Raw genomic sequence first — 285904 nt, 5'->3', positions numbered from 1 at the left:
CCCTCAGGACTGGTCTGTGAACCACCCTTCAGGGACTAAGAAAAACACGTAGGCAAGTCCCCAGGAGCCTTAAACAGCCCTAAAATACAAGCTACACACTCTTCGCTAGACTCTCCCAGAATCTTCTGGAGTTTCTGGAGGCACTGGGATCCCTGATAGAGAAATCTTACCCTTGAAGATGCTTGGCACTGAGAAATGACTAGGCAGAAAAACGACCCAGCTGGCTTCCTCCTACTCCCCAGGACAGGCCAAAGGGAAGTAGATGTCTTCTTGGGTACCTGCTTAGTCCCTAAGTGTCTGTTTAACTCCAGTGTGGGCAGGGAAGGAGAAGGAAGCCCATGTTTGTTCTACGCATCCAGACCCTTCTCGTCCAGCTGACTGGCCAGGGATGGGCACCTGCCTCTGATGGAACCACTGCAGAGGCCAGCGTGGGCCAATCAGATTCCCAAATTTTAGAATGAGGACAAGGAGAGCCCAGACAGTCAGGTGCCGGTACAGGTCTGGTAAGGTAGTGTAGACTCACAGAGATCTGCTTAGAACACGCATCTGAGAGAAAAGAAGGAAACCAGTGTTCTGAGAGAAGCACAGGATCGGGGTGGATGGGTGGGGTGGGAAGCTGGGCACTCCCAGAGAGCCTTCCGTCCTGATGGCTTGCCTGTCCAGGAGTGAGGTCCTTGTGTGACCCGCCTGCCCTGGAGATCCTTGACATAGCCTTGACTCCTTGTATTGAATTACACTGTGTGCTTCGGCGAGCTGGAGGGCTTCTGTCTCATGTAACCAAATCAATCACGGATACAGTGAAGCCAGTCTTTCAGCCTCCCAAATTAGACTTGGCAAGCCAGGCACTAGCGATCATGATCGTAATGACCCCCGCCCTACCATGTGATTGGTGCATTGTAACTTTAAAAGTCCTTAACACGGGGTTCATCCCTTCCAGTCTGGGAGGACTGGCCCCAGACCACTCGTGCGCAAGACTTTTGTTCCAAGAGCACAGGGTTCAGAATAGCCCAGCTTTGGAGCCAGGCAGACCTAGGTCCCGGTCCTCACTTAATCTGTCCACTTACTACCTATATGAACTATTGAACCTCTCTGAGTCTCACTTCCTCATTTCTACAAAGTGGAAAGCGGAACAGTGTGGACCCTGGAGTCACCTCCTCCTGGTTCTGCTGTCTATTGGCTGATGACCTTGGGAAAGTGATGTCATTTCTTCTTTTTCCTTTTTTTAAGATTTTATTTATTTATTTGGGAGAGAGAGAGAAGACAGAGAGAAACAGAGAGTGGTGGGGAGGAGCAGAGGCAGAGGAATAAGCAGACTCCATGCTGAGTGCAGAGCCTAACGTGGGGCTCAACCTCAGGACCCTAGTATCATGAGCTGAAATCAAGAGTTGAACACTCAACTGACTGAGCCACCCAGGCGCTCCAGTGATGTCATTTCTAAAAGCCTCAGTGTCTTCAACAAAAAAGTGGAACTAATAAAGTGGTTGCTGTAAAGCTTGAATGAAATATGCAAATATTTAGCACATGAAGCCTGATCAAACTGTGCCTGAAGCCTTTCGATTGTTAGACCTTTGCGTTACATTAGCCAATAAACTCCCATAACATTAAAAACAAATGTTTGGCACAATATCTGGCTAAAAATGTTCAGTATGTGGTAGCCATAATAATAATTTATTATGTAAAATACCTAGCATGAGGCTTGACACATAATTATTAATCAAAAATCATGTATTATAAAGTGTACATTGCTGAGTACAGAGCGTTTGACTTGACCTAGCTTGGCAGGATCACTTTTAACAGAAAAAGAAGTCTTAAATAGCAAGCGCTAAGTGAATCAACAGTAATCTCACTACAAAGCTTAATGTGATCTTGAGTCCTCTTTTAAAAACTGTCTCTAGAAGATGCGAGATGTTAGTTCTATCTCCCTTGCCCTGATCAGACAGCACCTAGAGATGGGAAGGGGTTGGGGCCTGGGAAAGCATCATGTAAGGAAAATAAAAGTTCTCTCTTGGCAAGTGTTCCTATTTGAAAAAAATGAATTATACATACATATATATACACACATGCACACACACTTTTTCCCCTTTTCCCCCCTTTTCTCCTTCATGTGTTATATCTTTGTTTTGGAGTAGGCCACAGTAATCAAGATAGTGTGGTATTGGTATAAAGCCAGACACATACACTATTAGAGCAGAACTTAGAGTCCAAAAATACACATATAAATACAACTGATTTTTGAGAAAGGTACACAAGCATATCCATGAAGAAAAGACAGTCATTTCCACTAATGGTGTTAGAACAAGCGCTTGTCCATATGTTAAAACACACCCATCCACATGCACACACACACACACTCACACACACACACACATACACACACACACACACACCCTCCAACCTACTATTTGCATTCTATATTAAAAAGTAACTCAGAGTAGGGGGCGCCTGGGTGGCTCTGTGGGTTAAAGCCTCTGCCTTTGGCTCAGGTCATGATCCTAGACTCCTGGGAGTGAATTGGGCTCTCTGCTCAGCAGGGGGCCTGCTTCCTCCCTCCTCTCTCTCTGCCTGTCTCTCTGCCTACTTGTGATCTCCGTCTGTCAAATAAATAAATAAAACCTTTAAAAAAAAAAAAGTAACTCAGAGTAGATTCATACACCTAAATGTATATAAATGTATATGAGTATATAAATGTATAAATGTACATAAAATGTAGAGAAGAAACATAGGAGGAAATTTTTATGGTCCTGGCTTGGACAAAGATTTCATAGATACAACACCAAAAGCATAATTCATAAAAGAAAAAAATCAATAAATTGGACTTCATAAATAACAAAAGTATCTGTTCTTTGAAATACACTGTTAGGGGAATGAAAAAGACAGTCTACAGCCTGGAAAAAAATATTTGCAAATGATACAGTCAGTACGAAACTTGCATTCAAAATATATAAGGGATTCAAAACTTAATAACTAGAAAGCACAGAACTCTACTTAAAAATGGGCAATCTGGGGAAGCCTGAGTGGCTCAGTCGGTTAAGCGTCCGAATCCTGATCTCAGTCAGGTGTTGATCTTAGGGTCGTGAGTTCAAGCCATACATTGGGCTTCACACCGGGCATAGCACCTACTTTAAAAAGCGGGGGGGCAAATTATTTGAGCGGACACTTCACAAATTAGACATATGGATCACAAACAAGCACATAAAAGATACCCAACATTATTAGTCACGAGGGAAATGTAAATTAAAGCCATAATGAGATGCCAGGACACGTCAATCAGAGTAGGTAAAGCTAAAGAGACTGACCTATAGCCAGTGTTGGTAAGAATGAAGAGTGACTGGAACTTTCCTACGCCACTGGTGGGGCTATGAAATGGTATAACCATTTTGCAAAACAGTTCAGCAGTTTCTTAAAGATGTCAATATATCCCTACCTTATGACTTGGTCATTACAGTTCTAAGAGATGTCTATATACGAGACTGGTACATGAATGTTCACAAGCAGCCTTATATGCCATAGCCAAAAGCTGGAAACCCAGCTGTCCATCAACAGATGATTAGATAAACAAACTGTGGTATATCCATACAAAGGATACTATGCAGCCGTTAAAAAAAAAAATGAACTAGTGACAGGTGCAACAAGATGGAGAAATCTACACATAATTATGCTGAGGGAATAAAGCCAGACATAAAGACAGAGCACTTACTGCATGATCCCATGCTTCTGAAAGCTTCAGAGTTGGAAAACAGATTGGTGATTGCCTTGGGACAGGGGAAGAGGCTGGAGGGAGGGGTTACAGAAGGGCACGAGGCATCTTTGAGGGGAAATGAATTTGTTCTTTACCTTGATTATGGTGATGGTTTCACAGTATGTACATGGATCAAAACTTACATAATTCCACACATTAAATACACACACTTGAGTCAGTGTGGGTACAGTACCTCAGTAACGCTGTTCAAAACAACAACACAACAAACAAGGGCCTTCCCTGGGGTTCTTCCATCCAGGGCTTGTCACAGGTACACACAACATCCCAATACACCCTTCCTCATTGAGCACCATTGTTGTGCTCAGTCAGTTGGTCCATCTGCCTCAGCTGTCTACACCACAGCCTATACCACCTGGAAACTTCTCTTTCTCTGGGCTCCATTCCAAAGGGAAGCCTTGTGGCTAACTTGGCAAATGAGTAGGAATCTTTCACCCAAATATGGAACACCATGCCCCCACATTCTGTAGGCCCACCAAAGGCAACTTACCCTTCACTTTGGAGGAGCAAACATGTCATATACAGACCTCTAGACCTCCTGAGACATCACAAGGTACCAGTCCTTGAATGTTTGTGGTGTGGATCTCCTACCTAGGCAGGCAGGTATTTTGCCCAGGTTCTAGGGTGTCTGCTACTTCCTGCTCCCCAAGTCTCATCAACATGATGCCATCAAGGTAGTGGACCAGCATAGCGGTGGGGCGGTGAGGAGACCAGGCTCCCTCACATTGACTCGCGGGCCTTGGTGGCACTGTGTCTCCAGTGACAATATTATACTCAGGGTTCAGGGGCATCTGGGTGGCTCAGTCGTTAAATGCCTGCCCTCGGCTCAGGTCATGATCCCAGGGTCCTCGGATTGAGCCCCACATCAGAAGCAGGGAGGCTGCCTCTCCCTCTCTCATTCCCCTGCTTGTGTTCCTTCTCTCGCTATTTCTTTCTCTGTCAAATAAATAAATAATTTTTAAAAAATTTTTTAAATAATAAACTCAGGGTTCAGATATCCCAAAGATCTGGATTTCCTCCTCACCCCCAAGTACCCTGGTAAATTGTCACAGTTTCCTTGCAAGGAAAAGACACGTAGTAGGTTTTTGTGAAGTGCTTGCAGGGTCCAATCTCAGCCTCTGGCCTCCCCTGAATCCAGGGAATTCTCCATCTATGACGGATTTAATTCCCAAAATTGAATGAGGAGCTTTGATTCCTATTAAGCTGACTCAGAATTACATGTATATTAGTAAATAGAATATGGCAGAATCTGCTTCACAGCCGTCACGTACCAGGCACCTGCTGAGTTCTAAGCCCTTCATGTGCATTAGTGCATTTGGGCATCACATAACTCGATGTAGGAGCGCCTATATCCTGATATTTTCTTAGGGACGAGGAAATGGAATGGACTGACACAGAGAGGCATGGGCTGGACTGCAGCAGAAGCAATTTGTAGAGGAGAGTGGGCTGGCACCCTCTAGAAATAACTCTAGTCAATATGCTTCAAAGTCAGCCCAGGTACAGGCCTTGGCCGGGCCACTGTTAGGTGGCGTGAAGGTAACCTTGACCAGGAGTGGCATGGGCAGGGCGTGGGCATCAAGCCAGTGGCAGAGAAGCTCATCTCACTGCACCCAGCCCTGGGAACATTCAGTCCCAAAACCTCCTGTTGGCAGGGTGGGGCCCCTAGGAGGACAAAGGTATGCCCCAGAAGGCCACCAAACTAGAAAAGGTGAAAGGCAGAGAGAGAGAGATAGTAGAACGAGGGAAGGAGAGACAGAAGCTGAGGGCTGGGGAAAGGGGGCGGGGTGGGGGTGGGGAGGACAGATAACGGAGGAGGGGGAGAGAGGGAAGTCCAAGGGCCAATGTTTGAGCCTCCACCACATTGACTCTGATCAAGAAACTTCCGGGCTCCCTCCCTTCTGGCCCAGGGATCGGGGGCCACTGTCCTCAGCATTTCGTGGACGTTCTCATGTCTCACAGCTGCCTCTGAGGGGCAGGGATGGCTCTCCCATTTACCACTGAGGAATCTGAGGTTCGTGGAATAGGGAGTCCTGCCTGGGTCCAATGGCTGGGGAGAGTCGGACTTTCCTCTGTGACAGCTGCTCCCTGATTCCGCCCTCCCACCGCACCTCGTCCAGAATCCTGAACCAGGATCCTGGCTCCCGGTCCCCCGAGGGGAGCTGCTGTGGGAATCCCGAGGCTGGGTGCCACTGGAAATCCCCTACCAAAGAAGCTCCCCAACCATAAGGGGACTCCCCTACAGAATTCGCCCCTATATTAAGTTTGCCAAGCTACGGAGCTCTTTTTTTTTTTTTTTTAAAGATTTTATTTATTGATTTGACAGAGAGAGATCACAAGCAGGCAGAGAGGCAGGCAGAGAGAGAGAGGAGGAAGCAGACTCCCCGCTGAGCAGAGAGCCCGACGCGGGACTGGATCCCAGGACCCCGAGATCACGACCCGAGCTAAAGGCAGCGGCCCAACCCACTGAGCCACCCAGGCGACCCAAGCTACGGAGCTCTTGAAAAGCTTTGTAAATAAAAGCTGGTGACTTGAACTTGGGTGTCGCATCCAGAGGAGCCGGCATTCCAAGAGGGGAGGCAGAAGCCACAGGGCTTCTCCTGACCCCGTCCCTGAGGTCCTGCTGCTGGGAGCAGGGAATTAGGCTAAGGCACATTTCCTTCTTCTGAACTGAAATTTACTGAGCGTTCACTGAGCACCAGAGCTCCGTCTGGGGCTCGCCACGCCTCCTCTTGTTAACTCTTCCCAGTGGTCCTGTGAGACCCAGAAAGCAGGGAAATCCACTGGACCCTTTGGTAAAACTCAAAAGCCACTTCGTTGGAGTGAACACCTGTTTTCTTCTATCCCTAACCTGGGGCCCTTCGTTTCCTGGACCAAGGGACTGGGACCAGGAAAGGGAAATCTGAGAGTTCTGGGATGATAATGGACCACGGGATCACAGCGATGGGAAGGTTCATCACGAAGGAGATACGCCCCCTTCTTCCTCATGAGGCAGATGCTATAGACCCACAGCCCTGCAGCCCCAGGGGCTCCTTCTCTTCTGAACCACCTGTATCCCCCCTGCCCCAACGGCATCATATAATCGATATCAAAATTAGCAAACTATTTTCCATTTTCATATTAAATCTGAAATCTGGTATATAGCTTCTTAGTTGAGATTTTGCCCTGTTATATTAAACACTGGGTAAACACAGAAACATTTTCCGTAATACACAGGTAGTTTGTAAAGGTGAGGGAATGGAGGGAACTCCTACGCCCCTCCACCGGCCCAGCCACCTTTGTGCCACCCATGCGTCCTTCCTCCCCTGGGGCCCTCCCTCCTTCAGGACAGAGGAAACCATTCTTCTGAATTGTGTGCGACCCCCCTTATTCCAAAAATTATTTTCCCATATGTCTTTCTATCACTAATATATATATATATATATATATATATATATATATATATATATATTATCACTTGGTTTTGCATATTTGTGGACCGTGTGCAGGAATCACAGGGCACATATTCTGCTGTGACTGGCTTAGTGTGTTCAGCGTTCACTCTGCAGTTCCCAGACGTGAGGAGCTGCCAGGCATGCGCGTTCACGGCTGTGCACCATTCCACTGGAGAACAAACCACGCTCGCTTATACATTCTGTTCTCGGTGGATATTTGAGAATCTCCAGCTTTTTGCTAGGAGAACACGCCGCTATGAGCATTTCCGTGCATAGCTCCCACTACGAGGGTTTCTCCAAATATTGAAGAAGGGAACACCTGTCTCATAAGGCAGGTGGTCCTCAGTTCTACTTAGGATGCCAAACTGGTTTCCAAAGTGGGTACACTAACAGCTGGAATCAGACCCTGTCCCCCAGCAGCAGCCAGGCTGATAGGGAAGACTGAAGATCATCCGTTCTTCGAGATCCAGAATGTCATGCAACAGCCTTGCCTTGGGCGCAGGGCAAAGAGGAGGCAGACCTGATTCCCTTCCCCTTCCTGGCCAGAACTTGGAGTTAATGAGCAAATACATACATCATCGCAGGTGCCTTGCCTAGGCCACTTTCCTGTATGGGCAAACCCATACATCAGGTAGGTATCTTTAGTCTCATTTTATAGATAAGGAAAACTGAGGATCAGAGAGGTTAAGGAACCAGCCCAAGGTCACACATTTTGTTAAACTTCTGATTCTGGATCCCAAGACATTTCTGTCTGATTCCAGAGGTGACTGTGTTCTCCTGCCTCCCATTCTAAAGTCTTGTACGTTAGAATGATAGTTCTGAACCCTGATGAAGGGAGGAATTTTGTCATTTTTATTATTCTTCCTTCCCAAGTATTATTACTCTTTCAAACACCTTCTTTTGATTTGTCACCAGCTTCTACAAAGCCAGCTAAATAAGCAATTCATCCCATCTGTCCTTCCAGAATGCCTTCTCTGATCCCCCGCCCCCCATGCCCCCTGGGCGTACCCCACACAGCCCCAGCCCATGGTCTGCCCAAGCTATCCAATTCCTCCTTGTAGGGCAATATCTAGCCCAGAGCAACTAGGTGCCAGTAAGTGTTTGAGGAAGGAGGAAGAGAGAAGAAAAAATTGGAGGGAAATCGAACCCATAGTAAGTACTATTTACTGCATGTTTCCCTGGTGCCTGGCACTGGCTCTATAGTTCTAACCGCATGCACGATTTCTCTGAAACCTTTCAATCCCATGAAGGGGGGATAGTTTCCTCTTCAATCTGCATTTGGAGAGGGTCTCCTGCCCAGGGCTGCGTCACCAGTAAACGAGTCCACAGCCTGTGTTCTTAACCACCCCGTTGCCCCTGTGGGGTCACAGCCCCTGCTCTCATAGGAGCAGAAGGATTAATCAATTAGAATTTTGGCAAGAAATTCTAAGCTGTGCTATTCTGGGGTTCACTTGGGTTCTTTAGGGTAAAATGCTCCAACTTTTAGGATTTTTCACTCCCCTTTCTTCTTCCCTTGAGTAACATCAGAAAGGGGAGATGGAGAGGAGGACCCGGGTAACCTCAGGGTAGGGAAGGGCATCCGTGGTCCCAGTGTTGCCTCCAGGCTCTTCTCTTCCCTTGGGTGACCCTCCTCTACAGACAGCTAACCTGTCCTCTGGGGAGGTCCCCACCCACCCACTGCCCCCTAACTGCTCCTGGCCACAGCTCCTACACCCTCCCCTCTGACCCCAGCTCTCTCTGGCCCACAGTCCTCCTGAGCATTTCTACACCCCTATCCCCGGGGTCCGTGTGGTGACAAAGAGCAGTCCTGACATCAGGGCTATTCCCAGTGTGGTTGGGGAGCCTGGGTGGCTCAGTCGGTTAAGTGTCTACCTTCGGCTCGGGTCATGATCCCAGGGTTCTGGGTGGTTGGAGTCCCACACTGAGATCCCTGCTCAGCGGGGAGTCTGCTTCTCCCTCTTCCCCTGGCCTTCCCCCCTGCTTGTTCTCTTTCTCTCTCTCAAATAAATAAGTAAATAAAATCTTAATTAAAAATGTGGTCGAGGGACGCCTGGGTGGCTCAGTTGGTTGGACGACTGCCTTTGGCTCAGGTCATGATCCCGGAGTCCTGGGATCGAGTCCCGCATCGGGCTACCAGCTCCACGGGGAGTCTGCTTCTCTCTCTGACCTTCTCCTCGCTCATGTTCTCTCTCACTGTCTCTCTCTCAAATAAATAAATAAATAATCTTTAAAAAAAAAAGTGGTCGACATCACCTGGGGACCTGTTCAACATGCAGATTCTCAGGCCTGACCAATGTGAGAGTTACTGACTCAGAAACTCTGGGGTTGGGACCATCTGTCCATGTTGGACTAAGCCCACCAGGTGACTTTGATGAATTTGAGAATTCAAATTTGAGAATCACGGCCATACCTCATACCTTCCCTTCTTCCGGGGCTGGGAGTGAAAAGTCTGTGCTCCGTGTGGCCAGACTCCAGGTCTTAACATGTAAAAGGAAGTTGGGGGTGGGGCATTCAGAAAAATTCTTTATATCCCTCCCCAGGGTGTAGTAGGTCTTTAAATTCTGAAATTCTGGATCCCGAAGCTGTATGTCTATTCTGCTCTTTCAAAATATGCACTTAGAAAGTCAAGGGCGAGGATGAGGTTCTTGTCGGCTGCTGAATCTGCCTCCCCTAGAAGTAGTATTGCCTCAGTGTCAAGGGTGAAGAAGGGCAGGAAAATTGCCGGGAATTAAAAATTCATGGGATAGCTTTGCAAAAAAATCTTTTTTTGCTACATATACAATGTGTTTTCAGTTGCAGACTAACTTAACCTTCATGTCTACCCTGAGAGGTCCACAATATCAGGTTCCCTGCTGGTGCAGCAGGTCAGTTCACAGGCTCAGGACCCAGTCAGCTGAGCCCAGCTGGAGAGTCCCCATTGTCATCCACCCCTCCTGTCCCCTCTTGCTGCTGTCACTGCCCGGATTCTGGGCTCATCCTCCCAGCCCAACTACTTACTAGTGTGCGATCTCGGGCAGACTACCTAACCCCGTTGTGCCTCGGTTTCCTCATCTGTCAAGTGGAGATTCCAAATTTGATGCTCAAAACAATTTCTTTGGGCACCTATAGTATTCTAGGCACTGGGATATGGCAGTGAAGCAAATAAACACAATTCCCTGTCCTCAAGGAGCTTATATCCTAGTGTGGTGGGGAGCAGAGGGAGAGGAAGGCAATAAACAAAAAAATAAAATATAAAATGTTTCAGAGGGTGATATGTGCTAGGAACACATAGGGAAGGGGATAGAGAGCGCCTGGGGGTGAGGGGCAAGAGGGTTGTTACTTTAAAAATAGGGTGGCTAATCTCCCACTAACAGATCCCACTAAGAAGGTCACATTCGGGCAGAAATCTGAAGGAGCAAACTGCATGGATGATGGGGGAAATGGCATTCCATCTCAAGGGAACGGCAAAGTGTAAAATTTGGAGGCTAACAGGAACTTGGAGTGTTGGAGGACTGGCAAAGAAGTCAGTGGGGCTGGAATAGAGTGACAGGGGATCGAGTATGGAAAAAGTCTGATAAGCTAAGGAGAGAGGAACTAGATCATGGAGGTATCTACATGATAACATGTCATGACCTTGACTTGGACACTGCGGAGATGAGGGCAGATCTGAACGGAGCAGGAACCTGACTGGACTTTATATCTGAAGGTCACAGGAGCTGCCATGTGAAGAATCAATAGGAGGGGCCAGGGCAAGGGCTGAGGCAGGGAGACCAGTCAGAAATGGGGCCACTACAAGAATCCAGGCGAGAAACAGGGCTCAGCCCAGCTGGCCACAGCAGCGAAGGGGTCAGACTGAGGACATGGGGCTGAAGTCAGAATGGACAAGATCTGCAGATGGATTGGATATAAGGACTGAGGGAAAGGTGGGAAGAGGATAGACAAGGATGACTCCCAAGCTTTTAGCCTCAGCAACTTCAAGGACGAAATTGCCATTTACTGAGATGGGGAAGGCCATGCAGCAGCTTTGGGAAGACTGTTTTCAGACCTGGGAAGGTGAGGATTCCAGTTAGAGGTCCCGCAGAGAAACCTGTGAGCTGTTAGGCATGGAGGTCCAACAGTGGGGAGGTGTAGGGTGGAGATGGAAACATGGGAGACTTTTGTCTCCAGGTGGTATTTCCAGAAGATTCTGAGAGCACCTATTATGTATGGGTATTGAGGATCAAATAAGTTAAAACCGATGAGCATTTAGGAGTGCCTGGCATGTAGTAGGCACTCAGTACCTCCCTGCTTCCCACCATGGTCACCTCCACGCTGTCCTCCCTGTTGCTGGTCAAGGTGATCTTGCTAAAACCCAGATCTGACAATCCCTCCCTGCTCACATCTGCAATGGCTCCTTATTGCCTACAGGGTATAGTTCAACAGCCAAAGGCTCCTCAAGGCTTTTCCTGATCCAGACACCATCACCCTCACTAGCCCCAATTTCTGCCACCACCCCCCACCTCCCACTTTGTCCTCCAGCAATAATAGAGCAACCTTTGTTCCCAGCTTGGTGTCTTTGAACAAGCTGCTGCCTCTGCCAGGACTTGCCCAGCAAACTGATTCTCACATCCCCTGTGAAGCCTCCTTCCTATCACACCCCCTGGGAAGACACCCAGGGGGATGTCTCCCTTCCTTGCAGCCCTGCCTTCTACCCTAGCTGGTGTTCCTTGCCCTCAAAAGGACTGTGTTCTTGTAGCACCAAATACTGACCCTGCCACAGGCGAAAAGCTGGGGGGAGGGGAAGAGGTAGGGACAACTCTCTATGAAGGGTTTTATTATTGCTACTATATTTTAGATCAGCGAATGGAGACTCGGAGAGGTGAAGTCACTTGCCCGTCACTCAGCTAGTAAACACCATGGCCAGAAGTGGACTCCAGGCTTATCTGATTCAAAGTCCTGAGCTCAAGTGCATATGTATACATGTGCACACATACACAGAATTAACAATCTCACGGTACTTGGGGGATGAGAGGGACTCCCTTGGTCTTTCAGTCGTTCCCTACTCAGAAAGGGATCCAGGGCTAGGGAGAGAGTTAAGGATTTAGGCTCAGAATAGCTCTTCACTTGATTATTCAATAATTCATTCACTCATTCATTTACTTCATCATCTCATTCATTCACTTCCCCCATCACAATTGTTTTTACTCCCAGTTTTCACTTCCAGTAGATTTGAATGCTACCCTCTAAGAGTTCAGAGTCTCTGGAGAGCCTGGCCAGGGGACAAAGTGGCACAAGCGGGGAGTAAAACCCAAAGGGCTTACCATTGACTTTGGGAAAGGTGAGAGATGACCAACTGGCCCCAGGAAAAGGATGTCCCAGTGGGAGGCCACAGCATGTACAAAGGTCCAGAGGCTTTGAAACAAGCTTCAAGAGACCTCAGCAGACCTTCCAGAAGGAGGGTACCTGGAGGTGGGGAGGGGGCGATGGAAACTGTGGCAGGAGATCATGAGGAGAGAAGTTTGGTGACTTGGGCAGGGGGCCAAGGTCAAGATTAATTTGGGAGTTAGGTGTGGAGCTAAATTAAGGTTTGGGTTGGGTTTAGGATTAGAGATTAGAGCTCGAAATCCGATTATTTCTTTTTAACCTGACTTTCCCAGAAGGATTCTGTCTGTCAGTGGCAAGGATCTGTGGTTATGCCAAGAACCGAAGCATCAGGGATGGGCTGTATGGTTGGAGCAAGGTGCAGTAAAATAGAAATACTCGAGGAAGCAAAACCAGACCCTGCGGCGCACGGGATCTTCCTTTTCCTTCTCTCTGAAACATGGACGCACTGGCTGTGTCATCTTGGGCACAGTCGTCTCCGAATGCCCACCTGCTAAACTGCTGGGCAGACCATGGCAAGGTGCAGTGTGTTGGGCCCCTTGTCTGGGCCAGCACCAGAAGAACCCATGCGCTCGGTGCAGCAAGAACAGGGAAGCAGCTGGCACGCAGAAGCGCTCCATGGAGGCCAGCTGTCTCCCTGTCCCGCGTCTCCCCACCAAGCCCCCCGCCGGGGCCCCTTCTCCTCTGGGCGTGCCCCAGCGGCCCCGCCGAGGGTTAGGAGGGGTCCCGAGCTGCACGGCGGGGTCCCGGGCTGCCGCCCGCGGGGAGCCGCGCAATTACCCTAATTACAGCCCGGCCTCCGCGGCGGAGGCCCGCGCGGCCACGCCGGCCCGAGAACGCCCCCGGCCCAGGCAGAGCGTGGGAACGGCCGGGCCCTCCGCCCGGGGCGGGGGCGGCGGCGGCGGCGTCGGGAGCCGGCCCGCCCGGCAGGCCGGTGGCCGATAAGCCGGCCCCGCCGCTCTCGCCCGGCGGCTGATTTCTGGGCGGCGCTCGCGGCCCCTTTCATCTGCCACCTGCCGGCCCCCCGCGCCCCTCCGCCCCACACCCCGCGCGCGGGCGGGGAGAGTGCGGGGGGCGCATCCGCCTGGGCCGCAGGAAACCGGGGCGGGAGAGGCAAGCTCCCACGGCGGGACTCGTGCGCCCACCCTGGGTTGGGTCCTCCACGCACCCTCTCTCCGCAAGCATCTGTCCGTTCGTGCACGAAACCGACGTTTGCTAAGCACCTTCTACCACTGCCTCCTCCATGAAATGGCAGTAATGACACGTGGCAGTAATGCCCCACAGGGCCCTTCTCCGGGTTAAGGTGGTCGTGGGGGAGGAGAGGGATGGCGCCTCACCAAGTGCCGGACCTGTGCTAGCCCCACCCCAGATACTCACTAGCTCGCTAAAACCCCATTGTACAGACGCAGAGACTGGGGCACAGAGAAGCGAAGGGATTTGCAGAGGCCACACAGGAACTGGAGCCTCGGTCAGACTTGTCCTCCACAGCCGCAGTAGCCGCCCCACCTAGCAGGGACCAAGCGGTTGGTGCCTGTGACGTGGGATGAGAACAGTTCACAGCTGACGTGTCTGGAGCGCTTGCTCTCCATCAGGCACTGTGCGAGGTGCTTTCTTGCTTTCTTTATTATTATTATTATTATTATTATTATTGGTTCTTTGGGGGTTTTGTTTGTGTGTTTTTGTCAGAGAAGAGCGTGAGCACAAGCGGGGGAGCAGCAGGCAGAGGGAGAAGCAGGCTCCCCGCTGAACAAAGAGCCGGAGGTAGGACTAGATCCTAGGACTCTGGGATCCTGACCTGAGCCAAAGGCAGACACATAACCGCATAACCGACTGAGCACCCCCAGACCTCCTGCTTTCTCTGCCTTATCTCGTTTAATCCTTGCAAGAACCACCTCAGGAGCCAAGCTTCTGTGTTGCATTCCCACTTTGCAGATGAGGAAACTGAAGTCCAAGACCTTGGTGCTGAGGTGGCAGCAGTGAGGTTTGAAGCCACCAGGCCCGTCAGGGACACGTAGGCGCTGTCATGCTGGGTTCTTCTCCCTGGGTTCCCCTCCCTGGGTTTCCCTCCTTCAGCGTCCTTTCCAGCCTCAAGCTGAGGAGGGGCCAAATTCACTGAATGCCTTTTCTTTGCCCAGCTGCCTCCCACCCCTGTGACACTCTCAAAATACTCAGGGGACAGCTTAAGGGAAATTTGGTGCCAGTGAAAAGATATGAAAGATGAGCAAACCCAAAAGCTCAAACTCTCTGGGCCTCAGTTTCTCATCTATAAAATGAGGAAGGCAGTCACCATTCTGTCTCCAACCCACCAACCCCCCACCACCTTCCCAGCACTGTTGCTCAATGGCTCTTTACTTCATTGACTGTATTCACTCAGAACATTTTTTTTTTTAAGATTTTATTTATTAGACAGACAGAGATCACAAGTAGGCAGAGAGGCAGGCAGAGAGAGAGGAGGAAGCAGGCTCCCTGCTGAGCAGAGAGCCCGATGCGGGGCTCGATCCCAGGACCCTCGATCATGACCTGAACCAAAGGCAGAGGCTTTAACCCACTGAGCCACCCAGGCGCCCCTCACTCAGAACATTTTTGAGTGCTATGAACTTGAACTTGGTGTCAGGGCTAGGGTGACTGACTGTCCCCGTTTGCCCAGGACCAAGGGGTTCCCAGGATGCAGGATGTAGACTGCTAAGATGGAGACAGTCCTGGGCAAACGGAGCAGTTTTTTACCCTGCCTGTGCAGGTGCTGGGGATTTGAGCCACCTCGGAGCCTGGCTGGTCCCTCTGAGAACTGGAGAGTCCGCTGCCCAGGGGCAGGGATGCCCCACGTGAACTGTTGGCACTGGAACAGGGCGAGGCGTCGCTGTAATGCGCTGTGCTCAGCTCTTTCCCAGTCCCCTGGCTCCAGGCCCAGGCAGATACGCCAGAGCAATCCTACCCATTGCCTGAATGGGAAAACCAAGGCAGAAAGTCTCACAGTGGCTTTCCCACAGCAGCTGCCATGATTCAGTGCCCATGGGCAGGGATGGTCAATCCCACTTGTCCCACCCCCTCACTATATGACCTTGAGCAAGCCACCTTACCTTCCATCCTTACCTGGGGGTAGTGGAAGGGGGGGTAGTGGATGATCCCCAAACCCAGTGAAGGTAGTGACTGTTCCAGGAGGCCTTTCCAGGAACCCCCCATTTCACCAGGAATTTCCAGTGAAGCAGTTCTTTCCAAAGGTGGGGGTGCCTGCCAAGAACTTGGTCACTGCTGGATTCTTGGCAGTAGCCAGTTGAGGCCATGCCAGGAAGAACCTAGAAAGACTGGCCCTTGAAATCAAACAGAATAGGCCTTCACTCCTTATTGGGCCTCTCTGAGCCTCATTTTCCTCGCCTGTAGAATGGGGGCAATACCACCTCCAACTACTGGGGTTGTGAGTGAGCTTCTGAGATGAGGGGACAAGGTGTGTGTTTGGACACAACTTTCTGCCCCTCTACCGGTCCCCATGTCCCCCTGTCCAGCTGGCTTGACCTCACCCGAATGGCCTCTTCATCTGCTTCCTTCTTTCCCCTCCATTCACTGATTACCTATCATGTGCCAATCTCCTTGGGACCTCACGTGGGGCAGACATAGAAGAAAATGGAATCTTTCTTCTTTTATGAGAAGCCATGCAGGCTACTGAAACCTCAGGGTTGAGGAGAAGAAAGCCATCACCCATGGGAAAATAGGAGCCCTACTCCTTTACACCTCCCCTCTCTCTCTGTCCTTTTCTGCCTGGTGGTCCTCTGCCTTCATTCCCTACCCCCTACCATCCTCCACAACACCCAACACACACCCAGTTCCACTGCCCCCTCGCCCCCACCCAGTGCATACACACACATACCCCTCCCAGTTCCACTCCTTTCAGTCCGGCAGGGAAGCCAACCCTGGTTGCCCCAGGCAGAGTTAATTGCTTCTTCCCCCAGGAAGTCTGGCGGGTCTTTTATCTGCAACCAAGCACAGGGTCTGGCTCATCCTAAACAGCAATAAATACGGAAAGAAGAGAGGAGATCAGAAGGGAGGGGGTTGGGCCTGAGGTTTAAGGATTCATCAAAGGAATGCCTGCCCATTCTATGCCCAGACTGTGACGTTCCCTCCAGAAAGGGAGAAGGTGGCCGAGAAGAGTATGCCTACTGGGGGAGGGCACATCCTTTCTCCTTCCAGTGTCTCCATGCCTCACCCTCTGTCCTAGGTGACACCTGAATGGTGGCCATCAGCAACCCAGCTCCGCTGGCAGGGGCCTGCTGGGACAGAGTGGTTATCGGAGACTGGGACACAGACTCACCCGCAGCTTTGCTAAGCGTAGCCGGGCAGTGGGTCTCCTTGAGGAAAGTCTCTTCCTTCTGTGTGACAGACTGGACCGATGACCTTGAAGTCCTTCCAAAGGCAGTCTTAGAATGCAGAAATTCTGAGACTTTCTGATCTTCCTAGAATCCATGGTGTAAAGCTTCCAGAATCCGTGGTATAAAGCTGCTGTCCAATATGGTAGCTAGGGAGCATTTGATCTGTGGCTACTCCAAATTATGCTGTAAATATAAAATGCACATCAGTTTTCAGATTTAATATGAAAACGGGATATAGCTCATTAATTTTTTTATTGATTATATGATGCAATGATATAATTTCAGATCTATTGGGTTAAATAAAATTTGTTATTAAAATTAATTTCACTTGGGGCATCTGGGTGGCTCAGTCATTGGGCATCTGACTTCGGCTCTGGTCATGGTCCTGGAGTCCTGGGTTCGAGCCCCGCATTGGGCTCCCTGCTTGGTGGGAAGCCTGCTTCTCCCTCTCCCACTTCCCCTGCTTCTGTTCCCTCTCTCGCCGTGTCTCTCTCTGTCAAATAAATAAAATCTTTTTTTAAAAAATTAATTTCACTTGTTTCTTTTTACTGTTTTTTTTTAAGTGACTATGACATTTACAATCTCATGTGACTCACATTCTGTTTCTATTACACACCCCTGGCTGAAGAGCTGGTGGTCACCAGCTAAGCCCAGATTTCTCTCCCGGGTGCAAGTCAGCCCTGGGTGTGGTGAGGTCTCTTCCCAGGAGGGAAAAACCAGACCCTGAATGATAACCTTATGAGAAAGCATTGCTTCCTCCCCCAGCATGAAGGCACCCCATGCCAAGTCTCCTCTTTCCCCTTGAGCAGCTGGTTTCTGAGGAATTAGAGAGCAGAGCCCATCCCCCAATGCGGTGCTCCTCCGCAATAAAGACATGGCTGGGAAATTCCTTTCCAGGCTGCCTTCCAACCCAGCAGGAGCTAGGCCGGTCCACCCAGAGGAAACCCCTAGCTACTCCTTGACCCAACCCTGCCCGGAGTCCGAGTCAGGCTAGGGGCACCCCGCCTCCCATAGCCTCCAGCCAGAACAGCACCAGGCTTGGGCACAGAAGAAGCACAGGGCTGCCCCCACCCCCGCCCCGCCCCCCGGGGAATTTATGCACCAGAGTCCAGGAGACAGGTCACACCCACAGTAACTGGAGATGATTGCCCAGGAGTCCCCGTGGGCTAGGAAACAGCGGAGGTTAAGGGAGATTTGGGCAGACGTGGGCCTGGTTTCTCCACACCCCAACCCCAGCACTCTTCCTCGCCAGATTTTGAGAAGGAAATAAGACTAGGACGTTATGGACAGTAGTCGATAGTGAAACCATAGCACACCTTCAGACAGAAGTTTAAACCCCAGTTTGGCCGGCTGCATGCTGTGTGACCTCAAGCATTCACCTCCCTGCGTCCTCGGTGCCCACCTCTGCAGGAGGATGGCACTTGGCACTACCCTCATGCTGCTTTAAGTGTTGCCAAGGGGACTGAGGGTTATTATAAGAATTCAGTGAGGTGATGGAAGCACATTGCCTGACAGAGGGAGGGCTCACCAAAGGTCGCTGCTGTTACTATATTAATAACAACAGAATCCGTCTTCATTCGCATACTTTTTTTTTAAAGATTTTATTTATTTATTTGAGAGAGGGAGAAGGGAGTGGAGAGGGAGGGAGAGCACAAGCAGGGGGAGCGGCAGAGGGAGGGGGAGAAGCAGACTCCCTGCAGAGCAGGGAGCCCGATCTTGGGCTGGATCCCAGGACCCTGGGATCATGACCTGAGCCAAAGGCAGAGGCTTAACTGACTGAGCCACCCAGGCATCCCTACATACTTCTTTTTGTGACTAAAATCAGCCACGCCAAGGCCGTCACAGGGACTCTGAGGCTCTGGGACTCTGAGAACCAATCATCCGACTGTAATGGGACTGGAAAGGGGTTTTGCAGGATATCTGGTCTAGCTCTCCGTGACAGTCTGCGCTGGTCACCTCTGGTGGGGGTCGGCTGGTCAGGTCCTTGAAGAGCATGGAAGGGTGGAGAAGGGGACAGGTAGAGGCAGCATGGGGTGAGGAGGACCCTTCTTGTGCTCCCCTCCCACACACACCAGACAGCAGGTTCAGAAGGGCTGGTGTGAAGTTCGAGGAAAAGTGGCTGGAGAAACCAGAAGCTGTTTTTTTTTTTTTTTTCTCAATCCCCCACTGTTTGTCTGTAAAATAAAAGGACTGGAAGAGTATTGCTTCCATTTCCTTGAATATTCCTCCTGAGAACTGGATTTTTAACAATAAGTGGCATTTTTTTAAAGTACCAGAAATTCCCGATACTCCAATAGATAAACTTGTATCCAGAAAATGGTCATCATGTCAAAGTGTTGTGCCCTAATTTTTCTGTCTTCAAATTGGTTTTTAATATATCCTTTTCTTTGCCATGTTTACATACCTTTGTCAGCTGCTCTTCCTTAAGGGGAAACAATGGCGTATTCTAAGATAATTGTCATTTGGATATTTTGGTGTTGAAATGGCCTTCCTCTCATGCAGAATAAAACTGCTTTTGGTCTGTTTGGCTGGCTCATTAAGCTATCCTATATGTCCAAAGTTGGTGGGAAAAAAAACCCACAAAAAACAAAAAACCAAAACTGGTCACCTTATACCAATTCCTAAAATTCGGAAGAGGATGGTTTACTGATCCAAAGACCTGGGCTCCACGGATCCAGTCCAGCCGCCTATGCTCTGGGAATCTTCCACGCGTCCAGCCTGAGCCGTACCTTCAGTGATGGACTATACGGAGCCTCAAAACCATACCTTGGCAAGGAGGGCCCCCAAGTTCTGGCAACAAGGTTCTCATATTTCTAGGGGCTACATCCCCAGACACTATGACTCTGAAGAAACTCCTTCCCTTGAACTGAAACCTATTTGCTGGTAATGTCTACTCACTGGTCCTAGATTCATTCTCAGGGGTCCTCAGAACCTTCTACTCAGCCATTCAGTGATGTGAAGGTCATGTGATGTAAAGACACTAGCTGCTTCCTTTCTCTGAGCTAAGCACTCCAATTCCTTCTGTGGAGGGTCTTCACCCTGCTCACCCTTCTACACACAGGACCCCCGAGGAGCTCAATACAAGAGACAGAGCAGTGCGGCTGGCTACACTTCTTTCTGGCTGTGTGACCTTGGACAAGTTACTTTAGCTCTTTGTGCCTCAGTTGTCCAGTTTCCTTACTTCAGAGCAGAAATCATCACAGCTCCAGTGGGATTGTTGGGTGATGAGGATAAGGGCAATAAACATGGGTTAAGCCTCAGAACAGCGCATGGCACATCTTACACTCAGTATGGGTCAGCAACGGTGTGTTCTACGATCCTGCCCTCTCCCCAATGCCCCATCACCAGGTGACTGGTCCCAGGGGGTGCTTAACCCAAGCTGGTCCTATGAGTCTAAATTTCCCAAGAATTTTTAGACCTAAGATGCCCAGAAAGGAGTCGGTTTTTCTCTATTAGCTAAAAGGGCAAGGTATAAAACTCAGCTACGTTTTCTATACCATGAAGAAAATCAGTGTGCTGTGAAAGAGGAAAAAAGATAATGCTGGGGAAAAAAACAAAGACAAGAGACACAGTGAGGAGGTTCTGGTTCCAGTGGCTCTTAAAGATCTGTTCTGTCCCTACACTTCCTGGAACTTCACGTTTGTCTCAGTCAGCTCTTGCTGTGTAACAACCACCTCAAGACACAGGGCTTAAGGTGACAATCATTTATCAGCTCCTGGTTCCATTTCTACACTTTGGCTGAGCTCAGCCGATACCTGCTTCTGTGACTGGTAACTCTTGGGCCCGTTCATGCATTTGCCACACCTTGGCAGGATGGTCCCAGGATGGCCTGAAGGGGACCTCACCTGATGGAATGTCTGCCCTATCCCTGGCACTGTGGGAAATACCAGAGTGGAGAAAGTTAATGTTACTGAACTCCTACTTTGTGTCAAGCCACTGATGTAAACTTTAGGTATATTATCTCATTTAATCCTCTGGATTACATGGTCAGAGAGGCATTATCACTCTCATTTTACGGATGGGGAAACTGAGGCTCAGAGAGAAGGAATAACTTTGCATAGGATTTCAAGATCCAGAGAGGCAGAGCTGGAAGGAATTCAAGGCAGGGACTCCTGAACCTGAGTGTCTGCGGAGCCCACATTTTGTGCTGCCCTCTCTGGCTGGCCGGTCCCTCACCCAAGAATAAAACTTGGTACGACCCTCATGCTGCTTTAAGTGTTGCCAAGGGGACTGAGGGACACAACATCCCATAGTGTGAGATTCAACACCATTCATCCAGCAAGTGTGCCCCCATACCCATTTCGTGCTGGGCATCACGTGAGGTATGGGGATACGGAAATGACTCACCCACAGGATGCAGGAGCAGCAGCGTGGAGGAGGAAATGATTAATCATGCCTGGTTTGGCCTCAGCGTTGACTGGTTCATCAGCCTGACTTTTAAGGGATGGGTGATGCTGGCGAGAAAATGCAGTTCTGGCAAACCTCCCCCTCCCACAGATGTGCAGGGTCTTGGAGTCCCAGTTACACAACCATCAGATGTCATGGTCGTCCTCAAGAGGAAGCAGGAGGACATCCTCAAGAGGAAGCGGGAGGGTCAAGGTCTCTCAGGCCATCCTTTGCACCTGGCTCTAGAGCTAGGCACAGGCTTCTTGTTCACGGGAGACCTGTAACTGCCAAGTCAAAAGTAGCAACTTCCAAGGTGATATGACACCCTCATCACGTTGTCAGGCAGCTCAGGAATTCCTGAGCCCAAGAAAGCGATTTCTGCCAGTCCAGAGCTGGGCTCCTCAGAGATGCAGCATACACAGGCCCAGAGAGAGCCCTGACCCCAGCGGGCAGACATGAGCCACGGGGAGGCAGGGCGAGCAGGGGAATGAGCCTGACCTGGGACTGAGCCAGACCCTGCTGTGAATCTTAGCCCCGTCGGTGTCTGGCTCTGGTCCCATCAGCTGGTGATGCAACCTTCCTGACACTCTTCTCATCACCTGTAAAATGGGGATTAAATTCTGCACCTTTGCCAACGCTTCCTTGTCTTGCTAGCTAGCTGACGCAACATCAGGTCTGTGTCAGGAGGACACCAGGGCAGTCCTGGAACTCCAGGGCAGAGGGTCACAGGAGCCTGGCGCTATGCCCACAAAGCCATCTGGAATTCAGGCAGAACTCCCTCTCCATCTCCCCTCATGTCTTTTCTCCCTCCATGTTGGCTTTACCCTTCTCCTTCTGCAGATGGGCCCTCTCCACTGACCTGGTGCCTGTGACAAAAGCTTGCTGCTTGCAGAGCTCACACGCAGGTTCCTGCACAACAGTCCGAGCATCGCCCGGACGGGCTTCCATCTTTCGGTCCTAATTCCAAACTCCTGGGAGGAAGAATCCAGCCCAGCTTGGGCTAAGGTCTGCTGTGGTCTGTGACACAGGGAGCAACGTCCAGGAAACGTGCGTCATGGAGCATTAGTGGGGATTGCCACAGGTAAGTGAGGAGCGGGCATGTCTCAGAGAAGGAGTGTCACCGGGAGCTGGGCAGACCCCCCCCACCGAGTTATTATGAGGATTAAATAAGACAAAGAACGTCAGTCTTGGCAACTAATAGGCATGCACTTCAAGGGAGGGTCTTGGGTCAGGTTCCCTAGAAGCACAGGTCTGGGGAGAGAGAGGCAAGCAAGCAAGAGAAAGCGGGGAAAGGAGTCAGTCCCCGCCTAGCCCTCAGGGAGCTCTGGAGTGCCAGTCACCCCACAGAGTCAGTCTCAAATTGAGCAAGGGGGTGATTCTTTGGTGCCCCTCACCAGTCTGTCCCCAGGACTGGCAGGGGCTGGGATGGGCAAAGAGGAGGCTTCCATTTGGTTGAGGGCAATCTGCAAGAGAAGGAGGCAGCTGTGAATGGAAACAACATCTGGGCAGCTGGGAGGCGGGGCACCAGTTGGGAAAGGGGCTCCAGGCGGGGCCCCAACAGCATCCACTATGGGGAGCCTCTCCCAAACACACAGGCACTAGTTGACTCCTGCCTTTATCTCTCTTTTATGTGTTAAGAGTAATATGAAATAATATCCTTATTTTTGTGCTTTTTATGTAATATATGGTTTTTCCTATACTATATATTACTATATTTGATGCATACAAACAGATCTATTACTATATAGACTGAACATGCAAAAATGTAAGTGTAGTAAGTTCTATGGGGGATTTTTAAGGACCACGTGTGACTTTTGCCTTACATGCTGATTTTAAAACTTAATGCCGCGCCCTTATCTGACTCCACTAGAAGTGGTTGAGCACCTACTCTGTCGCTCCCTAGGCTCCCTCTCCCGTGGGATCCTGGCGTTCTGGTTCTAATGGGGGGTACCAACAGGAGCCCCCTGACTCCAGCAGCTTCCTACCCCACTTGAAACACATCCAACCCCTTGACTCAGCTCCACAGCACCTTCACGACCTCAGTCTTGCCTACCCATCTCATCATTGACCCTCAGTTCACCAACCTCCCGCTTGAGGGCTTTTGTTCAGTTCCTCAAACCCACCACCTTTTTTCTCCTTGAGCCTTTGCACGTGTTGCTTCTTTGCCCAGAATGTCTTCCCTCTGTTCTTTGCAGGGTTGACGCCTCTTCTGTATCAAGTTCAATTTAATGTCACCTGTCCAAGGCGCCAGCCCTGAGCCCTCTTTCTAAAGTAAGTTCAAATCACTCTGCCTGCTTCTTTCCTTCCTAGCCCTTGACAGTTTGTAATTGTTTGTTTTTTTCACTTGGTTCTTATCTCTCTGGTCACTAAATTCTAAGCTCCATGATGTCAGAAAGTCCTGGCACACAGTAGAGGTTCAGTAAGTATTTGTTGAATGAATGAATGCATGAATGAACGAACGAATGAGTCTGTTGCTAAGGCCACCCAGTTTGCCTCAGATTCATTCTGTCCTTCCCACTGGCAGGAGATAAAGTTCTAATAGGAGGATCAGCACCTTCTTGCTCAAAACCCTTCCATGGCCCCTCCCTACCCAAAGGGTTGCTGACCACCCCTTGCTTGAGTAAACAAGTGCAGTGTAAAAAAGACCCAGGTTCAGGTCCTGCCCTTGCCCTTGCTAGCTATCCAACATTACCCAAATTGAATCACCTCTCTCTTTCTCAATTACTTTCTGCAAAATGGGTGAAATATCTCCTGCCTTTTTTCCTTCTTGGGTTGCTGAGAGAAGATGTAGAACACTCTTCACGAATGATTTTCATTGTTAGGAACACTGGCTCTCAAGGACCTTCAGTGTCCAAGTCTGATTGCCCTCTCCAGACACAAATGACCATGATTCTGGCCCCACCCAGCTACCTGGTACTCCTGAACTTCATGCTGCACATGTATGCCTTCATGCTGCACATGTATGCCTTCATGCTTTCATTCCAAATCTGTGTTCTTTCTCCAGAAGGGTCTTTCTCTAGAAGCCTCATTTCCCTGCCATCTTCATCTATCCAGATCCTGCCCATCTGGGAAGGCTCACTCCTTCATGACGTCTCCACTACCCGCCCTCCACCCACACATCCCCAGGACACAGTGCAACTTTGACCTCTGCGTTTTGCTAGGAATGTCTCCCTCCCTGCAGTCCAAGCTCCTTCCCTGGATCCAGATGGCTAATCCCAACCTCACACCACATTCTGGTACAAACTAGGCCCCGTGCCAGGCAATAGGGCTTTGGAGAGGAAAGAGACCCCATCTCTACCCTAAACATGACCACCATCCAGTGGCATCTGAGGTACCAAAAAGTCCTTGATAACTGATTTGCAGACCAGGAGAGCACAACGTTGTTTAGTTGTTTTGTGCAGTCTTGCACTAAAGTCAGATACACCTGGCTTTGAACCTTAGGTTGCATGGGACAGAAACCTAACTACAATGGCTTAACTGATTTTTTTTTCCAAATAGTAAGAAGGCCAAAGTAGGTCTCCCAGAACTGGCTACAGAGGTTCCATGGTACCTGGAGATTCCTCTCTACCATCTTAAGCATGTGCCATCATTTTTCTTCTCTGTACCAGTTTTTTCACCCATAAAATGGGAATAGTATCTTCCTTATAGGGTTGTTGTAATTATTAAGTGAACTAATATATATAAAGACCAATATCTAGCACATATTAAGCACTCCATGTTAGCTATTAACTCATCCTCCTCCGCTCCCTCCCCCTCCTCCTCTGTCCTCATGCTGAAAAAAATGTCTACTGTCTCTCTAGGCATCACATCCTCATCCCTGGAAGGAAGGGAAGAAGGCAAAGAACATAAAGTGAGTGATGGCTGAATCTATTTTTCTTTAATTGAAGTGAAATTCATATAACATAAAATTAAACATTTTATTTATTTTTAATTTTTTTTTTTTAATTTGTGAGAAAGAGAGAGAGAGTGTGTGTGCAACAGGGAGAGGAGCAAAGGGAAAGGGACAAGCAGACTCTGCGCTGAACACAGAACCCAAGTCAGGCCTTGATCTTCTGTCCTGACTCTGAGATCATGACCCGAACCAAAAATCAAGAGTCTGACGCTCAACCTACTGAGCCACCCGGGTGGCGCAAAATAAACTATTTTATTTTTTATTATTTAAAAAAAATTTTTTAAAAGATTTTATTTATTTATTTTAGAGAGCGAGAGATGGGGGGAGGGGCAGAGGGAGGAACAAACTCCTCGCCTAGTAAGGAGCCCAACACAGAACTTGATCCTAGGACTCTGGGATCATGACCTGAGCCAAAAGCAGACACTTAACCGACGGAGCCACCCAGGCGTCCCTAAAATGAACTATTTTAATGTGAACAATTCAGTGGCATTTAGCGTAGTCACCATGTTGTGTAATCACTATCTAATTGTGAAACATTTTTATCACCCCAGAAGGAATCATTAAGCAGTTGCTCCTATTCTCCCTTCTTCCCAGGCCCTGGCAACCCCTAACCTTGGTCTTGTGTTTGTAGATTGACCTCTTCCGCGCAATTCCATCTGTTTGAAAGAGCTTTCCAGGAAGCCCCACCCAATCCCTTCCGCTCACATCTCATTGGCTAGGAATGCGTCTGTATTGGGGCGGGGCTTATTGCTGCCTTCACCAAAGCCAGTCTGCTGCCATTCTACTTACTGATACTTACTGAGCACCTGCCAACACATTTTCTTGATTCTCACACCCATGAATTCTTTTCCCATTTCAATTTTTTCCAAAATAAGAATTGTCTTATATTGATAATATCTCATTTTTAATAAGTTTTATTTATTTATTTATTTGACAGACAGAGATCACAAGGAGGCAGAGAGAGAGAGGAGGAAGCAGGCTCCCCGCCAAGTAGAGAGCCGGATGTGGGGCTTGATCCCAGGACCCTGGGATTATGACCTGAGCCTAAGGCAGAGGCTTTAACCCATTGAGCCACCCAGGTGCCCCGATAATATCTCATTTTTAGTGAAGTATAATATGTGTCAGGCACTGCTCTAGGTGGTAGGGATAAATCAGGCACTGCTCTAGGTGGTAGGGATAAATCAGGCACTGCTCTAGGTGGTAGGGATAAATCAATAAATAAAACAATGTTCCCTGCTGTGCAGCGCTGACACTCAAGTGGTAGGAAGACAAACAATTAAACATGATAAGTGAATGAATTATTGAATGTGTTAAAAGATGATGAATGCGGGACGCCTGGGTGTCTCAACAGGTTAGGCGTCTGCCTCCAGCTCAGGTCATGATCCCAGACTCTTGGGATCGAATCCCTCATGGGGCTCCTTGCTCAGTGGGAAGCCTACTTCTCCCTCTGCTGCCACTCTCTCCCTCTGATAAACAAATACATAAAATCTTAAAAAAAAAAAAAAGATGATGAATGCTTAGAAAAAATAAAAAGTAGAGCAAAGTAAGGCCCGTTTGGGGATGAACCAGGGACAGGTTGCTATATTCATGTATTATCTACTTCTGTGTAACAAAATTGTCCCCCAAACCGAGTAGCTTTAAACAACAAACATTTATCATCTCAGTTTCTCTGGTTCAGGAAGCCAGTAATGGCGTAGCTAGGTCCTTCTGGCTCCAGCTGTCTGGTGAGGTTGCAAACAAGATGTCCGCTGGGGCTGCCGACATCTAAAACCTTGGCTGCCACTGGAGGGTCGGCTTTGGAGGGAGATCGCACATACTGCTGTTGGCATAAGGTCTCAACTCCTCACAGGTTGCTGGCAAGAAGGCTCAGTTTTCAGCCATGTGGGTCTCTCCCTAGGGCTGCTTGACGTCCTGGGGGCATGTCAACTAACTTCCCCAGAGCAAGTGATTCAAGAGAGAGAGCAAGAAGAAACCTGCAGTATCTTTGGGGATCGAATCTTGGAAATGACACTGTCAACTCTGCTATATTCTCTTTGTCAGAAGTGAGTCACTGTGTCCAGCCCACATTCAAGGAGAGGGAAATTTAAGGAGGTGTATCAAAAAATTGGGGATGTTTGGGAAAGCCACGACAATGAACTAGCTTTCTTACATCCAACTCTGGCTCCATGACACACACCTTGTGAGCTCAGTCAACCTCCTGAGTTATTTCTGGGCCTCAGTTTCCTTCTTGGTCAAAAAGGGCAATAACTTCTACTCTGCCTAATTTATGCCCTTGACAACTGTTTCAGTCCTCTCTATGGGCCAAGCACCGTTCTGATGCCTCAGAAATACTGTGTAGACCAAGAGAATCAAGGGTTCTGGTCTCAGGGAGCCGACCTGCTAGTGCAGAGACCTTCTTTCCAAGGAAGCCAAGTCGTGGTAACCGCTAAGAAGCAAAGCAGAACTGAGGGGATAGAGAGGGACAGGGAGTGACAAGGGAAGGTGTCTGCGAGGGGCTAACTTTGAGATGGAGATCTGAACACAGGGAAGGACTGACTCAGGGAAAAGCATGCCAGGGAGAAGGAACAGCAAGAGCCCTGAGAAATGAATGTGCCAGAGCAGTGCAAGGTAGAGCAAGAAAGTAGTTCACGTACATACTGGGAGCAAACGAGGTCTGCCCAGAGCCGGGCTTCTGTGGCCCAAGTTGCATCAGGCGACTTATCTGCCAAAGTCCTTAGGAGGCCCAACAAGGCCCTTACTGGCCCCACGTGATCCTCCCCACCCCCACCCGCCTCCTCCCTCTCTGACCTCCTCCAGCCCAGAGCTCCCTCTGCTGCAGCCACATACCTTCCTAGCCCAAGGCTTTACCCTAACTTAGGGGCCCAGAACCACCTGCAGTTTCTGATTCAGAAACTGATTTCCAGGCTGGGGCAGGTCCTTAGTGGCAGTACCGCTCTGGTCCCTTGCGCCAGGATTTTAGAAACACACTCCATTTGTCTCCTCTGGTGGGATGGCTCTTGCCCCAGATCCCACATGGCTACAGCCCTCCCCTCCTTCAAGTCTTTGCCCAGATCTCAGTCTCAGTACAGCCAACCCCGGCCGTCCTGTGCAATCCTAGAAGCTGCTCCCCACCATACCCCCAATCTCTTCCCAACCCTATTTTTCTTTTTCCCCCCACTTTCTAACATGCAGATAATTATTTTACTTAGCTGATTCTTTACTATACGTCCTCAAGGAAGAACAGGGATTCTTAACCCAAACCCCATGAACCCCTGAGGATCCCAAGTGTCCCCCAGAGATTGGCTAGCCTGCTGCATTTATGTGCTATAATTTGTGACCATGATGCCTGTAGCTTTTGTTAGGTTCTTGAGGAATTGCTTGATCCCCAAAGCTTCAAAACCACGAGTAGATTAATGTCTGGCATGGAGTAGATGTCCAATAAATATTTGTTGACTAAAGGAAAGAACTTTCTAAACATTATTCTCATTCATACACTTTTTTCTTTCTTTTTAAGGAAAACTGTTTCATGGCACAATGGGTCCCAAAGGTTGGTGTCCTTAGACCAACCCTGTCAGAATGACAGGATCGTTTTTTAAAAACACAAATTCTCATGATTCAAAAATACCCTCACGGAGCCTGAGTCAGGAGATTTGCGTGGGGTCAGGGATTTAGTATTTTTCAAAGGCCCGCCCACCTTCCCCCCCTTGGACGCACACCTCTAGATGAGTCTCAGATGCAGCCAGGCTTAGGAATTTCCATGTGAAGCTTTAATCAGGGAGAGTTTCAGGAGAATCAATTCTACTGTGCAGCTTTTACACTTTGCATAAAATATGATCCCCTCCGTGGTCACTTGTGACCTTGCCACAAGCTCGCAGGGTGACCAGGCGGGGCTTACAATCTCCCTTTCACTGAGCAGGAAACTGAGGCCCTGGAGAATCAAGGGACAACACCCTCTCCCAACACCCAGGGGTCACAGTCCCTGCCAGTGGTGGAGACACGATTAGAACTCGGGCTTCTGAGGTTCTTTCCTCTGTACCAACTGGATAAACCCAAGTTCCAGGAAGTCCCAAGGACACTACCAGGGGAGAGAAGCCAGAGAAGGGAGGGGCAGTGGCAAACAAGTGGAGAGCAAGGTTCGGGTGGCTGTCTCCTAGCCACCTGGAGAGACTCCAGCCGCTTTAAGGACACACACATCCCCACTTTAGTTCTGATTGTGCAGGGCCCCCAGAAGGCCACTTTTCCTTTGTGTGCCTTGGTCTCCTTATCTGCAGAATGGGGCTGCTAATCCATGCCCCGCCCCCCTATGACGTTTGTGGAATGTGAGACACTCTAAACATCCAATTCAGTTTTACTGTTATCAAGGGAAGGTGCAACATCCCAACTCCGATCTTGAAGGACAAAAGTAAGTCCCCCTTTTCATTCATTTGAGGTATATTTTTGAGCACCTACTATGTGCCAGGCACCATGATTTGGTTCGCTGAATGTTGGTGTGTTGGTGAGGTTAGTGCGGCCTGGAGCTGATGGCTAAGAAAGAATTCTTGAGACATTTAGGGTGCAAAATGGTCATTTTATTAAAGCTTGGGGACATCACCTGTGGGCAGAAAGGGCTGCTGCCTCTTCTGCCTGCTGCTCTCCGCTGCTTCCAGATTGTGAGGGCCAGTGACTGTACACCTTGGGGCTGGGAGAACTAAAAATAAGGGAAGTTCCAAAGGGCTTTCCTATGCTAAAGAAGATGCACAGGATCCTGGAGGAATATTACAATCTACCTTATCTCAAGTGTTTGTCAATGGGCAGCAGGTTAGAAGGAGATTTCATTTTATCTACATTTCCTTCTGCCTTTGTTTCCCACATCAGCTGGACATGTCTTACTTCATTAAACCTTCACAAGAACCCAATAGGATCAGTGCGGCTTTTGCCCCCATTTTACAGATAAAGAAACTGAAGCTCGGGTGAGTTCCAGTTTGTTTGATCATTTTTTCATTCACCAAAACTTTACTAAAAGCCTATTCTGGGTCAGCCTCTGAGCCAAGTGCTGAGGACCTGAAGATGAACAAGTCCTTCAGGAGACATGCCCATAAATTACTATAATAACAACTCAGTACATGCTTCCACTGACAAGTGAGTGGAAGCCACTGGAGGAGCACCTGGCTCCCCTGGGATTGTGGGGACAAGCAGCTGGCTTTTCGTGGGACCTTGTGAGGTGGGTGCCTGCGCCTCTACACATGGGTGCCTGTGCCCTGTGTAGAGGTTACAGTCACAAAGCCTACGTTCCAGTCTCGCTTCTCTTAAAGCTTTGGTGTGTATTTCCAGGAAACCCCTTCCACCACCAAGCTTCGGGTTCCATCTGGAAAATTAAGAGGTTGACCTTGAGATCCTGCAGCTCTGGGGACCTAAACCTCGGGCCCCCCCTAAACCACCTTCCGGTCTGTTCGAGCTTGGTCCCAGCCAGTCCCAGGGCTGAGTCTGGGACAGTCAGCCCAAACCCCTTGAAAAGTGCCAAAAATACCCAAGCAGCTCTCTTAGCCCGCAGCACCGCCTGGGGTCCAAAGGGCGGAGCTCCGGGAGAGGCGGGGCCGAAACCCAGAGGAGCGGCATGGCCCGCCCAGGAGTGTCCCATCCAGCCAATGAGCGCCCGGGGGCGGGGAATTCCCGCCTCTGCCATAAGAAGGTGCTGTAGCCGGGGGCGCGGCGCGGAGGTCGGAGTACCGAGCGCTGGCGTGCGCTGTCCTAGCTGCCGGGAGCTGCAACCCCGAGGCGCGCGGGAGCTCTGAGTTCGGGGTGCCCTGGGTTGAGCAGTACCACGAGTAGGGCTCCGTTTTCCCTTTGCCTGACTGAGCTGTGGGGAGGGCACGGGACCCGGATCCCTCGCAGCGGGAAGGAGCTGGCCCGGACCCGGGGACGCCCGCGCTGACCATCCGGCCGCCGCCCCCGCAGGCATCCGGCCCGTCGTCATGGCCGACCACCTGATGCTCGCCGAGGGCTACCGCCTGGTGCAGAGGCCGCCGCCCGCCGCGCCCTCCCACGGCCCCCACGCGCTCCGGACGCTGCAGCCGTACGCGGGCCCGGGCCTGGACAGCGGCTTGCGGCCGCGAGGGACTCCGATGGGGCCGCCGCCGCCGCCCCCACCCGGAGCCCTGGCGTACGGGGCCTTCGGGCCGCCGCCCGCCTTCCAGCCCTTTCCGGCCGTGCCACCGCCGGCCGGCGGCGGCGCGCACTTGCAGCCGGTGGCGACGCTGTACCCGGGCCGCGCGGCCGCGCCCCCCGGCGTCCCGGGAGGGCCCCCGTGCCTGCAGCCGGCGCCCGGCGCCCCGGCCCCACCGCCGCCCGCTCACGCCCTGGGCTGCATGGACGCCGAACTCATCGACGAGGAGGCGCTGACGTCGCTGGAGCTCGAGCTCGGGCTGCACCGCGTGCGCGAGCTCCCCGAGCTCTTCCTGGGCCAGAGCGAGTTCGACTGCTTCTCGGACTTGGGGTCGGCGCCACCCGCCGGCTCGGTGAGCTGCTGAGTGCGGCCGGGCGCCTGCCTGGCGTACCCGAGAGGAGAAGGGGGTCTGACAGCCCGCCGGAGTCCGCCCCAAGCGCCCGGGCCCCGCGCGCACCCTCCGTGAGGGTGGAGGCAGCGGGTTGGCGCTCCGAGCCCGACGCCGGCTTGGGACGCCTGGCCTCAGTCCAGGCTCGGCCTCCTGCAGGATGACAGTTCAGCTCCACCTCTCTGACCCGGAGCCTCAGCGGTAAAGTGAAGGGTACTGGACCCCCTTTCCGACTCCCGGTTCTTGGACTCTCTGTCCTCTCGGATTCTCCCCTACCCTGCCCCCCAATCTGAGCCATTGCAGGCTGCTGCCTGATCCCCCTTCTCTCCTTGTGCAACCCGCTGCGGTCACTGGGCCCCTGGAACCGCCCATCCACGAGGCCTCCACCCCGCCGCCTGGGCCCCCAGGTCGCTGGGCCCCCGCCTTGGGGAGGGGAAACTTGTACAGCCCTAATCCCTGTACAGCGGAGCAAGGCCCCATCTGGCCTCCAAAAACCAAAATAAAACTGGGTCACTTTACAGTCTTGTGTTCTCATTTCTTTACCACTCCAACAACCCTGCTCTGTATTTGGCTTCTCGAATCCCCAGGCCATTGGGGGACCCTGGGTGGGATGGAAGCCACAGCCCCTGGCAGTGCCCAGGAGAGGAAACTGGCAGTTTCTTTCTAAAGATATCATGAGTTGTGCAACTGTTACATCATAATCTGGAAGGCATAGGCTGCCTGGCAGTGCAGTGAAGCCCAAAAGCACCTAGGTTGACTTCTCAGCTCCTGGGAGGGGTGGGAGAGCTTGTGGTGCTGCCCTCACCTGTTTGCTCCGGGCAGCCTGGAGGCCAGAGGGAAGCTGGGTGGTACCTGAGGATTCAGACACTTCTGGCTTCGAATCCTGGCTCTCCTCCCTGGCCAAGACACTGTCCATTCAGGCTTCTGAGGCTATTTCCTCAAGAGCTGTGGTCCCCATCTCAGGTGTTACAAGGACCAAATGCCATGTGAAGCTTTTAGCAATCTAGGGCCAGACACCTAAGTAGCCTCAGTGAATGGTAATGATGCTTAGCCACAGACTGGCGCTGGCTTTATTCTAGGCCTTGTGCCGACCTGGTCAGCGCCCTGCTGGAGTCACATTCCAGGTGGAAGGGGAGGACCTGGAAGTCAGCTCACCTTGGTACAAGAAAGAGTGCCAAGGACTAGAAAACTGGATGGCCAGGTACACAAACCGAAAGGAAGGAGTGGTTTCAACTGCTTGGAGGTGTGTCCATTCAGGCTTCCTGGAGGCAGCGACATTTGATGTGAACAGAGCCTTGAAGGATGAGTCCACGCTTAGGATTTGGAGAAGATGGCATATAAGTGAAGAACCCGTTCAAAGGCAGAAATCATATGACTACAGGGTGTGCATAAGGCCTCTCTAGAAAGGTCTAAGGGCTTTGCAGCAACTTTGTAAAGTAGGCACAGTCCCCGTTTGCAGAGGAGAGTACTGGCAGGATTTGTCCTCGCCCCGTTCATCAGTGTGAGCTCCCAGCCCACTCCACTGTTGACTCTCTGGAAAGATCCCTAGGTGTTTCAGGGATCGTTTCAGGGGGGGTGGGAGTCCAGGAGAGAAGTTCTGAAGGCAGAGAGGAGACCAGGTCAGAGATGCTGAGGACCAGCTGGGACAGGGCAGCGGCGTGGAGAGGAAAATGAATTCCAGACACTCTGGAGAGGAACACTGGCTGGGCTTCACTCTAATGCCAAGCTTGTTCGTTAACAGGACTCTTCTGTCCAGCCTGTGAGATCATTCAGGGTACACCGTCGGCGTTGGCTCTGGAGCTCCCAGGATAGGCATGGAGTGGATCACAGGAGGTGTTTGGCAAATGAATAAAGGTTTCCCTTAAGAAAATGAGGCTTTCTGGGACAGGATGGGGAGGAAGGACAGATAGGCTTCTGGAAAGGAACTGCCCTGAGCTGGGCTCAGAATGGCAAATGTTTGCCCCAGCTTTGCCCAAAACCCAGAGAAAAAAACCAGGGAACTAGATTGGGATAGGAGGGTCTGGCCCTTGTCTGGACACTGTCCTGATTCCCTTCTCTATGAGCTTCAGTTTTATCACTAGTAAAATGGGGTTAATATCTCTGCCCTGCTAAGGCAGTAAGCCTCACACAGTAAGTGAAAAGCAAATTCAGGGATGGGTTAACAAGCAGCTGGTTAACATGAAGTGCTCTCCATATGGAAGGGATTACAATGAAAACTCAACACCTGCTACTTTGTAGCATCAAGGCAGGGTGGAAGGGGGTGTATAGAAGGAATCCAGCTGCTGAGCTATTTCCAGCCCACAATCCTTCCCAGCCAGGCTCCTGACAAGTTGGACAGCAGACAGGCAGACCGAATAGAAGGTAAGGCTTGAGCAGTCCATCACCCGGATCCCCAAATCCCTGATACCCTATGGAGGATTCTTTGGAGGATGAAACGTCCTTCCTGGCAGCATAAAGAAATCTGTATTCTGACAGCCTCGGGATCCAGTTCCAGAAGCAGCTCTTACTAGCTGCCTGACCTCAACCAAGTCACCTTACCTTCTGAGACTTGGTTCTTGGGCGGGGGTCCCACCACCTTCCAGTGGATCTGTGTGTATCTTTCACCTCTTCCCCAGGGCTACTTCCTAAAGCCACCTTGGGCTTGTGGATTTCACTCCCATACCCAGCCTGGGTCTTTGGGGTTAAAAGTCAGGCTCCCTCAAGGTTAGGAACTGAGTTGTGGCACAGAGAAGATATTTTTCAACCGTTTTTTCCTTTCTTTTCAGATGAAAGTTTCCCCAGGCCGAAGTCCATCATTTTGAATGCTCTTTTCAAGGGTGACTGGATTTCATCACAAGGTAGTTTTTTTCCCCCCCAAGACTTCTCTTAAATCATGTACAAAACGGAAATGCTAATAGCACCTCCCCACAGAGCTGCTGTGGAGATGAAACAAGTCAACTCCTATGAGTGGTTTAGAACAGTGTAGTTTCTAGCTTTTCCTCCCTGCGCCTGGGCTTTTCAGGGATACCTTTATATTCAAGTCTTCAGAAAGACTAATTGTAACCAGCTAGCATGGGGTTACTCCAACAGGCACCCTGTTGCAGGTGCCCCCTGCCCCCAAGGAAGCAGAGTCTGTTGTTGTTCAGTGCGCAAGGAGTTTATCAGGGACGGCCCTAAGGCTCAGCCACTGTGGACGGGAAGGGCTGGAGCAGAACAGACAGAAGAGCCTTGGCCAGCCTCATGGGGTCTTCTGGGGGTGGCTGCCACCTCAGGGCACTGCCAGGGGACGGCTGTCCGCCGGCAGCACCCGCACCGGCTAGGACAAGTCACAGAAGGGGGTCTGGGCGGCACAGCGCCCATCACAGGCACAGGTGGGGACACGCGAGGCGAGCAGCATGAGTCCTAACAGTGAGAGCCTCCTTAAAGTTGTATTCCACATGTTGCTCCTTTGTCCCAGGCCTGATTAGTACCTTCCCTTATAGAGGGAGGGAAAAAAAAATCTTTGTAGGGAATATCTTACACACCACCTACAGGGGTTGGTATGATGAGACTCTGCATGAGTACCTGGTACCTGGTAGAAATAAATGAGAGTCGCTGTCACCATTGTCACCAGGCCAGCTCATCTAAGTGTTCAACCGTCATCTGTTGAATAAATTAAGTGAACTGTCTGATCCTAGTTTTTCCCAGGCAGCTTAGGCGTTCAGCTGATTACAAAATAATCCTCTTGAATTCCTTCATCCCTCCTTGCCCAGCTCTTTATGCCGACCTGCTGTTGGCCGTGCCGGGTCACTGAGTCCCAGTTTGTTGTGTGCCTACTGTGTGCAGGCGTGATGGGACCTAGCAGCACCCAGTAGGTGCTCTTTCTTTTCCAGTCTCTCCTTTAACCGCCACCCAACCCCATAAGTAGCACTCCCATGTACTTTCATCCCCATTTCAGAGGTCAGGGAATTGGGGTTCAGGCAGTGAATTGCTCCTCCGGGTCACACCGCAGGAAGTGCTGGGGTGCCTCAGTTTCTGCACTGAGGGGAGAGTAATCCCCTCAGAGTGCATGCAGGGATTCCAATGGGAGCGGGTATCTGCAAGCACATTGCAAAACAGGGCAGTGCTGCTTGCTTGGGGTGAGCTGGGGGTGTAGAGTCACACATTCCATCCCAGGCAGCTGCTCTGGAGAGAGACCCGCCAGCACACCCTGGGACTTGAGTTGTGGGACAGCCCGGAGGGCACAACGTATAGTCACGTGCCAGGGTTTCTAGGCTGGGGCCGCTAGGCAGCTCAAGGCCTGGGAAGTGCTGAGAGAGGGTGCTGATGGAAGGGTAGGGGTGGGTCCACCTGGGGCGGGGTGAGGGGGTGGGGCAGCATCCGGGTAAAAGCCAAGGCCCAGAGTGTGCTGGGGCAGATAGAGGAAATAAAGCCACTGGGAACTCAGTGTTCTCATCAGTCAAACGGAGACACCACAGGCTTCCTTCAAGGATGAATGAAGGTGACGTCCAGTCCTGACCCCTGGGAGCCGCTCTGATGTCAGGAAGCATGACGACAGGGACAAGGAGAGAGCCTTGACCCGGCCTGCTTCCAGGCACCTTTCCACCCTCCATTCCAGCCACCTATTGAGGCTCCTTAAGCCTCAATACTTCACCTGTGTGCTTTCCTTGACCTGAAAGTCTCCCTCTAGGGCCTTTTCCACCAGCAAAGGGCCTATTTCAGCATGTGTCAGGGTTAAGGAGGACTGTTTCTCCCAGACTGTGAGGTTCTGAAGTCAGAACCCGATTCATCGCTGGCCATCTCCGCCCCACGTGGGGCTCTGAGCAGGTATTAGGATGCCCTAGAGGGACTGCTTCCTGGCCCCCGGCTTGGGAAAGAGGGCCCAAGCCAGGGACAAGATGAAGTTGGGAGCACTAACGCCGGCTCAACCATGAACTTGTGACCTGAGTCACGTTATTTGAGTGCTCTAACTTCAGTAGGTGGAGGACCACATTCCCCACCCCTCCCACCTTGCCAACTTGGGGAGGCAGTGAGGCTGGACTGAGGGAGGAGGGCAGGAAGATGCAATGCTTCCCCGGCACATGGTAGACCAGCACAGTGCATGTCTTCCTCGGGCCTCACAGCAGCTCCGGAAGGCGGCTGCAGTCACTGGCCTCATTCTAGTCCATTGGCTTCCTTCTCCGCAGCTGAGGCAAGGGATCGAGCCATCTACTCACCAATACACAGGACTCTTGGGAATAGATTGTTCTCATTTGTAGGATGAGGGCTGTTGGACCTCAATAAGCATGAAGTCTAGTTATGCCCCACAGAGCTGGAGTGAGGCAGGGACAGGACCGGGAGTCCTACGCAGCTGGTGAGAGGGTGGTATCCAGACGGACTTGCTCCTCTGCCCCTTCCTAGTGAACAACCCCAGGTATGGGCCATGCTATCAGATTGGCACACCCAGGCATCAGAACCCCCTTGGCACCCAGCCTACCCTGGTTTGGCAGAGAATATAAGTCAAGTATTGCTTGTTTTTAAAACAAAAACTCTGTTTTCAATCAAAAGTAATATGCATGAGAGGCAAAAAATTTCAAACCATTTAGGAGGTATAAAGTGAAAATTCAAAGACCTTCCAGGTTCTTGCACACACGTACACACAATGTGTACATTTACGTATATTATACACATGTATATTCCTTTTTCACCTAGATAGGATCATACAATTTTATAGAATTGGATTTTTCCAATTAATGTATTTTAGAAATCTTCCCTTGTCAGTAAATGTGGCTCCTACCTTATTCTTTTTTTTTTTTTTTAAAGATTTTATTTATTTGACAGAGAGAGATCACAAGCAGGCTGAGAGGCAGGCAGAGAGAGAGGAGGAAGCAGGCTCCCTGCCGAGCAGAGAGCCCGATGCGGGCCTCGATCCCAGGACCCTGAGATCATGACCTGAGCCGAAGGCAGCGGCTTAACCCACTGAGCCACCCTTATTCTTTTTAATGACTGCCTTGTGCATAATCTACTTAAACAGGTCTCCTGTCCATGGAAATTGAGGTCCTTTGCTGAATTCCACTGTTATTAAATAATTCTATGGGGAGCATCCTTGTGTGTTTACCCTTGAACACTTGTGGGAGTATCTCTGTAGAATGGATTTCTAGAAGGGGTGTTACTGGATCAGAAGATACAAGCAAATAAAACTGTGAGAGCCCAAGAGTTCTCAAAGTGGCTGCTCCCACTCACCTTCCCACCAGCACTGTGACCTAGCTCAGCCCCTTGACCACACACTGGACATAAGCAATGTCTTTCATTGTTACCTCCCTGAATTAAAAGAAAAAAAAATGTTATTTCATTTGTATTTTTTTGATTATCAATAACAATATTGTCTATTTGTATTTCTTCTCCTAAAAATTGCTTGTTCATGCTCTCGCCCGTGTTTCTGTTGGGCTGTTTTTCTTTTTGTTACTGAGTTAGAAGAGTTCATGATATATCATGAAGAGCAAACCTTTGTCTTTTGTGAATGTTGCAGTCATTCTCTCCTGATCTGTTGCTGGCCATTTGACTTTGTTTAAGTTATCTTTTGCCTTTTGGGGTTGTTAATTTTTAGATCATTAAATCTCTCCATTTTTTTTTTTTTATCCCTCAAGAGCTTCTGGATTTTTTAAAAGATTTTTTTTATTTATTTGACAAGAGAGAGAGATATCAAGAGAGGGAACACAAGCAAGAAAAGTGGGAGAGGGAGGAGGAAGCTTCGAGGAGGAGGCTTCCCACCGAGCAGGGTGCCTGATGTGGAGTTCAATCCCAGGATCCTGGGATTATGACCTGACCCAAGGGCAGAAGCCTAACTACTGAGCCACCCAGGCATCCGAGTTTCTGGATTTAAATTAAGGGCAGGAGCGCTCTGGTCCTCCTCAGAGATAGTCGGAGAACACAGGCAGAGTTGTGGTTCTGCCGGGGCCCTGCAGGCAGAGAGCAAGGTCAACCATCTGGCCACAGCGGCTGAGGGATGAGCCCAGGTCCCAGGGTCATTCAGACCTGAATTAAAATTCTGGCTTCAGACTACATACATGACATCAGGCAAAGCCAAGCCACTTTACCACTGTGAGTTTCTGTGTTTGTTTTCCTCTCTAATCTAAAACACGTATAAACAGACACCCGACCGGTCAGAGTACATGAGCTAGATAGAGGCTGACCTCTGTGTGCTCAGCACAGTGCCTGGCCCAAGGCAAGTTCCCTGTATGTGATTGCTGGGGCCAGTGTGAGTACAATGGGTCTTGAGGAAACAAGAGCTGAAAACCGTGTCCAGAACAGAAGGGCGGTGTGGGGACAGTGACTTCAAATCATGTCCCATGTAAATGCTGGAAGGATGGGGCTCTTCCATGAGCAGAGGGAGACTCAGAGGCAGGAGTGAACATTTGCTGTTTATGCCTTCCAGAATCCTTAGTTTGGGTAAGTTTGCCTCTTTCTCTGTAGGTGATTTTACTGTAAAATGGTTGTAGAAATCTCAAAAAGTTCTTCAGTTTTCCTATTTCCAACTATTTTGAAATAGCTATGTTTTATCTCTTCCTTTTCTCCTCCTCCTCATCTTCACATCAAAGTCTTTCAGATTTTCAGCTAAACACATGCCCTAACCACATGAGCTGTCTGCTTGTGAGGTCACTGAGCATTGACTCCTAATGTGTCACCTAATTCTCCCAGTGATCTGACTTAGTACATTACTTACTATTCCAGGCTACACAGAGGCAGGGAAACTGAGGCTCATGGAGGTGAAGGGAATTGCCTACTGCCACGCAGCTAGTAATTTATTGAATTTAATGTACTTACGATAGCACATATAATAAGAGCTATGTAAGTGTTAAGCCAGCTGCTGTAGGTAGGGAATCAGAACCATTTTTAAGTGGCTTAAAGAGCAGAAAATATTTCTTTCTAGTTTTACTCATTCAGAGCCAGATTGCTTCCTTCTTGATGCTCTGCTGTTCATGACCCCAATCTCATGAGCCAGGATGACTGCTCAAAGTCCAGACTGGCTCTTTTGTTTCTTAGGGTTGGGTTTTGGGGGGTTGGGTAATTTTGTAGATTGATTGATTGATTGATTGATTGATTTTTGCAGCGGTGGAGGGTTGTCTTTGTGGCGTGGAACCTGAGTCACAGACGTCTCCATGCCCAGCTCTCAGGAAGACTATAGCAAGGAAATAAGTACAACCAATGTTGCCCAGATGCCCATGTTACTTCTACCCAGAATATCTTGACAGTTTATTCACAGGACCATGTCTAGCTGCAGGGAAGACTGAGGAATATGCTTTTTCTATTGGTATGGAAGACAGGAAGCATGGGTGTGGATGGACAACCAGCAGCAGGTGATAGGAATGAGTGGCCCAACTGAGATTAGAGCTCAGTTCCCATGCCCCAGGATGCTTGGTGGGGGCGGGAAAGACGTCAGAAGATGAGTATGAAGAGAACTGTTGGGACTGGGAAGAGTTAGTGTTAATCACCACTGTGAATGTGCAGGTAATTCACTTCCTTTCCTTGAGTCTCAGTTTCCTTATCTGTGAAATGGGGTTGATGACGGTACTTACCATGGGTTGCGGCTGTGAAGACACTTTCCGGAAGTTTATGACACATACTAGGTGCTCACATGGTGGAATGGATGGAGTAGAATTGGACATAAGCACATGAAAGAAGAAAATCCCAGAGGAGGTGACAGTGTGTCCAATGGCCAGGTGACGTGAACGAATAAGGCTTGATTAGGGAGGGCAGTACACTGGTGTGTTGGCATGTTGCTGGGTGGTCAGCCAAGCAAGTGACATACTTGAAGGAGGCAAGGCCCAAAGAGGGATGGCCCTGGAATGGCAGGCTGAGGAGCTTGAACTTGATCCTGTGGGTAATGGGGGAGGAGCGTGGAGTCTTTGTGCAGCAAGAAAAAGAGATAGGTTTGTATTTTGGAATGACCCCTCTGCTGTGAGTAGAACAAATTCAGGAGGGGCACCCTGGAGAAATGGAGGCCACTGAGAAAGATGTTACCACTATTCAAGGAGACAGGAGGGCCCCAGGACAAGCAGTGGCAAGGGTGGTGTACCTGGGAGAGATGGTGAAGACAGAAGGAATGAGCCTTAAGAGAGATTTGGTTTGAAAAAGCGTGGCACACAACCCTTAACATTGGCATAAATAGACACTCTTGCTGAATGAATTATAGATTTCGGATTATTTAGAATTAGGTGAGTGGCTTCAAGTGACAAAATAACAACGGCTTGCATAAAATAGCCCAGGTAGGTGGTCCAGGGCTGGTGTGACTACCACAGGGTCAACATCTAGGCTCCTCTACCTTATTGCTTCATCACTCGCGGCTTAGACTTCATGGTCCCAAAAGGCCGCTCCGGCCATTATATCAACATTCCAGCCAGAGAGAAGGAAAGAAGGAGGAAGGCACTTCCTGGATGTTCCCCATACCTAACCACAAAAGAGACTCAGAACTGTTGTCTTTATTGAGTGACCATGTGTCTAAATAGAATTTGGGGGTTCTACTACTACTACTACAGAGAAAGTGGGGATGGATATTAGGGGCCAAAGGCAGTCTCAAAAACGGGCTATGAAAGTGGAGGCTACAGAGGAGAGAGGAGCCAGAATGATTCCCAGGAGGGTGACTTCCGGGACAAGGTGACTTCTTCCCGAGATGGGAGCGGGAGGACAAGCAGGTTGGGAGACTAGGATGAGACCAGCATGGGTACATCGGGACATCCGGCGTTGATGGCCAGCTGGAGGCAGGCTGGACAAATGGGCCAAGTGCTCAGCAGTGAGGTCTGCACCAAGAATAATTGTGCTTTGGAGTTGTTAGCATATCAGCAATCACCATCAGAATGGCCATGCAGAGTAATAAAAGAAAGTGGCCAAAGACAGAAGCTTGGGAACGCGAGAGAAGGGAGGGACAGACTGAGAAGCCTCCGGGGAGGTAGGAGGAGAACTGGCAGAGAAGGTGTCATGAAAGCCATGGAAGGAGGTGTGGCCAATAGTGTCTGATGCTGTGGAAAAACCAGACAAAATGAGGGCTGAAAAGAGGCCACTGAGTTTGGCAACCAAGAAGAGAAAACTGACTTTACCAAAGCAGTTTCGGAGGAGTAGAGGGGCCTTAGCAGGTCGGCGGGAGGTGAGAAAAGAGGAAGGGCCAGCGACGACGGTAGGTGGCTTGGTTAGGTCATCTTTTGGACCTCAGTGTTTTCATGGGTCAAATGACCCCCACCTGGGGCTGCTAGGCTGGCTTATCCCCAGGTCTTGACCCAGATAGTGCCAACTGGACATGAGCTGCAATACCGCACTTTGCTCGGGAGGTGGCAGCACCACACTGAGTGACAGAGCCAGGACCCACACGGCCCAGAAATGTATTTTCAGGGAAATGAAGCTTAGCTCCTGAAACAGCAAAGTTTTGGGGGTTTTCGCCATCTTGGAGGAGGGCCTTGAGCAGACAAAACTGAATGGAACTTTGGGTTCCAATCCTGAATGTCACGTACTGGCTGTGTGACCTTGAGTAAATCCTGCTTCCTGGTTCACAAACTGGGGAGGATAACAAGTCACACCCGCATCACGGTCACTGGGCATCTCCAGGTGAGTGTGGTAGCATCTGGTGGCCTTGCAGACAGATTCGAGGCAGGGGTGGGTCGTGGGCACGCTCAGAAGCAGAGGGAGGGGACCCCGACCAGATGTGGCCAGGGGGACGCCTGTGGTCACACAAGGACTGGATGGAGCAGTGGTTTGGAAGTCGGGAAAGCTGGGCTCAGACTCTGTGGATGAGGGAACTGAGGCTCGCAGAGAGGAGAAATGACTTTTCCACGCTCATACCCCTCAAACGGGCAAAGGCATCAAAACCAACATTTGGGAAAAAAATTTTATTTTTAAAATATTTTCAAGGCATTGAAATTGTATCATGGGAAAACCATAACTCGGTGGGACTTCTTTGCTACTTGGGTTTGTGTTTTCTATACTTACAACTTCTGAAGGTGTCCGTCTCCTCTGGTCCCTGTTTAACCCGCACATTCTGGGAGAGGCCCTGCGTCTGATCTTTCCTCTCAGGGATGACACAGGGCACGTTCGGGACCTGAGAGGAGGAAGAGGACCCAAGGACAAACCAGGAGTCAAGAAACTTGGGCTCAGCCCTAGGCTCCACTCTATAGATTATCGGGTCTCAGTTTCCCCATCTGAAAAATACGACTGTTCGACCAGCCAGCCCTGGGATCCTCGGCAGCTCTGACTTTTTATGAAGGCTCTTGCTTCTCCTTGAGCTTCCCTGACCACTCCTCCTAAAATTGCCTCCCTTCAATGCTGCCACTTTCCTATTTCCGTTTTCTTGTCTTCAGAACACTTAGCACTCTCTGAAATTATCTTGTTTGGCTTTTGTTTAATTTCTTTTCTGTCTAGACAGTAATCTACTGTCTAGTCCATGTGAGGAGGGACTTGGTGAGTTTGGGAGAGCCACAGTGACCTTGGCATCTAAAAGAGTGCTTGGCCGTAGCTGAGATGAACAAACAATTGTGGAATAAATGAGTGAAGGGCAGAGAACACAGCCCCTTACTCTCTGAGGCGAGTCCTGGAGTCTCCATTTCACAAGCCCATGAACTGCTCAGCCCTGCCACACCTCTCTCTCTTCCGGGCATGCTGGTCCTAACAAATGGTCCTTCATGGTGGGGTGTCCTACCCCCAAAGTCCAGCCTCCTTCCTGACTCCAGGCTGGGGCTACAACACCAAGCCAAGGGCTTTACTGACGCCTTGTGGCCACGGAGACACAGAACAGGGCCTGAGAGGATTCCTGGCAGGGCGATGGTCAATCCAAGTGGCCCTGCTCCCTCCCTGCCTGCAAACCAGCACTGATCCATCACCTGTGCTCCTAGGCTGGGGGTGGCGGGGTGGAGGATGGTGATGACTGCAGACAAGAAGCAGATGTGCTTCTTGCCCGCCAGGAGCTGAAGGGACAGCTCGGGCAGGGGTGATAGGGAATGGGTCCTAAGGTCCAGGAGAGGAGCTAGGGGAGAGTCTAGAGGGAGGAAGGGCAAGAGGTAAGGGCACAACCCACCTGGGTTCTGAGCAAGCAGGGCAGCCTGGGCTTAGGCCTCAAGATCCTCCTCCCAGGGGGTCTGTTTTCCAGCAACCTTCCTCCTTTCTTCCAGGAAGTCCTCCATGTCTCTCACCCACTGTGTGGGCAAGAAGGAAGAGGAAGAGAAGGAGGGGGAGGAGGAGGAGAACTGAAAAGGACAGGGAAGGAGGAGAAGGAGAAGAAGGAGGAGGACAAGGAGAGGGAGGAGGGAGAAGAGGAGGAGGAGGAGGGGCTGGGGAAGAGGAAGAGGAGAAGGTGGTGAAGAGGAAGAGGAAAAGAAGGAAGAAGAGGGAGGAGAGGGAGGAAAAGGAGAAGAAGGAGGAGAGGAAGAAGAAGGAGGAGGGAGGGGGAGGAGGGAAGAGGAGAAAGACAGGAGGGAGGGGGAGGAGGAGAAGGAGGAGGGGAAGAGAGAAGGGAGATAAAAAGAAAAAGAGGAAGAGGAGGAGGAAGGCAAAGGGAAGGAGGGGGAGGAAGAGAAGGAGAGGAAGAGGAAGACGAAGAAGAGTCTTTCCACAGAAGCCACTGGGGCAAAAATAAAGGTATGTAAGGGGAGTTTAAAGAATGTTCTGCTTTGTGATACGCGTTGTAAACCTTGGGACTCACTGCTTCCTGTACAATCCACCTTACTAGCTGCTTTAGTCAGGTCTTGCTGTGATAATGCTATGAAACAAGCAAGTCCAAAATCTCAGTGACTTTGATTTTGATACAAAATCAAGTATCATCTCACACTCCTGAGTCTGGAGGTCAATGGCAGTTCAGCTGATATGGGCTGGGTCAAGCTCGACTCCTGACTTCGAGCCTGGTTCAGGGCTGCCCTGCCTGCCTATATTCTGGACTCCGGATGAAGGAACAATAGTTATCTGAGTCTTCTCGTGGCAGAGGGAGGAAGCACCAAGAAGAACTTGCCATGCCTCTTCGGGCCTTACCTTGGAACATGCACACTGTCCTTTTCCCCTGACATTCCACTGGCCAAAGTCAATCCCATGGCCAAGGGCAAAGTCACTGAGGTGGTACAGTGGATGCCGAGATGCTCAGATCCCTTCAGGACCCGTGTACCATTCTCCAGCTGCTGGAGAATGAGAATGGCCCTTGGCCATAGAGAACCACCTCACTCAAAGTCATGCCCTCCTGGGGCAGCTCATGGCCAGTGATCACCCGAAGCGTGGAAACGAAGGCACAATCCTGAAGGGCTACATGAGCTCCAGAGCTCCTGAAGGTCAGCAGATGCCTCCGCTGAAATTGCATCACAGATCAATTTCTCCCTCTGCCCTGTCGTGCCTTCCTGATGTTCCCACAGAGGCATCTCCCCAGAGCACTCCCCAGTGGGCTGCTGTGCACCGCTCCGTCTCAGCATCTGTTTGTAGGAAACCCACTATAAGGCAGGTAGGGAAGTATACTCCGCCCAAAGTAGCCATGGCAACGATGAAGGAAGAAGGACTTTCAGACAAATGATACAGTCTACTACAGTTGTTAAAGAATGCATCAGGGAGACAGATCTGACTTATTTTGTTTGCAGCCAAATGCTGGGCACATGCTCAGTGTGTATGCACTGATTTTTATCTCTCATGGTAAAGTTCCAAATAGGTTAAGTTGTAGCAAAGCTTCTGGGGCTTTAAAAAAAAAAAAAGTCACCCAGTCTGTAACATTGGTTACTGCAGCCCCAGAAATCTCATACACCAGGAGAACAGCTTCCGCAATCCTGTTGCACACACAACAGGTGGAAGGGGGTTAGTGGACCCCTCAACTTCTCAGAGGGAAAGCAAAGTTTCGGTGACTAGAACTGTTCAAAGGACATCAAATAAGCTATCCCAATTGGGAAAGCCTGGGGTCTTTTGATCTGCAAGAGTATAAAAATTGCAACAGGGACGCCTGGGTGGCTCAGTTGGTTAAGCAGCTGCCTTCGGCTCAGGTCATGATCCCAGCGTTCTGGGATCGAGTCCCACATCGGGCTCCTTGCTCGGCAGGGAGCCTGCTTCTCCCTCTGCCTCTGCCTGCCTCTCTGTCTGCCTGTGCTCCCTCTCTCTCTGACAAATAAATAAATAAAATCTTTAAAAAAATTGCAACAGATTCAGAGCAGCCCAGGTGAGCTGAGCAGTTCCAGGCTGCTAGGTACAGCTTCTGAACCAGAGCCTTTAAGAGGCCCTCTGCTTCTGTTTCTGCTTTCTTGTCCCGTGAAGAAGCCTAGTGGAATCTACTGGAGGCTGATAAGCCACATGGAGCGAACGGAATCCATCCTGTCCATGGACCAACCAGGGCGCTGACAGCCTGCGAGCGAGGTCACCTCAGACCATCCAGTCCCAGTCAGGTTGCGACCACGTTAGTGATCCCAGGTGAGACCAGCAGAACCGCTTGACTGAGTCCAGCTTAAATTGTGGACCCACCGAATCAAGAGCAAATAAAATGGTTTGTTGTTTGAAGCTATTAAGATGTAAGGGGAGTTGTTGCATAGCAGTAGATAAATGACACACCACGCTAAAATCGTATCTGCTCTCAAGGCCGTATTTGATGACTGTCTGGGGACTCCCAAGGCCACCTGCAAACCCTCCTTGCTGAACCAGGCAAACTAAGAAGATAAAGAGCGGCGTCTGCATTGGATAATAGCGCATCTGTTTCCCCCAGGGGCCCCATGACCTCGGGGCCAGAACAGGGCCTCCTGCGTCTGTTCGTCCCATGTATTGTGCTGAGCCAGGACCTGACATACAGCAGGTGCTCCAGGACATTTACTCAATTAGTGAAATGCTGTGGGACTTGTCTAGCTTAACAACATCTCCTGCTCGGATTACTGCAGCAGTCTCCAACGGGGAGCACCCAGGCAGGCATGCTCCCTCAAACCCCTCTTCTATCCGAGGAAGAAAACTTTCTAAAATGGAAATCTTTCCTGGTTTAACCCCGGCTCAACATCTTCCGTTGGCTCCCAAATGCCCTCACGGTTAAGTCCTATCTCTTTGGAATGATTTATGGAATCATAAATCTGTAGACCTTGACCTCTGTCTAATTCCAAAGCCCCGCCTTGCATCAGTTTCTCCTTTGCTCTCTGGAACCCCCACAGGGACTTCTGGGGACGGTACCAGCGGTACCTGGTGCCTGGGGACCCTTACCCATGCCATATTCTCTAGCTGGAACATTCACCACCACCCCGTTCCCAAGCCTGGCTTAATCCTACTCACCCTGCAGTACATTCGGTACGGGATCCACACTGCTCTCTTGGCGGTGGCTAATGGTTTGGCCGCATGGTCAGCGACTTAGCGCAGAATTGAAGGATTTAGGTGAACTTCCAGAAATGGCCACAGAGCGTAAAGGTATTTCTGCCCCACTGCAGGGAGGCTCTTGACAACCGGATGGCTAAGACAGCATAGCCCACGGACGCCAGCTGGCCTCCTTCTGCAACTCCTCCTGTGCTTGCCCAACCAGCGTCAGCACAGTGTGGTCATGGCGGCAAGCATGGGGAGCGCTTACAGGTTCAACAGTGTGGACTCGCCCCACCAAAGCTGACCTGGTTGATGCCACCAGCATATGTCCGATCTACCATCCCGGCAGGGACAAATACTGAATACCCAATATATGTTTCTTCTGTAGGGATTCTTCTGGCTGCCCGGTGCCAGATGGTTTCCCTGGGTCCTTCGCATCCTAGAGGGCACAGTGATTTAGCCTCATTAACACAGCCAAAATCTACAGTTCCAGCAATCAATAGCTTCTCTCACTACTACACCAAATAACCCACAGGATTCGTTTCTTGTATTTGCCATGACAAATTACTATAAACTGGGTGACTTAAAGCAACAGAATTTATTGTCTCCTAGTCCTGGAGGACAGATATTCATCATCAGCTTCACGGGGCCTAAATCAAGGCATCCGCAGGGCGGTGTTCCCTCCAGAATGCTAGCAGAGCAGAAAATCGTTCCTTGGCTTTTCCAGCATCCGGTGGCTGTGGGCCTCTGCTGGGGCCACCCTCCTCCAGTCTCTGTTTCTGTCTTCATAGGGCCTCCTCCTCGTCTCTGTGCTGGAGATTTGCCTCTGCCTCTCTCTCTCAAAAGGACATTGACAATTGGATTTAGGGGCCGCTGGATAATCCGGGATTATCTCCCTATGTCAAGATTATTAACTTAATCACATCTACAAAGATCCTTTTTCCTTATAAGGGAAGACTTAAAGGTTCCAGAGATTAGGCTCTGATATCCTTGGGTGGACATTTTTCAGCCTCCTGTGCCCACTCACAAACCTTTTGCTGCTGGGCTCCTCTAGCTTGGAGGTCTTTGTTTGCAAAAGAAGGGAAGAAACAGTTTTCATTGAGTTGGAAGTGGAAACTTCTAACTGGCCATTTTGGACATCTCACGCCACTAAACTAGTAGGCGTAGAAAGAGTTACTCTACCGGCTGTCTGACTGGTCCTCTCCATCAAAGGGGACTTGGGGTGCTGCGGCACAGTAAGGATGGGGAGGGCAATGTCTAGAACCCAGGGATCCTTCGGGTCCCCTCTTAGTACTTCCTAAACAGTAGTAGAAGTTAGCAAAAAGCTTTGGCACCCCAAAGGATCATGAAAGACTCAGACCCTCCAGGATAGATTATTTGGGTCACCTCACCATGTCAAGAACCCCAACTGGCTGATGTCCTGGCTAACGGCAGTTATAGATAAGAGAACTACGAACACACACACACACACACACACACACACACAATTTACCCAATTTACCCAATTAGCAAAATATTTATTTTTTGTATATATACACTTACTCGACTAACAAATACCTATCTATCAACGATGGCACTGGGACCAGTTACCAGAAGGAGGAGTCCTGTACTTACGCATATTTTCTTCCTTGCTTGGTGTGTGTGTGTGTTGTATATTAAGCAATTTGCTTCCTTCTCCCTCCTCCTCCCCTATTATTTTATATAAAGATTGTAAGTGATTGCAAACTTTACAGTTTACTGTTTAGTTGTCGGTGGGCTTGTGACTGAATGAAAGTAATTAACATCATCCACATATGGATTCAGTGGTGAACTTCTGGAGATGGATACATCTGTTAGACGGTGGGACTCTCTGTGCTTCTCCTGTTTGGGGGTTGAGGGTTCATGTCTTCATTTGTATGCAAGGTAGGTTCATCTGATTGGGTGGAAGCTACTCTTGTCATATGGAGGTTCAACTGTGTGTGGAATGATGTGTATGGATACTGAGGGCCCAGAGGGGAGGACTGCGCCAGTTACGAAGCTACTGTCTTAGCATTCCAAACACAGCCTCTATACTCTGCTCTGTGGTCCTGGGGCTGGGACTCTGCAAACCACATTACCTTGGTCAGCTGACCTTGACAATAAGGGGCACTAGGGAAAGGTTGGGAGGCAGGAGGAGTGGAGACTTCCTCCTTCCTTTGCTTGTAAGCTTATCAGTGCAGCATGATGCCAACGGTTGATGCCAGCCTCCAGCTGTTTTCCTGCACTCCCAAACAAGCTTCACTGTATCCCGTAAGAGGTAAGAGAACCAGCCAAACAGAATCCCTCTTCAGATTCTTGAGCCCCAGCACTACAGGACTCCTGTGGGTTCTGCTAACCGCAAGTTCTCCCCCTTTATTCCTGCAAGGATCTCCTCTCATTTATCCTAGTGTTCCTTTTGCCTTTTTTTTTTTAATTTATTTATTTGACAGAAAGGGAGCGATCACAAGCAGGCAGAGAATCAGGCAGAGAGAGAGGGGGCAGCAGCCTCCCTGCTGAGCAGAGAGCCAGATTCGGGGCTTGATCCCAGGACCCTGAGATCATAACCTAAGCCGAAGGCAGAGGCTTAACCTACTGAGCCAACCAGGCGCCCCCTTTTGCTCTTTGAGCACCCCCTTACAGCAGTGCAATCCAGCCTCTTTTGTAAATTCTCTTTGTTGAAAACCTTGCCTAGTTTCTGTTTTCCTAAGTGGACCCTGACTGACACTAACTATTAGCAAACCGGTACTCACTTTTCACTGGGGCCCTAAGCCAAGAGAAAGTAAATGTGTAAGCGCCAGGGGTCACCATGAGAGTTCAGCCTGCGTGAGAGGGAGGCTGAGACAGAAGGCAGATCCCTGACACGTTATGTACCGAGCTCTAGCTGTGCCGGAAACCATTCTACCCTCCTGACAGTTTAGTTATCCGGGCTAACAAGTTCCATTTTCTTTTCTTTTCTTTTTTCTTTTTTTTCTTCTCTTCTCTTCTCCTCCCCTCCCTTCTCTTTTCTCTTCTTCTCTCCTCTTCTCCTGTTTTTTTCTTTTCCTTCCTTCCTTCTTTTTCTTTCCTTAAACTATACTTGGTTAGGTTTTTGTTGTTCAGGACCAAAGAGTGCTGACTAATCCGAATTTCTTCATCCCCACCCCCAGACCACGTACCCCACCCCACCACCACTGAACAGCCAAAAGCAACCACCTCCTACTGAAAACTTTAATGAAACCAATAAGTTAATAAGTTAACAAAGTGAGGTACTTGCATATCCGAGAACTGGGTTGGTGGGGGGGACCTTGATTGTGGAAGGAGGGAGGGCTTCATCCCAAATCTCCTTTGGTCATAGGGTAATCCCATTCTTCTGACCCTCTCCACAGCTCTGTCTCTGAGGGGTTAGAGGGTGGCTCTCTGGGGACAGTGCAGTGCAGGTGAGGAGAGCCAGGACAGGCTCCATCCAGGGCATGATGGTCACATGCAGAGGAGACATTGGGGCAGAGGCTGGGCACCATGGGGCTGCACGAGATCCAGCCCCAGCCCTGGCGCTGGTGCATGCGGGTCCCCAGTCATGAGATGCAGGCTGCTGGGTCGGAGCCCCTCCTCGTTCCCTGGTGCCCCACGGAGGGTCACCATCAGTCTGCTACCCATCCCCCTCCTGCTCCCTGCATTGGCTTCGCAATAGAGGGATAGAGGGGTCGGGATACCAAAGAGGTGCTGGGGGCCTGGCATTGGGCGGGCTTGTGCCAGAATGGAGGGCTGCCAACTGAAATGAAGAGTGAGGTGTAGAAGGAGGGGACACAGTGCCTGTGGGTGCCAGGTGCACAGCTGGGGCCCAACAGATTGGAGCAGCTAGATACATTATTATTCTCTCCAGGAGTGAGAGTCCTAGGAAAGGGGTAGGTCTAGTGGAAGTAGGCCTGGTAACCATCCTGGGGAAGGGCCTGGGGTTTTTCCAGGGCTGTCCAAGCCCCAGGGGCTTAGGCCTGAGTTGTGCTGTAGGGATGCCAGGGAGGGTCCTTGTGGGGCAGCAGAAGCAGAAGTGTAGGCTCCTGGACCAGTGAGAAGTAGAGGTTCTTGAGAAAGGGGAGCAGGTGAAACTCGGAGGTAAGGCCTAGAGAGGCCAGGGGCCACTTCAGAGCTCTCTGTCCTACTCAGATTGAGTGGCAGGCTTCCTCTTAGTGGACGTCACCCTGCAGGGCCAGTCCATTAGCATCAGCTGCAGAACCCTAAGGAAGGCTGACCGGCTGTGTGCACACATCTCCAGGTGTGTGTGAGACTGTGTGTGTCTGTGCACGTGAGAGGCTTTCTGCATGTTGAGGGAAACTTTGTGTGACCATGGGAGCAATGTCCGTGGGAGATTTGGAGGCAAATACAGAAACTTGTGCTGTAAGGTGTCTGGAGGGCCAAGGAGGGGAGTGGACATCTAGCAGGAAGAAGGAGCCCCTGGGAGGGGATACCTGCCAATGGGTAGGGGAGGCAAGGGAGAAACAGGCCCCATGCTGGGTGAGGAGCAGGTGATAAGCCAAAGAACAGGGATGGGGAGCATGACCAAGCAGCCTGAGACCAGCTATTGCTGGGGGCCCATCTCCCAATGAGGGAGGGGCAGAAGGACCCCATAGGGGTCCCCCAAATTGCATATTTAACATAGTTTGCATATATGGTGTCCAGCTGCCTTGTGGCAGGGTCCTATGCTTGTGGGTACCTAGGGGCACCTTGGGCCCACCCCAGAGTGGGGCGGGGACTTGGCGGGAGGGTTTCCCTGCTCTGTCCAAAGGGCGGGCCAGAGACCTCACCTTGCATAGCTGGAAGCTGGGTCAGGGCCCAGGACCCCAGCGCCCCACTCCCACTCCCGGGTCAGTGCCCCTGCCAGGCAGGCCATGTCGAGGCTTGATGGAACGGGCAGGGCACTGGGGGGCCCAGAAGCCGCGGGGCAGCCGCTGCTGCTGCCCTCCGTGTGGCCTGGCATTTCACGCTCCTGAGATGGGGCGGGTCGCTGGCACCCCCATGGCGAATATCTCGCCCACCCAGGCAGCTCAATACTGCGTATGGCCTCTCTCCCCGCAAGGGAGCAAGTTCAAGTAAGAGAGGAGTCCCGAGGCCTCAGAGGGCGGGTCCGACCGCCAGGCCCAGGGGCTGGCCGTGTGCTGCCCCGCCCCTGAAAAGCCCCTCAGTCCATGTTGGTGCTGACCGAGCGGGAGATGCTGAGCGTCTGTGCGGAGACGGAGATGTCCTCGTGGTCCACAGGACTATGGTAGTCGGAGGTGATGTCGGGGTCGAAGAGCGGCACTTGCACGGTGCCCAGGCTGGCCGAGGTGCCCGAGCGCAGGCAGCGCGAGTAGAAGCCCAGCAGCAGGTCCAGCTTGTGTTCGATGGACTGCACCTGGGGACGGGGTGCGGCTGGGGGCGGGGCTTGGGGCTGGGGCGGAGCTTGGGGAGGGGTGCAGTCAGGAGGCGGGGCTTGGCCGGGGAGGGACGCTTCTGGGAGACGCGGCTCCTCCCATGGGAGGGGCGACAGAAAAGGCGGAGTTGGCCGGAGGGCGGGACGAAGGTGGGAAGCTGGGGGTTCATTCCCGGAGGGAAATCTAGTTGTGATTGATTGGAATAGTCCGAGAGCTACAGACAGACAACTGAGGCGGAGTTACATGGCAGTACAAGAAATTTAGACGGGCTTATCGGAGACCACAGCCACCTGGAAACGGGGCTTGGCAGGAGAGGGTGGGTTTATCGGGGTCGTCTGGCAGGAATGGGCGGGCTTCCTGGCAGGCGGGGCTATCTGTGGGGCGGGGACCCGTGGGGCCGGAGATGCGTGAACCCTGCTCAGGCCTCCCAGGCTGGTGGTCTGGGCTGCGGCTCCGAGAAGTGCACCCTCCCCTTGTGCTGGTCCCCGCGGCCTTCCGGGAGCTTCTTGGTCTACGACCAGCTCCACCATACAAGCGAAACTCCACCCCATACTCACCTGCTTCTCCACCTTGACCACGCGTCCCATCATACTGATCTCATCCACCGCCTCCGTGTCAGAGGGCCCCTTGTCTCCCTTCTCTCGGGCCTTCCGGTCCCCGGGCCCCCGCCCCACAATCTGGTCCACCCTGTGGAAGAAAATAACCGTGAAAGAGCTCAGACACACGCCAACTGTCCCTCCCTCAAGAACTCTAGGTTGCCTACTAAACGGGGAGATGCAGCCTGCAGGGGTAGGAGGACAGATGTGAAACGGTGGACTGGGAAAAAAGAGACCCAAACGGGAATGTAAGTTATAAGGTGGACAAGGCTGGAGCTGGTCCGACCTTATCTTTCTGCCCTCCTTTACAGCGTGAATCTTGAAAGCATTATCTCGGCCCGCTGTCCAATTTCTCTCCTCCCTTTCTCTCTTAAACCTACACCAGTCAGGCTCTCATTACCACCATCTCACCAGAACTACTGTTGTCAAGATCCCAAATGACCTCTGTATTGCTAAATTCCATGGTCAACTCTCAGGCCTCATTATACTTGACTTTTTAGCAGCACTCCAGCCCTCGGCACCAGGGTGACCATCTGGTCACCCTTCTTCCCGCATATCCTTCATGTGGGGTCGCAAACACCACCTTCTCCCAGTTCTCCTCCTACCTCACGGACCTCTCCTTCTCCCTTTACTTTGCTGGTTCTCCTTTACCTCCACGAAACACTGCAGGACCCAAGGCTCACTCCTAGGACCTCTTTTCTCTCTGCACTCTCACAAGGTGATGTCTTTAGTTCCAGATTTGCAATTCCTCGGTGCCCTGTTGACACAAATCTGTATTTCCAGCTGAAAGCTCTCCTCTGAAGTCCACACTGCACAGTCTAACTGCCTCAGCAACACTCCCGTGGATGTCCGATTGGCTTCATAACCCAACACCTCCCAGCTCACCTGAGCCAAACCTGCTGCCCTTGTTGGCTTCTCTGTGTCAACAAATGGCAACTTTTTCCTGTTGTTTCCTGTTGCTCGAGCCATAACCCTTGGCTTCAGCCTTAACTCTCTTTTCTTCTCTTATACCCCATCAGAAAACCCTACCAGCTCTACCTTTAAAATCTATCTAGAGTCTGCATACTTCTCCCACCCCCTCCACTGCTGCCCCCTTGGTCCAAGTCCCCATCATCTCTTGCCTGCACGTCTGACGCAGTTTTGTGTCTGGTCACCCTGCTTCTACCCTCGCTTCCGTATAGGTCATCCTCAGCACAACACCTTGGGTGCTCCTTTAAAAATACGCTCAGATCTTGTCCATCCTTTGCTCCAACTTCTCCAAGGCTTGCAGCTCCCCCTAGGTGAATGCCAGTGTGTGTCCTGTGGCCCACAGGGCCTTATACAGCCCAAGGGCCATTCATCTTCTGACCTTGCCTACTGCTCTTAGGCCACAACAGACACACTGGGCTCCTTGGTGCTCCTTAAACAACACCCTAGGACACCTGCCTAAGCCTTTGCTCTTGCTGTTGCCTCTGAAAACTCTTAAACAGTCACAGGGCTGTTGCCCCACCTTTCATTTTTTTTCCTCAAATGTCACCTTCTTACCTATTTAAAATCACAAACCCCAATACCTTAACCCTTATGTTTCTCCTTAGGCTTGATCACCATCTGACACGGTCGAGTTTCATTTATTTATCATCTGTTCTCTTCCACCAGAATAAAAGCGCCATGAGGGCCAGGACTCTTGCTTTCCACCAGAGCCCCACTGTCTGGCAAGTAACAAAAGCCCCATGACTAGTTCTTAAGAGAACAAGTGAATGAATGGCAGTGAGAATGCCGGCTACAGGAGAAGGGCAAGGTGTGGGTGATTTCGGTCTTGGTGCAAGAATTCTTTTTACATGCTGGGCTTGAGAGAAGAGGTGCGGGAGAGTTCCACAGGCAAGAGGGGGGCAACATTGAGGACAATTTGCCTATCCCCTTGGGAGATGGGAGATCACTAATTATTTTACTCCTCCTATTATTTCAAGACCAGGAAACAGCCATCTAAAGACATCCCCCCGAGGAGTGCAGGTTGGTAGGAATCGCACAGAGGACGTGAGGCTGGGTCCTTCTGGCTCAAGACAGGTGCAGGGTCAGTCCTCAGTGGCTTGCAGCAAGCCAGAAGCCTTGCCCAGGCCAGAAACTCCAGCTCCCGCTGAGGCCTCTAGGGGGCGCCCGCGGCTCTGCTCGGGCGCGGGCGGGAGTGGGGTGGGGGGCCCGCTCAGCTCGCAGTCCTTGCTGTGTGGCCGGCGCCACAGTCTCACTGCGAGCGCACCCACCGAGCCTGCAGGCTCTTGATCCGGCCCAGCATATCCAGGTGTCCCGCCGAGTACTGCTCAATGACGTCCTTCACGTCGTATGGTCGCAGCGTCTCCTTGAATTTCCTTTTGGCCACCAGGAATTTCAGGATCCTGTCGGGAGAGGGGGTCTCAGCGGGAAGGGTTTCTTTTCCAGCCCGCTTCCCATCCCTTTGCTAACCTTTTGCTCAGCATTAGGGCACCTTCTGCTTGGGTCACTGGAAACAGCCTCTGCTGGGTCTCCCAGCCTCCCACCATGTTCCCACCATGTTCCATTCCCAACCCCTTGATGTCTCTTTGTTTTTGTTTTGTTGTTGTTGTTGTTTTTAAAATGTGGTTTTATCTGCAGTAGCATTAGCCTGGGAGGCCTGGGGCTGGGCCTGGTTTCTCCCTGCTAGCTGGGACACAGGGCAGGCCTCTGTGAACCCTGGTGATCAAGACGGCTTGATCCTGTCTTTTTTTTTTTTTGCATTTTTGCATTCACTGCATAAATGCTTGTTAGCGCCACTGTGCTAGACCTGGGCACCCAAAGAGGCATGGAGACCCAATCCCTGATCTCAGGAGCCCTGTTCTGGAGTGGGAGACAGGACACACAATTATGGGGTGACGAGGGCCATGTCAAGGAATGGAGACAGTGGTCTGGGATGATGAGAAAGGGGCTCTCAGCTGGGGAGGTCAGAGGGCAAGTCTGGAGAGTGGTACATTCCAGTCCCAAAGGCAAGGGGGGGCGGGGATGAAAAGAGGCTTTCTGGACACAGACAGACATGGAGGCATGAGAGTGAGATTCCGTTCCAAGTTGCCAGGCCAGAATGTGCAGTCGAGGGATTGAGCCACCAGGGGAGGTGGGGAGGCATATAAGAAGAGAAAGAGATTGACCTTGGAAAGGCCACTGGTGGGCAGGCAGAGGAGGCACTCGGAAGAGCCCCGAATCTCTGACAGAGATTAGTTAGTGGGCGGCAGGGGTGGTGGGGAAGGGTTTCCTCTGCATTAGCATGATGACTCTGCCTGGGCAATGCTCGGAGGCCAGAGTCTTGGGCAGGAAAACCAGACCCAGGGGCGGGGCCTGATCTGGGAGTGGGCAGCTGGGAGCAATTCAGGACTAAAAGGGACTTCCAGGGTTCTGAGTCTGGGTCCAGAATAATTCCCATGGCTTAGGCAATGGGGTGGGTAGTGGTGCCACAGGCTGAAGTGGGAACAGGGGAGGAAGAGCAGGTCTGGGGCATGCTGGAGGTAAAGGGTCCATGGGGCGGCCAAGGAGACCTGACCTGGGCCATGTGGCGGCTCAGGCGATGTGTTCCAGAAGCTGGTCGCTTGGAGGAGAGAGACAACATGTGTAAAAAGGGGGTGGGGAGAGGCCTCAAACTCTCTGGGGAGCAGAGAGGGGCCCAGCTGACTCTGATCTTACAAGGAACACAAAACAAAGAGGCTTGTGGGTAGATGCATCAGACAGAGAGGAGAGGAGGCGAGCCTGGAAGGCCTGGGTTACCCCGAGGTTTCTGGAGCTAGAGCTGCAGGCCAGAGACAGAGTCTAGACCAAGAATCCACGCCAATAAGCTTGGGGGCCAGAGCCATGGCCAAAGGGCTCAGGAGACTCTGGCCCACTCTTGTTGAGGCAGGGAGACAGCCAGTAGAGCCAGCAGGATGGGACTTGCAAACTCATTTGACCAAGACCCACCATAAGAAATACATTTTACGGGGCACCTGGGTGGCTCAGTCCGTTAAGCACCCGACTCTTGATTTTGGCTCAGGTCATGATCTCAGGGTCATGGGATCCAGCCCCGCAGTCTTTGGACTCCACACACTGAGTGTCTGCTTGGGATTCTCTCTCTCCCTCTCCCTCAGCCCCTCCCCCTGCTTGCGCTCGCTCTCTTTCTTTCTCTCTCTCTCTCAAATAAACAAATCTTAAAAAAAAAATACATTTCACATCAGAGACCAGTACACACACACAAACACACACACACACAACTGAAACGTAGGTTTCATCAACATTATTTGCCCTTCCTATGAGGGAATGCGCTCTGCTATTTTCTTTTCTATTCCTTCTTCTTGTTGTTAAATGCTGACCATGGCCCACTACACTGATTTCACTAAATTGATTTCAAACTGTTGTGACCTGTGGTTTGAAAAGCACCGCTCTAGAGGAAATCCTGAGGGAGACAGACAAGCTGAGGTCAAGACACCCAAGGAGAGAGAGAAACTTGGAGACACAGAAGCAAAAGGAGGATGAAACCGAGACACAGAGTTGGAGGGAAGGAGCACACAGGACAGACGCAGGGAGAGGCAGGCGCCCGGCTAGGGGAGTTGGGGGGGAGAGATGCAGAGAGGACACTGCGGGTGGAGGAGAGGGACTGTGGTGGGCAGCCCTCCAGACGTGAAGAGGATGAGCAAACCCTGCTGGGAGCCATATGCCACCTCCCACCCCACCCACACTCCAGGGTCCCCGCCAGCCAGCTCAGCCAAGGGTGCCAGGCGGGCAGCAGCTGGCCTGCCTGGGAGCTAGGCCAGGCCTAGCCAGCAGGGCAGCCCCAGATGGGGAGCAGCAATGGGTGGCAGACGAACTGTTGGGGGGGCACCTCAGGCCTCAGACTCACCTGACGGAGCGGATGACTGTCTTCACAGCGGGCATGACGTCATCCACTGTGAGCTCACACTGGTAGCTTTTCTCTTCTGCCACTTCCTCCGAGGGGCCCTCTGGAAAGTCAGGGGGCCCAGGTAGTGGCAGCAGAACGAGCCATTCCCAACCCTCCCCCCCACACCTGCCGAACCACCCTTAGAGATACCGATCCAGAGACAGATGCTCAGAAAGGGTCCAGACCTTCCTGGGGGCACACAGTAGACCAGGCTCCTGCCTCCCTGGCTGCCTTACCCAGGGTGGAAAATCCTGGTTTCCTGCACACCCATCTGCCTTCTGGCCAGTCAGGCTAAGAATATGCCTGGTGGCCAGGAAAGTGGGAGTGCATCTTTGGGGCGCATCTGATTTGGCCTGCAGCAAATTACACAAAGTACACAGCCCTGGAGGAAGCCCCACAGGTCCCACCAGGACAGTGAGCCTCCAAGAAAAGGGACCTGAGGCCTCTGCACATAATCACACACACAGTCTTATCCTCCAGCCGAGAGGGAAAGAAGATCCAGGGGCTGGCTCCCATGCCCAACTCTGCTGCTGGGAAAGGCCCTGGGAGCACATCCTTCTGTCTCCGGGGGAGAGAAATGCTTCTCCCAGGCTGGCACACTGCATGGAGAGGGGATGCTGTCCTTGAGGAAAGAGAGGGTGGAAGACCAGGCAGCTTCTGGGGTAGGGAAGAGGAGGCCCTGGGCACCAGCCATGCCCAGACTCCCATAGGCCAACACCTCACAAAGACTTGTCTATGGGATTCTGTAACTTTCCAATAAATGGCAAAGCCAGGATTCAACCCCAGCAGCCTGGCTCCAAAGCCTGCACTCTTACCCGCCACCGAGTGCCACCCTCTGCATTCTCATTTGATTCTTGAACAGTCTGGAGCCCAGCAAAGCAGGTGTTGTGATGCCCAATTCACAGACCAGGAGATGAGTCCCCAAGGTGGTCCATCAGGTATAGAGCTGGGACTAGACCCATCTTTCTACCACTAGCCCAGACTCTGTCCCTGCCCTACACCCCCCACTTCACAACAGGTAGGTCCTGGGCCCCAGGCCCCCAGGGGCTCACCCTCAGCAGAGGTGCGGGGTTTGAGTCTCAGGGAGGCCCGGAAGCGGGTGCGATCATTGAAGCTCCAGCTCTTCTGTACCTTGGTGGGGCTGGAGGCCTCGCCCACCTGCTCGCTGCTTGGGGAGGTGGGCATCGGCGGAGGGGCCAGGTGCTGCTTGGAGGGGCCTGTCCGTCGCTGGGAGCTGCCCATGCGGATGCGGTCCTTGATGCCCATCCGGCTGCTGGCAGGGCACGTCGGGTGGGGGAGAGAGCCAAGTCAGCGGGAGCTGGGGACAGGTGTGCGTGGGGACATAGCTGGCTTAGGACTTGGGGTGGCTACTCGGTTTTGATTCTCCACCAAGTGGAGACTTCCTGGAATGGAACAAGGGTGCAGCGAGGGAGACCTTGACCCCTACGGGCAGCTGATGCCAGGTCAGTCTGAGCAGATTCCCTCCCTACCCCCATCTCCCACCCCTCATCGCACAGACAGATAAGGGGTGCACAAGAGACAGATGTCAGAGCGGAAGGAGCGAGAGAGACCCAAGAAGGGAGTCAGAGACAGACAGGAGGATGGGAGAGCTGGGCCTGGCTCAGGTGGGTGGGTGGAAGTGGCCACCCCTTTGGGCACATACAGGCTGCCGAGGGATGGAGAGGCTCGCCTGGCCACGCACACTGAGAACGGCCTCCAGGTGCTCGTTGTACACAGAGGCAGGCTGTGCAGAGTTGATGGTGTGTGTGTGTGCGCGTGTGTGTGTGTGTGCACGCCTGCACACATGTGACAGTGTAAGTACCCAGGTCCCAATGTGTCTATATGTTTCAGTGTCTATTTTCCTCCTTTCCTGCTGGATCTCTTTGATCCCACACTGGTCAGTCAGGCCCAGTCTTTAGGACGTGGTCCAGTTTTGCAGCATAAACAGGGCCGCCGGGGGTGCAACATGCTCACTGCAGAGGGCCTTGGCCTTGTGGGTCTACCTGCTGGGCCCACATATATGCCCCAGACATGTCTGGTGCCCGCCCTCCCAGTGAAGGTCTTAACCTGTTCTTCTGTGGTCTCCCCTGTCTGAGTTCGACCTACCTGGACAGATGCTGACCCTCCCAGCTCCTCAACCCCCACTGTCTAATGAACCCCCATTTCGGCATCACCTACACATGTCTGTGTGCTCAGAGACACACATATGTGTGTCTGTGGGTGTGCTCAGATTTCCTTTCCCACACCCCAACTCCCCACCATGTCTCCAAACCTTGGGGAGGCCCCACGTTCCCCAGGACAGGCCCTAATTAGCCAATACCTGGTAGAGTAACTCTGTGTCCAAGGGTTTCAAGGACCATCTTCTCACTGAGTAGGACCTATGCAAATGTCCCCCATCCCGTGCCCTGGGGTGTCACCACTGCCTCCCTGCTGTGGCTTACAGACAGGCTGGGACCATTCCACCACAAATGTCCAAGGGTCCTGGCTCAGGAGAGCACCAGCCAGTCTTAGAGGAGGCCTGAGATGAGGCACAGATTGGGGGAGGAGACTGTGTCACCTACTGTCAGGGACTTTCAGGTCAAGAGTTGACCAGAGGACAGATTCTGGTTTCAGGACTGGGTGGGAGCTAGGGCTCCCCATGCCCTGGGCATGGGGTACAGGGTACAGAGCCAAGGTGCTGAGGAAGATCTCGAAACCAGGGGCACCTTCAGGAAGGCAGCCAGGATGTAGGGCCATCCTTAGAAGTAGGGGCCTCTGCCCTTCTAGAAGGGAGAGGTTATAGGTCATGGATTGGGGCCCTGAGGCTATCAGAAGGGAAGGACTAGGCAGCCCCACAATCCAGCATGCTGTTTGCTGGCCCAGGATCCCCTCAACACATCCCAGAGATTCCAACCAAAGTTTGAGGTTGGCTCTCCCAAACTTTCCTCTGCAGAGCCATTCCTTTGGGCTCTCCTCATGCTGGCAAGCACCCCCCACCCGCCCAGCCCGTGCAACCCCTCTCTCTGTCCTCCATTCCTCCGAGGGGGAGAGCAAGAGGGGGGTGGAGAAGGCCCTGACACATAGACAAGGGCCTGGACCTCCGGATCTCTGCGCCCAGCACATCACTCCAAAGACATTCTGGGGCAAGGGGGTGACCTTCCTGTCATGAGAAGTGTATAAGCAAGACTAAGCTTGCTCTCAGCAGGACTTAGGGAAGAAGGGGTCTGGAGGCTTGCACTAGAGGCCTTGAAAGGTCCCTTTCCAGCTCTGATTCTGCAATGGTTGAAGGAGCTTCCAGCCTGGTTTGTGGGGTTCTGTAACTTCCCAGCCAGCCAGAGGCCCTGGGCTCCTCTTCAATATAAAAAGGCACTGTTTTCCCAGGAGTGACCCTGGATTCTAGCTCCTTGGGCAAGGCCCAGGAAATGGTTCAAGTCAGCCTCTCTGGAGCCTAAAAGCTCAAACAAAATGGAAAGGAACCGGGGACGCAGTGGGCGTCGGAAGAGCTCCCTCCCGTCCCGGGCTCCGCAGCACACGCACCGTCCTATCTGACCAGCCTTGGCCCTTGCAGCTCTCTCTTGGCCGCTTTGTGGGGTGGGCTCCACATTTACCATCCCTAGTTTGCAGCCTGGGAAGGAGGGAAAGTGACCTGCCCAAAGTCCCAGAGCCACTCTGGATCCAGCAAGGATCAGCACCCAGCTTTTTCTGACTTTAGACAGTTCTTTTTCCGGAACTAGCGATCAGCGTCTAAGGTAGTGGTTCTCCATGTGCAGCAATTTTGCTCATTAGGGAGCAAGGTCTGAAAACATTTTTGGTTGTCACATTGGAGGGTGGGCCAAGGCCAGGGAAGCTGCTAAACGATGCTAAATAATGCATGTGACAGCCCCCCCCCCCCCGCTATCCCAACCAATGAAGAGTTCTCCAAAACCGGACTTCCTTGGGGCTGAGATTGAGAAATGGGTCTAAGGGATTGTTCGTGCCTGGGACACAGATGAGCTAGGCTTAACTGAGGCTACTCTGTGACAGAGGGTAAGCTCTGGACACAAGCTGCCCTCTAACTGCCCTACTCGGTCAGTTATGCCCTGTGCTCACATCCACAAGAAATTACTTTAAGGATTCCATCTGCTACCAAAGGCCAAGTGCATGGGGAGACGAGGTAGCCTACCCCTTCCGATGCTGTGTACAGCCCCTCTCTTCAGGACTGTGGATGTAGTCTCATCACTGGCCCCTCTGCCCCTGCCTTGCCCTTCCTGCCCATCAAGCCCACACAGCTCAAATCATCTTGCAAAGGGGCAGGTCTGACCCAGAGACTCCTTGGCTTAACCCTTCAGGTGTGTCCCCATTTCCTTCAGCCCAGGTTTCCAAGCTATTTTTAAAAATAAGACCTTGACTGTTCAGCATACCGCACTGAACAAGGCCGACCATTTACACAGCACTCCCTATGAGCCAGGTACCTTTTGAGCTAAGCAGACGCCATTACCATCCATGTGTTACATCTGAGGAAACGGAGGACCCTGGCCCTTAGGGTGGCTAGCAAACAGTGGCCAGGTTTGGTTCCAGAACACTCGCTCCTAAGAAGCACTGCCTCTTGGATGAGCCTCCAAGAGCTCTGTCACCCATGTAGTTATGGGCCCCTCAACCCACAAGGCTCCAAAAGCATATTTGGGCAACCCAAGACTCAAGGAGCCCCGACTGCCAGGCAGGGCCTAGAGGATGGCACTCATATGAGGCTTTGGGGTTCTTCGGGACCCAGCTCTGCCCCCAACTTCACTCTTGACCCCGCACTCTCTGATCTGCCCATGCTGGGCTGCCTGCTCCTTTCCTGTGGCTGTACCCTCTCTTGCCTCCTCACCGTGATGCACCATGATGCATGCTGCTTCCTTGGCCTGGGATGCCCTCCCTCACGTCCACTCCTTTTCGGGCCTCTTCTAGGTGAAGGGCCTGACCCTGGCTCCGTAACCCCTCTGCCTCCTCCCTTCACTGCAGTCGTCACACTGAATAGCACTTGCTCTTGGCAAGTCTCCAGGCGCCATCTTTTTTATTCAACCCAGTGTCCCTAGCACTGGGCCCGGAACGTGGTGGCGATGCAGCTATCTGAGCTGGGCTCTACAGTTAGCGAAAGAGGGCCAATCCCAGCTCCTTCAGGCATCGGCTAGGTCCCTGGTTGGAGGAGGAGGGGGCAGTGGGAAGCCAGGAAGCTAAGCCCAAGGCTGGGCAAAAGTCAGAGTGGGAAGGACCCTCAGAGAGCCTCTAGTTCAATCTGTCCATTCCACAGATGGGAAAATGAGGTCCAGAGAAGGGAAGCATCATGACCCAGATCACACAGCAGGTCAGCGGCAGAGCCAGAACTCATCCCAAGTCTCCTACAGATGTCCCTCCTGGCAGAGCGGGCACCAGGCCCGTGCCTCCCGACCTGGCAGGGGCATCCCCAGGAAGGTATGAGGCTCGTCAGGGCCCCAAGGCAGACGGCAGGCGGCAGGCACATGCACCTTGTCCTTGGCCTATCCTGTCCCCCTCTCCAGCCCCCAAACTGGGTGGGGCAAGGAGGAGTGGGGACAGGAGGAGCAGGCGAGGGGGTACCTCGGTCTCCAGCTGGCGTGGATCCGAAAGAAACTCCGTTTATTACTAAACATCTGGCTGGAAGTTGAGAACAAGACACAAACAGAGGTTAGTGGGAAAGGGGCAGGCGGGCAGAGCGTGGGGAGCTGCCGGGATGGGGCTGGCTTCCTGCGGCTGCTGGGAGAGAAGAACCCCTACCCAAATCACCCTCCAGCCCACATCCCCAGAAGTCAGACCTTCTCAAGATTTGCATTAGGATCTTCAGGGCAGCACGTTAAAGATGCAGAGTTCTGTGCCTCTCCTCCCGAGAGTCTCATTCTGTGGGCTTGGGGAGAGGTCCAGGTATCTGCATTTTGGAACGAACACCCCGCAGATGCTGATGCACGAAGTCAGTGGACCAAGCCTTGAGAAACATCGTCTTAGCGCCTCATGGAATAACCCCAAAGAGGGGCAGTGCCGGCCTTGGCAGTGCCATCCCCCAGGAAGTCCTGCTGCTCGTAGTCCCGGGAGTGCGCTCAGCCTGGGTCCATCCCCGCGTACCACTAAGGGTGTGGCCAACCAGGGGCAGTGTGTATGTGTTCGTGGGTGTGGGTTTGCGGGGGGAGTCCTGTTCGGAGCCCCCACCCCATAGGACCCAGAGAGCCGAGAGTAAGGATATGGCCATTTGGCCTGAGCCTGGTAACTAGTGTCCTACAAGTCACAGCTCCAACTCCTGGGGTGCCTGGGAAGAAGGGACACTTCACCACCATCACCATGAGCCCCAGCCACACAGACACTGCAGGGCAGACGGACACAAGGGTGGGGGTTAGTGAATGCCAAGCCCTTGGCAGTCATCTGGTCCTAGGCTTTGGGGACCCACTGCCCTGGAGCAGTTATGGATAGGAAACGGGCTGGGCTCCAGGTTCATCTCGTTTTTCAGTACCTTCCTATCCAGGCCAGGTGAGACCAGAGCAGACCGGAATCTCCAGAGAGCATGAGCCCAGGCCCTGGGAAAGGTTGCTCAAATAAAAGCTGTGGCTGGGGGTGGGGGAGGATTTTTGGAGGGAGGGGGACGTAACACTGAAGGGCCTTCAGGCAGGGACAGAGAATCCAACCCCGGGGCCATACCATGGACTCTCTACCAGGAACTTCCCAGCCTGGCCGGGCCAATCATGCTTCCCCTCCTCCAGCCCCTCACCTGGAGGGACCACCCTGTCTCCCTGCTTCTGTTCAGCTCCTGGCTGGAGATGCCCTCACCAAGCACAAGGAAGAAATGCTGTTCCCAGCATCCTCTGCACCAGCCCCTCACCACCGCAACCCCCTCCACCCCATTCCCCAGGCCTTTGCAGCCTGGAGAACCCAGAGCCCCTGATCAGCCTAAATACTGCTGATATTCTGCCTAGGACCCAGAGGCCCAGAGGGACTCGGTAACTTTCTCAAGGACACACAGCCTCAGGTGTCAGAGGCCAGCTTTCACCACACTAGCTCCTTCCCACTGCAGCGTGGCTGGCCTCTTCTCCCCTCCCTTGTTCTGGGCCCAGGGCTTGGAATCGCACCTGAGGCTTAAGGCCCAGATGTCTACCTGGCTGCTCAGGAATGATGTGTGAAGATGAGACAAAACAAAGAGATGGAGAGGGGGCAAGGGAGGAATGAGGGGGAACTGAATCCTTGACCTCAAAGCTATACCTTTATAGAAAGAGCCCTCTTCCCATACTGTGAGTCAGTGAGCTTCCCTTCTCCAAAAATGCCTGAAATTCCACTACTTTGAACATTTATGTGGGGGTAAGCATTGTTCTTTCTTCTTCTTTCAAGATGCAAGAGCTCCAAGAGAGACAGGTCAAGGGGAAAAAGACTGTTAGGAGCAGCAAAATGTCCCTCAGTAAGGAAGAAAGGCATTGTGGGAGAATCCCAAGAGGACCCTCTGGGATTAGCCAAGCTGTGGACAAGGATTACACAAAACAAGAGCATTAGTCATTGGCTGAGTTTATGTAGGTCCTACAGCGGTTCTTAGTCACAGAGCTCTCTCTCCAGCTGGCGTCTCATTCCCAGGAGGCAAGTTCAGTGGCGAGCCCCTTCTAGAGGAACATGCTGGGGGAGGGGGTTCCCGGCCCTCACGCCCCAGATTGGTGCCCACGATTACCTGAGCCGTAAGCACCTGTGGCCAGCGGCCTCCTCCTCTCTCCAGCTGCCCGGGAGGGATGGGGGTGCAGGGTTGGAAGAGTGAGGGGATGTGGAAACAGAGAAAGAAAGAGGACAAATGGAATGAATGGAGGAGGTGCCAGGAAGGGACGGTGCGGATATCTCCCCCACTCAGACCCTTAGCGCCCCAGGTGGCAAGCAGGTGAGTCCAGCCTGGCCTCTCCAGGAAGGCTCTCAGTCTGTACCTCTCAGGCCATCCAACGACAACTGCCCAGGCCTCATGACAACGCCTGGGAGTCCACAGAACAGGCCCAGATACCCACATGGTGGCTGCACGCAGGTCTGAGAGAGGGTGAGACAAAGAATGGAAGAGGAGAAGGAGAAGCAAGAGGAGGTGGTGGCCCCAGGGGGCCCCTACCTTTCCCCAGGGCAGAAGGAGGCGCTGCCCGGCCGGTGGCAGGTGGCAACGGGCGGGTAACGGGAGGGCGCTCCATCAGGTACCGGCGCCCGCCGCACCTCCAGGGGCCGTAGGCCCCCGTTGCGGGCCCGTTGCACGTGCTCAAACAAGAGGGCCAGCTCTCTGCAGGAGAGGGCGCCATCAGCAGCAGGCAGGGCCCTGGCACCGCCTGCTCACCTGGTGGGCATGGAGCTCTGGTGCTCAGATCCTGCCAGGCTCTGCCTCTAGAGGTGCTCAGCAGACACCCGAGGTCAGAACCAGCAGGGTGGGTGGTGGGGGAGACTAACCTTCCTCCCTCTCTTTGGGCACTCAGTTCCTGGGAAATCCTCAGGACGGCCGAGTACAGTTGTGCAGGTTGGGCACAAGTTGAGGGCATCCTCAGAAGGCAGCAAGTGGGAGCTTGAATTTAACCTACTCTCTGCTCATTAAACGGAGTGCCTAGACATGGAGCTGTCCCTCCCTGGGGGCCAGCAGCCACCCTGAAATCCTCCCCCTCCAGACCTGACTGGATTTTAGGGGGGAAACCAAGGTGCAGGAGAAAGATTTGATAGGGTAGCTAGGCCAGCTTCCCACTCTTCTAGCACCCACTCCTGCCACTGGGTTCTTGGGAGACTAGACTTGGGGCTCAGCTTCTTACTCTCCAGGCCACTTCCTGTTTCCGTAACCGAAGGACTCTATCTCCCCTCTGCCTCCCACTATCTACACAAGGAAGCTGAGCTCCAAGGAGCTGAAGGCCCATGGACCTAGAATCTCTAAACCAAGCTCTGTCCCTCTTACCAGAGGATCCAATATGACCCCCAATCTTCCCTCCCCCTCACATGCACCAGCCCCTGCCCCGGTCCCCAACGACTGGCCTTGAGTCCTTAGAGCTACCCCCACCCCACCTGAAAGGGAGGCTCCTTCCAAACCAACCACCATGCCTATCTCTGAGGTGGGGGCTTTTGGGAGGGAGCCGGGAGGGGGAGCTAGGTGGAAGGGAGAGCGGGATCACAGAACCGCTCTTAGAGGGAAAAGGCCCCCACTGAAGCTCTGAGCACAGCAGCCGGGCCCAGCCCCGCCTCAGGCTTGGTTCCCTGCCTGCCCATGGTTCCGAGCCATGCTCTGTGGTCTTCATCCCTGCCCAAGGGCCTGGCCAGGCACCTGACCACACGGACCTTGGTGATGGTTATTAGTTAACTTCTGCAGGCAGCCACCCCCAGGAGTACCCTGACCCAGACCTGGGTGAAAAGGGATGAACCCGCTTCTGGGCCTTAGGGCCCAGAAAAGTAGGGGCCTATTCACACGCCAGGGTGCTGGGCTGGGCCCCTGCCCCCAACTCTGGCGTGCACATTCTTGCCCATACCGTGTGTTCTCTCCCGAGCCACGGTATGCCAGGCCGGCAGGGGCTAACGCGACCCTCAGCTCAGAAAGAGGGGAGACGAGCTGGCAGCCACCTACAGGGTGGCACCGCGGGCTAGCATGCAGACTGCCAGGGCTCCAGAGCCCGGGGTGTAGCTGGTGGGGGGGGGGCGGGCAGGGCTCCACCCCGCACCAGCATCCACGACCTTCCTGGGGCAGAGCGGACGGGGAAAAGACGCTCTGGGCTGTGCATTACATGGGATTTGCTGAGATGTCCCCCCTCTCCCACCCTCCAGGGCCAAGTCCCAGCCACTTGTCCTCCAGGGGACTGCCGCCCAACCCATGTCCCTCCGCAGCAGGGCCTACCTGAAGGATGGGAGGATACTGTCATAGTAGTACCAGGTGGCCGTCAGGTAGGCCCGGCTCGTGTCAGTGGAGTACAAACGCCACGCAGCCTGTCGCATGAGGGAAGGTGGGGACAAGGGATCAGCGAAGGCTCTCTGCCCTCAGAGGAACCAGTCCTTGGGTCAGCGGAAGGAGACCCGGAGCCAGAGGCCAGCTCCAGTTCCATCGCCCAGAAACAGAGGCCTCGAGAGAAAGGACTTCCTCAAGGTAGCAAGCGGGTCAGCGTCAGAGCCAAGGGTCTAAGGTAAGAGCCAGGCTCTCTCATCAGGCAGGCGTGGCTTCCGGTCCCAGCTTTGTCCTTTATTAGCGGGGGCACATGCAATAAAGCTGCAGAGCCCCTCTGGCCTCATCTGTGAACTGGGTACAGTGCTACTTACCTACAAGCCTGATGTGATGGTGCAAAGGGCAAATGTCTGTTAAGTGCCAAGCACGGTGCCTGGCCCACAGAAAGCGCCATATACTGGGCTCCCCTGTTCAACACTCCTGTCATCTGCAGTGCCACAGCTAGGAAGTAGCTACTCATCATGTGTTTGAGCAGTGTCCTTCTCTGCCCCTAGACTCTAAACTGTGTCTTGGTCACCACTGTGCCCTTTGGTGCGTGGTAGGAGCTCTGCAAAAGTATGGGGAATGAATACTTCACTGAGTGCATTCTTCCCACTATGAATAAACCCACCTCATCTTTCCCAGCTGCCTGTCACTGCCCATAGGGTTGAAGAGGGCAGGGAAGAGCATCAGCCGCCAACCCCTCAGCATCTGGGGAAATCCAGCATCTTGCAGGATTTCCTCTGCAGCAGGAGAGATGAGGGGTGGACCAGAGGAAGGACTGACTGTCCCTCTCCCTCCAGGTAAGAAGACGAACTATGGAGGGACTCTGAGTGCAGTGATTAGGGAGGGCAGGGAGGCACGGACAAAGCCTAACTGAGCCCTGGAGGCCCCCCTACTTCGGGTTTCTCTTGTCCTTAAGGATGACCCACTGCTGACCTCACTGGCCAAGCACCCTCCTAGGACAGGAATATTTTTACTTCCTGCTTGCCTAGTCCCCTGGCTTGAGCTGGGGAGCAGCTGCCAGAGCTGTCTCATTAATTATGGGCACCACAATACCAGCTGTCTCATGGCATGGACAGTGCCAGCCGCCTGGCCCTACAATGCCCCCTTGGAAGGCCAGCTCCCAGGGGACGACGGCCATTGTGCCTCAAGGGACGCTGAGAAGGAAAGGCTGGGCTAGTGGCTGGAGATAGCAGGGATGGGGGGCAGATTCCAGCCTGGGGAGGAGAGATAAGGGGAGGGGGGCTGAGTCAGACGTGGATCAGGGTGTGAGAGAGGGTGGCATGCTGGGAGCAGGCCAAGGTGGGATATGCCAGTGTTCCCTGAACTACTTCCCCTAGGGGCTGCTCTCACACACACTGTGACTAGAGAGAAGCCAGGGCTGAGTCACAGAGGCCCCCCAAATTGGAGCCCTTGCCTCCCTCCCACCCCATGCCCTATCAAAAGGTCTCAGAGCCGTGGGGGAAACTGAGACCACACATGCCTGGTTTTCTGGTTTTCTTCCCACCCTTCTATTCACTCCTCTGTCTCCTTGACTGGCTCAGCTCTGAGTGCCCAGTCACTGAATGCTGAGGTTCCTAAAAGCTCAGTCCTGGACCATCTTCCCTCCTCCGTCTTTGCTCTCCATACTGGGCGAGCTCACCCGTGCCCTGGGCTTCATGGCTGTCCAGGTGCAATGGCTCCCACACAGTCCCCTCCTCTTAGCTGCAGACCCGTATGTGCAGCTGCCTCCTCACCACTGCCGCTCAGAGGCTGAGGCCAAGCACGCTCTCTGTGCTCCCGCTGAACTCACATTCCTCATGCCCCAAATCTGGTCTCCCTCCAGTGGGGAGGGCCATCAATCATCCAGTTGGGCAAGCCAGAGACCTGGGAAGTCACCCGCCATGCACCTCCCTTACCCTCTCCCTCACTCCTGATGCCATGGATTTCACCTCCTAAAAATACAGAATCTGCCCACTTCTTCCCATCTCAACTGTTGCCAATGCCAGTCCAGCACCCCACCTTGCCCAGACGGTTTCCAGAGCCTCATAACATCTCCCACACACACTGGGAGCACTCTCCAATCCATTCAGCTCTTTTCAAAACACAAATCTGATCATGTCATCCATTCCACCTACTTCATACCTGTCAGTGGTTCCTCATTGCTCTGAGGAAAAGTGTTAAACTCCTCTGTGTGGCTCTCAGGTCTGGGCCTCACCCACTGACCCAACCCTTTCCACTATATACACTTTGAGCTTTCTGTTCCAGTCTCACTAGCTACCTTGCAGTTCACCAAACACACCAAGCTCCCTTCTACCACAGGGCCTTTGCACATACTATTCCCTTACTTTGAATGCTCCCCCACCCACCTTCACCTCTTGACCTAGTTGACTCCTACCAGTCTTCCAGCTCTCAACTGATGCATCAGTTTCTCAGGGTCATCATCCCAGAGTTCCCTCGCAAGGTCAGATCAGACCAGGACCCCATTAAATGCTCTTCAGAGAGCTATTCTTTCTTTCAAGGTGTTTGTCTCAGTTTATAGTTACCACCTTGATTTGTGTGAGTGTTTGGGGAATGCACTGGTGCTGGGAGCAGTGCAGGCTTACTGATGACTGCACAGCCTTTGGCTGGCAGGACAAGAGGTCCCAGGCCCCACTCCACTGCCGGCCACATTGAGCTGGGGCTGGAGCAGGACAGTGGGAGCAGTTCTGATGAGGCCTGAACTGGGCATGTGGCACAAGGGAAGCTTCTGACAATCCCACTTAGCATTTGTAGCCCTGACTTGGCATGTGACCCCAGAGAAGTCACATCTGCTCTCAGAGCTTCAAAGTGGAGTCACAATTGTGAAACTGGGACACCTGGGTCAGCAGAGAGGAGATGACACACCAGTTCATTCCAGGGGCTTCCCAGGCATCTCGTACCTGGATGAGGTTGGCTGCAGGCATCCTCCTCTTCTCAAAGTGCTTCTGACGGTGCTGCTCCTGCACCTTCAGGGCAAAGCCAGAGCCCAGGATGCCCTAGGGGAAGAGGCATGGTTGGGAGAAGGGAGCAGAGGGGGACAACCCAAGGAGAAGGTCTCCATCCCAGCCCTTCTGAGCTCTCCCCGCCCCATCCATGCAGCAGGCTCTGCCCCCAGATCCCTCTCCCCCAGGCTGGGAGATCCTAAGTGCAGGGGGACTCACAGCAGGCAAGGCAAAGAAGGAGATGCCTAGTAAGGCGAAGCCGGCAGCCAGGACCCTGCCCAGCCATGTGTGCGGTGTCTTGTCACCATAGCCAATGGTCGTCAGTGTGATCTGGGGACATGAAGAGTTTACAGACTCCTCAGGGCTGGTCTCGGGAGCCACCCACAAGAGCTTGTTGGGGCACGGGAAGGGGGAAGCCTGATCATGAGGAGGTGCCTTACGGTCATCCACAGGGGCTGGTTAGGGGCATAGATAAACTGTTCCCTTCTCTGCTTGTGGTCCATCTAGTTCCCTTCCCTGCCCTGTGCTGGTCAGGGTGAAGGTTGCAGGGGCTTGGTATAGGGAACTAGATGGACCACAAGCAGATCTCCTGGGGCAGGTTGGAGGCTAACACAGGGGCTGGTCACAGGGGGTCCCGGCCCTAGCTGAGAGGCTCGCTCAACCCTGAGTCAGAGTGACAGTGTTCACACAGGGGAGGGTCTCAGGAAGAAGGGCAGCCCTTGTACAGACCCACACGCACCGTCCCCCACCAGAGCGAGTCGGCATAGGAGGAGAAGTCGGAGTTGGCGTCCTTCTCGGCCAGATAGACCAGGAAGGAGGCGAAGATGAGCACCAGGAACCCGATGTACCAGGCGGTGATCAGCTCCTGCGAGGGCAGCAAGGGTGGCAACGTTAGGAGGGCTGAGGGGGAGGGGCCTGGGAAAGTGAGTCACGCTGTGGCCACCTGGCAGAGGTGGGCAGGTGGGAGGTTCCCACAATGACCTGAGAGGGGTGTTCTGGAATGGGGGACAAAGGTTCCCCACCGGAGTGTGGCTCTGCCCGCTTTCCTTTCCCAGCTCCTCCCTTCTAGGAGACCGTCCTCAGCCTTCCCGGCTTCCCGAAGGGGGCGAAGCCCTCCCCAAAACTCAGGGTACACCCCCTTGACCTTCCAGATTCCACATTCAGACCTCAGTCCCCAGACCCACCGCACCCCCAGCGCTCCAACCCCCCCCACACCCCGCCCTAGCTCCCCACTCTGTTGTGCGCCCTGACCCCCAAACCCAGAAGCCTTCAAGTGGGTCCCTCAAGCCCTGACCCCGGACCTAGCCCAGGAGTGGCCTCAGAGATGTGCCCTGTGACAGGGGGCCCCTACCAGGTCGCCAGCCTCCCCTGCCCTGCCCCTCCCCCACTGCACACCTTGCTGTGCGCGTAGACCACAGAGCCCAGCAGCTTCCAGGTGCCGCCTCGGCGGTCCATGCGGACCATGCGCAGGATCTGCAGGAAGCGCATGCTCCGCAGCGCGGATGTGGCGAAGATGTTGCCCTGCGTGCCCGCAGCGATGACAGCCACCGAGGCCACGAACACGATGAAGTCTGCAGGGGCAGGAGAGGGGGCGGTTACAGCCCTGCCAGGGAGCCAAGCCACCCCGGGGTCAGGCTCCCAAGTTGGGGTGGGGGACTCTGGGGCAGGGTGGGGGGTGTTGGCGATGATCGGGAGGGTCCGTGGAATCTGCCAGCAGTCAGGGTCTGGGTCAGGTTGTCAACCCTAGGGTTTGGGGTCAGAGGTCAAGCACGTGGGGGTGGGGGAGCAGGTCTTGTCACCGATGACACAGAAGGGTTTTCTGGCAAAGCGGAAGCGGCCCTGCCATCCTCGGTAGCGGCAGCAGCATCCCGCGGACCAGACGCGGATGATGTACTCCAGGCCAAACACCACGATCATCACGAATTCCTGTGGGACCAGGGACCTGAGTTTCGGTCCCCTCTCCCTAGGAGCAAGGGCCCAGGTCCCACAGTATTGGCCCAGCCCAGAGCCCTTGGGTGAGGGGGGCCAGGATATCCTCAGACTACCCCTCCTGGACGTTCCTACACCTGACTGGACCTGAGGAGAATTCCAGAAAGCACGTGGCCCCTTCCTCAGGCTTTCAGCCCAAGCCTGTCTTGCACTTCCTGTGCACCAGCTGTGTGGGGTTTTCTGCTCTTCGCCCCGCCCTCCCCCTCCCAGCTATCCCAGACTCTGTAACTCAGTAACCCTGACTGGGTGACCTAAGGGGTGACTCTATGTCAGCTGTCCACTTCCAAGGTGCTTCTGTTTAGGGTTGGGAGGGGGGGGGGGAAATCACACCAAGAGTTGAGTTAGCAGTTTGGGTCCTGAGAAGGAGTGGGACTTACTCACCTCTGCTCAGGGCCCAACAGCAGCCCTGGCCTAGTGGCAGTAGGTCCCCCAACATTGGCTGGAAAGCAGGACATGAAGTCCAGAAAGGGGCAGCCACCAGCTCAGGGAAGACAGCACAGCGCCACAGGCAAGCCACTCTCTGAGCCACAGTATGAGAAGCCTCTCTCTCCCCCCACCCTGAGCCCCAAGGGGCTGCCTTACACAGCCTCGCTCTAACCTGGCCTCTGGCACTCACCAAGATGAGGAGACATTCGTTGGCAAGTTCCTGGTGCTCCTGAATAGTGGACAGCACGGACAGTACCAGGCAGCTGAAGACCAGCAAAAATCTGCAACAGCAGCAGGGAGAGGGTTAGACTGCTGCATGGACAGGACAGTCAAGGGTGGGGGAAGGGGCTGTGGAGTCGCGGGAGGTGAAAAGTATGATTTGGGAAGAATTAGCTGGAAAGTAGAATCAGAGTCAGAGCTCCCTGGAGTTGTGGTTCTGTGCCAGATGCCAGCGGGAGAAGTTCCTAGGCTCTGGGCTACGGAGCTCACAGACACGGACAACCCTCTCAGTTGCCCTCGCTGCTGGTTGCCACTCAGAGAAGGGGCCGCTCAGCGGTGGGTGGCCAGTCTGTCTGGGCTGATGGTGGAAAGAGACCGGCTCAGGGTCCCATGGTCAGGAGGCGCCCGTGGGCTCAGCCACTCACAAGGGGTGGCCCCAGGCCCTGGCTCAGTTTGAAGACTGTCTGAAGAAAAGTAGCCCAGAGGTCAGCTGAGGGGCCAGGGAAGGTCAGCGGACGAGGGAGGGGTCCCTGCTTCCCATGAACGCCAAGGTGGGTGGAACATCGCTTCATTTGCAGAAAGGGGACAACTGTTTCTGCCTTCGTGGGCTCTTAAGGAATTAAAGAAGGAGACAACTCTGAAAGGAAAGGGGACTAGGGAGGACAGGGAAGAGGGGAAGGATGCAGAGGGGGATGGGGTATGGCGAGGGGAATCAGGCCTCATGGCCTGTGGCTCCCCTGAGGGCAGAGGGAAGTCCAGAAGGAGATATTTAGAAATGGGGAGAACTTCATAACCCAGCTCATCCAACACTTCCTTCAAGCCCAGCTGCACACATAAGGAAACTGAGGCCCAGACAGGGTAAGGGACTCACCCAAGGTCTCTCAGTATGTCCAGGACAGAGGTGAGGTTAGAGCATGGGTTCCCCACAGCCCGGGGGGCTGGGAAGTGGGGGAAAGGGCATGAGGAGAGAGGCTGGCAGCCTTGGACAGAGTATGAATGCGCAAGGCAGGCCAGGCTGAGGGGCACCGGCTGCAGATGCAGAGAAAGAAACCGAGTCGTACTTGCGGAAGCGCTCCTCTGTGAGAGACGGAAGTGCCCGACCGCACGTGCCCTTTGGAAGACACTCCGGAGGGAATGAGTTGCTCTGGAAACACATCCCTTGTGAGCTGACCCACAGCCTTCCCCAGATGTTCCCAGAGTCGCCCCACCTGGGACTGCTGACACGGCATTCTGCCCAAAACACCCGCTTCGGGGCCTGCGGAGACTGTGCTCACCCTCTGCCTGTGGGCAGCCCCCCCCCCGCACCCCTGTTCCCTCTGCAGAACGCCCCTTCCCAGGGCTTGCTTGCATGTATGTGGCCCAAGTCCCTGTCCACGTGGCTTTCTTGGTGCTCCCGTTTCACGGCGGCAGGGGCACAGGCTCAGGGTCAGAGAGGCTTGGGTTCCAATCCTGGCCCAGCCTGTACAGTCACCTACCTCCTCTGAGCCCGCCTGCACATCTGTCCAGTGGGAGCCGATGAGAGGACAGACATGGGAAGGACTTCCACCCCTCCTTGCACAGCGGCTCCCAGGCTGCTCAGAGGGCAGGCTTAGTCCTGCAAGCCAGGACATGCCCCTGGGAAGAGGAGGTAGGTAGCCGATGCTGATGCCGGTAAAGGGTTTTGAATGAATGAGCGAGGAGGAGGCCTCCTTGGCCAGTTCCAGGCAAGAGCTGAATCAGCAAAGACAGAAGGCACAGGGAGAGCAGGGGGAGAGCTCCAGCTCCTCACGTTGAATAATTAACCACAGAAAAATGCAGCAGCCACATCCGCCAGGGAGGGGGACTGCCCCTGACCCTGAGGCTCAGGAACTGAGGCCTCCCTGCTGAGGTCATCTTCATCCAGCCCCCTCCCCTGGGAAGGGCTGCCACTAAATGTTGATGGACCCTCACCCCAGCCCAGATGGAAGGAAATCCTTCCATCCCACTGCTCAGCTGACCTCACGTCCTCAGGTTAGTGGGCCACACTAAGGGCTTCCTGCTGGGGCTTCCAGAAATTTATTTTTCTCAACACTGTTCTTTCCATGTCAATAGTTAGTTACACATCTATAAAATGGACACATCACAATGGGTTAAATGAAAAAAGCAGATTTTCAAATCTGAAGGACAATGGGATCCTAATTTTTAAAATACAGATTTTTTTTTTTAGATCTTATTTATTTATTTGAGAGAGAGAGAGCGAGAGAGAGAGCACAGAGGCAGAGAGAGAAGCAGACTCAGACTCCCTGCTGAGCAGTGAGCCCAATGTGGGACTTGATCCCAGGACCCCGGGATCATGATTTCAACTAAAGGCAGACACTTAACTGAGCCACCCAGGCGCCCCTTAAATATAGACATTTTTTAATATTCATACCAAGGTCAGCAGGACTTGTCTCTGGTGGCAAAATTAAGAGTGATTTAGTTTTGGTTTGGGTTTTTTTGTTTTTTTTCCTTATCTGCACTTCCTCATATTTTTTTAAGGATAAACTGGGGTAGGGGCGCCTGAGTGGCTCAGTTGGTTAAGTTCTTAACTCTTGGTTCCGGCTCAGGTCATACCTTCAGGGTCCAGGGATGGAGCTGGGCGTGGAGTCCGCTTGAGATTCTCTCCCTTTCCCTCTGCCCCTCTCCTCTCCCACACACTCTTTTCTCAAATACAGAAATAAAATCTTTAAAAGTAAATAAATAGGGGTGATAACAAACTAACAGGAATTTTAGAATGCATTTCCTTAAACATACAGAGACAGAGCCACCTTTAATCCTGTCCCCGCCTCTTTACCACAATAGCCTTTGCCATTTCGCAGGTGTCCGAGTGTGGCAGCCTCTCCCCCGGGAGTCCAGCTCACACGTCCAACTGTCCACTCAGCGTCTCTTTCTCAGCTTTCTGGTGGCCTCTCAAACCGAACATGTTCAAAACCAAATTCGACCTGCCCTTGGATCTCGTTCTCCTCCCATCTCCCCATCTCCACGAATGACACCGCCTGCCAGCCAGGGGCTCAGGCTGAATATCCAGGAGTGCCTTGGATTCTTCCTTTTGCTCACTCACTGCTCTGGTCCTTTAGCAATTCCTGTTGGCTCTACCTTCGGGATAAATCCCTGGACAGACCACAGCTCACCACCCTGACTAAGCCACCACCATCTCGCCTCCGCCTGGCCTCCCACTTCTGCTGTGGCCCAACCGCGACCCACTCTCTTCATAGCAGCCGGGGTGATCTTCCTACAATGCAAAGCTGGAAGTCATCACTCTCCTCAAAACTCTCCCCTGACTTCCCATCCTATTTGGAGAGCAAAACTTACACTCCGCGTGTGCAAGAAGGCCCTGTAAGCTCTGGTCCCCACATCCCCTCGCAGGCCTGCGACCCTCCTCTCCATCACTGTGCTCCAACCATCCTGAGCTCCATGGCCTTCCTGGGACACCAAACTCATGTCCACCTCCAGGCTTTGCACTGGCTTTGCTGCTTCCTCTGCCTGTTTACTGCTCTCTTACTCAACTAGGTTTCTGTTCAAACATCACCTCCTTGGAGAGGCTTTCCCCAACCACCCCCTCTCCAAAACAGTGGCCCTATCCCCACTCTCTTTCCTTGCTCTGCTTTACTTTTTTTTTTAATAGATTATATAAACGAATAGCAGAAATTTCACATGAAACAAACATTAAAACACCATGTCAGCAAAGCCCCCAGTTTGTGTCCACTGAGAAGGCTCCCAAAGCTCTGAGCTCATCCCTTCCTGACCTGTTGGACCCCCCTGGCATCCCTCTGAGAAGGGAAGAAAAGGCAGGTCTCTGACCTTGACCAGCTCCATGCGATAGACACTGTTTCAAAATTCCCTGAGCTTCACGTCCCCTGCACTCCTATACAGGATGGGAGTTTCTCCACCCCAGAGGCTTACTCAATGCAGTGGAACAGATACAGTGAATGTGATAGAGAACATCTCGTGTCCCAGGCACCTGAATCATTATCCCCATCTTCCAGATGAAGAAAGGGGGTCCAGGGAGAGACAGACTTGCTCCAAATCACACAATGAATCTGTGTGATCTCTCTGTCAGAATCAGCATATGGTGTTATTCATGCAATAAACAAGGACGAAGGATTGTCTCCATCCTCCTCTGGGGACCCAATGTCTCTGTCTCTGCCAGTACAGATAGGACACAGTTGCTGGCTGGCCTGAGCTCTCTGTCATTGCCCCAACAGAGAGGTCAGACTGATGTGCACTTTCTGGAGCATCTCTGCCCATCACATCTGGCTGCAGTTCGGGGCCTGGGCTGTCCCTTGCCCGACTCAGGAGGCAGAGCTGGGATACACCGGTGCTGCCTGCCTGACTCTCTGTGGCTGGGCTTAGCTCAAGACTCCTTAAGACCCTTCTGCACCTCCACCCCCACGCCATGACCACCCCCAGGAAGGCCACAAGGGGATGAGGGACTGAACAGGTAGACAATTTGCTTAGATCCGTGGTTCTCAAACTACAGCTGGTGTGAGAATCCCCCAGAGCACTTATCAAGATACTGACTTCTGGGCCTCGTTTCTAGAATGTAAGTATGAGGAGGGACCTGAGAATCCGATGTCTACAGAGTTCCCTGGTGATACTGACACTGCTCCTCCGGGAACCACACTTTGAGAATCACTGGCTCAGCTGGCCGAGCTTGGGGCTGATTCAGGGATTAGCCAGCTCCTGGCTTTTTAAACAACTGCCATCATTGTCTTCCAGGCCTCACCCCACCCCCATACCTTCCTGAAATCACTCCAGGGACAGCCCCAGCACAGGGGGAGCAAGAATGGCGCTGCTGGGGACTGTGGGTCTCACGCCAACATCAGCTTCCCCCCCAATTTACCGTGTGACCCCCAAACTGCTCCTGCTGGCTGAGGGCTTCCTATTGGTCAGACACTGTGCCGAGCCCTCTCCATTCTTTTTTTTTTTTTTTAATTACTTCTCACAACCACCCTGTGAGAGCAGTACCATAATCGCCCAAGGGCTTATCACTGAGAAAACACAGGCTCCGAAAGTCAGGCTGTGATGACCGCACCACTCTGGGAATATACTAAAAAACACTGAGTGGTATGGGGGTACTTTATGCTATGTGGATTAGAGCTCAATAAAGCTGTTATTTAAAAGGAAAACAAAACAAAAACAAAAAAAGAAGAGTATACTAGATTGTCCAAAGTCATAAGACAGGGACCTAAACCCAAGTCCACCTGGACCCCAGAAGCCATACTACTTTCTGGGCCTCAGTTTGCAACAGGAGGTGGGGGACATTAGCACACAAGATGAGGGACCTCAGATTATGGCCACAGCAAAGGGGTGGAAGGGAGAGGGTCTGCCAGGAGCTCAGTTCCAGATTCTCTGGGGATGACCCCAGAGAGAGAGAGATGCTTGGAGGCTGAAGAGGTGAGGCTGTGAGTCGGAGGTCGCACAGCAGAAAAGGGTTTACCTCCCAACCTCTCTGCTACGTTCCCTTAAGAAACGCTATTTGCCATCTACACTCCGCCAAGGAGAGGAAAGACATGGTGTGATAAGTGTTTTAGAATTACCACTTGGGTAGTGTGGAGCAGGGATTGGAGGGGGTGAGACTGATCAAGGGGAAGCAGATAGAAAGTTCCACAGGAACTCAGAGGAGAGACGAGGGTGACAGCACCAAAGAGAAGTGGACGGATGGAGATTTCAGGAAGTAGGCTTTGGTAATGATCTGGAAATGGGGACAAGGAAGGAGAATGACCCTCCTAGTTCTGCTGTGGGCACCAGGCGGATGAAGGTGCGGTGCGTGAGCAGAGAGGAGACCCTGCTGGGGGTACAAGTGGGGCGAGGAGCTCCATTTGGGCCTCGGGCCTCAGCACACACACTCAAGGGCGAGAAGAGAGAGACCAGAGCCGGAAATGCGGACTCTGGGGCACATGAGTTGTAGAGACCTCAGTAGTGGCTGAGACGGTTCAGAGAGCATGAGGCCCATTTCAAGGAGGACCCAGTGGGACCCCAGAGGCGCAGAGGGAGGAAACATGCTCCACCTAGATGAGAAAGGAGCTGCCAGCAAGGCGGGAGGGAAACCAGGACAAAGAGGTGGCAGAGATGCCAAGCAAGAGGGTTTCAAGGAGGGAGAGAAGGACAGTGTCAAGTGCTGCCAAGAGGTCAAACAAGATAAGGCCTGAAAAATGTCCACTGGATTTGGTGACAAATTGGTCACTGGGCACCTTGGCAAGGGCAGCTGGCGGCAGGGGAGGAGGGGAGCAGGAGGAGTGCGACACAGGCCCGTGAGGGTTGGAGAGGAGGAGGGGCATGAGAAAGAGGGAACAGCGGGCATGCAAAGAGCTAAAGTCTGCGGGAGGAGAGGCAGACAGTGGCTGGAGAAGGATGCGGAGCACAGGGACTGGGCTTTGGTTTTTTTATTTTAAGAGGCGAGAACCAGAGTGGAAGAAGCCAGGAGAGAGGAAGCAGTGGAAGATGGGGGAGAGTGAGGGAGCGAGTGAGCAATGCAATGAAGTCCCTAGGGCAGCGGGGAGGCGGGGATCCAGAGCGGGGCGGGGCCAGTGCTGAGCAGAAAGGACCCTGCCAGCCTGGGGACAGGTGGCCAGGAGGAGGGGCCAGGTGGGGCAGGAGGTTGGGGGACCAGGAAGCCAGAGCACTTCCTAGGGGCTGCGACATCCTCTGAAGCTGAAGTCAGGCAGAAGAAGTCAGACCTCCTTCTCAGAGGAGGAGTCAGGGAGCAGAGGTAGGGGAGGTTTGAACGTGGAGGGAATAGACCAGGCCCTGGGGAGGGGTCCTTGGGGGAACAGAGGACCTTTATTCCCTACCGTAAGGATGGGAGGAAAGATCCAGAACCTCACAGGTGCTCTGCCCATGCATTTTGTTGTTGTTGTTGTTGTTGTTGTTTGTTTTTTGTTTTTTCATGCATTTTTGATTTGGTTTGGTTTGGGACATTTTTGGTTTTGTTTTTATTTTTTAATTTTTATTTTATTAAGATTATATTCATTTATTTGACAGAGAGAGAGAAGCAAGAGGGGGAACACAAGCAGGGGGAGTGGGAGAGGGAGAAGCAGGCTTCCTGCTGAGCAAGGGAGCCCCACGATGGCGGGCCTTGAGCCCAGGACGCTGGGACCATGACTGGAGCTGAAGGCAGACCCTTAAGTACTGAGACACCCAGGTGCCCCCAACTCCTTTTTTTTTTTTTTTTTTGGTTTTGTTTTTAAGGCTTGATGGTCCTGAGGGAGGAAAGCAGTCATGTAAGATGAGGGGATAATTCCACCCCCAACCAGGCCAAAGTAAATGCAGAACCAGGCCATGCCTCTGACTTGCTGGGGGGGAGGGGTCCTTCCTTCTCACCAGCGTCCCTCCTCCCAGACAGCCCTGTCAATGTCTGTCACCTGCTTGGTCACCAGCTGGCTCCCTCATTTCTACAACTGGCCCTGGGAGTAGGTGACCCTACCCAGACCAGGATCCCAAAGGCAAGTTTCTGTCTCACCCCCTGGGGACAGCAAGGGCCAGTCTGTCCCCTGTTCAGCCAAGGTTCCTGTAGGACAGAGCCCATAACCCCACCACCTTCCAGCAGAAAAGGCGTTTCTTAAGCCCCAAACCAGAACTGATACTGAAAAAGAGACCTAGCTAGACCTGAGGGGCTCCCCCAACTGGGGGCTGCCATGTGGCCTGGAGGGCCCCACGCTGCTCTGGGGAGAGAAGGCTCTTACTTTCTCTTGCAGGGGGATAGAGGAGAGGGGCAGTCGGCCAGGCCTCAGAGTGAGGCTCTTTCCAAGAATCCTCAGGGGCTGGGACAAGAAGTTTCCCCTGATCCAGCGATTCTAAATATGGCAAAGGGAGCAAAAGCACGTGACCCAGGGCCCCACACCAGGGCTGCTGCTGCGGCCGCTGCTCCTCTGGGCCAGAGGCCTGTGTTGGGGGCTCAGGGTGAGGGATGAGGTCTCAGTGGAGCCTCAGTTTCCCCGTCCACAACATGAAGGTGGGGCACACTCAGGGAAGGCTAAAGTCCCTCCAGTCTTACTGCTCCCCGGAGTAGGGTGGAGGGGAGAGGTCTGAGACCTCAGCTCAGTTCCAGATTCTTTGAGGATGTCCCTGGAGGGACAGCAGTGGCCAGCACACAGTAGAAAATATGAAAAAAATGCCCCCGCTTGGAGAACCAATTAGAAAAAGGCATTCCCTTTAGCCTGAAAAATTATAAGTTGACCCCTGTGGACAGACCCACCAGAAGCAGGCATCCCTTGTTCTGGACTGACTGAGCCCTAAGCACGGGCTGGATTTCAGTGCCACCGGTGTCTCCTTGTCCAGGCCTCTTGGCAGCACACAGGATGTGCAAGGGCGTGGGCAGCCCCGGGGACAGCTCTGACAGCCACCGCAGCCCGGAAGGGGCCAGCTCTGCATGGTACAGCGTGGCTCCGTGCCGCTCTCCTGGCCACCACTGACGCATCGGGAGCTGGACACTGACCCAAGAAAGGCTCCCCTCTAAGTCGGCCCAACCAGTCAGGTTGTCTTTCTCAAGCACGGAACAGAGGACCACAGAGGAAAGTTGGCAAGGGTGCAAAGAGAAATAGACATGAGGCCGCTGTCCCAGGATCTCATCTCCCCTCCTCTGTTCTGTGAAGCCCAGACGTGCCTCCCGCCGCGAGGCCATGAAACTCTTCTCTCTCCTGGCAGGAGGAGGTCCTATGCCTCCGCGGGCCCGTTGGTCTTGAGCTAGTGTGAATGATCTCGGTCTCGCTAAGACGGGGAAGGCAGTGTCTTCTGGACCAGGTGTTTCATGAGTCATAGGCTGGTCCTCTCCTACCTGGACCAGCTCCAGATCCTCCTACTCCTTCTCGACGCTTCCCCCTGCCACACCAGCCAGACTACCTGTGCACCAGGGAGGTGGGCTGAGCAACTTGTCAAGGGTGGGAACCAGGAGGGAGCAGGGGCCATCCGTCTGTGTGCGGCTGGCCAGGCAGCGCGGACTCCTCAAATAAACAGGGAGCGTGGGCTCCCTAAGCAGGAGGCCGGCGCAATGAAAGCGAAGTAAGGAGTGGAACACGGGCAGCCTGGATTCTGAACACTTAACCAAGAGAGCCAATGGGAACCTTCCCCCGGTTCCACCTGAGCCGCTCCATGTGGATTCGGGTGACTCAGTTCTACATTCTGGGCTTGGCATAAGATTCCATTTGAACGAAGAGCCTTGCTGCTTTTTTAAAAAGTGTGAAATCCACCGACTTGCAGGCTCAGGCCCAAGCTCCTAAGCGCGGTTGCAAGGAAGGCCCTTTCCGCACCAACACCTCACTCCCCACCGCGCAGAGCCCAACCCGGTGCTGGATACTCCGTTGTCACAGCTCTATTCCCCCACAAAGTCAGCCGCTTTTCCCCATCTTTGCCCATGTCGTGTCTGCCCCTCCTCCAGCCTGGCTGGGTCAGGGGGAGAGCCCACCCCTGGCTCCCTTCATTACCCATCCTCCTCTCCAGCCCCCCCTCCATCATCATGGCATTTCCTTCAACTGGGAAAAAGCTGCTGGAGGGAAGGTCTCCTCCCACAGACCAAGAGCGGGGTGAGGTCTTGTCCTTTTCACCTTGAATGCCCTGTGCCCAGCTGAGAATGGGTGCTGGGCTAAAGCTCCCTGAGAAGGACCATAGACTTCCCCGCCCCCACCCCAAACCTCCCTACCCCACCACCCCATCCCCACTGCAGCTGCCCACGGCTCTGGCTGGGCCTCTCCACCCACCCTGCAGCAGGTGGGGTGTGAGTGAATCAGGACAAGCCCCAGGCCAGTGCCACAACATTCACTCACCCACTAGCTGATTCGTGGGGTAGGCACCCTCGCGGGGGAGATGGGGAACATACAAGGAGAGGTTCAAAATGTGAATTTGTGCCCCACATTGGGCACAAAGTTTACTTGGGGCGTCTGGCTGGCTCAGTCGGTGGAGGGTATGACTCTTGACCTTGGGGTCGTGAGTCTGAGCCCCATGTTGGGTGTAGAGCTTACTTAAATTTAAAAAAAAAAAAGTGTGAGATGATGATGGAAAAAAAAATTAAGCGAGGGAAAGGAGAGAAAGAACACGGGTATGGGAGTTCAGGACTATTTTGTAGAGGGGGGCTGGGGAGAACAGCATTGAGAAGGTGACTTTTCCGCAGAGATCGCAAGGAAATGAGCAAGGGAGCCGTGTGGGTATCTGAGAAAATAGGGTTCTGAGCAGAGAGAAAAACAAGGGCAAAAACCTGAGCCAGAGGGTGCCTGGTACATTCCAGAGGATCACAAAAGGAGTGTCCCTAGCAAGGGGGAGAGTGGTGGGCGGCAAGGGCAGAGAGGTAGCTGAGGTGATCTCCTGGCTGCTGTGAGGATTTTGGCTTTTGCTCCAAGTGAGATGGGGAGTTCTGAGCAGGGAGTAATGCGATCTGACTTGCGTTTGCAACAGCAAGGACTGTTGAGTAGAGGACAGTCAGTGGTGCGGAGTGGGGATGGGGAGGGGGTCAATGGCGTTTGCCATCATACATGGCTGTATGATCCGAGAAAAAGATGCTGGTGACTTGTGCTAGGGGGACGGACGTGGCAGGTGAGCAAGTGAACTCTACTTTCACCTAGAAAGATCTCATAGAGTGAATCAGTCCTCTCATTTTTACAGGGGAAACTGAGTCCCAGAGCAGGGCATGAACCACCTGTGATCATACCCTAGGTCGGAGGCGGAGCTGGGTCTAGCACTGAGATTTCCTGATCCCTAAAGTAATATTCTCTTGATGTCTCCTCTTCCTATGGGAGGACTCAGGACACCTGCCCCTCACCCCCACCTCAGAAACTCCCTCCTCTACCTACTGGGCTGAGGCCTTGCCCCTGTCCATCCTGCTGTGTGTGACAGGGTGGCACTGGATTCAAGGATTTCCCAGGCCTCCAGCTACTTGAGCCTGGCAGGGGTCAGGGTCACCCCTAAGGAGCCTTCTGTCCTCTGAATCAGCAGAACTATCCCAAAGGGGGGAGGGGAGGGAGGGAGGGAAGAATCCAAACCAGGGGAAAGAGCTTAGTCCCCAAGACTTGCTTGGTTGTCAGCACTCTGGGAGCAGAGAGGGCATCAAGAGCTGACAAGGTGGAACAGGAGATTCAAGGAAGGCCGGGCCCCCTGGGGAGCACAGGCCCCAAGGTTGAGCCCCGCCTAGGAGGGCTGCAGACTCAGCTACTGAGAATCCCACCCAGTGGGAGCTTTAGGGGGCATAGTGGGGTGAGGTGTTTCAATGCCTTTGCTACCAGTAAGCAAAGCAGTATGCAAATTAATGGGCCACACCTGGGGCAGTTGGTCACAGCTGCTTGAAAGCCTTGCTCCCCATGGGAACCCCAAATCCAGGTCCAGCCAGACTGAATCCTGCAAGACTGACTCCAGTGGGCCCTGACAGTTGGAAAAGGTTTGCTGGGTGACCCTGGGCCAGGAGCACAACTTCTCTGAGCCTATTCCACAGCCTATGTGAGAGGGTGGTTAGGAGGGTCTTACTTAGGCTGGAAGCCAGTGATAGGATGCAGACATTTTTTTCTGTTCTGCCTGTAATGGGACAGGCTGCCCAGTCCCTAGTTCCGGCTGATTTAGAGTGCTCTAAGAGCCAGGAGCCTGCTTGGGGGCTCTCCGCCCTTTGTCAGGGTTGGAGGCTGCCAAAGGCGAGGCACAGGGGCCTGGGTAGAGCTAGGAACCGAGGTCAATGGGCTCTGCCACCTCTCAGCTGTGGAGATGGGAAGCTGTCGCTGAATCCCGCTTTACTCCTGAGGAAGGGAGTGAGGGAGAGTCTCTGAGTTCACTATTTTTCTCTCATCCATCTAGGACTGGTGATTCCACCTTCCCCAGGGGGAAGTGAGGTCCTAGTCGCTCCTGAAACTGTCAGTCCTGAGGACCTTCTGGAGTCTGAGGAGAGGCTCTTTTACATTTCATTTGCATGGTGCTCATTTGCATGGAAAGTCAATCTCCGAAACTCCACTATAATTGAATAATAATAGCAAGGAGGAATGGGGTAGACCAAAGCAAAACTTCCAATAGCTCATTAACCACAGAAAGGGCGCTGGAGGTGACGGAAGGGGACATATTGCACTCCTGACGCCCGCTCCTCGTGTAGCGGAGGAAGACGGAACCCTGCAAGTATCAGAGCCAAAGGAACAAGCCATGAATTCAGCTCTGACCCTGATCTCTGCCAGACTCAAGAATTCGGCCTTGTCTTGGGGGATTTTGAGCAAGTGAGCTGTCCCACTCCGGAACTCAGTTTCTTCGTCTGTCTAATGGGGCCAGGGATCCCTGCTGCAGCAATCTGGAGGCAGGGGTCTGGCCCAGATGAACCCCGCGCTGAGGGGTTGCAGAAAGCAATGGGTTCACTTAGGGACACAGAGGAGGTTGCCTCCAGGCGGGACTCCTCGGGAAAGGGAGGGGCTCCTGGGAGGAGGGCTCTTGGGAGGAGGGCTCCAGGGGGGGACTCCTCCCTCCGTACGGCCCTCTACCCGCTTCCCCTACAGGGGCCCCTTCCTCTGCTGCCGACGCACAGCCTTTCGGCGTTCCGGGGTCCGCGGGGGGGCCCCGCCCCCTGAGCGCGGGGTGGGGCTTACTGGAAGGGGTGGGGCAGGCTGGGGGCGGACCCCGAGGTGGTCGGATCTCTTGGTTGTCCCCGGGAGGGGCGGAGCTTCGCCGACACCCGGCACCCGGCGCAGGAGGGGCGGGGGCGGCGCCGCGGCTCGGGTTACCTCCCTGCGGCCTCCCCCGCCCCGCCGGCTTCTTTTTCCGTTTCCAAATTAACAATTGAAAACGCGGCGGCCTGAAAGGCGAGCAGCGGGCCAAGCGGAAAGTGTGAAGGTGCCGCCGCGTCCCCGAGGACGGGGGGCGGAGAGGGGGGCGAAACACCCCGACTGCCCGGGGCTCGCCCACCCACCGAAGCGGGGTGTGGGCATTGAGCGCCCCGGGACACAGAGGTGCCAAGGCCCCTAAGTCGGGTCTTGGCCCTATCCAGCCCCTCCTACTGTTCTGGTCCATGTCTCAGGACCCAGTGCCCAGGCTCCGGGTGGTGCTAGCCCCCGAGGGCGCTGGTGGAGCCGGGGGGGGGGGGGCACCAGGGCTGGGTTACTGCTCTTGAGGCTGAGTGCCCAGGAGGGCAGGTGCCAGGCAGCACAGCACCGTCCTTAAGGGCTCCCAGAGTCAGCTAGGTCTGACTTGGCCTCAAGTAAGTCATTTCACCTTACAGAGACTCAGTTTCCTCATCTAGAAAATGGGGAGGGACGATGCAGAGCTGAAATGAAATGAAATGAGAAGATGCCTGCGGTTGGCCCACAGCGAACACAGTAGATAATGATGATGATACTGAGTCCTTGGCATCCTATCACCTCCCTGTGCACCAGTGGGAAATACTGGAATTGACTCGTCTTTTCCTCCCCTCATCTCCTCAGGGCCTTCCCCAAAGCCCCCCTTAACAGATAAAGAAATTGAGGCCAGGAAGGTCCTCATAAGGGGCTTCAAGTCATTTGTGAGTGAAAAGAACCAGGACCTGAGCTCAAACCTGACCCTCAGGCCTGGATTGGTCTTACAGAGATGAAAGTTCCTTGGGTTCAGGGCCCTGGGCATTGGACACCCCCTCATCAGTGTCCAAAGACCCGGGTGCTGATCCTAAGGCAGCTGGAGTGGGTAATAGAGAAAATCCCCTCTCCCAGGCATGCAGGAGCACGGACCAGTGGGCCAGAGGGTGGATACCAGGGAAAACTACAGTTTCTGGTCCCCCCAGGCCCCGGGTAATGTCAGGGCCATGAATGCTGTGACTTTATCTATCCTGTTCAACACTATCTCTCCCACGCCTAGAACGGGGCTTGGTGCATTGTAGGTCATCAATAAATATTTGTTGAGTGAATAAGTGAATGAATGAAGGAGGAGGTCCCCTATTACACAGCTGTGGCCTCCCACTTGCCACCAGTGTGAGGTGGTCTTCCTTAGGGAGGTGGGTTTGGGGTGAGGTGCCCTTCTCCCCAATGTGGAGACACAGGGCTATAGCATGGGGGGAGGAGACAGAAAGCAGGAGGAGAAGATAGAATAAGAGTTTTCCAGAAAGCAGAGTGGAGATCAGCTGTGTCTTCCTGACCTCCCCCTTCCCACTCCTATCTGCCCAGGGACTAACCCCTTTCCCCCTCCCTCCAGCCACTTCTTCACTGACTGCCATGATTCAAGTTCCATCCCCACCCCAACCCTAGTCCACTTACCTCTGGCTGTCCGAGAGAGTTCCCTCCCCATTTACAATCCTACAATGGCTCCTTACTGTGTGCCATCTAAAATCCAAGCTCTTCATGAGGTCATAAACACACAAGCATCAGCCACTCTCTACCCCTCCATACCCTGTACATTTCTCTCTCCCCTCCTCAGGATGGACACCCTCCCTCCCCCAAAATCCCTGCTTTGCTTTGGAAAGCCATGATCCCCCAGCCCCTTGGGATTCCTGGACCTTCTGGGTACCCCTGGACTCTGTTGCGCTGAGACTCTTCCTACCTCTGTCCCTGACCGCCCCCCCACCTCATTTGGATCCATGTACCAAGGGCAAGGCCAGCTGTGACTCCCCCACATCCCCCAGGATGGCCAATTAAAGGCTCAGACAGTATCTGGGAGGGAGCAAGAAGACCCAGATCACTGGGGCCTTGAGCATCATGGAGTCAGGACTTTCCCACTGTCCTGTGAAGTCGAGGGCTCTGGGTAAGGTCATCTTGGGGTGGCTGCAGAGGTGGGTAGGTGCAGTAGGACCAATGCAAGCCAACCACAAACACTGGCAGGGATGGGGAAAGGGTCCAAAAGGGGACCCACAAACTGTTAGTATAAATATTGAAAAGCGTAACTCAAGCTAAAAATCTGTTGGATAAAATACGTTCCACCCTTCCTGACATATGCACCTTCATAACAATCTAGAAGGCCAGGTTTGGATTTAAGATCTTGGATTCTTTGGAGTTCCATGCAGGAATCTGGCAGGGAGGGGTTCAAGCCTCCGGTCCCCAGCGCACAGTGTGCCCTCTTCTCTTCCCGCACTGGGCTCATCCCGCACCAGGAGGGGTGTGGGGTACACGCCTGTGGCTGCCATCGCCTGCTCTTTCAGGCTCCATCTCCATTGGCTGCAAACAGCTGTCCTTGGCTCTAGAAGAGCTCATATACCTTGGCCCTTGGGGTGATGAGCCAGGAAAGAGGCCTATACACACCCTGGAGGCAGGCACAGGGGTCTGGGAGCCGGGAACTGTAGGATTACCCGGAATGTGTTCTAGAATGAGCAGGCTGTGTAAGGTTCTGAGCTGGTAGTATGCAGAGCCGTAGAGGCTGAGCGGGCAGAGTTCTGGCCCCTCCTCTTCCCTTGAATCTACCCAGAGCGACGTCACTTTGATATGTTTTCTAAATCGTGCTCCTGCGTCACATTTCATCTAAGGAACAAGACCTACTGTATCAAATAGTTTGCAAAACACTAATCCAGCCCCTTGCCTCCTACTGAACACAGAGGTAGCTAAGGCTATGGGGAGCCAGTGACCACAGTCATGTAGCAGGTTAGAGCAAACCCAAGGCTCCTGCCTCCTGCCCAGGCCTTGGCCTTCATGAGAGCTTTTCCGATCTGCCAGACCCAGTGCCTGCAAAGGACAGGCTGTTGCGAGGTGAAGAGTACCCAGTCCCCAGTGGGGCTGGAGTGCGCCAGCTGCTGAAGCCCTCTGCCGGGACCACAGTCTGGACCCTCTGCTCAGGCTGCACAGCTCAGACATGGACTGAGAGGCCGGACCAAGCCTGAGAAGGAGAGGGAGTCCTGGTATAAATAACTGTGGGGGGCCGGGATGTTTGGGCCCGTCTCCTGGGCTACGACTGTGTTTACTGCCCAGCAGGGGGGGGGGCAGAGCCCACACATTTGCCTCCCTGACTTATAGCCAAATTTCTCCAGGAAGGGGTGGCCCAGGATTAGCCCCAAACACTCCAGCTCTGCACCTCCTTGAGGTCCTCCCCCTAACTTGGCCAACTTGGGCCCTAACGCCCCCTGACATTGTCCCCACCCTTCAGCCCCAAATGCTACACAACACGGTGACTCCATCAGCCCCAAAGTTCCCAGCAATTGCCCCCATAAGTCTCAACTCTGCTCAGATCGTGGGAGGGTGAGGAGCTTGAGTATGGCAGAGGAAGGCCCCAAGCAGAAGAGCTGGGAATGTGCCAGGGATCTGAGCTACGGCTGCTGGGCAGGGGGGGTGCAGAGACAAACCTCTCCCACGGCCCTGGCCAAGACAGAGGGGGGGCTGCAGCCCCCGGATTAGGAGAGTGCAAATGCCTCTTCCCAGCCCAGAGCCCATCCCATGCCTGTCATGTGCAGGGTGTTAGATGGCCAGACCCCAGCGTGGGCGGGGTGGGCAGGTGCCCTGTTGGTCATGCCCCAGCCAGCTCCCTTCCCCAGGAAAAACCCTTCAGTGCAGGAGGGCAAGGGGGTCCCCTTCTCCGTGGGGGGCAGCAGTCGCAATCTGCTCAAATATGAGGGCAAAGGGGTTGATATGAGCTGAGTTCCCCCTGTAGGCCAGCCCAGCCTACCTCCCCCTGCCACACACACACACACACACACACACACACACGCGCACGCGCACACACACTTTCTGCCCAACTGACTCATGGGTCTTGCTTGAGACACTAAGCTGATGTTCACTGAGAGCAGAGGTTCCAAATCAGGGCTCTATCAAGCGGTCTTAGACAGGTACCTGGACACCTGAGCTCTAGGCCCATGTCAGCCACTTCCCAACTGAATGACCTTGGGCAAGTCACTTCTCCCTTCCGAGCCTCAGTGTAAAATAGCATAATGATATCTTCCTCCAGGGTTGTTGAGAACTCAGTGGGACACAGTGAGGAAACATTAATTAAGCCCCACAGTAGGCCGGCACGGCTCTAAGGGCTTTGTGGGACCACCCAGTGGGAGAGCCGGCATCCTCCCCAGGACAAGGTGGCATTTTGGATCCAGAGGCTCAGACTCAGGGATGTGATGGGACCTGCCCAAGACCACCCAGAGGGGATGTGAGCCCAGGTCAGCTCTGAGGAAAGGTTTTCAGTAATTTATTGGTCTTAGGGACAACTAAAACTCTTGAGCTGAGCTGGGCTCCAATCTGGGCTCTGCCACTGACCTAAGTTTAGTCCATGCCCTGTTCTGGGCCTCAGTTTCCCCATCAGTAGCATGAGGGGAGAGGGTGAGCCCAGTGATTTCCAGTCTATTGAGTTGAGGGAGCAGGCAAGGAGGTAGGGCAGGCCCAGCCCCACATGGGCACAGCCCCTTTCTCCAGGGCACTGTACCACGAGCTGGGCCAACTGCCAGTGCTCTCACGAGCCTATTCCAAGGCCACTGTTCTGGGGACCCCCACAGAGCCTAAGCCCACATCCCCAGACCTCCTTACCCACAGCCTCAGGGACTGCACCCATCCCCTCCGCTTCCAAGGGCCCCCTCAGCGCAGCCACACACACCTTCCTCCAGGCCAGGCTTTGCATAAGCAGCTCAACTTTCCCTACAGGCAAAGTCTTAGGGCTTCAGGCCAGGTCCAGCCAGGCCTGGGCAGGGTTAGTGGGCCGCTCCAAAGGAGCCGCTCTGGGGACTGCGCCACAAGGGGGACGGCAGGGGGGAAAGGAAGCCAAGCCAATGGCATTCTCGTGGCTCCCTGCCAGTTTCCCCCTTACCAACCTCCTTGTAAGATCCAGAAAGGTGTCTCTAAAATGCCAATCTGTCTAGGGCATTCCTGTCTTCAGTTCCTTCCTGGACTCAGTCTCCTCCAAGAAGTCACACTGTTCCTCAGCCTGGCATCCTTGGCTCACATCCCAGCCTCTTCTCTGCACACCTCCTGCCCCTTCCAGGCTCCCATGCTCCTGACTTCTTGGAGGCCTTTGCAACATGCTATGTTCAGCCTCACCTCTGGACTTTGCCCATGCTAGTCCCTCTGTCTTGCATGCTGTTCCTTGCTCCTTCCTGCCTGGTTGACTCCTCCTCCTACTCTTGTTGCAGGTCTCAAACCTCTTCCTCTGGGAAGACTTCCTCATGATGCCCAGTTTGGGGCTGGGTTTAGCCCCTCTGTGCTGGGCTCCTACAAGACTCTGCACCTGTCCAGACAGCAGCCAGCCCCTGGCCCATCTCCCTAGGGCCTGAGGGAAGGTCTGATTCACTGCTCTGTCCCCAACATCTGGGATAGTGGCTAGCCCCAAGGGACTGCCAGTGAGGGCTTCCCAAATGAGAGAGCACGTTCCCAGTGCTAAACTGGGGTGGAGGACAGAACCATGAATTTTAAGGCCCAACTGGTCTTCCTATCGGCCTGCGGCATAGGCATAATATGGTAGGCAAGGACATAGCCCCCAGAACTGGATATCAGGGCTTTGAGTCCTGACCCTTCTACCTACACCCAGGCAAGGTTCTCAACCTCTCTGTGCCTCAGCATCCTTAGCGGGGAAATGGGCATAACTGTAGTCCCCAGCTCAGGAAGGTGTTGAGAGGAAAAAGTGTAAGGAGCCATGGTGCTGGCCCCAGGTCTACGCTCATTAGACACTTGCCATTAGCATCCCTCCTACTATTGAGAGCTCCAGCAGGAGAGGGAGACTGCGGCACAGTGTGGGGTGAGGCAGGGACCGCTGGAGGCCATACAGCAGGAAGATGGCCTTCCTAACCCAACCCACATCCCCACATAAAAAGTGCCCCCACCCCAGCCCCCTACACAAGAATGTTCCCTTCCAGCAACCCCCCACACTGACTACAGCCCTGAAGACCTGCTCAAACCAGAGTCCTTACACACTCAGCCTTACACGCCGCCCTCCTGGGCACTCAGCACCTACTGGCTGTGCGACAAAGGCACATGCTTAACCTTCCCACGTCAGCGTCCTCTTCTGGGCAGCAGGGTAATAACAGTACTCCCTCCCAGGGCTCTCGGGAGGATTAAATGAAGTAATATATGGAAAACATCTGGCACAATCCCACACAGAGATCACGCTATGGATGTTACTAGTGTATGACAAACTTGGTTAGCACTCGGCCCCGGGCTCCTGGGGAACCACCCTCTGGTCCGTGTGCTCTGCCGCGACCTGGACACCAACCCCTTGCTCTGCAGGGTACCCCCTCAGGGTGCAAACCAGTACAGACGGGAGTGCACTGAGGGGCCCAGGACCCCAGAAGAGAGGGAAAGAAGACCCTGGAAAGCACAAAAAGCCCTCCGTTCCTCATGGTGATTGTGGTTTGTGAAGCCCTTGGGCAGGAAGTGTTGTTCTGTGGGGAAGGAAGCTGGTGCCTCAGAGACACTGAGCCCACTGGCTGGGGTCATCCAGCCTTTAGGAAGCAGAGGGGGGAGCTGAACCCCAGCAGCTGACTCCTGCTCCTGTGCTCCTTTAACTGATGTTTGAGCCCTGCTTCCGGCTGACCCCGTCACCACCGACCGCCGGGGGCCATTCTCGGCTAGAGCCCTGGGCTAGTCCTCAGCTGAGGGGAGGGTGTAGATAATGAGACTGAGCACTCCTCCATTCCGCCCCCCCCCCAATCCTTCCATCCCCACCCAGGCCCTTCTGGCCCTCCAGCTCAGGAGGGAGGAGGCAGGAAGGCGCCCAGACTCAGGGATTTCACACACCGGTAAAATTTCCAAAAAACACTCGGGGACTGGTTGGCAACTTTTTATTTTGCCAAGTAAGGACATTTGAAAAAAAAAATTCCCAGCCCCATCATTTCATAAAAGAAAGGACATAATCTCAGACTAAAAGTCCTTTAAATGGAATAAATTTAGCTTTATGAAAAAGTCACCACGTTGTCCTTATTTCCCTCGATTTTGCCTTAGGCCACTGAGAACCGCATGCGTCTGCTGACATATCTGAGAGCCACTTGGAACTTGGGCTTGGGAGTCACACAGACATGGGTTCGAATGCTGCCTCCACCATGGACAAGTGGTGTAATCAGGTGCACGTAATTGCCTCCCTGAGCCTCACTTTCCTATCTGCAAAATGGGAACATAATAGTGTTTGAAAAATGCTAGCTCCTGGGAAGAAATCAGACAAGCCATGGCTCCCAGCCAGGGGTGCCTCCCTCTCCCGTCACTGCCTATGGCTCCCCGTTGCCCTGAGGGAAAAGCCCACCTCCAGAGCTTGATGATCCAGAACAGGGGAGATAGAGGAAGAGAGTTCCACCTCAAGGCCTTTGCTCTTGCTCTTGCCTCCAAGTGGAGGACACTCAGGATAAAAATCACAAGCGCTCCCGGCTCAGCGCCTGCACAACCAAGAACCTGGGGTCCTTTCTCCAGCTTCCCTCTAGTTGGCAAAGCTGTGCTCTTCCTTAAAACTGGCCTCAATGCCACCTTCATTCCCTGGCTCAGAAAACATTTACAAGTTACCAGCCACATGCCAAGCACTGTGCTCAACCCCCACCTCCCAGACCTCACCACCCGGTGCAGAAGAACGCATAGGGCTGGGTGAGCTGGGCTCTGCCCCCACCCCCACTGCCCCCGTTCAGCCTGGGGTGGAGGTGGGTGGGGAGTGATTCCAAGAAGACGGGGTGCTCCAGCTGAGAAGTGAAAGATGGATAGGTGTTCACTAGCTGATGGATGGGCGGGGAAGGGAGTTTCGGGCCAAAGGAAAAGCACAGAGACTGTTAAACAGCACGCTTTAGGGACACTGTAAGTCCCTTCTTAGGTGAATAAAGAATGCTTGAAGGGTGCCTGGGTGGGCTCAGTCAGTTAAGCGTCTGCCTTTGGTTCAGGTCATGATCCCAGGGTCCTGGGATCGAGTCCAGCATGGGGGGGGGCTGCTCAGCAGGGGGCCTACTTCTCTCCTCCTCGCTTGTGCTTGCTACCTCTCTCTCTCCTCTCTCTCTCTAATAAATAAATAAAATCTTTAAAAAAAAAAAAAAGATGCCCGAGGGAGGGAGTTCCTGACTTGGGCAGTGAGTGGTAGGAGAGTCACTGTAGGGGGCACTGGGGAAGCAAGAGGCTGAGTTTGAGGTGCCCACGGGATAAGGGGGCAAGGTGTTCCCGGGAAGCTCAGGGATGAAACTGCAAGGGGCAGGCTGTCATCCCAGAGGGGACCCCCAGTGTCACAGGAGTGCCTGAGGCCACGCACACACACACTAGAACTCTGTATAATGAGGAGGACACACAACAGAGCCACAGGAACTCCAACATTCATTGGGCAGAAAGAGAGAGAAGAGCCAGACAGGCCAACTGAGGGGAGTCAAGTGAGGACCCAACGGGCTTAGATCTTCAGGGGCAGCATCCCGGGGACCCTGTCCCGGGTTTGAATCCCACCTCTACAGCTTGCTGATTATGCGGACTTGGGGCTTTCATTCCCCTCTGTAAAACAGGGCTGGCGTAATTTTCACAGCAAGGACAATAAAGGGCAGCAGGGAGAGGTCCAAGACCCTGGGGCGGCCTTCAGCGCACCCCCAGGCTGCATCTCCCTCCCCCTGCTGGGCCCTGGGTCATACTTTCCCCCTTTTCTGTCTCCCCCACCAGACTACCTGCGATCCCCAGAAGCTGGAAAATCAGACGAGTGAGTGAACCCAGGGATGCAATGCTGAGGGAAGCATTGCTCAGTCCTGGGCAACTTCAGCACAACCCCCATCTACTGAGGGGACCTGTGTGTACTGTGTCCTTGGGCCACCTGGTCCTTTCTCCTGGCCTCAGTTTCCCCATGTGTGCAAAGAAGTCACAACTCTGCTTGAGCTCTGAGGTCTTTCTGGCTCTGATGTTTGGCAGCAGGATGAAATGAGAAAGGGTGAGGGCAGAAAGGTCTATTTCTACCCCAGGAGAGGAAGTCCCACAGCGGTCTGGGTCCCCATTATGCCCAGGGACTGGTCCCTCCGGAAGAGGGTGGCAGCTGGGCCAAGGAGGGCAGGAGCAGAGACGCCCAGGATTGTGCTGATAAAGCTGTTCCTTCTCCCCTCCTTTGCTCCCTGCCCCCTCCCCTCTCAGGGGACAGCCAAGCCCAGCAAAAAATAAACCCAAAGACGGTGACCTGGGGAGGCCTGAGGCTCCCAGGGAGGAGTGGCAGGGAAAGAGCGGCATAGAGGCAGCCTGTGACCACCCCCCAAAGCCAAAGGGTACCTGACCCCTCTCCCTCCCTCCCCCACCCGCCAGAGCTCGGCTCCCAGGGAGCAGCTTCTGTCTCCTCACCCAGTGAGGAGGGGTGCCCCTTGCTTGGCAGGATAATGAGCTAATCTTGTCCTGCACAGCTAGACATGGGTCCGCAAGTTTTGGGAAGGGTACCACAGGGAATTTCACTCTACCTCCTGGTTAGTGGGCAGTCCTTCCTGCTGTCTGACCTCCATCCTCCATGCTTCAATGGGAATCATACTCCATTTATCTCCAGCAAGCTTTCCCCCTTTCCCACCAGTCTGGCCTACATGTCCGAGGAGTCTCAGGAGAAAGTGCCCCCCCTCAAGAGATTGAGGAGGGCCGCCAGGCCAGAGACCCCACTCCACTCACTGTTCCCCCATCTCCAAGAAGGAAGGAAGAGGGAGGGAATTGCTGAGCTCCCTGCTCTCTGCCTCCCTCCCTCAGGCGCTGCCCACGAATTCCCAGCCCAATTAGTCTGCTGCCTGGGGCTGCCCCTCCTATTCCTTCCTCACCTCCCCCCTCCCCAGGTGCCAAGCCCCCAGGGCACACAGATCCTGCCCTAGGGACAGAGTTGCCCAGAAAGCCTGGAGTCCTGGGGGCACACTATGGGGGGCCCCCCATGTCTGACTAGCACCCTCTCCCTAGCCCATCAGAGCCCCCTCTGGAGTCAGGCAGCCTCCCAAGTGCCCTTCTAAGTGCTCCCAGTCCTTGGAAGGGCCCAGGGAAAAGGTGCTAGAGACCCTTGAGGCCCCCCACTCCTGCAAAACTTAAGGTCTGTACAGCAGCTCCTCCTGGTCCCCCGAGTTGCTCTGTGGACAGCAGCTGTGAACGGTCCACGTTTCTGTTTAGCCCCCTCTTACGGCGGTGGGGGTGCGGGGAGTCAGGCTCGTGGACTGGGGTGGACGCAGGGTGCGTACTTTCCCAGCAAGTATTAAGATCCCTAATTCTCCTTTGGGATTCCCTGTCCCCATTCCCCAGGATGATATGTTCAGGAGAGAGGGGGGTATCACCCCCCTCTCCCAGGGGTCCCCTGCTGTCCCCCTGAGCACCATGGGGTCAGGCTGGCTGCAGGTGTGACTATGAGGCCTACACAGTGGAGCCCCAGGCAGGGCACAGGCCTGATCTGTCGCCCTGAGCCCCCTAGGCCTGGTACAGAGCCATCTAGGGACTCAGGTCAGATTCCTGGTGCCACCACTCACTAGCTGCGCAGCCTCGCACAAGTGGGTGGCGTCCCCTCTCCAGCCCCATCTCCATGTGAACCGAGGATCAGGATCACGAAGGGCCTGCCTTCCCTCATGCCTGTGGGGGTTAGAGGCGGGACTGCAAGGCCGGAGCCCACAGAGAGCACCCCCACCACCCAGCCCACAGAACAACTGGGTGTCCGGCCGGTGCCTGCCACCGCCTGCACCCGGCATGGCGCCCACACTTTAACCCACTCGGCCCCGACTCTCCTGGCTTTTAGATGACAAAATCGAAGCTCAGAGAGTTCAGGTAACTTGCCCAAGGACACATAACTGCTTTGGGTGGAACAAGAAGTGAACCCAAATCTGTCGGACTCACACTCTTGACCCACTCAAGGGGCAGCCTCTGGAGAGAGGACAGGGGCCCACTCTTTCCCCGCCCCAGCCCCACAACTCCCACACTTGGGGTGCTAGAGAGGGGCCCCCTGAATTCCCTGCTGGGGGTCAGCCTTGCGCAATAACCCCCATGGGTGCGGTGCTGGGGAGGAAGGGCGATGAGCTGCTCCGAGTCCGGGGAAGCTCCCTGCGTGGCCCCCTTGGGGGACGGGGGTGGCGGGGACAGGGCCTTGGCCGCTCTGCAGAGCTTTCCTTTCTCCTGCTCCCCGGGAGATTTCAGCTCCCTTGACTGGCTCAGAGAACCTTAAATTAATCACCCACTCAAAGTGCTGCCATCAGCCCAAGAATAATCACCTCTCGGAACACTCCTGGCTCCAACACTGGGAGAACAGAGGTTTCCGCAGCCGTAGGGACTAAAGTCAGACTTTCAGCAGGGCTTCCTCAATGGAAGGAATGAACATACTATGGAGTCGGGGTGGGGTAGCAATGAGAAGTCTAACTTGGGCAGGAGGGCATCAAGGGGCCTAAAGGGCAAGGAGAGGAACAGAAGAAGGGATAGGAAGCTGCCAGGAGGTTCTCTCCATTCGCCCCCTCCTCATAAGGACCAAACAAAAGAATGAGAACTGAAAAACAGCAGCACCAAAAATCTGGGTCACACTCCAAGACTTTCCCCAGCATAAGGCCAAGTTCTTGGGGGCGTTAGCCTTCACCATCAGCTGGGGTGAGGAACCGATCTAAAGTCCTGATCTGGGAGGCAGAGGCCTGGGTTCCTGGCACAGTTGTACTACGGATCTGCCGGATGTGACACTCCTTTCCGTGCCTCAGTGGACTCAGCAGCACACTGCGGGCCTGGGCATAACGGTTCCGGGGGTGGCCTTCAGGGAAAGTAAAGGCCAGCCGAATTCTAGGAGGCCAGCTAACCTGCTCCCACGTGGCCCTGGGGCTGCCCTCCCAGGTGGATGCACAGGTAAACCGAGGCCTGTAAGGGTAGTCCTGCTGGTGTGGACAGGTGGAGGCAAGAAACTCAGGGAGGGGGTCGGCTGTCTTCTGTGCTAGGGGTCTGGGCTGGGGCGGCAGGCCCGGGAGCATCTCTGTGAAGTCAGTGAAGAGGTAGGGACAGCTCTGTGTCCGATTTCCTTTCCTTGGCTGTGTGCTGCAGATGCGTTTGGGATGCCCATGGCCACACGTGTCAAAGCCATAGTGAGTGTGTGCATGAGACAGTCAAGTGTGCAGCGGGTGTGTGTGTGCGCGCGCAAAGCCAAGTATAGCACGAGTGTGATGCCTTGGCGCGAGGCTGGGCAGTTGCTGTCCAATCTCACAAACTTTTCTCCCTGCTCACCACCTGCTGCCTGAGTGCTGGGGCAGAGAAACAAATGGCACAGGAGCGGCCCTCTTGCGGGGCCTGGGGCTGGGGCCCTGACTGAAGCCAAGATGCGGGAGAAGGAGGTCTGAGTCAGCCCTCGCTCTCAGGAGGCTCCGCAGAGACCTCTCCTGAGCCTCGTCTCCCCACCTGTCAAATGCGGAGGATAGCAGCACCTGCCTGGTGGAGGTGGTTTATGGATGGCCCGGTGATCACTGCCGCTTAACGAGTGATAAGAAATTTCCGTTCCAACTGCTAGAGCCACCACCGCCCCCCCAAACCCCACCAGGCAACTGCAGGGAGCAGGGGAGCACGGCCTGGATAGGGAGTCAGGAGTCTTGGGGTCTGGTTCCGCATCTGCTTCTGATTCACTGTGTGACGTGGGTCCTCAGAGCCTTAATTTTCTGATAAGAAAAATGGGCTATCAAAATGTGGACCCACTCCTTGGGGATGCCCGAGGGCTCTGGGCCCCCTTTGTTGGGTTCATTACCAACCCAGGCAGTGATCGTTCTCAGATGGGCAGGATGAGAGCTTGGAAGACTCCGGGGTTAGGAGTCTGAGGGCCCCAGAAGCTGCCGCCACATCCTCCCCTCCCCATTCCCACAGCTTCTGACCCCAGGGACAAGGCTGAGGAGGATGTTTACAGAGTGTAAACCTTCACATAGAGAAAGCACTGGGCAGCTGGGGGCTGGGAGCCGCCAGAGTCTCACAGTGGCGTGGGGAAAGTGGGGGGTAATGACCTTGCCCTGTATCAGCCCCCTCCGACCCTCTAACTTCAAGAGTGAGGCTGGGGGGCAGGGCAGGGGTAGCTCTGAAAGGGTTCAGAGAGGAGGTGCCCCCCCCCCGCCAACCGCCCACAAAAGGCTCAAAAGGCAGGACGGGTAGTGATTGTGGTGTTTTGGTGTTTCTCCAAATCCAGAGAGCAGAGCCTGTGAAGGGTTGAGGCCTTAATCAAAGACTGGGACACTGAGGAGGCGCTGGGGTTTAGGGACAGGACCAGGGGCCTACAGAGAGGTGAGAGAGATGGGAGAGGGAGCCCGCCTGCAACCCCTCATCCTGGACCTCAATAAGGAGAAGACAGGAGTCCGCGGTTCCCACATCCCAGAGACAACAGCTGCACGGGCAGAAGGGCCGGAATCCGAGCTCGTCCTCTGGACAGTCTTCAGTGCCAAAAAATATGCGGGCTGCGTGGGGTCCTCACTGGCAGGTGTGAGGCTGGCGTCCCCCTGGGGTGAACGGACCCAGCTCACCCCAGCGCCCTCCTTCCTGAGCCCTTTTCCAGGCTTTTCTGCCAGGCCCCTCCTGCTAGGGCCTGAGTCTCCGGGAAGGGGGGGCTAGCTAACTGGGCACACTGAGACCCCTGCACTTGAGCCGCCTCTGGGCGCCCGTTGTGTAGGTGGGAAAGGATCTGGCCAAGAGTGCAGCGGGAGGGCTAGGAGTCCAACAGCAGGAAGCACTTCCTGGCAAGAACAGCCAAGACCCCAGAGTGAGTGACTGAGAAACCCCACATCTGGAGCACCTCAGGAGCAACAGAAGCCTCCGGTCTGGCCCCCTCCACCAGCCCCAGGAATAACCCCCATCTTTCACACTCAGGCTCTTGCCGCACACCAGGCTCTTTCCCACATATTACCTCATCTGAGAGCGAGGCCCACAAGGTTGGGGTTTCTACCCACTCTGACGGCCGAGACATCTAAAAGCTCAGAGAGGCCCAGTGATCCATCCAAGATCACACAGCCTCCAAGAGGTGGGGCTCCCAACCCCTTGCTCCATTTGATCTCTAAGACAGAAGACTAGTTCCCTGAGATTCCCTAGCCCTGTGGACCTTCTCACGCCGTGTTTCTTCCCCCAGAGCTCCTGAGATGCCTCGTCCCTGGGTTCCTGGGCACAAGTGGTCAGAACAAGCACGCCCCTGGCCAGGGCATTCCTGGCATCCGGAAAAGGCAGGATGTGGGGCAAAGGTGCCAGCAGATTTAGCTCCTGGAGAGGAAGGAGAGGCCCTTCCAGAAGAGGCGAAGACAGCGGCCTGCCGGAGGTCATGAGGCGGGTCCTTTACCTCTGGTGACCCCTGGGGGGCTGAGAGACCAGGCCTCAGGACGAAAGACCCCCGCCTCAGAGGCCTACTGGTTTCCCCGGGCCCAGCCTTGCCTTGGAAGGGTCATCTCCCAAAAGGAGCCCACGAAGGCACAGCCCCTCTCCATGGAGTGTCTCAGCCTCCTTGGGCGCCCCAGGCCGATGTGGGCAACTCGACCCCCTTTCCTTAGCAGTCCTCTGCTGCTCTCACCTGACTCTGTACAACTCCCTTGTACTGTCATCACTCCCACAATCTCTCTGCAGCGAAAGACATTCATCCCAGATGCTCCCAATGGGCACTGGGGGTTGGGCTACCCTTAACAGTTGACTCTGACCCTAAGTCTGACCTCGTGTCCTGACAAACCTCTGCCCCTGGCCTAGCCCAGCTGGAGTCTGCCTGAGTCAAGGCTGCCACCCCCAGGAGCACACTGGCTGAGAGAGTCCTCCTCTGCCCTCCCTACGGCCAGGGGGCTCCCCTTCACCTCTGAAATTCTGCACACTCAGTTAGGATGGGTCAGAGGCAAGCAGGAAGACAGACCAACAGAGAGGTAGAAGACCGAGACAGATGGACAGGCATACGGACAACTGGACAGACGGGCACACAGAGGGATGCCTGTCCCACAGAGGGATGGAAACAGACAGGCAGAAGGACCGCTGGACAGTGAGGTGGTGGGGGGGGTGATGAACAGACAGGCTAACTCCCACACAGGTGGAAATTCCAGCAGAAAGACAGCCAGACAAGGCAGAAAAACTGCCTGACAGTCAGGTGGACAGGCAAGGGGGCCACCGAGGAGACCCCATAGACTAAAGGGCCTGCTCTGAAGGCAGCAAGAAGGGATTAATATCGGTACATTTTCCAGGGACCGGAGGTCTTTCTCGGGCACCTCCAGGCGTCCCAGCGCCAGGCCCAGCCCTTCAACTGATATCTGCGGGGCCTCTCATGTTCCCGGCTGGGCCAGGCCGTCCCCCAAGACTGAGCTCTAGGCTGCCAAAATTCACTCTTTACATCCAAGAGGGGTCAGTGTTTTTGAAAGTTGTAGGAGCCTGGCAAGGGGGAGGAGGGGGCCCGCAGCGTCAGTGTTTCCAAACCGACTGCTCTCCTCTTTCTTTTTCCCCAGGGTGCCCAGAGCCAGGCCTGGTGCAGCAGCCAGTGAGTGGGGCGGGCTAGCTGGCCCAGGCACCGGGGTAGCCAGGGCAGCCCGGGTGCTGCTGCTGCTGCCACCGGCGGGTGCAAGGTGGAGGGGAGGCTGGGTGAAGACCGCACACAGCACACACGAGTGTCAGGGCTTAGGTGGCTCACAGGGACCCCCAAACCCCTATAGTGGGGGGCCAACCGGGACTGGGGTGGAGGCCATTCATCCCTGTCCAGGGCCATCTCCAAGGGGAGCCCAGGTGGGAGCCCACTGTGGCAACAAAGTTGGGGAGATAGTAACAGAAATTGTGTGGGGGCCACTGGGTCCCCTTTGTGTCTGGGCACAAGGAGGCAGAGGCAGGAAAGAGGAAAGAGGACCCCACCGTAGTGGCTCCGGAATGCACAGAGGATGGGGGACAAGACACTGGATGTGGGGAGAACCTGGGATTGGGACGGAGGAGCAGGGGTTGGAGATCAGAATGAAAATAGCTGAGGTAGGGAGGTCAGGAGCGAGGTCAAGCGGGGGTCAGGACCTGGGGATCAGGGTTAAGGTCAGGCTGGGGGAGGATCAGAAATCGGGCTCAGGCCTGGGGGTGAGCGAGAGGAGGGTCGGCCGTGGGAATGGGGGGCAGGGGGCGGAGCCAGGGCGGCTAGCGCCGGCCCAGGGGAACCCAGGATCCGGCAGGGGCTGGGCCAGGCGGGAGCGCGGGGTCGCGGCAAGGGGCGCGGGGTCGCAAACTCACATGAAGACGTGGTAGACGAAGGCCCAGCCTCGGGGTCGCTCCAGCACGTTGTAGACCCAGTTCTGCAGGCGGCGGTAGCGCTTGTGCGCGGCCGAGGAGCGCTGGCCGCAGGCGGAGCCCGAGCCCGAGCCCGGCCCAGGGAGGGGCGCGCCCGGCGGTAGGGGGCTGCCCAGGAGGCCGAGGCGGCGCGGGGAGCCGCCCCCGCCCGCCTCGCCCCGCTCGCTCTGCACCGCCGTGAGCGCCACCAGCTCGGCGCGGGGGGCGTCCCCGGGCGGGGGGGCCAGGCCGAGGCGGCGCGGGGGGGCCTCGGCCATGGGCGGCGCCGGGCGTGGGGTTGGGGGTGCGCCGGGGCCCGGCTGCGGTCCGGGGCGGGCGGGCGCGCGCGGGGTGCTCAGCGGCGCATGGCTCGGACCCGGGCCCGGCGGAGGCGGCCCGGGGCGGGCGCGGGCGGCGGGGGGCTAGGGGCCGAGCCGGGGCGGCGCGGGGGCCGGGGGCGGGCGCGCGGAGCCTGGGGGCCGCCGGAGCCCGCACTGACCGCCCGCTTCCCCGGCGACTGGGGCGGCTCTTTCCGACTCCAACTCTCTTATTACGCGCTCCATGCCGCTCGCCTTTCCACCTGCCTCAGGCGCGCCGCTCACATGTCATCCTCCCCCGCCCCGCCCCTCCCCCGCCGCCCCCGCCCGCCCCGCGGCCGCCTTCCCAAATCGGGAGGGAGCTAGCGGGCGGGCGCGGCTAGGCGGAGGGGGGCGCGCGGAGCAGCCGGCGGGGCTGGGCGCACCGGCCATGCGGGCCGACGAGTCGGTGCCGGGACGTGACCGCGTGGCGGCGGCCCCCGGGGGCTGGCCGCGTGCTAGTGGCGTGCACCGCTGCGAGGGGCTGCCGGGACCCCGAGGCCCGGCTGGGCTGGGACGCCTCGCCGGGGTGGGGGGTGCCCCGGAAAGTGGGGGCATGGGGTGGGCAGCTGTGGCCGCGACCGTGTATGGGACTCGGCGTCCCGTGGAGTTCAGGTGTGAGTGGCTCCAGAAGTGCGTGCTCCGTGTGTGCCGCGCGGGTGGCTGTGGGTGCGCGCGGTGACGGGATAGAGTCCATGCAGGTGCGTGGCGTGGGCATTGTGTGGATAGGTGTGAAGATGAGTGTACGCGGTGCGGGTCCCGCTAGGTGGTGGAGTGGAAGCGAGGAGGTGTGCCCCTCGCCATCGGGGCGGGCCCTTACTGCGCCGGTAGGCGTGTGTAAAGTGTGCCGGGGCCGCGTGTGGCTTGGTGAGCAGCGCCCACGGGAAAGGCCTGCTGTCCAGGCACTGCCGAGCTGGGTCACAGCGTGTTGCACAGCGGGCCCCGGGTGTGTCCGCTCTTCCTCCCACCCACCCCCACGTCTGAGCTTGCTTTCTTCGGGTTGGGGGACAAGCCCCCAGCCCCCGCCCCGCCCCAAAGAAGAGTCTCCTCCGAACGAGGGCCTGCGCCCCGCCAAGCCAGTCTGAACCGCTCCCTTGCCTCCAGGGTCAGGGTCAGGGCACGTGGGTGTTAGGAGGTGAGCTCCGAACCAGCGCCGCGGGCTGGACGACTTCGTCCCTAGAGGCCCGCAGAATCCCACCCCCAAACGGGAGACTCTTTCCCACGCACTGCCTCTCCAGCTGGAAAGTTCTTGGTGCCTGACCTCCTCTCTCTAGCGGTAGGGGGCAGCCCTTTCGTTCCCTTTAGCCCTCTCGGCCCTGCGAGGAGTGGTCATTTGGGTTTCCCGATCCTCCTTCCCTCTTCCCCTGACGGCTGCTTCGGCCACACCAGCTGCTCCCTCCGCAGGCCCTGCCCCAGGGTGAAGGCTTCCGCAGCAAACTCTTCTCCGTTCCTCCGGGAGTCTCTCGGGGGACAGAGCCGAGCCGGAGGGGCGGGGCAGGGGGCGGGAAGGCGAGCTCGATTCTCAGCTGTCAGCAAAGGCAGCATTGATCTGCTGAGCGCCTCTGGGGGAGGGAGGGAGGCAGATCTGCAGGCGTCCGGGAGGGTGTTGCAGGGACCTGGGGGGTCCCCAAGCTGAGCTTGACAGCCTGCACACACCCCGACCCGGACAGTGACCTTTTCCCCTCTGCATAACACAGGGCGCCTTCTGGGGTTTGACCTGAATCTCCAGGTGTGCCCAGGGCCAGAGCCTGGTGCCTCTGGGCAGGTTATGCCCCGACCTCGCTGGCAACTGGGGAAGGTTTCTGGACCCCAGGGCCCAGCCACAGATGCAATGCCTGCGCTGGGTTAACCCATCCTTTCCCTGTGGGCTAAAGCCAGCAGCCCCTAGACTTGGCACCCCCCTCCCAGACACTATGGGACTGTCTAGACTACATCAATCAGGGGTCCTGCAGGGTGGGACTAAGGTCTGGGAACCTGAATGGTAGGTGGAAAGAAAAGCGGTTGTAAGGGATTTGGAGGTCTTTCTTGGGGTCTAAATGCTCTTCTGTGGCAGAAACCCCACTTGAACACAGGTTGCCCTTACCAACACCCAGGATATCTGGAATTGGGTCTGTTCTTGGAAATCTGATCCTGACGCTTTAGCATCACCTCTGAACCCCACAGTTCTCTTCCCATTTGAGGGACTGAAGAAGTCCCTTCCTTTGTGAGGAGCTCTCACTGCCAGGAGAGGGCCCCACATCATCTTTCCCAACTCCAGCTCTAGATTATCCCCCCTCATAGGTAGCAGGAAAAGGAAGGACACCATGGAATAGAGGAATAGAGGAATGAAAGTTAGACCTCAGGAAGGACTTTCATAGGACACAGAGGACTGTTTCTCCTGCAGGTGTGTACAATGAGCAGAGGGACACACCCGCTCCTTTTTAAAGTAATAAGTCGGTGAACTCTTCTTAAGGGGTGAGGGGAATGGAGAAGATGGTCCTTGAAGGCCAGAAGCAACTTATTTGGGGGATGTGTGTGTTCATGTACCCACAGGGGGACTGGAGGAAGCCGAGAAGAAAGTCTGGTTCAGAGAGGACAAGTGGCCCCTCTGAGGGTCACCCGGTGGCCTTGCTGCCCCCCCAATCCGGATTCCCAGGACATGACTGGGGAGGATGGACTTTCCCCACCGCAGCCTTTAGTGACTAAGACACTTTTCTGAGCAAACAGCTGTCTCAGGCTCTCTCTGTCTGCCTCCCTGCTTCAGGAGTGTCGGGGGTGGTGGTGGTTTCCCACCCTCCTCTCTCACTCCCCCTCTCCCACCTGTTCCCTGCGCCCCACCCTCAGCAGCTTCGTTCTCACCCCCACCCCTCAGCCCTGGTGACACTGCCAGAATGGCCACCCTGCCCAGACTCTCTGTGTCCCTGGGCGGGTCCCTTCCCCACTCTGGGCTTCAGTTTCCCCAATCCGTGCAAGAAGAAAGAGGCGAGGCTCCAGGATCTCCTGTAATTCATCACTGTCACCATCATCCATCAATGGAGCAAGTATTGATTGAGACGAAGGGTGGGGATGGAGAGCTCCCATTTGCGGGGCACCAACTGGGTGCCAGATCCTGCCCCATCTGGGACAGAGAGCAACCATTTCCATGTGTGAAAGCTGAGGCTCAGAGAGGTACAAGGAATCTCTGAAGGATACACAGCCTGTGGGTAGCCCCAGAACCATCTGTGACCTGTCTTCCCAGTTGGCTGGCACCTACCTACTGTGCCCTGGGGTCCTGGGATCAGTGCCAGGGGCTGAGGGGAACTGGAGATGTTCTCTAGAACTGTTCTCTAGGACTCTCTCCTGCGAGCAGTGGAGACCCCCAGGTCTATAAGTGTTAGATCTAGAAGTGACTGGGACCTGGCTTAAGCCTGTCATTGACTATAATAGCCAGCAGTGTGATCTCAGGTCAACCAAAGTTGCAGTTTCCTTTCTTGAAGTGAGAAAGGGGTTTTAAGTCAGTGGTTTTCAGACTTTATTAGCAATGGAATCATGAAGTAGCATCCCAACATGTACCAAGCATTAAAACAGAGATGTTCTGCTTGAATTGGGGTTGATGAGTTGGGGGGGGTCAAGTTTCCACCCACCAGATCTCCTACTCTTCCCTCTCCACATCCCAGACACCCCCCACCACGGGTTTTCTTACAGCTCCCGGGGTGTGAGAGGTCAGATGAGGGAAAAGTCTCCACTGGCAACGTTCTAAGAAGGGTACAGGGGTGTGAAGGACTTGGGGAGGTGCAGAGAAGTGCAGTTAGTTATGCCTGCGGCACCCAGGCTGAAGTTGGAGCTAAATGCTAAGCCTTGGGCAGGCTTACCTTTACCTGCATTGTCTTATTTCAGCACCCCAACAACCCTGTGATGGACTGCTGCTTACACCCCCAATTTACAGATAAGAAGACTGAGGGTCAGTGAAGGGACTCGGCTGATCTAGCTCTCTACCCCTGTGCTGTAGTGTGTATGTCTGTGTGAGTATAGGTGGGATGTGGGGTTGGAGAGAAAGTTATAGAGCAAGGGAGAAGAAGGGTAAGCTTGGCAAGGGGGACAGCAGGGGCCATGAATGCTAAGCCAGAAGGTCCAGTTTGGCCTGATAGGAAACAGTCTGGCCAAGACTTGGCCAGCAGACTGGCCAACAGTCAGCCTGGGCATGCAGCAGAGGCTTGGGCTGTGTAGAAGAGGGCTCAGGAGGGGTGGAGTTGGAGGCTTCAGCACCCGGGGAGGCTAGCAGTGCCAGGGGCAGAAAGAGCACTGAACTACAAGTCATGGCTAGGCTTTCTGGCTCTTCCTCTGGACTAGCTGGTGACCTTGGGCAAGTCGTTCCACCCCTGCCCCACCTTCCTCAGGTCTTGGGAAGACCAAGTGCACGAAAAATTCTTGATCATGCTGGGAGGGGTACACACGTGAACCATTCATCTTACTGCTCTTCAGTTATGTGGGCGGGGCGGGTGGACAGAGGAGATGCCTGGGCAGTCCCTAGACCTAGCAGCTCTTTTCAGTCTGGAAAGGCTTCCTAGGAGGAGGGGTTTCCCCGGGGTGGTGGCATTACATGCGCTATTTGCCTCTAGAACTCCACTCCACTGTGAGTAGGAGCGGGAGGTATAAGAGAAGGATCATGCCTGCTTCCGTTCCCCAGTAAGGCCAGAGAGGACAAGGGACCTAGGCCAACCCGGCAGGTGGGAAGTCCTGGAGGGGCCAGAGGAGTTTCTCTCCCCCCAGATCTCCAGGTGCCACTGAGCTGTCCCCAGCCCAAACAACACAGGCCTTCTGGGCCAGTGAGCTCAAAGCCACAGGAGGTGGGGAGAGAGCAGTGTCGCTGAGCTCAGCGAAAGTGAACCCCCATTGATCCTCAGGGCTGGAGGGGGGCCCACAAAGAGGAGACACTGAGGGAGAAAGGGGTGTGGAATTGAAAGTCAAAACCATCCCTCTTCTTGCAGCTCCTCCTCTGAATCCTCGGGATTCTTCCTCCTTGACCCCCAACTCCTGGAAGAGCATGCAGAAGGCATCACTACTACTGTGGGTGTGCTGATAGGTTCTACGTTCTCAGTGAGGGCAGCTGGGACAGCTGAGTTGGTTGGAAAATGAGGAGGAAGGATATTCTTCCGAGCTGCTGAGAGTGCAGTGGAAGGAAGCCTCCCCAATCCGTGCTCTGTTGGTGGGGGAAGCTTGGACAAGGGCTCAGAGAAGGAGATGATGTTAGCGGGAGGGACTGTAGATAGAGGGGCAGAGAAGGGAGTTCAGAAAAGGGGTAAGCCTTGCTAAGGGAGACAGGGGTCCAGGGAGGAGAATGGGGGCTCACAAGGGAAACTAGGGGGTTCAGTGACTGGGATGGGAGGCCCAGAGAGTGGGACTTCCAGGTCGAACTCAAGTGAACATATATTAAAGTCCCCCTTCCCTGAACTATTAAATAACTTCGAATTAGATAACTTCCCTGAAATATTAGATGACTTCAAAAAATACATATCCAAACTCAAAAGTGAGAATGAGAAATCTGTAAGGGCCAGAAATGAGAGGGAATTCTCGTGGTGAGTAGGAGTGGAAGCTGTAACTCTGAGGAGGCATTTGCAGGATGGGAGGTATAGTTACAAACCCCACCAGTGGCAGGGGCTACAGCAGGCTCCCTGCCTAACACTGGGTCTGGGAAGGTGCTAAAGTATGTCTGCCTGCTAGCCTCATGGTCTTGGCTTTGGGTAGAAATATCCCAAGCCAAGATGCTAATATAAGAACTAGATTGCAGCTGGTGAACATCCACATGGCTTGAGCAGATTCAACTGAAAAATCATCCCTTAGGGTGACCTCTACACACAAGGTAGGAAAGTGTGCTCAAAATAACTATCTCAAGGATAAACTTCACAACATGTAAGAAAAAGTAAGTACAATATCTTGAGAGGCCCCTCTCTCATGGGAGAATTCATACCTAAAGATCTAGAGATAATAGAGCAATCTGAAAGGAAGTTTAATATGGTTAAAATCTTCAAAAAGATTAAGGAAGGAATGGCATCTATAAAACAAGAACAGATGTTTCAAACCAGGTAGCAGCTAGCTTTGAATAGAACTATCTAGAAATTCAAGAAATGAAAACTGAAGTCACTGACATTAAAAAAGAAATCAACAGGGGCACCTGGACAGCTCAGTCAGTTAAGTGTCTGCCTTTGGCTCAGGTCATGATCCCAAAGTCCTGGGATCAAGCCCCAATTCAGGCTCCTCTCCTTAGTGGAGAGTCTGTTTCTCCTTCTTCCTTTGCCATTCCCCTGGCTTGTGTTCTCTGGCTCTCTCTCTGTGTCAAATAAATAAATAAAATCTTATTAAAAAAAAAAAAAGAAATCAATAGATGGGTTAGTGGAGTAAATGCAGCTGAAGAGAGAATTAGTGAATTAGAAACTAGAACTAAGGAAATCCTCCAGAATAAAGCACAGAACAATACAGAGATTAAACATCTGAAAGAAAAGAGACATCGAAGATTGAATAGGAAACCCCAGCATATATTAGTTCCAGAAAAAGATACTGGAAAGAGTGACTAAGATCTTTCCAGAAATAGGATGTGAATTTCTAGATTGAAAAGGCCCAGACTGCCAAGTAAGATATCTTCAAAAACAAAACTACATCTAGACACCTTTTAGCCAAAGTGTAGAATATCAAGAATAAAAAGGAAATTCTAAAAGTCACCAGAGAGAAAAAGATAACTTATCTACATAGGTCCAATAATTGAATTGACAGTAAGCATCTCATCAGCAACAACAGATGCCAAAAGACAATGGAATAGAATCTTCCGAGTGCTGAGGGCAAATAATTCTGAACCTAGAATCCCATACATTGACAAACTGTCATTTAAAGGGCAAAATAAAGACATTTTGACATATACGAGATCTTAGAAAGCTTCTGTCTCAGAACTTCACTTGAAAGAGAGAGGCACAGGGGCTTGGGGGAGGTTTGGGGAGCTGGAGAGGTGATGGGGCTCCAGGCTGTAGAGAGGGACCAGGCTATTTGAGATGGCTCCTCAGCACAAGCCAGCCAGAGAAGCCCATCCCAATCTGGCCCAGCTGGGACCCAGCTTAGGCTCTCCCATTCTGAGCGCCAGCCTTGCTGTCCCCACATCCCCTCTTTCTGGGCCATGAGAGGGGCCCAGCACCCAGGCCAGGGAGTAACACTGCCAGCCCAGCTCAGGGGCCTTGGGGAGGCCACGCCCAAGTTGCTCGTGCCACCAAGCACTTGATCTCCACTCTAGGGTCTCCTCCTCTGGGAGGTCAGATGCCACCTTGCCGAGGCCTGTGTGGATGGTTGGAGCAGTGGGACAAAAGCTAGTCCCTACCTGGGGAGGGGCAGGTAGGGGCTCTCATTCTCTCTAGGAAAAGAATCATGAGCCCAGGGGAAGTGACCCGTGGGGCTAAGCTGGCTGGGGCAGGAAGCTCTTGCAGCTCCTGGCTCTACTCAACCAGGTGGTGGTGCCCTTGGGTAATTTCTTAACCTCTTTGAGCCTCAGTTTCTCACTTAGAAAATAAGAATACTTACCTTATGAGGATGTAAAGATGAAAAGAGATCATCTATCATGTATCAAGCTTAAACATACTTTCTTACACAAAAAATTTTTTTAAAGACTTACTTGAGAGAGAGAGAGAGAGACAGCATGAGTGGGAGGGGCAGAGGGAGAAAGAGAGACTCTCCAGCCGACTCCGTTGCTGAGCGTGGAGCCCAATGTGGGGCTCCATCTCACAACCCCTAGATCATGACCTGAGCCCAAACCAAGAGCCAGATGCTTAACCAACTGTGCCACCCAGGCCGCCCTGCTACACAGAAATTTCTTGAAAGGATAATCTCTGATAACCCTGCCCAGCATATTGTCAGTGCTCAATTTTTTAAAAATGTTACCAAGTAAAAAATAGCCAAGGCAAAGGAGTAGTGCTAGGAATGCGCACAGGTTTGGAGGCCCTGTCTTCAGGGAAGGGTACATGTTCATTCACTCTTCATCAGTCACTGCCATCCTCCTGGGACCTGGCCCTGTGCTGAGCTCTGGAGGAGCACAGAGGACTCTGGACTGGAGGAGGACCATCTGTGAGGAAGAAAACCAAACCCAGAAAATTCTAACAAAGTGATAGGGGATTTCTTCAGAGCCAAACTTGTCTTGTGTTTACTGTCTCTCTCTCTCCCCCATTCCCATGTACACTCCCCGCCCCCCCGCCAGCCCTCAACCCCATATAAGTTTCATGATAGTCCAAACCTCATCTGGGCTAATTTTCAGCCATCTTTACAACGTTTAAAAACAATTTCTGACACATAGGAAGTGCCAAGGAAATATTTGCTGAATGACTGTGGTTATAAGCATGAACAACAGAGGCTGTAGATATTGCCGTGGGAGCATGGAAGAGGTCTTTGCAGACTCTGCCCCAGCACTTAGAAGTTTCTCAGCAAGGGCCATTTAAATTGGGTCTTGATGGATGTATAGATCAGTAAGTGGAAAAGAAATAAAATGACATTCCAGGCAGTGGGGCCAGTACATTCTGAAAGGGGAGGTGCACCCAGGGACTAGTAACTGAATGTGCAAAGAGTGCAGGAGGAGAATGGAAAGACACAAAGCTGGGGAGATAAGAAGGGCCTTGAATGAATTTGGACCGCCAGAAAGCCCTTATCTGAGAACCTGAAAATCTGAGAACCTGGGTGCCTGCCTGCCTCAGTCGGTGGAGCTTGTGACTTTTGATCTCGGGGTCATGAGTTCGAGCCCCATGTTAGGTGTAAAGATCACTTAAAAAAAAAAAAAAATCAAACCTGAGAAACTACCCTGAGTAATACTTGGATAGTGCTTCCAGCCCTCAGTTGCCCCAGGAATGACCCTGCCTTCAAAAGTTAAGGGTTTGGGGGCACCTGGGTGGCTCAGTGGGTTAAAGCCTCTGCTTTTGGCTCAGGTCATGATCCCGGCATCCTGGGATTGAGCCCCGATTCAGGCTCTCTGCTCAGCAGGGAGCCTGCTTCCCCCCCAGCACCCAGCCTGCCTCTCTGCCTACTTGTGATATCTGTCAAACAAATAAAATTTTTTTTAAAGTTAAGGGTTTTATGGGTGAGGGGGTTCAGAGCCTAGGACCCATTGAGATACCCCATGTAGTTCCCGGAATTGTCTCAAGTTGGCATAAGGTTTGGACAGGGCACCTCCCTGAGATTTGGGGAAGGGCTGCGTGCCGCCCCCTTGTGGCCTCAGCAGACCTGAGTAGCAAGGAGGCTGCCCAGGTGGTCTGTTCCTAATCCCAGGGGCTTCCAGTCTCCGGCATCAGCCTCGAGAGTTGTCCCTGCCACCATCTGTCTACACACCAGATCTAACTGCTTTATTTATTCCACATATACTCAAGACTGGGCCAGTGGTTGGGGGGAGGTAGAGTAACAGGAGACAGTTCACAATTAGTAAAGCCTTATTCTTACAGCCACCACCTGGACCACCACTGGCCAGAAAAACACTGTATGCACAGGAGGTCGGGAGGCCAGTATTTTGGCTTCAGCTCCATCCCAATCCATGGAGTAACCTTGGGCAATTGCTGCACTATGCTGGGCCTTGCATGTCTCCCTCTGTAACGCAGGATCATGATCCCTCTTCCTGTCTCCCCTGCAGGGTCACCTGAAGATCATCAGGAGGACGGATGCTGCAAGTGCTAGGGAAAATGTTGAAAGCATGCTCCGGATGTAAGGGGATCGTGCTGGGGATTAGATAGGGGCTCTCTAGGGCTGCACTAAAGTGTTTGTTTACACCCAGTTGGGCCCTGCTGGCGGGGAAATTTAAAGGGAACGTGCTCAGTAAGATAGTCACTTTCCAATCACAACTGATCGAAACATCTCCAAAATAAGAATGGATATCTGTGGGAAACGGGGACCCAATGACTGGTGTGAAAACCCAACTACTTGGGCTTTTAGGAATGAATTGAAAAGTAGCGAGGTGGGGCAGTGCCGTGGCCTCAACATGGGGGCTCAGCCAGGAAGTCAGAGTGGAGTTGCTGCCTCTCCTGAGGCCAGGGTCCTCCCCAGCTTGCATCTCTCCCTAGGGGGCTGGGCTTTCGGGAGTATATGCATGTCTCACTGAGACTTGGTACAGGACAGTGGGAAAGGCCAGATGACCCCCTTCAGAGAAAAGCCCTGAGCGAGAAAGAAGAGAACTCAATACAGGGGGAGGTACAGGCACTAGGGATTCAGGAAGAACAGGCCTACTAACTTCCTGTGATCTAGTATCACCTGCTTCACCTCCCAAGCGGTCACCAGAGTGAAACCACGTATCCCAGATCTCCAAATCTTTGCTTTTGCAGGAGAATATTATTTTTCTTCCCTTTATAGTATGAACCTCTTACCTGGTGTCATCTCTCCCTTTGCTTTGGTGGTCAGGAAGCCCAAGGGTCAAATGTGAAACTGAATTCTAACAACTGTATAGGTCTTTATGGCCAGGGTATTTGTGTTCTTGCTTTTTATGATCCTAATTTCCTACTCAATTATATTTTTCTTAATTCTAATTTGTCCTATTTTATTGTTTCATTGTGTACATTTTCAATGCAAGCCATCTTAATTTTTCTTGTGGAATGAAATAAGGTGTGCTTAGGTAAAGGACTGAAAATGAATAGATGACAGACATCCAAGTACTTACCATGGCTGACAGCGGGGAGCCTTTAGTGGGAGGATTACCAGGGTAACAGGGTCAGACTTGTAGTCGCCTAGTATCAAAGACCCTTTAAGATAGCAAAGAGAAGGGAGCTGTCCAAGGTTTCGTGGCATATTAACCGTCAGAGAAGAAATTAATACCTTAATTTTTTTTTTAAGATTTTATTTATTTGAGAGAGAGAGAGATCACAAGTAGCAGAGAGTCAGGGGGAAGCAGGCTCCCTGCTGAGCAGAGAGCCCAATGCAGGCCTCAATCCCAGGACCCTGAGATCACAACCGAGGGCAGCAGTTTAATCCACTGAGCCACCCAGGCGCCGCTAATACCTTCTTTAAATGGCACTCAGTTTCCTGCTCTTCCCATGACAACAGGACTCATTCCAGTTTTAAGGATGGCATGGTGAAGGTTAGGAAGGTGGCTCACTGCTGGCTTCCATGGCCCATGAAAGCCATTGAAGCAGCAGAATGCTCCATTCTTCCTGCTTCAATGACTAGGAAGTAGGCCCTAGCTGTAGAAGCCTTCTGGCCTGCTGCGAGCTGACTAGGAACTTGGGCCACCCACCTTGGCCGAGACCATGCCCCTAGGAGTGGGCGTGGCCACAGCAGGCAGCTCAGGATGCCAGCCTGTGGCAGAAGTGGCAGGACTTGTTTGAAGGACAGAGGCAGTTTCTTCCATGAGAGATGCTCTCTTGACCCTCAAACCAGCAGGATGCAGCGGAATCCGGCCCACCTGTGGTAGTCTCAGTAAGGCAGGCAGGCACCTCTGAGCAGCAGGTTCCAATGTAGTTCATCTTCAAAGTCAGTTGAAGACCTCCATTTGAATCAGATATGTAGCACAAGTTCCCTTAGCTTTGAAAGTCCCCTCCTCACAAAGGTCCCCCTCTTTGTTACAGACACCCAACCTGAAGGCAAACAAACCTTTCCAATTTCCAAGCCGCCTCAAGCAAAGCAGCCCCGTGAGTGGCCCCAGACACAGATACCCACACTCTAAATTATCTAAAATGAGATTTATTGCATTTCATGCAGTTTGAAGTCCATGCAGCAAAGGAGACTAGCACAATTTTTAATGTATTTTAAAAATAAAAAATGGGGGTCGGGGAGGGGGTGGGCAAATGCACGAAGTTCTAGTCTCCTTCGGTCCCTGGGAGCGAAGCGTTCGGAAATGAAACCATCCACTCTCCATGGCGAATGAGTTCATCTCTTAAATGCAAGGAATGTTTCCATGGCCTCTGGGTGCAGACACACAGAGCTCTGGGACAAGCACAGGGTCAAGAGGACCACTAGTGAAGAGGAAGCTACGCAGGCACCTAACTCAGTCTGAGGGCAGAACGAGATGGCAAATCCTGGGGGCAGCAGCTATTCCAAGAGTCAGGAGATAATGTACCCCCTGAGGAGATTTGCTCCTCAAAAGAAGTAGCAGTAAGAATAACAAAAAAAAGAGAGAGAGAGAACAAAAGAAGTATTTCTTCAACCACACTCTTCAAGAAAATGCCATAAATATGTTATTTAATATTTTCATTTCATAGCATTGGACACACAGCTCAACATATTGAAATATTGATTCCTTGGAGAAAAAAAATGGAAAAAAAAGGAAATAAAAAATATTGCATCTTTCTGTTGAAGAATCTCGGCCCCCAGGCGTGGGGCGTAGTGCACCAGTGTCCTAGCCTGCAGGAGGCGCGGAGGTCGGCCGTGTCCTCTGGGGAGGGAGGCTGTGCCCATCGCCCGGGGCTGTATGGCAAAAAGTGTGTTGGGTGTCCTTGGCCTTGCCAGCTCAGGCCCTCAGTCGCCGGTCACCTGGGGAGCCTGCCCGTCGGAGGGCTGGTTGGCTGACTGGATGAACATGGGTTGGGCGAGGTCCTGGCCGGCAGGCATGGTGACTTGCTGGATCTGGTAGAGCTGCTGCGAGGGGTGGAGAGGAGAGAGTGAGGTCACCCCTGGGAGAGGGGCATGCAGCTCCCTATGGGCCTCAAGATGGTCGGGGGCCCCAGATACCTCAACCACCACCCACTGTAAGGCGTCAGAGGAAGGAGGGGATGTGGAGCTCTGCTGGGGCTGGGGCTGGGAGCAGCAGACACAGGAGGCTCCGGCCACGTGTGAGGGGGTGTGTGTGGTGGGCGGGGAAGAGGTGCAGGGAGTTGCATTTCCTGTGGCTTTCACTTCTCTGGGCTCTGCCTCTCCCGTTAGCTCAGAGCCTCGGGCTTGCTGCACGCTGTTCCTCTGTGACAAACACAAGCAATTTGAACCACTCTACCAGCTGCTTGGAAGTCCGCATTTCCCCAACTCTCAGTAATCCTCACTAGCACGGGTAGTAAGATTACCCCCCCCTCCTCCTTTCCTCAGAGTATCTGGCTCAGACTGAGGCTACACTGAACCTGCATTTCCTGCACGGGCCCTGCTGAGGAGGGGGTCTGGGTTTAAACACATACTAAGCCAAGACCCATGAGGCATTGAGAAGCAGCTCACACAGCCACTATGGAAGGGCAGAGCCAAATGGACACTTGACTTTCTCAGGTGTCCACCCCAAAAACCCACAGGCAAAGACCTCCCCCGTCCCCACCATCACAGGAGCCCTGGCATGTGAGCCTGGCACGTGGTGCGGGCAGAGGCCAGAGGTGGGTCCTGACGTCAGCTCCTCTCCCTTCTGGTCAGCAGAGAACATGGGCTTGGGTGTGTCATCCTTTCACGGACTCCGGGGTCTCAGGGACCATAAGTAGGAGGGAGAAGGCAGAGGGAAAGGGAAAGATTCCCTTCTCATAGGAGTTTAGAATGACTGAATTCCAGGAACCAAGAGAGCTCGAGAGGTCACATGCTCTCTGCATTTCAACTAATCCAGCTATTAAAAAGTAGCCTAGCCTGGAAAAAAACAAGTCCTCGAAAGGGAAACAGAAGACCTGCATTCCAGTCCTAGTTCCGCAATGAAGAGCTGAGTGAGCACAGACAAGACACTTCTCATCTCTAGGACTCAGTTTACTCATCCGTAAAATGGGGATTGGGCTATATAATGTCTAAAATAATTTTCAGCTCCCATAAGTCTACATCTAAAGGACTGGCACTCCGAATTAAAGACTGCCCATTCGTTAACAGAAAATGGGACACTGGCCCTAACCATCCAAACCCACAGATCTCACCTGCTACCCCTGACAACCCCTCACCCTCGGCCCCTGCCCAGATTGGGTGTCCTACCTGCCCATCCGTGAACTGGCTGAACTGCTGCTGTCCTTGCTGCACCTCTGTCTGCGTGATCTGCAGGAAATCAAGACGGCACAGCAGGCAGGTCAGCTACAGGGCCCGGTACAGCCCTCCGGCAGCCCACAGCCAGGAGAGGGTGGTGAGGAGCACACAAGACAATGCATGTAAAGTGCCCAAAATGAGGCCTGGCACAGAACAGGTGCTCAGAGAGTAACAGAAAAGCAAGGGTCCTGCCCCCATCCCCCGTCATGGATGGCTACTCAGCGCTGGCACCGCAGAGAAGACCACAGAGGACCCTGGAGCAGGAAATATATACAACCTCCACCACCACCTCCCTTGCCATCCACCTGCCCCCCACCTGCCCCCCACATGCCCCTTACTGCAAGCTCCTAGGAGCTAACATAGCAAGGCCTCCCATTTAGGGCTTAGGCAGAAAACTTGAGAGTCTTTTAGACAGTGAACGCAGACAGCAAAACGTGGGGCAGAGTGGTGAGTGGTCCCTTTCGTTCTTGGAAGGTGGGCTCCACACCAAACCCATATCACCTAGATTATCTGACTGGAATACGAAACACCCTGGCGAGGAGGTGGCCTTGGCCCTGGAAGTCCTTGCGGCACACCTATGAAGTACTTTTTCCGAGACAGGCCACGTGCAGCCCTTTGGGCCAAGCAGGGGGTGGGGGTGGAGGTGGGTGGGGCAGGGAAAACATGGACCACATGTACCTACAATCTCACATGGGGATTTTAAGGACATGTGAAAAGAACTGTGCGGCCACGTGGAATTGCACCACACTGTGCCTGCCAGCTGCTCGACACCGCCTGGCAGACCAGGAAGAAGACGGAAGCGTGCTCGTGTGCGTGTGTGTATCTACGGAACATCTGACTAGTAGTCCTGTGTGTGCCATCTCCTGGAACCATCACAGCCAACCCGCCACATAAGGACTGTCCTCTCAAGTGTCCTCACGACAGCCAAAAACAACCCATCAGGCTTACCCATGAGGCTGTCAGGAGTAAGGAGGGGACTGGTGTGAAAGGGCTTCGGAAGGGTTTCTTACTTTATACCCTGTTTGGGGTCCTTCCCCTCCCACCCGCCTGTAAGCGGCTGGAGGGCAGAAGCTCTAGGTTTTGTCTTTACAGCCCCCAGTGCAAAGTAAGTATTTAAAGAAATGTCTGCAGAATAAATGAATGACCCTGGGACAAATGGAAAATACTCTTCACAGATGAGAAGATCAGCTGTGCCCTGTGGCTGGCAGGACTGCCCTCCGCATGAGCTAAAAAGAAAGTTTCATTTACCTTTAAATTCCATATGCATATTATTCGTTCAACAAACACATACCAAATACCTACTATGTGCCAGGCTATCACAAGTTAAGATCTGTTGTAACGCAGACTCCCAACCGCTCTCAGTTGCCCCCTCCTGGCTTCTCCCCAACTACTGTCCGAAAACCTGACTCTTCCCACTTTCTGGCTTTAGTTTCTGGTCCCCAGACTGACCTCAGAGGAACCAAAAACTCTTCCTTTTCATTTTCCCCCCAAACCCATGCCATGAAAAAAGGTTTTGGATCCCAGGTTAGAATCTTAACAAGGTTTTGTTTTTCACTTTTGTTTTTTTTTAAAAAAAAGAAGGGTACTTGAGGGTAAGATCAGTCTGGAGATGTGACTCCATGCCAGTCAGCCCCAAGGCATTTAGGGAAAAGCCCAAGTCCTTATGTAAGCCAAGAAATGGGTCTGGAACGGGCCCTTTAATGATCCCAGAGACTGCATGGAACTCTGAAGCCTTGCTTTTGGCTCATTCCTATTTTCCCAAATGAGATCTTTGGAGAGCTGCTCTACAAACTCAGCTCCGTCACCACTGTCAATAGATACATCACCAGAAATGCAACTGGGCCGACGTGTCCAGCTCTTAAACGATCGCTGCTTTTTTTGGGTCTGAGGCAGAAGAATCCATTAACAACGCCTCCCCTTGACCAGCACTGCCCATCCCCTGCAAACGATGCCCACGACCCCAACCCCCAAGCCCAGGGGGGCTGCCCCCTCACCACCTGTGCCTCACAGTCTTCCATATTTTAGGGCATGAGAGGAGATGAAGGGGGCAGTCTCTGGCTAGGTGTGCACAAGGAAGTAAAAGCCACGCAAGCCTTCCAAAGGACACGGGAGTGCCAGGACACAACAGCTATCTGGTTTTAAAGATGGAAACTCAGTCTGGCGATGAGGCCCGCTGTCAGAGCACCTCCTCTAGTCAGACATGCACACACATATCAGGCTTTCTTCAAGTGTCCTTGAGATCTCCCCTCTTTCACATTCCTTTGTCCCACGAGAGTAAGACAGCAAGAGACACACTTTGAATCTAATCTTCCAATAAACCCCGTCTGTCCTTTGGGTGAAGAGATGAGCAGGGTGTGGGGGGGGGCTCTTGCCAAAGGGTGAGGTGGCGAGAGCTATTGCTGAGCCCTCCTTTGCAGCCAGAGGCCAGCTCCGGCCAGCTGCCTATCCAACCCAGGGCCTGCATGGCTGGGGCACGTACCTGTTGAGCGTTGGTGGCAAGTGTCTGGATCTGTCCCTGCACGACCTGGGTGCCTGATACAGGCTGGGCTAAGCGAATGTACTGCAGCTGGCCGGCATTCAGCTGCACCTAGAGCAGGGCAGACAAGCAGATACAGGAGACTGAGTGCGACCTCAACAGGCAAGCTTCCCATGACCAGAGGTGATGACTGTCCTCCCTACCCTTTTGACCCTTCCAAAGAAACCTACTTTGAAAACTGTAACATCCCCACCCGGCAAGTCACAAAACACAAAAGAGGGTACGTTCCCTAAATGGACTTTGGAGAAAATGCCCAGAGGACCTGGTCACATACGTGGGAAACAGCACGGCCACACCCTCAACATTCACTGGGCTCAGTTTACCTTAGGATTTTATCCCAAAGACTGTCAGACATGATCAGAATGCTTTGTACCTGAAGTCTGGGCTACTCTCCCCTCTGTCTCCAAACTCCACCACCCCACATCCTGGGATGGCGGATGCGGTATTGAGAAGAGATCCAGCATCTGCCAGGAGCCCAAAACAGATGGCCGTCACTCTGCACCCTAGCCCTAGTCCTGCCCAACCCCATGCTGCACACGTCTGAAGAAAAAACTGGCCTGCTTCACTATCTCAGTACCTAACAGCCAGGACCAATGGGGGTCTGTGGATCTTTTGGGATCCTTGGTGTTCAGCACTAGCTTCTGGCCAAACTCCTCCCAAGGGGAAGATGAATCAATAAACCTTTCACAGAAAACCCCATCATGGGAAACCAAAGCTACAAAAATGCCCTGAGAGTCCCTCAGCTTAAGATTAAGTCTCAGATAACACAGTAATACCACATGCTGCATTTAATTGTGCGCTAAAAGCCTTAACTCAGACTCCTAATGCTCCAGTGCAGCATGAAGTGTCTCAGTGCCTTGAGCAGAACATGGAGAAACCAAGGCGGCTGGTTGCTCAGCACAGGAGAGTCAGCAGAGCACTGCGGACATTCACACTCAGGATTTGGGGGATGAAAGAGGTGCCAGGTGGACAGACCGGTCTCTCTCTATCTGGGGGCCCAGACAACACCCTCCCCTGGCAGCCCAGCAGGCTGTTGTTGCCATGGTAAGCTTCCAGAAGCAAACAGGAAAGTTATGCGTCTTTGTCCTGGAGCAAGTTTTCCCCTCACCTCCATGAGCTTACAGGTTATTTTACTTGCAGGTTATTTTACTTCCATGAGGAAAATGCTGATAAATGGAGCTGCACTCCTGCATGCAGTGTTAAATCACAGCGCTTCTCTGCAACTTCAGCCTCAAAGAGGATCTGAGTCACCAAGAAAAGACCAACACTTGGTAGTTTGTGTGGTTCTTGGAAGTTCTTGGTAGACCAGATTCCAGAACTGTCCACTTATGGCAAAATGGAGGGACAAAAAATGTAAACCCGTTAAGAATCTGGTTCACAGGAGACGGACCAAGATGGGGTGATGGGTGGTCATTTCTTTCGGAGAATATGCCAACTTGTTGGGAAGTTGTGATGCAGGCCCAGACGGCCCTGCACTAAGTCCTACAGGGTGGCTTCCAGGCAACAGCACTAAGTAGCTTTTGGGGATGAAGGCAGCTGGGTGGAGGCCTGGGAAGCCTCATCTGCTGGGACTGATGGTAGCTGGTCCCAGGAGTCACCAGAGCTCCAGCCAAGGAACACAGGATGAAAGACTACAGCCTTGTCCCAAGAGCAGGGAAGGTGTCCTGACAGCCACAGGGATTTTACATGTCCCAGCTGGAGAGAGCTCTTTGCAGAAACTCAGATGGGACTGAAAAGTTGTGAGCCAGATAGTTCCAAGCAGTTCTTAGGAGCAAGCAGCTCCTCTTTTAGACTTCGGGTGAGACATCTGGTGATACTCTGCCCTCAGTCCTCCACCACCAAGACAGGTCCAGGGAGCCTGACAGCTTTTTGATGTTAACTCCAGGACAAAAATGCCTGCCCTCTGGGCTTTTAAAAGAGAAGCAAAGTTTCCTTCCTGAAGGTCCTCTCTATTGGGGTGAGCACTCCGAGGAATTCGGAAATGCAGACTCCTGCATTAGGAATCTAAGACTAGCGAATTCCGCAACAAATCTGGGCTAAAGCTCTGTGACTGGGAGTCAGAAAGACTTGAGTTAAAGCTACCGCAAGGGGGGGACCTCTTCTCTGGCATAAGTGAACTTGTTCTGGCATCTTCACATGTAAAATGGAGAACGAACCATTCAAGAGAGGTCTTGGGGTTAGTGCTGAGACAGTGAGGCAAGGCACCTGGAAATGATGGATCTGTGTGTGTGCATGTGTGGGGGTGGGGGGAGAGAGGGAGCAAGCTCTAGCAGAGGGAGAGTGCACCAAAAGCACAAGAAAGGGAGGAAAGGAGAGAGGGGCAACAGAAAGATACACAGAGGCACACACACTCCACTTTCCTTCAGTTTTCTCTTGGTCTATCACTCTGTTAATAAGAACAGTCCCCAAAATGGAGCTTTTTTCAAAGAGGAAGTGGTTAACCAAGTCCAAGGGAGTTTCTCTATCTGCCTACATGTCATTTGCAACAGTAAGGGCAAGGGGCAGGAAATGGAAGGACTGCTCCACGTCACTCTCTCTCTACATCTCTGGGTGGCAAAATGACCAATGTATAGATAGCAAGTGTTAAGATGGGACATTTTTTACAAAAGAGCAAGAACAAGTAAAAAGCCAACAAATCCAAGAAATGAAATCCCTCAAGGCGTACAGGAAGCAGCAGTCCACAGTAAAGGGATGGATAAGTTAAATGAAAGCCAAAAATATACTTTGCTGCAGGCTCCACTGGGAACTGACTCATGAATATGCAACAAGTGTATTTATGGCCTTCCCTGTACACCTCCCTCTTATTCTCTGCTAATCAAAAGACAGGACTGCCTCACGGGGCCTTTGGGTCTTGGCATGAAATAGTGGTTACGAGCACTCTCCGTGTAGGTGGAGCGCAGGGAAATGGAAAGGAGCTGCCCCACAGTGGTGAACCCGAGCTGGATTAAAGAAAAGCAGTGAGTGTACAGGGAAGCAAGTCGTGGTCTGGGTTAACAGGGATATCGTTTAGAGAACGTATGTACACATACACACACGGGTAGACACAATATCCTGCGTGCGCGTGTAAGCTCAGCGCCCTTGGGGGGGGCGGTGAGGCCGAGCGGGGCTTACCGGAATCTGCTGGATCTCTCCCGTGTTCGTGATGATCTGCTGCATCACCTGCATGGTCTGCCCGCTGCTACTCTGGGCCTGCTGGGCCTGACCCTGGGGCTGAGCCTGAACAATCTGTACCTGCTGGCCTTCTCCCACCTGCATGGTCACGGGTGTGGTCTGGAAAGAAGAGTGAGGAGAAAATGGCTTCAACCCCAGCTCAGAGCCCGTAGGGGCTAACAAGCAGTTAATTAGGAGCAAACCCCTTCCGTGGTTGCCTAATCTCATCTTAACATTAATTAAAAATACTCAGAGTCCTCTGGGCCTAGAGCACGGCTGAAGTTACTCTCCGAAATAGAAGACGGGAACATGCCACATAGATTTTTAGACTCACAGTACAGAATACCTGCCCAGGCCCCAAACACCTCTATGGTTCAAATGCTGCAGCTTCCCAAAGCCCCTTCGGTGACAGGAAGGCACATGTGGTACAAAAGAATCCAAAGCAATCATGACAGCTCACTGGAGGCATGGCCAAGTCAACTGTGGAGCAGGTGAATGTGGAGAGCCAACTAAATGGAGAGTGAGGTCAGAATGAACTTATGAAGCTCAGGACCTCAGACTCCCTTCTAGCATGCGACACTGGGAGGAGACGAAGCGCATGCCGGCCTCATGCGAGCCGAATGATCGCAGCCTACACTGGCCAGATCAAGCACGGCTCCACACGGGACCGGCAAACACCACAAAGACCTGGATGCTCACTGAGGCTATCCCTGAGCAACCGAATTTAATAAAGCAAGAGCTGAACTCTCTAGAAACAGGAACCTTAGTTTTAAGAAATTTCTGTCCAACATCCATGACTTGGCAGACTGTCTCTCATACACACTTCATGGACTGCAGTTCCAGGAAACTTACTCCTTTGAGAGACAACAGACCTGAACTGTCAAAAGGGTTGGGCAGTCACTTGCTCAAATTTCAAAACTTCAAAATTTCAAAAGGGTCCCAAATGGGAACCTTACAGACTACCCAGAGCAGGGAAGACCAGTACCTATTGTTCATCTGCTGGGGGAGGGGTTGGGGAGAGGTGGGCCATGGCGATGGTGGCGATGGTGGTGGGGCAGGGGAAGGGTGCGATCTTTTAAACACCACACCTACACCCCAATGCCCCGGTTCCGGGATGACAACTCCCCACTCTGAATTCCGAATCACTTCAGTAAGAAGATGCTGCGAGTCTCAGTGGCTCCTGGGCTTCTATCGATGCTGCTATTCTGAAGCTCTTACGTTTCTGACCGCACAGGTCTCCTGTGCATCTGAAGTTACAGGAGAAGGGGACGTGTTCTAGGAACTACAGTTGAGATTCACAGGATTACTAGGTAAGGAGAACTTACTATGACCTGGAGGTCGGGAGGAAAGAGGACAGAGGGATCTATGTAAAAACACATGTGGTGGGTGGGCTGGGACAACGGGAAACACCTCCCATTCTCACACCAGCATTCTCAACTCAGCCTATTCCCCCGACCTCCAGGAATAGAAGTTTCCAATTTTATGACAGAACACACAGGATTCACTTTACCAAAATATGCTTTCCTTCCCACTTAGTAAGTATTCTGTCCCGCAAAGGTTACCTGAACTCAACTTGAAATAGCCATTACTACAGGTCCAAGGAGGGGTGACACAGCACAAGGCCACCCTGAAGCAGCAGGACAGAGAACGGCTGGGAGACCCAGGCAGAGACCAACTTCACCATCTCCGTAGGCCTCATCAGCTCCAAGCTGAGCCAGTCTGAGGTGGCGAAGAGGAGAGATGAAATTCTTGCTGACTCAAAAATAATGCATACTGCCAACTCATCACTGTACTCTATCAACTCAATTTTCCCAAGAGGATTTCCAAGGTATTTCTAAATCACTTCAGGAAAATGAAGGCTTGTGTTAGCATGGCGTCTGTCAAATCACGTATGGAGTGCCCTGCTGTCAGAGCACAACGGCCACAAGCTTCTTAGGATGTTCAGCCAATCAGAGCCTGTGCCTGGTGGACTCCCTTGAAGTTTGCTCTGTAAAGGGATAAAGGCTTTGGCAGGGAAAGCTCTCACCATCGCAGAGGCACAGCATTAGCCAAAGAAGGTCTCTTAGGCATGGCATGGTGACCGCCTTGAAGCAAGGACTGGGCTGCAATCATCTTTGAACCTCCCCTGCCTAGCAGTGTCTGGCGAAGAGAAAGCACCCTAAAACTTCTGTTATATGGATTAAAAAGTGAGACAGGGAATAAATCCTAAAATCTTCATTAATATTTAAATCTACCTCTGCCCCAATTTGTTTCTTCTGGGCAAACCCAGCTCTTACCCACAGACACAAGGCTATCAGTGTCCTCTGCCTCTATTCTCAGACTTGCCTAATGTCCCCCATGCTGACTGTGTCTTCCCAACACTCCCTGTGCACTTTCCTGCCTTTGCCCGTGCTTTGCCCTCTTCTGGAAAGCCCTCCTTCCCCTCTTTATCTGATTCGTTACCACTGTTCCCGCTAAGACTTGTATTATTCCCTTCAGGGAACCTTCTCTGACATTTGCTTCTATCACTTCCCTCACGTTGTTTTATATATATAATTATATATATAATTTTTTATTATATATATAATTTTAAGATTTTATTTCATTTATTTATTTGTCAGAGAGAGAGAGAGAGTGAGCACCCAGGGGGAGTGGCAGGCAGAGGGAGAAGCAAGGAGCCCGATGTGGGACTGGATCCCAAGACTCCGCGATCACGACCTGCACTGACGGCAGACGTTTAACCGACTAAGCCACCCAGGCATCCCCTAGATATCCCTTTTGATGTGATCCCATAACACCCTTTACACACCCCTAAGAGTTTCTTACACTTCTCATGTGGTGGTATTTTAATCTTTAAGTATTTGTACCCTACTAGATTGTGAAAATCTTAAAAATAAGGACTGCTTTATCCCTAGCACATAGGATAGGACTCAATGTTTCGTGAATAAATTAATGCTTGACAGGGAATTTGGATTCAGAGCTCAGAGAACAGAGCTCTCTACAGCCTCTCATGACCCCCAACAAACGTGGATTCACAATGCTGCTAGGGAGAGAGAATATTCTGACTGCTACTGTAAAAAAGAGGTCACTTGACCCAACCGTGGTGCAACAGAGAAATGATGGGGAGAGAGGGAAGAGAGGGATGCAAGCTGGTAACAATGCCTAATCTAACAGCAGCCATGGGGTCCAATTACAATACCTTCTATGGCGATGTCACTACTCTTCATGGGGCACAATACAGACGTTTTCCCTTAGCTCATGGGGATCCTGAAGGGTGTCTCATTCACTGCACTCTCATTTGACCCTGAGGAAACTGGGACCCCGAGGTTAGGGTGACACATCACATGGGTGGCTCAATCTGGGAAGAAGCCCAAGTTTCCAGAACTTCAAGTCTAGTGCCCTGTAATGATTGGCCTGCCTCTCCGCCCAGGCCAGGCCTTCCCCATCCTGCACCTAAGCAGCACGGTCCTGCTGGCGGGGACCCCGTACAGCTCACGGACCTGGCCCTGCTGAGGCTGCGCGATGATGATCTGCCCAGGCTGGATGGTGGTTGTGGAGCTGCTGGTCTGTTGGCCCTGCTGCTGCCCCTGGACCTGGACGGCGGCGGGCTGCTGAGCCAGCGTGAAGTAGTACTGGACAGGCTCGGCAGGAGTCACGGACTGGCGCACCTCCTCCTGTGGGGTAGAAGGAGAGGCAGGTAAGAGGAAAAGAACTGACTCAGCAGCCGCCACAGTGAATTTCCATTCTTCCCCCAGACGGACTCTGTGCAGTTGCCTGCTGAATGCTGAGCTCTCCACATTTGAAGCCAAGGGAAAGTGGAATTCGAAGAGCCCAGTTGTGCTAAATCAAACTAAAAATAACAGATTCCATAGGCTTCACAAAACATACAGCCAATTTTCTGAAGTACAGAGTAATCACCCATTGCGTGATGAGTTGCAAATGGGCAAATAATTACCGTAACTAAAAACCACGCACCAGCAGTGCTTGTCAGTAAACGGTGTCAAGGCCTGTGATCTGCAGACGGTGCTAATTGCGAGCACTGGAAAGATGCTACCCAAACATCAAGCTCTCAGGCTGGCCCCCAATGTCCCAAATAGGCAGCACTCTCCTTATCTGGGGCCTGCCATATCTGGAGGGACAGAGCAGGAGAAAGCGAAACAGGGCTTTTCCTGGGCTGGAACTTAAGAACTGAATGTCAGGACTGAGAGCACCAGTAGGCAAGTGCCCGGCTTTTCACAGTACATCAAGAGCACTATGGTCACAGAGGGCCACGTCTATCCAACATCATGTCTGGTTCTGGTTGTACTTAGCCACAGAAGAGCAACCCAGGGGGGCCTGAGGGACAGTCTCCGCTGAGGGGGCAGCCTTAGCTGACTAGGGAGGTCGCATTCGGTCCAATCTGCTGGATGACGAGACCATTCCTTCTTCAGCTGACGTTTTCCATGGCAGAAGGAGTAAACAACCCTCTCCCAGCCACCTTGAGCTCACAGCTGAGAGTGTAGGATGTTTACACACACTACGGCATGGTTAGAGCCTGGGGTCCGGGGTTGGCGGGCCCCTGACCACTGACACAGAGGTCGGCGTCTGCTCCGGAGGGCCCTGTGACACACGGTGCCCCTGCCTGGGACAACAAAAACAACAGAAACAGACAACCACTCGGGCTGGCTGAGCAGAAAATTAGCTTAATTTACTCACTTCCTTGTTCTGGGGTAAGTTTGCCAGGTTCAAGAAAAGAGGAAAAGACACTTCTTCAAGGTATAGAGATGCTGTGGACTGCCTCAAAAGCTCCCCAAAGTGACACTGACACAGGTGGTACTGACTGTGTACCCTCACTAGGTTAGGTGTCCCAATCTACGTTGCACAGTCCCTTCCTCACCACACTTTGGTGTACCTGCTTATCAAATTCACTGCCTTCTCTGCTTGGGTGAGAACACTTTGAGGGCTCAACTCTCTCTTGCTCTCCAATGTCCCAGCCATTCATTTCCTTGTAAGGTATGCACTAAGAGGCTGCTGAATGACAGATTATTTATAGGAATCAGACAGAGAGCTGCAGGTAGGAAAGTAGTTTTGGTTTTGTTTTTTTTTTAAAGTAAGCTCTATTCCCAACATGGGGCTTGCACTCACAACCCCAAGATCAAGAGTTGCATGCTCTTCCAACTGAGTCATCCAGGTGCCCCAGAAAGTGCTTTTTATAAACTTGAGTTGGTAGTATGACACATTCTCTTGAACTCAACAGCTGTTACCAACAGAAGAAAGTACCTAAACTCTCTTTTGCTACCTCTGGGATTCTGTGGCCATGTTGTAGGGAGAAGTTTTTATGTCCCCTACAGAAGAGGGCATGACTGGGGGGCCCCAGATACTAGAATTAGGACTGGTGACATCTAGCCTTTCAGGAACTGGGGTCCTGGCATCACAAGATTCCCTAATGGCCACCCACCCAGCCTCAATAGATACTTTTAACCTTCTGGATTTCTGAGCTAGTTCTCAGACATAAATGAGTTTTCTAGGTTATTAATGTATTCTGTGCTTCAGACCCAAACAGTCTGAACCCTGAATGTAATCACACTGAGGCAGAAGAAAAAGGAGGTCCCCTTTTTTCTGATCTAGGTCTCAGTCCCCAGAACAATGTAACTGTGACAACAGCAGCTCTATTTCAACTCGACTTTTTACCATTATAAATATTATGTATATAGAGACATTTTCCCTTAGCTCTTGGGGATCCTGAAGGGTGTCTCATTCACCCTTCAACTAGCTCTTGGCTATAGAAGGGATAAATACTGATACCCTCCCTTAACCAAGAAACAGACGCCAACTGCCAACTGCCAACCTATTTAAAGGTCTTGAAATAGGTTCAATGCTTTTATTTTCCACTGAGAATGCCCTTCCCATCTTGTAAAAAACATCAATCACTATACTCTAGACCTAACTTACAAAAGCTCTCGGGTAAATGAGAGGGTGGAGAGGATTGAGACTTCCCCAGAACCAACCTGAAGCAAGTCAGGGAGGAGAGAGAAACTGGCATTTCCCAGCCCTGACCTGTGATTGCTTTGTCTCCAGTTCTCTCTCACTGCAACTAACCTGCAAGTGAATATAGTCTTTCTGCCAAACAAAAAGCAGTTCCTTGAAGCACCCCTTTCGGAAGCCAAAATACTCCCTGCCAAAAATGGTGACAGCACGTAAAGAGCTTCTCCTATCCTGCCTACCACACCTTCTTGTTCGGGAAACAGGCAGTGCCCAGGACACTCAGAAGGTACCAAGGAGAGGCGCTCAGAGCAGCATTTTGAGGATCAGGCGTGACTGCTCTCGAAACACTGGGATGGAAGGAGGCACATCTAAGGTTCTTCTGCATCATGAAGACTCATCCGGCCAATGGAGGGCAAGCTAGCAAAGGAATGATTATGCTTGGTTTAAAGAAATGGGTGAAGAGAAAATGACATTTCAATGGGCAGGAACTTTCAACTCATAGCTTTAGTGGGGTAGAAGTCAGCTTCAACTACCCTCTGCTTCTGAACAGTCTACTTGCTTCCCCGAAGAACAAGAGAAATGTCCAAGCATCTCTGAGAAGTCAAGGACCTTAGATCTACAACTCAATATTTCTGGCTAGTTTCTTTCCCTGGCAGTGGGGAATTACCCACTGTGCTAGAACAATCTCCAAATGACTGGATCAATTCAGGATAGGGCATCTGCCCAGCTTTCGCACTGGCTTCCCTGACCGGAGAGCACTTGCTCTCGGCATCTTTTCAGAAGCAGAGACTGACAGACGTCAGAGGATGAGCAGCACCCCATCCTCAGGCCATCACTATGGAGCTGTGCAGCCAGCCCCAGACTGAAAAAAGTACTTCCGCTTCAGTAGCCACAATGAACTGCTGCCTCCTTCAGAAAGGGTGAGTTTTGGAGAGTAGGCGCTTTTAAAGGACTTAAGGAGGTGCCAGCCAATTTGGAGCTGGGGAAAACTTCATGTCTACAGAGGATTAAAAGTGCTATCTTAGAATTTCAGGCCAGCTTTCAGCAATCTCAACCTTTCAAAGACCAGGCAGCAGCTGTCCCCAGTAGGACTCCAATCAATGGCTTGAACACCTACAAAGACCTGAATCCAGGCAGCAAGGAGCTGTTTCAGCTAGACACACTTTAAAAGGGGATGGATCACAGCACTACGGTCAGGCTAGGATGGAACTAGGAGCTATCTGACATTGCGAGAGCGTCAGGCACTGAGGACCTGAGGAAGGGACAGGACACGACCCTTCCCTCCAGCCGCTTGGTTCAGCAGATAGCCCAAAGAGAATGAGTAGGCGTTAGCACAAGGCCTGATTTTGTCTCAGTGCTCATCACCTTGTTTTTAAAGGGGGTTTCTGAAACAAATTCCAACAAGGAGAGCAGGGGCGTGGTAGCATTTGTTTTGGAGGAAGAGAAGTGGTCTGCGTTCTTGTGGCAGGGACTTCTCAGAGAGGAGGGAAACACCCCAAGACGAGGAACTGAGCCTGTGGGCACAAACCTGCAATGGTTTCAAAGGCGCTGCGCAGCTGGGGACGACCGTGGCAGCCTGCCGCTGTAAACATCCGACTGAAAGCTCCTCTGAACACCTTACAGCTTCCAGTCAAGGATGTTTACAGTAGCAAAGACTGCCCAGAAAGAACGGAGCCGCAGTGAAGCGCCCTGCTCTAACAAGGAGGGGACAGAGGGCCTGCTGATCCAAAGGCCCCCAGGCAGGGTCAGGATTATAGATGTCCTTTAAGATGCGCACTTCTACACTTCCGAGGAGAATGGTTGTCACTGAATGACTCTGTTCTAAGGATAATATATTATGAAACAATTCATTAAAAACACTCAAAATTTCATTAACAAGATAAAGCAAGTGGAACAAAAGCACAGCTCTGCTCCTGCCGGACACTGCCACTATTCCCCAAGCGTCTCTAACCACACCTACCAAGTCATGTAATCCGCATGCCTCAAACAATGAGCTATACAGAAAGGGGTCTATTAAGATTGCAGTGAAGAGCTTGATGCACCCACGGTGCTGAAAAAAAGTCAGTGTGACCTCTGGAGAGGGGCAGGCAAAAGAGAGGCGGAGACAGATAGTGACATTCTTTCCCGTGATTGCTTGGAAAATGGTTTAAGTGGTGGTTCTCAAATTTGGCTGCACATGAAAAACATCTGAAAAGTTTTAAAAAGTACTGCGACCTGGGCCTCCCCCACTCACAGATTCTGATTCAGCTGGTGTGGGGTGAAGACTGGACACCAGTATTTTTGAAACCCTCGCAGGTGATCTAATGTATAGCTCAAGCACTACACAGAGAACCGCAATCCAGAGTAAGAGAAAACCCAAGTCCATTCACTCCAAACACCACTGTGCACGCAGAGAAGCTGTTTCTTTAGATCTTGAGAATCTAAAATCTGTACCTTGCTACAAATGTTCTCCCATTCCGTGTTAAGAACTCCGAGAGACTCTCTACGGTACCTTGAAAAGAGCTTCACTTTACTGTCTGTAACTTCTCTTTAATTCTTACTTTGTCTACTGTCACTGAAATACCACCTCAGAGGCAGTGAGTTAAAAGTATCCATAAATGAGTAACAGAGGGAGATGTTAAGGATGGATCTGGTCTAGACAAAGAAAAGCAAAAGGAACAGCAAATGAGTTGAGCTGAGAGAGGAAAAGGAGCGTATCTGACACGAGTGTGCAAGGTGCTCTTCAGCCAGAAGCAGGAGCAAGGCCGTCCGAGCTTACCTGACGCTTTGGAGGTTTCAGTTCATCTCTTGGAACGATATCGATGAGAAAGTCAAACTGATCAAATTTTGTAATTGCCATGGCGATATCATTCCTCTGTAACAAAGAAAAGCAGGGTTAAAAATTAGCCTGGGGAGAAACTAGTTCACTTGGCTTTACACCCTCCACATCACAAGTAAGAGAAGATGATGACTTCTAAGCCAAACTCAACGACCACAGCCAAGGCTATAGCTGAAATAAGCACAGCCAAACTCATAAATCTCATGTCAGACTTGATGGGCAGACACTGACAAAGAAGATATGCACGTAGTTCATGCTCTACAAACTGGGTATTTGAGCCTCCAATTACAACAACCACCTCTGCCGGATCCTACCCCAAGTCCTCTCCACAGCTTCTAAACTGTCGTACTCCAGCTAAGTTCATACAAATCTAGCAATCTCAATCAATGGGCAGGTTTCTGTTTCTTGTGTGGTTAGCAAGGTTAGGCTATTATTCAGTCTTACAACCTTTTGGTATCTCTACGGAAATCCTAATTAAATAACTTCTTACAATATTTTCTACGCATCGATCTGTAGAATGTTAGTTCCCACAAGTCTATGATTTGTATTTTGGAATTTAAAGTCACAACTTAGGGGCGCCAGAGTGGCTCAGTCGTTAAACGTCTGCCTTCAGCTCAGGTCATGATCCTGAACTCCTGGGATCAAGTCCTGCATAAGGCTCCTCACTCGGCAGGAAGCCTGCTTCTCCCTCTTCCACTACCCCTGCTTGTGTTCTCTCTCTTGCTGTCCCTCTGTCAAATAAAAAAATAAAATCCTTTTAAATAAATAAATAGTAAAGTCACAATGTTAAATCCATGGTTTAAGTCTTGTTTAATGTGATATGAATACCAGAAGTCTGAAGTTACTAGAACTGACTAAAAGATTCTGAAACCAAGCCCTGGTTCCATTGGAATTCGAAAAGTAATACTCTCTTTCTTTAAATAATAAAACTAGTGTGTTTTTTTTTAATTAAAAACTAAAAAAAAAATTTTTTTTAAGCATACTATGTATCCTTAAGATAGGAGTACTTTTCACTGTATGATCATTTTAAAGCAAAACAAACAGGAAACAATAGTGAACTCTAGTGAATGATACCTGTGTTGAAGTCTTTAGAGAAAGTAAACTTTGAAATGCATTTATAAATAGATGGGGGTGTCTGGGTGACTCAGTCAGTTAAGCAACCTTGATCTCAGCTCAAGTCTGTATCCTGGGGTCATGAGTTTGGGCCCTGTGTTGGGGCTCAGCGTGGAGCCACTTAAAAAAAAAAAATGGGACTCGATGGATAGAGGGACAGATAGGATGAAGCGAGCAAACTGTTAACAGTAGGATCTAGGCGGTGAGTATACAGGTACTCACTATGTGCTTATGTCTGAACGTTTTCCATAATAAAATATTGGGAGAGAAAGTCAACATGATAGCAGAAATGCCTAGCAATCTCTATACATCACATCTTTAAAGAGGTGACTCACCAGACAAAAGAAAAGGGGATGGAAATTTTCTGTTTTTCCCTTCCCTTGTCTCTGTGATGGCCCCAAGCCACTGAAATGCAAAACTCCAATCCACCCTTCTTGCCAACCATCAGCTTGATAATAAACCCTCCAACCGAAGCAGGGAGCATCTTAAGGCTGCCAGGTCTCATTTAAGATCAGTACGATATAGTATCACATTCCTGATGATGTCACCTACTCAAAGCTATCTAAACAGCTCATCTATGGATGGAACTGGGGGAGCAGCAAGGGTGGGGAACAAAATAATGAGCACCTCCAAACATACACCGAAGTGTTCTACAGTATTTGGGAAACACAAATATATTTAAGTTGGTCTTTTTAACCTTTTGCTTCTCTTAATGCTAGTGATATTTTCCTGAATACTCATATTCCAGTAAAACACAGGAATCTTAAGGACACAGGTTTGATGAATTTTAATAAATACATATAGCCAGGTAGCTATCACCTAGATAAGATTATAAAGTGTCCTCTAACCCTTCCAACCAATGGCCTGCCCCCCGAATCTGAGGGAAGTGCTACTCTGATTTCTATCACCATAGATGGTGACAGTACATGGTATCATGTGCTATATGATTTTCTCCTCCGGTTTCTTTTGCTTAAGGTAATTTTTTCAGATTCACCCAGGCTGGATGGATCAACTGTTTTTGTTGCTGTTCAGCAGTAACCCATTATATGAACATATCCCTTTTGTTTATATATCCCTATCTTGATGGATACTTGAGTTGTTTCCAGTCTTTGGCTATTATAAACAAGGCTGTTATGAACATTCTTATACAACAAAGTCCACCCTTTGGGGTATATATCCAGGAGTGGGATGGCTGTATCATACAGCAGGGATATGTTTAAGCTTATTATAAAGTGCCAAAAAGTTTCCCAGAGTGATTATACACTTCACATTCAGCCCAGCAACAGGAGTTTCAGTCACTCCACCTCCTCACCAACACGTGGCACCGTCAGCCCCATTCCAGTGGGTGTAAACCAGTGTCTTGTCATTTTAATTTCTATTTCCCAAGGGACAATGATGTTGCACACCTATTCATATGCTTATTGGTCATTTGGATATCTTTTTTTTTTTAAGATTATGTATTTATTTGAGAGACAGAGAGAGAGCGCATGCGAGCAGGGCTGGGGAAAGGCAGAGGGAGACAGAATCTCAGGAAGACTCCCCACTGAGCAGGGAGCCCGAGGTGGAGCTTGAGCTCAAGGACCCTGAGATCATGACCCGAGCCGAAGTCAGATGTCTTAACTGAGGATCCCAGGATATCTTCTTTTTTGGAGGACCTGTCCAAGTGTTTTGCTTATTTTACTTTTTAGTCTGAACTGATCTTTATTTTATTTGTTTAGCAGAGAAAGCACAAGCAGGGGGAGTGGAAGGCAAAGGGAGAGGGAGAAGCAGGCTCCCCGCTGAGGAAGGAGTCCAATGTGGGGCTCGATCCCAGGACCCTGGGATTATGACCTGAGCCGAAGGTAGATGTTTAACCAACTGAGCCACCCAGGTGCCCCTAATCTGAACTGATCTTGAAGGTAACTTTAACTGGATCTCTCTAGAGCCACAGGCTTCCTTCAAAGCAGCACTGAGTAAGTTTGCCATGTTTAGCTGCACTAGAATATAGGTTTCCCAAGGGTGGGGGTTTGGGTCTGTTTTGTGTGTTAATCCCCAGATATCCCTAATTTCCAGAGCCCAGAACAGCTCTTGGCACATTGTGGGTGTTCAATAAATATTTGTAGAATAAATATGCGTGCATCTTCAATTTGGAAGTAATGGGAAACAAAGGAGAAAACAATTTACTTTCTTGGCTTTGTTATTGAAAGACTGCCAATATCTTCTATCACACCCTTCCTCTATGTCTGGGAAACCTTTCCTCCAAGAACTGGGGCCTGGCTGTTAAGAGAAAGGCCTCTAGAGCCAATGACCAAGGAAGGGTCTTCACACAATATGAATTTTTTTTTTTCTGTATTAAAATAAAAAGAAAATGAAAAAGAAGGAAAGGATTCCCAGGAAGGTAGACAAGAAACAAAAAGGGCAAATAAAGTCAGTGAGATGGATTCTTCCTGGGACTTTCTTTCCTGGAGTCTCTCAGGGCTTCCAACAGAAGCTGTCTACATCTGGAAATCGATTAGTATCCTGTTAACCTGTTTATAGGGAGACCTCACCAACTGAAGAGTTCAGCCACTGAGCTGTGAAAACCACAAGAACTGGCAATGAAGATCCTTGGTGGGGAAATACTATTATGGTACAGAGGAAGTCTGCCTCAAAACAGTGGAGGAAGATGCCAGTTTCACACATCAGTTTGCCAGAAATCTAAGGAAGAACAATCTCTGGCCCAAAACTACGCAAGAGAAGCAGGTTAAGGCAAAGACAGCTGCTTGCCCAGTTCCCCCATGGACGTCCACGTTACCTGTAGAGTCCGGCGCTTGTTATCCTCTGTGTGGATCCAGGCTCGAAGAGTCAACTCTGTGATAAAAATCTGGGCTGCCTTGGCAAAGAGCACAGGGGCTTCTGCACTGATCATCTGCAACAGACGTAGGCCCTCCCTGTCAATCACCAGCATGTCATTCAAACCAGTTTTGTCCCTTGCCTCATGTCCTGCCATGGACAATGAGGCAAGGTCTGGAAAATGAGAAGGTGACAGCCTCAAGAAATTCTAAGGTAAAATAAATCCAGAAGCGGGGACAAAGCAGATAGCTGGTAGAAGAAAGGAAGAGGGAAGAATACTTACTTTTCTAGGACCTACCATGCACTTTCTTATTTTCGTAAGAGACTTTCAAAGAAACTAGGGTTTAGGAGGAAGTGACTTGCCCATGGCCACAGAGCCAGTAAGTGGCAGGGTTTAGGTTCTAATCTAAGGAGAGACAATGTGGGGAAAGATAGTAAGTTTGAGAGCCAATGGATTCAGATAAAATTTCAGGCTTCCCATCCTTCTGGGCTTCATTTTTCACATAACGAAAAAGAAGACAACCTTCCCACAACCTTCCTGTGTTGCTGCAGGAATCACATGAGGTGATACATGTAAAAGCACCCAGCACAGGGCCTGGCATTTACTAAGTGCTCAAGTAATGTAAGCTGCCTTGTCATGTCTGACTTCGAAGTTCAAGCTCTTGGTCAAACAAGACTCCTTGTTTGAACCCTTGAACCCTTGGTGAGGTGGTCTCTGCAGGACAGAGCCATGGGAAGAGGTCTGGAGTTAAGGAAGCAGGAGATAAGAACTGGGATCTTGGTTCTTTTACTCTGGGTGAGTCACTTTTAACCCCTTTGTGTCTATTTCCATATCTTTATGATGGCACTATATAATTCTTATCCTAACAAATCTCACAGGGTTATCATGAGAAGGAATGAGAGCTAATAAAAGGGGAAATTACTGTGAACTGTTAGCTTAGCTTTCTATACAAACCCAGGGGACTATTAGTTTCGAGTGATAAGGAGAGAGCGTTACTTTCTCTCTGGGAGTTGAAATGGGAGGTGGGCTCTTAGGTATACAAAAATAGCCACTTGCAAGGAAACCTTTTCACAGGCGTTAAGTCACATAAAACAACTCACAGACAGAAAAGTTAGAACGGGAGCAGTATCATTCCTAAACATTTCTTAGAGCTCACACTGACAAGTAGAGACAGCAGTAAGATGCTAATTGAGAAGATGCACTGTCCTGCTGATTTGACGATTTGTGTTCACCCTGCACAGTGAAAAGATGGGTGACTCAAAAAGCAAACTCTCAGCATATTATCAACATCTGGAAAACAGGATATCCCTAATTTCCAGAGAAGCACTATATAATAATTAAAACTGTTCAAATTCGGCTCACTTAACAATTTTAGACAGGAACCAAATAAAACAAGCAAGAGACAATAACGATATTTTCGTTGTTTAATTAAACTTTGAGCACTACAAAAAGGAGCGACAATCTACCCACCATCATAGCTTCAATATGAGTAATAAAAACGAATATGAATTCACCTTCACATCTTCATCCAGTTTCATAATCTTCTTAATACGAGCCAGTGGGAGTTCCTGTACTCGGAAATCTTTCTGAAATGAGTAACAAAAGGCACATAAACGGTGGGGACAACCAGCAGGGCACGTCAGGCACCATGAAACACTGTGAATGGCCTAGTTCCTCCTTTTTGGAAAAACGGTAGGAGAGGAGGTACAGATTAAAAGAAGAGAATCCAATTCCCAGAGCAAAATTCTTCTTAGCCCATGTAGAGCTTCAAACAATTAAAGGGTTTCAGAATAAATTTATGATGCCATCTACCAGCACCCTCATGAAAAACAGACCCAAACAATATCAGATTCTTTGCTGGCACAATATAGAGATGCATTATGAGTGTTCCTTCTGTACCTTCCCCCCAAAGCTCACCAGGTCTGCCTTCTATTCTGGGACTACAAGGGCAAGGTGCAGCACCAGACCACAGTGACCCATAGCTGTCTTCAGCCGGCACTGGCTGGCACTGGCTACTTCTGACCTTTACACTAAGCTAACACCAGAAATCAGGGAGGAGGGCCTTTCCCACCCCAGCAGCAAAGGCCTTGCCTCCAAAGTTTGCTTGGGGGTGGGGGTAGGAGTGGAAGAGTATGGGGGATAAAAGGGTGAATTTATTAGCTGCCTTTTAGGAACAGCCCTAACACTTTTTCCTTTAACCAACAAGACTGGGCTGGGAGGAAACCATGTAACTTTAATGTGGATAGGATTTTAGAAAAGGGCTTTTTGACCAGCACTACTTCAATTATTTGTGATTTAAGCCCTTTTTAATTCTGATACTACTGGTACTCAAACACATGCCCAGTGATGGATGCAATTCTAGAAATAAAAATCAATTCTAGGTTTCAAAGCTGCAGTGAAGAAAAAGATGCAAAGGCAGAGATTGGCTAAAATCAGCAAAACCTCTATTGGGTCAGGTGTCAAGTGCCAGATTCTGTAAGTGGTCTGAAATGTGACTCACCAAGCCCAAGGTGCTCACCGGGGAATTTGCACCATCACTTTATGGAAGGAGCAGCTATTGGCTGAGATTTGGTATACTGAACATGCATAAGTGAACTTTCTTTTCTAAGACCAACAACAGAAACCCTCAACTATATGCCAAAGAAGGCAGTGGGGCCTTTTGGGAAAAGGTCACCAGCCTCCCCAGAATCCATTTTTATAACTACAGAAGGAAGAGCTTTATTATGATAGAATGTATACTGAAACACTGGATTTCTCCTCATAAACCCAACAAGCAGCTTGGGACCACTCACCTCTATAAACCTCCAACACCAATTTTTTTCTTTTCCCTTCCCACCTTAGGTAAAACATTTTCCATAAAGCCTCTACTAGAACTAACCCTGGACTGGAGGAGCTTTACAAGTCCAAATTATTAAAATCTCGCCCTAAAAAGACAGCAGGATATATTTACTGTTCTCATTTCTCATTCATGCAACTCAACTAAGAGTGAGTGTATGGGACCCACTACTGTGTAAAAGATGCAAATCTACTCTTACCTTTGAACAGATTATAGTTTAATTGTTAGAGACTGCCACAGAAAAATATTATAACCCTCTATGCTCTAGTAGGGTCGGGGTGTAAAATCCCACAGGGACAAGAAAGGAAATAACCCGCTGGGGGTGGAAGCAGGGGAGGGGCTGGAATGAACGAGAGGACTGGCAAATGCTCCGCAGAAGGGCTGACATCTGAACTGTCTAAGGGATGTTACAGAATTTGCTTGTTGGAAAAGTAGGAGAGTGTCATTCAGACAAAAGCAGAAGGACAGCAACACAAAAAACATGGCCATTTAAGTTTCAGATGTATGATCTTAGTACAGACAGAAGCAGCAGGAAAGAGAATGCTGGCTTGGGGCCAGACCCTAAAGGGATTTAAAAAAACATTTAACCACCGAAAACAATCACTGGTCTTCCTTCTTGTGTGGCAGATCACACAAAACGATGATGCTCAACAGAAATGCCAAGAGAATGCTGGGGATAATTCCTCTGGAAGACCTCCCAGGAGATACGCACAGCACAAGATTATGGCCACAAGGCCTAATAACTCGCTTGCAGGTGTAATGCTCACCCAGCTTGCTTATTTATGTATTTCCACACAACTGCTCTAAGATTTCTTCCTTTCTTTTTTTTAATAAGTCAGTCACAGAAAGACAAATACTATCACGATTTCATTCATACATAGAACTTTTTAAACAATATATTTTAAGACTTTGGGATTTTTTTTTTTTATTGATTTGAGGGAGAACACAAGAGGGGAGCAGGTCAGAAGAAGCAGCAGACTTCCCGATGAGCGGGGAGCCTAATCTGGGGCTCGATCCCGGAGTCTCTGGGATCATGACCTGAGCTAAATCACAGAGGTATAAAATGATACAGAAATTTACCAAAAACAAAAGACAAAAAAGAAACAAAACAAAACAACAACAAAAAACCTTGCTCTAAGTCTCCCCCTCAAAAACCTTTTCTTTCAGGAAACTTTCTCATGATCCCCAAACCCTGAGATCTCAAGGGGCAGCGTGAGAAAAGTGGATCTTCAGATATGTATGTGTGGTTCATTACTGCTGACAACAGCCCAGGCTTCCATAATCTCATCTGAGCTTTCCAGTCACGTGTAAGGGTTTACAGCAAGCTTACTGGAGAGGGCGGTGCTCTCACCAGCCATAGGTTGAGGTCCACTTAACTGCCTTTCAATTCAGTGACCCTTGTCATTGGCAACCATGCAAATGATGTGAATACCATTTAACTTCTGATGCTGATCCAAGTGGAAGAACAACTGAGACATACTTTTTTCCCCTGCCCTTGGGAGTGGTATCAGAAGGTGGAAGAACAGATTTTCTCTCAGAAAATTCTCATGCTCCTGACTGCAACCAAAGAACTACATTAAAAATGCGGCCATCTGAAACTGCCGAGTTTCAAGAAGTCTGAATTCACTCAATGAGAATCTGGAGCCAAGGAAAAGTCAATGGGTCTCAGGCTGCTCTAAAGAATATCCGGAGTTTCAAATAATGATGAGAAATCTTTTCCAGGCCTACCCAGTCAGGCACTCCAGCGAAGTCAAGATTCTGATCCTCTCCAAAGCAGTGATTCTCAACCTTGGCTGTCTGTTAGAAACACCTGGGGGATGCCTGGGTGGCTCAGTTGGTTAAGCAGCTGCCTTCGGCTCAGGTCATGATCCCAGCGTCCTGGGATCGAGTCCCACATCCGGCTCGTTGCTCAGCAGGGAGCCTGCTTCTCCCTCTGCCTCTGCCTGCCTCTCTGTCTGCCTGTGCTCGCTCTCTCCCCCTCTCTCTCTGACAAATAAATAAATAAAATCTTTAAAAAAAAAAAAAGAAAAGAAAAGAAACACCTGGGGAGCTTTTAAAAGGCAAGAGGACTGGGCTCTACCCCAGAGTAATTGAAACAGAAATTCTAGAAAGTGGAGTCTAGGCATCATGTGTTTTGAAAACTCTCCTGATGACTATGACCTACAGTGAGGATTGTTAAAGCCTTGCTACTCAAAGTGAGGTCCTTCCTTAGACCACCAATGCCATCACATGGAAACTGAAAAGAAATCCAGAATTTCAGGTTCCACTCCAAACGTACTAAATCAGAACCTGTACTCTAACAAGATTCCCATGTGACTGGCGCAGACAATAAACTTTAAGCAGCATGGCTCTACAGGAAGGGCTCAAACAGCAGAAGACCTCTTTTCTCAAAGTCCACCAACTTTCACCTCCAAGATTTTGTTTAAAGAGTTATCTGGCTTGACTGCAATGTTAGAAATGTCCTTGTCCAATCTGAAGGCACCAAAGAATGAAAAGATGTACCTGGCAATTAAAAGAAAGTGGCCTATGCATCAAATTACAGCTAAGCGAGGGCTGAAAGGGATGGAGGGAATATGGGGTGGATGAGATATTTTTCAAGACTCAGCACTGTCACCTCCCCACCTGCCCCCAAAAATACAAAGTTAGCTTTTTCTTCCCTGCTTTCATAGAGGTCTTCGGAGGAGTTAAACTCAATGCCAAGAAGTCTGTTAATTATTGTTCCCAGAGCTCTGCTGAGCAGGAACAGTATTTTGCACAATCATCCTAGTATACAATCATTTTGGTATGATTTTTAACCAACTTCGATCCCAGCTGAACGTGACCTGGATTTACGGATAATTACAATGCCTTTTAAGAGTGAGAAGAACGTAATGGCCAAGGGGAGATTAAAGATAAATTGCTTTTGCAAACCGACTGCAAAATGATTGAGGCCAGAGTTCCCAACACATCAAGAGATAGATCATCTAGCAAACTTCAGTTTGTTTCTTGGACAATCCTTGTCCCAGTCTTAGGGAGACCACAACACCTTATGGATATTCTCAGAAGTTTTATTTATGTTTGGACAGTCTAAACATATGAATTTTTTTAAAAATCTGTTAGACATTTTGAGATGTCAACCTAAGAGGCTCTGATATATCTGAGAAAGTCTGGTTTTAAGTGTTGCTGAGTTCTGGAAAGGGACAGGCTAAACGCGCAAATATCTGGCCACGTTACACAGGCCGAGGGGCAGTCAGAGAAACAGAGGCCTTTATAAGCCACAGGCAGAGGGAAAAACAAGAGTGTTACAAAGGGAAAGAGCACCCCAGCTTTCCTAGACAGCATTCTCACTCGAATTTGCTATTGATGTTGTTTCACACTAAAGCTGAGATGGAGGAGTCTGGTTCATTCAAATATTATCGTGCACCTATTACATGCCAACCTTTGTTCTCAGCATCTGACATAAGAGACCCCATGGTAGTGGTCTAGGAGTCTTCGTCAAAGGGAGAAAACCGTGGTCATCAACAGAAGAATCATTAAAGACAACTGTCCTCCCTGTGGGCCTTTCTCTTGATTCATAAAATGTGAACTAAAACTGAATCCCTCAAAACAACCCACTTGGAACGTCTGGCGGACTAGCTAGCTATCTAAATAATCAAAGTTGGTTAACGCCACAGTCCGTTTTTTTGGTAATCAAACCTGAACATTAAACCAAGTCGAATAAAAATCAGAGCCCAGAGTGTCAAAGAGATATCTGAATACCCACATGCATAACAGCATCATTCACTAAAGTCAAGAGGGGGAAGCAACCCAAATGCCCACTGACAGATGAATGGCTAAACCGAATGTGGTACATAAACACAGACAGGGCATACTAGCCAGCTTCAGAAGGGAGAGAAATCCTGCCACATGCCACAACATGGATGAACCCTGAAGACATGCTAAGTGAAACTAAGCCCGTCACAAAAGACAAATATTGTGTGATTCCACTCATGTGAGGTACTCAGAGTGGCCAAATTCAGAAACAGAAAGTAGTCACCAGGGGCTGGGGAGACGGAGAAAGGGTACTTGCTGTTTCAGAGGTATAGTGTTTCAGTTCTGCAAGATGAAAAAGTCCTAGGATTGGTTTCACAAGAATGTGAATATACCTGACACTACTGAACTGCACATTTTAATTAAAATTGTTAAGATGGTGCATTTGTTATATGTTTTTTACCTATCAAAACTTAAAATACAGAAAAGTTAAATGCTGAGCTGGAACCCCAAGACTTTATCTGGGCACTTGCCTGATCCTGGATTTTTGCTTCTACACTCAAGCTGGAGTGCAGACCTGTGGCACCAGCCTAACCCCACCACAGCCCAGGAGGGCGCTAGCTTTACGCCAGTCCAACTCCTACACTAAAACCTCAGCAGCCTAACTGTGAGATCATCCACTCAACATATGAACAAAATACCCTACTTTTTACTTAATGATTTCTTTTGCTCCTCTCTCTTACGTCTGAGGCAGTATAGAGAACCACCACCTTCACACTACAGAAACAATGACTTCTCAGTGGAAATTCATTGTGAACACAAGCCACTGTGAGAAACGCCAAGCCAAGTTCCGTTGCTGAAAATACCCCATATAAACAAACATGACCCACCAAGTACATCAAAATATGAATCTTTTTTTTTTTAATTCCCTACAGTCACTGGGGGCATTTACCATAATGAGAAGTTGTTTTATTTTATTTACTCATTACCTGTTTCTAGTTTATCTCCCCCACAGGAATGCATGTTCTTCGAGTGCAATGATCTTGTCCGTACAGCTTGCTACCGGATCCACAGTATCCAGCACAGCCACAGCAGGTGGATAGTAAGTATTTGTTGAGTAAACAAACTGACCTCCTATGGTTGAGGTTTAAAGGCCACTAGCTGGGGACGCCTGGGTGGCGCAGTTGGTTGGACGACTGCCTTCGGCTCAGGGCGTGATCCTGGAGGCCCCGGGATCGAGTCCCACATCAGGCTCCCAGCTCCATGGGGAGTCTGCTTCGCTCTCTGACCTTCTCCTCGCTCATGCTCTCTCTCACACTCTCTCTCTCTCAAATAAATAAAAATAAAATCTTTTATAAAAAAAATAAAAAATAAAAAAAAATAAAGGCCACTAGCTTTAAGAAAGTGCAACGTTAGTGCTACGTTAAGGAGTCCAGTGTCTGCTCTACCAGGATGCCTAATGCCTTCAGGGCAGGAATGACACATCTAAAACAGACAGATCCTTTGGTATTTGCTAAAATGGCAACAAATGAAACATTCTTCATTAAGGAAATAACATTACACTTTGAAAATATTCTAATTTTAACGCATCACGTCCTGCTACCACTGCCGTACCACTCTACTCCTACCCTCACTGTTCTACCCATATAGTAACCCCCAGCTACTCTGAACTTCCTGCTGGTCCTCAAAATGTAAGACCCTTCCCCCTGGGCCTCCAGGTCTTTAATGAATGTCATACTCTCTGCCTAAGATATACTTGCCTACCCTTCCAACTGGTGAATGCTTCTCTATTTCAATATCTAGAAAAATGTCCCTTCACTTAAAGCCTCCCTAACTCAACCAGGGAGAATTAAGTATTATGTCCTCTGTAATCCCAGAGCACTTTGACTTTTTACTGCTTCAGACTCATCACTGTGCCTGACTCAGTAAGTATTTAATAAATATTCACTGAATAAATGACTCTGATTGTAATTACTAGACTGCAAGCTCTGCAAGGGCCAGGGTAATATTTGATTCTTCTAAGTCAGTGGCTCTCAATGAGATGATTTTAGCCCTCAGGAGACATCTGCAATGTTCGGAGGTATTTTTGGTTGTCACAACTGGAGGAGGATTGCTACTAGCATCTAATGAGCCAGAGATGCTGCTAAACATCCTACAGTGCACAGGATAGACCCTCACAACAAAGAATTACCCAGCCTAAAATGCCAATAAAGCTGCTGTTGAGAAACCGTCATCTACGTGTATCCTTTAACACCCAGAAAGAGTGCCTGCTTCCAATAGATTTGTTGTTGAATAAACTGTTCAACAGTGTTTACCAGATTCTAGAAATTTGGCAGAGCCACTGAATTAGGACTGAAAAATGAGCTATAGCTGGTGAAGGAAGGTGAGAGCTCTGCTTTTCTGCATCTCTAAAAGATATGCCTCACATTAAGCTACTACCTCTGAGTCAAAGCATCCACTATCCACCCACATGCCTAAGGAAAGCCAGTAAGATATAAAAAAAATCCTTGTAGTCACCTCATCTAAGGTAAATTATATTTTCATGTTCCCACCCAGAGGTCAGGAATGAACTGTGCTTATGTGCTTGAGGTTAAAAATGTTTTACTCTAAGTACTGGGTTATGCATTTCACAGCTCTTTACACTCTGCAAGTTCCTCATTCTTTCTTACCACTGTTAAATTCCGGATTTCTTCCATGACACGAGGCCAGAAGGACTGTAGGCTTTGCTGGGCATCACTGCTGCTAGTACCACCAAATCCTCCTTCTGTGGACATTTTGACAACTGCAAACAAACACACACATGAGATAAATTAGAAGTAATACAGACTTTCTGTCCAGGTTATTTATATCCTTCCTTATGGCTGTTTTCACTAATTCATTTAATTTTTCAATCTGAGAAGGTATATAATCCTGCTGAAGAGGTTTTTTAACACAGACTTAATGTTAGCAAAAACATATGGAAAAAGTTTCCCCTTCTATCCAACTTATACTACCACAGAGACGATCAAGGAGCTCTAACTAGAAAACCTAAAATCACTAGAAATTTAAACTGAAATCTTTTTTTTTTTTTTAAGATTTTATTTATTTATTTGACAGGCAGAGATCACAAGTAGGCAGAGAGGCAGGCAGAGAGAGAGGAGGAAGCAGGCTCTCTGCTCAGCAGGGGCTGATGTGAGGCTTGATCCCAGGACCCTGGGTTCATGACCTGAGCCGAAGGCAGAGGCCTTAACCAACTGAGCCACCCAGGCGCCCCTAAACTAAAATCTTAATATGAATCAAGACCTTTTTAATGTCTTGTCTTAGGAGGAGACAAAAAGTGCACTTGGTTGGTGCTCTATCTGGTCCACAATTTTCAATGCCATTCCCTCCAATGTTTTTCTTCTAGTTCACCTTGGTTTCCTCCCACACTCCACGCCTTAACTTAAGGGTCCATTGCAATGACTAATACTGTAGAGAAATGTAAACCCAAGTCTTAAAGGAGCCCATTTTATTCTTTTGTTTAGATACTGTGGTCCCATTTCTTTGAGGCTACTGTGGATTATTATTTCTTCCACCTCAAGCTAATGTGCCTCAGAGGGCAAAGAAGCACTGAAGCTTTGGCCAATAATTGAGTGGGTAGCACCAAGTCTCTGAACTGAAACTACTTCCCAATTCTTTCCTTACCTGAACTTTTCTATCAGGAACAAAGCCAAAGCATACCATCAACAGAAAAGCTAAAGCATACCATCAACGGAAAAGCCAAAGCATACCATCAATGGAAAGCTTTAAAGGTGGTTGAAAAATACTGAGGAAGATGAATAAGGATCCCTGTACCAGTTTTAGCTGAAGATAATATTGCAGTTTTATAAGATTTACAGGGGGAAAGTAAAAACTCCAGGTGGCTGAAATGCTTATCCGACAAATACTTAAATGGAAGAAAACAGTTTAATTAAACACAAAGAATAAGAAACTTAGTGAGGTCTTAAGAATTTCTATTCTGGGAAATTATTTAAAAAGGTAACAGGGGCGCCTGGGTGGCTCAGTGGGTTAAAGCCTCTGCCTTCAGCTCAGGTCATGATCCCAGGGTCCTGGGATCGAGCCCCGCATCGCATCATCGCATCATCGGGCTCTCTGCTCAGCAGGGAGCCTGCTTCCCCCTCTCTGCTTGCCTCTCTGCCTACTTGTGATTTCTGTCAAATAAATACATAAAATCTTAAAAATAAATAAATAAACACATAAATAAGGTAAATAAATAAAGAAAGAAATGAAAATAAAAAGGTTTAACATGCCAGTGACAAGATGGTGGCAGAGAGCTATGTAAATCATTAAGAACCAATTCTGAAGGGCTGAGAGAAAAGCACCAAAGTCAGGCGTCACATGACTAAACCTGTTCCTTTCCAGACCCCATGCTGGGCAGATCGCTCTCCGTCAGCAGAGTGGAATGAAGACTGATAAATCTAGGTTTAGACTGAAATTGATGATTCCCTCTTAAATGTTTGCCTGGGACTGTCCAAGAATGCTCTATTTTTTTTTTCTTTTTTTTTCCTTCTAAAGGAAATGAGGAGAGGAAAGAGATGGAAGGGAAACAAGAGTACAAATCTTCAAAGCAGATTTCACCCTGGTGTAATGACATTAGTGGGTGATGATGTAATGGGAAAAGATTTGGAGCCAATTTCTGGTGCTGGAGGCCAACAAGCAGCTCTATACATCAACAGAAACTCTTAAGTACTAGGAAGCAATATGATCTTGGAGTTGGAGGGGTGAAGAATGTTGAAGCACAGTTGAAATGACTAGATAAAATCTTCAGTCCTCAATAACCAAGTATGGTCCTCTCAACTCAGCTCCCATGACATTTTCATTCATCACCGTATGCACAGGGCCTATACGCTATTCTCTTAGATACACTGAGAACAAAGTAATCTTTGAAATCTAAAATCAAAGTAATCTAAAGAAGTTTATTTTTAACAGATACTTACAAGGTACTGATGACAACAAAGAGAGGCTCTGACCTTTAATTTTTATTTTTTTTAACTATTTTATCTACTTATTTGAGAGAAAGAACATAAGCTGGGTGAGGGGCAGAGGGAAAAGTAGACTTTCCACTGAGCAGAGAGCCCATGCAGGGCTCGATCTTGGGACTCAGGGATCATACATGATGTAAGTTGAAGGCAGATGCTTAACCGACTGAGCCACCCGGGCTCCCCTAGACTCTAACCTTTTAAAATGGAGCAAACAAAACACTTTTTCTAGAAATAAAAATAAATACCAAAAACTTTAAAAAAGAATTTAACCTTTTATTGTATGGATCCATGGACGGGCCTAATCTTAGCAAAATTTGCCACACGAGCTGCTATAGTCAAGGGAGGAAGATGCACACCGCGCCATGGCCAGTGTGGGATCTTTGCACGCTTGCTAATGATGGACAGTTCAGTCTGAATGAGATTTAGAAAGCTGGTAGCAAGCTTTGGTTGTCTTCTAATCTGTTCCCACAAACATTACGAAGGCACACAATTCAAGAAGCTCCTTTAAATTTTATCCATGGACAGTCTGCTTTTAAAGTTTGAGCTATCCCAACTAAGGCTGTGCTGGTGTGATCAGTTCCCAAATGTCTGTGCAGTCATTAGATCATGAATCAGTCTGGCTGGTGCAGAGCTACACATTGTTGGGAATGAGGGTTAGGTACAAAAGAGAAGTTAGCAAGTCTTTCTTTCTGGAACTGAGAAATGTATTAAATTTTTAAAAATTTCTAACTTCAGAGGCCCATCTGCATTAGAAAATCACAAATGGATAATAGCAAAATATACAAGTCAATAATAATGTCCTTTGTATTTTATTACATCATTAACGTTTAGGACTTAAAAAAAGACATCAAGAGCCACGGAGGCTCACCCCTCTAAAAACATTCTCACAGCTCTATTCCAACCTCTGCCAACCCCCACAATCCCATCCCAAGTGGTCACTCAGCTTCAATATGAGCATCTCCCTCCCTGGTTCTGAGAAACTGGCTTACTGGTAAGGTGCTCTTTTCCATCTTTGGACAGCTCTGACTGTTCTTTATACTGTTATATTTGCTAAGTTCCATTTGAGCTCTGGATTTAGAGTTACAGTCCTTATGATTTTTCCATACAGAAACCTCTTTTTATAAATTCCTGACTTCAAAAATAAAGGTATCCTCATCAGAAACAGAGGATCTTCTCACAAGGAACATGATTTCTAGCATCTTTGCATAGAGATGTTTAGTAAGGTAATTCTTTCAATACCTCTTGAAAGAATGTAAATTGTTACTATAAATTCCTAGAAAAGGTTGACTACTTTTATTAGAAGGTTTTCCTTGGGGCACCTAGGTGGCTCATGTCATGATCTCATGGTTGTGGGATTGAGCCCCACTTTGAGCTCTGCACTTACTGGGGGGTCTGCTTGTGGATTCTCTCCTTCTCCCTCTGCCCCTCACCCAGCTCTCTCTCTCCAAAATAAATAAATCTTAAAAAAATTTTTTTTCCTCAAAGCGGATTCAGTCATTACATGGAGCTTTTAAAAATTAGACCAAATCTAGGGGCACCTGGGTGGCTCAGTGGGTTAAAGCCTCTGCCTTCAGCTCAGGTCGTGATCCCAGGGTCATGGGATCGAGCCCTGCATCAGGCTCTCTGCTCAGCGGGGAGCCTGCTTCCCTTCCTCTCTCTCTGCCTGCTTCTCTGCCTACTTGTGATCTCTATCAAATAAATAAATAAATAAATAAAATCTTTAAAAAAAATTAGACCAAATCTCAAACAAAAGATTTTATAAAAACCAATTGGTGTTCTCAGTATTTTCTGGGGCACAGGATTTAAATAATAAAACCTAATCAGCAAACAAATTTTGCTCACTAAACCACCCAACAAGCAAAAAAATATAAGCCAACCTTAGTTAATCTTATCACTTCTTACTTTAGTAATTAAATACATTAATTATAACTAAGTTGATTTTGCTACAGAAACAGCCTATTCATAACATCTACAGTCTATGGAAAACGTGCCAGATCCATTTTCTAGGGTAACGAGAAGGTACGTATTTAAAAGTAAGAAAGACTAATATTTCTGGATCCCTTTTTTTGGTGGGGGTGGGGGGAGAGTGCACGTTCACAAGCATGAGTGGGGGGGTGCTGAGGGAGAGGGAAAAGCAGACTCCAGGACAAGCCCAGGGCTCAACACTGGCACTCGATCCCAGGACCCTAAGATCATGACCTGAGCCAAAGTCAGATGCTCAACCAAATGAACCAGTCAGGCACCTCCAGGATCCTCTTCACTCCATGTTAAATCGCTATCTCTACCACAGGACAAAGCTATTTATATACAGTTGACAACAAAACTGCCTTAAGACCAAGCGCTTCGCTTTAGATCACTCAGGAAACATGCAGCAGAGGAGCACCTGGATGGTTTAGTCAGTTAAGCATCCTACTCTTGATCTCAGCTCAGGTCTTGATCTCAAGATTCTAAGTTCAAGCTCCGCACTGGGCAAGGAGCCTACTTTAAACAAACACAATGACGACGACAAAAACAGGTGACTTAGGGGGCACCTGAGTGGCACAGTTGGTTAACCATCTGACACCTGGTTTTGGCTCAGGCCATGATCTCAGGGTTGTGAGACAAAGCTCTGTGTCAGCCTCCGTGCTCAGCAGAGTTTGCTTGAGATCCTCCCTCCCTCTCCCTCCCCCCTCCGTCCCCACTCGTGCTCTCTCTCTAAATAAGCAAATCTTTGAAAAAAGAAAAAAAAAAACACGCAGCATAGGATTTCCCACATTTCATTATATTAGATTTATCATTCATGTTCATTAATTATTTCATAATACTTCAATAAGATGTCTGTTTAACTCTTTAATAAAGATGTGAGGATCAGATGAAGTATTGAATGATTATTGCCAGAAATAATCTCAACTCCCAATATTTATTAATCTATCTGCTTTTAAAAACAGTCTGCTTTCCAAAACCAGAAGGAAATAATCAAAGTCCCTCACAAAAAGGCTGTTTCTCCAACGCTCAACTCAACTGCCATCCATCTAAAAGTCTTCTCTAAACATCCCGATCCAAACATGATCGCTCCTTCCTATGAACTTCAGAGCCCTTGATCTGTTCTGCCCTCACCACATTATCTTGTTTGATCATTATTTATGTGCATGCCTTATCATATTTCTCCTTCTGGTTTATAAGCTCCTTGTGAACAGGACCTGAAAATGATTCATCTCTGGATTTCTCACAGCATCTAGCACACAGTCTGACTGATTACTCCTGAATGAATGGGCAAGAGAGTTGCTGGGTATGGCCCTTCTGAGAAAAAGAGGTCTCTTGGAAAGGCTGGCACAGACTTAATGGGATTGCCTGAACAACCAAAGGAAGTGGTTATACAAGCTATTCTGGGAAGCTCAGAATAAATGAGGTTCTCTCTGGGCCTTTAAAATAAGAAGGACAGGGGCACCTGGGGGGCTCAGTGGGTTAAGCCCTGCCCTCGGCTCAGGTCATGATCTCAGGGTCCTGGGATCAAACCCCGCATTGGGCTCCCTGCTCGGTGGAGAACCTGCTTCCCCCTCTTTCTCTGCCTGCCTTTCTGCCTACTTGTGATCTCTGTCTCAGATAAAATTTTTTTTAAAGATTTTATTTATTTTTTTTTTCAGAGAGAGAGAGAGAGAGAGCGAGCATAGGCAGAAAGAGGGGCAGGCAGAGTTAGAGGGAGAAGCAGGCTCCCCGCCGAGCAAGGAGCCCAATGTGTGACTCGATCCCGGGATGCTGGGATCATGACCTGAGCTGAAGGCAGCTGCTTAACCAACTGAGCCACCCAGGCGTCGCCTGTCAAATAAATTTTTTTTTTAAAAGATTTTATTTATTTATTTGACAGAGAGAGATCACAAGTAGGCAGAGAGGCAGGCAGAGAGAGAGAGAGAGGAGGAAGCAGGCTCCCCGCCGAGCAGAGAGCCTGATGCGGGACTCGATCCCAGGACCCTGAGATCATGACCTGAGCTGAAGGCAGCGGCTTAACCCACTGAGCTACCCAGGAGCCCCTGTCAAATAAATTTTTAAGAAATAAAATAAGAAGGACAACAACCAGAAATCCACCTGAAACTGACCTACTGAAGTGTATTTAAGATAAAAGGACAGGACAGGAAGGCCACAATGCCACTAACCCCCCAACTTACCCCAATACACACACACACACACACACACACACACACACACACACGGGCATGCGCGCATGCACATGCCCTCAAGTTGCAAGGCATACTGGAAGCCTGGAAACATGGGTGCATACCACTCCTGAGTATAAAACTTTTGAAAGATAGCATATTCTCAGAAAGGTGACCAGGACAGATTAGTAAAGTTTGAAAAATTAATAACTATAGGTAAGTAGAAGGAGGGCAAACACCTCTGTTTGACCATTCATTAGCAGGAAGATGAGGAGAAAATCATTGAGGAGATAAGATGATTCAATTCGATCATTCAAGAATGGAAAAATCTAGCTGTCCCTCTAATATCCAGCTACTCTTTATCACTGATGAAGAAAGAAAAAGACCTAAACAGTTTTCAAAACATCTCAGAAGCAGAGTACTCCTCTTTTTAAGATCTTGGAAATCTTCAAGCTCTTGCTCTTGACCAGGTACCATGGCTCACCAAACCCTCCTTCAGTGATACAATCAGAATGAAAGAGTATCTATCAAAGTGATCAACCTCCTAAAATACAAAAAAAAAATAAGGTTTTACTGCAATATTCCCTGGTTTCTAAAACTCTGTACCTTTAGGCTTTAGCTCTCTTTTCTTGGCATATACCTCATTCTCCTATGAAAGTCCTTTATAATATGCCTAAACCCAATATACAGTCTTTGAAATAACTAAAACCAAATACATGATTGTTGAGAGAGAATACCTGAAACCCTAACATAAGAACTGTTCAAGGAAAAAAGATCAAAGAAAGCTCCCCTGAAATGAAACCCAATCCTTGACCAACACTGCTTCCTATTAAGTACTAGAGATGACCCACTCCAGGCAGTCAGGTTTCACTTAAAAACAACACTCTCGTTGTCAAATGCAAGCAAATATATCCTAGCCCAGTTTCGACTGAAAAAGCTAAACACTGGTACCATGTTTCCCTTATAATGGCCACCCCCCGCAGAATCCAACTTGCAGCCTTTAGGCCACAGACAACCCCAATCATTCCTGTGAATCTCCCTATGCTCAAAGTACTGATCTTCTTCACTCCCTTTGTGACGTGCATTTTGATCATGTCCTCCTCTGTCATTAGATGACATGCTTTTTAGTTTTCCCAACTGGCAGCACTTTCACATCCATTTTATTATGTTCCAGTGCTGTTCAAGTATTTATTGAAGTTAGTTCCAGGTTTATTTGAATTAGCCCAAACTGTTGGGATGTTATATTTCAAATGGAAAGTAAGAGATACAGAGAAAGAATATTAACACAAGTAACTAGATGGATAAGAAGGGGATAGGATTTAAGTTTATTTGCACTTGCTATTTTAGATATTCTTCCACACTACAAAGAAAAGTGTAAATAAAATTTAAGAGCTAAGACTTCTGAAACAAAACAATTCTACCAACAGACAATTTACTTCTAATGTTTGTACAGATGGACCTAAGGACATACATCATTATCAATCATGCTAAAGAGCATTTCAAGCCTTAAGGAGGCCTACATACTCTACAATAAAACCAATCTCGAATCAGCAATTTCAGGAGAAAAATAGCACTACTCTGGACACTGAAAGACCTGTGTTTGTGAACTGGCCTGCTGCCTACTAACTGCCTACTAACTGGTAGCCTTGGGCCAGTCATTCCACTAAGCCACTCCAGGAGCAACGTATACTCAACATATATGCCAAAGAGGTGATCTGATATGGAAGACTTTCATCTGACCACTTGAGGATGCAATAAATGGGTGAATACAAAAGAAGGCAGGGTGATTAGGGAGAAAAGAGGGGTCAACAGTCTTTAAGCTCATCTAAGGTTTCTACTAAATCACGCAAGAAAGCAACAAGCTTAGTATCAGAAACCTTACTACTTAAGTTCTAAACCCTTATATAAGTGGATACCAGCTAGTCAAACTTACTAGCAGGTTATTACACAGTACCTACCACTATAAGAATGAATAATGTAGCCTAACTGGAGACCCCTTTCCCCAACCCTGATCACTGACAAATTCAATGTTTGAGCATGTCTGTTTCTAGCTCCAAGAAGCTAAGTATGAAGCTGTTTTTCATACTCGCTACTGGAAGAACCATGTTTCCCAAGACTAAAGGCTGGAACTAGCTGCACATTATTCTCCCTAAAGATCTGTTCACAAGGACACATTTTTAAATTGGCAGCAGAAACACTTTTCCTTCAAAAACAAAAACATGTTTCTGTTTGCTATCTACTACAACATAATCTTTTAAACAAGGGCCAGAGCACAGTACAGTTATAACTGGAAAAAACTGAAGGCACAGCAACTGGTATAAGCATAATGAAACTGATAGGAAGGTATGAACGTAACACTTTAAGTTCTGTTTCTGTGGAAAATGATATGTAAACATCTTACTTCACATAACTTTCTTCATAATTTGTTCATTAATGTTCAACTTAAACCATCCCTGCATATGAAAGCAAAAAAACAATATTTTGTGTGCGCCTGGGTGGCTCCGTGGGTTAAAGCTTCTGCCTTCGGCTCAGGTCATGATCCCAGGGTCCTGGGATCGAGCCCCACATCAGGCTCTCTGCTCAGCAGGGAGCCTGCTTCCTCCTCTCTCTCTGCCTGCCTCTCTGCCTACTTGTGCTGTCAAATAAATAAATAAAATCTTAAAAACAACAACAACAACACTATTTTGTATGACAGAGGAAAAAAATAAAATATTTCAGTGGAGGACTCTAAAGCAAGGGTCTGGGAAGGAGAGCCGATGGGCCAGAATTGGGCCTGCAGCCTGTTCTCCTAAATCAAGTTCTGTTGGAAGACTTCACCCTCGTTCACTGACACTGCTGAAAGCTACTCTCACGCTACACCAGTAGAGTTGAAGAGTTACAACATGAAATGTATGACTTGCAAGCTAAAAATATTACCTGGCCCTTTACAAAAAAAGGATCAGGTTCTAAACTGTTAAGTGTTTTCTTTCACTGAATCCTTCCATGACAGAAGTAGTGTTGTCCCTCACTGACTGACGGGGTAGCTCAGTGGTGGGGGCTGAGAAGCTTGCCCTACCGCACAGCTGTTACACAGCTCCCTCACCTGGTCAGCCTCCCCAAGGAGCACAGAGCTCCCTGGCCTGGTATCCACCAGGAGCAAGCTGGGCCGGCCCCCTCTGCCCCAAAGGAATATTTGTTAATCTCTCTGACTCTCCAACCTAATCAGAGTAAATAAATTCTTTCAGGAAGAATGGGGAGTTACTGGTTTTTCAGGCTCTGAGCCTGAAAGAGAATTCTGACAGGAGCTGGAGACAGAAATAGTGCCAGGAGCCTGAATTAAATTGTATCCTAAAACAAAGAGGCATTTTGCCTACCAGATCCCTTCTCAGATTTAGAAATCCTGAAAACCACCTCTTCCTGCTTCTGGCAGGATCCGGTATTTGTGTGTGCCCAGGAGAGGTGAGAAATGTGATTCTGAAGAATATTGCGATGCCAACTTAAGAGCTGCAGAGTTCACAAACTACTTGTCAGGTAAGCTACCCTCAACTGATCTTCACTCAGCCAAATGATAAAGGTAACAATAGTGTCCCAATTTTACAAATAAGAAAGCAAAGGATTAGTTATTTGCTTAAGGACACAGTACAGCAAATGGTAGAGTTGGAAACACAAAGCCTCTGTTCTCTGCGTTGTTATAGCTTGTTCCTCCTTCCTTTTTGCACTATTTTAAGGTTTGTGTGTATTCAAATTGTTCAGAGAGAAAAGCAGTCCTGCTGGGACCAATGACTCAAATCCATAACCCAAAAGATCAGTTTTATCCACTTGGTCCCATCATCTCTGAGCCAATAACAGAAAATGCTATTGGCATCCTATCTACTATCATATAAACATCCTTTTCTCATTTCTGTTGTCTCTTTCCAAATTCTGCCGCTTTTTTCTTTCCCATTTTATCCTTCGCCTTTGCATGTCTCCAGGTCAGTCAGTCAGTAGCACCTACGAATATTCAAATGTGAACAGTGGGGGGCAGTAAAGTACAGGGAAACATAAAGAAAATGAACTAGACCTGGAGGTTCTGGCTCTCTGGCTGCTAACTCGTTATGTTTATGATCCTGGGCAAGTCATTTAACTTCTTGGGGCCTCTGTTCATCTGTAGGAGTACCTCACAGGGCGGCTGCAGCACACAAATGGGAAGACACATGCTAGAAAGCCCCGAAAAATACCAAGCATCATACAGGTGCCAGCTGGTGTACCATCTTCACTGCTTAAGAGTAGGCTGACACCTACTCCTGATCTGAATGGTCTCAAGCAGAGCACCTAGCCCAAAGACCGATCTCCCTGAGGTAGTGTAGAAAGTAACCCAACTTATTTCTTCCTCTAATTTAGACTTACTTTGTTGTTAACACAATTTCCAGGATTCCAGCTTCAGATGCAAATACACAGAAACATATACAAATACAGAGAAACCTTTTCCCGTCTCTCTTATAAACATGATATAAACTGCAAAGCCCTTTACACTGCTAAATTTAGAATGAGTGTACTCTTCTAAATAAGCAAAGAATTAAAAAGGAAATGACTAGGAATGCTCCAAATTTTAATCCCCAGGAATGTCAACGACAATAACTATGCAGGTTTTCCAAACTAATCCAAAAACATTTAAATTCTTAAACTATGTCTCCTTGGTCATGTCACACTTCTGCAAGCTAGGAGTGTGTGTGGCTGCTTTGTCCTTCAAAAGAAAATCTTGTTTGTTACATTATGGGGTAGAAGAGACCTGGAGTCTAGGTAGCATCCACCCTACCTGGCCCCACTACCCAAGAAGATGATTCTGTTTTGAGCTCTGGCTCCATCCAAAATCCTGGAGCACAGCGAACATGTTCTGAAAGCAGGCACTGCTGAGACTACTTCATGGAACGAAACCAACCTTGTTAAGGTTTTTTGGGAATAGTTCTGTCAAGAAGCCTGCTTTTTACAGTACAACTACAACAAACTAAATATACACATTCACTAATTAGTGGCCACGAAATTTTTCTTCTCCCCAAAAAACCATTCTCAGCACCCAATAAAATCTATTCCTACAGTAAACATATTCACTTTCTTCGGACTTGCGTGACATACTATTATTTGGCACATTGTTTCTTAAGCCTAAAATTTTCCTGCTCCTATGTTCTACCCAGTTCTTATGTAATGGTCTTTGTTTCTGGAACATCCTCAAGGGAAACATTCCTTGCTCATAGTGGGAATTCAACACAAATCTACGGAACAAACACAAGCTCCTCAAGAACTATTTTAAGACCCCAAGTATCTATGGCCTCACTATGGGTTTTCTTTGAAATGGTCATACAGGGAAATCCCTTCTGCAGTCCCTGTACCCAGCTGTGCAATAACCTTTGTGCAGTAATCCAACAGAAGAGTCAAAGAAGAGTAGGGAAGCAGAGAAATCTTGTTCTTCAGAAAATGCACCACGAATGTGGATAATTATCCAAATCATAGACTCCACTGGAAAACAGGACATTGTACTGGTGAGTTAATCCATCTAAAAACTGTTGGGTGGGGGGCAAAGAATTCTCAATTAAAAACCTGCAGGTGTTGTAAGAATGTCAGTATGAGCTTGGTTGTATTGACTTTGCTGTATGGATTCTGCTGATTCACAGACACACTGAATTCTGCCCTCTGCGTAGTGTCTTTTATGGTTGCCTTAGATGTTGAAAGGAAGGAAGGAAATGAGAAGAAACAAATCCTCCAAGCTAAACGAGCACTGCACCTCCTACCTCCATGTCTACAGCTGTCAGGAGCTGAGAGTGTAAAGACTACTTCAAAGAGGGCAAAGCAACTGAGATGGTTATGCTAATCCTTTACACTTTGTACAAGAGCTCTCTTTCCACCATCTCTTTTGTTTTTCACTACACACACAGCACAGGTAATAATACTCCCATCTGTCAAAGAGACTTCATCCACACGGACTGAGGGACTTTGAGGTCATAGGACAAGCATGTGCGCGAGCTGGAATGAAACCCCACATGCCCTGATTCTCTGTTCTGCAGTTTTCCACTGCATGTAGAATTAGTAACTCAACAGAGGACCCAAAACTTGAGAACATATGGCTCTTCGAAGCCTGCAACATTAAGTCCATCAAGCCTTTTACCTTTCGTTTTCCTCATCATCCTCCTGGAAAAAGTACTCTCCAAAAGGCCAAGATGCCAGATTCTCATACATTTCAGAGTGGAAAGTTTAAGGTTTTCAAGCTTGTTAAAGCTATAGTTGACCAAAAGACTGGGAGTCAGAGTTATCTAGCCACCAACCAAGAGTGAGGATGACAAGGTTTGGTAGATCAAGTTCACTCTTTGGGGGCCTGGTGATGGGAAGTCACTCTTATCTTTTCCTTTTGGTTCAGAGGAATAGCCTTAGCCTAGCCCCCTTGTCAGAGATGTTTCCAAAGGTGCACACTCACAGGAGGAATCATCTGGCTCAATACTATGCAGTGTTTCAAAACTACTGCTATTGCCACACAGTGAACATGATGACAATGTTATTTTAATTATGCAATCATTGCTCCAAGATATCAGCATTCCATAGAACAATGGAATGAATAAAATAGAACAATGAATGAATAGAACAACCTACCTCACTAGAGGTAAAAAAGTATTATAAATCACAGCTAGGAAATATAAAGCAAATGATTATTTAAGAGCATCATGACTCATCTAAAAATACCAATCTCTACAGTTCCAGATAGGAACACAAAATCTAGGAGGTGCCCACCACAAACCATAATGTGTGCATTTGCACAACTAAGGAACACCACAGGACACCTAACACAACTCTAACTTCCTCTCTATGTGGGAAAAGTTCTTCACCTATTTACCTGACCTCAGTGAATTTAGGATTCAGGAAAAGATCACTTCCCACCACACTCACTGATGGTCCTCATTTAGTACCTAATTCCACTATGCTTTGTTCTGAAAAGAAAGATGGCTGTGTTTGACAAAAAACTTAAATATAATTCAGTCTGACTATATATTTGCTCCTTTTATGATCAACCTGTTTAGTCACTTTATTTAAGATTATGTGTGAACTCTAGGAGGAAAAAAATGTATGTCTTCCTTTTGGGGAAGAGCAGCGCACACAGGCAAAGGGGAGGCAGAAGGAAGAATTACTCCTATTAGACAGACACAGGTATAGCTTGCATTTCATAGGCAGTAGCAACAAGGCACAGTGCAAAGAACACGGGGCTTATGTCACTGGGCTCTGCCTCTGATTTCCTCACTCACAAAATGGGGATAATAATCTTCTGTCCTACCTTAGGTAAATACTAAGTGAGAGAATAAATATAAAATCATTCTGTTAACTGTAAAGTACCATTTTATATAAACATTACATACTATTACATTGCTTAACTACCTTCAAGGGTAGCTTCATAGGTATTTGGCCAGTTAATTAGCAGGAGAGAATAATCATGGAATTCAGGATATAAAATAAATAATCAGGCAGAGTGACTGGAAATTTACCACTCTTTCTCTAATGAAAAGTTTCTCATTACCTTTATTTTTTTTTAAAGATTTTATTTATTTATTTAACAGACAGAGATTACAAGCAGGCAGAGAGGCAGGCAAAGAGAGAGAGAGGAGGAAGCTGGCTCCTGGCTGAGCAGAGAGCCCGATCCCAGGACCCTGGGATAATGAGCTGAGCCAAAGGCAGAGGCTTTAACCCACTGAGCCACCCAGGTGCCCCATCATTACCTTTATTTTAGATTAAGGATAATTACAACATACCTAGTCTAGAAACTAAATAGACATACCTTATATTAAAAGTTCTGCTAAATCCTACAGACGAGGCTATTCTATTTCTGGTTATTTATATTATAAGCTGCTCATCCATGTTACCATGATCATGTGGCTATATATTACTTGCTAAGCAAATGCTGCCAAATTCCTACACATGTATTTATGGTTCATGCAGAGGCTGCCATTTGAGACTTTATAAAGCTAACACCAGTAAAGATTAAGCCCAAAGCAACTCAGAAAAAAACTCCTAGCTTTTGAACTGGATGGAGGTGTGTGTGTATATACTTAAAACTTAAATAAGAAAGCTTAAGACAATACACACACACATATACAAAAAGTATATATACAACTTGTCTCAAGGAACTACTAGGTAACATTTCAAGGAAATATTTGTACATTTTCAGAACAAATGAAGGCCACCAGATGTTAGGGCAGTATTTCTAATCTTCTACCTATCAAGGCACACATTGAAAATGTTAATATTAGTTTTCTGAATGCTTAACCTATGGGCTAATACCAACGCCCTCATTCCACTTAACTTGTCACAAGATCACGTATCACACATGGTGTTCTAAGTATTCTGAGAAAAATGTGGGCTAACAGTGATACACCTTACTTTGTTATGTAGGCCTGAATTAGGGAAGTTAAAGATACTCTGCAGTTTTAACTAAACTAACATTCAAAAAATGAGTAATTTTAGAGTAAAGAATACTCTAGGGATGCCTGGTGGCTCAGTTGGTTAAGCTGCTGCCTTCGGCTCAGGTCATGATCCCAGGGTCCTGGGATAGAGTCCCACATTGGGCTCCTTGCTCAGCAGGGAGTCTGCTTCTCTCTCTGCCTCTGCCTGCCACTCTATCTGCTTGTGCTTTTTCTCTCTGACAAATAAATAAATAAAATCTCTAAAAAAAAAAAAAAAAAAAAAGAATACTCTATACGGGAGCTGCACACTCAAATAGAGGTACACAATTCAAAAAGTTTACAGAACACTGACCTAGGGGCACCTGGGTGGCTCAGCAAGTTAAGTGTCTGCCTTCAGCTCAGGTCACGATCCCAGGGTCCTGGGATCAAGACCCACAGTGGGCTCCCCACTCAAAAAAAAAGCCTGCTTCTCCCTCTGCCTCTGCCTGCCATTGCCCCTGCTTGTGCTGTCAAATAAATAAAATCTCGGGGTGCCTGGGTGGCTCAGTGGGTTAAGCCGCTGCCTTCGGCTCAGGTCATGATCTCAGGGTCCTGGGATCGAGTCCCGCATCGGGCTCTCTGCTCGGCAGGGAGCCTGCTTCCTCCTCTCTCTCTCTGCCTGCCTCTCTGCCTACTTGTAATCTCTCTCTGTCAAATAAATAAATAAAATCTTTAAAATAAATAAATAAATAAAATCTCTAAAGAGAAAAAAAAAAAAAAAGAACACTGACCTAGAGGACTCTACCATGTTCATTTCTACATGTCTCAACCTGAGGGCCCAACCTTTTTTGTGTTTCCAACTTTGACACAAAATTTTACTCTTCTGGTCCTTCTGTCCATTCTCTCTCCCTTGATATGCCCTCCCATTTATTTCCCAAGTTCAGCTATAATCTCTGTAGCCTAAATTCTGAATATACATTACCAATTCTGCTACTTCTCCAGTCCTGCAAACTGGACATCTCCAACTGAAAAGCCACCCAGAACTCAAATAAGCTCCATGTGTCCAAAATCATCTTCTTTCCCTAAATCTTCTCCTTCTAACTTGTCATTTTCCATCCTCCAGTCACCTAAGCTTAAAACCTCGGGGTCGTCCTAGACTCTGTTCAATTCTAATCAACTTCCAGAATCTGCAGCAAGAGTGTCCAACAGTGTCCATCTCCTGATCTTTCTTCATACAGTCACTATCTCTGTTCAGGGCCTTATCATCTCCATATAATAACAAAACTGGTGCTGCTGCTGTTGACAGCTAATACGTGTTTAATGCTGGGTACCAGGTACAGTTCTAAGCTCTTGGCTCTTCCTTTTCACCCTCATTAACAATCCAGTAAGGGTTGTGAACCTAGTATGTGAACTCACTGCACTGTTCACTGCTTCTCGAATCTTCTCAAATTCTGCTTATCTCTACATAATGATGCTTACTAAGTCTTAAAATGCCACATCAACCTATTACCCAAAATCTTCACTAGCTCACCAATGTCAACAGAAGACAGTTCAAATTTCTTAACCTGGTGGTCACAGCTGACCCCAACTTATTTCTCCAAACTTTGTTATTCCACTCTCCTGTCCCTAACTCATCTCCTTATATGCTTGCTCTGAGCAGTCTGGGCCATTTACTTACCGCTCTCCTTCAGTACATGCTGTACGTTTTGAATCATGACCTTGCTCCTCCTTTTTCTGTGCCTAGCGTGCCCTTGTCCCTACCTTGCTGAGTCCAACGCCAGTTAAACTGCCTGTCTTCATTCCTAAGTCAGATGTAAAGGTCTCCCTTCCTTTTAATTCTGTGTCCTTTGGTTGTACTTCCCATATCAGTTTCACATACTTGCTATACATCCTGTCTCCCCTACCTGTTAGATCCTGGAGTAAAATTTTATTTGTACACATTTTTAAAGTCTCCATACATAAGACATGCATGTGTGGTGAATTAGATTAAGGAAACGTAAAACATCCACCTTCTGTATTTTCTCCTAGGTAAAAACTACACAGCTTAGGGAGATAAAGGAAAAATTCGTTTTATCTGGGTATTTCCAATCAAGCAGTCTTGCTCTAGTTTTCTATGTAAATGAAATGATGAAGACAGACCAAATGATAATACTTCCAAGAAAAAAAGGTAACCAAGTGAATCAGCACTGCTATTTGCTGTGGTTTGTCTCCTTTCCTCTTTTGAACTAAGGAACACAAGGTCATCAGCTTTGTTAAACATTTACTACATGGCTTTTTTTTTTTTTTTTTTTTTTTAGTTCTGCCTTTACACTGGAATTTACCTTCATTTCTTATCCTTCAACTGCCCTTTTTCACTATAGAGTGCAGCACTGTAAGTTTATTTATAGTAAATGCTCTAAACAGAGAAAAACTTTTGGTCATGTTTTTGAACAGTGGGGTGTGGCTCTGGGATGTGGAGGGGAGAGACAGCAAGACAAGGGTGACAATACAGACAGAATCTGACCAAGTTTTAAAGGTCCAGGCCCAATACTGAGGCAGCAGAGAGAAGAGGTTAAAAAGAAAACGAAGTTTCTGAGAGATGAGATGCAAGGAAGATACTATCCTGCTGTGTCTACTCTACTTTGCAGACACGGCATGCCTTAGCACCTACACATAAGATGTGTATTGTTCAAGCTCTCACTCTTTCAGTAAATTGTAACCTTATTTCAAACATATGGTGGCGAAAAGAAACCCAAGTACAAAAGAAAAAACTTTAAAAGGTTCAAGTAGATTATGGTCTCTCAGAGAATATGCAAACGAGAACAAGACCAAATCCACAAGTACCCAAATACACAGATGTTCACAATTCTACTTTGTTGGTGGTAAAGATTAAAGTCAACATAGTTAAAATATTATTTGGGGAGTATATAGACAATGATTTCTATTTCAGTCTTGTCAAATGCTTAAAATGATCCTGGGATCTTTGTTTATGAAATACCAGTTGGCTTTAGGACTCACTTGAAGAACCAGGCCCAAACTTGTTTGGGAGTTAGCTTGTTCCTGAGGTGTATTAACAACCACCACCACCACCACCACAAAACGAAACGAAACAAAACAAAACAAAAACGCAACTGGCATGCAGGTGTTGTGTCTGTATACCTTAGTTTACTTCTTTGTAATGTATAAAAGTAAACCAGCTCTCTGGGACACCTCAGCCAGGTGGGCACCATTAGCTTCCTAGCTGATTCTCTGCTTTCTGAATAAGCCAGTTGGCTGAGGCAAGAAATCTTGAGATCCCAAAAGGGACTGTAAGTCTGCTGCCACAGCAGACTTTCTAACCAACAGACTCCACACGGAGACTTTTAAACCACTTCCATGGCCCATTTTCTCTGCTCCTTCTGTGTTCAAATAGCAAACCTGTCTGGGTATACCAAAAGGAAGAGAAATATGAAAAATAAAAAGTAAAAACAACTTAGGGGGATAAAAGAAACCTGGAATGAACTAAGAAGGAGTTGAATTTCTGATTTGCAGAGGCCAGCCATTAAAAAGCTGAAAGACTGGGGCACCTAACCCCTCAACCTCCCCACTTTATAAGGGAAGTAGACTAGATCCCTAGATGATTTCCATCAGTCAAACTTAAGAGTATAAAAGCTCTGTATGCATATATTATTGGGGCCCGGAATAGGCAAAAATAGCTCCACTTGTGAAGAAGATCATGTATAAATGATTTGCTTTAAGAATATTTTGGGGGTTACTGAAGCCTCCATGAAAGTATATAGCTTCTCTAAAAGACCTTACCTTGTTTGAGGAACAAAAAGCCCACAGTGACCATGACTGCTGTTTTCAAACATACACATCTCAGGAAGTAGACTTTTATTTGGAAAGGCCAATTCCAAATTTGCCAAAACTTATTCTGTGTGAATGATTCTTTCAATGCATAGAAAGGAGGCAGACATCAATGCTGCCTGACCACGCCTGATAGGAAGTGACTTAATAGGACAGGAAATCAAATAGATCACAAAATAGCCATCCCCCAGCCCGAGGAAGAAAGAGTCCTAAAAATAGATGACATCAGGCATGTAAAATGGGTGAGAAAGAAATCCCTATGGGTTTCCACCATTTACCTTGGAAACGTATCTCACAATATGTATCAACTATGTGCAATTCATGCTAGTGTTTATATTTTGATGAGACACCAATTTTTTTTTCAAGTCTTTACATTTACTTGCTTGCTACTTACTCTGCAAGAAATAACTACCTCCCCGTTTGAAAACTGACCAAAAAAATATGACTACAAAGCAAACCAAAAAATGGCTCCAGTTTACTTATATTTGTTGCATAAACTAAAAATGTAACCTCTACCTAATAAGTATCTGCAACTATTAGAACTTACCTGCATTATAACACAGATCTCAGTATCCAATCAGAACAGGTTCCCAGTTTTTATTCTGAAAGGCTCCTAAATCTAGTAAGGGCTTTTTAAAAAATCAGCATTCCCATTTCATCTTATTTCAAGACACTCTTAATTTTTGACAAAGAGATTAAAATTCTTTCATAGGAATCCCAGTAAGGGAAGTTCAATGGTCTCAACAAATGAATTATACAGGGTCAATTACATAGGGTCAGCACAAATGGGAATATGCATGTGAAGGCATGTGGAACCATGTTTAAAAAGAGATGTGTCATGTTTAAGCAAACTCCCTGGTGATCTCTCTCTGTCTGTCAAATAAATAAATAAAATCCCTGGTAAACATATTAAAAACACTGGCATTTCTTTTCTTTGATGCCCCACCTATCTTCCGAAGTTTTTAACCCCCACCCCCCAACAGTCCAGATTAATAGCAGCTAATATTTATGTAGCAATTCACAACTTGTGAAGCACTCTGACATATACGATCTCATTTCAGACTCACCACTAAATAGGAAGGTGCTATTTTTAGGTTCCATTTTTACATGTGAGGAAGCCGACACTAAATGGCTGACTTGCCCAAGCTCACAAAGCTGGTGACAGCTGAATGGAACCTGAACACAGGTCTCCTGACGTTTAATGGCCTGCTTTTGCTACCGCACCATGCTGCCGCAAATACTGTAATCAGAGTACAAATAAATGCACAAATCTAAGACCCTAAGTTGCCCCCACCCACACACACCCACCTCTAGTCTAAGTTCTAGTTAGCTGTGGAAGGTCTATTCTCCTGATTTCCTCATTTTTCTGGAAAACATTTATCTGGCTAATGTGTTAAATAAGGAGATCATATAAACACTATTCTGCCTATATTAAAGGCACCTTAGTCACCAGGAGTTCTGCACAGGCACGCCTACAGATAGTGGGTCAGATTCTCCAGAGTCCATGACTCTGGAAAGGTTAAGAACCCAAGCTAGAGGGACGCCTGGGTGGCTCAGTTGGTTGGACGACTGCCTTCGGCTCAGGGCGTGATCCTGGAGTCCCAGGATCGAGTCCCACATCAGGCTCCCAGCTCCATGGGGAAGTCTGCTTCGCTCTCTGACCTTCTCCTCGCTCATGCTCTCTCTCACTGTCTCTCTCTCTCAAATAAATAAATAAAATCTTTAAAAAAAAAAAAAAGAACCCAAGCTAGAGGCAATGGCTAGATATCTTTCCAAGAAGCAAAATCCACAAAGTTTTCAAAATAAAGAGTTTTAATCAAGGCCTCATACTGTGCCCCACTTACCTTCTGCCTTCCCTGCTCCGGGCCTTCTCCCAGGCAAAGAGAGTTATTCTGTAATCTACATCTGTTTTTTAAAGCATACATAAAACCTGGAGCAACTGATAACATATAAATCAATGTCTTATAAAAAATAAATTTAAATTAATTATCTGTTAAAATGTAATCCTTAACACATACTCCTTTCTCTTATGATTTAACTTCCCAGAATGACAGTTTTCTTACCACAAGCATTCCAATTCCCTCAAAGAAGTTTTACAAACATAACTGCTTTGAACTCCTGAAATGCCATTCTTCACTAAGAACCCTCTAGATTACACAGGAGACAAGGTAGCGTGCAAGGAATTCTGAATCTGTTAGGCAGTTCACTCAACTATCATACCAAAAGGATTTAGAATTTTTTTGCTATGGGAAGGAACAGAGAAGAGTGGGAGACAGAATGAATGCAGCCCTATTTATTGTCTTACTGCTTGAAAACTCCTAATCTGAATCTATAACATATTCCTACTACCACTCGACTTGAACATCAGAAGTACAGTCTCTTTTCATCTTAAATACAGCTTTTCAGTCTGAACCTGTATAAACAAACTTTGTCCTTCAATCTTTCAACTCCTCGGCAGTTTTTCAAGGTCACTTTTGCAAGCAACGACAGAGGCCTGCATCGAGCAACTTTGACTGCTACACCACTCCAATTCCAAGAGCCCCAAATCTAAACCCCTATCGATCCTCTCAGATAAATCCTTTACAGGAGGGGAAGCGGGGGAAGGCAAATCAACACCCTCCAAACTTCTCCTCTACTAGGGCCTGCTCCTTTTCCCTACCCAGAGACGGAGTACTGCTGGCTCACTGCTCCACGCTGAGTCTGCTGCAGAAATGTTCCAATGACCTTCATTCCATATTTGCAAATAAGAAGAAAACAAAGAAAGGCTTTTTAAAATCAAGTGTATTATAGATGTTAGTACATGGGACAGAAGAGTTCACTATTCACAAAAACTGGCTAGTTACTGATTAGCAACCAGCATTAGCTTCGGATCCCTAAAAGAGGGGAAAAAATATCAAGGGCAAAAGATAGGGTGCCTGTACTCTTAACTTTCCTATTCACAATCTGCAGGTAAAATAGGATTCAAAATATTTCATACAGAAAATGAAAAGCACTTTGCTCATTTCATTTTTAAAGAACCAAACCAATGCCTGACAAAATGTGTGAAATTGGTAGAAAAAGACTTGCTCTTGTCACTGCCAATATAGTGGAAAAGTATGTTTCTTTCCAACATTCTACGCTAGAATGTGTATTTTAAAACAAAGATTGTTACTTAATTACTGGTCCGTATTAGAATAGAAGCAGGCAGGTAAATCAAGAAAGTTACGGGAGAATTTCACACTGGCATGTGGGCCTTCCTTCACCATTAGAACCTGCATCCATGCAAACCATATTTTCACACAAATTTAGAACAGCAATAGTGTTGCTTCCACCTCTGAAAACACAGATGTCAACAAAGTGCATGGAAACAGAGAAAGTCTTACAACAACTCAGCTTATTCTGTAGGAAAGCTTCAGTGCACTTGAACAAAGGAAAATTATTTGGAAAACAGTTAAGTTTACCCAATGCAAAGAGAAAGTGCTTTGCTTCTGTGTGCACCTGGAAAATGATTAGCCTTTCTTCATGTACCTGATCTTGTCAATACTCAACTAGGAAAAGAAATCCTAGGTGAAGGGCATGCAAAATCTAAACAGAGCCAAGGTATTCTAGGTGCACCAAAAGGTATGCATGGAATGTAAAGTGGCCATTTTCTGAAACAGTGCAACTTGTCTACACTCTCTGAAGCTAAACAGTTTCTACCATTTTAACACAAAACAAAGAATTAAACTTACCGAGAACTGCATTAATTTTACATGTAGTTATTTATATCTCCTCGGACAGGGAGAATTTAAGTCACTCCTAGCCCTCCCCCCCAAAAGGACGGAGGAAACAAAAGGCAGCAGGAGATGCAGAAACCTGAGTCTGGAATGTCCACTCCAGTGAAAACCCGAACAGCTGTCCCCCCACCCCCCAGCAAACTATTCGCCATTTTTCTTTGTCTTTCAGCTGACCCCTGCCTCAGTGAAAAACTCCGAGGCTCCAATGAAGCCCTGCAGCCTCCTTCCACTTTAACAGTCAAAGGCATTCAATCTAGCATGCTATTTGACACCAAACCTTGCCTCCAGAGTGGTCCCATTGGCTGAGCTGCTTTATCAGCTAAGAACACAAAGCCATGATTGGCTGTTCACGTCATCAGTTACCTCCTTTGTACACTTCCTGTTTTAAAGTTACCTTGAGAAGCAGAACAGGGGTCAGATTCAGACTTAAAACTACCGGGAACTTAAGGCTTGGAAATGCCTGGCAAATGCACACAGCAGATGCCCTAGGGCCTCTTGTGTTTCCAACAAGAAGAAAACGCAAATTTACAATGTTCTTAAAATCACACGAAAGGGCTGTTACAGTTCCCACCCAAAGGATTTCTTATTGGCTGTCAGAGTTCCATTTAAAAAATTTAAGGTAATTTAACTGCTTCTGATTGGCCATCAAAGATGTCTGTAAGATATTGCTACAGTATCCTATGGCAGTAAACCAGAGAAGCAATGTGCACAAGATCGGAAAGTTGTGACTTAACTATCTTCAGTTTTCTCTTGAGCATTAACAGAAGAAGAAGAAAAAAAAAAACGGGGTGGGCTCATCCAACAGCTCCAAAGAAAATGTGACCTCAGTAACAAAGAGTGGTATCAATGGCCATAGAACAGTTTGCAAGATTTCTAAAGAGGCATCTGTCATTATGTCCCTGGTAATTCTAAAAGCACATTATTAGTACTAGGTTAAATCACCTTATTTTGAAACACAAACTAATCTAAATAGGAAAATTCTGGAGTAATATAAGAAGGTAGTGGCAGAGACGGTGGCATTTCCAAAACGTCTACCAGGAACCAGAGAGAGAAATATAATGATAAAGGGGGATGGGAGGGAGGGGACTGGCAGAGAGAAAACACCAGTGCCTACTGTTTAAAGTTCACTACAGTTTGATGGATTAACTTATTCAGGATGGTCATTAAAAATGTTGATTAGCTTCGAATATTACAGTTTTGATATCACAGAGAGTAAACTCTTCTACCACATTTTCAAGAATAAGTAGCAGGGATATCTCAGGAGAGAGAGTGTAAGTATTGCAGTTACTGAAGACATTCTGGGATGCTGAAGTTTACCGCAGTGGTCAAGATTTGCTTAAGGATTTGGGCCCAACTGTTGAAAAGGAGCTTCCTAATATGGTGAAAATGAATTAACATGTCTTTTTTCTTTTCTTTTTTTATAAAATATTCAATAGAAACACTGCATTATTACCAAAGGTCTTTAACAATCTCCTTAGCTCTGCTTCCTCCCTGGAAGGCTAAGTATCCTAGGACTGAACAACACAACTGTTTTGCCAGGTAAAGGAGACCTTCTCTAGAAATACCTTGGCTGACCTTACATGCGAGGTCATCATGGGCATATGTAGAGATTTGGCAGCGCCCTGACTCAGAAGCAAGGTGGTCCTTCCAATCACTTTGCCATATTTTCTCTACAAACATTCCACTCATTTCTCACATTGGAATGAATTAATTTCTAAACACCACCAATTAGTGCCAGGTTTTATGTTAGGTACATTACAGACTTTTCCCCTCTAATCCTCACTATCCCCTTCAAATGTGAGAAAGAGCGAAAGAGAAGTTTGACAACTGGCCCCTAACCATACATTGAGGAGGCAAACTCAGGTCGCTCCTAGGGTGCTATTCTTTCTGTTGTACCACATGCTGACACCGAGACATGAGGCACCTCAGGGCACAGCCAAGGAAATTCTTAGGCGTCACATATATGTAGAGGTGGCATAAACTATTACATCCAACTTCATTAATTTAAAAATCAGAAATCTGACTGACGTTGAGCTTGATCTCTTGATTAGAGACCTAGCTAAGAATGTGATAAAACAGCACCCTCTCCTTAAGGCCCCAAAGCTACTAGAAGGGACTGTCTCTAGCATACCCTGCAACCCTGCAAAAAGCAACTCCTGAGCCATAAAGGGCAGTGTGGGAGGACTACCAGCTGCTACAAAAAATCTTCCCCATGCCTTTCACCACCAGTCTAGGCTAAAATTTGGTTCTTGTCCCAAATGCTCAGCCCTACTCTGTGTTTGATGTACCGAATTACACACCAAACATGTCTCTTAATACTCTGTGAAGGTCTCTGGCGTAGTTTTTATTAGTTCTTGGAAAGTTTGCAAGAAAAACACTTTAACCCCTACTTCTTTTTCTTTTTTAAAGATTTATTTATTTGAGAGAGAAAGAAAGCTTAGGGAAGGGTAAGAGGGAGAGAGAAACTTAAGCAGACTCTGCACTGAGTGCGAGCCCTACTTGGGACTTTATCTCACAACCCTGAGGTCACAACCTAAGCTGAAACTAAAAATCAGACACTTAACCAACTGTGCCACTCAGGCACCCCTCAACCCCTATTTCTCATCAACAGCCACCTTACTATAATTCAAGCTAGTGGGAAGAGAACTGAAATTATCCTAGAATTTCCATCTGGCAGCCTGACCCATTCAACTTACTACTGCTTTCTCCTCTCTAGCCTGTTGTTACTGTGGAATAAGAGCCTCATGGGATCTCTGGGATTCCAGCTCACATTCTTCCCTGGTCCTGGATCTCAGCAGCCCTCCAAACCAGACAACTGTATCGTCTTGCCCTAAAAATCACCCAGATCACTATGAGGCAAAACGAAGGCCTCTGATTAAGTGGTTCAAGCTTAAATGCGCTCAAAGTAGTTATGGTGGGACCTGATGCTTTTGGTCAGAAAATTCTATGACCCTGGCCAAGTTCCTTAACCATCTCTGAGCTCACTTCTTCATGTATAAAACAGAAAAAATAACACCAACCCATGGGAATGTTGAGGCTTAAATGACAGGGTAAAGTATTCAGCATTAATACCTAGCATGGGGTAGGTACTCAATTAATATCTAAATATATACTTGACTATGGCACTTAGCACTCATTATAATTACTTTCAACCATGTCTCTGTTACCAGAAGAGGGCTTCCTGAAGATGTCTGTGTTTTATTTATATCCACATATAGCACCATTGCTCAGTACAGAGGTATACATCAAACGTAACCTTAGCCATGATGTCAACAAAATAACAAGGAGTAGTGGGGACTGAGGGAAACTGGAGAGTGCATGTCCCACCTAAAGGGGCAGCCACTGTTCAGCTCCAATTGACAAAGGCCATGGAGGAAGATTAGCCCACTGCAGCAAGAGTTTCGGAATCAACAAAAGAAGCAAAAGCTAGATCCCGAACACAAAAAGTTGATGTCAAAACAGCTCTTGATCAGCATCCTGAGGAATGACTGAAGGACCAGAGTTATGGCAGAAGTTGGCTGTAACCACCATGACAATTCTTGCCAAGGACAGAGCCTTACTCAGTCCCCCAGATAACCTAATCTTGCAGGTTATACTGTATCACATCAGAAGCATAACTAGTAGCAAAGATACTGGACTCTTCAGTGCCCTGAACAAACACTTCACTGATGGTACCCCTAACTGATTCCTTTGGACTCAGAGAAGTAAGTGAACCTGGAAGTCCCAAGAAATATCAGAGAACCTCTAAAGAAAAATGAACTTTTCACCTGTTGTGATATGAACACAAAGCCATTTTCATTTGAATATTAAACACATTGTGTGACTTCTTATATACTAAGCTGATGAGAGATGTATATAGCAGTTTTGTACTGACGTGATAGGCTAAGGGAATGGGGTATTTCTTTTTTTTTTAGAATACCTTTAATGCAACTACTCAGAATCAAACACTGTATTTTGCTTATATAAATGAGAAACAAGGGTGTTAGTCTCCCAATATTAGATACTACTATACAAACTGTTTTGTAATCTTTTTCACTTAAAAAATATCAACCTTCCATATCAAATATATATCATTTATAGTTGGGTTATATTCCATTAAATGGATGTACCATAATTTTTCAATGAGTTTTATATTAATAACTTCAGTGTTTTCAATTTATTTTTTTTAATTTTTTTAATATAGCTGATACAATGTTATACCAGTTTCAGGTTTATAACACAGTGATTCACTTCTCTATGTTATGTTATGCTCACAAGTGTAGCTGCCATCTGTCACCATACAACACTATTACAGTGTCATTGACCATGCTCCCGATGCTGTGCCTTTCATTCCTGTGGTTTATTCATCCCATAACTGGAAGCCTGTATCTCCCCCTCCATTTCAGCCATTCCATGTCTTCCCTGGCAACCATCAGTATGTTCTCTGTATTTATAGGTCTGATTATGCTTTTCTGTTGTTCATTTGTTTTGTTTTTTAGAGTCCACACATGAGTAAAATCATATAGTATCTGTCTTTCTCAGTCTGACTTACTTCATTTAGCATAATATCCTCTAGGTCCTTCCATGTTGTCACAAATGGCATCATCTCATTCTTTCATATGACTATGTAAAAATCCACCGTGCGTGTGCGCGCACGCGTGTGTGTGTGTATACCACATCTTCCTAACCACTCGTCTATTGATGGACATTAGGTTGCTTTCACATCTTGGCTATTGTAAATAATGCCAAGGCTACAATGAACAGAGCAGTACACATATCTTTTTGAATTAGTGTTTTCATTTTCTTTGGGTAGATATCCAGTAATGAAATTACTGGATCGTATGATATTTCTATTTTTAATTTTTTGAGGACTCTCCATACTGTTTTCCACAGTGGCTGTACCAATTTACATTCCCACCAAGAGCAAAAAAGGTTCCTTTTTCTCCACATCCTTGGCAACACTTATTTTTTGACTTTTTAATTTTAGCCTTTCTGACAGGTGTAAGGTGATGTATCACTGTGGTTCCGATTTGCATTTTCCTGATGATTACTGATATTGAGCACCTTTTCATGTGTCTATTGGCCATCTGTATGTCTTCTTTGGAAAAATTTATTTTCAGGTCTTTTTGGGTCCTCTGCCTATTTTTTCACTGGACTTTTTGGTGGGGCTGCTGAAATGTATAAGGTCTTCATATATTTTAGATATTAATCCTTCAGTGTCTTCAATTTTAAAATACTGTAAATAGGGGCGCCTGGGTGGCTCAGTGGGTTAAAGCCTCTGTCTTCGGCTCAGTTCATGATCTCAGGATCCTGAGATCAAGCCCCACGCTGGGCTCTCTGCTCAGCGGGGAGCCTGCTCCCCCCCCCCCGTCTGCCTCTCTGCCTACTTGTGATCTCTGTCTGCCAAATAAATAAAATCTTTTAAATAAATAAATAAATAAATAAAATACTGTAAATAGTATCACAGAGACCATCCATTATGCCTATTCCTTGTACCCTCATTATCCTTTCCAGAACCACTGCAATGGCTTCATAAATATTATCATTTTTGTCTGGTTTTAAAAAAAACAACCAGGGTCAGTGGGGAGGGATAGGGTAGTTAGATTATGGATGGACACTGAGGAGGGTCGTACTACGGTAAGTGCTGTGATTTGTGTAAGACTGATGATTCACAGACCTGTACCCCTAAGCAAATAATAGATTATAGGTTAGTAAAAAAACAAAACAAAAAACAAGAACAACAAAACAAAACAAACCATGAAAGCCAGATTTTTCTAAAGTTAAATCTTTCCATTTTCAATTTTGGTTTGAAATTTTTTTTAATTATAAGCAGAAAATTAAGGACTGCCAGATTGTTGCTTCTGACCCATATCCTTCACCTCACTTGGTGGTGAACAACTATTAGTTATTTCCCAAACCAAATCCACCTTCAAAGTTTAAAACTTTGTGTCAACAGATTTTCAAAAGAATCTGACAGAAGTTCTAAAGATAATCTCCAAAGAAGTCCCAGAAACTTTCTGTTTGTTTTGTTTTGAGCAATGACAGTATCATAAGAAAAAGGAACACAGTGTTTGCTGGTACCCAGTAAATGGCTGCTCAATAAGTTAATGAAGTAAACCAATAAATGAGATGGTAAGTGGATCATAAATTCTGAATTATTTGTTTTTAAAAAATAAATTGTATTCTCCAAGGCATAAATTAAAACCAATGGATGGAAAGTTATTCCAGAAAACTATTCTCTTCTCTCAGAGCTGTCCAAAGATGGCACAAGCTGCCTCAGAAGCTATGGATTGGGTTGTTGGCACAGGCTGTTTGAACACTTGACAGCAATATGTAAAGACAAGATGAAAAAGAGCAGCCATGTGGAGAAGCAGAGGGAAAAAAGCCCAGTCTCTGCAGCTAGACAGATTTAGATTCTAATTCTAATCCCTCATCACCTCATTTTAGCTGAGTAACCTCAAACTAGTTACTTAACCCCACCGAGGCCAATCTCCTAAACTATAAACCATCTTGCAAGGCTGTAAGATCAGGGATATTTTCATTCACTCAGTAAATACTTACATATAAGTATTGTGCTAAGGGACGCCTGGGTGGCTCAGTTGGTTAAGCGGCTGCCTTCGGCTCAGGTCATGATCCCAGAATCCTGGGATCGAGTCCCGAGTCAGGCTCCTTGCTCGGCGGGGAGCCTGCTTCTGCCTCTGCCAGCCTCTCTGTCTGCCTGTGCTCACTCACTCTCTCTCCTCCTGTCTCTGACAAATAAATAAATAAAATCTTAAAAAAAAAAAAAAAAAGTATCGTGCTAAGATCTGGGGATCCTAAACAATACATAGGCCTGTCCTCAAGGATACTAAAGTCTATTATGACAGAGAAGAATATTAAAATAGGCGATCACAGTGCTGTGTGTTAACAGTTCCCACAGGCATAGTATAAGACCTAAGCAGAACCCCTAACCCAGGGCCTAACTAAATTTCAGGCTGGTCAGAGACGGCTTCTTGGGAGATTTAAAATTGTAAGAAGAATAGGAACCTACTGAGACAGACAAGCAAACTGCATGTGCAAAGTCCTGGAGCTGACAGAAAGCATTACATTCCTGGAATGGCTATAGTTTGATACGGCAGAGACAAGAGGCTAGAAGTGAACCTAGAAAAGTGAACAGGGCTGGACAAGACTAAGAAACTAGAACTTTATTCTGAGGACAACAGCGAGCCACTGAAGAGCTTTATGCACGGGACTGGCACAATCAGAATTACCCTTTTAAAAGATCATTTCAGGTTCAGTATGGAGAAACAGACAGGGTGAGAGCATGAGAACTCCACACAGACAGCAGGGGAAACAAAGACCCTGTGTCATCTAGTTACTGGAAAATGTGGTAGTGCAGATGTTGAGCAGATAAATGGGAAATATTAAGAAGATAAAAAATCATTAAGACCAGTGGTTCATAATCCCTGTAGAATAACAACACTGTGACTGATAAATGGCAAGTGCTCTAAGAAAATGGTAGCTGCTAGTATCATCATTGATATTGGCAACTGGGTTAGATGACCTTTGGAAATCACTTTGATCCCGAAGAGTCTATGCGACTTTGGAGACGTATGCTGTACGTTCCCAGACAAATCCTTTCCTACTATTGGCCAAGCTGTCTTATACAAAAAGATTCGTTTTTTACTCATAAACTCTCTACACCAGAACTGTTCAACTGGGCCCCACTACGTACTAGTCATAATATGAAATGCTTATTAGATGTTCTCACAAACAGGATTTCGTGGCCAAGTAAGTTCAAGAAACACCACATTATGCATCCTCTCTCTTGAAGGGTCATAAGGCACATCAACAAGCAGGCTCTGAATACTAATTCTGCAATAAAGAAATACATTTCACTTTACCGTCAAGGATCCTTTTTCCAACTCCAGAGAACATTTATTACATTGTATAAGACTCATGTTCAGGGGCGCCTGGGTGGCTCAGTGGGTTAAGCCTGAGCTTAACCCTGACCTGCCTTCGGCTCAGGTCATGATCTCAGGGTCCTGGGATCAAGCCCGCATCGGGCTCTCTGCTCAGCAGGGAGTCTGCTTCCCCCACCCCCCTTTGCCTGCTGCTCTGCCTACTTGTAATCTGTGTCAAAAAAATAAATAAAATTTAAAAAAAAATAAAAAAAACTCATGTTCAATGAAACAGCTTAGGAAATGCTGCTCTAAAGTGCCTTACAGATTTTAGTGGAATGAAAAGATTACAGGCCACCTTCCAAAATGGCTGGAGTTTTACACACATTATGGCATTTCCCTTTTAATTTAGTCTTACTGAAAATACATTAAATATCACCATAAATAGCAATCCTCTGGCTCCCAAGTTATTGCCAGCCAAGTGTGCTTTGCTTTTTTAAAAGGCCACAACTTTGTCTGATGATAACGAGCAAATTCTAAGCTACTTACCCTTTGGGGTACAGTAATAATTTTTAAGACAGTTAAGAATGACAGATGTTCAACTGCTCAGTTGCATGTAGTTCACTTTCCTCTTTTCTATGAACGATCACGCCACTAGTGAGGGGTATGTTTTCTTAACACTGGACAAAGAATCTTACTTCATATAGATCCCTAGACAATGTGCAGCTTCTGAGGGCAGGGGTAACAATAACAGAAATTGTGAAAACCTTCAGTAAGTATAGTAGTCTCCCCTTATCTAGAGGCGATGCAGTCCATGACCCCCCACCACCCAGTGGATGCCTGAAACTGCAGGTAGTACAGAACCCTATATTGTGTTTCTTCCTATACTACATATCCATGATGGAAGTTTAATTTATAAATTAGGCACAGTAAAGAGATCAATAACTAGTAATAAAATAGAAAAATTATAATAATATACTGTTATGTGAATGTGGTCTCTCTCAACATCTCTTACTGTTCTGCACTCACCCTTCTTGTGATGATGTGAGATGATAAAAGGCCGGTGTGATCAGATGAAGTGAGGGGAATGACCAGCATTGTGATGTGGCGTTAGGCTACTACCAATCTTCTGACAATAATCAGAAGGATCATCTGCTTCTGGACCACGGATGACCGCAGTAACTGAAACCACGGAAAGTGGAACTGCAGAAAATGGGTGGGACTGCTGTAACTCTAATAGATTTAAGCCAATGACATCACACAAACTATTCTATACTCCAATATCATTTCTTATGAGTCACTGAAGCATTTATTGAAAGACTGCTCAAGATCACTGTTAATAGCTCACTCCCATGAATGTATTTAAGATTCTTTTTTTTTCCCAAAGATTTTATTTATTTGACAGAGAGAGGCACAGAGAGGGAACACAAGCGGCGGGGGGGTGGGGGGGGTGGGGGGGGGTGGGTGAGAGAGGGAAAAGCAGGCTTTCCGCTGAGCAGGGAGCCGGATGAGGGGCTCCATCCCAGGACCCTGGGATCATGACCAGAGCCGAATGCAGACGCTTAATGACTGAGCCACTCAGGTGCCCCTAAGATTAATTCTTGAATCTGACCTAACAATATACTGTTGATTTTAAATGGAGAGTATTCATCTAAATAAGACACTTTATATATCTCGGACATGAAGATTTGAACCTTTGAGTTAAACCTATTCTAATGGAAACATTCAAATACAAAAGTTAGCCTCGTCCCTCTCTCTGAACTGCACCTGAAGTTTATCCATTAGAAAGGTCTCATTATATAAAAGTACACTGAATTTAGAAGTAATCTGTCTGCAGACAAGTAAGACTTTTTTTTTTTTTTTTAAGATTTTCTTTTAAAGCAATCTCCACACTCAATGTGGGGCTCAAACCCACAACCCTGAGATCAAGAGTCACACACTTCACCCACTAAGCCAGTTTGGCACCCCCAAACAAATAAGGACTTGAACCAAAATAGAAAATACAACTTCCATGCTGAAAATGAACACAGATGTTGCCTCACTGTTATCAGGTACATCACTGCTAAAACATGGAGAAGTGTGGGAAGGGTGCAGCAAATTTTGCAACCTGGCAAAAATTTCTGCAGGCAGAGAAATTTTTTTCCTGAACCATCCCACAATGTTGTCTTCTGCTTACTTCAAAGAAAATGTTACCCAGGTGACTAGAAACCAAACTGACAGTCTTACTTCAACTGACAATTTCTACAATTAGAAAAAATTTTTAATGACTATAACGCAAATCTCTTTCTGGACTGAAGGATAAAACTGATTGTTCTGATTTCAATAAATTATTGCTATTTGGCAAATTCAGAAAAGTTCTCATCTCATTGAAATCACTACCACTCAGCACCTGAGGATTAACAGAGCAATCAGGAAACAACCTAACCCTGAAATAAATGATCCTACTACTTCATACATTCATAAACATAGACTAGTTATAATCTAGATCCTCTGTAAATCAGCTCCTAAGCCACAACAACAGAACTAAATTAGGTTATTTCTTTCATGCCAATGGTTGCTCCCTCATGCAGAAATCTTATCATACATAAAAGAGTAGGTAATTACGAAAGGCTCCTCGTTAGGGAAGCTCTAAAAGGCTGAAAGGACAGATTTTATGCTATTTTAAAGAGAAGATGATGTGTCCTCTCACTTACTAAGGTCTGCTTGATGACAGGCACCTACCATATGCTACTGTATTCATTTTTCATAACTACTCTGTAAGATAGGTGTCACTACCACTACTTTACACAGGAAGAAACTAAGGCTTAGACCGGTTAAGAAACTGACCCCCAGCTCAAACAGAGGGTAACCGCATTGCAGAAGAATTCTTTCCCAGGTCTGACTCCAGTGTCAGCAACTACACTACCCCCTCCCATCAGCACTTTTTGGCCAAAGTATTTTAAATCCATTTCCTCCAACAATTAATCTACTTAAATTATGTTAGGTGCTTTCAGTCTCTGGGAAAATACTGAAATGACCTTCCTAACTAGTCACAGCACATGCATGAAAAACTGAATAAACAAAATGAAAAGAGAGCCTGGAATACATCAGATAACTCACAGTCTGCTTTGAGCACAAGAAACTGAATGGAAAAGAACAACTTGCTGGCTAAGGAATGTTCCTCCTAGGTTGTATGCCTGAGGCTGGAATGAACCTCAAGAAGGTCATCTGTGACCTTAATAATGTCCTCTGCCATTCTCCCTCCTATGAATGAGGCAAACTTGTCAAAACAAAGGTGCCTGAGAGTCATCACCATCATCAAGTCAATGTTTCCATAGAAGAGGCAATGCTGCCCAGTGGAATGAGCACAGGACTAGGAAACCAGTAATCTGGGTTAGACTTGACTCTCCCCTAGCATAGCCAAGTGACCTTGTCAAGGTCATCACACTCTTCAGGGCCTCTGCACAAAGCACTTGCCTGAGAGAAACCAAAAAAGCTACTTCCTGATCCAAGATGCAAGTATTTTTCTTTTCTTTTCTTTTTTTTTAAAAAAAAGAGAGAGAGAGGGAAAGGAACACAAGCAGAGGGTGTGGGAGAGAGAGAATAGGCTTCCCATGGCGCAGGGAGCCCTTCTCAGGGCTCAATCCCAGGACCCTGGGATCATGACCTGAGCCGAAGGCAGACGCTTAACTACTGAGCCACCCAGGGATCCCTCTCCTAATGTTTTATGGTGTCCAGAGAACACAGTGTTTGGGGCACCTGGGTGGCTCAGTCGGTTAAGTATCCAACTCTTGATTTAAGCTCAGGTCATGATCTCAGGGTGGTCAGATCGAGCCCCATACTGGGCTCCATGCTCAGCATGGGGCGCCTATCTAAGATTCATCTCTGAGTGTCTGACTCTAGATGGTGGCTCAGATTGTGGTCTCAGGGTGATGGCACTGAGCCTCATGTCAGCTCCACACTCAGGCCTGGAGTCCGCTTGAGAGTCTCACTCTCCTTTTCCCTCTGCCCCACCACCCCCGCTTTCATGCGCTCTCTAAATAAATAAAATCTTTTAAAAAAAAAATTCTCTCCCTCTCGCCTCCCTCTTCATGCATTTGTCCTCTCTTTCAAAAAAGAACAAACGAACGAAAGAACGAACAAACTCAGTATTTAAAATTAAGGATTCCACAAATTTTATAAGAATTCAGACTGTAATGGAGTTATAGACTGATGCTTAAGTCTGGGCTCTGTCACCTTATGTGACCTTGAGCAAATTACTTAACTTCTCAGTTTCTTCACACCTAAAAATGCAGGTGGTAATAGGATCTACCACATAGCATGCGTGAATAATACACATAATACATTTATACCCTAGCTGGTACAATGTAATCACTCAATAAAAAGTAGTAACTATAATATCATTCCTGAGTTTGATAAATTCATAGATTTTTAGTGTTTCATTACCTCTAAACTAAGAGATGTGAATTTCAAAACTGCCTCAAAAAGCAACTAGCACCAGCTCCTAAAGTCACTTTGCCTCCACTTCTCTGTAAGCAGGGATAAAAAACCCTGCATCTTTTCTAGTACAATGAATCAATTTTGACCAAATGGAAAAGATAGACATGTAAATGAGATAACAGAATTGTTATAAGGATTTAGATAACAAAACAGGGATACAGTCTGTTAAGTATTAAACATTAGTATGAGTCTACTTAGAAGGCAAAGTTGATGTTCTCAAGTTACGATGTTAAACATAAACTCAGACCTACTCAGACCTCCTAGGAGTTCGAGATTTCTAGGGTGGTTAATTCCTGGTGATAAAAAGCCCAGAACTGGGGGCACCTGGGTGGCTCAGTGGGTTAAGCCACTGCCTTCGGCTCAGGTCATGATCTCAGGGTCCTGGGATCGAGTCCCATATCGGGCTCTCTGCTCAGCAGGGAGCCTGCTTCCTCCTCTCTCTCTCTGCCTGCCTCTCTGCCTACTTGTGATCTCTCTCTGTCAAATAAATAAATAAAAATCTTTATTAAAAAAAAAAAAAGAAAAGCCCAGAACTGGCCATGATGTAAAGAGCTAATGGGAATGACGATGATCTTGGTGGTGTTGAAGAAGAGATAGTTAAGAAATGTTTGCTGAATAAAAAACAATTATGTGCATGCTTGTTTTTGCAAACTTGTCTAGATTTACTAAAAAAGAAACTAAGTTAGGCTGCCTGGGTGGCTCAGTGGGTTAAAGCCTCTGCCTTCTGCTCAGGTCATGATCCCAGAGTCCTGGGATCGAGCCCCACATCTCCGCTGAGCGGAGAGCCTGCTTCCCCTTCTCTCTCTCTGCCTGCCTCTCTGCCTACTTGTTATCTTTGTCAAATAAATAAATAAAATAAAAAAAAAAAAAGGGCGCCTGGGTGGCTCTGTGGGTTAAGCTACTGCCTTCGGCTCGGGTCATGATCTCAGGGTCCTGGGATCGAGTCCTGCATCGGGCTCTCTGCTCAGCAGGGAGCCTGCTTCCCTTCCTCTCTCTCTGCCTGTTTCTCTGCCTACTTGTGATCTCTCTCTGTCAAATAAATAAATAAAATCTTTAAAAAAAAAAAGAAACTAAGTTATGGATGTCATAATATTCTTCATATTTGACTAACTTAATGATTGAGTCAAACAAAGTTAGATGACCCGTGTACAAAATGCATGGCAAGCCCTATTTCCCCTTGTTCTTTTCACTCTTATCTTCCACACTACCATGTAATTGCAAATAAAAGGGAGAAGACCCTCACCTAATTGTATCAAATCACAAAGCAACTCAGACTTCCAGTTTGCTAGTCTCCTCTTGCAACCTAAATTATTTAAAGATTTCCATGCAAATACTAGAACTGCAAATAATTTTTTGCATCCAGTTTTAATTTTACATGTAATTTAGGATAAGGATCTACTAGATTAACTATCCCACGTTTTGAAGAAGGCACCAGGCTTCCAGACATGTCCCAGTGTTTGGAGACATCTTAAAGAAGTAGTGGTATCTGAAAAACCTCACTCAGTGGTGTTGAAGTTCTCACTCCTTGGCATTAACCATTTCCATATACAGAGAGACTCTGTCATCAATTTTCTTAAGTTTGATTTTAAAGAATGAGATTCTTAAACTTTCTGTACATATTTTTCCCTATTATCTACCTGGCTTCAGAAAAAAACCAACAGTTTACTTGGTAAATCTTTCTCTATACAACAGAAATCAACAGATATAATTTAAATACCTAGCTGAAGAAACTGTATTTTATACAGTTCCTATTCTGTGGTCTGAATCTTTAAAACAGTACAACAAATTCTTGTTAATTATATTTTCCCCACTCAATATACTCCTAACACCCAGCAACCAAAGAAAGATGACCCACTTTGAAATATTAACACTATCTGGAAGTTTGACTAGTCATGTTTATACCGATAGCATGACATGGCAGTTAAAACTACAGGTTTCGGTATCAAACAACTTTGATTTGAACCCCAGTTCAAGACTGGACAAGCTACATAAACTCTGTGATCCTCAATCTTCTCATTTCCAACATGGGAATGACAAAGTCTACCTAACAAGAATTGGGTGGTAAGTGTACCCCAAAATGTCAACTCCCTTCCTCTACTATTTTCCCTTTCTCTCTTGAAAATTCTGTTGCATTCACATAAAACGGACCAAATTTGAAAACCAGAGAAGTTTGTTTTGTTTTGTTTTAAGATTTTTATTTGTTTATTTGACAGGCAAAGATCAGAAGTAGGCAGAGAGGCAGGTGGAGAGAGAGGGGGAAGCAGGCTCCTGGCCAAGCAGAAAGCCCGTTGTGGGGCTCCATCCCAGGATCCTGGGATCATGACCTGAGCTGAAGGCAGAGGCTTTAACCCACTGAGCCACCCAGGCGCCCCCCAGAGAAGTTTCTTGAAATTGGTATGAATACAGATGTATAACACTATCTAAAGCTAGAAAGGACCACATAACATATACAAGGAAAAACAAATTAGGAAGCACAGAGGTTTAACACAAATATTTTTCCATGAACCCCAAACCTTGGGAAGAGCAAATGTAGAACAATTCATTACAATAAAATGTAAAGTGATAAAATACCCCCAAGCTGACTCTAACAACTCTTGACTAAAACAAGTTTTGAAATACAAACCAGAAAGTGCTGATAAGTTCTGTAACTCATGACAAGATGCAAGAAACTATGCACTAGTTTATTTTCCTTCCAAGCTGCTTATTTAAAAAAAAAATTTTTTTTTAAGTGCACATGAGGGTGGGTGTACTTTTTAGGCATATATAAAAGAAAACAAGTAAGCCAGGTCCAGGATCTCTGTTAAGCTCTGCCTTTGACTAAAGAGGAACCTACCAATATCTCGTCAACAAATAAATGCCAAGTATCTAATATCTGCTAGAAAATGTAGCCTTTAGAAACCTAGCCCTCACATGTATCCTTTCTAATGCAGAAAAACTTTATACAATGTCTCAAAACTAGCTGCATAGTCCTGCGACCCAATAATCTATAATTGCTCCCTTACTATAATTCCCAAGTCTGAAAGTGTTCCCCATTTCAGATGGGGAAATGTTTCACACTTCCTCATTCCTACAGATCTGTCACTACTTAATGCTGTGTCTTTTAAGCTTCGTACAGTTTTTAACACCCGGCACCAATAAGGGTCCCTCTCCCAGGCTGGTTCTGTTTTCTCCTCATATCACATATCAGACCTGGTAACTGAAACCTCGGTTTCAATGCTGGCATTCTCCAGCAAAATCCCGATCTGATCCTATAGCTTAGATAGGTTCCTAACGTCCTGACGCCCCTTCCTCCTATACCATGCCCTTCAGACCTGGCATCCGTGGACATCGCAGTCACTGACAAACTGTATTAAACTCCAGTCTACCTTAACTATAGAAAACAAACTGATGGTTATCAGGGAGGAGGCAGGTCAGGGGATGGCTGAAATACGTGATGGGGATTAAGGAAGTCACTACATTATATCTGCCACTAAAGTAACACCCTATTAACTATGCCGGATAAAAGGCAACAAAAGAAAACGGCCCTCCAAGTCTAGCTCTCTTGGCTCTCAAAGACCCTCTCAGCCTCTAACTCAGGTTTCAGGGTTTCCAAGCCTGGCAGCCTTGGAGCTTATATGCCTTTATACTAGGCCACGAGGGTACCTCTGGATTGGGAGTGCCACTCACTCCGAGCCGTGAGCAGACTATCCTCGAAGTACCTGCCAGACCATAGACCTGTCTTCCTCCTTAAGGTCTCTAAGCTCGCCCCCAGCCTCTACCCTACGCCTGCACGGAAGGGGGTCACCACCCTGCTGCCCAAGCCCAAGACGCGCGCATCCCAGCAGCCTCGGATTCCTTCATCACCCCCAAGGCCGGAGCCAGCGCGACCAATAAGGTGCCAGGTCCGCGGCCTCCCCGCCACCGACCAATCACGAGCGAGCCCCCCCGCAGTCGCCTTCCGCCAATGGGAGAAAGCCCGCGGGCCGGGCCGACGAGGCGCACGGACCCCAGGAGCGCGACGGCGGCGACAGCGGCGGGCCCGGCGAGAACACAACATGGCGGCGGGCAGGCCGGACCGAACTACAGCAGCGGCCGCGAGAGGGAAGTGAGGTCTCCGCCGACGGCGGGAAGCGCTGCCCCTCCCCCCGCCGCTGCCGCTCGCCTCTCATCCTCCCTCCCACAGACGCTCCCGCACACTCACACGCCTCTGTTCAGGAGTCCAGAGAAGAGCAGGAGCCGCCCCCACGCTCCTGCGGAGTCGGACAGTGCAGAGGCCTGGGCACGGCGGAGGGGAGGGGGAAGCGTGCGTCACGGAGAACGGAGCGCGCGCAAAGCGGGGGCACAAACAAGATGGCGGCCGCGCCGTTTGCACCGTCTCCCCCCCCTTCCCCTCCCCCTCCCTTGGCGCCTTGACTCTCTGTATTTGTAATGCGCAGAAGCTGAGTTGTTTGAAGTCTCGCGAGAATTAGGAAGGGCGACGACCTGGGGAGGTGGAATGAGATCAGAGAGCCTTCTGACCCCACCCCTTTCTAGGGGATCCGGAGGCGTTGCCTGGTGAACACCGGGCGTTCTACGCCTGTGGGCCTTTGATGTGGTGCGCACACTTGAATGTTAAATACGTCTTTTGGGTTTTGGCTTTTGGTTTTGTTTTGTTTTGTTTTAATTTGGGACGAAAGAGAGCAGTCGGACGAAGGACATGGGGATGCCAGATTATGGGCGCCGCTAAAGAAAATAGCTACTAACCATAAAAGGGGATTTAACACCAAAACTGTAAAATGATATACTCCAGGGTAAAGAACAGCACCTCCTATGAATTAATAGCGTGTAACCTTACGTCGACATAGACACTGCTTTTCGCCTTTGAATGCAGTTTAAAACTTCCATCAAGACAATTGAAAACCCCATGGGTATTACCTTATCTCTTTAATCTCTACAACCAGTAGTATTTCTGTTTTGCAGATAAAGCTGATGCTCAAAAGGATTAAATAACTTGGTCAAACTCTCCCATAAGTGTCAAAACTCAATATGAGTAGTTCCAAAACCTGTGGATGAATTATCTACTTTGAGCCAATAGGTTAGGTGTAAGCACTGAGAGAAATGAAACTGCTTTTGTTGATGGTTACCTTTAATTTTTTAAATGACCTTGGAGACTTTTTGAGAGTTGGGTTGCAGGAGTCTTCAACAATATAATAAACACTATTATTATTTCTTTCCTTTGAGTGTATGACTGCGATGATAAAGGTGTTAAGTATACTGGAATAGCCCTCGACATGAATTCAGGAAAACTGTTTCCAAATCCAACCTGAATAAATCTCACTTGAGGCACTCAATAAATATTTGATGAATGAATGAACAAAACCTGACTATAAGACACCTGACTTTGCTGAGTCTCGATTTCTTCATCTGTAAAATGATGTAAATCCTACCTCCTGGGAGTGTTGGGGAGATTGAATGAAATAGTGTAAAGGAGAGTGCTTTGGAAATTGCAGAAGTGTCAAGGAAGTTAGTGTTAATGATGACATTTTCATACATGAGAAATGCCATAAAAAAGTCAAAACAGACTCAAAATAAATAGTGTGTTAAGATAATAGAAAGATGGTCTAGCTAATGGGAAAAGCTAAGTGAGTCTATAAAATACTGAGTTAATTATTGCATATATTTTGTTACAAAAGATGTAAAAATGTGTAGGAATCAGCATGAATTAGTATTATTAGATTTTACTGTTATAATTGTCAACGGCACATAGGGGCTGCAGTCAGTTTCTCTCTAAGAGCCTGGAAATCAGGTTGCCCTCAAAATTAAACTAATAAGAATTTATGAAGATAAAATCAGCCAAAGGTAATCACAAGCATATTTAACAAGTAGTGGTCAAGCATTTATCTAGCACATTTGAAGTCCATAAAGTTGTGGGGATACCTTTCTGTGCTAGGTATTATCCCTTTAGTTCCTAATGTGTGAAGAGTAGGTCCCAAGGGCTCCTAGGGGAAGGGAGTTGTCAGGAGGCTTGGGATAGCAGGTGTTTATCAGCTAGTATGAAACTATTTTCAGTATTTTAATAGTATTATAATGTGCCAGCCATACTAGTATACACAGACTGGATATTCGTCCTTACAGACTATTATCAATATTCTCTGCCCCTGCCTTTCTAAAACCCTGCCTGTCTAGTCTGTCCCTAGGAGATTATAATTCTCACTCTAGTGTCATGAAGCTTGGCATTGTTTTGGCATGAGCCACTTCTGAGCAGAAATGTATGGGCTGTCCATATTTTTCATCTGCGTGTCCCAAATAGAAACGCTTCTCCAGTGTTGGTCCCAGAATGAAGATATGCAGAGCCACAGCTGATACACATAACATGTAATATAAGGCGAATCAGAAATAAACACTTTTTCTTGTAAGCCACTGAAATTGGTTGGTTGTTACTGCCCTATAACCTAGCTAGCCTAAGCTAATACAACCTTAAAATTAGCTCTCCATGGTGGTAAGCCTAGAGTTTATCTACAAACATGATCAAAAAACAAACCAAACTCTGATCCGGGCATACAAGAGAAATCTCAAGAAAGCAGAGTGATCGTATTTTAATAAATGGATGCCTGATCAGTCTTATCAACCAGTCATTCTGTGTCTTACTCGGAGAGAGACTGTGAACCAAAGAGTTTAATCAGCCATGACAGCCCAAACAGGGCAGTCACAGAGACAAGCATTAACATTGCCTTTCTAAGTCCTGCCCCAGTCAAACTGACCTGAGCATTTGTATTTCCTTGTCCATGTCATCCCTACAGTGGGTGAGAATATCTCAGGCTGCCTCAGCTAAGAAATGCTTCCTAAGGGATGCCTGGGTGGCTCAGTTGGTTAAGCAGCTGCCTTCGGCTCAGGTCATGATCCCAGCGTCCACATCGGGCTCCTTGCTCAGCAGGGAGCGTGCTTCTCCCTCTGCCTCTGCCTGCCATTCTGTCTGCCTGTGCTTGCTCTCTCCCCCTCTCTCTCTCTCTGATAAATAAATAAAATCTTTAAAAAAAAAAAAATGCTTCCTAAGAGCAACATGCTTACCTGGTGTGATTCTATACTCACCCAGCAAATGACTTACCTATTGGGACAGAATTTAGTGATCTGCCACCTAGAGATTCCCAGTTCTTTTGATAACTACATTTTTCATTGTAAATCAACCTATTGGATTCTGGCTTATATAACCATCAGTTTCTGTGAACTTAATGGATACAAGACTGCCCCCTGGGAGATGGTTCCACTCTGCTTACTATTACAATCAGGCTTCCGAACTTGCAAGGCTATAAAGACCAGTTCTGGGATGTTGGTAAAGTCCTTAATGTTTTAACACTCTAGTAGAGGGCCGACTAGACTACCCTCAGCCACACCTGAGGTCTATCTCATTTTGTACCTTCTCTATCTCATTTTGTACCTTCTTTGATCTAAAAGAAAAGCAGTAAGTGTTAAAGACAGACATAATTCACAAGCTGTGGGAGTTCAAAAAGGAGAGCAATTACTTCCACTTAGTATGGAATAGTGGGAGGAGAAAGATTGTTAAGGATGTGACCTTTGGGTCTTGAAAAAAATGAGTAGAACTAGGGAAGGAGCACACTTTGTGTAGGTAGCCAGTGGAGCAGATATAGGAAGCAGGAGATCAATTGAGGAAATACAGAGTAACAGGAAAAGGAAGAAGAATCATCTGGAAAGTTACATATGGTGAGATTAAGGCTCTTGGGTTTTATTTTCTGCTAAGGAGAGTCAGTATGGAAGTTTTTTGGGGCTTTGTTTGTTTTACCATTTTAGCCATTTTTTAAAAAATTTTATTTATTTATTTGACAGACAGAGATCACAAGTAGGCAGAGAGGAAGGGAAGCAGGCTCCCTGCTGAGCAGAGAGCCCAATGCAGGGCTCAATCCCAGGACCCTGGCATCATGACCTGAGCGGAAGGCAGAGGCTTTAACCCACTGAGCCACCTAGGCGCCCCCCATTTTAGCCATTTTTAAATATATGGTTTGTTAGCATTAAGTGCATTAATTACATTAGTGTACATTAAGTACATTGTTGTGTAAATATCAGCACCCTCCATCTCCAGAGTTGTTTCATCTGCCTCTGCTGAAACTCTCTACTCAATAAACAATAATTCTCTGCCCTCCCCTCCCCCAGCTCCTGGTAACAACTGTTCTGTTTTCTGTCTTTTTGAAATTTGACTATTCTAGGTATCTCATATAAGTGGAATCATTTAATATTTGTCCTTTTGTATCTGGCTCATTTCACTTAGCAAAATATAGTCAAGGTTCATCCACGTTCGTACCAAAATTTCATTTATGTTTATGGCTGAATATCAGTATTTCATTTTGTGTATATAACACCTTTTGTTTATCCATTTATCCATCAATGGACATTTGCGTTTTTTCCATCCTTTGAGTACTGTGAATAATGCTGGCTATGAATATTAGTGTACAAATATCTGAGTCCCTGCTTTCAGTCCTTTGGGGTATATACCCAGAAGTGAAATTGCTGGATCATATGGGAATTCTATGTTTAATTTGTTGAGGAATCGCCATATTGTTTCCCACCATGCCTACACCATTTTATATTCCCAGTGATAGAAGTTTTTACGAAGGGATTGACATGGTGAAAACTGTGGTTAAAGACAACATGACAGAGATGATAAGATGGAATGGGACTGCAGAAGGACCACTGGAGATTTCCACGGTAGTTCAGGCAAGGTACAATGAGCTCCTGAACACAACAGCAATGAGAGTGGAGGAAAGACGTACCAATGCAGAGGTGATATTGCCAAGGTAGGACTGGAAGGACTTGACTATTGGTTGGCTATTTCGAGGTCAGGGAGAGAAAGGATCAAGAGGTGTTTAACATGACTTTCAGTTTTCACAGTAGGTTGGATGGTAGTCTCCGGATGAAGACTTCAGAACTTTTCCAGAGCACGGAGAAGTCATGAGTTCAGGTTGGAACATGTAGAGTTTTAATTACAAATGAAAAATGAAAAATTGTAAGCTGTGAGGTGGACATTGTTGTCTCGCCTGCTCAACACCTTTGTCCCTTCAACTGGTAGTGGCACTCTACTTTTTTCTTCTTTTAGATTGTAGAACCATCCTTCTTCATCTGCATGTAGTGCTGGGCTGAGAAGGTATGTGGCCATGAGAATGCACTTTTCAGATCTCCAGAAGCGTAATTCATCAACAGCACAGGTGCTGAGCTCTGAGGTCCATCACCCCTTACCCAGGCCTCCCCTCTGGTCCTGGCCACTGGCAGCCCTGCAGGAGTTTTAGGACAGGCTTTTTGCCAGGATAAATGATACTCTTCTGATGGGCCACTTTGGCTCAAGGACCCTCAATGGCCTTGCTAAACTTTCCTTAGAACTATACTACAGTCTAAGACCCTTCCACCTAGAACTCCTTCCTTCTCTCTCCTTCCCTTAGGGTCTGCATCATTGTCTGATGGTCCTCAGTCTCTTAGCTCCTGGCCCATTTTCTCTCACAGGTATTTCTCATAAGTTCCTTGCATTTAATGCTGTCTTGGTATCTGATTTTCTGAGGATCTGAACTGGCATGAGGGGAAGGAGGATGGGATATTTCCATCCACAGCATACCTTCCATAGCCCATCAGCTGTAGCGGTAGGCATATGACCCAGTCTGACTGATCATAATGATCCCCACATCATGGCCCAATGCCTCATCACAGTCTCTCAGTGTCATTTCACTCTTAGACCATTAGTTATTTGGTCCACCTCACCCACAGTTATGGCTGGCCAACTCTGAGTGAGGCCTTACAGTTCTGCCTGAGGCCAACTAATTGCAAATGTGGATTCTAAGGCTTCTGCAACTTCCAGACACTGATGACACACATCACAGAACATGAGCTGTGGCTTCCTGAGCCGCTGCTGAAGGGGCCAATGAAGCAACCTAGAAGTACAGGAGATTTAACTACCCATAGGGCAAAGTAATCAATGGGAGACAGGAGACAGGAAGCAGCAGGATAGAACAATCCAGTCTCTTTTCCTTCCTCTGATGGACTGTTTTAAGATAAAATTTCTCTGTACAACATATCTAGATACATTCCACATGGCCAAGTGGGTGGACCTGGCAAGAGACTAGTGTGTCTCTTCACAGCTCATCGTGAAGAAGTAGCAAACATTTCCTTGCATGCATTGCTTTCCATCTTTTCCTGCTTCCCCTATCCCTTCATTCTCACTGCCCTAGAAATGTGCATCCCACAAAAACCTTTAGCACTTAATCCCTTCTTCAGACTTCGTTTTCTAGGAACCCTTGCTAAGACGGGTCACAGTTTCTGAACAGATGAGCACATGACCCAACCTCAGCTAAGCAAAGCCCTTGGGAAGATGTGAAATATAGATCCAGGAAAGACAGGACTTTTCTTCTGGAGGTCTTGAGCCATATGGATCTGGGGGTGGCCATCGTTTCTGCTTCATGAAGAGAGCCTGCCCGCGCATGAAGGCATCACAGAGGAAGACAGAGCTCAGAGAGAGAGAAGAACCCTAACATCCTTTGAGCTCCTAGATCCAACTCTCCCCAATATGTATAACTGTTTTGTCATTTCTTGATCTCTCTGAAGACCAGTTTTCCCAATCCAGATCAAAACATGGTCGCCAGTAGATCCCAAGTCACCTCCATTCAAGAGATCAGTCAGGCAACTAGACTTGTAGGTTCCACTTTGAATTTCTTGGAGAAGAACTACTGCTTGGGCTAGTTTTGGCCAGATGTCCACCCCTGAAGCAATAAACATTAGGGAGAGCGGTGCAGGGTCATATATAAACATGGTGTATTCATTGTGACCCTGTGGATAATGATGTGATTGCAAGGTGTAGGATAGAATAATAACTTCCCAGAAAAGTGGGAGGAGAGAGTTGGGCCAATGAAAGAAAGGCTGCCCACTCCCTGAGAATGAATAAATGAGACAGAGGGTAAAGAGAAGAAGTCAGAGGGCAGAATGCAATCCAACCCAATGCTATCCTACACTTTTTCTAAACACTATTCCACAGAACTTTCTGCAATGATGGAAATTTTTTTAAAGATTTATTTATTTTAGGGGTGCCTGGGTGGCTCAGTGGGTTAAAGCCTCTGCCTTCAGCTCAGGTCATGATCCCGGGGTCCTGGGATCGAGCCCCGCATCGGGCTGTCTGCTCCGTGGAGAGCCTGCTTCCTCCTCTCTCTCTCTCTCTGCCTGCCTCTCTGCCTACTTGTGATCTCTGTCTGTCAAATAAATAAACAAAATCTTTTAAAGAAAAAAGATTTATTTATTTTAGAGCACGTGTGAGTGGGGGGAGGGGCAGAGGGAGAGAGAGAATCTCAAGCAGACTGCTGAGTGCAGAGCCAAATATGGGGCTCAATCTCACAACCCCAAGATCATGACCTGAGGTGAAATCACGAGTTGGACACTTAACCGACTGAGCCACCCAGGCAACCTGGAAATGTTTTGTATTTATGCTGTTCAGTATAATAGGCACCGGTCACATGTAAGCTGTTCAACACTTGAAGATGGGTAGTGCAACTAAGAAACTGAATTTTTATTTCACTTTATTTTAATTTCAATTTAAGCAACTGTATACATTTAATGACTACATATTGAACACAGACTACTCGTCTGCTTGGGAAGGCAGTATGGAATGTTGGCTAAAGCATGTGCTTTGGAGTCAGCCTATTCCGGGTTCAGGTCCCAACTCTACTTTTTGGTGGTATAAACTGAATAGGTTACTGAGCTGTGGAGGAGAAAGATACAAAGAACAGTAAATGATATGTGTACCGGAAAAAGAGAAAGGGACAAAAGATCTGCAAAGGCACAAAGAGTCAGTTGAATTTGGCAATCAGGAGACAGAGTGGTTTTAGACAAAAAAGGGTTTAAAGTGTGAGGGGATGAAACCACACCAGCAATGTACCCGTCTTTTGCACATCTGTTATTTTTCTTTCCTCTGGAGGGAGATCCCAGGCAGGGAGAGATAAGGAACACAAACCTTTTCTCTTAATCCTGGTGGTTTATGGGGAGCTGAGAACTGAAAGGCATGTCCTGAAAGTAGGGATCCAAAGTCAAGCCAGAAAAACAGAATCAAACACCATCAGTCATTAGGTCTAGAGCCAAAGATGGGGTTGCCTACACCAAGGAAGCCACAGGGAATGAACATCTCATATACATACCCTCATTACATAACACTTACCGTGTGAGTAAATTGTGAGTCCTTCAAGGTTCAGGGCCTTGTTCATCTTGGTACCTCCAATACCTAGTAAGTTCCTGGCACCATAGCTAGCGTTTAACTAACATCTATCAAATGAATGAATGCAAGTAAGTCAGTTCACTCCCCTCCCTGATGCATAGTGGACACTCTATAAATATTAATTACATTATTAGAGAAAACTACACTAAGAAGGTGCCAGGGAATCCTTCTCGGCTTGGAAACTACTGGTAAGGTCCTTAGAATATTGCCTGGCACAGAGGAATTTCTCAGCAAGTGTCCCTGTGGTAATTATTATTAGTGGGTGGGGGAAGGTAAGGCTTTGTATAAGGATGGGAGAAGGCCTCAATAAGAGCTAAAATGTATTGATCTCATTTAATCCTTAAACCAGCTTGATAAGGTAGGTTTTATTAGACTAATTTTACAGATGAGAAACTTAGAGATGTAATTTATCCAAAATTAGCCAGCTCAGAAATGGCAGAGCTGGTATTGAACCTGAGCTTATGTGACTCCAGACTCCAGGCTCTACCACAAGGGAGGCAGGGAGTAGGAGTCTCAAAAAACGAGATTAAGGAAAGCAGTTCTTGGTCAAAATTCACTTCTGATTTCTATCTGTTCACATAAGTTACGATGCATTTTTCTCCCTTCCACATCCACTACTTGCCTTCTTGACAAGATCCTCATCCCTTCTACTGAGTTTATCTCTTAGCCACCCTTCTAATTCCTATCCCATTCAACCATATCTACTCTGGGTTGACTTAAAGTAGCGGCCGTTGAAATGAGGTCAAAGGGAGCTTTTTTTATTTATTGGTTTGGTTTAGATTTTAAGAAGAGAGACTCGAGGGCACCTGGGTGGCTCAGTCAGCTGGGCGTCTGCCTTGGGCTCAGGTCATGATCCCAGGGTCCTGGGATGGAGTCCCTCATCAGAATCCCTGCTATGCAGGGGAACCTGCCTTTGCCTCTGCCTCTCTCTGTCTCTCAGGAATAAATAAAAAATTTTTTTTTAAATCTTTTTAAAAAAGAAGAAAGACCCGAGCAATTTTATAAACTAAACTTTCCAGTAGACAGGCAAAAATCAGCAATGCAAAAGAGATTATCTACAGAGTTAAGTTCTTGGTATCCTTTAGTTGGGTTGGGGAGAGGCTGGCCTCTGAGACCTGGGGCACTGTGACTTTCCTTCATAGCAAAGGAAGGCATAGAATATGCATACAAAAGCAGGAAAGTTAGCAAAAGTTAGGGTTTGTTTTTTTTTTTTTAATCAAGAGTTAAGTTTTACAATAATTGATGATGACATAGTATAGGGAAATGTTTTTCAAATTCGAGGTCATAACCCATTATTAGGTCATGAAATCATTTAAAAGTTTATGACCAGCTTTATTTAAAAATAGAATAGAGGGCGTCTGGGTGGCTCAGTGGGTTAAGGCCTCTGCCTTCGGCTCGGGTCTTGATCTCTGGTTCCTGGGATCAAGAGCCACGTCGGACTCTCTGTTTGGCAGGGAGCCTGTTTCCCTCTCTCTCTCTGCCTGCCTCTCTGCCTGCTTGTGATCTCTCTGTCAAATAACTAAATAGAATCTTTTAAAAAAATAAAAATAAAAATAGAATAGAGGGGCACCTGGATGACTCAACTGGTCAAGCATCTGCCTTCGGCTCAGGTTATGATCTCAGGGTCTGTTTCTCCATCCCTCTGCCCCTCTACCTGCTTATGGCCTCTCTTCTGCTTCTCTCTCTCAAATAAGTAAATAAAATCGTTATTTTTTTTTGTTTTGTTTTTGAGTAAAGCAATAAGTGAAGGCGCAGAGAAAGCTCCCAAGAGAGAGAGGGGTCCCAACAGTGTTGCCCAATAAAATCTTTTAAAAAGTAGAATAGAATAGAATTGAACATTTGAATTAATTACACTTTTGCAGGGTAAATACTATGGAAACTGTTGTGAAACTTTATTTCAGTTATTTGTACTGCCACATGTGTACTAGTCACACTGTACAACTGATTTCTTATTGAGGGCACAATAAAAAATGTTTAAAAGCCACTGGTCCAAGATGTGACCATGGGAAAAGTGGCTGATTCCTAGAACATTCTTTCTCTTCCCGATTTTTCCATGATACTCATAAATTGGTCTTGCTTTGTGGCTGATGATAGGCACCATAAAGGGCGTGAGACAGATCAACTATGCCACAGCTTCCTAAGTAGTGAACACAGCATGTGGGTTACATATGTGCCCCCAAATTAATCTGCTAGTCATCAGGGATACTCTTTTAGCTGCTTTCATATTGCCCCAAGATGACTGCCAACATCTCCCAACGCCTGCCTGCTTCCTCATTCATGGTTAGCAAGGAAGAGATAGTCTGTGTGGCAGCCTTCTCAGCAAAAATCCTGAGATCCCTTGATATGAGAAACGTTGTGGGTTTGAGGGGTAGGAAAGGAATAAACAAAACAAGATGGGATCGGGAGGGAGACAAACCATAAGAGACTCTTAATCTCACAAAACAAACTGAGGATTGCCGGGGGAGGGTGTTATGGAGAGGGTGGTTGGGTTTTGGACATTGGGGAAGGTATGTGTTATGAAGCGTGTAAACCTGGCGATTCACAGACCTGTATCCCTGGGGCTAATAAGACATTGTAAGTCAATAAAAATACAAAAAATTTTTTAAAAATCCCAAGATTCCCTCTGATTGGACTAGCTAATTCATATGACCATCCTGAACCAATCATTCTCGTCATTGACTGGCTCAGCCCCGCTCTATTCCCATGGAGTCGACTTCCTAGAAACACATGGTTCCTGGAAAGTAATGAAGTAATCAACTAATGTCCAATACTATGGACCCTAATGTGCCAAAATAAGCTGTACATTTCAGTACCATTTATGCTGGTCATTTGCCTGTTGCTCTAGCCTTTCCAGGCTCTGTTTTGTACTGGAGAGTGCTGGGCCCTGAAAACTACATTTCCCAGACGCCCTCTGCCAGCTGGCTTCCTGTCAGATTTGGCGAATGGGAAGTACAGGTGTGAAATTGCAAGCTGAAGATGGCATAGTAACAGGACAGGCAAAATCATGGTCTCTCTGCATCCACTGGAGACTTTGACAGCAGCTGGTAGTGACGGGCCCAGAGATGCTCAGCATTTCCAGCAGTGATGGGTCACTGCCACAGGCTCCTGCAGGGGTTGGTGGTACTGAAGGGTCAGCAGTGGGTACCTGCAGGCTCCAGCGACCTCTGGCAGTTCTGTTAGCAGCATCATTTCAAAAACTAAACTCCTGGTGGGGGGTGGGGGGCTGGGTGGCTCAGTGGCTCAGTGAGTTAAGTGTCTGCCTCCGGCTCAGGTCATGATCTCAGGGTCCTGAGATCAAGCCCTGCGTCGGGTTCCCTGCTTAGTGGAGAGTCTGCTTCCTCTCCCTCTGCTTCTCCTCCTTGCTTGGTTCATTCTCTCTCTTCTCCCAAATAAATTAATAAATCTTTAAAGAAAAAACAAAAACAAACCTAAGCTCCCATACTGTCAGCAGCAAATACACACTTGTCCATTTGATCTTCCAAGCCTAAGAGTGGTAGAAGCTTCCTGCAGGTGTTAATCTCAAGTCTGCCTCACCTTACCCTTCTGTTCCTTCAAGCCAACAGGTTTCTAACCAGTTCTCTGGAACAAATCCCCTCTGTTTGAAATTCCAAGCACATTTTCTGTTTTCTTGTCTTCACTTCAGCTGACATATTATTGTTTAGGCCATTGGATAGGCCAACTTCCTTGGATAATTTCCCAGTTGGGCTGTTTGGAGTTGCTGGGCTGGGTGATTGCCACAAGAAAATCACATTATGCTCTCCAGGGGACACTGGAGATGGAGTAAGGGCAGATTCTTTAGAAAGCCCAGGTGAAGCTTTCTACTCCCATTTCTTCCTCACCTATCCCTAAATATTAGAACTCACTACTGTGTCCCAGGACAACTTGAGTCCATGTTGTGATTAGAAGGAATGGGCTCATCTTGATCAGGTAGGAGTACAGCAATGCATGCTTTGGCAAGTGGCCCAAAACAGGGGGCCCAAAACAGAATAAGGACAGGGTGTCCTTGCTGCAGAGTAGAGTTTGAGAAGGGGGGATGGGCCGGAATAATTATCTCTGCTTCCTCTTTCCCAGAGGTGCTGGCAGAAGGGTGGACCTACGGTTCTCAACCTTTCCTGTCTTACCCTCCACAAAGAGCTCTGTAATCAAACCAAGAAAACTGACTCTCACTAGCATTCACTTTTGCCAGTGCGTAAGATACTGCTACTCAATGCGTACATCTAACCTGTGGATTCCTGGTGCTGCCCAAGCCACTGTGTGGTAGCCAAGTCTCTGTAGAGGCTGGAGGAGTAAGATCTGTGAATGATTCCTGGAGGACTCAAAAGGGTAGCAGTGCCAAGACCACCACTTCTCTCAGGGGTCCCTTCTTATGGCCAGCAGGGTTTTGCAAGGCAGTGTTAGGTAGGCAAGTCCTGCTTAAGCATGATCTGTGATTGCGAACTTTCTAGATCTAACTCAGCCATCTACCTGCTCTGTGATCTTGGGCAAGTCAGTTAATCAATCATGGTCTCAATATTTTCATGTACTATAAGTTCTTTTAAAATAAATAGTTTTAAGGGGGTAGATGGGATGGGAGATAAATATTATCCTCTACACTCCCCTTCTTGCTCATCCTCCCTGGGTTTCTGTGAGTATCAGACAAGCATAAAAATGCTCTGAAAAATACAAAGCACCCTACAAAGGCAAGGAAGCATTATTATCAACATAGCTGTTAGCTTAAAAAGATGGGGGCAGGGCCAAGGCTGAGAGCCAAACAGCTGGAAGGCAGGAAATCTTAACACCAAAGAAGGAAACTTTCTTTGTTCAAAATCTTTCTGGAGTGGCACTTTCTTTGGAGCAGACCTGGCACTGGACTCCTTGGAAATGCTGAAGTGGGTCCAGGAAAGTGTTAAGGGGGTAGGTAGGGCATTTAGTGGCCAAAGACACTGGAGAAACACCAGCCCTCGTTTCTCAGTTTCTTTATGATCCAACAAAGGATGCGATGGACAGGTAGGAGAGCAGTGTGGAGGCAGACTGTATCAGCTGGACTCAGGTTCAAAGTCAGATGTGTGTTGGATCCTTCCATAGGCTTGTTAACCAGGTACCAAGCTATTTTGGGAGCCAGGATGTAATGGCATTCTGTAATACTGAACTCAGCTGCCAGCAACCTAAAACCCATTCTCTCTACATGGTGTTCAAAGCAAACATTGTTCTGGAGAAGATCATAGAGATGGTCTGGTCAAACTGAGGTGCAGAGAGGGGCAGAGACTGACCAAGACAACAAGTAGAATCAGGCTCATTGGGCTACGAGGTAGAGAAATCAACCCAAACTAGCTCAGATATAAAGGATTTTCTTGTAAGGACTGGAACTGAAATGCCAGCAGGAACAAGGCAGCTGCAGGACTCACTGTTCTATTCATTCTCTCACTCCTGACACCCTCCCCCAACTCTGCACAGGGCTGCTCCTTTTGCCTTTACCCACTAACTGGTTTCTGCTGCTTCTCGGTCTCTGCTCCCTCCTATGGTGGCTTGTACATACCTCTACTGGCCAAGGCTTGCTTGTCTCTGACCTCCCTACTCTAACTCCCTCTGCTGCCTGACTGTTTCTTGCTGTTCCTTGGTTCAAGAGAGCCTCTCTAATTGGCCTGTCTCCGACTGTTGTGGTAGGCCATTAGTTAAAGGTATATGAAACTGTAAACCTTGGCTCTGGTGCTGGCCCCATTTGTTCAAGTCTAGAAGCTGAAGGGGCCAAGTGTTCTAAAGTAGGAGCTCAAGGGGCGCCTGGGTGGCTCAGTGGGTTAAAGTAGGAGCTCAATAGGGTTTGTGGTCTGGGCAACTCTTCTTCCAAGTGAATATAAGTTGGGGAGGCACTGTGCCATCACTGGGACCATGTGACTAGAGCCCAAGGCTCCAGATTTCCTGCCCAGAACTTTTTCCATAAAACTTGTCATTTCTTTTCTTTATTTATGCAGCAGACATATCTTAGTGCCCATTCATAAAGCTCTCCCTCTTCCTCCTCCTCCTCCCTATTCGAAGAACTTACCTTGTATAGTGAAGATAAAGGTAGGAGAATAATTAGAATACATGAGTGCTTTAGAAGAAGTATAAACAAACTAATAATACCTACCCCTTACCGAATACTGGTATGATCGCTGCTGATCACTTTACATACGTTTTCTCATTTAAATTTTACACCTCCCCTGGGAAGTCAGCACCACATTTTACGCAAATGGAAACTGTCTCAGAGAGCAGTTCACAGATGATAAATAGCACAGCAGGGCTCTGATGCCGAAGTCTGGTCTGTGCTATGCAGCCTTTACCATGCTGTTAGAGTGCAGAGGACCACCCTGACCATGGGAGAAGGCAGGGATGGGTGGTGAGAGCAGTCGACTTCCAGGAGCCTTGGAGCAAGAGTGAGCTTTCATCAGGCCAATGTGGGTAAGGGAAGGTCTTTGTAAACAGAGCCACGTGTATAGACATCAAGATGTGAGCACCAGAAGGGCTGGAGGGGGGGGTGTGAGCAGGGAGCAGGGCTCAGGAGCATGTTTGCAGATCCCTGAGACTGAGTGCCTCCCTAAATATGTGCCCTGGGTCCGTCTCTTGCCTGCCATTCAATCTTTAAAAAATAACTACATAAACAATTTTCTCCAGGGGCGCCTGGATGGCTCAGTCAGTTGAGCGTCTGACTTGATTTTTGCTCAGGTCATGATCTCAGGGTTGTGAGATCAAGCCCTGCAGCAGGTTCTGCACTGGGCATGGAACCTCCTTAGGATTTTTCTCTCTCCCTCCCTCTATCCCTCTGCCACTCCCCCTCCATTGAAAACAAACAAACAAACAAAAAACCCTTAAAAACCCAATCTTCTCCAGCCCAGATTCCCCATACAGTTATCTTCTTCTGCCTGACTTTCAGGTCTTGACTTGGATGTCAGTTCCCTCAGAAGCATTCTTGGTCCTCCCCTAAGCTTGCTTTTAGGCTCTGAGGTTACTTTTTTGTAATTGCTTTTGCTTTGTGAGTCTCTGCCCCAGACTGAATCCCTGAGGGCAAGGCCTGGGTCTTATTCACCTTTCCATTTGTGGTAGAGCTTTTGGCTCTTAGTAGCTGCTCAGTAAAAGATAGACTAAAGAGTAACAGCCTCCAAGGAGCCTCTGCCAAATCTTTCAGGCCACATGGATGTTTTTTTCCCTGACTCGGCGGGCCTATCAACCTCAACAATCGGAATGTTACACCTGTAGGAGAAACCCTAAAAATCATCTAGCTATCTTCTTCCTCCTACCATTTTACAGATGAGGCCCAATTCTCAGGTATTTGCCAACAATCTCCATTTTATGTCTTCGGCCACAATTTTCTCCTGAACTCCAGACCCAAGCAGCTCTTCTGCATCCCCATATCCAGGACTCCGCGTGGTGCCTATGCCTGAACAGGTCCACAGCTGGCCTGAGCACAGCTGCCAGGCCCGGTCCTCCTCCAGGCTTCCCCAACCTGGTTTAGAACATCAATGCTGGAGCCAAGATGTTGGGAACTCCCCCCACCCCCGCCACCTCCCACAGCCTCCCACCGCCAAACACACACCAAGGCCAGTTGTCTCACCCACCAAAATCACAAAATGTCTCCAAATGCTCTCCTGCCTCCTTGGTTTAAATAACCCACAGTTCTCAATGAGCACCTGCAAAGGGGACCCATTAATTCATTAACTCATTAATTAATGAATTAAGTCATTAATTCCCTGGATCTGCTCTTTCCATGTTCCAAACCGTGCTCCTCACTGCAGCAAGAGTTATGTTTAAAAAATGTTGCTTTGGGGGCACCCGGGTGGCTCAGTGGGTTAAAGCCTCTGCCATCTGCTCGGTCATGATCCCAGGATCCTGGGATCGAGCCCCGCTTCGGGCTCTCTGCTCAGCGGGGAGTCTGCTTCCTCCTCTCTCTCTCTCTCTGCCTGCTTCTCTGCCTACTTGTGATCTCTATCTGTCAAATAAATAAATAAAATCTTTAAAAAAAAAAGTTTCTTTGTGGGGCACCTGGGTGGCTCAGACAGTTGAGCATCCAACTCTCGACCTCAGCTCAGGTCTTGATCTCAGGGTCTTAACCTCAGAGCTGTGAGTTCAGGCCCTGCCTTGGGCTCCACACGGGGTGTGGAGCTTACTGAAAAAAAAAAAAATAAATAAAATAAAAGCTTGTTTATGATTTAACAACTTTACAGAAACACCTTCAATGGCTCTCTACTTTATTTTTTTTTTAAGATTTTATTTATTTGACACAGAGAGAGAGATCACAAGTAGGCAGAGAGGCAGGCAGAGAGAGGGGGGAAGCAGGCTCCCCGCTGAGCAGAGAGCCCAATGTGGGGCTCCATCCCAGGACCCTGAGATCATGACCTGAGCCAAAGGCAAAGGCTTAACCCACTGAGCTACACAGGCGCCCCTGGCTCTCTACTTTAAAGAAAATTAAATAATAATTATTGTTATTAAAGCTAACACTAATGGAAAATTTATTATGCCCCAAGACCCATTCTAAGGACTTCATATACATTAATTCATTTAGTCCTCACAACTATAAATATCCCCATGATACAGATGAGAAAACTGAGACTCAGAAGCACCTTTGGGGCTTTTTTGCATAAGCTTTTACCCTATCCTTGCTCTGACCTGGTTGATGGCTATTCAAACTTCAGATGAGGTGACTTAAGGAACATTCTAGCAGGCCCTCCTATGGCACATTTTCCAGTTTATAATTATGTATTATTTTGGTGTGGTGGTCATTTGATTGATGTCTGCCATCCCAGTAGACTCTATTTATTTATTTACAGAGGGAGTTGGGGGAGGGGCAGAGGGAGAGAGAGAGAGAGAATCTTAAGCATGCTCCCACCCAGTGCTGAGCCCAACGTGGGGCTCAATCTCACAACCCTGATATGACCCGAGCTGAAAATCAAGGGTCAGATGCTGAACTGACTGAGCCACCCAGGCACCCCCCCCAATAGACTTTAAATTCTGTTTTGCTTATTGTTGTGTCCTCAATATTTTTACACATAACAAACACTTGTTCAATATTTGTTGAATGGATCAGTGAGAAGGGTTTTCAGTGGGAGAGCAGATGTAGGACGATTCATTTTAGAAGGATTTCTCTGGAGTGAAAGTTTGAAGATGTCCAGCCCTCTAAACCAAGTCACTGTTCCCAGCTGGACTCAGGAGTGAGAGGAAGGCAGTGTGGACGAGGGTGGTGGCCATGGGGATGTGATACCAGTAAATGAACCTGGGGAATATTTAAGAGGTAGATTGGGCAGGCCCTGATAATTAACTAGATGGAGGTGAGGACAAGGGAGGAGTCAAAGGTGATTCTGAGGTTTCTGGCTTCTGCAACTGATAGGTTGAACACAGGTGAGGACCAGCTGGGAGGAAAGAAGCAGGTGGGTTTGGCAGAGTAGGTGGCCGCTAGACCAAGTCAACTGAACCATGGAAAAGTTCTCAAAATCTTTGTGCCCAAACTCCTCCGTGTCCAAACTCTACCTTGACCCTAGGTTAGTTGTCCAACATCACCTCTAACAAACCCCAGACTCAGGACAGGCTGACCACTGCTCCTCCCCCACGCTCCGTTCTTCCTCACCTAGACTTGTAAGTGTTACCCCACTCCTTCACCTCTCCCTTAAACTCCACAAGACTCATTTCAAAGACTTCTCCTTCTGCACCCCTCCTCTCTCCCTACCCCCCTTCTTGTGGTTAACAGGTCCTTGGCTGTTTCCAGGATTCACTGTGTCAGAAATGTTTCTCTCCTGTCTGACCCAATGACTATTTTTCTCAATTCTGAATCCCCAGCATCTGGGACAAAGCCTGGATGAAAGTTAACTTCAAAAAACTTTGTTTTATTGAATTCTTCCTAGACCTTGGCTTTCTTATATCAAGAGTGAGGGGCCAGGAGTCAGACTTTGAATCCTGATCCTGCCCCTTAGAACTTGGCCAAGCTACTTCTCTCTAACCCTGTTTCCTCTAATGCCAAGTGGAGCTGATAATGAAGTAGACCTATCCAGAAGAGTAACCTTGAGCAGTAAATGAAACGTTGTATGTTTAAATGTTTAGACAATGCCTGGAACATTGTTAGCTCCTTCAAAAATTTAGCTGCTATTTATTTTAAGAAAAAATTCACATGAGGCGCCTGGCTGGCTCAGTCCGTGGGGCGGGCGACTCTTGATCTCGGGGTTGTAGTTCCAGCCCCACGCTGGGTGTAGAGATTACTTAAAAATAAAATCTTAAAAAAAAAAAAAAAAAAAAATCCCGTCTTAAGATCGGAGAGCTGCAGGACCGGGAACCGAGGATTACAGTTCCCGGGATGGCCGTACGAGGGAAGTGGTGAGCAGCCTCAGGGCGGACTCTGGCTCTGCTGTGCTGAGGCACCTGCTGGGGACCCAGATGGCTGGGCTGGGATTTCCAGGGCTTCCCGGCCCCTGAACAGGTGGGCGCTGGCCGGGGCGCTGTGGGAGGAGCCTCCACGGTATGCTCTGCCCTCTCACGGCCACGGCCAGTCCCTCCTGCTAGCCCCTTTCACCGCTTGAGGGGCCGGTGAGCTAGAAGCGGCAGGAGAAGAGGAGAGCTGGGATTCATCGTTTCCAGCTTGTGATATGTCTTTCAAACTTGAGTACAATCATTTCTTCTCTATATAAGCTTTTGCAGTCAAATTAATCGATGTTTTCCCTTTGGCTTCTAGGTTTCATCATGCCTAGGTAAGCCTTTTCATCTCCAGGACCATTAAAACATTCCCTCATGCTTTCTTCTGTACGTAAAGTATATAAATATGCTTGTCACCTGGAATTTATTTTGGGGTAAGGACACGGTTTTCTCTCATTTTCTCAAATGTCTTGCCAGTTATTTCACCCATTTACCTGAAGTGCCATCTTCATCATACGCCGAATTCCTTTGCGTGGTTGGATCCAGCTCTCTTTTCCAATTTGTTCCACTGATTCGTGTAGTTCTGCTTCAATACCATGCTGCTTTAAATACATTGGCTTTATGTTTTCATATCAGGTAAGGCAGAATCTCTTTCCATTCCTTTTTCTCTAGATTTTTTTTTCCTGCACGTTTATTCTTCTATATACACTTAAGAATCAACCATCCATCCAATCCTTTGTCCCTGAAGTCCCTGAAATTATATGCAAAGTGTACATTTGCACATTTTTCTGGAAGGAAGGCCCAAGTTTTCACCAAATCTGGAAAGGGACCATGATTCTAAAGGGAGGCCCTGGTGTCCATGTCTCTGTGATAGGGTGCATGGGAAGAGCACAAGGGAATTTTGATTCCTCCCTCCTCTCCTACATCACACATCCTCACAGGCTCTGCTCTCTCCAACCTTCACCTCCATCATTCCAGCGATTTCCCTGTCCCTATCTTGTCCTTCTAATTATATCCCCCTTGCAGCTCCAGAGCAATCATCCTATGACACAGGCCTAGTCCTATGCCTGATGTAGATTAGATGATAACAAACGTTTAATTAACAGTTGAATAAAATGGAGTCCTGGCTTCACCTTTGGCTAGCTGTGGGACCCAGCTTCAGGGTCTCCACATTCTAGGGTCTCATAAAGTCTTTTTCTTCAAAGTAGGAACTTGGGCAAGTGTTTTCTTCTCTCTCTCGGCATCAATTTTCCCACCTGTAAATTGAATTTGAGTTTGTGAGTCATTTCCCCTATCTCCCACCATTTGATTTTCTTGGATCTGGTCCAGGATGGAGTACCTGGTGCCAGTGATGTCCTGCGAGGTGCCCCTAAGAGGAGGAAGGATGAAAAAGTACAGATAAAAATGGTAGCGGTGGGGGAAGCAGCCATGAGGCAAGAGTGTCCTAGGGACGTGGAGAGGCTTGAGGCGTTCTCTAGACCCCAACCCTTCCATGCTTCCACGTTTCCAAGCCAGAAACATCAGGTAGGGTCTTGTTAGCCTGGGTCCCCCTACAACCAGGCAAACCCAGACTCCCCATTCTCCTAGGTCCGCCCACCACCAGAGGCCCTACCCCCAGTGGCCCCGCCCCTCCAGTGGCCCCACCCGCCTGGCCGAGGCCCCGCCCCCACAAGGCCCCGCCTCCCTCTTCGCCTCCCGCCGGCTGGGGCTTGGGCTTTGCACCCGGCGGCGGCTGAGAACCGTGGCGGCTGCGGAGCCGGCAGCGCAGCCGGGCGGAGCGGAGCTGCCCGGCCCGGTGGCGGGCGATGCCCCCGTGAGCCTCTTTCGCCGCCCCTCCCCGCCCCGCGCCCCTACCCCCTCGGAGTCCGCCGCCCGCCTGGGACCGGGCCGCGCCCACCGCCGGGTCCGCGGGGCGGGGTCCCGGGGCAGCACCTGCCCCGCCTTGTGGAGCCGCCTCGCCCAGCAGAGACCCCTCCCTGTCTGGACCCTGGCCCCACCTCCGGGTAAGTCAGTAGGCCGCGCTCGCCTGGGAGTGGACGTGGGGAGGGGGCTGCGGAGGTCTGGGGGACCACCGGGGGGAGGGGGTTCCGGCCGTGAGGCGCCACGTAGGGATGTGAGCGTGCAGGGTTGGGGGGGTGGGGGCTCAGAGGATTAGCAGAGTGTTATATGATGGCTCAGGGTTGGGGGCTAATGTATGAGAGGGGAACGTGGGGTCTTTGCGGAAGCCTGGAAAATGGGGTAGGGGACCCCAGAGTCTTGAGTTCTTTGCTGATTCTCAGAGCACCTGGGGCCCTGGTCTTCAACAGCATTGCCTCGCATGGCATTTTTGGAAAGTGCTTAAAATCTCTCCTGGAAAGGGAGCTGGAAGGCAGCCTGCTTTCTCCCTCCTGCCTGTGCCCTGGTTGAGAAGCAGGCACTCTTTCCTCCCAATGAAACACCATTGTGATGCCCAGAGGACATCCCCTTGCCAAGCCCATGAAATAAAAGGGGAGCCATGAAATAAAAGTACTCTAGTCCTAGGGTTGGCTGAGGGGGCTTTCAGGAAGCTGGGAAAGGTAACCCGTCAATCCACGGTGGGGAGTCCAGGGTTCATGGAGGCTTGGCAGGACTCTTACTGGGGAACCTGGACACCCTTTCATTCAGGGGGAGTGTAGCTTTACTGGCTGACCTCCATGCTGCCTGGGCCCATGCCCACATCATCTTCTCTGGACAACCAAGCCCAGTATCCTGGGCTTGTAAACCCAGGGAAAGCCCATAGCTTCTGTGATCTTGAATGGAGTAGGCAATGCCATATCCAAGGCCAGAGAACAAGGGGTGCTGGCTGGCACTGCCTCTTTGGGTCTGGGGAGCCTGGGTGAATGTCGGTGTCCACCCCTAGCCCCAAGGGTCTTGTCTAGGTGTGGAGAAGAAGACTGATGCCCCTTTGGTCCTGTCCTCTGCCTATGATGCCTTTTTAAGTCTAGGGTCCTTGGGTTTGGGGCCTGAAGTGGCAGGGAGAGGGCCCTTCTGGGCTAGGCCTGGTTATCAAGGGGTTAACTAGCCAGCCCCTGCCCCCCCCCAGTTGCTTCCAGCCACCAATTAGTCTATAATCAGGCAGCTGCCAACTGTCCCTGGGGGCATGCGGGCAGCCTAATGGGACATTCTCTGGTTGGGGGTGTGGGGGCTGGAATTGGGGAAGGGGACCATGAAATCTGTGCTTAAACCTAGCACTGTGCCCTTCTGAACCTGTTTAGGGCCCACAGAACCCCCTCCTGCCCTCAGCACTGGGGCTGCCAGGCTTAGGGACCCCAGCCCTGGGGTTCAACACCTACTCAACGCTCTGCAGGGAATGAAGCCCAGAGTCAGGCAAACTTGACTTCAAACCCAGGCTCTGCCACTTTCTGGGTGTGTTCTATTGAGGGAATCACTTCCCCTCTAGGAGCCTCCTTCAGTAAAATAGACCCACCTTCCAGTTCTGTGGGGAGGAGTGATTGAAATGGTGGATCTGAGCTGCTTTGCACAGCGCCTGGCACTGCTGAACTCACCAGCAGCCCCCCTGCCAAGGACTTGACGGGACAGGCAGGCAGAAGCCAGGTGCTGAGGACACAGCCAGGGACCAGGTTCCCTTCCCTGGGGGCATGTGGTTGTGGGCCAGGCACAGTCTCTGCCTTAACTCTCCAGTCTCCCTCCCTCCTTGCTCAGACATTTCTGGTCTCGGACATTAATTGGATTTTCCTCTGCAGAGCCTGGGGCCAAGCTGCTACTTTCTGGGCTCCCCCTATCCCTAACCAGGTGCTAAGCTCTGTGGGGTCTCTCAGGGGTCTGGGTGACATCCACAGCTGCCACAGCAGCTGGCCCTTTAAGGAGGGAAGAAAACAATTATCTGGCCTGGGCATTGCATCAGCTGGAGCCTGGAGGGTCCCTGGGGAAGGGGGGGCAGGCTGGTGGTTGATTTCATTAGTGCCATGTGAGAACTCTCACCCGAGTCTGCTGGCTCCCCAGCTGCAGCCTCCTCCCCCAGGCAGCGGCAGCCCTAGCCCCATTGATTCCCCCTACCGCACCCCAAGAGCTCTACCTTGGAGGACTCCGTGTACCCCAGCCCACATCTTGGGCCCTGGGCAGAGAGGGGTGGGGAAATGTCTCTTGCACTGGCTTTTTGCTGACTTGGGGTGCAGCACTTTGCTGACAATGGGGGTGTCTCCCCTTAGTGTTTGGCTGACCAGGGCTTGGGGGGGGGCGTGGTCTGTATTTCTCCTACGCTGGCATTTTGTTGACGCAAGGGAGGGATGCTTTCTACACGGGCCTCTCACTGACCACGGGGCTGCCTTCTGCATTAGGGTTTTGCTGACCTGACAGAGGAGCTGAGCTGCTCTGGGTGTGTGTGAACTGAAGGCACAGGTGAGAAACGATTGCTCCCTGGCCTGAAGTTCAGGGGCAGAGAGGACACCAGGTATGTGAGCATCAGACAGACCTGGGTTCAAATCCTGAATTCTCCACTTCCAGGCTCTGGTGCCACTTCAGGCAACTGGTCTCAGACTCCTCTGGAAAACAGGCATAATTTACACTCCTACTGCTCCACCCCCATCAAGAAGGTACTGGGGGATTAGATGCAGTGACTGGATGTACACTGCCCCTCTCCCCCATCTTTTCCCTTTGCAAGTCTGGGCTTCTCCCACCTTGGGCTCAAGGTACCTGAACAAGAAAAAGAGGATGAGGGGGGAATGGAGAGAAGGGGAGGGGGAGTGCAGGACCCTCCTACCTCTGTTACAAGGGAGATGCCTTCGGACACCCCGATGCACCAAGCTCTGTGAGCCACATGGCCCTGGCCCCATGGAGCCTGCATTCCAGCCCCATTCTAGCCTGGGATGGCCCAGCACTGCTAATGACACCAGTGTCACTTTGTTGAAAGGAAGGATTCAGGGAGCCTAGAGTTGAGGAGGCAAAGAAGCAGGGATTAGGAGAGGGGGCAGTGTGTGCTCAGGCCCGGGTGATGTTGGGAGGGGCGGGTGGGTGGGGGAGGGCAGCAGTGGAGGAGAGAGGGTGGAGAGTGTGCAGTGGCAGAGGCCAGACCTTCCTGGTCAGTAGGGTACTAAAGGCTTAGGAGTTCTCCTGAGGCCAAAGGCAGCCCCTAAAGAACTTTAAGCCGAGAAGGTAGTGTTTTCTTTCCAGAGAGCAGGGGCTCGGGTCTATGGCCCTGGCAGAGCCTTCTTGGGAGTGACCTTTTGCCCTTTCACGCCCCCTTCCCTGGGTAGCAGCCCTGGTGCCCAGGGAGCTGGTTGTTTATGTGGCTTGCCCCAGGAGGGCGGGGCCGGGTCCCTCCAGCTCCCTCTCTCTGGGCCTTGTTGACAAAGTTCACCCCTTGGGTCCAGATTCTCCCTACCTCCCCAGGGAGCCAGAGGGCAAAAGGCATCGGTTTGGCACCAGGCTGGCCTATGTTCACATCCCAGCTCTGTAGCTCTTGAGGCGGGTGACTTCTGGCAAGGCCCACCCCATCTCTAGACCTCAGTGTCGTCAACTGTAAAACGGAGTTGGTCTTATTTCTACGGAAAGGACAAAATGAAATTCCAGATGAAAATTACAAAACCCTATCTTGATGTCTGTTGGCATTTCTGCTCTGTCGCCTGGGGCTGACACCTCCTCCAGGCCAGGCCTATGGGGCTGGGTGGGGGCGGGGACAGGGCTGGTGTCCCCAGTCTAAGGCTGCAGGAGCCCTGTGTTAGCAGGACCTCAGGCTCCGTTTAGTGTTCTGCTGTCACCCTCTTGAAATTCCTCATTTTGAACAAGGGTCCCACATTTTCATTTAGCACTGGGCCCTGCATATTATGCAGCCCCACAAATTGGGTAGGGGCAGGAAGAGGCAGGGAGAGACACAGACCTGCAAATAGTTCCCAAGTGGAGGAGGTACAAGGTGGAGGGCATGACTAACTGTCCCAAGGTGGGCGGGATGTTAATAATAGTAACATTTATTTAGTGCTTACTGTGTGCTAGGTTCTCCGCGAAGTACTTTACATACTCACCGTCCAACAGATCCTAGGAGGTAGGTACTATTATTATTTCCATTATATAGATGACAGAAGTGAGGTTAAAGTTCTTGGCCCAAGTCACACAGCCCTCAAGTAGCAGAATTGGGATTCAGACCCAGGTTGTTGGACAGCAGAGTGCATGCTGGGACTTGGGGAAGTCTCCCCTAGGAGGAGGGGCTCCCTGAGCTGTATCTTCAGAGTAGGAAGAGGTGCTGGGGGAGAGGGAGGGAAAGTGTCTGTGCTGAGGCCGGAGGCTTGGCCGGGGAGGTAGAGCCAAAGCTGGAGGAGGCTGAGGGAATGAACCTTTAGATTCCATCGTTCTAATTGCTCAAGTTCAGAGCTTCTGGTCACTCTGCCTCCAGGCCCTGCGGCCGCCAGGATTCCCCCCTCCCAGTTGGTCCCCTCCCCCATCCTCTCTTTAAACTGCCCACTCTTCCTCCACTGCCGGTTAATCTCATTATTCTCTGGACCTGAGTAGTCTCTGTCTCTCCTGGGCTCAGGCCCTGCAGGTCTAACTGCTTCCTGGGCCACATTCAGATGTCTCACAATCTGGGGTCCGAACCCAGGTCCCCAGGTCCCCAGCTCCGCCTGCCGGCACCTGCTCTGCCTCCAGCATCTCCAGCTCGTCTCTGCTGCCACCATCCACCCACTTGCTCAAGCTGGAAAGCTGGAAGTTCTCCTGGACACCTCCCTCTCCCTCACCCCCACATCCCACAGCCGTCCTCAGCAAGTCGTGTTAGCTCTCTGTATCTCTTTCCCTGCCCTCCGCCCCTTTCCAGGCCACCGCCGGCTCCCAGCCTAGACAGCATGGACAGCCTCCTGGAGTCGGCTCCTCCTGTTTCTGTTCTTGCCCTGCATTATTTCATTTTTCACACCGCAGCCAGCGTGATCTTCGAAAGATAAACGTTTGATTGTATCATCTCCCTGTGTAAGACCCTTCCAAGTCTTCTTGGAACCAAAGCCAGACTCTGACGCAGTCTCCGAGGCCCTGTGTGATCTGGTCCTTGCCTACCTTTTTCTCTCATCTGGTACCATTCTCCCTCTCCCTGAGCAGCAGGACTTTCGCACATGTCCCTCCATCCCGGAATGCACTCCTCCTCCTGTGCCTTGTTAACTCCTACTTAGCTTTCAGAGAGATACCGGCTCCAGCATCATTTCCCCGGTGAAGCCTAAAAACCAGAAACTAAACACTGCGCGCCCCCCGCCCCCCGCCCCCAGCTCCATAGGACCTCGTTAGTCTTCATTACACTCATCGTACTTGAATTGCTTCTTCCTTGTTTCTCTTTCTTGCTGGCCTGTGAACCCCGTGGGGTCAGGAATGCTGTGTTGCCTAGCCCCAGCACACAGTAGGTACACAGCGAGCTGGTCAGTGGATGAAAGGAACAGATGACTCATTGCTGCAGCCTCTTAACCAGCCTCCCTGCCTTCAGGCCTGCCTTCTGCTGTCCTTTCTTCGTATGGCCCCAGAGCCATCTTTCTAAAGTACAGAACTGACCCTGTCACCCCCCACTACTTAAAATACTTCAATAGCTCCCTATTGCTGACAAGAAAGGCCTCAGCTTCTTAGCATGGAATTCAAAGCCTTTGTGATCTTCACCGGACAGATGCCTCTCTAGCTTCATCTTCCCTGCTCCCTCCCCCCCCATTTTGAACTTCTGGCAGTTCCTCTAACACATCAGGCTGTTTGGTGCCTCGGTGCCTCTGCACTTGCTGTTCCCGCTGCCTGTAAGGCCTCCCCCACCCCTGCTTCATCTCCCTGGAACATGTCCTTCACTTTTCCAAACTGTCTCAGCTATCACCTTTGCTGCGAGGCCTCTGAGGACCCTTCTGGCCCTTCCTGGACAGTGTTAATTTGCCCTTCTTTGGCCACATCTGTACAGAGGCTACATCACCACTTCCTTATCTTCTGTTCGCGGAGCTCATCCAGTGCAGACACACTGATTTTTTTTTTTCCTCCCAAGATTGTTCCTCTTTACGCCTCTAGTTCCCAGCTTCTCCCCTTTCTTTCTTTTTTTTTTTTTTTTTTTAAGATTTTATTTTATTTATTTGAGAGAGAGAGACAGTGAGAGAGAGCATGAGCGAGGAGAAGGTCAGAGGGAGAAGCAGACTCCCCATGGAGCTGGGAGCCCGATGTGGGACTCGATCCCGGGACTCCAGGATCACGCCCTGAGCCGGAGGCAGTCGTTTAACCAACTGCGCCACCCAGGCGTCCCGCTTCTCCCCTTTCTTAATTAGGTCTTTGCTTGTATATAGAAACCCACTTTTATTTTTTATTCTTCAGTAATAAAGAAGAGTTCAGGGGCGCCTGGGTGGCTCAGTGGGTTAGAGCCTCTGCCTTCAGCTCAGGTCATGATCCCAGGGTCCTGGGATCGAGTCCCACATCAGGCTCTCTGCTCAGCGGGGGGCCTGCTTCCTTCTCTCTCTTTCTCTGCCTGCCTCTCTGCCTACTTGTGATCTCTGTCTGTCAAATAAATAAATAAAATCTTAAAAAAAAAAAAAAAGAAGGTTTTATTACCAGGACACAAGAGATTCCTGAGAACGGAGGGGCAGAAAAATCGGTAGCTTCTGGGAGGCAGGACCTATAGGTCAGGAGAAATGGAAGTGGCCGTTCTCTGAACCTTGCTAGCTGCCTCTATCTTTCTTTCTCCACAGGCTGGGTTTTCTCTGCTTTACCAGACCCTGGGCACCCTACAGTTGCTGAAAGGTGTCCTTCCTTCTGGGCCATATTCAGAGAACCCGGGGTTTGGCCGATCCAAGTCCAAACTTGTATGAGAGGATCTGATTGGCTCAGGATCTGATTGGGTCAGGTGCCCACCCAGGTTCAATCAACTGCAGCCTGCTGGGAAGGCTCTCCAAGTCAGACAGCCAGACGTTGCTCTTGACCAGGTTGGAGAAAGTTGGTGGTGGGGAGCGTCTTTGTTGTCTGAGCAAGTACATTAGAAGACACCTGCTAGAATCCTTAGAGTGCTGGGGTGGACCTGCACCCCATCCTTCCATCTGGATAGACCTGGAGAAAACAGCAGGCATTGTGACTTAAAGGGGAGTCTTTTCCTGGGCCAGCAAGGCCTAGTGCAGACTCTGAAGAGCCTACCAGTTGTCACTCAAAGCCCAGAGCAGAAAGGTAGGAAGATGAGACCCTAAATTTTCTCACTTCTCTTTGGAGTGGGCAGAGAAGGAAGAGGAGGGCATGAGCAGACAGGATAGTTCTCCCTACGAAAATCATATTCGTTCTGTAAGACAGAACTCATTTCCTCTCTTCAGTGAAGAACACTGTCATGCCTGCCCACCCTCAGCAGCCTTTTTTTTTTTTAACCTGAATTAATTCTATTCGTTTTACTTCTCTAATAATAAACATTTTTCAGTCCTCACTTTGTGCCAGACTCTATGTGCAAGCATTATTTTTTTTTAAAGATTTTATTTATTTATTTGACAGAGAGAGATCACAAGTAGGCAGAGAGGCAGGCAGAGAGAGCGAGAGGAAGGGAAGCAGGCTTCCCGCCGAGCAGAGAGCCCGATGCAGGGCTCGATCCCAGGACCCTGAGATCATGACCCGAGCCGAAGGCAGCGGCTTAACCCACTGAGCCACCCAGGCACCCCTGTGCAAGCATTATTTCATTGAATCCTGACACCCAGTAAGATAGGTACTATTACTATCCCCATCTTACAGACAAGGAAACTGAGGTTCAGAGAGGTGCCATTATTCGGCTAGGGACCCACAGCAGTGTGACTCCTGAATAAAACTCTACTTACTCACTTGCCTGTTTGCCTTCAGGATTGTGAGGGCCTCATAGGCAGATGCAAGGTTACCATTCTCCCTCTACTCCCCTGTGCCCAGGAAGGGGTCAGCCTAGAATAAGGGCTCCCAATGATGGAGGACAGATGGAGGCAGAGAGAGTAGAAAAGGGGGGTGGGAGTTGAGGATCTACCTTGTGTGGCTATGTGACTCAGAACAAATCGCTTAATCTTTCAGAGCCTCTGCTTTCTCATTCAGAAATGGGGGTGATAATTCCTGCTGTGCAGCTCATACTAGACTGGCTGTAGGGTCAATTTGTAAGTAGGAGAGAATTGAGCAATTTCTAAGGATTGTTATTATCAGAATGGATTGTGATACCGAGGCTGTGGTACCAGGGCTCGAGGTAGCCACTGTGTCCAAGCTCCTACAGGATGCGGGCAAGCCTAGAGCTTCCCACAGTGAGAAGTAGCACTTTCAGCAGGAGCTGAGGTCACTTTCAGTGGGTCGTGGACCTGTCATTATATAGCACTGTCTCGCGTAGTGAGAAAGTCGGTTCCCTTTCAACTCCATCAAGTCCAAGGTTGTCCCAGGGAGAAAGTGCCAGTGTGTCTTTAACAACTTTCCAACACTGCTACCCTTTGCTTTTTAACAAAGAGGTCTTGACTGGCAACTCCGTGTAGCTAAAATTTAATAATACAGTTTGCTTTTACTCTATTTATTTTACCATCATTTTCTACTTACTGAAAGCAATAATAGCCTTTGCATTTATAGTAGTAACATAAACTTTCTATTTACAGTAAATGCATGTAAGTTAAAAGTGTCAATTTTAAGACCATAGTTAAGGAACTGTACAAGAGTATGGAGATTTGGCAGAAATTGTTGAGGGGGCACACAATGTCATGTGCATAATGCAAAATTGGGAAGTGCTATGGGGACGTCAGAGACATGGCCTATTGGCCTAAGTAATCTTGAAGTTCCCTTCCACCTGCCTGGAAAATCTGGGGTCTCTTCCCACTCTGCCAGCCTGCTTCCCTCTCCTCACCTCATGCCCTGTCTTGGGTTTCTTTCAGAAAATCCTGCCATAATTATTCTGCAGACAGGAGAATTTGTGCTATCTGCCCCTTCCCTACTGGAGAGGGAGGCTCTTGGAGCCGGAGTGTCTAGATAGGGATAGCATGTCCCTTCATCTCTGAGGCAGCAGCTGGGCACTCCTGGGGGAAGCAGGAGCTGCAGACTCCTCAGTTCTCTTGGTTCCCATGCACAACACAAACCTCAGGCCTCCCAGAGGGTGGGAGTCCCAGGGAGCACAGAGGCTGTGGGAGCTGCAGGTGAGGGCAAGGCCATCCCAGGGCCTGCAGGCCCCAGAGCTTGGGGCCTGGGGACAACAAAGCTGGGGAGGATTTGAGGTCTCAAAGGTCCCCCTTTCCCTGCTTCCCCCCTCTCACCTCTTTGAGCTGCTGTCTGTCTGCCCTGGGGTATTGGGCCGCAACCCCCACCTTGCCCCCAGAGGCCTCAGAGTACACACAGAATGTATCCCCGGGAATCAACACCAGGGCCAGGCAGGAGGGATGGAAGTCCTGCCTGTCTCTTCTTCAATCCCATGTCCACAGCAGGAGGGCAGGCCTGGGCTCCAGGAGGGTGCGGGTCCTGGGTAGTGTGAGGCATGTGCTTCTGTATCCCTAGTGAATGTCTGAGGGTCTCTGTGAAGGCATACTGTGTGTGTGTGTGTGTGTGTGTGAGAGAGAGAGAAAGTTTGTGTGTGTGTGTGTGTGTGTGTGTGGTGAAGTAGCTCTGGGGGATATGTCTGAAGGACTCTGTGAAGGCATGCTGCGTGTGTGCGCACACACAGCGTGTGGTATGTGTGTCTGAGATTCTCTGTGAGTAGCAGGTGAGTTTGTGTATGCGTGCCAGGATGTCTGTGTGACGTGCAAGGGGGTCTGCAGTGCGCTCCTCTCCACGCGGTGTGTGTCTGCGAGACATATTGTGTGTGTGCTGTGTGTCTAGGCAGCTTGCTGCTGGGTGTGGTGTGTGCCTGTTGTTTTGTGTAGTCGCCGTCTTTGTACAGCGCGCGTCTGGCTGCGTGGTGCGTCTGAGTGGCCGCGGGAAGCTGCGTGGCGTGTGCGCGGGTCTTTGTGCCCTGGGAACGGTCCGGGGGCGGAGCGGTGTGCCGGGAATGCGGAGTGCGCCTCAGGGCGGTGGGTGTGCTGGGTTCTTGGGGAGGGTTACCGTGATGGGGTGGGGGAGAAGGGGTGGGAGCGGGCGGCGCCTTCCAGCTAGGCGCGGGGCTGGTAACCCGAGCCCCTTCCCCTATGAAATATTGATCGAGCCTCACCGCTACTGAGGCAGGGGCCAGGGGATGCGGAGAGGGCTGGGTCGGTCGCTGTCCATGGTGCTGCTGAGAGGGGGGAGCCGATCTCCCTATCCACCAACATCCTGCGAGGGGGGGTTTTGGGGGGAAGGGTCGGGGACTGCCTCTGAGTATGAGGTTGCCTGTTCTACCGCCTGTGGCTCAATTCCGCCCCCCCCCCATCTAGAAAGGGGGAACGGGAGCAAATGGACATTTTGGAGGGGATCGGTATCCCCCAGGAGGAGGGTAACGACAGGGCTGGGTTTGCCTGGGACCGTTTTAATGCACACCTGTGGTGTGATTGTTGGTAGCATCTCTGCTCATTCTCAAGAGTCGTAGTTGGATGATAAATTATGTGCTTCCCAGTCATAAGGTGTTGCTCCAAAGACCTCTTCTCCCCGCTTCTCTGCTTTGCCCTGGGGGTTTGGTAAGTTCTGGGGTGCGCACCTGTCAGGTATGTGTGTTTGCAGGTTAGGCAATCGGCCTTCCTGTGCTAGGGCTGATCCGCAATAAGTGCCGGGGAACCAAGCTCGTTGGAATCCTGCTGAAGCCCAGACCTACTCCTGGGAATCCAGCCCTCTTTGCCACCAATTCAAATCCTGCTTTCCATGGGAACAGTGCTCTTTTTCAAGCCTGGGCTTCCCTTGCCATCCTACAGCCTTGTCTGGACAGGCCTTTCCTTGGTTTTGATGTCACAATACGGTAGGGCCTCCAGGTTGGCCGTCTGTACACTCAACGGTATCTTCTCTGACCTTCCTGCTGATTCTCTCTTCTTTAGTGGATTCTATTTTCCTCCTGCCCTTCGCTCTGGATATTACCTCTCACCCTTTGCTCTCTCTGTACTCCCCTCTGGGCATTCTCTTTCTTTTCTGCACCTCACTTTTCCCTTCGTGGTACACATCCAAATCCTGCCCACTCACATTGCTCTCCTGGGCTCCACTGAATCTGCTTACCTGCCCAGTGCCTCTATGTGGGAGTTGCAACATTATGTCAGACTCATCACAACTAAGATGGGACTCATCTTCCCCTTAAGCCAGTGTTTTCCTCTGGGACCTCAAGCTTTGCTGATGGTGCTTCTCAGTCTCCACCCTTCCTGTAAATCACTTTGGATTCTGGTTTTTTTTTTTCCTCTTCCCAACAGTGTCCCATCTAGGCAACCCCCAAGCCTTTGCATGACTCCTGGGCACCCCTTTCCTTTTCCCGTCTGCATTATCTGAAGCAGTGCAGCCTTCTTATCTGCCTTTTGACTCTTCTTCCTTCTGTCAGACCTTCTTCTGAGTCTGCACTCAGTGTCAGATTGATCTCTGTTAAAACAGACATCTAAGTCATGTCAGATTTCACTCCCTATGGGATTAAAGCCAAGCTTCTTAAGAAGCCCTGCATTCAGAGCCCTTCATTGGCTGTTCCCAGCCTACCTTTCTAGCCCTCCCTCCCACAATTGTATTTACATCCTGTTCCAGCTGCACTGCTCTCTATTCACCATCCTACAAACATAGCACTTTCTCTCTGGACCTTCCCAGGTAGTTCCCAACTCCTTCCTGCCAACTCTGTCTCTCCAAATCCCACCTGTCTTTTGAGATACTCTGCAGTGCACTTCCCAGTGTGCCATTTCTGGTCTCCCTATCCTGGAGCTTTCACTCTTGCAGAATAACCAGAATATTTAATCTTTAATTTTCAGTGCCTTGGGTGGCCCATAGACCAGCAACGTGGGTTATCACCTTAGATCTTGTTAGAAATGCAGATTTTCGGGGTGCCTGGGTGGCTCAGTGGTTTAAGCCTCTGCCTTCAGCTCAGGTCATGATTTCAGGGTCCTGGGATCAAGCCCCACATCAGGCTATCTGTTCAGCCGGGAGCCTGCTTCCCCCTCTCTCTCTGCCTGCCTCTCTGCCTACTTGTGATCTCTCTCTGTCTATCAAATAAATAAATAAACATCTTTAAAAAAATGCAGACTTTCAGGTTCCCCCTGGGGTGTATGGGATTGAGGTCTGCATTTCAACAAGATCCCCAAGTGATTTGTGTGAATATTCAAGTTTGAGGGTACATTCATGAAGGGTAGGATTTTGCTTCTGTTTGGGAATGGCCTTCAGTCAGGGCTGGTGGTGTTCACAAGTGCCAAGTCTGGCAGCCCCCACCAGGTGACAGGTACCACATCTGGCTGGATCTCTTGAGCTGTGAGAAGGGGTGGAGGGTTGAGAAGCATGCGTACTTTGCCTGGACCCCTCCCACCGGGAATCTATTCCTCCCAAGACCCCCAGAGTTCAAGCTCTGGGGATCTGACTCCAGAAAACGCTCTAGCAAGACAAGGAGGAATCACTTAGTCAATGAAAAAGTAGTTATCAAGCAGATAGCAGAACTTCTTCCTCTTCATAAAACACATATTGGTGGAAATGACTGTTGGTTTAACGTGTTTTGAAAAGAAAAACAAGTATTTTAGTTTTTCTTTATGATAACATCAATATAGTCTCTCAAGTGGGAACTTAGAAAAACACAGTATGTCATATGAAGAAAATAAAATGACTCACAATTCTACTATCCAACTGCAAATACTGTTAATTTAATATTTGTTTGAGATCATGATTCATTCATTCAGCACATTTTTACAAAGCCCTACTGTGGGCCAGACCTATGCCAGGCCCTAGAGTTTCCTGGTGAAGAAGACATGGTGTCTATTTTTAGGTGGCTCACACCAGGGGCTGGGGTGTGGGAAGACAGGCACTGAACAAATTAGGAATAGCAACATATGAGTTTCCTAAGGCAGCTATAACAAAGTACCACAAACTGGCTTGCCTAAAACAACAGAAACTTAATTCTCTCATAGTTCTGGAGACTAAAGATCCAAGGTCAAGGTGTTGGCAGGATCGGTTCCTTCTGAGGGAGATGCTCTTCCATGGCTCTCACCTCACTTCTGGTGACAGCTGCTAATCCCCGGCATTCTTTAATCTGTTGCTCCTCACTCCAGACTCTGCCTCCGTCGTCCCATGGCATTCTCCCTGTGTGTCTCTGTCTTCACATAGCTGTATTCTTTTAAAGACACCAGTCATCTTGGATTAGGGCCCAACCTACACCAATATGACTTCAACTTCACTGATCACATCTGCAATGACCTTCTTCCAGTCAAGGTCATATTCTACAGTACTGGGGTTTCTACCTCAACGTATCTTTTTTTGGAGGCGGGGGGTGGGGTGGACACAGTTCACATAATAGGCAGGGCCAGTGCAGAGTCTGGGAGAGCATGACAGGGGGACTCACTTTGGCTGGGCAGATTCCTGGAAAAATGACATTGCATCTGGGACTGAGCAAAGAGTAGGGATCAGCCAGGCAAAGGGGGTACGCAGACAAATGCAGGGTAGGAAGGCTAGAGAAGAGCATTCCAGGCAGATGAGAGACACAGAGCACTTTTGAAGAACAGGAACGAGGCAAGTGCTGCTGAAACACAGATGAGGGGCAAGAGCAGGGGATGAGCTGAGCCACTGGGCTTACGGTCCTCGGCATGAGGGGGTTTTACTTTATCCTGAAGGAAATGGGGAGCTACGGGAAGCTGTCGTGCAGGAGTGATTCATTCTGCTTTGTGACTGATCTCACAAAACTGAGCTGTCCGAAGGCTGTGTGGTTCCTCTCTATCTCCAGTTCTGAGGGAAAGACACATGGCCATGTCCTCAGGAGCACCGTGGCTGAGAGAAGACCCATGGCAGCCCAGGCTGAGGAATGAAGGCATGGCCCTGCCTCCAGCAGCCCCTAGTCCAAGCAGGGAGGACAAGCCCTGCCCTCCGCAACCTTGGTCTGAGCAGGACACAGGGTTCAACCAGCTGTGGGTCTCTCTTGCCCTTCAGTGTTTTGAGTCCTTGGAGTTGGGAACACAGATTTGGGTCTGCCCACCCCACCTCTGCCCTGCCATGAGGCCTGTGTCTGAGAATGTGTCCAGGGCAAGCACATGGCCTGTGGAGGGTCCCCGAGACCAGAGGTGCAGATGCCAAGGGAGGCCACGTGCTAGGTTTAGTGGGGGTCATCTTCTGAGTACCTTGCTCCCCTCAAAGAATGTCTGGCTATCGCCTTTCTATGCAGGAACTAGTCTGGTGCTCACCCCATCCCTTACCACACCCTCAGAGGGCCACCTCTTTACCGTGTGTGATGGGGAGGACTTCCCTGTCCAAAGCTGCTTGTCCTCCCTTGCCTGGGCTGGGTGGGCCAGGCTGGGTGGAGGAGAAGTGGGTCAGCCCCGTAGCCATGGTGACAGCAGCTGCTCCCTGCCAGCCTTCTCATCTCCTCACCACAAACCTCACCGAGGAGCTCTTTTGTCCGACCTGCAGGGATGGGGGCCAGGAGAGTGGTACTGGGGGCTGGAGCGGGGATGAGTGTGTGTGTATTCAAGCTCACACAAGTGCCTGCCCAGAGCCGGTGTGCGTGCCTCAGCCACAGGAACCCAAGACCCAGGTAAGACACTTCCCACTTCCCTGCCCACTGAAGGTTGGGCTCTTCCCACCTCTCTGGGCTGGGCAGGGGCCAAGGAGGGCTGTGTGTGTGAGTGTGCATGGGTGTCTACACATATGTGAGTCCGCAAAAGCCTGTGGCGTCAGTGTGGCGGCTTCTGTGTGCCTTTGTCTCGGGGGTGCGTGTGCTTCTCTGTGGACACATGTGATTATGTCTTTAAGTGTATATCATCTGTCTGGGTCTGTAGGGTGTATGATTACACATTTGAAATCGAGTGCCTTCTGTCTCTCCCTGTGTGTGTGTATAGCGTTGTGTGTGGGAGTCCGGCTGGGGGGAGACAAAGGTCACAGAATCAGGAGGGGAGCTGGTATGGTGCTCCCTGTGCAAGCTGGGTGTGCTCCCTCAGCCCAATCTACCTCTCCCATCATGTGCCTGTCCTGTCACCTGCCCATCTTTTCCTGAGCGAGGGGAAGGAGAGTCTAGGAAAAAAGAGAACCCCTCCACCCTTCTGTGGAGGCAGACACTGGCCTCTGACATGGGCATAGATTGGGATGGAAAATATGGTGGGCAGCCCTGGTGCTGGGTCCAAGTTGAGTCAGGGGTCTCCAATGCCAGACCCAGCATCCAGTGGGGGCCCGGGAGCTGAGATGCTGGCAGAGAACAGCACAGCATCATATGCCAGCTCCCACCTCAGCTAAGAGGCACAGGGACCCTGAACCCATGCTGTCCTGGGATCTGGGTAGAAGCAGCCTGGGCCTGGAGGGGTGATCCTGTTGGTCTCTGAGCCTTCATGAAGTGGTTGCATTTGGTGTGCTATCCAGACCAATAAGCGTTGACACCTGTATACCTTCCCCGTTTACAAAGGCACCATTAGGAGTAGTAACAGTATAGTTGCCCAGCTGAGCATTTAGCTCTGTTACCAGTCCTTATTTTGCAACATTTCATCTAATAATCCTAAAGCAAGCATTCTCATCTCACGGCCAAGAGATGAGGAGCAGTAGGCTGGGGTTGGGGGGCTTGTTAAGGAATTGCCCTGCATCCTACAGCTTGTAAGTGACAGATTTAGGTTTTGAACCAAGTCTGTCTCCAAAGCCTGTGTGTGTATGTGTGTGTGTGTGTGTGTGTGTTTAAAGATTTTATTGATTTACTTGAACCAGAGTGAGAGCCAGAGCAAGAGAGAGGGAGAAGCAGACCCCCTGCTGAGCAGAGAGTCCAACACAGGGCTCAATCTTAGGACCCTGAGATCATGACCTGAGCCACCCAGGCACCCCTACAGCCTGTGTATTTAATCAGTGTTTTCTTGCTCCTCATTATACCCATCTGACACCCAGTCCAGCCTGGAGAGTGGGGCTGGGTCCAGGTGGCAACTAGACTCATCACATAGAAGAGGAGATGGGGGACGCCTGGGTAGGAAGTCGGTTAAGCTTTTGTCTGCCTTCAGCTCAGGTCATGATCCCAGGATCCTGGGATCGAGTTCCACATCCCTGCTCTGCGTGGAGCCTGCTTCCCCCTCTGCCTCTCTCCCTGCTCGTGCTCCCTTGCATGCGCATTCTCTCTCTCCCTCTCCCTCTCTATCTTTAAAAAAAGAAGAAGAAAAAAAAATTTTAAAAAAGAAGAAGAAGAAAAAGAAGAGATGGAAGTTCAGAGAAGCAGAATGACTTGCTCAGGGTGACATGGCTGGGGGTGGAGCCAGGAGCCCCCCCCCCCCCCCCCCCCGACCCCCTGCCGCCCAACCCCACTGCGCATGTCAGAGTCTGGGGAAAGACGCAAACCCTATCAGTCAGGGGGAGGACTGAGGAATGAGGAGTAGGATGTTGAGCTCCTCAGCATTTGGACCTCCAAGTGTCTCGCATCTGTTAAGTTTTAAAGTTGTGGGTGGGGCTTCAGCAATAGTAGTCTGACATGAAAGTACCGAAAGGCAGGTTAGGGGACCCAGGAGTTGGGATGGTTTTACAGAGTAGGAAACAGAATCAAAGAGTTTAAATGATTAGCTCAGCATCACAGAGCTATCTCCAAAGTCTGTCTTTTTATGCCACCAACTACTGGAAGCTCTTACGGATAGCTGTTTTTGCTAGCCCTTCCTCTAAACTTCCCTCTTTCCTTCCAGACTCTTACCACATCACCTCCTCGTGGGAGCTACTGTGACTGCCTTCACCACCTTCCTGAAAACTGGTGTCTGGGCAGAAGTTAACTGCAGCCTCGTGTAAATGCCCTAGGGCTGTGCTACTGGACGGGGCACAGTCCCCTGTGATGTGGAGCCCTGCGCTCAGACTCATCAGTTCAGTGAGTTTGGCTTTTCTTCCAAGTGGAGAGGAAGCACCTCCCTGGTGACATGGGACCTAGGAGTTAGGAGACTCGAGTTGGAGGTCCAGCATTCTGTGTGACCCTGGGTGTGTCTCTTTCCCATCCTGGGCCTTGAGGTCCTACTCCACAAGATGAAAGACTCAAGCTGGAATAGGGATGGCGATTCTATTTCAAATCATGAGCCAGTTCTCACCAGTTGGTTGAGAGAGATCCTGAGGTTAAATCTGGCCTGGATGGGAAAGATCTGGATGGGATTAGTGGTTGTTGTGGGTGGACCTACCCATCTGTCCCCTTGTGACAGATTCCTTGCTCCCTCCTGTTGAAAGGGTGGGTAGCTGGGTTTGTCTTGAGCTTTTGGATGGCCTCACTGACTCTTGGGAAAGGCTTATGAGCTGGTTAGACACATGGTCAAAGGGACCAAGGGGCCCAGGTAGCCTGGCAGAGCCATGAGACCCCTATTGTCAGGATTTAAGAGATGGTTTGGAGCGCCCTTGGGGTACTGAGACTCCAGGGTGAAGGCCACATACCCACAGCTGGAAAGAAAACACTAGATGCCTTCCTTGAGGATCTTGGAAGGTCTCAGCTGGCATGGAGCTCCCTCAGGAGTGGGAACAGTAGTCCTTATCCCTGGATGGGAAATCCGAGCCACAGTAGTAGATGCTGCTGTGACAGTAGGTGGGAGGCAGCAGAGAGAGCTGGAGTGAGCTGGTGAGGGAGGACTCCCTTCATTGGGGAGCCATGAACTTGGCTGGGAAAGGGACAGTCATGCTCAGAGGCAGGGATTGTTGAAGACTTGTTGAAGATTGTTGAAGGATGGAGTTCATTTAGCAATCTGTCAGAACTACCAGGATATGGGGCGCCTGGGTGGCTCAGTGGGTTAAAGCCTCTGCCTTTGGCTCAGGTCATGATCTCAGGGTCCTGGGATCGAGCCCCGCATCGATCCTGCCCCGCAGGGAGCCTGCTTCCTCCTCTCTCTCTCTGCCTGCCTCTCTGCCTACTTGTGATCTCTGTCTGCCAAATAAATAAATAACATCTTAAAAAAAAAAAAAAAAAAAGAACTACCAGGATGCCCTGTAGTGTCCCTGGGAGGAGGCCCCCCTCCTCCTCATAGGGACTGGGTGGCCGGCTCTGTCACTTTGTCTCACTTCTCTTGAGCTAGACCAGCTGTCAGAGAAGCACCTGGAGCCCCAGTTCTGAGCCTGCCAATGCAGTGTGTGTGTCCACAGGCTCTGCTCTCTAGTTAAAAGGGCTTCTAGAGATCACCTAAGGCAATCGCTTCATTTTACACACAGATGAGGACACCAACGCCCAGAAAAAGTGACAGGAGTCTGTATACATTCTAATCCCACTTCCTCATTCTTATTTTTCCCAGGCCGTCCAACCCAGGGGTCAGGTCCCAAGACCTTGGGTCCTGTGCTTTGGGTTTGGCTCCTCCTGTCCCTTGGAGGGTGGCCCGTGTGGCGGGGCTCTGAAGCATTCATGAGCCCTCCAGGCCCCCTGGGTGATCCCTGGGTGGTTAAAGATGAGAAGACTCCGGATGGGGCTGAGTCCTGGATGTCAAACCATCTGCTTGTCAATGTCATTCATTATTCATGAGGCAACTTGAGCCCCTGGGTTGGCGGGGTCAGGAATTTTGTCCCATACCTTCCTCCCTTCTCAGCCCCTGGGAGTGGTACATGAGCTTCCTGTAGGCTGTGCCTGGGGAGCTCTTGCTCTGTGCTGTTGATGCTCTTATAGCTGTGCTCTGGGTGGGGTTTCTCCTGGCCCTCACATTACTGCTCAAGCCGGCTGTGAAAACCTGGGCCACAGAGGTTTTTCCTCATCAGAGACTTTTTTTTTTTTTTTCCCAGTGTTTTCAAAGAGTCAGAGATCCAGGTCAAAGGCTGAAAGGGAGGGATGGGCCCACATCTTTGGGTGAGCTCTGGCTGGGAGGAGCAGGAGCTGCTGAGCGTGCCTGCATCTTTTACTTTTTTTTTTGAAGATTTTATTTATTTATTTTGAGAGAGAGCACGAGTGGGGAGAGGGGCAGAAGCAGAGAGAGACTCCCTGCTGTGGAGCCCGAGGACAGGGGGCTCTATCCCACCACCCTGAGATCATGACCTGAGGCAAGACCCAGAGTAGGATGCTTAACCAACTGAGCCACCCAGGCGCCCCTGTGTCTGCACATTTGTGGGAAAGGGAGACCCGGGTTCGAGTCCAGGTGTTGCCATTTCTTAGCTGAGTAGGATGGGCAAGGCCTTGACTTCTCAGACTCTAGAGTCTCACCTGTGACATGGAGACTACCACACACCTAACAGAAATTCTTTAAAGAGTAAATTAGGCTTCTCCTACTATCCACCAAGAGACCATGCAGATACCCAAAGAAACACACAAACTGGCACTAGAATTGGAAACTAAAGAGAAGAGATCATCATAGGCCCAAGTCCAGGGGGACTTTCCATTAGCTGCAAGGTTAATGGGGGATGGCTGGAGAAATATAATCCGGGACTCTGCCCGTATCACAGGGTGAGCAAAAACGGCCCAGACAACCACAAAGGAGGGAGAACACAGCTTTGACTCATCCCCACTGTCAGCCCCAATTTGCCTGGTTGGCAGGAGCCGCGCTGACCAGGAGGCAAGCGGCCGCCATTCGCAGCTCTCTGAGGACAGAATCCTCTAGGGTGGCCCCTTCCCTTCTCCCTCATTCTCACACACCCCCTTCAGCTCTGTCCTTTTGAAAAGTCAGATTCCCTCAGGGTGACAGGCCTGAGGGCAGAGGGTCAAGCAGAAAGACCTTCAGCCTGGGGTGGGGAACTGCCCTGGGAAGAGCACTGTAGCCCGGGACAGAGCTGGGAGGAGCTGGAGGCAGAGCCTGCCGGAGCAGCCTCTTCGGGTGCTCTGAGCGGAGCACGCTCCCTGCTGCATTGGACTTTTGGCCAAGCTGTAGAGGCCAGACAGCTGGAGATCCCATCTCTGTACAAAACCGAGCCATAGACGCCTGCTGCCCCACTCCCTCGCTCCCCCAGAGTGGCTCCCAGTGCCCTCTGTCTTCCCTCAGATTTAATATTTAATTACCTAATCAGTGACTTACTGTCTGTCTCTTCTCCTGGACTGGTGGCTCTGGGAGGGCAGGACCATGTCAGCCCGGCTCACTGTCCTATCCTTGGCACTCGGCCTAGACCTTGGAGTTTTAGGGGCTTAAATATTTGTTGAAAGCAGCTTTGGAAAGGAATTTGGCAATATTTTCTAAGAATCAAAGAAATGTTTATATCCTCGGTGTCAGGTGGGGGATGCTTTTGGGTGGACAGAGAACACTGATTCAAACTGGCGTAAGCATAGTATCTCCCATAACTGGCTAGACCAGAGAAAGGCTGGCTCCAGGGTGGCCCAAGGTCCTTTCCTTTGCTCTGGGTCCTCAGCGACACTGGCTTCCTCTTGGGACTGGGCCCTCTCTAGGGTGAAGGGTCTTGAGGGAAGAAGCGGGGAGGGAGACCCCACCTTTCCCATAAGCATGGAATCCAAATCTTCCCCTTAAGTCAGATGAGTCACAGGCCTGCCCTCAGGACCAGTACTAGTTACCCAGGACCAGTACTAGTTACCCAGGTGAGCGCCATTCACTGAGTGACTTGAACTAGTCAGGATCTGCCTCCAAAATGGGATGGGCGGTACCTGACAAAAGCAAGTCTGCCAGGAAGCAGGAAGGGAGAGTGGGCACGGGGGAGGCTCCCAGCAGTCTCTACACCCAGCCCAGTCACTTTGTTTCTGGGAATCAATCCTCAGGAAAGAAGCAGATCAAAGCAGTGTAGACAGAGATTTGTTGCGGTGTTGTTTAAAAGGCAGGGGAGAAGGGAAGAAGTCAGGCCTGACCTAAGAGGTCACTGTAATGAAATAGTTAAGTCAATGATGCTACCACCACACAATGGACTATTCTGGTGGGATTAAAACACGTGTGCTGTATATTACAACATGCTAATGACATCGGGAGATGCTCATGATCCGAGGTTAAATGAAAAATACCAGGATGTAAAATTGTATGTGCGGTACGAGTTCAGTTTATTTTTAAAATGCATAAGAAAGACCCTGGGATTCGGGTTAAAACACCTCCAGTGGCTGCCGCTCTGCAGTGTGCTTGAGGATGACTCGTGCCTGCTCCTTTATACTTCTCTGTGCTGTTCCCTTTAGCAGGAGGTCCCCTTCCATTGTCTCCCCAGCCTGGGGCCACTGTTGCTCTCCCTGTTCTTATTATTGGCTGTGAAAGTAATCACACCTCCTAAATATTTACTCCACGCCTGACTCTGTTCTAGGCGCCTTCACACGCTCTAATTTAATCCTTACAACAACCCTGTGAGGTAAGTGCTTGTATTTCCTGTTTTGCTGAGGTGTTCACTGAAACCCCAAGGTGCTTGGTCACAAGATCACACAGCCAGTGTGTAGAGGCCTTAGGAATTCAAGAGTGGGCCGAATGACTCCGCAGCCTCTGCCTTTACTGCCAAAGCAGGTCACTTGCCAGGACCGCCATGTGCTCCTGAGAATGGTACCATTTAATGAGCTGGACCCTGGGTATACTCCGCCTTTATTTAGTCATTTAATCCTCATGAGCTCAGAGAGGCCAAGTGACTGACCCCAAGTCACACAGCTAGGAAGCAGTGGGCTCCAGCAGAGTGACTTGGGGGCCTGATGTGGGACCCCTTTTTCTCCTGCCCTCCCTCACAGGGTTGCCTGAGGCCTCGCCACCCCTTGGACCATGTTTAACGGGGAGCCAGGTCCGGCCTCGGCCGCGGCCTCCAGGAACGTGGTTCGGAGCTCCAGCATCAGTGGTGAGATCTGCGGCTCCCAGCAGGCTGGGGGTGGGGCTGGGACCACCACAGCCAAGAAGCGGCGCAGCAGCCTCGGGGCCAAGATGGTGGCCATCGTGGGCCTGACCCAGTGGAGCAAGAGCACGCTGCAGCTGCCCCAGTCTGGTGAGCGGGTGCAGGACACAGGGGGCTGGGTTGGGGGTGCCTTGCAATGACGGGGCACCCAGGGAGGGTCTCACACCCACAAGTACTTCTATAGCACGTACCATATACAACGTGCTGTTCCGGGTCCGGTCCCTGTACTACCTCGCGGAATCCCTGCCCACTCCACGAAGCACAGAGAAGGGACAGGAAGATGCCCCAAACTACATAGCTAGTGAATTCAGAGCCCAGCAGCTGGGGTTCTGGGTTTGTGCTCCTAAACTCTACACCCGCCGCCCCCCATGCCCAGACTGACATACTCCTCATCCATTCTTGATGAACTGGCCCTTGTATTCCTGGCCCTGTGCCAAGGGACGCACCTTCACAGACGCACGTCTGCAGGGTTCGGTCTCCCCTGTGTTCTCAGAGTCTCCCAAGTGCCAACAGGCACGTGAATGTAGTTAGTTATGCCTCTGCATTCCAAGTCCCCGGAGAGACACGCATGCTGTGCGTGGTCACATGGGGTGAGCCACCCCTGCTGCCGGGAGAGCGTATCACAGCCATTCATACTGTTTGTGGTCACAATAAAGCCAGTCGTGAGAATCCCACAGGCAGAGCCCTCCAAGTACTAATGCAGAGACCCGGATGCCAGAAGCATAGTGACACATGCACGCACACACAATGGCCCGTGGCCACAGAAGCACGTTGCCCTCCTACACGCACATATCTCGTGAGTCCAGAGTCACACACCCCTTACCAGCTGTATCTGGGAAAATGTATTTTCTTAAACACTTAGTTTTGGAATGCCAGTTTTGCTCAGACCGGTGGGCGACCCACTTTGTCACACACACAGTCATGCCGAACCCCACGTCACAGAGGAGCCAGCCCCCCCACCCCAAGACCTCCTCACTTTGAAGCATCAGCCCAGACACCAGCTGGTTTTGTTTTAAAATCTCTTCCTGCTTGTTTTGTTCAGAGTAACAACTTCCCCAGGAAACCTTCAAATAGGGCAGCTGGATGGGGGCGGTGAGGGGGCGGGGGCCCCGGAGGATCCAGAGAGAATGCTCGTCAAGACTTCGGTTGGGGCTGAGGGTGGGAGACTTTTCCAGGCCTTAAAATAGATTTTTACAAAGCCCTTCGCAGGAGCACGTGAGATAGTCTTTTCCAGCAATCGAGCTGCGATGCGGTTTCTGGCACAGGGAAATGCTGGATGGGGAGGGGGCTGGAGGTTATCAGGACCCCAGGATGGTCATAGCCTCTGTAAGTATGCAATTTAGGCCCGGCACCAGGGAGTCAAGGAGATAGAGATTCAGGAGTCGGGTTGGTAACAGACCAAGGAGTGGGATTAAGTTTAAGGGATTAAGATTAATTTGAGGAGGTATTGGGCCCCAGGAATGCGGCTTCCAGAGACCTAGCCCTACTGATCTCCAGCTGAATCCACTTGATTCAGCTTCAGAACCAAAGGCTTCTTTATGCCCAAGTGATCTGGACAGACAGTCTTCCAAAGCCAGGGTTGGGGCCTGAGTAACTGGGAGATATTCCAGTGGTCGGCCTGGGGCTGTCCACCTACCCTGAGTCCACAGTCAGCAGGCAGGGATTGGAGTAGACACCAAGAAGACCTCAAGTCTCAAAGGGAGATGAATGATGACAGGGCTTCAGGATCACTTGTGTCCGTAGTATGCAAGGGTATAGCTGAAGGCCTGGTGCTAGAGCCAGATGAATGGCCCAGATGCACTTTTAACTGAGTCTCTTTGGATCACCCAATCTCCGGTTGTGAGAGTAGGAAGGGCCCCTCGGGATCATCTAGTCCAACATGCTCATTTTATCGATGAAGCATGTGAGCCTGGAGAGGAGAGGCACTTTCCTAGAGAACAACTTCAAGTTAGCTTTTTGAGCCACACCCTGTCATTTGCTAGCTGGGTGACTCAGGCGTGTTATTTCACTTCTCTGAGTCTGCTTCCTTGACTGTGGAATAAGGACAATGACACTTGCCTTGCAGAGTTGTCCAGGAAATTGGATGAGATAGGATAAGCAAAGGTACTCAGCCTCATGCCTGGCACATAGTAGATACTTGGTAAATTGTCAGTGTTATTATTGGCCATGATCACACAGTAGGACCAAGTAAAAAGTGACTTCTCTAGCTTCCCTTGCCTGTAGCATGCTCCTCTCCCCAGCCTTGAGGTTTCCAGTGTCTCAGCTTGGAGCCCCATCCTGAGTAGGAGAGTCTGGCCCCATGGGTATGTATGGGCTGACTCACCATGGGCACTGGGCTGGGAAATTCTGTTCTGGAAAAAGATCCTAGCGGGGTGTTGCTGCTATCCCCAGATGGGATGGCTCAGTTCCTTGCTAGGATCCCTGCAGGGCCGGGCTGTGTGAAGTCCGGACACAATCTTCTGAGCTCTGGGTCTGCCCCTCTAGGGGCTTCCCTCCTCCAGGTCTGTCTATATTGTCTGGGCTATGGCCCCACCCATCTCCTCCTCTTTGTTTCAAAGCCTCAGTCCTAGCTCAGGCCCTGCGATACTTAGCCTGGACTATTACCTCAGCTAGTTCCCCTGCCTCACGCCTGCCCCTTCCAGTTTATTCCTCACATTTAACTCAGAAAATCACCCTGAAACTTTAGAGTTTAGTCCTGGCTCTATAAGTACCCTTAGGACCTTGGGAAACTCACATTCCCACTGGGTCTCAATTTCCTCTTCTGTTAAAATGGAACCATAAAGACCATCTCCCAGTTTCTTTCTAGATCTAACATTCTCTGAGTTGTGGGAGCAATGATGAGAGGAGGGTCAGAGCTTTGGTGTCCCAGAACATCAGTGGGTTCTAGCCGGGCCTTAGGTTGGACCATTCTAGCCTTTGGTCAAAAGGAGCTCTTCTTTTCAGTACCAGGGACAGCAGCCCTTCCCACCTGGGCTTTGGGCTCTGTTGGGGAGAGGGCTCAGGACTGGTCCAGAGATGCCATGGAGAGAGCTGCTGAAGACTCTGCCTCTCCCTTATATGTGGTGGGACAGATGGGATGGTTCCTGGAGTCTTTCAGTCTCCAGGCACCACAGAGTTATTGTAAGCAACTTGGCCCAGTTTTCTAGAGAGAGAGAGAGAGAGCCCACATGAAGTTACTCCCAGATCGACAGAGTTCAGACCAGACAAGCATGACACCAGTAGATGCATTTTCTCTGAGGCTGCAAGAACTTTCTCCCCACCCAGGAGATGTGGAACTTAACCTCTGCTGAATCACATCTCAAACCTATATGGACTTGATGGAGAGTTGTGAAAAGGAGGCTGTCAGTAAACCAGGGGAGTGTGGGCCTGGGGTCTGGCCCCAGCCCTGTGAGCATGTGGCCCCCAGGCTCCCCATCTGTGAAATGGCAGTCGGGGGCTAGCAAGGTGTCTCTAATACTTCAGGATTCTGTGACACCCCTACCCAGGGGCTCGCAGTGGGTGAGGTAAATTTTCTCCCAAGTGGGTCTAGAAGAGGAGGGTTGGGGCCATGGGGTGGAGGGGCTCTGCCTTCAGCTCAGGGTGTGTGTTTTGGGGGGATATGGAGGAGGGTAAAGTGCAGCTCCCACAGACCCATCTGTCTCCTAATTGGTTAGAGGGGATATGGCAGTTAGGAGCCATGGACAGAGCGACCCCTTTACACCCACCAGCATTGCCCAGTCCTCTGTGTGTTGGGTTTCACATCATTTGTATCTCTGTGTGTGACCGACTGGAGGGGTTCAATCAGGTGTTATGGTGTGAGGGTCACGTGTGTGTGGCAGAGTATGACTAAGACCTTGTAGGACTGTTAGTGATTGTGTGCCCATCATATGAATGTATGTGACCTGGTGTGGGAGGTCACTGTACTCATACATGTGATTGTTAGCACTCATGGGTATCTGCTTATGCCTGTGTGAAAGAAATACATGTGGGCTCAAGTGACTGTGTGTGTGTGTGTGTGAGAGAGAGAGAGAGAGAAAGAGAGAGAGAGAGAGACAAGGAGAAAGACAGACTGACGGACACAGCAGTGGTCTCATTGACTTGTGGACAGTAGCTATTCCAATATCGCAGCAGCTGGGCTGGTTTCCAAGAAAACCAGTGTCCCAGCCTCACTCCCAGTCCCCCCATCCCATCCACGGGGGATCCTGACCCTCTTAGCCTCCCCCCACCCTGCAGTGGGACTTCCTGAAATATAAGTAGGATGAAGGAGGAAAACTAAAGTCCTCCTTTCCTCGGGCTGGCATTTTGAACACCCCCTCCCAGCCCACCATTGGTTGTGGCCCGGAGAGGGGCTGGCCAGCATAATCAGCTCCCCACTCCTCACAGCTTTTGGGGGCTGTGTTGCCGGGTCCCACTCCCAGCCTCCCCAGCCCTGTTGGCAATTCCACTCTTAATTTGCCCAGGTGTTTAACCAGTGGCTCCTTCAACCCAATCCTTATGTGATGCCACTTTCCTCCCTATCAAGCTCTTCAGGCAGTAAAGCTTCAGCAGGGGCAGGCCCTACAAACCTTCAATTCAACCGGTCTAATGCTCTCCCACCCACCCCAGGAGAAGAGGATGTCTAGGGGGACCTTGCTGCAATGCTGAGGAGGTTGCCATGGAAACCCAGGCAGGATGGTGTGCTGCTGGGAGAGGCAAAGTGCCCCATGTTCCCTGCAAGGCTCAAGGTGGGGGCTGGGGTGAGGGTAGAGGCCCTCCAGACAAGAGGTACAGAGACATGGAGTGAGCTCTCACCACATGGTTTCTAGGGTTCTTCTGCAGACCTCTTTTTCAAAGCCAAGGTCAGTTCAGGTCAACCTAGTGGTTCCTCTCAGTCTCGTTTCCCTAATGGCCTCTGCACCTCTCCACACACATACCCCTCCACATTCAGACCCACCTTGAGAATGAGGGTTGGTTTGAGTGTGGCCAGGCTTCCCGTGGGGTTTTGTTTGTTTGTTTGTTTAAATTGGGTCTATGAAGGTATCACAGCTTCATGAACCTATCACGGGTGTGATAGGGTTCGTGAGGGTACCCGGAAGAGGGAAAGCAAATCTGGGAATGTCAGAGAAAGCAACCTTTCCAGAAAAGAAAGGAACACTTAACCATGTGGGGCAAGGGATGAAATTGAGTTGGGAAGGTGGCCTTCAGGGAGCCTAGCAGGGATGAGGGTGAGTGCTGCAGGGCCGGGCTCCCCCTGGCGACTCCCTGCCCCACAGCCCCATCATCCTGACTGCCTCCAGTCACCATTCTGGTCTTTGTGCCTGTCACTGTGCAGACTAGCTCAGCAGGGCCCCTGCCTCCAGCCAGAGCCCAAGAAGTGACCTTGGAAGCATTCCCACAGAACCTTCACCCATGATCTGACTTTGTTCCCTTTCTGTGTTTTTGGGGGTCCCAGAAGGGGCTACCAAGAAGCTGCGCAGCACCATCCGACGGAGCACGGAGACGGGCATTGCTGTGGAGATGCGGAGTCGGGTCACACGCCAGGGCAGCCGGGAGTCCACGGATGGGAGCACCAACAGCAACAGCTCCGAGGGCACGTGCGTGCAGCCCATGCACTGTGGCCCCTCCCTGCATGGTCCTCTAGTCTCAGAACCGGAGGCAGGGTCGGGTGGGGAAATCTTCTGGCTGGTTTTTGGGTCCAGATGTGTGGGTTCCTCTGCATCCCCGCCTTCCCTGGACATCCGCTGCCTGCGCCCCGGTCTTCCTCTTGCTCCGGGCTGCGTTTCCCCATCCAAATACCCCAGTGCCCCTGGGGCGGTTCATCCCGTCTGTGTGTTTCATGCTGCCCACCCCCCAGCACCTACACTGCCCTGCTCCAGAGGAAAGTATGAACCCCAAATCCTTTTTGATCTGAAGCCACTGTTACAGCTCAGGTATGAATGGAGTTCTCATGAGTGGTCTTGAATGGAGCTTAGAGAAGGAGGTTGGAGTGGATCAGTGTTTTTCAGACCGTGGTTGGTGACTCAGGCGGAAGTGAAATCAGTTTAGTGGGTCAAAACTGGCATTAGGGAAAGGAATAGAAATCTCAAACATATCCTGTGGTGTGAGGATGAATTACCTTGCGAACTTTTGTTTTGGTTTTTTAATATAGGGATGCACAGAGGCTTATGATGTTAGATGGATTTTTTCCATTGCATGGGGGTTGGAGTCAAAAATTCAGAAGTCACTGGGTTAGCTATTCCCTCAGTCCCTCCCAAATCTGTGAAGAAGCTGGTTATACGAATAAGATTTTCTGGTTTGGCCTCATCAAGGCCCATGGATTGTAGGGCCCTGAGGCTCTATTATTTAGGATCCTGTGATCTCGTGTCTCATGATTGTGCCCACTCCCATGAATGCAAGTGGCATTTAATGCGCCCCACCGTATGCACGGTGTCACTGGACACTTCAGATGGCTGCTTCTTACTCTGGGATCTACTGGCCACCATCAGACAAAAACCGGTATCTCATTTATCAATGAGATACTGATCTCCATGTTCCATGTGGAGAGACTCCTCCTCCGCATGGGAGGAGGGTGAGGTATCCTACCCAAGGTCACAGCTGTTCAGTGGTGGCAGAGTCAGGATTTGAATTAAGGCCACTTGACTCTTCAACCTTTGTTCACAACATTTACGTGACCTTGAGAGTCCATGACCTTATTTAACCTCCTCAGATCCTGTTTTCCTCAGAGTGCGGTCTGAGGCCATTGCTGATGGCCAGTAACAGTGGGTGGGCCTCAGAGCCCCTTCCCGCGGAGTGGAGGCTGGCCTAGCTGGAGAAGCTCAGGCCCTCTTCGACAAGCGTATGCAACCTTTCTCCCTGTCTGTTGCTGGCCAAGGGGACTCAAGACCAAACTTTCCCATTGGGGAGTCATTCTGGGACAGTCTGATCTCTCAGACCAGACACCCCAGCCATCCCAGGAGGTCTCAGAATTTTGATCCATTGTAGCCGCTGAGCACACCTGGGCCTGTCCTTCCCCATCAGTCCGTTCTCTACTGGCCACCCCCAGAACACGTAGGCTTGAGTGCATGAGGAGGGGCCCCTTCCCTCAATGTTCCCAGCAACAACATCATAACGGCCATTTTACTGTTTCCTGCTTGTCTGGAACCTTTCCCGCACCAGCTGCCCCAGTCCCCGCTGTAGCTCTGCGAGGTGGGCTTCATCTCTGTTTTGTAGTCAAATCAAGTCTCCTACTTCTCAGAGCCTCTGTGTTCTCATCTGTCAAACAGGCATAGCTCCCGCCGCACAGAATGGCGGGAACGAACATGACCCATGCCGAGCGTTTAGTGGGCCCTGGGCGCCCGGCCAGCTTTGAATCACCGTCAGTGTTGCTCGCTACTATTTCCAGGCCCCCACAACCAGGGACCACCCACCACCGCTTGCCTTTTCTCTCAACCCTATAATTGTGTTATTTTGGTCTCGGTTGCTGTTTTGGGCACCACCTCACGTTATTGATTTGGATTTCAAACATATGGTCAACTAAACCTCAGTTCTTGGAACTTGCCCCAGGCGTTGAAATTTCTGGCCAGTGTTTCCGGTTCTTGGCATTTATATCCCCTGGGGAGGACAGAGGCGTCCAGCAAGCCCTACCTTCTAAGGGTCACCTTAGAAAACCCTGGTGCTTGAGGATTAGATAACATTATTATGTTATGTTTATTATTTCACAAGGGACATCAGAGCATTTTTCTTTAATGGGCAGAGATGAAGAGTTCTGTTTGTCCCTAGCTAAAGCAGGGAACTCGTGCTATGGAGAGGGGAAACTGAGGCACAGAGGGGCGTGGCCACTGCATCTCACCATCCAGACCACCTCATGTACCTCTCTGCATCTTCCTCCAGGTTCATTTTCCCTACTACCCGGCTTGGGGCTGAAAGCCAGTTCAGTGATTTCCTGGATGGGCTGGGACCAGCCCAGATTGTGGGGCGACAGACGTTGGCGACGCCACCAATGGGTGAGTCCTCCTGAGGGCCAAGTGAGTGGGGTGATGGCGGCCATGGCACGGAAGGGGTGGTCTCCGTGGGGGCCCCCGTGTGACATAGTGCCAGCTGCGGAAAGGAGCCCTCACTCTGGATTTTGCACCAGTGAAAAGGAGTCGGCCAGGCCCTCCACGGTCCCTCCTTCTACCGAGAAGACAGGGGTTCCAGCTCAGCTCTGCTGGCTGCCCTGCAGTGGTTTATAGCACGTTCCTGCCCTTGCTACGTGTGCACGCATGCGTGTGCGCGCACACACACAGAGTCTCCCGTGGCCAGCCCCACGGCCCGCCTGCTTGATGTAAGGTGGTGAACTAGAGGTATCACAGCATTGATGTTCCCCGAGTCTGCTACCCCTGACGCTCCATGTGACCTTGGGCAAGTCACTCCCCTTCTTTGAGCCTCTGCTTTCTATCTGTAAAATGGGACTAAGAATCCCTGCCCTAGTTCCGTAACCTAACAACAAATCATCGAGTTCCTATTCGATGCTTTGAATGAAGTGTTTCATTTACTCCTGAGAACTGTGGTTTTTTGGACTTGTTGCTTCTAACTGCCTGGCACCTAAAAGCCCTTTAAATAATTTTCTCAGCCCCCTCCCCTGCCACTGGGACCTGTTTCCTAGAGTCTCTACTTGGTCCTCTTAGCTGCACTTCTGGCCCCCTCCCTCCTCCCTCCCTCTCTCCTTCTTGCCTCCCTCTCCCCCTCTGTCTTAGATACTGGCCCTTTTGGCTTTAGGGGGCTCCTCCCGGGAACTCGTTTCCCCAGAGATGCCCCCTTGCCTCTCCCCATTCCCCATCAGTCCGACCTGAGCAGTCTGCCTAAGCGTCTGGATTCAGTCTCACCTCATTGGAACAGTGTTTGACCTTTGACCTCACAGCACCCTAGGAAGCCGGGCTCCGGCAGTGGCTTGCTGTGAGCCATGCAGTGGAGCTGGGTTTCTGTCCCAGGCCAGTTCTCATCCCACTGCACTGCTCCCTTGTCCTCAGATGTGCTTTCACAGGAGCCTTTGTCCACAGGGACCCTCAGAGAGGGTGAGCACTAGCTCTCCTCTGGCTCTAGGGTAGGATTTGGTTAATTCCCAGCCCTTGCTCACAGGCTCCTAAGGGCCTGGGGCATCTACTTTTCCCAGCCCTAGGCCCAGCCAGGGTCTGGGAGGCAGTGAGAGGAAGTCACCCACCTTCACGAGGCTTTTGTGCCTTCCCAGCCTGGAACACTTGCGTGTGATGCCTCCTGGTGTCTAGAAGTGGGAAGGACAGGCTTGCCTTTGCTTGTCTCCTCTGTTAGGAATGTTATAGTGAGACCTCCCCCTTTCCTCAGGCACGGGGAGGTCGGAAATAGCTAGAAGGGAGGGTGATGACATCCAGGATGTTTCCTGAAAGTAATAAATCCCCATCCTCCCAAGTATGCAAATATAAACAATTGCATGATAGCTCAGAGTATCTAAAATGGGTGGCTGAACCCAAAGTCTGGCCAATTCTAATTTCTCTGCATCAGACTTATGATTCTGCATTCCTTTGAAGGATGCTCCAAGTGACTAATGCATAATTTCAAATTCCGCTAACCGATGCTGAACAAAGCTGAGAGTTCTAGAAATAACTTGACATGACTTCATACAGAACTTGCCTCAGCGAGGTAATCGTTGGTGGGAGCACAGTGAGGACTTCCCAGGTCTCTGTTCCCAGGAAATCTGGGCTTCCCTGCATCCTTTGGCCAGGGTGTGAACAGGCCCTGGTTCCCAGGCAGTGCCTCCTGTCCCAGCCTGTGCACAGGCTCCTATCTCAGCATCTCTTCGAACTGATAGTCTGTAAATATTTGGGGAGTGGCCGAGGGCCACTATTCTGCTAAGTAAGAGAGGAGCCCCCCAGTTAACCAGACTTAAACCTGGGAGTTTGGCAGCTATCCGCTGCTATCCAAGCATGCCCTCTGAGGGTCATGCCCCCCCGCCCTTGCCCCAGGGTACCTATCAAAGGATTTCTCAGCTGCTTTCAAGTGGCCTCTGGAGAGCAATTCTGGCGCAAGCAATGTGCTCATGTTGTGCCCTTTCCAGCAGCATAGCGCCCTCTGCAGACTGCTCTCGGCACAGCAGCTGGCCGGCCCACCCCGGGCCCTGCCTCTGCCTGGACTGTCCCTCTTCTCCCTTGCAGGGGACGTGCACATTGCCATTGTGGACCGGAGTGGCCAGTTGGAGGTGGAAGTGATTGAGGCTCGGGGCCTGACCCCCAAACCAGGCTCCAAATCCCTCCCAGGTGAGGCTGAGCAGCAGGGAGAGGGCTTTCGGATATGGGGGTCCTGCTAGGCAGGGGTATACAACTGAGCTCTGGGTCTAGCACGTCCTCGGCTGCCCTTGGCCTAGATCAGTATTCTTGACCCTGGAGTCATGGCTTACCTGGAAGGCCAGCAGACAGAGTTGCGGGGGTGGGAGGCAGGCAGCGGGGAGGTTGGATGAGTCAGTGTTTTGAGTTCGTCTTTTCTACTGCTGTCCACTCAGTTCATCCCACACAGCTCGCTCACCTCCAGGAGCAGCTGGATGTTAGGGGATGGAGCAGACCTTAGCAGTCTCTCCTGGACCCCTCCCCAGCGTGCTTTCTCCCATCCCTCAGCCACCTATATCAAGGTTTACCTGCTTGAAAACGGGGCCTGCTTGGCCAAAAAGAAGACAAAGGTGGCCAAGAAGACCTGTGATCCCCTGTACCAGCAGGCTCTGCTCTTCGATGAGGGGCCCCAGGGCAAGGTGCTGCAGGTGAGTTCTACGGGGGCCCCTGGGACAGGGCAACTCCCCAGGACTGCAAGTTATAATTTTTTTTAAAGGTATTATTTGTTTATTTGACAGACAGAGATCACAAGCAGGCAGAGAGGCAGGCAGAGAGAGAGAGAGGAGGAAGCAAGCTCCCCCCTGAGCAGAGAGCCCGATGTGGGGCTCGATCCCAGAACCCTGAGATCATGACCCGAGCCGAAGGCAGAGGATTAATCCACTGAGCCACCCAGGTGCCCCTGCAAGTTATAATTTAATATCTCTTTTGTGTAGGATGTGTCCTGGGTCAGGCATGGTACCAGATGCATCAATGCGCATGACCTATTTGTTTTCACAGCCCAGTCAGGGGTCTTTGCCCCTGGTTGATTCGCAGGGAAACCAGAGTTCAGGGGTTCAGTGTTCAGTTCAAGTCCGCTGCTCCCCCGCCCCACCCCCAGGGTACACAGTGGGTAGGTAGAAGCAGCATTTGACCACTGCCTTCTCTTTCTGCCTGATGCTTATTGCGTATCAGCTCCGTGCCAGGCTCTGGGCAAAGGGCTTTTTAATCCTGACCTCCTTGCATCCTCTACATGATGCTGCGATGTAGGTATGATTCTCCCCATCTTGCCGTCTCAGGGGAAGTGACTCGCTTGAGGTTTCACCAAGCGATGTGCAAAGCCAAGAAGACCCTGGCCAAGGTGATGCCACCCCAACTCTGAGAGAGGGCGGTGGCCTTCGTGATTGTCCGGGGAGGGAGGGATCATCACGCCCATTCACAGATGAAGCAGCTGAGGGGCTTAGCCAGAGGCTAAGTGGGGGCTGGTGTCTGGGTTCAGTCCCGGGTTCAAGGTTTGGCTCCGTTGCGGTCTGTGGACGGTATACTATGAAGTGTAAATGAGAGACGCACGTGGAGGGCCTCACCGAGTGCCTGGCCCGAAGACAGTGGCTCTCTGGGTTTTAGTCGGTGGTAGTGGCTGGTGGCCTCACCTGAGGACACATGGGGGACAGAGGAGAGGCCTGAGCCGGGGCTGTCTGGGCTGTGTGACTACTCATCCAGGGCTGTTCCTCTGGGCTGGGGTCCTTGTGTGGCAAGGGCCCTTGGGGTCCTAAATGGCCAGGACTGCAGAACTCTAGGGTTCTGTGGGGGCAGGGAGGATCCTGGGTGTCTGTTTTCCTATATATGTATATTCTGATTCCATTTCGAGAAAAGGATCCACTGACAAAAATACAAGTTTGAAAATCACCGAGCTAATCTCTTCCCCTCTTCCATTTTCTGGATGGGAACGCTGAGGTTCAGTGAGGGCTAGGGGTCTCCCCAAGCTCCACTGTGAGCCAGCAGCAGACTAGGAGCTTTGACTCAGGTCCCGGACTCTCAGTCTGTTCCTAAATGGGGAAGGCTGTCATCTGAGATGCTGGGAGGCTCTGGAAGTCAGACCCACGTTCCATTCCCAGCTCTGCCACCAATTACTGTGTATCTTTGGGTTAGTTAATTAACCTCTTTGAGTGGTCATTTCCTCTTTGTTAAAATGATGATACACAGCACCTTTACCTAGATGGCTGTAACAGTTGAGATAATGGAGAGAAGTCCGTATGTTGGAGCCTGGCACGCCTTAAGTGCTCGGTAAGCTGTTGACCCCAAATCAGTCTTAGTTCCGGCTCTCTCTGCCTCATCTGTGCTCTGGTGAGACTTGTAGGTTCCTGGGCCCACTACTGAGCCCCAGAGTCAGGGAGTTGGCTCAGCAACCCCGTCTCCTGCCCCTCCCTCCCCGGCAGGTGATCGTCTGGGGAGACTACGGCCGCATGGACCACAAATGCTTCATGGGCATGGCCCAGATCATGCTGGACGAGCTGGACCTGACCGCCACGGTCACCGGCTGGTACAAACTCTTCCCCACATCCTCAGTGGCAGACTCTACACTTGGATCCCTCACCAGGCGCCTGTCCCAGTCCTCCCTGGAGAGTGCCACCAGCCCCTCGTGCTCCTAAGGACCTCCGAAGAGGCCGGGGATATAGTGTGGGAAGGGGTGCCTCACGGCACTCCCCTCCCCTGTACATAGTCTTTGTGTCTTTCTGGACCCTTGCCCTGCTGCATGCCTTTTGGCTACTGGGCCCGTCCCAGCTGGCAGTGGAGATCGTAGTATGTGTGTGTGTGCGTGTGTTTGTGTGTGTGTGTGTGTGTGTGTGTGTCTGTGTGTCTGTGTCTGTGTGCGACCATGTTTTATCCGTTCACCTGTCTGGGTACGGTCAGTCCTGGTGACTACATGAGCTAAAATCCACATCTCTCTGTGTCTCGTTGAAAAGAAACCCAAAGGAGTGTTGTGTGGATGTGGATCCCTGAGTCCAGGGGCAGAAGCGGGGGATGTGGCCGCCGATCCCCCCTGCCTGGTCCTGTGCCCAGGGCAGAGTCCACGTGTCCCTGTCGGGGCTGCCTCTTGGCGGTCCCTACTTTGTTTTCTGCCTTGTCCTGTGTCCCACCTGTGCTTCTCTCAGCACCGCGGCTCTTTTTTGAGGAATGTAGTACCCACTGCAGCTGGCCACACTGAGGCCCCTCGGGAACCCTCCTCCCTGCCCAGCGCTCTGGCAGCTCTTCCCACCGAATGCACCTGCAGCCTGGAGCATGCTTACCTAGGGCCTTGGCTGGGGGCCCGGCAAGCAGACCGTGCCTGGGAAGCTGCGGGCTTGGAGATCGCCTCCTCGCTTCGGCAGCACACCGCTAGGAAGACTTAGTTCCCAGGGCGGCTGGCCAGGCCCCTTAGAGGGAAGTGCAGGCACCTCCCTTTAGCATCGTTCTCCACCTCCTGCCTTCCTCTGAGCCTCCTTGCTTCCAACATGCCGAAGGAGCTCTCCCAGTGGATCCCAGGAGGTGTGGACTTGGAGGGTCTTGACGCCCTGGAGGCTGGCCTCAGGGGGAAGGTACTCTGCCAAAGCAGATGGTTCCTGGAGGTTCCTGTGTATTCTCCAGGCCCTGGGGGTGGCCTTGTCCTCCTCCGGGTGCATCCTGGTGGGGCCTGGCTTGTGGAGGAAGCGCTGGGGGTGGGGCTGTTTCTGGAATGAGGAGGGCTGGGGCTCCCCTTGTCTGTGCCAGTGTTGAGACTCCTGTCTGACCTTTGGGGATTAGCTGCATGAGGCTGACCATTTGGGTCTCTCTTTGTTTGCTCATTTCCAGACCAGGGTCCCTGTCTGGGAGCTCAGACTCACCTGGGCTCCAGCTTTGCAGCCTCACGGACAGCCTGGCTCTGGACTCAGCTAGCCTGCCACAGTCACCAGCTCTGTACAAGCAATACTTTCCCCTCTCGGCCTCCTAGCCTCCTTGCGCCCCGCAGCTGCCCTCTGGAGAGTGGCCCGGCCTGCTCTCTGCACCTCACCCGCCTCTGCTTTCTTTCTGCCCTTGTCTGGTTGGAGCCTCCCAAAGTCCCTCAAACCCTGACTTCATAGGACAGCTGGGCCCCGTGTGGGCGAGGCTACCAGGGCCTGGACCCATGAGATGTCTGCTGGGAATGCCCAGATCTGTCCTCTCCCTCCTCAGGTCTGGGGCAAAAGGTGAGAGGTTGCCCAGGGGGTACACACGGCCGCCCTTTGGTCTGTGTCTGGTGGGGAGGAAAGAGGTGGCAGGAGGGCATCAGGGTATGGAGAAGACCGCCCCTCCGCCTCTTCCCCAGACGGCAGCCCCAAGTGCTGCGTGACTCTGACCCACATGCCCAAGGTGTGGGGGAGCTACCCAGTTGAGCAGTGGGGCGGTCTCGGGACCTGAGTGCTTGGACTCCATTCATAACCAAAGCCGGACAGATGGGCCTAGAGGCGGATTCTGAGCGGAGAGGGAGGAGGTTCTCCAGAGATAAAGGCATCTCCACCCAAAGGGCCTCCTTTCCTGGTAGGGACCCACATCAGGTCGAAGCCAGAGCCTGGTAACCTCCCTCCCAGGAAAACCCCATTGGTCCTGCCCACAGATGGAAAGTGGGTAAGGGCAGTAAGAAATGAACCAAATGGGCTCCTGGCTTCTGCTAGAGCCTCCATTCTTGTCTTATCACAGATGAAGACTGTTGTGGGCGTAGGGAGAGGGAGGAGGCAGCTGGGTCGGCTTTTCTCTTCAGGCAGAAATTCTCTCCGGTTGTCGGGATTGGGTAATGCGCGCCTAGCTCTTGTTTCTAAAAATAAGGCAAAGGGCTCTGTACTCTTTGACCCTAGGGTGGGGAGAGGGAGGAAACGCGCTCACAAAAGGGTATTTTATGTCCTGTCTGTGAGGTGTTCACCTCTCCCGAACAGTCACCCTCAGGATGGCGTGAACATCATCTGCACTTCTGGAATGGTGGGATTAGTAAAGAGTCCTAGGATCGCGTAGACACCTGCTGATGCAGCCCCAAGTGGCGCTACCAAGACTGTGCAGCCACCCCCCCACTCCCAGCAGGGAATGGGGGCTATCAGGGAGGGAGATCACCCTCCTTCCTTGAGGGGTCCAGGAAGACAGAGAAGGTGGATGGCTTCCAGCAAAGAGCCGCCTCTGGGTGGCTGTAGGCCACGGTCCCCTCACCTTGGGGGCCAGGTTAGCACGCAGAAGGTCCAGCCGGAGCTGAGGCCTGACCTGTTGGCAACTTGTGCTGACCTGGCTGCAGTCCCTAGCCGCCAGACCTGCCCAGGAGCTGGGCCGCTCCTACCCCACCTCTCCTATGGGAAGTAATTCCCCCCAGGTTGACCTTAGGGAATTATCCTCTTTCACCCTCTGCACCAATCAGTTACGAATCCCCACCTGGATTCTGCGCCCCCCCCCATGATGGTGAGGTCACGCGAGGCTGACGTGTGCATGTGACTGTGAATGGCTGGGTTTCGGTGTCTGTTCCTCATCCTCCTTGATACAGGGGCTTGTCCGAGAAGCCGTTTGGGAGCTAGCCTGTCCCGGGAGAGGCGGGGGCACAGTGTGCCGCCTGGCCTTCCCTGGGGCGGGGAGCACCTTTGAAGAGGGGAGGGTGGGGGAAGGAGGGAACACGGTACCCCCCACCCACCCCCGAGAGTGCTCCCTCACCTGGGAACCCTGCTTGGCCAGGTACAGAGCCCGCTTCCCCCAGGTGAGACCCAGAGCAGAGGACAGGACGGGGCCCTTTGCCATGCCCTGTCCTCTGCCAGGGCAGGTTCGTGGAGGATGCGGTGGAGATGGGGGCGGCCCTGCAGCAGCGTCGGGCTTGTGGGCAGGAACCGTGAGGGATGATTCAGAGCATCTGTCTTCACGTTTCTGCTGCTCAGCGCGTCCCACTTCCCTCACAGACTCCTTCCCTACGGGGATATCTGAGGGCCTTTGCTATGAATCAGCCTCCGGTAAATGGGGCCAAGTCTAGTTGGACAAGAGGGATTTGATCCTTCAGGGAAAAACCAGCTCCGAAACTCCTCCCTAATCCCATCTCTTCCACCTCCCAGCTCTCCCCTCAAAAGGAGCCGAGCCTCCCTGGGAGGCTCTCCCCCGCATGCCAGCATTCCAGGGGGACGAGGTGAGGCAGAGCCCAGGGGCTCCAGAAAGAGGGGCACCCAGGGGAGCTCTTCGCTTGTGAGATCACTGGTTCTCCCAGGGGCATGACCCCCACCAGGGCAAGCATGCCCGAGCTCTTTACTGCCAGCCTGGAGGAGAGCGGCCCCCTCCCCCCTTAGAGACAAGAGAGACTCCCAAGGGTACGTCTCTGGAAACGAAATGTAGCACAATCTTCGACTGTGGGACCAGGAACCCTGACATACCACCAGGGTTCTCGAGCCACATCCTGCTGCCCCGGAGGCTCCCCGATGCCTCCGATTCCCTTTCCTCCTTGGCCCAGAAAGCAGCAGAGCTTCACGAAGGCCGCTCTTCTGTTTCTCTGATTGCTTCCTGCACTGTGCAAACTCTGTGCAAGAAACGGCTGCCTTTGCTTGATGAAGTCGACGAGGCTCCCCTGCCTGGCCGGAGGGAGGGGGCGCCCCGTCCAGGCCCGGGTGGGCCCGCGCCGCATTTCTGCGGGGCCGGCGGGCGTCGGCGAGGAGATGGAAAAGAAGAGGCCTGCCTCCCTCGCCGGCTCCTCCCTTCGTGCCCCTCTCCTCCCGGGCAGTTTTCTTCTCCCCGATCCTGACACGGAAAGAGGCTCTCGAACACGCTGCTTCCTGTCCTGGATTCTCTTTCATCGCACGAAGAGGGAGGAGACGGGCGTGTCTCCCCTGCCTCCTTCCTCCAGTCTGCTTTTCACTCAGGTCAGAAGAGGATGGGGCAAAACCGAACACTCCTGACGGAAGGCAGGGGAGCCCTGCCCAGTCAGGGGAGGCCTGGTGGCGCCTGGCGGAGGGGCGGCGGGCTGGTCTGGCTGGGAACGGCTGATTTTGAGAGTGCCTGAGCATCTCAGAGCAATGTCGGTGATGCCAAAGAGAGCAACTTGGTCTCCCCAGGCGCCAGCCCTGCTGGTGAGGTCGCACAGATGCGGCCTCGGTGTTGGCATGCCTGATGGCGGGACCTTGTTCTCTGACAAAGGGCTTAATCTTTCCATGTAGCAAAGCAACTCCTTCTCCCCCCTCCCCAACCCCGAGCTCGGGCTTTTGTGGGCCCAGCCTGGCTGTGCCTGTGAGGAAAACCACACCAGTAAGAGAAACTGAAATCTGTCAGGGGCCTAGACTAGCTTGGGGTGAGGGCTTGTTGAGAAAAGTGCGTTACTGCTCTGGAGGAACCTTCCAGGGCTCTAGTTGGAAACTTAGCCAGTAAGGCCCAGGGGCCAGAGTTCACACCGATGTCAGGAAGGGTCTCTGGGACTGGGTTCCAGAGAGTTTGGCTAAAGAAATGGGCCCTGGGAATCCAGGGGCCACAGAGCATCTGTCCCCCGCCCCACCCCACCCCCTGGATCGATGGCCTGGACAGCTGGTTACAGGGCATCAAACAAAGGTTGTTCTATATAGTTTTGTCCCAAATCATGACCTTGTACAAGACTCCTCACTTGTCTGGGCCTCAGCTTCTTCATCTGCAAAGTCAGCATTTGCTAGTGGTTCCCTGGTTCCCTCCAGGCCTTAAAGTCTGATCTGGAGCCGAGGAGGGTTTCCAGCCTGGTACGCCTGGGTCCAAGGGCTGGTTTCGTCCGGCCCCTGGTACCCCGACCGGATGTAGGTCCTCATCCGTCCCTGCCCAGATGCTGCCTCTGACAGGAACTCGGAATCCTAACAGACTCTGCTTCCACCTCCTCGTGGTTTGCTCTCCCTCCTTTCTTCTTGTGTAACGACTGGAAACACTTAAGGGTTGTCTACAATGGACACTTTTCAAGAGGCTGGTGTGATGTGACCACCTCAGCCGCGGCCTGCGTAGGTCAGTACCCCCACCGGCAGATGAGACTGGGTCCATCCTCCTCTCTGCTTCTAGAATGACATCCGTGGGCGAGTGGAACACCTGAGGATGTTGAAGGCAATGCTCTCTGATGGGAGGAGCGAGGGCACTCCTTCCCCATCAAAGTATTTTGCTTCTCGAAACCACTCCTCTCTCCAGAATCTCTCAGCAGACCTCACCTCAGGCAGAGTGGCTGCCTCCTTAGGAAAAGTTGGCCTGATTATTCTATCCACTCCTTTAGGATGTAAACTCACAGGAGGCAGGAACCCCTTTTTTAGAATTTCCAAATGCATCCTGCAAAGAGAGAGATAGCTGATAGGGACTGACAAGCACACTGTTTAGATAAGAAGCAATTAGCCTTTTATATCTGCGCTCTCTACATTTTCTATGTGCAGCATCTTTCCAAACTTGCTGTGGCTCCTAGGTGGCAGGTGGACGGCTGGGGAGGACTGCCGGCTGTTTCCGACAACATTCTTGCCAATTCCCTCGAGGAGAAAATTCTTCACATGGCTTCTGCATGTACAATATTTGGGCAGCAAAAAAAAAAAAAAAAAAAAAAAATTAAAGTCAGTTTGAAAATGGTTTCTTGTGTTGCTTTCTGAAGATGGTTCTTAATTCTGAGGAGAGAGAAAACAGGGTTCCGGGTGACTAAAACCAGGAGGAGGAGGAGGACACCAAGGCACAAAGGCAGGAAAGGGCAGGACATCTCAGGAAAAGGCCTCAGGAAGGTCTGACCAGGGCCTCCAGGTCCTACGCGGGGACTCTGTTGCCACACTGATGTGCATGGGCTGTGGAATCTGATGGGGCCAGGTGGCTTCCCAGCTGTCCCACAGTTCCTGCTTCCAGGCCTTCGAAGCCTTCTATTTCCACAGACTTCACAAGGAATGCCCAGGGTCAAACAGAAGGGAAGGTAAGATGGAGCTAAGGCCACCGCTTTTGACCCCTCGTGCGTTTCTTCCGGAGAGCTCAGGTCCAGGAGCTCTTGGGCAGTCTTGTTTACATCAGCCACATCTGACACAAGCAGTAAACATGCAGTTGACCTCCGGCGCTGTGAACTCCAGCAGTCCTAGACCCCTGGGGCACCCCTTCCTCTCCCTGTCTCGGGGACAGACAGGTGTGTTAACATTTAATCACTTCTGGGCAGTGCCCTTGTCCTAGGTCTGGGTCTGCAGGGACAGAAGATAGATAAAGGAAGTGTCCCAATGTCACATGCTTGCCAGGGGAAAGCTGGCATCCTCTTCCCCAAGGGTCCCCCAAGTGCTTGGGCTCTAGCTCTTGGCCTTTCAGTGTCAGGGGCACCCTCTCTTGAGAGAGGCTTATGAAACCAGACTCGCTCTGTGAGCTCTAATGTTTCCCAGGCTTCTGTCTTTTACTTTTCTTTTTTTTTTTTTAAGATTTTTTTTTTTTAAAGATTTTATTTATTTATTTGAGAGAGAGAGACAGTGAGAGAGAGCATGAGCGAGGAGAAGGTCAGAGAGTGAAGCAGACTCCCCATGGAGCTGGGAGCCTGATGTGGGACTCGATCCCGGGACTCCAGGATCACGCCCTGAGCCGAAGGCAGTCGTCCAACCAACTGAGCCACCCAGGCGTCCCTGTCTTTTACTTTTCCACTCTGCTCTCTGGGTTATCTTGGGTGGGGCCAGTCAAATCACTTGGGTCTTTAAAAGTGGAAAAGTTTTCTTGGCTCTTGTCAAAGCGAGATATGATGGAGAAGAATGGCCAGACAGATGCAGAGTGAGAGAAGTTATAGACTAAATATATGGAGGGTAAATCATACCATGTTCATGCATTGAAAGACCCAATATTGTGAAGATGTCAATTCTCCCCACATTTACTGCTAGACTCATTGCACATTCGGTAAAAATCCCAACAGGCTTTCTGGAGAAATTGACATGCTGAGGCTAAAATTTATTGGAAATGCAAAAGAACTTGCATAGCTAAAGCAATTCTAAAAAATAAGAGCCAAGTTGGAAGAGTTATGTTACCTGATAGTAAGACTTACTATGAAGTAACAACAGTATTGGCAGAAGGACGGACCCATAGACCAGTGGAACAGAACAGTGTACAAAAACAGACTTACTCATCGCCAACTGACTTTTGACAAAGGTGCCTGAGTGATTAAAAAATCTTTTCGGGGCACCTGGGTAGCTCAGTGGGTTAAAGCCTCTGCCTTCGGCTCAGGTCATGACCTCAGGGTCCCGGGATTGAGCCCCACGTCGGGCTCTCTGCTCGGCGGGGAGCCTGCTTCCTCCTCTCTCTCTGCCTACTTGTGATCTCTGTCTGTCAAATAAATAAATAAAATCTTAAAAAAATATATTTTCAACAAATGGTGCTTCAACAACTGGATATTTGAATGGAAAAATACAAACCTTGACCCTTACTTCTCATTATACACAAAACTAACTCAAAGTGGGTCATAGACCTAAATATAAAAGTTAAAATTATAAAACTCCTAGAAGAAAATGTAGAGAAAAATGTCTTTACAACTTTATGGTAAGCAGTAGTTTCTTAGAACATAAAAAACAGTAACCTTGAAATAAAAAGATAAATTGGACCTCATCCAAACTGAAACCTCTTGGAAAGATACCATTAAGGGGCCAGTGGGTGGCTTAGTGGGTTGGGCCTCTGCCTTTGGCTCAGGTCATGATCTCAGGGTCCTGGGATGGAGCCTGCTTCCCTCCCACCTCCCATCTGCCTCTCTGCCTACTAGTGATCTCTCTCTGTCAAATAAATAAATAAAATCTTAAAAAAAAAAAAAAAAGAAAAAGATACCATTAAGACTCCTAATAAGATGACAACTTGGTAAGAGAACCAGAGGAAAAATGAGCAAAAGATTGGAACAGATGCATCACAAAAGAAGATACACAGATTGCCAACTGGCATATGAAAAGACATTCACTCGTCAACGTAATTCATCAGGGAGCTGAACACCCAGTAGAACAGCTCAGATTAAAGACTGACAGTGTCAAGTGCTGGGAGGGTTGGGAGCAGCATCTTGGCTGGAAATGCAAAATGGTACAACCAGTCTGGAAAATGGTTTGGCAATTTCTTCTAAATTTCTTATATGCTCACCATGTGACCCAGCAATTCCACTTCTAGGTGTTTATCAGGAAAAATGACAACATATGGCCATCGAAAGACAAAAATGTTCATGGCAGCTTTATTCATAATACCCAAAACTTTGAAACAATACAAATGTCTCACATATCTCTCAGGGGCCCATCCAAATATGGAAACCATACGGTCAAGTGAACAAGGAAAATTAAATTTAAAAAATTATCTCAGCAGTTGGAGTAACCCTAGAGAGCTCTACAGAGTATATTCTAAGGCAGAAGAGTATCCAAGGAGGAAACAAATTGGAAGGGGCCCTCTCCCAAGCTGGTAGTCAAACCTTGAAAAATGTGTCACGCGTGGCCCTTGGTCTCTTTGGTCTCTGTTTGCTACAGATCAGTAGCAAACATCCCTCTGGGGCACTGGCGGCAGAGACTAGTAGCGACTGTGCCCTGGGGGAGTCGAGTTGGGAACCTACTGGCAGACAGAGTGGTGAAGGCCTGGGATGCATGGACCCGTGTCTGGAGGGCCACCAGCAATACAGGGGACTCAGTGTCCTGCTCACCAGCAGGGCATGTGATGCTGGAGGTTTGTTATTATGTACAATAATAAGCTCCCCTCCACGATGGGAGGGTGTAGCAAGGTGAGCACTGGGCTAGACTGGAGGCTGTGGGCTTACAGGCATTGTGTGCTCTGGATGCCGAGCTGGGGCAATGCAGTGGTCAGGATGTCCCCATGCATTCCTCTCTGCAGCAGTCTCAGAGATGAGGCGAACAGAAGCGACGGGAGCCAGGGAAGGCGGCTTCCTCCTGCAGTGTCCCTCCAGCGCCATCTACTGACACAGTTCGGTATCGCTCTCGCTGCCACGGAGAATTGCTTCAAGGGGCTAGCCCGCTCTCCCAGAGCAGGTAATGAGGGGCTGGTTTGGAGTTGTGAGGCAGTAGACTGAAAACGGTCATACCTAGCAAAGAAGGCAATGGAAAAACAATTTGGTATATAAATATAATGGGATCCCACTCAGCACTAAATAGGACGCTCTACTGATACAAAACAACATGGACGGGTGGCGGAAACAAATCCTGAAAGGAAGAAACCAGACATGGAAGGGTAAATGCTGTTATATGAAATTCTAGCCCACACGAGAATAGCCGATAAGGACAAAAAGGGCACTCCGTGTTTCCTGAGGATTTGGGGTGGGTGGTATTGAGTGCCAAAGATCACAGAGACCACATCTGGATGTGGTCGTGGCTACATGGGCATATATATATAGCAATGCTACTTTGCAAATTCCAGGGTAAGAGCCATCTGAGAAGACCACAGCTTCCCTCAGAGGTGCATTCTCAGGGTGGGAAGGCCTTTGTGGTCAGAGAGGATTATTCTGGGTGTTCCTGGGATACAGATGAGAAGGTGCACCTGGAAGGAAGTTACCCAGGAAACTCCAGCCATGGTCTCTCTGAGGGTAGGCGCCCCTTATTCTTCTCCAGCTCGGCCATCACCAATCCTGCATCTTCACGGTTTGGCCATAGACTCAGGTAACATAAGAGGATAATTACAAAGCGGGGGGGTGCCCTTCAAGACTGGCCAACAATGAGACAGGGATAAGGGACACAGGAAAAGCAACCTGCCCCAAGGAAAAAGGAACTTACTAAAGATCCCGGTAGCTGCTGAAAGTGTGAGGCTTTATGGTCTAGAACAGTAACTACTGAAATTGGTAATACTAATAATTAGAAGAACAGATTGTAAAGAGGTTGCAGAAGATGTCCAACGTGCAGGCCCTTTATAAATAAAGCCTGACAGGAGATGCTGACCCCTTCGCTAGTGTTGGCTGGTGCTGGTGGTCAAGAAGAGAGTCTACAGCCTTGGGTAATAGGTGTGTGTACTCGCCTCAAAACTCCAGAAACTGATAAAGAACCACCACTGAGATCCAGGAAAATTTGTAAAATATAGGCTGGTTATAAAAGGCCAAAATTATCTTGTAGGTTTTTTAAAAAATTCATTTGCAAGAGAGAGAGAAAGAGAGAGGCAGAGAGAGCACAAGCAGGAGGAGAGGGAGAGGCAGACTCCCGGCTGAGCAGGGATACTGATGCAGAGCTCCATCCCAGTACCTGGAGATCATGACCTGAGCCAAAAGCAGGTGCTTAACCATCTGAGCCACTCAGGCATCCCTATCTTGCAGGTTTGATAAAACTATTTTACTTCCTAGGTCTTGGGCATAGAATGGCCCAGAGGGAGCTGCTGAACTCACCTTAAGGACATATTTAATGAACAATTTCTCTTCCCAACAATAACACTTGCATGTGAATGAAGGAAGATTAGACACTTTAACTCAGTGCCTCCAGTGCTGGGCACCTGTCCCCAAGAACTCTCCCATAGTGTCACATGTGGGCAGGGAGTCAGATGTTTGGTTTGGAAGTGTCCCTTGTGGTGGAGAGTCAGAGCTCCTAGGTGTGCAGCTGTCCCTGGGGAAATGGAAAAAACGCTCGGAAGGACACCGTGTGGCAGTTAGAGGTGACACACACATGGAGGCACATCTTGAAAAGAGAGAGCTGGGTGAAAGTCCACAGAATGGAGTCTAGCTCATAAACATGTAGGAAAATTAAAAATACGGCTCACAAAATAACACCACAGATTTTGTGAGAATGCATACACATACATGTCAAAATATTTTGAGTAGTGTTTTCCTCAGGAGAGAAGAAGTGAAAAATGGAAGTGGATAAATAGAACAAAAGAGAGGCCTCACTCAGACCAGGGATAAAAGCATGATTAACTCAGTCCTCTGATCCTGATGCTAAAAAAAAAAAAAAAAAAAAAAAGGCTCCTCATTCCAGGGGAGATGTGTTCTATGACCCCGTAGACCTCAGCTGATCAACGTGATACAGAAATGAACTGAGCGGTCAGGACCAAGTTTTTCAGAAGGTTTTATAAGAGCTGGAAAGCAGAACATCTCAGAACGTTCCATTGATACTAGATCAGGTCAAAGCCACCTCGTACTCCCTCCTGATCTCTGCGCAGGGTTGTGGTGACCTGGGCCTACCGGTGCACACAGCGTGTGTCCGTGTGTGTGAGTCAGTGTCCCTGACTTACATGTTGAGATGGACAAGGATCATCAGGATTCAGGAATCTGCCCCAAGCTTTACTCCCTGTGGAGTGTTATTATGTACAATAGTAAGATCCCCATTCGTCTGTGATGTAGGGAGCGGAAATGGAGGCACGTGCTAGTCTCAGCAGCAATAACCAGGACACGGGGGTAGCTGAGCTCCCCCATCTTGGGAAAGAGACCCTTCCCCGAGGGAGGTGGCCGTCCTGGTTGTAGGCTTGCTGGTCACCACCCAGAGTCCCCCATGTCTACTGGGTCACCAGGACGCTGGGTACCGCTTTCCCAGGAGTTCTAGGCTGGGCCAGGGGCCCCACTGGGAGGGACACGAGGCCTCCACAATGGCGTGTGGAATCTTCAGGCCGGGTGAGGGCTGGTTGGGGTAGATGTCCTAGCAGGAGCGGTGGGGGGGGGGCTATCTGGCCCCAAGGCCGGTGCAGGTGGAAGCAGCAGCAGGATGAGGAGGAGGGGCTGGGGTAGTGAAGGGGGAGGTGTGGGAGAAGAGCACGGCAAGTCGGAAGGGGTGGCGGATGCGAGGGAGAGGGAGAGGAGGAAGGCAGGGGGTGGGAGAAGCGGGTGGCGGGCAGGGGTGCAGGGGTGGAGGGGCCCCAGGCAGGGAGGTGGGAAGAGTTGATACCGGTAAGAGCAGGCAGGCGGTCTGGGCATGAGGTGGGAAGAACACCAGGTAGGTTTGAGGAACTGGTAACCGAGGCAGGCCCAGGGCCGAGAGATGGGGAAGTCATGAGGACAAGAGGCAGGACAAGAGGGAGGCAGGGAGGGGGCCAAAAGCCCGGCTGGGGCTGGAGAAATGTGGTGAAGAGGACGCTGAGCGGGAGCGAGGCCAGGCAGCCGCTTCTGCACGGCTCTCAGTTGAGAAATGAGGGTCTGTGTGATGGGTTCCCTGTTCTGCATTCTCTCTGTGCTTGATTCCATTAAAAGAGAGTCCAAGGTGGGGCGCCTGGGTGGCTCAGTGGGTTGGGCCGCTGCCTTCGGCTCGGGTCATGATCTCAGGGTCCTGGGATCGAGTCCCGCATCGGGCTCTCTGCTCGACAGGGAGCCTGCTTCCTCCTCTCTCTCTCTGCCTGCCTCTCTGCCTACTTGTGATCTCTCTCTGTCAAATAAATAAATAAATAAAATCTTAAAAAAAAAAAAAAAAAGAGAGTCCAAGGTTCTACAACATTTTGACTCGGAGGATACTTCTGAGAGCCTCGAGTACAGCTTTCTCCATCTTATAAATGAAGAAACAAAGGCCCGGAGGGTTGTTCAAAACCACCCAACAGTCCGTCAGGGACACGGTTTGGACAGAAACCAATCCAGAGCTCTTAAAAACAATCCCAGGGTCGCCCAGGTGGCGCAGTTGGTGAGTCCTCCGGCTTTTGGTTTTGACTCACTGGGCAACACCTGAGCTCACCCCCAGGCCTGGGTATGGGGGTGGAGGAGGCCGGGGGAGGAAGGCCCTGGAGCAGCAGTCGAGGAGAGTTTAGAACTTCCCTCTGGTGGTTGCTTTATGTGTTCCCACACCTGTCTCACTCTGTCCCATTAGAAATTCACAGGCCATTTTTAGCTCCATTTTAAGGAAGAAGAAACTATAGGTCCAGATAAGGGTAGACAATTGCCCAGGGCCATACAGCGTTGGAACAATCTAGACCCAGAAACCGGGCACCTGGTGCTCTTTTCATTAAATGACTACATTGGGAAAGGGGACGGGCGTGTAAGGGGACAGGGGTGTAATGACAGCAGCCACAAACATCCCTTCTGTCTTTGAATTCTAAAATCTTTCATGATTTTAGAATTCTGAATTCCTCCAATGTTGGGAATTCTTGCATACTCACCGGTCACTGCTATGTCCCTGTGAGCTGATCTACTTCTGGCTTTCAGGGATTCCTAATCATTTCTGGTCCAGGAAGAAAATCCTTTCCTGGTTCCCAGTATTAAAATGGATTTATTAAAATATACACATATTTTCATTTCTCTGATTCAGCACAGAAGCAGGTTCTTATAGGGTTACTAAGCCTCCCACCTTGGATGGGAACCTCTGCTTTATCAGCGAATCCTGTCCTATTGATGAGGGAGTAGGAGGCTGGCTGAGAATGGAGCAGGGGCTGGCGCCTTGCACCCCCTCTCCACCCACTCCCCTTGGTAATATGTGTGACATTTCACAGGCACCCCTGACTGCCCTAAGGAAGAGCAAATGGTTATCTTGCAGAGATCACAGTCCTGCAAGGCAGGAGTCTCTCTTGGTTTACAAATGTCCTTGAGATTTACAACAAAGAAGTTACCTTATCAATAGCCCAATTTCCAAAGACACATAACTCAGTTCCTCAAGCCCTAACGTCACCCTCCCCTCCATAGAAAACCGAAGGAGACGGAGGTAGAAGGAAAGGTAAATAAAGTTAAATTTCTTTCAAAACCTAAATCTCACTAACAAGGACGTTTGATAGCAGGAATGTCACATTCCACCAGGAGACTCCCAATTGTCTTTATGTTAATGCCTCATTAGAGGGAAAGTGGCCTTGGCTTGATAGTAACCAGGCCTTCAATATCCTGACAGTCTTCTTTGCCCCAATAGCCTTTCTGAACACCCCTTTGTCCTCACCTACCCAACTCCTGTGTATATAACCAGACACTCCTCACAGGCCCAGGGCAGCCGCATCTCTGCCTGCCCACGGGTCCTGTCCCCGTGCTCTAATAAACCACCTTTTTGCACCAGAGACGTCTTAAGAATTCTTTCTTTAGCCGTCGGCTCCGAACCTCACCCCACTGAACCTCACCTAGGTTCGAGAACTTCATCACTATTACCGTATATTTGCATGTGTCCCTTCTATGAACTCTTTTTTTTTTTTTAAAGACTTATTTATTTTTAGAAAGAGAGCCCGCGAGAGCATGGGGGCTGGAGGGGCAAAGGGCGAGAATCTTCAAGCAGACTCCTGGCTGAGTGAGGAGCCCACCTTGGAGCTCATCCCGCTACCCATGAGAGCATAACCTGAGCTGAAACCAAGGGTCAGACACTTGACCCCCAGAGCCACCAAAGCACCGCCTTCCCTGAACTCTTCAAACACTGTATTAGTCGTGGTTCTCCAGAGAAACAGAACCAATAGGACAACAGTCCTCTGTTGTCACAAAACAGTTGCCATCAGAGGCCGTGTGACAAGTGCTGCTGGGGGAGACCCAGGGTGTGGTGGAAGCTCACCGGAGAGTGCTGAGAAAGGCTGGGTGGCTCAGGAGAGACAGAGGCGGCTCCGCGGATACCTGGAAGGAGCGTGGGAGCTCCGGGACGCATGGCTGGGGCGCAACTCGCCGAGCAGCCAGAGCCCAGCTGGAGGCCGCACCCAGGTCCCAAAAGTAAGAGGGTGCTCAGTCGGGGAGAGAATTAGCAGAGCTAAAGGGGTGGGGTTGTGATAGCAGCAGCGTCCAGGGAAAAGAAAGAACAGCGCAGAAGAGCCGGCGTCGCGAGAGCGCACGGAAGTCTCACCGCGATGCGGAGCTCATTGCGCGTGGAGTTTCGGGGCGTTTCTGCAAGAGCGATGCCTAAGAGCTGAGCTGGAAGGGCTTTGTAAGCTACCTTCAAGAGGTAGGTTCCATGAAAGGTAGGGGGCTCTGAAAGCTTTTGAGAAGGAGAAGGACACGGTTGCAATCACGTTTTTTTTTTTAATTTTTATTTTATTTTTATTTTTTTTAAGATTTTATTTATTTATTTGACAGAGAGAAATCACAAGTAGACTGAGAGGCAGGCAGAGAGAGAGAGGGAAGCAGGCTCCCTGCTGAGCAGAGAGCCCGATGCGGGACTCCATCCCAGGACCCTGAGATCATGACCTGAGCCGAAGGCAGCGGCTTAACCCACTGAGCCACCCAGGCGCCCCTGGAATCACGTTTTAGAACTACTCCTCGGATCCCGCGCGTGGGCTCTACAGAAGGAGGCAGCGAGGAGTGCAGTTAGGGACCTAGTGTACTGAATCTGGAGACGGAAGGTGGGGAGGGGCCTCCACAGGGCTAGGGCGCGCAGACGGAGGGGGCCATCTGAGATAGATTAAGGAGGCGGAATGGGCAGACTTCCTGACTTCGATGGGAGTGAGATACCAGAAGTCAGCTTAGCACTCAGGGTTCTGATTTAGGAAACAGGGTGCATGCGGGAATATTAGAAGAGTGGGTTTGTCTGATGGGAGAAAGCGTGGGAAGGTGATGTGTCCTGGTTTTGACCTATTGAGAATCAATATTGAGAATTGAGGACCTCAGCCGGCCTTTGCGTTGTCTGCCCGCAGCTCCCGAGAGAGATCCGAGCGAGGATCCATTTTAGGGGCCGCTGCGGAAACACGCCCTTCCAGTGCTGTAGAGAGAAGCGATAGCACCCAGGACCAAGGAACAGCACTTAGGGCCCCAGACAGTCGGAGGAACCTACAAACTGGACTGGAAAAGAGCAGCCCCCCCGGGGGGGTGAGCAGGAGGAGACCTGGGAGTGAGGGGTGTCATGGAACCCCAGGCAAGAGAGTGTTAAGAAGAGAATAATCTGAGAGGTAAAATAAGGACTTTTGGCATTGACACGGAGGACAGCGAGCAGCCTCAGCGTGTGGTATAAGCGGCTGGTCAGGGGCCAGGAGTGACATGCCTAATAGGCCGCAGAGGACTCGCATCTCCTGGACTTACTAAGGGCTTTCGGCTTGAACCCTCCCTGCACTGGACACTTCAAGAAAATTAGCTCAGTGGATCAAAGAGCACAAGGAGCTGCCACCCTCACAGGGATTCTATAGGGTCCTTCATAATTGAATCAAGGTGATCGAATTACCAGACAAGCGGGAACCCATCCCCACCAATGAACTCGCTCAAGGTGGCGAGAAGTACAGCTGTATCCAACAGTGCCCATTCTGACTTTAAGGGAGGAGGTCTGGGGAGGGGTAGTTCCTGCTCAGCTGAGATCACCCTGCCTGCGAGCTCCAGAGCTTTCCAAATGTGGTCTGCCCTGGCTGGTGAGTGTTGGCCTGAAGAAAGGGCCTTCCCTTCCCTGCTTCCTTTTGTAGAATTAAGCTCAGTCTGCAGGCATTGCTCTTTGCCTTGGGCATGAGAGGGCACCCAGAGAGCTTATCTTAAGAGAATTTCTCAGCTCCTTCTGGTTTGAATGGATTTGGATGTGAATTGAATTGAATTGGAAGGTTTCTCCACTTAAGCCTGAAAAAAAATGTCATTGCAGGTGTTGGAGCTGGTGGGGGTGGGGTTGTTCCTCCAACGGCTTTAGGAGCCTCGAAGCAGGATTGCTCTGCACCCCAAAATATAGGCCTGGAACCCGCTCACCTTGGGATCCTCGGCACCTCTGCCAACGGCTGGGGTTGAGGGCAAAGCACCCCAGGTCCCAGAGACTCTCTCCCCAAGCTTGGGGCCAGGATGGCAGGGAGGGCACCCTCAACCCAGAAGGAAGACTTGTCCCCAAGCCAAGGCCCACTGCACCTCCTACTTTGCGCCGAAGTGTTTTTTCCCTGTCAGGGCAGAGAGAGTGTCAGACACATTCGTGGGGGAAAAAAGTACTAAGACGAAGAGCGTGAGTTAATTAAAACTTGGCAGTTGGCAGGCAGAAGACCGTAGTGACTGATTGATCAAGTGGGAATAGGCTATAACATAGGGAAATATTGAAGTGAGTTACATGAATTGTATCTCAAGTTTGGATCCCAAAACGTTTAATTGTTGCCTAAAATGTCTTTCGAAGAGCTTCTACTCTGGCAGCAAGCCCTGAAATGAAAATTGTTGCCACATCGATAGCAACAAGAATACTAGCAGCTAACATTTCTGCCGGTGCTGTCCTCCGTGTGCAGCGCTTGGCATGGTTTATGAGCTCATTCTCTCGGGGTCCCTGCAAAGGAGGTGGTGGGGGGTCTCTCTTCTGCTTCCCTGCCCCCATTCTGCTGAGGCTGAAGGGGAGTCAGGGTCGGGGAAGGGTTTGGTTTTTTTGTGTGTTTGTTTGCTCTTTTTCTTTAAGTTCTCCGCATGCTATCAGCGGGGGAAGTCAGTGACACTGGAACGGGGTGGGGGGGGAGTCCATTCCCTGGACGGAGATGGGGTGGGGTCTTGAGCACCGGTGGGGGGGCGGGGTTTTGGCAAGGCTATGTTGAACAGGCAGGGGACAGAAAGAGCATCCATCTGCACAGATGCAGGCATGCTGGTAGATTTGGGGGTAAGAGGAGGAAGGCTTCCTTTTCTGGTTGCTTTATTCTTTCAGTAAAATGAAGGAAGCCACCCCGAGACGGTGCAGGAGAGAGTCGTAACAGTGAATGCGTACTTAGGGCTTCCCAGACTTCAGGTGCTCGTCTCAGCCCTGGGCCGGCATCGGCTCATTCAGCCCTCGTTACCTCCCCGAGAAGTATGATCATTGTGAACCCATTCTGCAGAGGAGAAAAGACGCACAGAAGTTAAACAGCTTGCCTAAGGTTACCCAGCTACTCAGTGGGCAGAGAGAGCCCCGAACCTTCAGACACCACTGCCCTGACTTAGAGTTGTCTCGGAAAGCCCGAAGCACGCTCCTCAGTGAGCTGCAGAATCCCCGGGCTGGTACGGAGTTCTCTTCAAAGTGAACCAAGTTGTTGGAATTGGCCACAAGATCCAGTCGATGTGAAATGAGCTGCAAAGGTGTGAGATCCCAGAGGGAGGGCCCACATCACCCGATGGTGACCTGCAAGGAAAATGTCCTAAGGATCTCTCCCAGGACTCCGCAAACCTTCTGCCGGAGGAAGGAGGCCGGGAGGAGAGGAGGGAAGGGCCTTCCCCGGGGTAGCGTTGGGGCCACCGGGCTGAGGGTCCTCCCTCCAGTTTGGCACTAGGGCGGGAGGATGCTACTCTGGTACCCCAGCCTCGTGCAGGGGGCTTCCGGGGGCCCAGCAGGACAGCTGAGAATTGCGTTCCTGAGCCGGGAGCAAAGAGGCTGAGGATGATGCTTGGGAGCGCAGCGGCGGCTGTGGACATTTGGAGGCCTGGAGGTAGTCTGTCGGATGGCACTGGTCAGGGCATCCAGCCACATTGGTCAGATCTCATACTTGAACATGCCCTGGTGAGGGGATGCAAATGTTTCCTATGTGCCAGAAGCTGGAGAGGAGCTGGCAGCATTGTCTTGGTTCCCACCGGGGCTGTCTGGAGGGTTCAGGAGACCTTGGCCAACAGAGGCTGACAAGTGGTGCTTGGTGCCAGGGCTAAGGAAGGAATTCTCAGCAGCCTCCTTGAACAGAGGGGCAGTCTTCTGAGTCCAGCTCGCCCAAGGAGAGAGGTGTCTGGGGCTTCAAAACCTCAGAATAACTATCAAAGCACCATGGGAGCGTTGGCGTTCTTCATCTACCAGACCCAGCCAGAGAGCAGGCTTGCACCCACGGCCTTGAGAGCAGATTTCAAGAGCTCCAGTTCACATACCATTATTCCTCCTCCTCCTCTGTCCTTATACCCTGGCGGGTCCCCAACGGTGGTTAATGAGTAGGGGCAGGGGTGAGCGGGAAGCGAGGAGGGAGTGTAGTAGTGACCAAGCCCCTTTCCCACTGCGAGCTTCCTACCAAATGCTCCAGGTGGGAAGCCCCAATGTTAAGTCTCATCCAGACGTTCTGGTCACTGCCTCTAGAATGGGTTTGGGACCAAAAGTGAGTGTAGGACTGTTTGCTAAGAGAAGAAAAGTTACAGATCTGCTGGACTGTCTTCCAGGGAAGGAGATGACCCTCCACTAAATAAGTATTAAAGGGATGGCAAGAGACCGGTCTGTCTGATTATGTCAGGAGCTGTCCTTCCTCACCATATCTGTTGGTAGCCGGGGTGGGGGAGGGTACGCTGAAGGCATCAGGGTTGTGTGGTCTTTCTCCTCAGCTGCCTGAGTACGAGCCCAGAAGTCAGAGTTGGGATTACTGAGGGTTGGGAGTTTCCTAGATTAGTAGAGGGGCGAGAGGGCTGAACTTGTTTTAAAAGATGCAAAATGATGGGCCATGGAATCTATGCCAGGAAAGGGGGAAAGCGGAGACAGGAGGGGAAGGGTAATTAGTGGAAAGTCGTGGGCATCCAGTCCTGGAGGTCCCAGTGAAGCTGAAGAATTATGAAAGTGTGAAAACCAGAGAACCTGAACTGGAAAGACAGGGCGTGGTGGTGGTGGTCAGTGATGTTTAATAACTTCTGTGAAGTCCTAGAGCCACCAAGAGAGGGAGTCGGTAGCCTGATAGCAGAGAGGGGGTTCCAAACTCCAGGTCACTGTCTCTGTTCTATTTAGAACCCTTGGAATAAATCTGACCTTTCCATCTTTATAGCATTGTCTCCTAGAAGCCAGTGTCAGCCCTAATAAATACTATATTTTCTACCACAAATATTCTCCTTGTCTTCTACAGTTTTTTTTAAGGGAAATACTGTCCTTTTCTGTTGTATACTGCACAGGTGGGTTTCCACCACTCCATGACTGAAATACGAAATTTATCATGAGCATTTACTGCTGTCACACTTCTTTTTTTATTTAAATTTTGTTAGTTAACCTATAATGCAATATTGGTTTCTGGAGTAAAGTTTGGTGATTCATCAATTACTCCACCCAGGGCTCATCATAAATGCCCTCTTTCATACCCATCCCCCATCTGGCCCATCCCCTACTCATCTCCCTCCATCAACCCTCAGTTTGTTCTCTTATCATTAAGAAATGTCTTTTAGGGTTTGTTTCCCTCTTTCCTTTCTTTTCCCCCTCCCCGTGTGTTCATCTGTTTTCTTTCTCAAATTCCACATACGAGTAAGATCCTGTGGTAACTGTCTTTCTCTGACTGACTTATTGCACTTAGCAAAATAAACTCTAACTCCATCAACAATAGCCAAACGATGGAGAGAGCCCAAGAGTCCATCAACTGAAGAATGGAAAAAGAAGGTGTGGTGTGTGTACACAATGTGTGTGTATACAATGGGATGTTATTTAGCCATAAAAAAGGATGACCTCTTGCCGTTTGCAACAACATGGCTGGAACCAGAGTGTCACATACTTTCTAAGTAATCGCAATGTCTCTGCCCAATTTCCTACCTGAGACATCCAATTGTTTTCATTCCGCACCTGGTGTAAGAACCTTAAGTGATTCCTTATTCACTGCTTTAAGTCATAGACCTCAACCTAATTTTCTAGGCCATCCATACTTTTTCCTGCTATCCCAAGAGGCTTCCATGAAATCTGGGCTGCAGTCAGTCACAAAAGATGAATAAAGGGAATCCTGCTTTAAGTGATCTCATTGATACCTGAAAAAATGACAATTCTTATTGAAATTCCAGAATGTTCCAAGTGACCTACATTGTACTGCCCAACCTTTGCTAACTCACGGAGAGGACTGGCATTTCCAGAACACACAGAAGGGCTCACGGAGGAGGGATGAGTAGGCTGGTCTTTACACATCAGATTGCCTGCTGTAGGACGGGCACTCAGTGAATGCCTCTTAAATGAGTGAATGGCTTTCAATGCAGGAACATTTACTAAATATATCCATCCAATTGGACTGTCAAGGACAATTCATGGTTGAATTTAAGTCAATTTGAATGGGTAACTGAAGCTCTGGAAATTTTAAGAACAAGTGAGTAAAGTAGCTCCAAGGACTTTCTGGCTGGAAGGTTAACAATATTTGGAATTAAATGAATATCAGGATTATACAAATTCATTTTGAAGGTTATAATTCATTTAGCTAGAGTAATCTGACTAAATTAAGCAAAGCTTGGCTCAGTATCCCAATTGTAGAGATGTGATAAAATTGTTTTCTGAACTGGTGGAGAGGGAGATAGAGAGGCTGGGAGAGAAGGCCAGCTTCCTGATGCTACCAAAGCTGACTTCTTTTTTTTTTTTTAATTTTATTATTTGACAGAGAGAGATCACAAGCAGGCAGAGAGGCAGGCAGAGAGAGAGGAGGAAGCAGGCTCCCTGCTGAGCAGAGAGCCCAATGCGGGGCTTGATCCCAGGACCCTGAGATCATGACCTGAGCCGAAGGCAGCGGCTTAACCCACTGAGCCACCCAGGCACCCCACCGAAGCTGACTTCTGTGTACCATTTCCCTCCACTGATAACATTTTAAAAATGAGCTTTTTCAATGCTCATTATTATTCCACTGAGAGTGTCTGAAATAAGCCATGGTTGTCCTTGAGATCCAAGTGAAAGAGCTTGCAATCAGAATTCTGGATGGTGAAGGGACCAGAAGCTCACCAAGGATTGCCAGGAGCTACACACTTAGAAACTATTGAGGAACAGGATACCCCTGGCCTGAGATAGGTTATTCATTCCCAATTCTGAAGATCCACGTACGGGCAAAGAGTGGGTGAGAAAGAGATCAAAAGTAAAGATAACAGTCATAGTCACCGGAGGGTAATGTTTCCAAGATTTAGGAAGTAGGGACAGAGGAGACAAGTCACTCTCTGATGCCTGAGAGTCACTCCTGGGTTTAGGCACTTATTTGATGTGGTTTCATACAAACGAAGATTTAAAAAATAACAAAAATAATTCTTTCCCTTAAGGAGGAAATTTTAAGTTGGGAGAACATCTTGATAAAGTTGCCTCAGCTGCTTATGGGCGAGTTTGCCAAGTAGGCTTTGGTTCTCCGGATGGCCCAGGTTAACAGGAGGAATCAGAAAAGGGTTTGTCTGTCCTTCCTGGTCCTAAGGAACAGTCATCCTTATCCTCCATAACTTGATCAATTTAGTTGCTGCATAGTAGACTTTTTTTTAATTTTAAAGATTTTATTTATTTATCTGACAGATAGAGCGAGCACAGGCAGATAGAGTGGCAGGCAGAGGCAGAGGGAGAAGCAGGCTTCCTGCTGAGCAAGGAGCCTGATGTGGGACTCGATCCCAGGAGGCTGGGATCATGACCTGAGCCGAAGGCAGCTGCTTAACCAACTGAGCCACCCAGGCATCCCTATAGTACACTTTTATTTTTATTTTTATTTTTTAAAAGATTTTTTAAAATTCATTTGACAGACAGAGATCACAGGTAGGCAGAGGCGGGCAGAGAGAGATGGGGAAGCAGGCTCCCTGCTGAGCAGAGAGCCCGATGCGGGGCTCGATCCCAGGACCCTGGGATCATGACCTGAGCCGAAGGCAGCGGCTTAACCCACTGAGCCACCCAGGCACACCCCCCATAGTACACTTTTAAAATAAAGGCTTATTTTTAGGGATCTGTGGACTTTCCAAAATGGTGATGCCTTTAACCTCACCCCCAAATTTCCCATCCTTAGTCTCAGACAAGTGTGCTGGTAAAGCCCTTGCTGAGAGGCCTCTCCTGACTCTGGCTTGTCTCCTGAAGGGACATCACCCCTCCCTCTTTGCTGGTTTTAGAGAAGCCAAGTTGTGAACTGTCTTCAAGTGCCATCAAGGCAGGATGGACACCACAGTTGCCCTGCCCTTGATGACGGCTTAATCACTGTGATCTCTCTGCCTCTCTGCAGCCTGTTCTCCAGAAGCAGACACCTGCTTCTTCTCAAGCTCTATTGAGTGTCTTTGAAAAAGTATCAGAGCTCCATCTTAAGGCTTCCATAGCGGGGCTGCAGTAGTGCTTGGAGTCCATTGGTTCACTCATCCTCTGGCACCATGTCAAAAAACAGGCCTTATGCATCCCAGGACTGACACTTCTTACTTGGAGAGCAAAATGTTCCAGGACCAGAAATCCTTTTCAGGGAGGAATTGCTGAGAAGTGCACAATTATTTTTATATTCTTTAAACAGTGCTTGAGGAACACATTTGTGGGCCCTGAGGTGGGGTGACAGGAGATTGCACTAACAACTCAGCTTGGGGCTGCCTGCCTTGTTCACAGGTGGAAGACTTCTTCTCTTCTAGTGCTTTACTTCCCTTAATTACCACCCCAGTCAACTCTGCAAGCATCAATACCTTAACACGATGTGCTGGGCCCCATCTTAGTTGCCAGGACCAAGATTCTGAATGACCAAGCTCTAGGAAGCCCCAATTCCATTAGAAAAGGAGTATAAAGCAGGGGCTGCCCAACCTGGAACTGAGATGTCCTTCTCATAGAAGAGCTATATCCTGGCCTCCTGGGGTGGGACCCAAGATAAACTACATATATATATACACACACACACACACATACACACACACACACATATTTGATTTTTTGGGATAAACTATATTTTTTCTTTTAAGATTTTATTTATTATTTATTTGACAGAGAGATCACAAGCAGGCAGAGAGGCAGGCAGAGGCGGGGGGAGCAGGCTCCCCGCTGAGCAGAGAGCCTGATGGGGAACTCGATCCCAGGACCCTGGGATCATGACCTGAGCCGAAGGCAGCAGCTTAACCCACTGAGCCACCCAGGCACCCTAAACTATATTTTTTTCAAAGATTAATTTATTTGACAGAGATCACAAGTAGGTAGAGAGGCAGGCAGAGAGAGAGAGAGGAGGAAGCAGGCTCCCTGCTGAGCAGAGAGCCTGATGCAGGGCTCCATTCTAGGACCCTGGGATCATGACCTGAGCAGAAGGCAGAGGCTTTAACCCACTAAGCCACCCAGGCACCCCAGGATAAACTAGATTGTTAACAAGCTATAAAGTTGATTCCAATGCCCAGTCACACCTGGGAGCCTCAGATACAGATTCAGTTAAGGGTACAAATTACATATTGATGCCATTCCATAGGACTATTTGCAGTCACTGGGCTGATGCCAGAGACGACAGATTATTTCAGTTACAGATTGGATTTATGCTGAGGTTTCTAATTTAATCATTGCTGCACTAAGGATGATTTCACCATTATCCCACTCTACTACAGAAATTTCTCCATCTGGCTTTTATTTCTCACATATAAGAGACTCCTACCAGATCCCCCTTATCAAGCTGTACATTCCCACACCCAAGTATGTTTAACATTGTTTGAGGCTTTAGAAATAACATCTGCTTGTGCTCCTGTGCTCTTTCTCTAAGGAAGGAAGGAAGAAGGAAGGAAGGAAGGACTTCATTTAAAAGATGATTTGTGACATATTGTCCCCATTAACTTTCATTTGTGGGGATGTCATCTTTCCTTGGGCTAGTTGGTGTGCATTTTCCAGTCTCCTGAATTTTACTTCCCGATTTCAGTAAATCCACTGGTAAAAATTTCGGTATCTAGTAGATTCAGCACCAAACTGCTGCCTAAGATTTTGTTTCTTAACCTTATCCAAACGTTTCAAAGCACAGCGATTCTCCAACTTTGGTGGGCATGATAACCAAATTTGAGGGCAAGGGGAGATTTTAATATGCAAATCCTTGGTCACCACACCTACGGACTGGTTAAGTGGGTATGAGGTAAGGCCCAGGAATCTGAATTTTTACAAGACTCCTAAATAATTACATATACTGATGTTTTGTGCACTGAATACTAAAGTATTATTTACACTCTGGGGCTCTCCTTGAGTAGTTCTGATATAGGTGATCTCCAAACTACATTTTGAGAAACAAGAATACTCATGTAAGAGATGTTAAAGTGGAAAATTTCACACATCTCAAGACAAGATTTTATGTAATGGATAGGACATCATTACCTGAGAGAAGTAGCATTGTGGATCTACCTTCATGATCTCATACCTTCTTGGTGGAATCTCATATGACAGGATGGGTCATGGCCTGAACCCAACTCTTCATGAAGTGGGTATCCCATAGTGATTGGTTTTTTTTTTTTTTTAAGTTTCATTGGCATACAAAGTCATATTAATTTCAGGTGTTCAACACAGTGATTCAAGTCCTCTCTACTTTACTCAGTGCTCACCACGACATTTGTAGTCACCATATAATGTTATTATAATATTATTGACCATATTCCCTATGCTATAGCTTATTTATTGTATAACTGGCAGTTTGAATCTTTTAATTCCTTTCACCAATTTACCCATCTTCCTGCCCACCTCTCCTCTGGCAACTCCCAGTTTGTTCTCTGTATTTTAGGAGTCTTTGGGGTTTTTTGTTGTTGTTGTTTGCTTTATTCTTCAGATTCCACATATAAGTGAAATCATATGGTCTTTGTCTTTCTCTTATTTCATTTCACGTAATACCATCTAAGTCCATTCATGTTGCTGATGGCAAGATTTTATTCTATTTTATGGCTGAATAATATTCCATTGTATGTGTGTGTGTGTGTGTGTGTGTGATATATATATATATATATATATATATATATATATATATATATCTCACATCTTTATCTGCTCACCTAACCATGGACACTTGGGTTGCTTTCATGTCTTGACTTATCATAAATAATGCCACAATAAACATGGGGATGCATATATCTTTTTGAATCAAAGAAATTTGGGTAAGTACACAGTAGTGCAATTGCTGGATCATATGGTATTTCTATTTCTAATTTTTTTGAGGACCTGCCATGCTGTTTTCCATAGTGGTTGCACCAAAACACATCCTCACAAATAACATACGAAGATTCTCTTTTCTCCACATCCTTGACAACACTTGTTATTTCTTGTCTGTTTGATGCTAGCCATTCTGACTGATGTGAGGTCACCTTGGTTTTGATTTGCTTTTCCTTGATGCTGAGTGATGTTGAGCATCTTTTCATGTGTCTGTTGGCCATTTGATGTCTTCTTTGGAAAAATATCTATCTATTCAGGTCCTCTGTCCATTTTAAACTGGAGTATTTGTCTTATTGGTGTTGAGTGGCATAAGTTTTATATATGTTTTCCTAAGCAAAAGATTTCATTTTGGCATCATCCCAATAGTTCCTTTTTTCTTTAGTTTCTCTTGTCCACAGAAACATATTCATAAGTATGCTGCTAAGGCTGATGTCTAAGAGAGTTTCCACATATTTTTTAAAATTTTTCTCTTTGAAAAAAATTTTTTTTCTTTGATTTCTTTATTGACCTATTGATTGTTTAGTGACATGTTATCTAGCCTCCACATGTTTGTGTTTTTCCAGTTCTTTTCTTGTAATTATTTTTTAGTTTCATATCCTTATCAGAAGAGATGCTTCATATGGTTTCAAGCTTCTTTAAATTTATTGAGACTTATTTTGTGGCCTAACATGTGATCTATCCTGGAGAATGTTCCATGTGTGCTTGAAAAGAATATGCTGCTGTTTTAGATGGAAATGTTCTGTATATATCTGTTAGATCCTATTTGGTCTAATGTGTCTTCCAAAGCCACTCTTTCCTTAGTGATTTTCTATCTGAATGATATACCAGTTGATGTAAGTGGGTGTTAAAGTCCCCTGCTATTACTGTATTACTGTCCACTTCTCCCTTTATGTCTGTTAATATTCACTTTATGTATTTAGGTATTCTTGTATTGGGATATTTTCAATTGTATAGTCTTGTTCAATTGTTCCCTTTATTAAGTAATGCCCTTATTTGTCTCTTGCTACATTCTTTAAAATCTATTTTGTCTGGGATGCCCGAGTGGCTCAGTCGTTAAGCATCTACCTTTGGCTCAGATTATGATCTCAGGGTCCTGGGATCGAGTCCTGCTCAGTATGGAAGCTGCTTCTCTCTCTCTCTGTTCCCCTGCTTCTGTTCCCTCTCTGTCAAATAAATAAATAAAATCTTAAATAAATAAAATAAAATCTATTTTGTCTGATGAGAGTATTGCTACCCTGGCTTCCCATCCCTGCCATTTTGTATGGGATATCTTTTACCCTCCTTTCATTTTCAGTCTGTATGTGTTTTTAGGTCTGGAGTGAGTCTCTTGTAGGCAGCATATATAGGGGTCTTGTGCTTATATTCTTTCAGTTACCCCGTGTCTTTTCACTGGAACATTTGGTCCATTTAAATTTTTAAAAATGTTCTTAATGTGATTTAAAAAATGTGTGTGTATAGTCCATTTGCATTTAAAGTAGTTATTGATAAGTATGTACTTATTGCAACTTTGTTAATTTTTTTTCTTGTTGTTTTTGTAGTTCTTCTCTGTTCCTTTCTTCTTCTTTTGCTCTCTTCCCTTGTGATTTGATAGCTTTCTTTAGTATTACACTTGGATTCCTTTCTCTTTATTTTTTGTGTATATATTTTAGGTTTTTGATGGGTGGTTACCATTGGGTTCATATATAACATCCCGTGTATGTAGCAGTCTATATTAAATTGTTGGTCACTTAAGTTTGCACAATATCCTAAAAGCACAAATTTTTACTCACCCATCCATATTTTATGTATATCATATTTTATATCTTTTTATTTTGTGTATCTTCCTTGACTAATTTTTATAAATGTAATTGATTTAGTACTTTGGTGTTTTTAACCTTCATACTGGTTTTTAAGTGATGACTCTACTACCTTTAAAATATGTTTGCTTTTACTCATGAAATTTTTTCCTTTCATAATTTTTCTAGTTATGACTTTTTCTTTCCACTTAAGTCATGCCTTCAAAATTTCTTGTAAGGCTAGTTTGGCAATGATTAACTCCTTTAACTTTTGTGTGGGGGAAACTCTTTATCTGTCTTTCTATTCTGAATGATAACCTTGTTGGGTAAAGTATTCTTGGTTGCAGATTTTTTTCCTTTCAAGAACTTTAGAGCCCAGAAGGGGTTGGTATGATATATTCAAAGTTTCTGGTGGAAAGTCAGCTGACAGCCTTATAGGGTTTCACTTATATGTAACCGTTTTTTTTTTTTTTTTCTTGCTGCTTTTAAGAATCTCTCTTCAGGGGCCCCTGGGTGGCTCAGTCGTTAAGGGTCTGTCTTCAGGTCATGACCCCAAGGTTCTGGGATCAAGCCCAACGTTGGGCTCCCTGCTCAGTGGAAAGCCCGCTTCTGCCTCTCCATCTGATGCTTCGCCTGCTTGTGCTCTCTCTCTCTTGCTGTCTCTGTCAAATAAATACATAAATAGGAACGGATGTTGGATTTTGTCAAATGCTTTTTCTGCATCAATTGAGAGGACCATGTGGTTCTTCTCTCTTCTCATATTAATTTGTTGTATCACATTGATTGATTTGCGAATGTTGAACCATCCTTGTAGCCCAGGGATGATTAAAACGCTTCAAAGTATAGGGATAGAGGGAACATTCCTGAACCTCATCAAATCTATCTATGAAAGACCCACAGCAAATATTATCCTCAATGGGAAAAAGCTTGCAGCCTTCCCATTGAGATCAGGAACAAGACAAGGATGCCCACTTTCACCACTCTTGTTCAACATAGTATTAGAAGTCCTAACAACAGCAATCAGACAACAGAGAGAAATAAAAGGTATCCAAATTGGTAATGAAGAAGTCAAACTCTCTCTCTTCGCGGATGACATGATTCTTTATATGGAAAACCCAAAAGACTCCACCCCCAAACTACTAGAACTCATACAGCAATTCAGCAACGTGGCAGGATACAAAGTCAATGTGCAGAAATCAGTGGCTTTCTTATACACTAACAATGAAAATACAGAAAGGGAAATTAGAGAATCGATTCCATTTACTATAGCACCAAGAACCATAAGATACCTTGGAATAAACCTAACTAAAGAGGTAAAGGATCTGTACTTGAGGAACTATAGAACACTCATGAAAGAAATTGAAGACGACACAAAAAGATGGAAGACCATTCCATGCTCTTGGATCGGAAGAATAAACATTGTTAAAATGTCTATACTGCCTAGAGCAATCTATACTTTTAAAGCCATTCCGATCAAAATTCCACCGGCATTCTTCAAAGAGCTGGAGCAAATAATCCTAAAATTTGTATGGAATCAGAAGAGACCCCGAATCGCTAAGGAAATGTTGAAAAACAAAAATAAAGCTGGCGGCATCACCTTACCTGATTTCAAGCTTTATTACAAAGCTGTGATCACCAAGACAGCATGGTACTGGCATAAAAACAGACACATAGACCAGTGGAACAGAGTAGAGAGCCCTGATATGGACCCTCAACTCTATGGTCAATTAATCTTTGACAAAACAGGAAAAAATATACAGTGGAAAAAAGACAGTCTCTTCAATAAATGGTGCTGGGAAAACTGGACAGCTATATGTAGAAGAATGAAACTCGACCATTCTCTTACACCATACACAAAGATAAACTCAAAATGGGTAAAAGACCTCAACGTGAGACAGGAATCCATCAGAATCCTAGAGGAGAACATAGGCAGTAATCTCTTTGATATCAGCCACAGCAACTTCTTTCAAGATACGTCTCCAAAGGCAAAGGAAACAAAAGCGAAAATAAACTTCTGGGACTTCATCAAAATCAAAAGCTTCTGCACAGCAAAGGAAACAGTCAACAAAACAAAGAGGCAACCCATGGAATGGGAGAAGATATTTGCAAATGACAGTACAGACAAAAGGTTGATATCCAGGATCTATAATGAACTCCTCAAACTCAACCCACACGAAACAGACAAACACATCAAAAAATGGGCAGAAGATATGAACAGACACTTCTCCAATCAAGACATACAAATGGCTATCAGACACATGAAAAAATGCTCATCATCATTAGCCCTCAGGGAGATTCAAATTAAAACCACATTGAGATATCACCTTACACCAGTTAGAATGGCCAAAATTAACAAAACAGGAAACAACATGTGTTGGAGAGGATGTGGAGAAAGGGGAACCCTCTTACACTGTTGGTGGGAATGCAAGTTGGTGCAGCCTCTTTGGAGAACAGTGTGGAGATTCCTCAAGAAATTAAAAATAGAGCTTCCCTACGACCCTGCAATTGCACTCCTGGGTATTTACCCCAAAGATACAGATGTCGTGAAAAGAAGGGCCATCTGTACCCCAATGTTTATAGCAGCAATGGCCACAGTCGCCAAACTATGGAAAGAACCAAGATGCCCTTCAACGGATGAATGGATAAGGAAGATGTGGTCCATATACACTATGGAGTATTATGCCTCCATCAGAAAGGATGAATACCCAACTTTTGTAGCAACATGGACAGGACTGGAAGAGATTATGCTGAGTGAAATAAGTCAAGCAGAGAGAGTCAATTATCATATGGTTTCACTTATTTGTGGAGCATAACCAATAGAATGGAGGACAAGGGGTGTTAGAGAGGAGTAGGGAATTTGGGTAAATTGGAAGGGGAGGTGAACCATGAGAGACTATGGACTCTGAAAAACAGTCTGAGGGGTTTGAAGTGGCGGGGGGGTGGGAGGTTGGGGTACCAGGTGGTGGGTATTATAGAGGGCACGGCTTGCATGGAGCACTGGGTGTGGTGAAAAAATAATGAATACTGTTTTTTCTGAAAATAAATAAATTGGAAAAAAAATAAATACATAAATAAAATCTTTAAGAAAAAAAAAAAGAATCTCTCTTCATCACTACTTTTTTTGCCGTTTTAATCATTATGTGTCTTGCTTTGGACTTCCTAGGCTTTTTTATTAGGGTCTCTGTGTATTTCCTGGCCCTGGATGTCTATTCCCTTCTCCATACAAGTGAAGTTTTCAGCTATTATTTCTTCAAATCTGCACCATTGTCTCTTCTCCTCCTGGGGTCTTTATACTGTGAATTTTATTATGCTTGATGATGTCAGAGATCTCTTCACCTATTCTCATTTTTAATTTTTTATTCTTGCTGTTTGGCTTTGTTGCTTTCCATTACCCTGTCTTCCAGATCATTGATCCATTGTGCATCCTTTAATCTGCTGTTGATTACCTCTCATGTTATTTTTTTTTTAAGATTTTATTTATTTATTTGACAGAGAGAGATCACAAGTAGGCAGAGAGGCAGGCAGAGAGAGAGAGAGAGAGAGAGAGAGAGGAGGAAGCAGGCTCCCTGCTGAGCAGAGAGCTCAATGCGGGACTCGATCCCAGGACCCTGAGATCATGACCTGACCTCTCATGTTATTTTTCATTTCAGTTATTGTAATCTTCAGTTCCTTCTGGTTCTTTTTATATTTTCTGTCTACTCTTCTCAACTCCAGTGAGTACCTTTGTGACCATTATTTTGAACTCTTTATCAGAGATATTGTTGGTCTATTTTATTTAGCACTCTTTCTATGATTTTAGTCATGTTATTTCATTTGGAACCTATTCCTCTGTCTCCTCATTTTTTCTCACACTCTGTGTTTCTACATATCGGGTAGGTCAGCTATATCTCTTTGTTTCAAGAGTAATGCCTTTGTATAGAAGAGTTCCTGTGGTGCCTTGTAACATAAGCTCCTAATCACCAGAACCAGGAACTCTAGGGGTGTGTCTTCTGCAAGCTGCATGCACCTTCCTATTGTGGCTGAGCCATGATTATCTTCAGCCTACCTGGTTACAATGACCAACTTTGTCTGTTTTGAGTGTACTGAGCAGTACTCACCTTGCTGTTGAAAGGCCCAGCTACTGCTACCATGGGCTCCTTGGTGGGTGGGGTCAGCACTCACCTAGCTGTCTGCAGTTAGCCTCTCTGCTACAGCTGAAGGTGTACAGAAAGGCAGGAACTACAGACACACTGTGTAAGGGCTTGTCTCCCTCCTTCCCCAGAGCAGTGGTGCTGGCCCTGGCTAGGTATGCCTGCTAGATGTACAAGAATGCTTGCTGCATTGGGCAGGTTGGGTCAGGAGGGTATGCAGGGGAATGCTAGGGCAGGGCAATCATTGCTAACAAGGTAGCAGTGAATGGAGAGTGTTAGACCTGATTTATGTAAGCATCCATCTATCTAGGCTGGAGGAGAGCAGAAAAAACTGTAACTGTCAGCACTTTTGTTCCTGGAGAAATTTTCAGATCCTGACTCTCTGGCACATATTCTAAGATGAGGCAAACGGCTCATGAGTCAAGCACTTCTCAAACCGCTGTATCTGTTCTCTCTCTCAGGCTGAGTTGTATATCTTGATGGGTCTTTAAAGGTGGGATGTTTTTTCCTGTTACCCTTCTGCTCTTCCAGAGTTAAGCCCCACTGATATCTAAAGCTCCTGGAGTTAAGTTCTGCTAATTTCCAAAGCCAGATGTTATGGGGATTCATCTCCATGTGGGTCCCCATGGATAGGGCTTTCCAGTGTACAGTCTGATCCCCTTGTTCCTGTGTTTGTGATGTCATTCCCATTTACAGCTAGTTGTGCTGGGGGCTAGGTTCCCTACCTCATCTCTGCTTCTTCTGCCTTTTTTCACATGGCCCTCCCTCTGCAACTAGGTATGAAAAATCTGTTTGTCAGTCTTCAGGTCATTTACAGAGTTAGTTGCATAGCTGTAGATGTTGCCTCTGTGTGTCTTCAGTACAGGAGCTCAGGATCCTCCTATTCTGCCATTTTCCCTAGGGATCCAATGGTCACCTTCATGATTGCAAATTATTTTGATGCTTCTGACACCCACAATCCACTCATCACATTTGTAAGCCTCTTCTACTTTGTGAACTCTGCTGGAGTATTTAACACGTTCTTTGTAAATATATAGTATCTCCCGTCTGGATTGTCTGATAGAGTCAAAGATCCATATTCCAACTGAAGTCCTTACCACGCTCAAACATTTTCAGTGTTTTTCTCATGTCTGGAGTGTCTGAATTTGAAGATCTGTACTAAGGGACTCAGCTACATCCAAGCCATTCATTCATATATTTATAATTCATATAACTACATACAATTCATGTATATATAATTTTTCTGAATAATTTTAGATCCTTCTAAGTTTGAGGTATTATAAAGGATTTTCCTGTGGCTATTACAAATTTACTCTTCTGAGTGAGTTCTTTGGCAACTATTTATGACAAATTGTGATTTCAGTTATAAATGTTTTATACCTTTATACATAGAGCTGATTGAGGTTATGTAGACATTGGGCAATGTTGAGTCTTGTTCTATACATTCAGGTAACAGTTAACCTTGGAGCTTCCCTGAGCAATGTTCTATGGGAGATGGTTCTTTACCCCCATTTTACTTCTTCAACACTTTTTCTGGGTCCCAAAGTAATCTTTGCTGCTTGGAGAATAAATCTGTCTTCACTCACATAGGATTTTACACAAGACTGTGAGTGGGCTGATTTCTATTTTTCAAGGTAGATATTCTTGGTTTTCTAGGTTCTTAGAATCAGCCTCTTGAAGACTAACTTCATGTTCTTAGCATCCACAAGTTCTCCTTAACATCTATTATAGGGGCAAGATTTTGTTTTATGTTACTAAAATCGTCCCCCTTGAGGAGTCATAATGTAGTTGTGACTCTCAGTTTTTTGATGATCACTTTTCCCTAGATTTGCACAAGAGATCTCTATCTGTAAAATCTCCTAAACTTACTTTACTTGAAGATATCCTAGACAGTGTTAATTCCAGTCTTATGTGAGACTCTATGAGGGCATGTAAGGTCTCGTCCTTACTCTCTTATCCCTTCATTCCCCAGAGTTTAGTATTTCAAAATAGAAAGATGGGACTCTTTAGATAGGCCTGGGTTCAAATTCTGAAACCATCACTTTTTATAGTATAACATGGAACATGGTATGAAATCTCTGTACCTTGGTTTTCTTTTTCATTAAAACAGGAATAGTAACCCAATTCCTTGACTAGGGCTATAATGAGGATGATACATGGTTTTCATTATAAAACATATTGCACAATGGCTGGTATATAAGAAATAACAACAGTACCAATTTTTCTTTCACGTTCTTATACTGCAAAGGAAGTATAGAAAAAGAATTAAGAACATGGTTCTGGAACCCAGTTTTCCTGATCTCAAATCCTTATTAGCTGTGTTACTTTGTATAACTTCTCTGTGCTTCAATTTCCTCATTCATAAAGTGGGGATAATAATGGTATCTGATTTTTGGGATTGTTGGGAGGATTAAATTAGTTTAATATAAAAAAGTACTTCAAATTGTATCTAATATGTAGTTAGCATGCAATAAATGCAACTATTATTCTCAACTTTAGACTATTGCTGTATCTACCTTTTTCCTTTCTATGTCTATTACCAAAAAACCCCCATGTATTCACTTCTCAAATGTCTAGAAGATACAAATATTCTCCCAGTACAAAATCTCTATGTACTTTAAGGAGGGCTTCTTATGTCATAAAGTTTGTGTCTCACTGGACCTAGCAAATGTGTTCTGCTTCAGTCAAGTAGAATTGTCTATCTAGGATGTACAACTGTCTGGGCAAATACTGTTTGTAGAGCCCTCATCTGTATAAGCAATTGATTTTAAAATACATTAAGAATTTCATGGGTTCATGTAAGGCATAGTGATCTATTGATGAAGATTTAGATCAGGTAGGGAAGAGGTATTTATTTGTCTAGTCAATGCACACAAAAGTCTTTATAGTGTCCAGGTACCACTTCCCATTTCAGGTTCAGAAACCATTTCTATGCTTTTTATTGTTAAATATGTTATTCCTGGCTAATTTGCATTCAGACTGCTTCCCCCAGCCCTTAACCCTGGCAACCACTAATTTGTTCTCCATTTTTGCCTTTTTCAGAATGTCCTATAAATGAAATTATATAGTATGTGACCTTTGGAGACTGAGTTCTTTCACTTAGCACAATTCATTTTCAATTCATCCATGTTGTTGCATGCATCAGTAATTCATTCTCTTTTATTGATGGATAGTATCTATTTTGTGGATACCACAATTTGTTTATCCATTTGCTCATTGAGGGACATTTGGATTGGTTCCAACTTTGGGCAATTATAAATGCTGCTCTATACACTTGTGTACTTTTTGTGTGTGTGAATGAATGTAAGCTTTCATTTTTCTAGGAGAAATATCAGGAAGTGGAATTGCTGGGTCCCATTGTGTATGTTCAACATTTTAAGAAACTGCCAGTTTTCCAGAAAGTCTGTTATTACTTTATATTCCCACCACAATCTATGAAAGCACTGTGCTTTGCACCCTTGTGAGTACTTATAATTGTCAGTATTTTAAAATTTAAGCTCATCTACAAAGGGTGTGTGGAAGGCAGCTTCTGACATGGCTCCCATGGTGTTCATTGCTCCAGGTAATCACATTCTTGGATAATCCCTACCTCTTGAGTTTGGGTTGGACCTAATACCTTGCTTCTAACAGAATAAGAAATAGTAACAGTATTAATTTCCCTTTCATTTTCTTAAACTGAAAGGATTATGGCAACAGTAATGGGGTGTTACTTCTGTGATTAGACTATAAGACTGATTTTTTTTGTCTTTTTATTTATTTTTATTTCTTTCCATTTTTTTCAATGTTCCAAGACTCATTGTTTATGCATCACACCCAGTGCTCCATGCAATATGTGCCCTCCTTAATACCCACCACCAGGCTCACCCATCCCCCCACCCCCTTCCCCTCTAAAACCCTCAGTTTCTCAGAGTCCACAGTCTCTCATGGGTTGTCTCCCCCTCCCATTTCCCCCAACTTACTTCTCTCCAACTCCCAATGTCCTCCGTGTTATTCCTTATGCTCCACAAGTAAGTGAAACCATATGATAATTGACTCTCTGTGCTTGACTTATTTCACTCAGCATAATTTCTTCCAGTCCCATCCATGTTGATACAAAAGTTTGGTATTCATCCTTTCTAATGGAGGCATAATATTCCATTGTATAATTGGGCCATATCTTCTTTATCCATTCATCTGTTGAAGATCATCTTGGCTCTATCCACAGTTTGGCGACTGTGGCCATTGTTGCTATGAACATTGGGGTACAGATGGCCCTTCTTTTCACTACATCTGTATCCTTAGGGTAAATACCCAGTAGTGCAATTGCAGGGTCATAGGGAAGCTCTATTTTTAATTTCTTAAGGACTCTCCACACTGTTTTCCAAAGTGGCTGCACTAAATTGCATTCCCAGCAACAGAGTAAAGAGGGTTCCCCTTTCTCCACATCCTCTCCAACACTTACTGTTTACTGAAGAGACTGACTTCTATCTTATTGGCTTTCTCTTCTGCCTTTTCTTGTGAGCTCACCTTGATGGAGAGAACCACTTGGCAAAGGATGAAGGCAGTCTACAGCTAACATCCAGCAAGGACCTAAGGCCCAAAGTCCAACAGCCCTCAAGTAACTGAATCCTGCTAATAACCATGCTTAGCATCAGGTCCTATCCCAGTGGAGCTTCCATTTGGGGTTACCCTGCCCCTCATCACCCAACACCTTGACTGAAACCTTATGAGAGACTTATGAGAGGCACACCATTGATGGTGTGCCTAAATCCATGACCCACAGAAACTGAGGTAATAAATGTACTTTGTTTTAAGATGCTAGATTTGGTGATAATTTGTTCGAGCAATAGATTACTAATATAGTATATAATAATACCTCATTGTGGTTTTAGTTGGCATTTCCCTAAGGACTAATGATGTTGAGCATCTTTTTGGTTCTTATTTACCATTCTTATATTCTCTGGTGAACTGTCCATTTGTATTATTTCTTTTTTTAAATTGAGTTTTTTGGTTGAGTTTTAGGAGGTTTTTAAAAGATATCTTCTGGATATATATATATTCCTTGGTTATGTGTCACACAAATGTTTTTGCCCAGCTTGTGTTTTGTCTTTTTATTCTCTTAACAGTGCCCTTCACAGTGCAAAAGTTTTAAATTTTGATGAAATTGAGTTTTTAAAAGCATAGATTGTGCATTTGATATCTTATCTAAGAACACTCTTAAACTAAAGGTCATGAAATTTTTCTCCTATGTCTATTTCTAAGGGTTTTACCATCTTATGCTTTACAGTTAGGTCTATGATCCATTTCTTAAAAGATTTTATTTATTTGAGAATGCACAAGCATTTGTGTGCAGAGAGAGGAGATGGGTAGAGGGTAAGGGAGAGAATCTCAAGTAGACTCTGTAGTGAGCATGGAGACCAATGTGGGGCTCAGTTCCACAACCGTGAGATCACAGCCTGAGCCAAGACCAAGAGTCAGACACCTAACCAACTGAGCCACTAAGGCACCCCAGGTCTCTAATCCATTTTTATTTTTATTTTTTAAAAAAGATTTTATTCATTTATTTGACAGAGAGAGATTACAAGTAGGCAGAGAGGCAGGCAGAGAGAGAGAGAGGAGGAAGCAGGCTCCCTGCTGAGCAGAGAGCCCGATGCGGGACTCGATCCCAGGACCCTGAGATCATGACCTGAGCTGAAGGCAGTGGCTTAACCCACTGAGCCACCCAGGCGCCCTCTAATCCATTTTTAAAAATAGCTTTATTAAGGTATAACTTACTAACTTACATACCATACAACTCACCCATTTAACATGTAAATGCAGTGTTTTTTATTTTAATTTTATTTGGGCATATTCAAAGTTGTGTAATCATCACCATAATCTACTTTTGGAACATCTGCATCCCTACCTCAAGGAAACTCCATGCCCATTAGCAATCAGTCCCCTTCTCCACTTCCATCTTTAGCCCTAGCAACCACTAATCTACTTTCTGTCTCTATATATTTGCTTGTTTTAAGAATTTCATACAATTGGAATCATACAATATGTGACCTTTTGTGACTGACTTAACATATTTTAAAGGTCCATCCATGTTGCAAGATGTATCAGTACTTCATTTCTTTTTATGGCTGAATAATATTCCATTGTATAAATACTCTGTATTTATTTTGCTTGTTTCAACAATTTAGCTATAATGCTGCTGCTATAAACATGTCCACACAAAAACTTGTACACAAATATTTTCATTTCTCTTGGACAGACCTAGGAGTGGAATTGCTGGGTCTTTTAGTAACTCCATTTAACTTTTCGAAGAACTGCTCAACTCTTATGTGAAGTGGTTGCACCATTTGTCCTTTCACCACTAATTTATGAGAGTTTCAACCACCAACACTTGTTGGTCTTTTTATTGCCCGGGCTAGTGGATGTAACGTGGCATCTCACTGTGGTTCTGCTGTGATCTATTTTAATTTTTTATATATTGTGTAAAGTGTAGATCAAGGTTTATATTTTTGTACACAGATGTCCAGTTCTAGCACCATGTCCTTTCTCTACTGAATTACTATTCTACCTTTGTCAAAAATCATTTAATCAGATTTGTATGTCTATTTCTGGACTTTCTATTCTGTTGCATTATTCCACATTATCCTTTTGCCCATATTACATTGTCTCATATACTACAGATTTATAATATGTTTTTAAAATCATGTACAAGTCCTTCAACTTTGTTCTTTTTCAAAAATCATCTTGGCTAATCTAGTCCCCTTCACCTTTGTATATAGGTTTTTGTTTGGGATTGTATTAAATCTATAGACTAGTTTGGGAAGAATTGCCATCTTAACTATATCAAGTCTTCCCATCTGTGAACATGATAGGTCTCTTCATTTTTTTCCCCACCTCTTTCATTAGCACTCTATTTTTTTTTTAGCGTGTAGAGCCTATACATGTATTTGTTAAAATAACATATAATGTATTATTTGTTTCAGGGGTACATATCTGTGAATCATTGATCTTACACAATTCACATTACTCATCATAGCACATACCCTCCCCAATGTCCATGACCCAGCCACCCCATTCAGCCCTCTGCCCCACGCAGCAACCCTCAGTTTGTTTCTGGAGATTAAGGGTCTCTTATGGTTTGTCTCCCTCCCAGGTCCCACCTTGTTTCATCTTTTCCTCCCTTCCCCCACAAACTCCCCTCTGCCTCTCAAATTCCTCGGATCAGAGAGATCATATGATAATTGTCTTTCTCTGATTGACTTATTTCACTCGGCATAATACCCTCTAGTTCCATCCATGTTGTTGCAAATGGTAACACATATTTTGTCACATAAGTATTTCTCTTTCTCTTTTGGAGCTTTTACAAATGGTAGTTTAAAGATTTTCAGTTTCTACCTGCTCATTAGTAATGTATAGAAATACAATGGATTTTGTATATTGATCTTGTATCCTGCAACCTTGTTAAACTGATGAGTTCCAGGAGCTTTACAGGTTCCTTGGGATTTTCTACAGAGACCATCATATCAACTGTGAATAGTTTTACCTCTTTATTTTCATTCAGAATGGCTTTTTTTTTTTAAATTGCATTTGCTAAGACTTCCAGAGCAATATTCAATAGTAACAATAGTAGACATTTTTGCCTTAGTTTCCAATCTTAGGAGGAAATCATTCCATCTTTCACCATTAAGTATAATGTTAGCTGTAGTATTTTGCAGATGATCTTTACCAGACTGAAGAAGTTCCCTTCTATTCTTAGTCTGCTGGATTTTTATTACAAATGATGTTAAATTTTGTCATATGCTTCTTCTGTACCTGTTGATACAATCAGGTAGGTTTTTGTTAAGTCTGTTAATGTGGAGAACTATATTCATTTTCAAGTGTGAACCAGTCTTGTATTCCTGGGATAAATACCATTTGTTCTGTGTTATCTTTTTACATATTGAATTTGATTTGCTAATATTGAGAAATTTTTGCATTTATATTAATGGGGTATTGGCTGCAGTTTTCTTGTATTCTTTGTCGGGTTTTGATATGGAGGTACTTTTAGCTTTATAAAATGAGCTAGGAAGTACTGCATCTTTATCTTCTGGAAGAGATTTTGAAGAATTGCTGATTATTCCTTGTACATTTGATAGAATTCACTAATGAAATCATCTGCACCTGGAATTTTTTTTTAAATCCATGAATTAATTTAATAGGTATAGTTCACCTTATTTCTCTTGAATGAGTTTTGGTCTGTCAAGGAACTGGTCCATTTCATTTTAGTTGTTGCATGGATGTGTAGAGTTGTTCAGAGTATTTCCTTATTCTTTTCATCTTTGTAGGGAGAATAGTCTTTCTTGTCAATAATTTTTTTTCCTTGGTCAGTCTAGCTAAACATCTATCAGCTTTTTATTTTTATTTTCTAAAGATGTTATTTATTTGACAGAGATAGAGACAGCGAGAGAGGGAATACAAGCAGGGACAGTGAGAGGGAGAAGCCTTCCTGTGGACCCTGGGATCATGACCTGATCTGAAGACAGATGCTTAATGACTGAGCTCCTCAGGTGTCCCTCAATTCTTTTTAAAAAGAATCAACTTTTGGTTTCATTTATCTTCTATTAGCCAACATATAGTGCATTAGTTTTAGATGTAGAGCTAAGTAATTCATCAGTTGCATATATTTTTTTCCTGTTTTTAATTTCATTGATTTCTGCCCTGTATTTCTTTCTGCTTGCTTTTGTTTTTTTAGGTTACTTAAGTGAATTACCCCATTTTTAAGACTGTAAGGCAATAGTAACAAATCCTGATTAAAACAGAAACTCAGACAAACTACCAAAAGCAAAAATTCTGCATAAAATATTTTATTAAAAACAACATAAAATGTGGAAGTGAATATAATATCAATGAATGCTGAATGCCATTGGCTCTCATCCAGCATGTTTTAAAAATAGCATGTTCAAATAAAAACTATATTTAAAAAATATAAAAAACAAAGTACAGAAAACCCTCACTCTGAGCCTTGCTCCCCTAGACAACAATCAGTCCCTTGTTTATCCTTTCAGTGTGACATTATGCAAGTATAAGCAAATATGGATATATATTTTCATTCTTCTTAATAAAATATATTATCTTTTATACAATATATTTTATATTTATATATACATGCATATAACATAATATTCTCTACTTTGTATTTATTTAATAATACATCTGGAGGTATTTCCATTTCATTACATTACAGCTGCACACTATTCCACTGTAGATGTTAAACCAGTTAAACCAGATCTATTAAACCAGTCATCTATTGATTGACATTTGTGTTGTCTTCCATTTTTTACTACTGGAAATAATGCCAAATATTTTCAAGGCACACATGCCGATGTGTCTTGGGATAGGTTCTCAGAAATAGGATATTTGGGTCAAAAGGCAAATGTATCTTATAATTTTGGTAGACACTGTCGAATTCCTCTCCATAGGAGTTCTATTTTACCCCATAGCAATTTATGAGAATGCCTGCTTCTCTATAGCCTTATTAAGAATGAATTTTTTAACTTTTCAGTTTTTTGCTAATCTGTTAAGTGAGAAATGGCATCATAATACATTTTTATTTGCATTTCTCATAGAAGAAACATTTGACACCTCTCCATACACTTAAGGCTGATTTATATTATCTCTGAACAGTCTCTTCACATTTGTGTGTGTGTGTGTGTGTGTGTGTGTGTGTGTGTGTATGCTTTACTCAATTTCTAATAGCTCTTCATAAATAGAGAGGTGAATCCCTTTATGATATAGGTTGCAAATATTTTCACTACTTTGTGAGTTTTTACCCAGTTTGTACTCTTCCTCAGGGAACTGGAGAGGAAGAAAATCTTCCTCTTTCTTAAACCCCTCCCTTCCTCAGGGCCTCTCTTCCCCACTCAATATTTGTGCTTTCATTTATTCAACTGATCAGTCAATTAATCAGGGGAATTCAACAGAATAACTCATTTCATGATCTAATACCTATACCCCACTGAGTTGACACTCCATAATAAACAAGTTACACTTACTTTTGCTTCATAATATTGTGATATTTTACAACAGACGTATGTCATTTTGTAATTAGAAGACTGGGAAGCACAAAATTTTAAAAAGTACCATCCATTTACACTGTTAACATATTAGTGTATTTTTTCAAATTTTCCCCTCTGTGTCTTTACATCTACCACATTGTGTGCATTTTTCTGAGTCATTAAAAATGACCCCAAATATTTTTCTTACTGCATTAGAAAAACTCTGTAAACTAATCCTTTCCTTTTAAAAAAATAGTAGAAATAGCATGGTAATATATACCTTTTTATATATAATTCAACTGATTATGTCCTTAATATAGATTCTTAGATGTGACATTTGAGTCATATGGTATGAACCTTTTAAAGGCCTTTGATATAGACTGCCAAACTGTGTTCTGGAAAGGATGCTGCCAAAGTAGTCACAGGAAAATTAATTCACTGAAATATAGAAGATAGAAAATAAGAAAAGGCTAAAAATAAGTAACTCAAGAAGCTAGAAAAATGACAAATCTAACAGAAATACACACATACAATAAAGAATAAAAAATTAATAGAAAATAGCATGTTGAAGCGTAATATGTCCTGATTGGAAAGAATATAAATAAACCCACACCTAGATACATTTCACAAGATAGCACAACACTTTCCTACTTTTCAGGATTTTGCTAAACCTCTTTAAAGATAGAGAGGTAATCTGAACATCAACCAGAGAGGAAAGACACACTGTTGCAAAGAGAACAATAAATTGTCTAATTACAGACTTTAAAAGTAGCACCAGAGGCTCAGAACTGCTGAGTAAAAATAAATGTCAATTTAGAATTCTATACCTAGCTAAGCTATAATTCAAGGGTAAGGGAGAAATAAAGAACTTACTAGTCACAGACACACTTGCTGAAAAATGAGAAAAATTTGAGAGATTATTTATATAAGGAACTCTTTTATAAGGCTTGCTACATGCCAGGCACTATTTTAACCATTCTACAAATATTAATTCATCTGGTCCTTATAACAACCCCATGAAGTAGATACCATTATCACCCTACTTTACAGATAGAGAAATGGAGACACAAAGAAATTCAGAAATCTGCTCAAGGTCACAGAGCTAGAGATCAATGACAGAACCACATATCAAACCCAGGTCATCTGGCTGCAGAGTTGGTGTTTTTTTTTTTTTTAAGATTTTATTCATTCATTTGACAGATAGAGAGCACAAGTAGGGGAGCAGCAGGCAGAGGGAGAGGGAGAAGCAGGCTCTCCTGCCAATCAAGGAGCCCAATGTGGGGCTCGATCCCAGGACCCTAGGATCATGACCTGAGTAAAGGTAGATGCTTAACTAACTGAGCCACCCAGGTGCCCCAGCGTCAGTGCTTTGGACCACTGAACAAGCTGCCTCTGCTCTGGGAGCCTGAGAAATGGAATTCACAAGGAAGGAGGAAATACAAGAACCAGTGGTAAGAAACTGACAAATATGTATCTTAATCCAAATTTGCATTGTCTACTTTTAACAAAATAATAATGACAAATCTAGGGATGTGTTAAACACTTTTGGGATGTCTGGGTGGCTCAGGCATTAAGCATCTGCCTTCGGTTCAGGTCATGATCTTAGGGTCCTGGGATTGAGCCCCACATTGGGCTCCCTACTCAGCAGGAAGCCTGCTTCTCCCTCTCCCACTCCCCCTGCTTGTGTTCCTTCTCTTGCTGTGTCTCTCTCTGTCAAATAAATAAATAATTTATTTTAAAAAGAACTTGATGAAATAAAAATCATATACCACCATAACATAACCTGGGAGAAGGAGAAGCAGAGTTAATGTTCTACTCTCTACTAATAAGGCATAATGCAGACTTTATTAAGTTATGAATGTTAACAAATGTCAAAACAAAAAGATAAAATTTACTGATCTGGTAGAGGAAAACAGAGAATAAAGAAAACATAATCCAATGAAAGGAATGAAAGAAAAAGAAACAAAACCCAAAAAATTACACTCCAAAAAATTTTTCAAGGACTTTGACAAGGTGATTCTATAACTTACATGAAAGAAGAATAAAGGGCTTTAAATAGGACAATTTATATAAAAGTTAAAGCACTTGAAAATGTTTTGTTGTCACAGGGGTATACAAATAATCTACTGAAAATATTATCTGATAGAATATGACAGGAGCTGAAATCCATTAATTCTAAAACATCAGCATAAAAAATCACAAAAATGTAATGTTTGGGGTATAAAGCAAATTGCAAATTATATTATCTATGTAAAAATATAAGATACCATGCACATACACATAATAAACTCAAAGCATACACAGAAATACACAGTAACTTATGCATAATTGTTAACTCTGAGCAGAGTGACACAGCATGAAGCTTTATTAAATCTGTTTTTTCCTTACTTAAAGATCTGATGGCAAAATTTTTCATATACTATTACAGTCATTATGTTTTCTGAACTTTTCTGTATGCCTGATATATTTCATACTTAAAATATCTTTTAAATCTAAAAGCAGAAAAAAAGAGGAAAAGGAAGAGGAAGAAGGAAAAGAAACTGATATAAAATGTGAGTTGTTAGAATTTTATTAATACCTTCATTCAGTGATATTTGAGTGCCTCTCAGATGCCAGTTGCCATTAAAGCCCTCAGGCATACCAAGCCCCTCTCCCAGCATTTCTCTGGAAAGCTCAGCTGACAGTCCTCCTAGAGCTCCAAAGGCCTACTAATTGTAGATATCCTTCCCCTTGAAATGGCTGCTTAGGGTGCATACAGAACATACTGCTCCTAAGTGAAGGATTCAGACAAAGCATTTCTCTTCCCTATCCACAGTTCAGTGATGAAACTGGGTCCTTGACCTCTTCCTAACCTCCAAAGGCCCAGGTATTCCCTCTTCATTGCCAGGCCCCAGGCTCTGTCTCTGATTAATTTATGCCTCTTGAAAGGATCAAGAGTTGCCTTGAGGGAGTTGCCTTCCAAGGCCCCTACCAGCAGCTCTTCTACCTCTGGTCTCAACTGGCCCTACTGCTGATGGGGTCCAGATCTACTCACTGTAGACCACTCTCTGCTCAGCTCAGACTTCCAGGGAAGGCCCTATACTGGGGGGTCACCACACTTCCTAGAGACTTTGGAGAAACTTCTGGGCTTTCCACCCCCACTATCCCGCAAGCTCCCTCCTAGACACTGTTCTTTTCTTTTTCCTTCTAATAATTCCCTTTCAGACTTTTTTTCCTCTACTCTAACTCCCTTCCACAAACCCTGATGCAGTCCCTTTCTTTAGCTGTCTCTTCTAGCAACATCTACTCTGAAGATGCCTTACCTGGAGATTTCTACAATCCATGGTGCAAGGCATCCAGCAGCCTGGACAGATGGATGAGGAGATGCTCAATTAGTCCCAGGAGGCTTTCATCCTATAAAGGCCTTTTCCAGGTAAGGGGTGTCTTTCCCAGGAAGAAGACCTTGTTTGTCACTGGTGCTGGGTAACTCATGGGTTATGTTCAACATAATCCTCTTTAAGATGGAATCAACCCAACCTTCTGTGGAGATGGTCAGTCCAGAGCCTGACACAATTTTATTTCATAGGATCCTTCCTTGAATAATACAACAGATACTTTTTGTCAAAACTCGTATGTTAAAACATTGATTTTTACAATTGATAGTTTAGGGATGAGAATTCTTATGCTAAAGGTATATATTTTTAAATTTGTTACACTAATTTAACTTGAATATTTATCCCAAGTCCATTAGTATATTCATCAGGTTAACAGTACTTCTCTTTGGGGTGCCTGGGTGGCTCAGTGGGTTAAGCCTCTGCCTTCAGTCAGGTCCAGATCTCAAGGTCCTGGGATTGAGCCCTGCATCAGGCTCTCTGCTCGACAGGGAGCCTGCTTCCCCCTCTCTGCCTGCCTTTCTGCCTGCTTGTGATCTCTCTCTCTGTCAAAAACAAAACAAAACAAAACAAAAAACAGTACTTCTCTCTGACAGATATTAACTAATGATGAAAACCAGGATTTGACCAAAAATCTTTGCCACACAGCATTTTAAAAAAAGGTTTCAAGGTGTGAACTTTGACATCTTCACCACACATCACACAGGGGTTCCTCCCATGTGGATTTGCATTTAAAAACACTTCATGAATGGCTACTTGTGCCAGGCTGTGTGCCAGGAACTGTGGACAAAATGGACAGCAAAGCATGCATAGTTGGACTTTCATGCTCATCAAATTGTTACAGCTTATCAAATTGTTACAGAAAAGGCTCTCTGGTAAAGGAGGAGAAATGCACTCTAGCAGAAGTTCCGACCAAATATTCCATGTGGGGGGGTATTTCTCTCACCTGGGATCTGAGGAATATGAAGACTTGAGCTCACTTCTCAGGTACACAAGGTTTCTATCCTTGTGAGACCCTGTGGTCCCTCTCATGAACATGAAAGTTCATGTTGTAACTGAAATCCCTACCACATCTATCATATTTAATGGTTTCTCTGTGTGAATTCTTTGATAAACTTGGAGACTGATGCTCTGAATCACACACACTTGCAGAGTTTCTCTCTTGTGTGGAGTCTCTGATGCACTTGGAGATCTATGTTCTGACTGAAGCCCTTACCACACTTACCACATTTGTAGAGTCTCTCTCCAGTGTGGATTCTTATGGATGTGAAGATTAGCGCTCTGATAGAAGCCCTTGCCACACTCCCCACACTTAAAAGGTTTCTCTCCTGTGTGAACTCTCCGATGAACATAATGATTTGTGTTGTAACTGAAGCTCTTGCCACATGTATCACATATGAAAGGTTTTTCTCCAGTGTGGACTCTCTGATGGATGTGAAGATTGGAGCTCTGAGTGAAGCCCTTGCCACACTCTTCACACTTAAAAGGTTTCTCTCCTGTGTGGACTCTCCAATGAACACAGAGTTTTGTGTTATAACTGAAGCCTTTTTCACATGTATCACATATGAAAGGTTTCTCTCCAATGTGAATTATCTGATGATAGTGAAGACCTATGCTCTGATGGACGCTCTTCCCATACTCAGCACAGTTGTAAAGTTTCTTGCCTGTGTGGAAAACGGGATGCTTTGAGAAGAAGAAAATGTTTACAATGGTGAAAAATAATATCAAGTTAAAAATCTCAATCAAGGCTTCAAGCAATACGATATCAGACTAGAGAATGTGGAAAATTATAGTAGTCAATTAAAAGACCAACTTGAAGAATTCTACCAGGACTCAGACAGAAAGGATTAAAAAAGTGTAATTATGAGAAAAATATTAAGTTGTGAAGGATAGATCTAGAAGATCTATATGTATAAGAGATCCAGGAGGAACAAACAGAAGAATTAAAGAAAATTTACTTAATCTGAAAGAAAATTAGATCCTTTAGATTGAAAGTATCCCCCCAGTACCATGTGGGAATTTGGGGGAAAAAAAAGACAACTAACATAAACATATCTGGATGAAATTTTTGAATTTCAAGGATTAAGAAAACAAAAGCATATAAAACAGTAAACAAAATAAAACAAGTTACTCCCTTGAAAAGAGAATAAGATTGGCAGAAGATCATGACAATATCTCCAGTGTCCTGAGGGAAAAAGACTATAGTCAATTCTAAACCTCAGCTGATGATTCCCTTACATAGGCAAAAGGAAGATACTCTCAAAAAAGCAAAGACAACCCAAACTAAAATAAAAACTCATGAAAAGGGAAAACATGAAATATAAAAGGTAGAAATGAGTAATGAAAACGTAAAAGCTTTTCTTCCTTGTCACTCAACAAAATTCTCATGAAATAATATAGAAAAACTTCTCTGAGCTGAAGGATTCAGAGAGGAATGGGCTCAGTGACTGGCAAACACAATTTTGGGGCGGGGGGGGCTGCATACCTAGTCATTCTGGAAAACCTCAAAATTCCAAGGAGAAACAGAAAAAAACAAAAGTTCTAAATGTTTTCAGATGAGAGGGAAAAGAAAAAACAGGTTAAATAAGAATAAGAGAAAACTACTAAATGAATGTATCACATTGGAAGATGCAAAATCAGGAGCTCAAAAACAGATATAAGATGGCTAAAACATTCTCAGAGAAAATGATTTTGAATCTAGAAGTCTCAAATCAGCCACACTAGTATCCAAGACAGGAGTGAATACAAATACCTTTACCAACATGCAGAGATTCAAAAAGCTTGTTGGCAATGAAAACAGATTCAAGCGGAAAACAGATGTGGGATTTAAGAAATAATGGAAAAAAACAGCTGCCACAAAAATTAAGGCCACTTTAATCTGAGAAAATGAAGGTACAATGCAAAAAATTAACTCAATTATATATGGTTTCAACAAAACACAGAACATAGGGAGAGGGCATGTGAAAGCTAAGTAAAAGTTTGCTAATAGCCTTGTATTCTGGAAAGTGGAAGTTATAAATAACTGTTTAACACTTGTCACTGACAGAAATGTAACTTTTAGAGAGGGAGGAGCAAGATGGCAGAGGAGTAGGAGACCTAAATATCATCAGGTCCCAGGAGTTCAACTAGATAGTTATCAAACCATTCTGAACACCTACAAACTCAACAGCAGATAGAAGAGAAGAGCAGCAATTCTAGGAACAGAAAACTGACCACTTCCT

At 48.9% G+C, this 285904-nt stretch overlaps 4 protein-coding genes across 14 annotated transcripts; 2 read left to right on the top strand and 2 right to left on the bottom strand.

Moving 5' to 3' along the window:
- The first annotated feature begins 30847 nt into the window (after positions 1 to 30847).
- On the top strand, positions 30848 to 32196 carry CITED4 (Cbp/p300 interacting transactivator with Glu/Asp rich carboxy-terminal domain 4). Its single transcript, XM_044236375.1, has one exon. The coding sequence runs from the start codon at positions 31098 to 31100 to the stop codon at positions 31650 to 31652; it is 555 nt and encodes a 184-aa protein (XP_044092310.1). The 5' UTR covers positions 30848 to 31097; the 3' UTR covers positions 31653 to 32196.
- Positions 32197 to 49874: 17678 nt separating this feature from the next.
- Positions 49875 to 102428, bottom strand: KCNQ4 (potassium voltage-gated channel subfamily Q member 4). 5 transcript variants are annotated; one of them, XM_044237948.1, is made up of 14 exons: positions 102115 to 102428; positions 73188 to 73278; positions 72382 to 72508; positions 71978 to 72153; positions 71322 to 71447; positions 70802 to 70912; positions 70541 to 70636; positions 67557 to 67645; positions 65814 to 65975; positions 58795 to 59015; positions 57704 to 57803; positions 55095 to 55226; positions 52819 to 52948; positions 49875 to 52242 (listed from the first exon to the last, which is right to left on the bottom strand). In XM_044237948.1, the coding sequence occupies exons 1-14, from the start codon at positions 102426 to 102428 to the stop codon at positions 52030 to 52032; spliced, it is 2088 nt and encodes a 695-aa protein (XP_044093883.1). In that variant the 3' UTR covers positions 49875 to 52029. The 5 variants fall into 5 exon arrangements, with proteins under 5 accessions (XP_044093883.1, XP_044093884.1, XP_044093882.1 ...); XM_044237949.1 differs by lacking the exons at positions 72382 to 72508; positions 102115 to 102428 and adding an exon at positions 74692 to 74826; XM_044237947.1 differs by lacking the exon at positions 49875 to 52242 and having other exon boundaries at positions 52278 to 52948.
- An 11699-nt stretch (positions 102429 to 114127) lies between these two features.
- NFYC (nuclear transcription factor Y subunit gamma) lies at positions 114128 to 183061 on the bottom strand. Of its 7 annotated transcripts, none has more exons than XM_044237940.1 (10): positions 182910 to 183061; positions 143976 to 144088; positions 136256 to 136327; positions 134703 to 134816; positions 130757 to 130852; positions 125535 to 125708; positions 122017 to 122175; positions 118849 to 118956; positions 116322 to 116381; positions 114128 to 115355 (listed from the first exon to the last, which is right to left on the bottom strand). In XM_044237940.1, exons 2-10 carry the CDS (start codon positions 144078 to 144080, stop codon positions 114918 to 114920), a joined length of 1326 nt encoding a protein of 441 aa, XP_044093875.1. In that variant the 5' UTR covers positions 144081 to 144088; positions 182910 to 183061; the 3' UTR covers positions 114128 to 114917. The 7 variants fall into 7 exon arrangements, with proteins under 7 accessions (XP_044093875.1, XP_044093880.1, XP_044093878.1 ...); XM_044237945.1 differs by lacking the exon at positions 182910 to 183061 and adding an exon at positions 166786 to 166801; XM_044237943.1 differs by lacking the exon at positions 182910 to 183061 and adding an exon at positions 166347 to 166430.
- Positions 183062 to 203216: 20155 nt separating this feature from the next.
- RIMS3 (regulating synaptic membrane exocytosis 3) lies at positions 203217 to 243535 on the top strand. The gene is made up of 8 exons (XM_044237939.1): positions 203217 to 203290; positions 219905 to 220080; positions 224794 to 225041; positions 230362 to 230503; positions 232779 to 232891; positions 235055 to 235156; positions 235511 to 235650; positions 237415 to 243535. Exons 3-8 carry the CDS (start codon positions 224825 to 224827, stop codon positions 237625 to 237627), a joined length of 927 nt encoding a protein of 308 aa, XP_044093874.1. The 5' UTR covers positions 203217 to 203290; positions 219905 to 220080; positions 224794 to 224824; the 3' UTR covers positions 237628 to 243535.
- The last annotated feature ends 42369 nt before the right edge of the window (positions 243536 to 285904 follow it).

Source organism: Neovison vison, chromosome 2, assembly GCF_020171115.1.
Source record: "Neovison vison isolate M4711 chromosome 2, ASM_NN_V1, whole genome shotgun sequence".
NCBI classification, from domain to species: Eukaryota; Metazoa; Chordata; class Mammalia; order Carnivora; family Mustelidae; genus Neogale; species Neogale vison.
This window is presented reverse-complemented; position numbering and strand designations above follow the sequence as displayed.

Bases quoted from the DNA above. Each gene is read 5' to 3' on its own strand.
- CITED4 (XM_044236375.1), top strand. From the start codon at position 31,098: ATGGCCGACCACCTGATGCTCGCCGAGGGCTACCGCCTGGTGCAGAGG.
- KCNQ4 (XM_044237947.1), bottom strand. From the start codon at position 102,428: ATGGCCGAGGCCCCCCCGCGCCGCCTCGGCCTGGCCCCCCCGCCCGGG. The intron at 72,154-72,381 runs GTGACAAGACCT...CTGCCCCTGCAG, and splicing joins AAAACCCTTCTGTGTCATCG to ACTTCATCGTGTTCGTGGCC. The intron at 57,804-58,794 runs GTGAGCCCCTGG...CTGACTTTCCAG, and splicing joins ACCCCGCACCTCTGCTGAGG to AGGGCCCCTCGGAGGAAGTG.
- NFYC (XM_044237940.1), bottom strand. From the start codon at position 144,080: ATGTCCACAGAAGGAGGATTTGGTGGTACTAGCAGCAGTGATGCCCAG. The intron at 136,328-143,975 runs GTAAGAAAGAAT...TACTCATTTCAG, and splicing joins AAATCCGGAATTTAACAGTG to AAAGATTTCCGAGTACAGGA. The intron at 122,176-125,534 runs GTCCGTGAGCTG...TCTTCTTTCCAG, and splicing joins CGCAGCCTCAGCAGGGCCAG to ACCACACCCGTGACCATGCA.
- RIMS3 (XM_044237939.1), top strand. From the start codon at position 224,825: ATGTTTAACGGGGAGCCAGGTCCGGCCTCGGCCGCGGCCTCCAGGAAC. The intron at 232,892-235,054 runs GTGAGTCCTCCT...TCTCCCTTGCAG, and splicing joins GTTGGCGACGCCACCAATGG to GGGACGTGCACATTGCCATT. The intron at 235,651-237,414 runs GTGAGTTCTACG...CCTCCCCGGCAG, and splicing joins CCCAGGGCAAGGTGCTGCAG to GTGATCGTCTGGGGAGACTA.